Source organism: Saimiri boliviensis, chromosome 13, assembly GCF_048565385.1.
Source record: "Saimiri boliviensis isolate mSaiBol1 chromosome 13, mSaiBol1.pri, whole genome shotgun sequence".
Taxonomy (NCBI): domain Eukaryota; kingdom Metazoa; phylum Chordata; class Mammalia; order Primates; family Cebidae; genus Saimiri; species Saimiri boliviensis.
Window position 1 is genome coordinate 111940399 of NC_133461.1, and position 288358 is coordinate 112228756.

At 48.7% G+C, this 288358-nt stretch overlaps 3 protein-coding genes and 1 pseudogene across 11 annotated transcripts in view; 1 reads left to right on the forward strand and 3 right to left on the reverse strand.

Annotated features, from left to right (window-relative positions):
• Positions 1-1093: 1093 nt before the first annotated feature.
• On the reverse strand, positions 1094-113579 carry MYOM2 (myomesin 2). 3 transcript variants are annotated; one of them, XM_074384207.1, is made up of 40 exons: positions 113277-113579; positions 111376-111608; positions 109099-109266; positions 104496-104721; positions 96238-96356; positions 94809-94964; positions 89986-90124; positions 89692-89849; positions 88236-88328; positions 78992-79080; positions 78862-78912; positions 75896-76060; positions 74438-74599; positions 71669-71810; positions 69142-69341; positions 68231-68284; positions 62436-62563; positions 58464-58647; positions 56183-56357; positions 54517-54638; positions 52476-52663; positions 49949-50075; positions 48026-48204; positions 46232-46346; positions 43528-43684; positions 43329-43435; positions 41130-41174; positions 40434-40570; positions 33071-33215; positions 32898-32957; positions 30621-30688; positions 24042-24155; positions 23765-23852; positions 23189-23227; positions 19039-19144; positions 5545-5708; positions 5256-5292; positions 4090-4112; positions 3142-3197; positions 1094-1900 (listed from the first exon to the last, which is right to left on the reverse strand). In XM_074384207.1, the coding sequence occupies exons 5-40, from the start codon at positions 96342-96344 to the stop codon at positions 1583-1585; spliced, it is 4398 nt and encodes a 1465-aa protein (XP_074240308.1). In that variant the 5' UTR covers positions 96345-96356; positions 104496-104721; positions 109099-109266; positions 111376-111608; positions 113277-113579; the 3' UTR covers positions 1094-1582. The 3 variants fall into 3 exon arrangements, with proteins under 3 accessions (XP_074240308.1, XP_003940756.3, XP_074240309.1); XM_003940707.4 differs by lacking the exons at positions 104496-104721; positions 109099-109266; positions 111376-111608; positions 113277-113579 and adding an exon at positions 101608-101724; XM_074384208.1 differs by lacking the exons at positions 104496-104721; positions 109099-109266; positions 111376-111608; positions 113277-113579 and adding an exon at positions 101208-101549.
• A 20635-nt stretch (positions 113580-134214) lies between these two features.
• KBTBD11 (kelch repeat and BTB domain containing 11) lies at positions 134215-159424 on the reverse strand. Of its 2 annotated transcripts, none has more exons than XM_074384209.1 (2): positions 159312-159424; positions 134215-138303 (listed from the first exon to the last, which is right to left on the reverse strand). In XM_074384209.1, the coding sequence occupies exon 2, from the start codon at positions 137426-137428 to the stop codon at positions 135536-135538; it is 1893 nt and encodes a 630-aa protein (XP_074240310.1). In that variant the 5' UTR covers positions 137429-138303; positions 159312-159424; the 3' UTR covers positions 134215-135535. The 2 variants fall into 2 exon arrangements, with proteins under 2 accessions (XP_074240310.1, XP_039317078.2); XM_039461144.2 differs by lacking the exon at positions 159312-159424 and adding an exon at positions 158741-159301.
• Positions 159425-172536: 13112 nt separating this feature from the next.
• The window catches only part of ARHGEF10 (Rho guanine nucleotide exchange factor 10), a 122481-nt gene continuing 6659 nt past the window's right edge, over positions 172537-288358 (reverse strand). The window contains exons 1-29 of one of the 6 annotated variants that reach the window (XM_074384210.1): positions 282773-282845; positions 276576-276659; positions 264371-264538; positions 262767-263054; positions 258696-258762; positions 256741-256817; positions 253918-253974; positions 251473-251636; positions 248027-248143; positions 245443-245557; positions 242381-242487; positions 236325-236402; positions 235422-235601; positions 233558-233674; positions 231547-231639; positions 226299-226469; positions 224037-224182; positions 220361-220536; positions 205592-205707; positions 205084-205211; positions 204803-204903; positions 203329-203450; positions 202276-202362; positions 200156-200376; positions 199359-199516; positions 195365-195507; positions 184092-184266; positions 178039-178161; positions 172537-174402 (exon numbers count right to left, since the gene is read on the reverse strand). In XM_074384210.1, coding sequence (XP_074240311.1) covers positions 173888-174402; positions 178039-178161; positions 184092-184266; positions 195365-195507; positions 199359-199516; positions 200156-200376; positions 202276-202362; positions 203329-203450; positions 204803-204903; positions 205084-205211; positions 205592-205707; positions 220361-220536; positions 224037-224182; positions 226299-226469; positions 231547-231639; positions 233558-233674; positions 235422-235601; positions 236325-236402; positions 242381-242487; positions 245443-245557; positions 248027-248143; positions 251473-251636; positions 253918-253974; positions 256741-256817; positions 258696-258762; positions 262767-263054; positions 264371-264538; positions 276576-276612 — 4047 coding nt within the window. In that variant the 5' untranslated portion in view covers positions 276613-276659; positions 282773-282845 and the 3' untranslated portion in view covers positions 172537-173887. Of the gene's footprint in view, positions 174403-178038; positions 178162-184091; positions 184267-195364; positions 195508-199358; positions 199517-200155; positions 200377-202275; positions 202363-203328; positions 203451-204802; positions 204904-205083; positions 205212-205591; positions 205708-220360; positions 220537-224036; positions 224183-226298; positions 226470-231546; positions 231640-233557; positions 233675-235421; positions 235602-236324; positions 236403-242380; positions 242488-245442; positions 245558-248026; positions 248144-251472; positions 251637-253805; positions 253975-256740; positions 256818-258695; positions 258763-262766; positions 263055-264370; positions 264539-276575; positions 276660-282772; positions 282846-288358 lie in introns of those variants that run through there. The other 5 variants (XM_039461090.2, XM_039461089.2, XM_074384211.1 and 2 more) reach the window with 5 other exon arrangements.
• On the forward strand, positions 190598-191777 carry LOC141580995 (uncharacterized; annotated as a pseudogene).

Here is a 288358-nt window from a genome sequence, read left to right on the forward strand (position 1 = left end):
TTCTTTTTAACTTTGTTGTGAACCTAAAACTGCTCTAAGAAAAGAGTCTATTAAAAATAGTATATATGGCTTCAAGAAATTCACAACTGTTTTAATTCTTTCCCATCATGCACGACTGCTAAAGCCAAATGACTGCTTCAACTGGAAAATAAAATCTGTTTAACTGAACCAAGGTCAAATAGAAACAAGCCTGTCTGTGCCCACTCTTGCCAAGCCTGCTTTGGAAAATGTGGCTCCACCATGCAGCCAGAACAAACTCTGCTAGAGTTCACCTGCATGGCTGAGAAGGGAGAAATCGTACAAATAAATTCTCGCTGATACTCACTTCACTGCCGCGGAAAGCAGCTCAGCCAGCTTTTTGTTACTGGGGACATATTCAATTCTCAGGATTTGCATTATTCCCTGGGAAAAATATAACAAAATGTTGTACAATTTGGATTGGCCTTAATGACACAGAAAGTTTCTTAATTATCAAAGCATTTTCTCTTATAAAGCAACACTAAAGCTAACATATTGAAATGGGATTTTTATGCCAGAGGAATTTCAGCCTCTTTCTGAACAAAGGAAGAAAAAGTTCAAAGAGAGGGTATGTTCCTCCTAAACGTTTTTTTGTTTTTTTGTTTTTAAATCTCACCGAGAGGCCTTGCGTAGGCAGCCAAGATTTTATTTTCCTCCGTGGCTGCTACAGTGATCATTCCAAATGAGTGCTTTCTTTCTTTTGAAATCCCATCCTCATTCATTCACACACTTAAAAAGAACAGAGCCATCTACACTCAGCGTTTTCCTCTACAGAGACTTTTAGGCCTGCAGTATAATCACTAGGTGACCTTTCTAAGCCTTGCACGAAACGCACACTTCTTAGGACTGGTGCTGTCTTGGGTGCCGCTTGGGGCCAGCGATGGCTCCCTGTCACTCAGCCCCATGGGTTGGAGGGGCTTTGGGGTGTGATTCACCTTGCCCTGCTCTCTGGACTGTCAGGGTGCTGTCTGTGACCCACTGGCCATGAAAGTGCATGGTGACACAGAATTAAATAAGCTAGGAGGGTAAGCAGGTACGGGCAGGCTTGATTTGCTATAGAAAAACCACACCAAGGTGATTTTTAAAGTTTTATTTGCCTAAAGCAAGAGAAAAGCAGCTTCACCAGGTAACACACGCCTCAAAGGCTCCACAGCCAGGATTCCAGCACTGTGAGATCTCACAGCCCCTAAAGAGCAAGTGACAGCATGGTGGCTTCTCGGTGGCTTTACACAGACCGACACATGCCACACACACACACGCCTGGGTGTCACGCCCATGTGCCTACACCCGTGAAAATGCTCATGTCATCTGCCAACCCACCGTCTGCCAGCATCTGCAGTCTACGCTCGTGTAAACACATGTTGCTTAGTCTACTGGAAAACGTTAGCTTTCCCCCTTGGATGGGTATAAAATAATCATCACCAAACACAAAAGTCAAAGCACCATGCATGGTCAACTATCGGCCCACACAGGACGCCACTCGGATGCCAGCCGCTCACTCGGAACAAGCCCATTCCTGGCTCTGCCAAGCGTTGTTTCCCGTCTCCAGGCTGGGAAGATGCCATCACTGGCCTGGCGCTGAGGCGGACGCGGGGATAAGCTTGGGCTTGGCCTGCTGGGGCGGGGCCACGTCCGGGATCTTCTCTCCGTGTTTGTACACGCTCACCGTCACGTCGATCTTCTCCCCGCCATACTTGTTCTTGACGTTCATGCTGTACTTGCCCGAGTCCTCGGAGGTCACGCCTTTGATGGTCATGCTGACGTACTTGGCCTGTTCCACCTTCACCGAGAAGTGCTCGCTGAGCGCAATGTCCTGGTCATTCTTGAACCAAACCACTTCGGGGTCAGGGTTTCCAAACACCGTGCAGGTCAGATTCAAGGTCTTTGGCAGGAAGAGGTTGGTGGAGAAGGAAGAGTTAGAAAAAGGTAAGTTGTATTATCCCCCGAGATGACGTGCTCAGTTACGTTTACGGCGCCCTCAGTCATTGGTGTTGCAAGAAGGCTTTCGGTAAGTAAACGCCACTCTAGACAGAGCAGCCAGAGGACAGCCAGCCAGGGCCCAGGTGCACCCCTCCGCAGGGGAGCTCACGAAACAAATCAGTGAGAATGTGTCCTGTGTATTCTCAGCTTTTATCCAAGCCCTATGTCAGTTAAAGCATGTGAAAGTAATTTAATTAAGCTCTATGTTTTATAGTAGATAAATCCAGCCTGCTACTAAATTTCCTTTATATTTAGACATATGGATTCCTCTTACCAAATCCAATGACTAGATTGTCTTATAACTGGTAAATTGGAGGCCAAAAAAAAAAAAAAAAAAAAAAGCATTATTGAAGCTCAATTTAAACATGCTTTTGGCCTAGGATAAAGTAAAACAACTGCTAATTTCTCAATTACATCCTTAAGATGAGGTCTCAGGAATTCTCTAGGTTTTCCTTAGCTGCTAAAGAAGAGGGTCTATAAATTTTTCTATTTTGACCTAATAAAATCTCTCAAGTATCTGTGTCCCCGTGACATTGAGTTAGAACCACTGAAGCAACCAGAGAAGTACAATTAGATATCAATAATTCTACTGACAGGCGACAAATTAAAACTCCATTAAGTGGTTTCCACAATATATTCCATAATGACCTTGAGAATAGGAGCAGAGATCTTTTTTCTTTCATGTTGTAAAAGCTGTGCTGTTTCACACTAGAAGCAGGTGGCTCGCAGCTTCACACAGGCGGGTGGGCCGTGGGGGGTGTGGCCGCCTCATCCTGTGTTGCTCCTCTGGGTGAATGGCCACAGGGGCAGGTAGCAACAGACCCTGGCAGACCCCGAGGGCCGAGACACACCCATAGCCACAGCGCCTGCCTTGAGGTGCCCAAGTGGCACAACACTTCCCTGTGACCACAGGTTTGTGAATTCGGAACGCTAAGCGATTCTTTCCTTTGAGAATACAGGGGTTATCCCAGGCCGTCTAAGAGGGGAAAGAAAGTCAGGGGAGCTCTGGGTTCCCTGCAGGCTGGGTAAGGACACAGAAGCCCCTCGCTGGGTTCCCTCTCGTTTACCCCAAGAGGAGGGGTTGCATCTCTTGCACCTGCACTGTGCTGACACCCCCGCCCTGGCCTACTTTAGAATCCTCACCTTTCCTTCCATGATAGTCACCACGTCAGGCAACCCGCCGATCACCCTGCCACGATCTGCAATGGGAAATCACCTTGGTTAGGAAAACGTCTGTGAGACAGAGCAGAGGTTGTATAAGCAGAAGCGGATACCACGGTGAACGCACGAAGGAGTTTATGCTCAGGAGAGAGACAGCGCCAAAGAAAATGATGTATATGTGTACGATTGAGGGATAAACCAAGGCCAAGGGAACAAAGGTGAGGAGATAACAGACTCTGTGAAAAGGCAGGGGGTGAAACACTCCAGAGGAAATGTGAGATGGGGGAGGGTGAAGAATTCACCGAGGACTAAAGGCCCAGAGAGCCACGTGTGTCCCTGAGTTGGGCAGAAAGTGAAGGCATCCTGGCCTGGCAAGGTGGGTCACACGTGTAATCCTAGCACTTTGGGAGGCCAAGGTGGGCAGATCGCTTGAGGCCAGGCGTTCAAGACCAACCTGGCCAACATAAACCCCATCTCTACTAAAACTACAAAAATTACCCAAGCGTGGTACTGCATGCCTATAATCCCAGCTACTTGGGAGGCTGAGGCACAAGAATCACTTGAACCTGGCAAGCAGAGGTTGCAGTGAGCCAAGATCATCCATCGCACTCCAGCCTGGGCAAAAAGAGCAAGACTTCTGTCTCACGTGAAGAGGTCCTGCGGGTCTGGGCCGCAGGTTCTGCAAGGGAGGACGGAGGAGAGGAGGGGGAGAGGGGGCCTAACGGGCAAAGGAGGAAGGCCAAAAGCAGTGCGGGTGCCAGCGGTGCAGGGCGTGGGGCTCCAGGACAGGGTGCAATGTTGGTGGCACTGTTATATCGGGGGGGATTGCTGGTTATTATTTAATACACAAAGTTGGTACTCTCAAATGCAAGCCCTTTCGCCCCACCCAAAAGAACACGCCATTCTGGTTATAATCTAACAGGTACTTACTCTTCTCTGCAAAAGCAGCAGCCCTAAAAGTTAAAAGGGGGCAGAGAGGAGAGAAAGAAAAGAGAATATGAGAAAGTGCTTCCAACAAAACGCACAGCTGAGAGGTTCACTAGCGCTGAGAGCAAAAGACAGAAGGAAATACATTTGCATTCTCTTAGAAGAGGATGTTCAGGTCACAGGATCCCAGGATGGATCTCATAGATTTTTTCCTGATGGTTCCCACTGCCCATTTTGAGGTAGAAAATGCCCTATTATCCAGATGCTAAAACCCACAGAAAAGGTTAGCATTCCAGCTCACAGGTTGAAGTCATTTATTTTTTTCACAAATTCACGAGATTGCCCTGGAGACTTGAGATCTTTTCTGAACTTGTCAGTTTCTGATCTGTCTTGCTCATCCCCGTACCCAATCAAAAAATGTTTATTGGACTGTGGTCAGCTTCGGATATGCAAACACTCGGTCGTACATTTGAAAAATCCCCACATTTCGTTACAAAGTTGCTCTGTCATGCGCTGCTCTGGTGATAACTGACAGAGCAGCAGCATCACCATCTTGGACAAGCATTGCCATTTTTAGATTTCCTTGATTAGAAATCGCCTAAATCCAGCCTGAAAACATCAGCTTAATGGCTAATGTCAGCATGACCATAAACCACAAAGGACACCTCCAACCAGAAACATGCCAACCCTGAGATAACCTCTCCTCCAACCAGAAACATTCCAATCCCACAATAAAACTCTCCACCACACAGAAACATTCCTAGCCTGCTATAAGATCTCCCTCCCAGACCCTTAAATACCCTTAGTCTGTAAGAGAAAGCACGCCTGATGGAAATCAGCCAGAAGACCCCCTCAGGTTTATTCTCCAAAATAAACCTATTAGGCTGCTTTTCATGTTTCTTTTCTCTTTCTTCAACTCTTACAATAATTATTTCCAAAATTCACCCGGGGTTACTATGACTCTAGACAGTTCATTGATAAATCATTTCTGGTTTGGGAGAGTGCCCACCCTCCACATATTGCATTGCTTAAATTGCCACTTCTGTCCTAGAAATGGCTCTTTCTCTGGATCACCATGGCTTCCATACAGGTTCCCACAGGCAGCCAAAATGACTGGGACTCCACTGCCCTTAAAATGATACCATAATAACCAAATATGCAAATCTTACTTGAGTTGCTGGAATTCTGCAAATGCTTCATCAAATGCTGTAGGAAAATAATTCATACATTATTAACCATTTCAGTGTTCAGATTTTATTTATTCACTCAAACATTCTACCCGTGAATCTGATTCATGAAAACTGATACATTAAAAAAATTAATAAACTGATTTTTTCATTTTCTCTAAATGAACATCATAAATTCGTATTGTCTCCTGTGTTCATATTGTGTTCCCTGCTTTCAGCATCTAAATGGATTTCTAAATAGAAAATTATTAAATGCCAAAGAATATTTTACCTTGTCCAGACAGGTCGAGGTAGCGCTGATGATTATCTTTGCCGTCAAAAATCTCAAAAGTGTACTTTCCTTTATCCTTCTCTGTCGGCTCACATATCTGCAGCCAAGCCATCTCTTCACTCCCCCCGATTCTCATGTGCTCACTGGACGAGATCTTAGCATCTCTTTAAAATAGCAACAGGAACGTATTTGAGTTAGGGTCTCCTTATCATATGTACAATATCTACAGGGCAATATCCTGTTGCTGTGACAGTCTTCTCTAACTAGCTGATGCCAATAGCCCAGTAGATTTTTCTCACTGTTACAAAGGTATTGATCACATCAGTAACTCAGATCTAAAAACCTCCTAAAATTGAATACTTAATCTTTAAAGGTGTATTATTATTTAATGTACTTGTCACAACACAATGGACTTAACAAAACTCTATACAGTATGGTAGTTCCTCAAAAAGTTAAAGCTGGAACTGTTATACCATCCAGAAATTGCACTTCTGGCAGCTACCCAGAAGAATTGAAAGCAAGGTCTTGGAGAGAGATTGTGATGCCCACATCCTTAGCAGCACTGTTCATGACAGCCTCCGGGGCGGGAAGCAGTCCAAGCATCCACTGATGATGAATGGATCAACAGAACGTGGTCCACAAATACATGAAGGCAATCCCAGCACCCACTGCAGTGTGGATGAACCCTGAGGACATTTTGCTGAGTAAAATAATCCTGTTGCAAAGGGACAAATATGTACTCATATGAAGTCCTTAGGGTAGTCAGGTTCTCAGCGACAGGAAGTAGAACAGTGGGTGCCAGGGGCTGGGGGAGGAGAATGGGGAGCGGGTATTTAATGGGAACAGAGTTTCGGTTTGGGTAAGTAAAAAGGGCTTGGATGGTGGTGGCGGCTGCAGGAGGATGTGAATGTGCTTAACACCACTGAACTATACCCTCAGCAGTGGCTGAAATGCTAACTTTTACATGACATGGATTATGCCACAAGTTTTTAAAGTTTAGATAAAAACAAAGTGCTCATGCCGTTCCTGTCTTCTAAGGTTCCCACATCTGCAACAAATGAGGCCTGTTTACTGCAGACAAATGTGTGTAAGTTACTTCCTAAGATTGCTTCAGTTCAGAGAGAGCCTGAGAGATTTGTGGCAGTTGTAGTCACCTACGCATGAAAACAGGAGTGACTCCAGGCCACGCAAGAGCTGGAATGTGGACCAGTTTCAGGCACCAGCTCCAGAACAGCCAGAGCTCAGGAGGCCGGCTGAGTGTGTTGCACGAAGAGCTGGCTGTGGCACTTGGGTATCTTCGCTTACCCTCGCCGGCAACCAAGAAAGCCTTGAGTTCCATTGGGAAAATGAATTCTCCAGACCTCCCCATCATCATAGCCTTTTTCTCTGCTATTCTTTCCTTCAACAAATACATCTTAAGCCCATAATAAATGCACAGCTCAGCCAGGAATGGTGGCTCATGCCTATAACCCCAGCACTTTGGGAGGCCGAGGCAGGAGGAATGCATGAGCCCAGGAATTCAAGACCAGCCTGGACAACAAAGCAAGACCCTGTCTCTACAAAGACACACACACACACACACACACACACACACACACACACACACACACAAAATGAGCCAGGCATAGTGGCAGGTACCTGTAGTCTCAGCTACTCAGGAGGCTGAGGCAGGAGGACTGCCTGAGCCCAAGGAGGTCAAGGCTGCAGTGAGCTGTGATCACACCACCGCACTCCAGCCTGGCCAACAGAGCAAGACGCTGTCTCAAAAGGTACATATGTAAATATAAATGCTCAGCTCTGCGTCCCGGTCTCTGGAGATAGAAATGGCCCCGGTGGTAGTGCTGACAGTATGTGTCAAAATCAAGTCAGCCCGGATGGAAAGTGGGAGTTCAGTGAGGGAACAGCAGGATCCCAGGGTACACTCTGCAGGCAGAGCCCAAAACTGCAGCTTCCAGGGATGGGGTGTGGGATTGGCTTCAGTCCAAGACTTAGCCTCTCAGATCCTGGACAGAGAAGGGAGGATCTAACACTTCCCCCATGGGGTTGTTTTAGGAAGCCAAGAAGATATGCTCAATATCTACTGAAGCAACTTTAGGACATAATTGATACACATTTGTCTACAACAAAAAGATTGGCCTCCCCTGTTGCCGACGTGGGGACGAGCTCCTGCTGCCTTAGAGGACAGGAACAGTATGAGCACTTTGCTTTTAACTCAACTTTTAAAAATTGTGTTAGGATATACATGCTGTAAAAGCTACCCCTTTAGCCCTTCGTGCTATGTTAATTATCTCCCTTTTCCCACGAGCTGCCCCTCCCAGGAAAAACGTGGGACAATCGGACTGGACAGTCCTTCAGGAATGTCTCAGTTCTGCATCCGGAATTCTCTATATTGCTGACCTGGGGGCCTCACGAAGGCTGAGCCCACAGCAGAGCTCCATGCTCTGCCTGGCTGCTCTCAGTTCACCGTCAGCACAGTCTGTGTGCGGAGCAGGAGAGGGAAGAAGGACGAGGCCATGACCCCAGGACCCCAGCAGTCAGCAGCTGGAGCGGGCCAGGCCAAGAGTGCCATGTTTGCCTGGCGTTCACATTCCAGGTGACACGGACCTGCCAGGTTCTCCATCCGTGGTGTGGCCAAGGGCAGGTGAGCATCAGTGGCCACAGAGGCCATCCTGTGAGCTCACAGCAGGTTGCTATTATTAAAGTGACTGATGGACCATTCCAGTACTCAGACCTACTCATCCCTGTGTACAAAAGGGAAATTAGACTTTCCAAGGTGATGCTCAGCTCTGCAGAAAAGAAAAACCTTTCACAGAAGATATACCAGGCAGTGGATTAGCCAATCAATCCCAAACCCTGGTGTGCCAGGAGCAGCAAGAAGCCTGTCTGTGCAGAGACCTGAATGTAAACAAACATTGACCCGCTGTAGGGACATCACAGCTCAATTGAAAAGACTTCTTTATCCTCAGTATGCACTTAAAAGTGGACACTTTACAGACCAATCAGCAAGTCGGAAATTGCAGATCAGCAGGGAACTGAGCCCGCGGTAGTTGTGTGTTGACTAAATGTTCCCCATCCAAGGAAACAGAGGTCAATAAGAGTGTGGAACTCTTCTGGTGAGAGTCAGAAAAATTGGTTTTGCAAACACTGATGGGATTCAGTCATCTTGTCACCCTCTCTTTTTGGAATTGTCACCCTGTCTTGTTGGAACTGATGATGGTCAAAGTTCAAACAAATGCACACACGCACACACACACACACACACACACACACAAGCAGGCACTGCCAACTTGACTGTGTGTTTCCTGTACACACACACAGACCAGGATTCCATCCCGTGCCTCCATACATCAATAAGGCCCTCTGTCCTGCCTGGCCCGCCACCTGCCTCCCTGCCCTGCAAAGCCTGGATGCTGCTTTGGAACTTGTGATGAGCCCCAAGCTTGCGAAGAACGGGACAATTTTCATCATGTCTGGTGTCTTCCATCCGGCACCAAACACTGTGTTCGTGTTAACACTGGTCAGTCTCGCTGAGAGAAAGCAACAATCACTGCCATCTTGTGTGATCTCATCCTGCCACCTGCCACCTGCCGCACGCCGTGTGGGTGTTAGGGAGAAGACAATGTTTTCTTGAACTCCATTAACTCAAATATGCACGACAAGAGCTAAATTATGCCTGAAAACTATTGCATCCTAGATGTACAGATGAAGATGCTTAAACCCCTGCTTTGTGTATATGTGTGTTTGTGTTTGTGTGTGTATGAGAGAGAGAGAGAGAGGGAGAGAGAGAGAGGGAGAGGGAGAGAGACAGAGAGACAGAGAGACAGAGAGAGAGAGACAGAGACTGACTAGAAGTCCTTCAATGAGGTAAAGCGGCAAACAGCCCCCAAATCTCATTGTTTAGACGCAGAGCCATGAAGTAAAGCTAGTGGAGTTTCCAGCTTATTAGTCACATCATACACAGCTTTGTCCAACAGTTGAAACTCACTAGGCCACAAAGTCACCTTGCAAATGCTTCAGGAAGTGGCGAGCATTGTAGCCTTTGTGGTGTTTCTGTTCTATGGACTATGTCCCATTCCAACGGTGACCTGCTCCACTCACACAATTAACCTTGCTTATAGAATAAATATACTTTTATTTTGATATAGGTGCCAAGGGAAAAAGATGTGATACCTTCAAACGAGCATTCATAAAGGAGCTGTATGTAAATGCATCCGGCCGGCCTCCTGGCTTTGATGTAATGGACATACTGGTTAGGCAGCAGTGAAGACAAGGGTCCCCCTGCAAACAATTTCTTCCCTGGCCTCATGCTGATGGCCCTGGGCCTTTGGAGTGACTCATCATTCAAGTTTCACTTTTAAAAAGTGACCCGGCAGGGTGCGGTGGCTCAAGCCTGTAATCCCAGCACTTTGGGAGGCCGAGGCGGGTGGATCACGAGGTTAAGAGATCGAGACCATCCTGGTCAACATGGTGAAACCCCGTCTCTACTAAAAATACAAAAAATGAGCTGGGCATGGTGGCGCGTGCCTGTAATCCCAGCTACTCGGGAGGCTGAGGCAGGAGAATTCCCTGAACCCAGGAGGTGGAGGTTGCGGTGAGCCGAGATAGCGCCATTGCACTCCAGCCTGGGTAACAAGAGCGAAACTCTATCTCAAAAAAAAAAAAAAAGTGACCCTCTACTTCAATGAGGGTTTCTTTACAACAGCCACGCAATATGGGGGAAGGCCACTTGAACCTAAGTCTCAGCCAGTGACGAAGGGTGAACCCACTGGAAGGAAGAAATGGTGTCCACTGAACACCGAGTCACACACTGGCCCACATGGTGCCCTTCTAGGACCCCACATGCTTATGGTCCCACCTCCTTCATCGCAGCTGCAGGCTCTGCTGCCACCCCGGGTTCTGGGTAAACATATGCAAGCATGCAAGGTGCCCTGAGCCAAGACACCGCAGCCTTCAGCTGGGACACTACCCTTCCCTGAGCTGCAGCAGGAAAACGGGCGTGAGTCTGGGAGCAGGAGCCTGCCTTAAACCCTAATCCCAGCTTCCAGCTGCCCACGCTGGAGTTCCTACCCGGCTTCTCTCTCTTGGACTGGGTTCTGATTCTGTTCTCTTAATACGACTCAGATGAAGCCACTCACAGAACCCGGACAGCCCTTAGCAGAGCTTCCAGCAGAGGCTCCAGCTGTCCCAGATGTCTGCAGCCCTGGCTGCTCACCTTGAGGGCAAATGCTGGTTTCCCACTTCCCACTCCCAGCTTCAGGGTCTCACCCTAGACCCCATGCCCTCTCATTTGGCTTCCCCTGAATGAGCAACCTATAAGAGAGCCAAACAAATCCTAGGGCACAAAAATAGCTGTTAACTTCTTTGACTATCCGGCCACAGAATTAATGATAACTGTTGTCTTACCTAGACAATGACTTGGACATATACAGTTTGAAAAATTATTATCGTTGTTGTTTTGAGACATAAATGGACCAAATATGGCAAAATCTCATCTTTGTATTACTTAATTACAAAACCTGACCAAATTCCTTCATTCCAAATTAAACTTAAAGAGGTTCATATTAATATAAGACAGAGAAGAACAGACGAAAGCACACGTGGATCTGCTCATTCATGCGAAAGCAGCCAGCAGGTCAGCCACCTGTGACGGGGTGGGTGGGAAGGAGACAGGTGAGCGGGGAGGAGGAGAGGTCAGGGCTCCAGGTCTGTAGCTCAGACTCTTGGAACCACACTGCCTCTCACATTTCCCAACATAAATGAGGAACATCAACTCCAGCCAGCAAGGGGAATCCAAGACAAAACACAAACAGTAACAAATGAACTTTGCTATTGCAAACGAATTGCTTCCCGCTCAGAACAGAAACAAAGGAACTTGGGAACGTCACTGTGTTGCAGATGAACTGCTTACACCCAGACCGTCAAGAAACGAAGCAAATCTGGTGAGGAAGAATCAACATCATGAAAATGGCCATTCTGCCCAAAGTAATTGACAGATTCAACGCTATTCCCATCAAGCTACCAATGACCTTCTTCACAGAACTGGAAAAAAACACCTTAAACTTCATATGGAAGCAAAAGAGAGCCCGCATAGCCAAGTCAACTCTAAGCAAAAAGAACAAAGCAGGAGGCATCACACTACCGGACTTCAAACTATACTACAAGGCTACAGTAATCAAAACAGCATGGTACTGGTACCAAAACAGAGATATAGACCTATGGAACAGAACAGAGGCCTCAGAGGAAATACAACATACCTACAACCATCTGATCTTCGACAAACCTGACAAAAACAAGCAATGGGGAAAGGACTCCCTGTTTAATAAATGGCGTTGGGAAAACTGGCTAGCCATGTGCAGAAAGCAGAAACAGGACCCCTTCCTGACACCTTACACCAAAATTAACTCCAGATGGATTAAAGACTTAAACATCAGACCTAACACCATAAAAACCTTACAAGAAAATCTAGGCAAAACCATTCAGGACATAGGTGTAGGCAAGGACTTCATGACCAAAACGCCAAAAGCAATGGCAACAAAAGCCAAAATAGACAAATGGGACCTAATTAAACTCCACAGCTTCTGCATGGCAAAGGAAACAGTCAGTAGAGTGAATCGGCAACCAACAGAATGGGAAAAAATTTTTGCAGTCTACCCATCTGACAAGGGGCTGATATCCAGAATTTACAAAGAACTAAAGCAGATCTACAAGAAAAAAGCAAACAAGCCCATTCAAAAATGGGCAAAGGATATGAACAGATACTTTACAAAAGAAGACATACAGGAGGCCAACAAACATATGAAAAAATGCTCATCATCACTGGTCATCAGAGAAATGCAAATCAAAACCACATTGAGATACCATCTCACACCAATTAGAATGGCGATCATTAAAAAATCGGGAAACAACAGATGCTGGAGAGGATGTGGAGAAATAGGAACACTTTTACACTGTTGGTGGGAATGTAAATTAATTCAACCATTGTGGAAGACAGTGTGGCGATTCCTCAAGGACCTAAAAATAGAAATCCCATTTGACCCAGCAATCCCATTACTGGGTATATATCCAAAGGATTATAAATCATTCTACTACAAGGACACGTGCACACGAATGTTCATTGCAGCACTGTTTACAATAGCAAAGACCTGGAACCAACCCAAATGCCCAACGATGATAGACTGGATAGGGAAAATGTGGTACATATACACCATGGAATATTATGCAGCCATCAAAAACGATGAGTTCACGTCCTTTGTAGGGACATGGATGAACCTGGAAACCATTATTCTCAGCAAACTGACACAAGAGCAGAAAATCAAACACTGTATATTCTCACTCATAGGCGGGTGTTGAACAATGAGAACACATGGACACAGGGAGGGGAGCACTACACACTGGGGTCCGTTGGGGGGAAATGGGGGAGAGGTGGGGGGTGGGGAAGTGGGAAGAGGTATCATGGGGAGAAATGACAGATACAGGTGAGGGGAACGGAAGGAAGCAAAACACACTGCCATGTGTGTACCTATGCAACAATCTTGCATGTTCATCACATGTACCCCCAAACCTAAAATGCAATAAAAATAAAAATAAAAAAAAAAAAAGAAACAAAGCAAATCTGGAAAGCAGTATTTCGATTTCATACTGTAAGGCTAAAGATGAAAGGAATTAATTGCAGGAAACACTGAACTCATTTGCACACTTGTTTCTCACAGAGATACGAGTTACTAATTCTGAAACTGCTTGATGTAAATACTAGGATTGGGGAAAAAAAGTAAATAGATGAGACCCAGGCTTCTCCCTGCGTAGCCAAGTTACAGCCCAGGAAAGGGGAAAGGCTTGAACGAAGCCTGTGGAGTTGGCTGGGATCCATCAGAGTCTAGTACACAGACGCGAGATGCAGAAGTGGACATCTGTGCCTCAGCCTGCACCCACACGTCACCCAGCCCTGCCTTTAGAGTGTGCAAGAGCCGCGGCTCCCTGCGACACCAGTAGATAGTCCCTGATAACACCCTTGGTTCAGGAGCCAGGGCTTCTGGGATTACAGAACTGGGGCAGGAAACACACGATGTGTCAGGAATGTTTAACAGACCCCAAAGTAAGGAATTTCTCCTAAGAAGACGCAGGCATGCATGCTGGAGCAGGCAGCTGACAACTGGAAAGAGCTCCCAAGAGCCAGAGCTGGGACAATTTGAGCAAAGTAACAGCTCACAGAATAAAAACAGCATCCCTGAGTCCAAACCGATGCAGCCAAGCAGCTGCATGAGGAGCTGCACAGGGGCGAGGCCACACCTCCGAGCAGAGCAAACAAAGGAGGAAGAGGGAGCTAGAAAATCACCCTCTACCCAGAGCCTCAGAAATCAGTACCGCGGGCCAGATTCAGTGAGGAATCTCAGCCCAGCGCACAGGTCTGGGGAGGGACAAGAGGTTTGCCAAATCCTAAAGTATTTACTAATTACCAAGGGAAAAATAGTAACTTTCCCAGAAAGAGACAGGGCAGACATTGCCTTAACCCAGTGATCAGATATCAGCATGGCTTTTGTTGTGCTCCAGTTAAAACTGAGTCAGTCACCCATCCAACATGGGAAATATCGGAGATAGCCAAATGGAGGGGTGTGCTTTGAAGTGACGAACGGAACACTTCAAGGCACCCAGGTAGAGACAAGGCGCGCCTGAGGAACTATCTAAGACTGGGAAAACCAGGGGCCAGGACATTGATCACAGCGTGGGACCTGAGATTCAACACTGGAACATGGAAAAGGGCGTTCCTAGAAAAACAGGCGTAATCTGAATTGGTCTGTAGCTGGCTAACAGCATTACACCATCGATCAGCCCCTGGTTTTGATGGTTATAAGGTGGCTACACAAGACATTAACCTTAGGGGAAGAGGGCAGGAGGATGTAAGTGAACTCTGTACTTTCTTCTCAACTTTTCTATGAGTCTAAAATTATTTCAAAGTGAATGATTTAGAAATATTATATCTTTGTAAATGACTATTATTTACATTAAAATAAATGGTTGGAAGTCACGCAAGTGCAGAAATCTAAAAACTACATCTGCAATTAGTGGTGACTGACAGGCTGGGCCACGGTGGCTCACACCTGTAATCCCAGCACTTTAGGAGGCTGAGGTGGGTGGATCACCTGATGTCAGGAGTTTGAGACTAGCCTGGCCAACATGGTAAAACCCCATCTCTACTAAAAATACAAAAATAAGCTGGGCATGATGGCAGGTACCTGTAATCCTAGCTACCTGCGAGGCTGAGGTGGGAGAATCACTTGAACCCGGGAGGCAAAGGTTGCAGTGAGCCGAGATCACGCCACTGCCCTCTAGCCTGGGAGACAGAGCAATACTCTGTCTCAAAATAATAGTAATAATAATGACTGACAGAGGCAGGTTGACAGAGGCACAAGAACAGAGCCGGAGCCTCAGAGGCGGTGGTTCTGGTGAGTCAACTGAAGGCCGTTACTGACAATAGCTCTGAGGTTTAAATAGTGAGGCGGTGTCTCAGCTGAAAGCAAGACTTGCTCTTCTCAATGCCATGCGACATTCAAGTGAACTCCACCTAGGTCTTACTCCCCTTTTGAAGGGAAACGTAGTTAAAAGGGAAAGATTCCCAAAAGCTAGGAGGTATTTGCTTCTAGGCTGGAGAAGACAGTATTGAGAAACTCACAGACCTCCTGCAGAAAGAACCCCACAAGATGGCACAGCCTCAGGGACCTTCCCATGTCCAGCAGCCTTTTGCTACTGCTATCCAAATAGTGAACATCAGAACACATGCAGAGAGCTGGAGATGCCCTGTGCTTTCTGAGAAACCACACCTGAACTCCCACCCCTGCAGCTGTCACAGGCCAGGACCACAAGGCACCCCACACATCGGCTGAAGCCACAGCCAGGTCAGGGGGAAGGTCCCATCACCACCCAGCCGTTCCCACTGGAGACACAGCCAGCCACAGCACCTCCCACCCAATCCATGGACATAAGGATGAAGATGGGCAGGGGAAGGTATCTGAGGTGTCGCCAGGCATCTCTCCTCCCGGTTAGTTCAAGGGTTAGTTGAGATTTTAGGAGAGCGTTTACAAAGTCAGACTCTGCGTGTGAAATCTCCTGAACTGAATTAAATACACATTTGGAGTTTGAAGCTTGTGCTTCTTTTTATGCCATGAAGACACTGTGGGCATGTAAGGTAGCTCATGCCTGCAATTCTAGTGCTTTAAGAAGCTGAGGTGGGAGGATCTCTTGAGCCCAGGAGTTGGAGACCAGCCTGGACAATATAGGAAGACCCCATTTCTACAAAAAAAATATAAAAACTAGCCAGGCATGGTGGTGCACACTTGTGGTCCCAGCGACTCAGGAGGATGAGGCAAGAGGATCGCTTGATCCCAGGAGGTCAAGGCTACAGTGAGCTAGAATGGCACCACTGTACTCCAGCCTGGGTGATAGAGCAAGACTCTGTCCGAGAGAGAGAGAGAGAGAGAGAGAGAGAGAGAGAGAGAGAGAGAGAGAAATTTCTTTAGTTTCAGAGATATTTCCAAGACTTCAGTGATCAATACTTTAAGAATTGGAGATCTAGTCATGTCTAGATGATATATTAATCTTACCTCTGAGTAAGAGAACAAAATCTTTTTTCTGAAGACCATTTTTGCTGATTTTCTCTTTGCTTGCTTCTAACTCATGTTGAGTAACTTTCCAACCTTCCCTTAAAGTGACATTTTCCATAGCCTCTGATGGATTACTCAGCATTTTTAACTAAAGAACAATTGCCTTTGCTTACGTCTGCATTTCACAAAATTCTCATTGCACTCTATTGATTCAATGTCATCCATTAACACAAAATATTCCAGGACCCACGGCACCAGTCTTTGATAGCTCCGTTCCCTGGCATCATAGGTTTTGTGAAGTGCATTAATTAGCCTCAAATGGCTAAAGTATATTTCAACAAATTTTCATATTATTCTGTTTCCCAGTTGCCATCTGATAAGAATGCATTTGGTCATAAAACAGTGAATTACAATCATACATGATGGCTACATAACATAGTTTCATGTTGTTTAATAGTCAAATAGTAAGATATGACTAGAAGTTACTGACTTTTACTGTATATACCCAGTTGAGGTCTTAAAGGTATAGTTTAGTTATAAAGGTACTAAAGAAATGCCCCTTCTATTGTATAATGAATTTGTTTGGGGAAGAATAAACATAGAAATAATGTTACTTTTACAAGTCTGTAGGATTATACAGTAACACTTCCTCCTCCTTCTGTATCCAGGGATGCTTTCTTCTGATCCACGGATGAGTCAGATGCATGAGCTGTGCCCCGACCTGCCTGCCTGTCTAGGACCCAACCCCTCCACTGGGCTTGGAGCTTCTTGGGAGAGCACTGATTAGAACCACACCCACCAGCATTCAAATCCCCGCTCTTTCACTTACTAGTCGTGTGACTGACAAACCGACATCTTTCTCTCCCCGAACCCCAGTTTCCATATCTACAAAATGTGGTTATAAATATCTAACTCACAGGGCATTTGTGAGGATTAGATGGAATAACGTGTTGAATGTGTAACACAAAGTACCTGCTTGCTGATGCTGACACAACCTATATCTATACACACACACACACACAAAGGGCATGTGTTTAATCCTATGTGTGGGTGTGTTTTTCATCTCTGTACCTCCAGAGCCAGCATAGCACACAGCCTGTAATATGATCCACGCAAGTCTAAAGAGGGGGTGGCCTCTCCCAGAAGATGAACATGTTTACAACCATCAGCAGGACACACATTACAATTGTGTACAACTTACAGCAAGACAACACCGTAACAAGCAAGCGCAAACATGCTGATGATTAATCCTCCTTTTCCAGGGGAAGGTTTGATTCAGCTAGAAACATAGATTTACTCATTGTCCTAGAAAATAAATCCTGATGAACAATTATATTACAAAGACACACCAGAGTTCCAGTCCTGTAAGCTCCTGTTATCACAATCCTTTAAAAAAAAGACACTGCCTTTAATAGACTTCCCTAAGCAAACCCTTAACATGGGATCTATGTGACTCCATCTGAGTTTGAACACCAGGCTAGTAAAATTAAAGACGTGCACGATTCCAGGGTATACTGACTATTATAAGACAAAAGCATAGTATGTCAAAAATTGAAATAGAAAAAAAACAAAACTAAGAACATATATGCTTTTAGCACTTCAGTTTACCTACAAATACAGTCACCGAAGCAAACCAGTGATATTAAAAGTGAAACAGTCATAACCATAGACTTGCCTTTAGAAATATTCATTAGATGACTATGATATCTAAAGGCACAGCGTGGACGCCCTGGGTATAGTGCACTGAGGAGGATTTACATTTGGGTACCTTGACACCATGAAATAATTGGCTTGAACATGTTGTCATTAGGATACTGTAGAGATTGAGAAAAAGCCACTGTCTGCTCGGTCTGAAGTCCACTTTCAACTATGGTTATGTCTAAGGGGTTGGTGACCCTGACACGAGTCCTGTTGCAGGGACTCCTCAATTCAGCAAGCAGTTTGCCTGGTTGTTTCAGATGTCGGCCTGTGCTCTGGATAGGAAGGAGCCAGGCCCCAGGGGCAGGGCAGCAGGGACTGCCCAGTGCTGTAGATTGCATGAAAAGTCTCTGGAAGTTTTCTCAGTGACCCTTCCTGACCTAGAGAATCATGAAATACAGAAAACCCTCCTGTATTCAGGGTTATTACAATGTGTATTCAGACGTGGTTTTATATTCTTTCTTTTTTAATTTTAATGACTGGGCTTGTTTTGATCCTTTTACTTTTGATTTTGTTTTGTTTTGTTTTTGAGACAGAGTTTCGCTCTTCTTACCCAGGCTGGAGTGCAATGGCGCGATCTCGGCTCACCGCAACCTCCGCCTCCTGGGCTCAGGCAATTCTCCTGCCTCAACCTCCTGAGTAGCTGGGATTACAGGCACGCGCCACCATGCCCAGCTGATTTTTTGTATTTTTAGTAGAGATGGGGTTTCACCATCTTGACCAGGATGGTCTCGATCTCTTGACTTCGTGATCCACCCGCCTCAGCCTCCCAAAGTGCTGGGATTACAGGCATGAGCCACCGTGCCCAGCGATCCTTTTACTTTTAATCAAGTCTAGTGGGAAACCAACAGACTGGAAATACGGAGTCTGGTTTCTACACATTATTTATTATTTCTGCCTTAGCTGTCTGCTCGCTTCCAGAGAAAATGTGTATTCCCAGTTGAGCCACCTTTGGTAAACAGAGACACCGGAGAAATTTGTCTCTAACACCGTCAGGCATTTCTTCTCTGTCTCCTTCTTCCACGTCCTCTCCACGGCTGTGAGGGCTCCCTTCCCTGAACTATTGTCACAACTGCTCAAAATCATAAAATGTTGGGGAAATGGCAGTGCCCGGATGTTCCCCATAGGGCCCCTGGTCCCAGCTGCGTGCCCTGCTTGGTCCCTCTATGGCACGGCCTCCATTGGTTGCTATCGTACTTACTTGTGATACCAGTTCACTTTCATTTCTTCCATAAAATATTTCATGGAGCACTGAAGTCGTATTCCTTCTGGGGTGCAGAGTATCTTCAGTGGAGAAGCAGATGCTCCTACAGAAAACAAAACATCCTCAGATCTAGGAAAAGCAGTGTGTGCTATGCAATCACGGAAGGCGTCACAGCGACAAGCCCTCCTGGCCCCACCTGCAATCCTGTTCTCACGTGTGTCTCTCGTCAAGTCGGCCAGCCACACGTTCTGACACTTTATTTCCATGCTGTATCCATTCATTAAACAAGCTCCTACCGTACTAGAATTATCTGAAAAGCTCCTTGCAGAACACCGTAAAAGACACGGAATTGTCTAAAAAGATTCGATATCTGCCCCTCAGCGGCTTTGTTTAAGAAAAGGAGGGAAAATAACAAGGCACATGGCAAATGCCACATGAGCGTAGAAAATCAGCAAAAGGGACATTAACATTCAGCAGAACTCCTTCAGGTGGGAGTCAAGGAGACAGGAGCACCTCAGTTGGTTCTTCAAGACAAATGAAAATTCAGTCCGAGGAAGGCAGGCAGAATAAACCGCAGGAGCAATAAGAAAATGCAAGAAAGGAGAACACGCACACTGTGCCTGGAACTAATTCAATGGAGGTAGATGATCTGTGGGTCAGAGATCAGGAAGGAGAAGTTGAGGAAGCGACATTGATGACGGTGGAAGCCCTGGACTGGAAGTAGCAATCGTTATCAGATATTCAGCCTTTGGAAATTTACATTCACTTATGGTTACCTAGAAAACTGCATTTACATAATTAGCACAGATAATGGAAAATAAGATGATCACCGACTGTTGAGGAGGATGTTGTAGCAAAGAGGCGTTTTAAATAGTAGTTTTTCATTTTAGTAAGCAACTGAAAATTTATATTATGAATCTTAAAAATAGTCTTAGTTTTTTACATAGTAATTGTGCTTCTAGGAGTTCAAAGAACATATTCGTAAGTATTAAAAAAAGCCTTTGCTTGCCCAAAGATGTGCATTGTACAATTATTTAAAATAATGAAAACTCATTAATATCCCTATAGAAAAGTTTAAATCATAATATCACGATTCCATGAAACAATATGTAATTATTTTTGAAATTGAATGTAAATGTAGCATCTATATTAAACAAAGAAAATTATTATAAAATATGTGGGAGGGAAAAGGCAACAGTATCTGTGACTCCAACTGTGTAAAGAAATAGAAACAAAATGAAAAGTGTCATGATGGTGAAGCTCTTTGTTTTCTTTTTATCCTTAAATGCACTTGGGGAAAGAAAGAACATCAACCAAAAAGAAATAAATGAAGCCCCCTTCCATGACAGCGGCGGGAAGAACCGAGAGGTCCCGCGTGAACGCTCTGCGGCCCGCGTCATGCCGAGGTGCCGCCTGCCGGACCGCCGCGCCCCCCTAAACCCCGCTAGTCCACTGCAAAGGAGGAAAACATGCAGGAACCCAAAGGACAAAAGAGGAGGAAATGACAGACTGTGAGCGCACCCGGAGCTTGGAGCCTTGGGAGGTGGAGCGAGGAGCATGAAGTGGAGGGGCTGGGTGGGGCGAAGAAAGCCAAAAAGCGCCCAGGGAACGGAGTGAGCCCGGGTCCCGCAGCTGGATTGGCTGCAGGCGGGAAGGTTATTGAAAACCTGTAAGAGGCAGAGATCCCTGACCACCATCTCCCCTCCAGAGTCACGTGGGACTCTGTTTCCTCTACCAGGAGACCAGAGTTCACCTGTCAAGGAATCACAGCTTGAAAAACAGCTTGGGAACTGGGTGAAGTCAACACACTGCAGAGCCATATTCCCGCATCTGACCCACTTTCCTTCACTCAAATTCCCTGTCACTGACTCATGAGACTAACACCACCCTAACCAGGCAGAACACAGAGGGTCAGATCAGCCTGAGAGCAAAGCAGGCAGACCAGAAGCAGCTACCACAGCCTCTCCCAGTGCTCCCAGCCTCCACCAGCCTCCCCCAGTGCTCCCCCAGCCTCTACCAGCCTCCCCCAGGGCTCCCCAGCCTCCATCAGCCTCCCTCATTGCTTCCCCAGCCTCTACCAGCCTCCCCCATTGCTCTCCCAGCCTCCCCCAGCCTCTACCAGCCTCCCCAGTGCTCCCCCAGCCTCCTTCAGCTTCTTCCAGTGTGAGGATGTGTCTGTGTGTGTGTGTGTGTGTGTGTGTGTGTGTGTGTGTGACTATGGGGATGTGTGTGTTTGTATATATGTGTGCCTCAAGGTGATGAGCGCAGAGGGAGGACTCAGCCTTTTGCATTTGTCTTATACACACTTACTCTTCATGACCTCCTGGTCAGTTCTGTTATCCATGAGTGGCCTCTGGGCACATTATGAGATATTTTTAACACAAAATAATTCTATGAGTATAAGAATAAAGCCACATTTTTACCACCTAAAGTGATCTAAAGATTTAATGCAATTCTTATCAAAATTTCAATGTCGTTTCTCACAGAAATAGAAAAATAATCCTAAAAGTCATAGGGAACCAGAAAAGAAAAGCCTCTAATAGCCTAAGCAATCTTGAGGAAAAAGAACAAAGCTGGAGGTATCACACTCCTTGATTTGAAAATATATAGTTACGGAAGCCAAAACAATAAGGCACTGACATGAGAACAGACAGATTGGCCAATGGAACAGGATCAAGAGCCCAGAAATAAAACCAAATATTGATGGTCAATTGATTTTCAACAACGATGCCAAGAAGACACAACAGGGAATGACAGGCTCTTTAATAAATGGCGCTGGGAGCACTGAATATGCACATGCCGAAGAGTGGAACTGACGCTTTGACTTAAAAAAATCAACTCAAATTGAATAAAAGACTTAAACTAAGATTTGAAACTGTGAAGCCGCTGGAAGGAAGCTCAGGGAGATCTTCGTGGCACGGATCTGGGCAGTGATCTCTTGGATAGGAAGCCAAAAATACAGGCAACTAAAGCAGAAGTAAATAAATGGGACCACGCAAAAGCTTCTGCACAGCAAAGGAAGCAACTGGCAGAATGCAGAAGGAACCCATGGACTGGGAGAAAAATAGAATCCAAGCTATGCATTGGCTAAGGAACTAATCTTCAAAATCCATAAGGAACTGAACTCCACAGCAAGAAAACAATCCACTAAAAACAGGCAAAGGATCTGAACAGACATTTCTCAAAAGAAGACAGAAAAATGGCCAACGGATACATGAAAAATACTGAACATCTCTAATCATCAGGGAAATGCAAATTAAAGTGAGCTATCATCTCACACCTGTAGGAATGGCTATTATCAAAAGACAAAAGATAAAATACTGTCGAGGAGAGAAGGCAATGCCTGTGCATGGTTGGTGGCAAAGTAAATTAATACAGCCATTATGGCAAACAGTGTGAAGGTTCCTCCAAAAACCAGCTGAACTGACATGTGATCCAGCAATCCCACCTCTGGGCATTTACTTGTAAAGATAACATATGGTTTAATTCGTATGAGGCAAAGTGAGAGGTTTCAAAATTCATTATGGTTATTCAACACGTGTAAAAAGCTGCTGATAGCAATTATGTACAAAGCAATCATCTCAATTAACCTAAGGCAGGATAGAAGAAGTGGCTAATCAGGAAGCCAAAACTGAGTTTCTTAAAGTGTAACTCAGACTCCAGACAAAACTCTGGGAAGTCCTATAAAAAGTATCACCAGCAGGCCAGACTCAGTGGCTCTTGCCTGTAATCTGAGCATTCTAGGAGGCCAAGGCGGGTGGATCACAAGATCAGGAGATGGAGATCATTCTGGCCAATGTGGTGAAACCCCATCTCTACTAAAAATACAAAACTTAGCTGGGCGTGGTGGTACATGCCTATAATCCCAGCTACTCAGGAGGCTGACGCAGAAGAATCCCTTGAACCAGAGTCAGAGGTTGCAGTGAGCTAAGATCACACCACTGCACTCCAGCCTGGGCAATGGAGGGAAACCCCATCTCAAAAAAAAGTGGGGGGTGTCACTGGCAGCAGATCACTGCCCTGCCCTTCAATCCAGAGCCTCGAACCAAACACCCATGGCAGCTCCATCCCGTCCTCTTTTGCAGCAGAGACTGCCCATCTTTTCAGCAACCCAAAATGACTTGAAAATTAAAAGGCATTTACTTACCACAGACTCTACTCATTGCCAAAATCATATCATCATACACTGAAAATGAGAAGGGATACATACCATTAGGATGTGTAATTTTCAGAGAAAGCAGCATTTTCAATGTTTAATTAAATCAAGACAGGAAACTGTGATGCTCAGTTGAAAAATGAATCATTAAAATGGCAATATTTATCCATAAAAGGTTTAGGTGTGCGATAAATCCTTCTAACACATTTGCTTTTAAACGAGGATCAAGACCATCTGACTCAACATAAATCCAACTCCACATTTAACTGAATCGTGGCCTGTGTTTCCATCATTTTAACTGCATTAGTAATGTGATGAAACTTGGCTTCTGATGATGGAGTGAAATGACATTTCATGTAAACCCAGAGTAATGCCATACATTTTCTAAAACATTGAAAAAGCACAGAAGGCAGCCAAAGAACAAATAGATTTTCTTCTACAGTGATACTGCTAAAGAAACAATGTGTGCAATAGCTGAGGACAGAGAGAGACGTGCCCTCGGCACACATATCATCCTGTTGGTGAGATGAATTTCTTGCTCACAGAACAAAGGAGGTTTTCTTATACCTTTACCAGCGATTTCAAGGATGGATGCATCTTGGCCTCTCTCATCTTTCAAGGTTGCCTTGTATTCACCGTGGTCCTTCTTTGACAACTACAAGGAAAACACATTCCATATTTAGGTCAAATTAATACCACAGTAGAAAATGTGATAAACTCTAATACGTTTTCTTTTCAAACCACTGAAATTCAGGGTGCAAATTAGAGGAATGCAGAATTTACAAGTTATTTGAAAATGCCATTTTTGTGTAGCCTTTGTCCTGTTTTACTCAAAGCCTCATACCTTTGGGATGAGCAGCTCACAGACTCCCCTCTCCAGGTCAGGCATTTTTTCAGTTTCATACAGAACGTCATCCTTGAGCCATTTAAAAACTGTTTCTTTCTTGGTATTTGCAACCTATGAGAGAGAAATCTTAAGTTTAGTATGAAAATCATTCTGACTCATGAGGAAAAGAAAGTTTATTCGAATTTTAAATCACAGAGCGCCTCCACCCCCCAAAAACCCATTAATTTTTACTATATACAGTCTCAGACAAAGGCTTATGGAAAAGCTGTCACTCCTAATAATATCAAACACATTTCCAAATGCCAGCTTCTAAAACAATTAAGTCCTCACAGTGGCTCACAGAAGGACAAACGATTCTCATCACTCTAGTCCATGAAATTAGATGGCATAAAGATCTTTTCACCTATATGAAATGTCATTAATAAAGTCTTAAGCAATATATTTGGGGATTTCTAAATAATAAGGACTATCCTGAGAGGTCTATAAAGTTGCTTGGCAGCTGCTTTTTTTGCAACATAACATTTCAGGAACAAAGAAAATGAAACCTTAACCCAAAACACCCACTAGAAATGAGGACTTTCCCTTTACTGAAATTCCTCACAATTCAGTCACTGGCTAGAAACTAAGCTTTGCGGAACTCCAGAGATAAGTGAGTATTCCAATTCACATGCTCTGCCCGCAGGACAAGGAAGACTTCTGATTTGGCATGCCAGAATGTATGACTCCCATCGGATAATAGGAGTCTGACAATTCTACGTTCACAACCCATGTGGATTCAGGAAGAGTGATGTTGAAGATGAAAGAGTGCAAACGGTTCGATAGTGTGGTAAGTTCTGCTACGGTAGCAGTGCAACGCGGCTTAGAATTTCCACATCGCTACGGGAAATGGCATCGTTCTTGACTGCATGAAATTTAACCTCTGTGAGTCAGGGGTTTCATCTGTTTCACTAACGCTTGTCCCTAAGTGCATGGCTGCCTGCCTGGCACACGGGGGTATCCCATCAGTGTTTGTGGAATACTTGGACGGAAGGTATCCCGCTGCAAAGTAAGGTCTTCCTTCTAAAGTCAGAACCACTCCTTCATAACAAATCTTAGAATGGACTGAGGCTGAGGTCCACAGCTCTAGCAGACGACTCCCTTTAATATTTCAAAATTTTCTTTGGTGTATATTTTCAATACCCATCTAATTGCTTCCTGTCTCTCTCTCTCTCTCTCTCTCTCTCTCTCTCTCTCTCTCTCTCTTTTTAATGGAGTCTCACTCTATAGCACAGACTGGAGTGCGGTGGTGTGATCTCAGCTCAGTGCAACCTCCGCTTCCCAGGTCCCAGTTCAAGCAATCCTCCTGCCTCAGCCTCCCGAGTAGTTGGCACTACAGGCACGCACCAACACACCCAGCTAAGTGTTGTATTTTTAGTAGAGATGGGGTTTCAGCATGTTGGTCAGGCTGGTCTTGAACTCCTGACCTCGTGATCCGCCCACCTCAGCCCCCCAAAGTGCTGCGATTACGGGCATGAGGCACCGCACCCAGCCTGCTTACTGTCTCTTAAATCAATACTGATTTCCCTTCCCCTTTTCTTCAAAAAAATTTTACATTGCTGGTCCTTTCCCATTTTACATTGCTGGTCTTTTCCAATAAATGCCTTTCCAATGATCTTCAATTTCTGTTTTCTAAAATAAGTATCTGTAATTAAGGTATTTGTCCTATAAGTGGGGGAGGTGGCTCTAATTTCCCAACATAACTCATTTGTTTCTTCTTGCACTCCCTCAACTTCTCTCTACCATAAACTCTGTAAAATATGGGCACCTAAACTGTACACGAAGGTCTAGGAAAGAAATGGCATCACCTCTTAGGCTTCAGATGGCCCATGCCTGACTCACACTTCCTAAGAGTCAGCCCTAACTCTCCACATCTGCTGTGTAAGAAACGTTTAACAGATCTTCTGTTTATGAATGAGGTTTCTCTGTGTCTTAAACTTTTAAAACTGGTTTGCTCTGAAGTTACAATGTAAAGGTTTCCTTGCATAAATTTTTCTACATGTGTTTTTTCATGTAAATGATTTTTAAAATAACCATCTGCACCACATTAATAAATGAAAAATGTGTAGACAAAATGGCACCCAGAATCACAGGCTTGACAGGGACACAAATATGTAAATCAAATGTATTAAATTGCACCAAAAAATTCTCAAATTTCAAGTAATATTAGTTTTCCCAATGTCTGTGTTTAAAGATTGATGAATCACTTTAGTCAGGGAACCTAAAATACTTTTAAATATTTATAGACAGTTCTATCCACTAAGATGATATTAGAGCCTACGGAAAGCAGAACTCGGGGTTCTCACCACTGCCCGGGGGAGTGCACAGCGCACCCTCTGTGGCACCATCAGAACAAAACAAAAAAAAGAATAAACCGACCACAACTAAGTCACCCTGACTTGTTCTGGGCTTTGACTTGATGACTCCCTAATGAACTGATGATATTTGCAATGCTGATGTCTAAAATTTTGAAGAAACATACCTTTCTGCGTAGGGCAAATCATTTGAGAAAGTTATTTTTGCAGCATAAACGGACTCACACACACAGCCTGTCCTCAGTCACCTGGCGAGTTTCTTCCCTTTAAATATTCATTATTCTTTTCATTTGTTGAGCAAGACTGCTAAAGACCATCGCACCTGCAGCTTCCTTGCAAGTAACCTTCTCTTCTTTTATAAATGTTTTCATTTCTGAATCTTCCTTTTAAATATACTAGTGCAAAAAATTCACTACCAAAAATAATAAATGTATCACAGCTTTGAGCATGTTTGATAAAAAAGCCTTAGCTCTAGTTATCACTAAAAATATATATAAACAGGAAATCAAATTGCAAATTAATTGCCAATACTGAGAGTGGTCAGAATAGGAAGACAGGTACTTTCATCACATGAATTTCTTTTTTTTATTCCTTTTTTTAAATTGCATTTTAGGTTTTGGGGTACATGTGAAGAACATGCAAGGTTGTTGCATAGGTACACACATGGCAGTGTGATTTGCTGCCCTCCTTCCCCTCACCTGTATCTGTCATTTCTCCCCATGCTGTCTCTTCCCACCTCCCCACCCCCCCGTCCCTCCCCCATTTCCCCCGCAACGGACCCCAGTGTGTAGTGCTCCCCTCCCTGTGTCCACATGTTCTCATTGTTCGACACCTGCCTATGAGTGAGAACATACGGCGTTTGATTTTCTGCTCTTGTGTCAGTTTGCTGAGAATGATGGTTTCCAGGTTCATCCATGTCCCTACAAAACATGAACTCATCATTTTTGATGGCTGTGTAATATTCCATGGTGTATATGTGCTGCATATTCCCTGTCCAGTCTATCATCGATGGGCATTTGGGTTGGTTCCAGGTCTTTGCTATTATAAACTGTGCTGCAATGAACATTCACATCACATGAATTTCTAGGAGCAACCTGGTTCAACACCCACCTAGTTCCAAACCCCCATGCCCTGCCCTCCTACAAATCCCCGGGTCCACTCCTGAGTGCACTGCAGACCTCCATGCTGCCAACACACACCTCCTCTTCACGGCAGGTCCCCATCTGACACTAACCCACATCAGCAAGTCCACACCCCAGTGTCCCCGCCGAGGTGGCCCAGTGGCGATCACCAACACTTAGCCCTTCCTCCTCTCCATTTATCCTGCCTGGCCTCACTGTCCTGCTCAACTTAGACAGCTGGTTGACCAACAAAGCTACAGTTAAGCAAGACCCAGAGCTCCTGTTCCATCATCCCTTCCTGCAACATCCAATGGGCAAGACCCCAATCACGAGTCTGTCCCCCGACTCACACCAGGGTCGCTGGGCACATCTGGAAAAATCAACCCCAATGCACCTGTTTGGGCCACTACACCACGTTGGTGCCCTCAACAATGATTTCCATTCTTACTCAGTAAGGAGCTCCTGTCGTGCCTCCGTCAGAGCCACAGCCCACTCCTGCCACCCTGTTCCCTGTGGGCCACCTTCCTCATCTTCAACACCTCCAGCCCTTCACTGGAAAGAGTGAAACCAGCGGGCTGGACTGCCGGATCTGCCGCGTGCTCTTCCTGGTTTTCATCATCCGCCGTGGGCCTTCATGGGGAGCCGCCCTGGGGGCCAGGAGCAGCCCCTTGCACGGCTGTGCTGAGCTCCTGGGCTCATCTCCCTCCAGCCCAGCACCGCCCCTCCCGCGCGCCCATGCCCTTCCTTCTCCTGGGACTCCTCTCCCATTGACCCCTTCACCGGTAAATAGGATTGAGTGTCCCCATCCAGAAAGGAGGAGACAGAAGCCAGCCCTGAAGCCCTCTGCCCTCCTCCCTGCCAGCTGAGCGCCCCGGAGTGCGGCAGGCTCCTGCTCACATGCACCTCGTCTCCCAACTCCTCAGCCCACCACGTAGAGACCCTGCCTTGCCACGGAGCGGCGCTGGCAAGCCCCCCACCCAGCCCGTGGCCTGTGCTGCCTCCAGCCGCCCCTCCTCACCACACCGCCCGGGGCTTCCCTCCGGAAGATCCTCCCTCCCAGCGCCCAGCGAGCCACCTGCTTTCCCTCTGAACTCTCTGATGGTTTCTGCTTCCCCATCCCAGAGCTGCTCTCCTCTTGTCCTCTGAATTTTCCAGAACGCCCCAGTCACCTGTCACAGTCCTGTCTCTGAAGACTGTCCTTCGGCAGCACGACCCACTTGCGTCGTGTTCACGACCACACATTCCCGTGTCACAGGAACCTGCTTGGTCCTGCTGACTTTCCCACTACTGCTGGGCTCCCGCAGCCCACTGTGAGCTGGTCACGCCTTATCGCCCGCTCCACAGATATAACTAAATCTTTGTGAAACTAAATTTATTCCCCAAACCCTAACACTTGGCCCTCCCAGTACGGTGCTGATCTCAGGTAATATCGGCCACCCAGTCCCCCAGTACACGGCCCTCTCACCCACACCCAGCCGCCTGCCGGCCTCTGATAGTTTTAACTGCTGAATATGTCTCCTAAATCTTCTCTCTGTGCACATGAAACCGGCCCGCTGCAGTGACCACCTCTCAGCAGCCTGCTGCAGCATCGCCCTCCAGCGCTGCCAACTCCCGCCTTCCTTGCCAACAAGCAGCCCTCGTCACTGCACTAACAGCCCGCAGGGCCTCTGCGCCCCCGAAGACCACAGCTAGCCTCTGGGCCCTGTGGGAGAAGCCCCCCACCTGCCCACCAGCCTTGGGGTTTTTTGTTTGTTTGTTTTGAGACAGAGTCTTGCTCTGTCGCCAGGCCAGAGTGCAGTGGCGTGATCTCGGCTCACTGCACCCGCCGCCTCCCGGTTCAAACACTTCCCCTGCCTCAGCCTCCCAAGTAGCTGGGAGTGCAGGCGCCCGCCACCACACCCAGCTACAATTTTTGTATTTTAGTAGAGACGGGGTTTCACCATGTTGGCCAGGCTGCTCTCGGTCTGCTGACCTCATGATGCGCCCACCCTGGCCTCCCAAAGTGCTGGGATTACAGACATGAGCCACCCCACCCGGCCTATTGTTTTTATTTCTAAGTACACAGTTCAGTTTCTCTGTCCCTCCCTGCTGCAGGATCTTCCGTCTCTTCCCACTCAATGGCCTGCTTAATTCTTAGTCCCCTTGGCACTGGCACCTCAGAAATCATCTCTTTATTGAAATTATCTGTTTACTTTTCTCTGTTATCCAATGGACAATAAAAAACCAGTTTGGGGACAAAAATAACACATTATTAATCTTTTTCCTTCATCCTCTCCTACTGAGACAAAGAGCAGACAGTTATTACATTGAAAGTTTGTTGCTTAAAAAATTTAAGCAACAGATTTTTAGGCCTGGCACAGTGGTTCATGCCTGTTGTAATCCCAGCACTTTAGAAGGCTGAGGCGGGCAGATCACAAAGTCAGGAGTTTGAGAGCAGCTTGACCAACATGGTGAAACCTTCTCTCTACTAAAAATACAAAAACTAGCCAGGCATGGTGTTAAGGGCCTGTAATCCCAGCTACTCAAGAGGCTGAGGCAGGAGAATCACTGGAACCCAGGAGAAGGAGGTTGCAGTGAGCCAAGATCACACCACCGCCCTCCAGCCTGGATGACAGAGCAAGACTCCATCTCAAAAAAAAAAAAAAAAAAAGAAAGAAAGAAAAGGGAGAGAGAGATTTTTATATTTAATAATAATAAAATGTTTTACTAAATTGTTAGATGAAACTGAAAAAAGCATCTTGTCGCCAAAGCATACCTTTCTTTCCTGAGAAAATCATATGAGCAGCACTTCCAGGTAGATTTCACCACAGTGTGCTTTCTCATAAACTCACTTAATAATAGTTTAAATGTAACTTTTATAATTCAATCTTTCATTGCATGCCACAACACTGTAATCTTTTCATGAAGAAGAAAAGACCAGCACTAAAGTTCAAGTACTAAAAAATGCACAGGACCCAAAAGCCACTCCGCCCATCCACACCTATGCAGACACCACACGCTTCGTCACCAGCCTCCTGGATGTGGCCACAGCTGCTCCCTGAAAGGCCTCTCTGATAAGAGGCAGACCGAGATGTATTGCGTCCTATGAGAAAAGGGCTTCTCACCTTGCAAACAAGTCGAACTTCACATTCTTCTGTGACGTCCCAGTGCAAGTACTCAGCAAAATGAGGGCCTAAGGAGAAAAAAAAGGAAAACAACTTTTAAAAAAGGAAAAAGTAAAATAACAAATAAATATACAGCTATTATATATATACATACGTATATGCGTGGTGTGTATATCTAATACATAAGCATGTATTATCGATACTTATGTAATGCATTTTTGGTAGAAGACAATAGCTGTGCAGAAGGAAACAGATAATTCCCAGCCTGGGATGCTGACACGTGTTAACACTGACTCTCCACTGGAATCTGTGCTTCCTGGTAGGAATATGCCGTCTGATCGCTCCTTCTTACTGACATCTCATATCTATTGCGCTTAAGAAAGGAGACTATTAAAATCATTATATTTTGTTTCCGAAAGTATATGTCTAAATGAACATTCAGCAACATGCTATATAATACCTTGTAATAAGAGGAACAGACATGAGATGAAGAAACAACAGTTCGACCTAGCAATTTTGTAAAATACATTTAATAGCATTCAAAACCAAAGATGGGTTTATAAAGGTTTTTTAAAAATATTAATCATTTTTATTTAAAGTACATGTAGGAGTAAGTCATACACTAATACCCTTTTGCCATTCAATGCAAAAATAGAAAGCAGATTTGGAAAGTACATTGATTTCTTTCATATACATAAATACATCCTACAAAGTTGGCCAAAAAGTTCATAATGCGAAAATAAGTAAAATATTTGTGACTGTTAGAAATAAAAACAATGAAAAATATAAAAAAGAATGTTTTGATTTTACATTTCATACTTTATATTCTAAGTTTTCTCAAGAAGCATAGAAATCCTATATATAAAAATATTCTTTGAGTAAGCGCTTGAGTTATGTTTGAGAATCCAAAATTCATCCATTTTCCTTTGTATATAGTTAGTATGTATTTGTAAAGGCAGTCTATTTAAAATATATTGTTTGTATTCAGAAAGTTTAAAATCTCACACACAATCTTAAGTGGAATGAACAAGTTCCTGGTGATAGAAACGGCCTCTACTGCCTTCTCTACATTTCAAAGCCCAGTGATGCCCCCGACTCCTCCACCCAGTTCTTTATTCTTTTTCATTAAAATTGCTGGACTCCATCTGGACATTAAAGCTAGAGGCATGCTTTCCTGACGACTCCCTGGCTATAAAGTGCATTCCCTTCCCATGCAGTTGGTAAGCCCCACACGCCTACGAGGGGCTCAGCCGTGCAGGAAGCGTTAGGAACGCAACAAAGAGCAGAAGAGCTGCCCGTCCACCAGAGTGCAGGGTAACAACCAGCCCCTCACAAAGGTTCAGAGGGAGCCCCCAAAAGGAACATCAGGGGCCCCTAAGGCAGGGAAGGCTATGGGGAGATGGGAAGACCCACTTGGGACATCGGATTGGAAAGACCTCAGGAGAGACTAGACCACAGAGACAGGCCTGGGTGCCGGGAAAGGGGGAAGGTGAAGACATCAGTCCAGCTCATCCAGGAAGCTGCCCTCGTGGTAGGAAATATAATCTGGTAAAGTGGTGGGTGCAGGTTATGGAAAGCCTGAGTTTATCTGGTACACTTTATGGAGTTTTATTGAAGTGTTTTATGCAAAGAGGTGCCTAAAATAATTAAGTGTTTTGGAGAAACCACCTCCCAGCAGCGTATAGAAGAGATGAGTTAGTCAGCAAGTCAGCCACAGAGCCTGGTTAGATTGATTGTTACTTTGACTTAAGACAATTACAGGAAATGTGAACATTAAACAGATGAGTCTGAGGCTTTTAAAGGTAGAAGCAATTATTTTTAGATGCAGGCAAAACACATGTAAAGGACAAGGAACAGAAAGGTATACATATTTCTAGAGCTAAGAATTTTTTTTTTTTTTTAAACAGGCTTTCTCATCTGTTGCCCAGGCTGCAGTGGCGTGATCATAGCTCACTGCAGCCTCAACCTCAACCTCAGGCTCAAGCTAGTATTACAGGCAGACACCAACATGCCCAGCTTCTTTAGGATTTTTTATTTTTTTTAGAGACAGTTTCTCCCTATGTCGCTCAGACTGGTTTTGAACTCCCAGGCTCTGGTAATCCTCCCAAAGTACTGCGATTACAAGTGTGAGCCACCATGCCTGTCCTGGCCTAACCTCTTAATCACTTAAAACAGCCTCTAGGGTCACTTGGTATCATATAGAAACTGTTCTGACAAATACTCCAATCATAAGTCTTTGCTTTATGTTGGGGGTGGGAGAGCCATTCAGTTACTCACCTTGTTTCCTGAGAAATTCTTTCCTTTGAAATTCAGCCTCGTCCAGCACAGTCCTGAATGCTAAATTCAGTATTTAAAAAATATATATATGAAACATGTTGGCTTTTCTCCAGTCAAAAGAATCTCTTTTGAATTATCTTTTAGGACATATGGAAATATTTGACATAGCATACCATCTCCAATAAGAACTAGAGAAGACTGATTTTTGGCTTTTCCATCATGAATCTGCACAGTGTAGGTCCCTTCATTTTCAATAGAAAATCGGTCCATCACCATCTCAATAATGCCAGTAGCTTTGTCACATTTAATTCTGTGTGCCTGCAAGCAACAAGGAAAATAGAGAATTATACAAGGAAATCTCTCCTATTTTTCCCTCACCACATTTAAGAATTGCATCAGCCATGAGATTGTAAGGGACTGTGACAGGAAGAAATGAAAATGAAATTTTATCAAGGAAACCTCTGGGTGAACAAGGATCAATCAGCGGGTACTAGCTGTCACTCTGTGACAAAGCCTCGCTATGTGAGGTGATCTGAGAGTGCAAACCATGTACCTTCTGGGCAGAGACTCCACACCTACCTGAGAACGAGCTCCTAACGTGAAGCAGATAAAATTCACAGGAGAAAATAAAACGATATGCAAATGATGTACATTATTACAATCGCCAGCTGATGATAGCAACAACAGGCAATCTCCGTAGCCCTGTCATCTTGAGCTCCTGGGGCCCAGCACCCACAAGCCCCAGCCTGCTGTAGTCCATTGGGGTGCAGGGGTTTCCAGTGAGGATAAATGGATCTCCAACAGGCGTTGCATTTTTTGATCACTTTTGATTTCTTCTATTTTTAAGACGTTTCTTTTTATTCTACAGGATGTGCACAGATACATATGAATGCCTTTTATTTAGGTAACAAGCAGAAGAGCAAGTGTTTCTCTAACACACAGATGAACTGAGCAAATCTGATTTTTCGTTTCCCTCTGATTTTGTGATGTTTATTCATTAACTTTTTAAGGTCACTGAAACCATTTTCCCCTGCCTTTATTAATGCTTAGTTCTCTTTTTTGTGTTTTTTTTTTTCCGTTAGTTTCCTTATTTGGGGGCTTGATGTTTTGACCTTTTTGTGCTTCCTGATAATTATCAAAATTATTATAAATTAATATTAGTGCTTAAATTTCACTTTTTCACTTAAATAACTCTAATTCAAATGCAACCTTTTAAAACATCAATCAGTCTATGTAATTTTTAGAGGTGTTTCAAACCAATTTCATATGGCACTGGTCTTTACCAATATATGTTCTTAATATATTAGACCGTCTCTTCTTTGTAATCATGAAAACAAGTTTTCCTGTGTAGCAGTACATAAATTTATCACATCCCTGTGGTCCCAGCTACAGAGGAGGCTGAGGAAGGAGGATCACTTGGGCAACAGAGCAAGACACTGTCTTAAAAAAATAAAAAGAAAAAGAAATTTTGTCAGGCTGGGTGCAGTGGCTATGCCTGTAATCCCATCACTTTGGGAGGCCAAGGCAGGCGCATCACCTGAGGTCGGGAGTTCAAGACCAGCCTGATCAACATGGTGAAACCCAGTCTTTATTAAAAATACAAGAATTAGCTGGGCATGGTGGTGCATGCCTGAAACCCCAGCTACTCGAAAGGCTGAGGCATGAGAATCACTTGAACTCAGAAGGCAGAGGTTGCTGAGAGCTGAGATCATGTCCCTGCACTCCAGCCTGGGCACCAGAGTGAGACTCTGTCTCAAAAGAAAGGGGAAGAAAAGGAATTCTGTCATACGCAACGCATACAACCAAACTACACACATTTGCCCACACAAGTCCCCCTTCCTGCCTGCCATGCAGCTGTCTTGTTGCTAACATGGGAGAAAGACTGGGAGGCTCTTGGTTGCTCTAAGAACATTACATTGCATTGCTTCATGATTTCTAGGCTACACTGTATCACAGGAACAGACCACAGAAGCCTGGACTATCCCTGCCTCTCTGCTGCTTTGGGGATGGGTGCAGGGAAACATCTCATGCCGTGGCAAGCCAGTACCTTGAGTTCCCTGGGGGTCGTGCCCCGCAGACAGTTCTGAGCTCTGCAGGCCTCTGCGACAGTGCAGCTTCTGCCCACCCTGGCCGTGGCCACCTCACCCGAAAGCAGCCCTGTGACTGGCTCTAAGGGAGACTTCCCTGATGCCCTGGGGTGAGGCTTGGTGTTTTCTGGGGTTCCCCACAGCCCTGCCTCCCCTCAGGAACACCCTCCCTCTGGAGCACCCCCCGGCCCACCTGTCCTCTGCCTTCTGTCTGTCTCACTAGGCAACGAGCCCCTGACAGTGGGCACTGCCTACTCATCCCTCAGCCTCACACCATCTGCCTGGCACCAAGAAACACCAAACACACGTCCGTCAAGGTTCTGAAGAGAAAACCAGCTGGAGGGGGCTTAGCTCTCCCTGCAGTCCACGGCGTTGAGGTGGCTGCAGTCTCTGACGCTGAGTGACACTGAGCAATTTGAGAAGATAATTATCCTTCTAGGTGAGAGCCTGTGGCTGTGGTCAGGACCCGAGCTTGCTTCCCACTGCAGATCTGGCAAAGCCTCCTTAATCAACTGAGACCTTCCCTTCCAGATCAGCCATCAGCTGACACTGTGAACCTGTCCCAGTCGGTCCTTCCTCCCTCCCTGGCTGCACCTGTCACCTCCCTTCCTCAACAGCTAACCCCCGCCACCACCCTTTTCAACTTCCCTGCCCTGGTGCAGCCACGCCCCGGGCACAGTGGCCCTGACACAGGCCGCATCTGGGGTAGAGGCCTCCCAAGGCCATCACCTGCTCCCAGCTCTCCTTCCCCACACCTCTGGTCACTCAGCATTTGGGATGCACTAACAGGTACTGAAAGGTTTTACGGCTGCCAGTGGACTGCATTTACTTCACCTGGATACAGTCTCTGACATTGAGCAGGGTCTTGGTGGTGGAAGGACCACTTTCCAGTGTGTGACTCGTCCTAAATGCAGCAGTGATGCAGGGCACGACGGTGTGGAGGGTGTCCAGCGTCCAACGCGGGACTCACCCCAGTCACCACCGTAGAGTCACGGGAGTACAGATGCCCGGCCTCGGCTTCCTGGTGCCCAGAGTTAACACTACGGCAGTTCCAGCTGCTGTCACTATTTTCTGCAAATTATCGTCTACCTTTCAGACTGATCCTAGCTGGCATTGGGGCAAAGGCTTTCCAACCTGAATAATGATCTTACCCATGACCGAGGGAGGCTCTTGAAGCCACATGAACAACAAAAAACGAATAATCTGTACTGCTGAGCACATGAGGCAGGGACAGGGTGACGAGACTCCGTCAGCCCTTGGAACCACACTCCTCTTAAACCCTTGCCTCAGCAGCAATACTACGGAGAATTTCTATCTGTAGGTATCAATATGCGCTTAGCCAGAAAATCAGCAACCTTTTTCTGATAAACCACGTGTCTTTATTTTCACAATGTTCTTCCTTCTCTCTGAGTTTACATTCCTGTTTTGAGACTGCACCTGCCAGTGCTACCGGAGAGGCTTTAGAAGATGAATATTATTAGCCACTTGGTTCTGTTTGTCTCTCTGCGTGTTCATTTTCCTCAGCTTTGTTTCTAAGTTCTTCTGCCTGACATTCAAGCCTGTGTCTTCTGACCCCATTCCTAATTCCCAACAACATTTCCTAAGATCACTCAGGCAAGCAGCCCCCTCTGCTGAGCCTACCCTCCACGTCCCTGCGTTGCCATTCCCCAGTCATTTCCGGCTCTCTGTGCCCTTGAGGGGCTTGGAATGTCTCATTCTCTCCCTCCCAACCCCGACCCTGACTTCTACCACCTTGGCACCCATTTCAATAAACCTCTACCCTTGAAATTGTTCCTGGACTACTTTGGCCTCTTCAACTCTCGGCTTGCTCTGAATTCTGTTAGTGTTCACTGCACTGTAATAGATCCTGGGTTCTATCTGTCTTCTCTGTCCTCCTTTAATTGAAGGTGTATTTCTTTTTTCTTTTTCTTTTTCTTTTTTTTTTGAGACAGAGTTTCGCTCTTGTTACCCAGGCTGGAGTGCAATGGCGCGATCTCGGCTCACCGCAACCTCCGCCTCCTGGGTTCAGGCAATTCTCCTGCCTCAGCCTCCTGAGTAGCTGGGATTACAGGCACACACCACCATGCCCAGCTAATTTTTTGTATTTTTAGTAGAGACGGGGTTTCACCATGTTGACCAGGACGGTCTCGATCTCTTGACCTCATGACCCACCTGCCTCGGCCTCCCAAAGTGCTGGGATTACAGGTTTGAGCCACCGCGCCCGGCCTGAAGATGTATTTCTTCGACTCCATGACAGCCTCCACAAGGGCAGCTTCACACCTGACTGTTCGGTCCCTGCCGGTGCATTGGCCAAGCGGATAATCAACAGGTGATGTGCAGACATGCACTGCTATCCACTGGGAAAGGAAGAGCACCACCCAAGCCCCCACTGGCTCCTGGGGATGCTGCAGTTTTTGTTTAGTTGAATCTGACTTTCAGGGTTTATGTGAATAAAGTCTGCCTCACCCCTACTCCAGGTTGTGATTTCCCATAAACACAAAAATCACCTTCACAATTAGAAATTCCAGTATTATTTCATAGATGTAAATCACACAATATATCCTTGTGTAAGATCCCTGAGACTTTTTCTAAACGGGAAATTGGTATACATGAAATGAAAGAGACAGAAATAAATGAGAAGGTATGACCTCAGACTGTTTTTGAGGGAGGAAGATTATTTTAAGAAATGGCTTGGGCTGGGTGCAGTGGCTCATGCCTGTAATCCCAGCACTCTGGGAGGCCAAGGTGGGTGGATTACCTGAAGTCAGGAGTTTGAGAACCAGCCTGGCCAACACGGTAAAACCCTGTCTCTACTAAAAATATAAAAATTACCTGGGCGTGGTAGCGGCCACCTGTAGTTCCAGCTACTCAGGAGGCTGAGACAGGAGACTCACTTGACCCCAGGAGGTGGAGGTTACAGTGGGCCAAGATGGTGCCACTGCACTCCAGCCTGGGTGACAGAGTGAGACAAGAAAAAAAGAAAAGAGAGAGAGAGAAAGAGAGAGGGAGGGAGGGAGAGAAAGAGAGGAAAGAGAGGGAAGAAAGGAAGAGAGAAAGGAAGAGAGGAAGGGAAGGAGGAAGGGAGGGAGAGACTAAGGGAGGGAGGGCGGGTGGGCAGGGAGGCTCAATTGCAGGAAGCATAACTTTGTCCCCATCCCTGAAGACGGATGTCACTCTTGGAAGTGCCATGAGCAGGAGAGGGAGCTGAGATTCCAGTGGATACACCCTTCCGTGGACCTCGGGTATCTTTACAGTGTGGAGTATTTACTTTTGAATATCAAGAGTAAACTTTAGGTTGATCAGACAAATGCCCTGCCCATATTTGTATGACATTATCCCCCCTTCAAACATGTATGAGTAGAGAATGAATGACAGAAATTTGCCCTAACTAGCTCTGACAAAGAAAAAGGTGTAATTCCCACCAACTAGATTCTTAGCAATATAGTAGCCTTTCCCATTTTCTCAGAAGCTGCACTGACATGTCTGGGCAGGTTTTAGAAAATAATTAGGCTTCTTGCTAATGCCGTTACGTGGCGAGATGAAATTCAACGATTTTACGAGTGCCGTGAATACAAGCTTTTATGTGACTTCCACAAAATAGCATCAATCTTCAAGTGTAAAAGTCACCTGTGGACTGCTAATTAAAGAAGTGAAATAGTACAGCCATAGTCCAAAAGATTCCCCATGGAGCCTGGGCGCCCATCCTTAAAGCAAGTGGGTAGAAAATGTGCATCAAAAGATATCCTGCAAATAAAACGCAATTCCCCTCAACTCCATTTCATTTCATAGCATGGTCTCTGCTCAGAGAAGATTCCTGCAATTATCTGGATCAGATTTTAAGTCTCCCAAGGGCAATAGTTATACCATGGGCTTCTCTGCAGCCCAAAAGCAGCTAGATGTTTCCTACTTTCTAGCCAACTCTACCATGTAGGTGTGAATCTTACAGTGTGCGTGATTCTCATGGGAAAGACGACCTGGAGAAGAAAATTCAATGATCCTTGTGCACACAAGACTTCTGTCTGATCAACGTTTGTCTAACTGAGCACTACTAAATGCCCAGCAGACGCAAAGGCTGGACAGCAATGAGGGGGTCCAGGTTAGACATATTACAGAGCGTGGGCTGCCTGGGAGCAGGAGAGACTCCTGCATCCCACAGTTCCCCAGGTGTGTAATGAACAAACCAATCAACACTGAGGAGTTAGTACACAGCTAAGGTTGCCAACCTCACTATACACTGGGCATTAAAGGAAAAAGGGCAGAAGCAGTAAAGCTGGGGGCTTTGAGAGAACCCCAGGCCACTACTGAACAGTAAAGTCCCCATAAACTAGGGCCATCGTTTAACTGAGTCCCAGGCATGGTGTGATTAGAAAAGAGAAAACTTACCTAAACACAACCAATGGCTTCTCAAATATTCTCCAGACAAGTAAGGAGCACCTGTCATCATTGTTAAGATTCATTTTATATGATCAAAGGCAGAACACAGGCAGTGTCTGGAGTGTGGGAGAACACGTGTCTTTTTTCGTTTTTTTGAGATGGGGCCTTGCTGTCGCCCAGGCTAGAGTGCAGTGGTTCAATCCCAGCTCACTGCAGCTCGGACCTCCCAGGCTCAAGTGATCCTCCCACACCAGCCTCCTACCCAGCTGGGACTACAGGAGAGCATCACTGTAACCAACTAATTTTTAAATTTTTTGAAGAGATGGGATCTCGTGATGTTGCCCAAGCTGGTCTTGAACTCCTGGGCTCAAGCAATCCTCCCACCTTGGCCTCTGCAGGTGCTGAGATTTAAGGCGCGAGTTGCCGCGCCTGGCCACAACATTGCTCTTGACAGCCACGCTGTCAGGTCAGTCTACCACACCAAGATTGCTGCCCAAACAGGTAGGGAAGCCGCAGAAACTTCTTCCCCAGAGATGCGTTCCACGGGAAGCTGTCGGTGGGGGGAGAATGCAGGGAGGCCCCTCTCACAATAGAGCAAAAAATAGACACCTTCAAAACCATTACCAAGAATAAGTGAACCAGTTCCTCAAGACTATTCCTTTTCCCACGTGACCTGAACCTTTTCACAAAACAAGCTCAAAATCATTTTTAATTCCAGCGGGCAAGGATTTAAAAGACTCCTGATGTCCCCTCTAACCCAGATCAAACCTCTGAACACTGTAGAATACACCATCTCCATTCATCTTGTCAGCCTTCCACACCCCAATCTTTTTTTTTTTTCTCTGAAGAGCTTTATTTTTTTTTATTGCATTTTAGGTTTTGGGGTACATGTGATGAACATGCAAGATTGTTGCATAGGTACACACATGGCAGGGGAGATACCATGATCACACCCCAATCTTTAAGGCTCAGAAAGGGATGGAAACAAACAGAGAACGCTGACATTCAGTAACTGACCTACCGCCACAGAGCAGGGCTCCCTGCAAAGCCAGAGATCACTCGCACAGGAACTCACCTCGCTGTCAGACACTTCTCTGTCGTTAATAATAAATCGATAGTTGGCGTCTGGTGATAAGTGCTCAGCCTGCAGCCAGAAGCGAACCTGTCCCTTATCAAAAATCTCATAAGCTAATTCTGATTTCAGTGGAATTGCTACAGGAAGAAAAGAAATCGCAAGTCAATAATGCATAAATCCTTGTGAGGAAGAATAGCTGCATATCGGAGGAAAATATCAATCCTAGTGATTAAATTTTTTGAGAATGTGAAACCCTGGAGTATTAGATTATGGAAACCAAAAATAAAAAACAAAACTTGAGTTAGCCTGTTGTTTCCTCTAAAGCCTCATGCCACTTGAGGTTAGTTTTCCGGATGTGTTCGGTGAGTAAAGACGCCTGGATTCGCTCTATATTTAACACAATTCAATAACAGAAGATTTCGTTTGATAGAAATGACACCTTGGGTTTCACTTGGATTAGGAACAGCTATACTAAACCCCAAATTCAAATCACTCTGTATGCAATGCAAGTTTCAACGAGCTATAATATAAACTAGTATTTGCTTTTAAATCAGTAGATTTCAATCCTGTAAGCCAGGACCAGGAAATGAGGCCATCCTTTCCCCAAAGCTGTTCCTCCAAAAGCTCATGCATTAATGAACATGGCCCTCCAGCCAGCGGCTGCAGGCAGAGGTGTGGGGCTGGAGGCTTACTTACTGGGATTCTTTATTTCGTTGCTCAGTGCCACCAAACGTTCGAGCTCTAAAACAAAGAAAAAGTATTTCCATTGATTTGGACCTGCACATTCAGAAGTCTGCGTACAACAGCAAGGCTACATACAAGCAAGGATGGGACACCCCCGGATTTCACTGGAGGACACGAAAGGAACTTTAACTACGGGTCTAAGGGACATAGAGGACAGTTTTAACCTTCACCATTTAAAGAACCCACCTAGTCCACCTAGCACAGGGGCAGCTGAGGGTGAGGCAGGGCACCGTCGTGGGGACAAAGGCACTGGGGGCAGGGGCTGGAAAATCCCGGAGTCAAGGAAGATTTGGAAGGCGAAAGGGACCCTTTTCCAGATCCGTGCGATTCACGTGAGCTCTTTTCTAGAAGTGACTGAACTGGCTGAGAATGTGCCTGTGGCCTGTGACAGTCCTTCCCCCTCAAGATTTCCTTCTTCGATCTTACAACGAAAAAGATACATACCACTAATGCCATCACAAAAGTGTTTTATCATGAATTTTTATAAAGGAAGAAACAAAACAAAAAAATAAACGAAACACATTGCATTTTTGCTCTCCTAAGGAAGCCCCAGGAGCCAGGCACGAAAATCGGAGGCACTCAGCCACTTCAGTTTTCTCCTTCCCTCCTTCTTAAAATTAGAATCAGAAATGAGATGCTAGTCTCCGAGCCTTTCATGAATATGTCTATTCAAAATGAAGTCAGATTTTCCTGGCCAAAAGTTAATTCACATTGGCAACTGCTTTGACAGGGAGCACTGGCTTTCCCAATTAAATCTTCCGGTAGGAATTTCCATAAATGGAATGAGCTAAATCTTCAACTTCAAAGTTTTGCCTCAAATATATCTGAAGTCTATACATAATATAAGAGAAGGCAAAAATCTTATCTTTTGCAAATATTTAAAATAGTTAAAATTAAGATGGAAACTTTGAAATGGTGTGGAGGAATGCATAGCTTTTCAGAACTCCTTCAGGATGTCTTGAAGGTAAATAACTATGTCAAGACCCCGGAGGCAGGGCCAGCAGAGATTGCTTTAAAAGCATGCATGTAGATTTCGGGTCCTTCCTGCTCTGCTTGTGAGAGGCGAACTGAGGACCCAAGAAAAATGACACAGTGCGGGCCTCCTCATTTTTCCAGCTGTGTCTTGTTAAATGTGCAATTTTCCAGAATTTCACCAACATTGAGCCAGATCTACACACTGGAGAAGCTGAGGGTGTGATTCTGGCTTCCCCCTCCTTCCCCCGTGGGTACCTGCCCAGCCCTCAGCACCCATCCTGGGTCAAATGTTTTCAGGTCACACCCTCTGCATCCTGTCAACCTGGACAGTGACTGATAACTAAAGGATCTGCTTGTAAATCTTAGGGCATCCCTGGAGATCATTTATGCCACCCCTGGAGAGCATTTTCATATAAAGCTTTTGGAAACTCAAATGCCTTAAAGACCCGAAGAGATCTGAGGATACCATCCCGTCCTACAACTTCACGCTGCATCACTGCCTGTTTGTTTGAAAATGTCTAAGTCTGACTCTGTCCTGTGGGTGTGGTAGATGAGGGGCCACATAAACACACATGATACCAGGCAGTTAAAAAATCTCAGCCCAGCCTGCCTGCGCCTGTGTGCCTGATGAACTCAGATCTGTGAACCTACCTAAGAAAACTATTGTTTTCCCCGCTGATTACTAGACAGACTTTTCTCACTTCTCTCCACTGTCTTCCATTTGTAAGAGAGCAGCAGGTTTTCACTATGGCAGTTAAAAATTATTTTACATGCAAAAAATTTTTTTTCTTTGTTCCTCCAGTTTTCTCAGTGTTGGAAGGGAGGGAATACCCTTCCGTCTGTAGGCCTCTCAGTAATTTTATGTATTTCTTTGCTAATATGTTACCCTCTGCATACCAAACTATTAAAATGCGGTTAGGACTCAACTTTAAAAGTACAGGTTGAAGGCTATACAAGCAATGTGTCTGGATCAGAGACTATCTGATGGAAACCATATAAACGTTAGAGTCTGTTTAATTTCTAAAGTAAGCTTTGGCTTATGTACGTATCCCCCATAGCCAGCTTCCCACAAACATACTTCTTTTTTCTAAGCAAGGAAGTCTTTCCTATGTTGGTGTCAATCTTTCAAAGTATGATAAAACCAAAATAGGCAAGGTTCTGCCACATCGATATTACCTTCTGGGTCCAGCACAAAACTAGAGGACACTCCATCTGTATCACTTACAGACACCGAGTAAGTCCCTAAATCCTCCTTATCCGGATTCTTAAAGTACAGCTTGGAGCTAAAAGAGAAGAAGTGTAGGTCAATGTCGGCTGCTTCTGTCTGCAGGAGCTTCTAGAAGTTTGCAATATCCAACTTCCAGGCCAGACTTACTGATCCCCCACGGTTTCGATTTTAAACCTCTCGTCATCTGCAATCTCTTCGTAGGATTTACACCAGGTGAACTGAGAGGCGTCCGTCATTTCCTGGCAGTCGAAGGCCAGGTAGATGTTGCCTTCTTCATCGACGCCAGCGCTGATTTCCTTGGTGCCTGCATACAAAGAACACGAGGTGAGTGGCTTAGGGACACGGTGTCCTTTGAACTCTTTTCTGGGCGAGGGCAACATGGTTTGGCTCTGTGTCCCCACCCAAATCTCATCTCGGATTGTAATTCCCAAGTGTCGAGGGGGTGAGGGGATTGGAGCGTGGGGATGGCCCCCCCCATCCTGTTCTCATGACAGTGAGTGAGTCTCGCCTGATCTGATGGTTTTATAAGCATCTGGCATTTCCCCTGCTGGCACTCACTCCATCCAACCGCCCTGTGAAGAGGCACCTTCTGCCATGACTAAGTTTCCCGAGGCCTCCCCAGCCATACCGAACTGTGAGTCAATTGGACCCCTTTTCTTTATAAATTACCCAGTCTCAGGTATTTCTTCATAGCAGCATGAGAAAGGATTAATCCAGAGGGGTAGCCAAATTAGAGACCTCATCTTACACCACACCATCAGTTGTATTTAATGACCCAGGACCGATCAGAGAATCATGAGAGAAAACCCGTTAGGGAGTACCTGGAGGGGTTTGGTTGTTTTGTTGCTGCTAGTTTTTTTTTAATTTATCACATTTCTGCCACTTCCACCTCTGTGTCCCATGCAACTGCAGAAAACCTTTCAGGGCTGCCTCTCCAGGCCCTGAGGATCTTGTTTTCTCTGGAATCTCCACCCCTGACCCTCACAGGGAAGCCTAGTGGCCATGTGCCCACCGCTGAGCTCCCCCTTCACACGGCTCTGCCTTCTCCATGGGGCCTTGCCTTGTCTTGTTTGGAAGCAGGGGTTGTTTGTGGTTTATTTGCTATGTTTTGACCCAGGTAAAGATCGGATCATGTGCAAGGTAGAATTCGTCTCTTAGGAATTAGGAAATGGACAAGACACAGCTCAGCGTCTGCTGGTGAGTGGGACTGAGGCCATGAAGCGCAGGGGCTCTCACGTCACCAAGAAGATAGAGGTGCAAGGAAAACCCAGCGTAAGGGTGAAATGAAGCAGTGAGAGGCCACGGCAGAGAGCCATCGGGACCTTCACAGTCTGAGGCTCCACTGCTTCCTGAGGCTCCACTGAGCTATTCAGGTCACACTCTTGTGGCTATCCCCCCAAAACTCACATTGCAATTTAATAGTTAGTGCAATGGTGTTGGGGGGGGGACTTTAAGAGGTGATTGGGGATTGGGGGCAGGCTCATGCCTGTAATCCCACACTTTGGGAGGCTAAGGCCAGAGGATCACTTGAGTTCAGGAGTTCAAGATCAGCCTGGGCAACAGAGCGAAACCCTGTCCGTATAAAAAATAAAATAATAAAAATATTTTTAAAAGAGGCGATGAGGTTGGTAAGATAGACCAATGTCTTTCTGGAAGGACTGGGTAGATTCCTGCTAATAACCCTGGCTGTTAGTTGGCTGGTTGAACTGGAATGGACTCATTCCAGCAAGATCAAGTGTTATAAAGCAAGGCTGCCTCCCGTGCTGGGGCCGTTTCTGCACACGCCCACTTCTTTGCCATGTTGTAGGGCAGTGGGAGGCCCTCACGGGAGCCACCACAGCAGATGCCGACACCATGCTTCTTAGACTTCCTGCCTCCAGAATCACGAGCCAAATAAACTTTAAAATAAATTATCCAGCAACGCAGAATAAACATACCATGTATCCTGTGGGTGTGTATGCTGCCTCCAGCAGTACTTGCCCTTTGAAGGTTGACTCCAGGGAATTTTTATTCATTGGAACCAAGAGAATTACCGACAGCTTTAAAATTTTCTAATAAAAATCCAGCAGTAATATTTAAAAAACACCATTCTTCCTGCGTACGACTTGACCATTCCAAGAACAACCCCTGTCAACCATGTCTTCACAACCCAATGTGATCTCCTTCTACTCCAGGGTCATTAGTGCACACGCAGAGATTAAAGTGCATACTTCGTTTACCCATCCAAACCTTTTTAAAAATATGACAAGACATCCCTTTCATTTATCCACACACCCATCCACACATGCACCTTTAACTCTCCCATTTATTATCCACATACCCATTCATACATGCACACATAATACATGTATGCTCTCCCAGTTATTTATCCACATACCCATCCATACAAGCACATATAATACATGTACACTCTCCCAGTTATCCACACACCCATCCACACATGGACCTTTAACTCTCCCATTTATTACCCACACACCCATCCATACATGCACACATAATACATGTATGCTCTCCCAGTTATCCATATACCCATCCATACATGCACATATAACTGTCCCATTCATTTATCCACACACCCATCCATCCATACACACATAACACATTTACGCCCCTCCACTCATTTATCCATACACCCATCCACATACACACATAACACACGTACACTCTCCCACTCATTTCTCCATACGGCCATCCACACATACATACATAATACATGTACACTGTATACTCCCCCATTCATTCATCCACACAGCCATACATCCATATATACATAATACATGCACACTCGCCCCCCAAGTCACTGTGGTTCCACAAGTCTTGCTATTGTGAACGGCTAACGGCAAAGCCTCACCTGGTCTGGCCCCTACCAGCACGGGCTCCGACATGTCCGAGGGCCTCCCCACGCCGTGTGCATTGACTGCTCGGACCCTGAAAACATAGGTCTTCCCTTGCTGCAGGTCACAGACCTTGAAACAACAGAGGAAAGAACATATGGGTGAAGGTAAAATAAAGACGACCTTGGAATTTTTCACATTTTATTATGAATAGGTCTTTTCAAAAATAGCTTATTTTTCCAGGTGAAAGAACGATACTTAGTGAGCTAGAAAAGGAGGGAAGAGGCGATTCACAGTCATGCAGAATTTCATTTTGGACAAATAAACACATGTGCTACCAATCTGATAGAACCTCTTTCGTTTTTTTTTTTTTACCTCTTATTATAAAGCAGAAGTAAAATCAATATCACTAGTTTATAATCTGGTGTTTATACTTCCATATACCCATCCACACACAGACACATGATAATTCTATGTTATGTGTTTTACACAGGTCAATATCACAGTTATAACAGTAGTTAGTTCATAATTCTATGGAACTAACTACTGTTATAAGTGTGATATTGAACTGTGTAAAATCATCATTGGGACATCAGAATGAATCCCATCTCTACTTGTACATACATGGGCTATTCCTATTATAACCTGCTTTGTTACACATCAATATATATTTACTAAGCATCTAGTTGACTTGCATAGCTGATTCTTAGACGCTGATTTGCTCATTTTAAAGAAACTGGCTGTTTCCTATCGTCAAGGGTTTTGGGAGGGTGTCACCCGTGGAAGGCCCTCTTGGCCTGTGCTTGGGTGCTGGACCCAGATGTGGACGTGCTGCAGGGAAGGACACGGGCCTGCCCCACCAAAGGGCCCAGCACCCAGAGAAGAAAACCTCTGGGTTAAGGCAGTTGGAAACTCAGCTGGAGCATATTGGCCTCCTGGGGCTCAAAACAGTCCTGACAACTGACCCAGGCACCGAGGAACCACAGTGCTAAAAACAGCAACATTTGGAGACAGAGAGGCTGGAGCAATTGACACATTATAATTTTGCTCCAGGTAGGAAAACTGTGTGTATATCTGTGTGTGGTGTTTATCACATGGACTTTAACGATCACGTGAATTAAGCAAATTAAATGCAGGGCATGAAGTGGAAGGACACAGTACTGTATGCCTCATCCCTGTGGAAAGCACCGAGACGTAGCCCATGAACAGTTAACAGCTACTAGACTGCAATATGAAAGAAAACAGGCCCTTCGGGTGCAGCTCCCCCGGAGCAAACAGCACCTCAGTGTGAATGGGAGGAGGGCGCAGCATTCTCAAGGCACTGTCCCGCCATCTGCTGGGACCCATGGTGGACATGGCACCTACATCTTCAGCAGCCACACCCCGGTCATCTGAACAGGTCCACCTCAGGGCTCTGTGCTGGTTTGCAGAGACCAACGGCACTTTCACGCAAAGGGAAACACCAAGACGGAGGCTTACCTTTATTTTGTTTATTTCGTTTTGTTTTGTTTTTGAGACAGAGTCTCACTCTGTCGCCCAGGCTGGAGTCCAGTGTCACAGTATCAGCTCACTGCAACCTCTGCTTCCTGGGTTCAAGCAATTCTCCTGCATCAGCTTCCTGGGTAGCTGGGATTACAGGCATCACCACGCCTGGCAATTTTTATATTTTTTTTTGTATTTTTAGTAGAGATGCAGTTTCACCGTATTGGCCAGGCTGGTTTCAAACTCCTGACCTCAAGTGAGTGGCCCACCTCTGGCTCCCGAAGTGCTGGGATTATAGGCATGAGCCACTACACCCGGCCAAGACTCACCTTTAAATAACGGTTGGCCGTTGCCATCTGATTGACAGTGATCCACTCTCCAGCATCCTCCTCCTTGAAGTCCACGAAATACCCAGAAACAGGGCTGCTGCCAGAGTACACGGGGGCCTTCCACAGCATGACCAAGGACGTGTCCCTGACCTCACAGAACGTCAGGTCGTATGCAGGACCTGTGACATCAGATGCCACCTTGCCTTTGTGTGCACAGCCAGTCCTGCACACCCGCTCCAGCCCTGGGGACCCGCTGCTCCTCAGGGACACCCCCCATCAGGACCCTGGGTATCTGTTCCCGATCTGTTGCTTATCAGCCTCTCTTGGAGAGCGTGGTAAGGAGGGCGCTCGTATGATGTTGGGGGTGGAGGATGAGGGTCTAGCCTAACGCTCCTGCCACCCCCTCTGTGGGCATCGGGACAACTGCAGATCCATGTAGAACCATCCAGAAGTCTGCGCTGCACTTGCGGGACCAGCAGACACCATCACAGAGAGGAACAGTGTGCAGAAAAAGAAGGGTTCTTAAGTTACCCTCCCCGGGGCTGCACGCCTATGGGTCACAGTCACTCAGGGAGCCTGCCCACCTGGCCAGCAGCACACAGCCACAGCCCTGCCCTCTACAAACACCCACCGCAACTCTGAGGGCGTGTGGCACCGAGGCCCAGGTCCAGGCAAGCACCAACCGGTGCAGCGGAACAGAGAGGCAGCCCCCCACCATCCTCAGCCAGTCTCACTGTGGCCTTGCACCTCGAGGGGCCGCATCCTACCAACCCTCAAAAAGGCTCAGGAAACTGTAATGGCTTTTTTTTACCATTGGTTTTCTAAGGTCCATAAACTAATTTCATTAAAACAAGAAAGGCAGGAAGGCAGGAAAGAAGGTAGCAAAGAAGGTGGAAGGGAGGGAGGAATGGAGGGAGGGAAGGAGGAAGGGAGGGGAAGGGAAGGGAAAGGTGGGGGGGAGGGGAGGGGGAGGGGGAGGGGAGGGGGAGGGGAAGGATTTTTTCATCTGGATTCTTAGCAGCTGATTTATTAAGTGAACAGACACTGAAAGGAGAAAGGCAGTATACTCTGGCCATAACACTGGAAAACACTCTTGCATTCCAACTTTTTCAGCTTCAACTTTCAGGTTTTCCTTTGTTGAAGTAGGCGTATATTATTTAACGCATTTGATCCCTGATAGGTCAGAGACAAATCAATGTCTGGCACTTGAGAACTTGTGAAAACAAAGTGTGAGCAGGGCACAGTCACGGGAACCTGGAGTCCCGGCTACTCATGCGGCTGAGGTGGAAGACGGCTTGAGCCCAGGAGTTCAAGACCAGCCTGGGCCACGGAGAGAGACCACATCTCAAAATAAAAAGTGAGTGGTGTACGAGCTAAATCAAAGCAGATTTGCAACAATCATGCCTTTCCGAACTGGAAGCCCCGAAATCCCCAAACGGTCTGAGAAGAAAACAGCAGGAGGTGACCCACAAATGAGAGCCCTGCTGTGCCTCTCAGCTGGGGCCTGGCACCTTCCCCTCCACCTGAGACCCTCTCTGCCTGCCCTTCGGTCCCTCTCTGCTCCTTGCTGGGAAGGGGACCCGGGCCAAGTCCTTGTCATAGGTCAGGGAAGCCTGGGAAGCTGTCCCTCTCCCCACGGTCTGGGTAGGGTGCCCTCCTGTGCTCCCTCCCGCCTCACCTCAGGGCCTCCCATCTGCCCTCATCATCAGCCTCTGGACCTCACATGCCCCAGACTAGACGCTGGCTCTGCCTCACTCAATCCTCAGTCCTGCACAGTGCCTGGCACACAATGGCTCTGTGGCTGCAGGTGTCAGAGGAAAAGACGCATTGTGAAGGCTGGTAAGGCCTGAGCCGCAGCTGCAGAGGCCCCTGCCCACCCAGCCTGCGCGCCAGAAGGCACGTGTCCTGGGGGCAGCCACTCACCGGGCTCTGGCATGGTCCAGGCCTCACACTTGAAGTGCTCGCTGGGGTCTGAGGGCTCCCCGATGCCGGCCAGGTTGACGGCAGCGATTTTGAACTCGTAGAGTGAGCCTTCCGTCAGGCCGTCCACCTATTCAGATTTTGTTTGAATGATTACATGAGATAAAGTACAACCCACTGAGGGAAAGGAGTTTTTATCACTGGCTTGTGAAATAAAACATGAGAGGAAGGAACCTTGTCAGGAAATTGGAGCAAGTATTTCAGGAAGGCTCCTGATGCATCGGGCAAGCTGCAGCTGCGTGAAACCTTACATGGATCCCTGGCTCAATTCCCAAAGGCTCCTATGGGGGGCGGAGGACAGGTGGTACCCCTAGAGCAGGTAAGGAAACTGAGGCCCAGAGAGGTGACTGTCGCCCAGAGCCAACGCAAGGGCAGAGACCGGGAGGAAACAGGCACTCCGGTCACATGCTGTCCCCCGAGCAGGCCCTGCGCTGGACACAAGGGCGTCACCCTGGAGACGGAGCCCACCATGTGCCCCACACTTGGACTCCCTGGGCTGCCCAGGTCCTTGGGGTGCTGCAGTCCCGGGCCACCCCCCAGGCCCTCGAGGACACTGCCTGGCTGGGGGACAAAGCTCTAGGAAGGCCTTTAGGCAACTCCAGGAGCCTCACTCTGCAGGGCCTGTGGAACAAAAACACTCTTTAGGTAACCACTGTTTCAAAAAATAGCTTCCATAGCAAGATGTCTGAGGATAAACCACTGCAGGCCGAGGTGAGGGCCTTCATCCTTCTCACAGAAGTAGCCTCGAAGCACTCAGAAAGGAAGCGGGTGTTTTTCCCAGGAATTTCGCATGGAGTAAAGGACTGTTTTGCCGAGTGAGATGAGCCAGGCACAGCAGGACAGACAGGCGCGGCCTCGCTTAGATGTGGAATCTAAAACAGCTGCACTCACAAAGACAGAGGCCCGGAGGGTGGGCACGGGGCAGGGGGCGGGGTGTGGGGGGCGCTGGCCTGGGGGACAAACTTCCAGCAGGAACAGGAGCGGGGAGTTCTGGCACTTCTTGCACAGCACAGAGATGATGTAGCCCATAATAATGTGTTGTAGATGGATTTCAAACAATTTTTAGAATAGATTTTAGGCCAGGAACATCGGCTCACACCTGTAATCCCAGCACTTTGGGAGGCCGAGGCGAGCAGATCACCTGACGTCAGTCAGGAATTCAGGACCAACTTGGGCAACGTGGTGAAACCCTGTCACTACTGAAAAACACACAATTAGCCAGGTGTAGTGATGCGTGCCTGTACTACTTGGGAGGCTGAGGCAGGAGCATCGCTTGAACCTGGGCGGCGGAGGTTGCAGTGAGCCGAGATCGTGCCACTGCACTCCAGCCTGGGTGACAGAGTGAGACACTGTCTCAAAAAATAAATACATACATACATAAACAGATTTTAAATGTTCTCACCACAAAAAATTATAAGTACTCGGAGGCAATGAAGATGTTAATTAGCTTGATTTAATCAAGCTAATGTACCCATAATCCATACTGTAATATTAAAATATTACATTGTACCCCATTTATACAAACAATTGGTATTTGTCAATTAAAGATAAAATAATTTTTAAGTTGAGAACATGTAGACATTCTAAGGCATCAGAACACAGACTGAACGTGGGCAAGATATCAATAATGTCACAACAAACTGGAAAGTTGCCCATATAGCATAATGTATACATAAAATATTAAAAATATATTACATATTATAAGAGATATATTTATAAAGCAGAATTTTGGAGTAGACAGATTAGCTCTTCGAAGACCTTGCCCCCTCCAAAAAGAAAGCCCTCCTGTTGGAGTGTAAGAGACCCCCCAGGGGTCTGTGGCTGTCTCGGGGTTGGGACGGGGGCTGCAGTGTGAGTTGAGGGTCATTCATCCATGCTCAGATGAGGAGTCAAGGGCCAGACAGGGACACAGGACCGTGGCTGCCAAGGGCAAGTCTGGATCTGACCCCAGATCTCTGAGCTCTGTGTCAATGTCCTGGCCATCTGTACCTGTGCATCACAGGCACTACTACAGCAAGGGACTCCCCTGGAGGCTTGAAATACAAGCATGTCTCAGGGAAGCGGTGGGTGACAGGCAGAGAGTCAATGTCACTCTCTTCCAAAACACACATTCAGCATGACTCTCCCCTCAGGCGCCCCCGTGAGACTGCATCCCTACCCTCAAGGCCTCAGAGCTTGGAACAAGGGACGTTCTCACGGGTACCGGGACCAGGTCCTGGTCACACCAGAGGTCACTGACTCACCGTCAGACCCACTACATCACCGAGCTCTCTTCTTCACTGCTTCTCAGAAAGAAAAAGAATATGATTCCTAGGATCTTTTCAGCTCCAAAGCTTCATGACGTCATATGCCATTTTTAACCCATTTTTGTGTCTGTATCAAATTATCTAATGCCAACAAACTCAGAAACACTGCCCAAAACGTAAAAGAACCACCTGGGCAAGAGAAAAACAGACAAAAACCAACCAACCGTTAGGATTGTCGGTTTGCTGGGCGCGGAATTGACCTCATGCCAGTTTTTATGGTGAACTTCGCGCTTGTCCATGTAGTAGCCCAGGATCGGGGAGCCACCGCTGAACTTCGGGACCTTCCAGCCGAGGGTCATGGAGTGGCCGTCACAGTTGAGGAGCGTGATCCCGTAAGGATGGGACGGCACGGCTGCAAGGAAGCACAGCCAGGAGGTCACCAAGGACCTCAGCTGGGGGCTTTGTCCTGGGGCCGTCAGCTCTAGCATGGCGGAGGGCGGAGGGACAATGTGGAGACGGGTCTAGACACCGCACCTCTGATCCCTCTCGACCCACGTTTAACCATTCTGATCTTTACACCTTTTTAAGGGGGATGAGTATAAAAATAAACAACAGTATCTCTCATATATATTTATTGCTATTCTAAACGTTATCTGCTAAGGTTTCCGTAGGACAAGGGCACTGATCAGTTTAATCTGGTGTGAGCATTTGACAGAGCAGATGACCTGTCCTCCCTGTCCCTAAAAGAAGCTTGGAGAGGAGAATTTGCCTTTACAACCATAAGAGGCAACTACTCTGCATCTGTGGCCAGAGACAATAGATACTATTTCAGCTTATTTTAATTTCCTGCACAGTTATAGGAACTTCAGATTCCTTCAAATGAGTATGAATTCTTGTTTCCCTGTTTGAGCAGGACATTTGAAACGGATCGCCGTCAGCTATCAGGTCTAGAATGGATGGGCCCGAGTCTGCTTTGCCCCAGCTCCGAGTCATCTCAACGTGGCCATCTCGGTTACCTGAGACACAGGTGACTAGAGTAAGTGATTCTCACTGTAGAATAAAAACAGGCTGGGCGCAGTGGCTCATGCCTGTAGTCCCAGCCCTTCGGGAGGCCGAGACAGGAGGATTGCTTGAGCTCCTGAGTTTGAAACCAGCCTGGGCAATATGGTGAAACTCCATCTCAACAAAAAAAAATTAAAAACTTAGCTGGGCATGGTGGCGTGTGTCTGTGGTCCTAGATAATCAGAAGGCTGAGGCGTGAGGATCGCTTGAGCCCAAAAAGGTTGAGGCTGCAGTGAGCTGTGACCGCACCACTGCACTCCAGCCTGGGCAACAGAGTGAGACTCTATCTCAAAAAAAAAAAAAAAAAAAAAAAAAAAAAAAAAAAAAAAAAAAAAAGAGTGACTGGCTTTCATTTAGTAGGAGTGACTTAAAAAGGAAAATGGGAACGTTTAAAAATCCCTCTGAAAAAACTGAGAGGAGATTAGAGTCATCTTAAAACAAAACAGTCAGTGCTATTATACCTGGCTAGCTGTTATCACAATTGACATTCTCTGGAAATCCAGCAGCAATATCATTAGAAGATACATTTTAATTTCTCAAAATATTATAAATTTAGTTGGAGATGAAAAATCATTAAGGAGCAAAACTGTTCTCTCTGTGAGTCAAAATAATGTCATATGTCTCATTTGTGTTTCAAAATCTTCCTTAGTATGGGTGCTTTCTTTGTGAGGTGCATTTCATAAGAAAACAGCCACAAGGATGCAGCACAGCTTTATAGAGCAGCTGTTCCACGGACGGTCCCTGAGACTCAGGATCCCAATTGTCTCGTTTGATCAAAACTAAACACCTCCATTTACGAACAAAGTCACAAAGTTCTATAAACGTGACATTCCCTGAAATGATTTAAGTTCTTTGAACTGAGTAAGGTAATTGATGTTGCTCTATTTTAGCACATATTTTGAAAAGAGAAATGTATCCCCTACGCGAGTACAAGTATTTGGCAACACATGTGACCTCTAATAATGTTTTTTACAGTATTTTTAATTTGCACTTCATTGGCATATTAGCATTTCTGCCTCTCACACTATCATTTCTAAGACCAGCGGCCAGCTGAGAGGCTTTGAAGAACTGCATGTTCTCTGTTCAACTATTTGGTCTCCCTTTTTCCTCCAGTGACATTCCAAACGGCATCATAAATGTTTCTTCATGCAGAAATTACCGTGTACGGGAGCGACCAGCACAGAAGAGCCATGAGTGACTTACTGAGTGCCGCCTGCACTTTTATGACGTCTGATTCTTGGGAATTTTCACTCATCCCCACGGCGTTGACAGCCTTGACCCGGAAGATGTACTGCTCTCCCGTGGTTAAGCCGTGCACCACGAACCTGAGAAACACAGGGACCAGGGTCAGAACTGCGGGGCTCTGCTTCTCTCTCCTGCGGCAGAAGCGGAAATCATGCTGAACACATCATGCAGAAGTTTTATTCATCAAGTAACATCCTTCATTTCCAGTTCTAGTTAATTAGCTGAACGTTTGGGGCCTGAAAGTAAGGTCATGGTACCCAATTACAGCAGGAGTGACTACATGTGGTGTCAAAGCTACTTGTTCTGTGACTTCACCTTTGCTTTTGCACTTTCTGGGCCTCGTCTGGATCAAAGGTCTATTATCCAACATTTCTTATCTGAAAGAACCCAGGTATGTGAAGTGTAATGAGCAGTAATCATGCCGCAGTGGCTAAAGGCCAAGCCTTCGAAGTCAGATAATGCTGGCTTTGACACCTAACAGATGTTATCGCCTTAATCAAGTTTCTTAACCCCTGTAAGACTTTGTTTTTTTATCTGTAAGATGGGGATGATCATTCCTACCTCACAGCATTGTTGCCGGCACTACATGGAAAACTCTAGGTAGAGAACTTAGCACAGGTGACTTCTGCAGGGTAGATACTCAGTACATGTACGCAATTATTATTCATCACATACAGTCAATAAATGTTCTCTAACCATTTCGCTGTACTGGAATAATGTTTTTAGTTTCTTATTTTGATTGATCTTTCTGCATTTGGTGTGGACTGAGAACATCTAATTGTTATTCTTCTCAACGACATCTCTCCTTAGTAGCCACTGCTTTTTACAGTGTATTTTTTTAAGATGTTAAAAGGAGAAATGGCTGAGCCATAATTGATCATCTGTCCACAGGGGTGATTCTGGCAGCTGCCTACATTTTCCTAAGAAGCATGTTGCAGAGAGACCGAATAATCTCGGATATCCCGCACACTCAGCAGGCAGCAGGAGGAAGCCCTCTCCAAAGGCAGGGCCACCAGCTTTCACCTGCAAAGCCAACCAGCATCCCCCGAGCTGCCCCCACCATGAGTGAAGTGTGGGCTCCTGGCGAGGTCTCCATCAGGAGCTGGAGAATAAAACTACCAGGCACGTGAACAAAGCAACTTTAAAGTTCAAAAACATCAGTACAAAAAAATAAAATGACTTTCACATAGTAGTCACTATTTTTAACTCTCCTAGTCAAAGAAAAGGCTTAAGTGCTAATTATGTCAGAAAATTTTTTTAAAAAAAATCAGGTTCTGCCAGGAGGCGGAGGTTGCGGTGAGCCGAGATCGCGCCATTGCACTCCAGCCTGGGTAACAAGGGCGAAACTCTGTCTCAAAAAAAAAAAAAAAAAAAAAAAATCAGGTTCTGGAACTCTCCTCTAATTCATAAACAAATCATTTCGGTGAAGATGAGCATGTGTAGTAAGGAGCACACCCAAACTTTAAAAGTACACTGCCCTCTCGCGTGGCTGAGGCTCATGGATGCAGAAGCCCTGCGACCGTGGTTCTCCCTGTGCTGGAGGCCACGGGACCTAAATGGTCTTGCTTCTCGTGCTTCATTTCACGGCTGACTCCAGGGCCGGGGTGGGAGACAGGAGCCGCACCTGTTGTATCCGACGGGCTTGTGGTTGCAGGGTTCCCAGGCGTTGGTTCCAGCCACACAGCAGTCCACGTAGTAGCCCAGCAGGTCCTCCTCATGCTTGGGTCTGTCCCACTGAACCACCACTGACGTCTTGGTGTTTCGGGATGCAAGAACCCGACCAGGAGCAGAAGGGACAACTTGACATGGGAGACAACAGGAGTGATGAAATGGCCTCAGAGCTTTGGGGGCTACGCCAGAGATCTCCCTGACCTTTTCACAGGGACCTGGACAGCCAGCTGGGGGTTTGGAATAAATTCAACAAGGGGTCCGAGAGCAGGAGCCGAGTCTGGGGCCGACCACCCGAGGGACGTTGGGAGGGGCTGGCCACTCCCACCACTTCCCAAGCTCCACACAACTCCTAGAGACACAGAATGACATCCTGAAGCCTCCCGTCCTCCACCAGAGCTTTAAAAAGATCCTCCGTTGGCACTGGGGGTCAGGCTGCCTGGGTAACAACTATTTTTTGGACTGGAAATTATCAATTTTAAGAAAGTAAGACTCATTTTTATCAGATCTTTTGGAATCTCCCAGGGGATTCAAAATTCAATCATGACGTGACCATCGGATCTTCTTATCTCCTGCTAAGCCTCACTAGTTCACTGCAGATTGGGGTCTGTTCAGGCCACAGTACCACTCGTGTCCTCTGTACTGGCCACCTGAGTCAAAACCAGTGTTTCTCAATTATGCTCACGGTCATTCTCCACATGTGTCATAAATCGAAAGATGGCTGGGACCTGTGAGAGACAGCTGGTATTGTCAAGCCTGTGGTTCTGGGTATGAGTTCTAAGAACTTCAATTAAAATCAGAACCAGGTAAAAACTTGAGGGCACCCTGGAGGCAGCCGGCCTTGTGACCTTGTTCATTTCCGTCTGTGGCTTTCTCAGGAAACACGGCATAGAGACAGAGTGTGGAGGGCACCCAGGCACTGAGAACTGCGTTCCTGACACCAACGTGCCTCCCATGAAGGCTTCTGGGGACTTCCATGGGGCCTCCACTTACACGCTAGTTAACTGCAATCCATGAAGGAGTTGACTTCAGAGATTACAATTCAAACTTTCTGTAATCTGTATTTGAAACCTTCCAAGAGGGACCCTCAAGCCAGATGGGCAAGTAACTCTAGTGCCTGGCTGGGTGCACTGGCTCGCGCCTGGAATCCCAACATTTTGAGAGGCCAACATGGGAGGATTCCTTGAGTTCAGGAGTTCAAGACTGCCCTGGGCAAGATGGTGAAACCCTGTCTCTACAAAAGTTTTTTTTTTTTTAAACACACACACACACACACACACACACACACATACACACACAGAGAGAACCCTAGTGTACTCAAAATTTAAATTACTTTAAAAGTGACCTTTGCAGAGAAAAGGGAACACTTATACACTGTTGGTGGGAACAGAAATTAGTTCAACTACTGTGGAAAGCAGTGTCGTCCCTCCTCAAAAGAAGAACTATCATTCAACCCAGCAATCCCAGTACTGGGTATATACCCAGAAGAATATAAATTGTTCTACCATAAAGACATATGGGTGTTAATGTTCATTGAAGCACTATTCACAACAGCAAAGACATGGAATCAACCCAAATGCCCATCAATGACAGATTGGATAGAGAAAATGTGGTGCATGTACACCATGGAATAGTACGCAGCCATCAAAAAGAACAAGATCATGTCATCGGCAGGAACATGGGTCGAGTTGGAGGCCATTATCTTTAGCAAACTAAGGCAGAAACAGAAAACCAAATACCAAGTGTTCTCGCTTGTAAGTGGGAGCTAAATGATGAGAACACATGGACGCATAGAGGGGAGCAACACACACTGGGGCCTTTTAGCGGGTCCAGGATGGGAGGAGGGAGAGGAGCAGGAAAAGTAGCTAATGGCTACTAGGCTTAGTACCTGGATGACAAAATAATCTTTACAACACACCGCCATAATACAAACCTACACATGGACCCCTGAACCTAAAACAAAAGTTTACAAAAAAGTTTAAATAAAACAATAAAAGTGACTATTTCCTAAACGTATTTTTTCAGCTCACTTAGCGGTTTCATGAAAAGATGGAGCTTCAGAGAACCACACAAAACATGTCAGAGAGCTCTGAATCTCTCACAAAGGAACTTTAACTTCAACTTGAACTTCGACCTGCTTACAACGCTAATGTCTTTAGGCACACCATTTAAGGCTATGTGGCGCCACCCCACTCTTAGCCTGTCCTGCCTTGGGGACGCCCAGGGCGACGGCTCACCAGTTACGTCCTGGGCCTGAATGGGAGACGTCATCTCCGACGGCTCGCTCAGGCCGTGCCGGTTCGCTGACAGCACTCGGAACACGTACGGCTTCCCCTCCATCAGGTCGAACACGGCGTATCTCGGGGACCTCACAGCCGTCTCGGCGTTGACTCTCTGCCAGCTGCCACTCCCCACCACGGACTACAAAGAGAAATGAGACCGGACGTGAAGAGAGAGAGGTTCCCAGAGTTGCGTGGAAGAAAGCTCAGTTCTCGCCAAGGCAGGTCCACCAGGCGCTCCCGCGGCGTCTCACACACACAGGATGGTCATGCATCTTTTTTTTTTTTTTTTAGATGGAGTCTCGCTCTGTTGCCCAGGCTGGAGTGCAGTGGGGCGATCTCTGCTCACTGCAAACTCCACCTCCCGAGTTCAAGTGATTCTCCTGCCTCAGCCTCCTGAGTAGCTAGAATTACAGGCACATGCCACCACGTCCAGCTAATTTTTGTATTTTTAGTAAAGACAGGGTTTCACCAGGTTGGTCAGGCTGGTCTCCACCTCTTGACCTCATGACCTGCCTGCCTCGGCCTCCCACAGTGCTGGGATTACAGGAATGAGCCACCACAGCTGGCCTTTTTTGAGCTGTGTGAAACATGAAGCCAATTTGGAGAAGGAAGTGAATTACCCAAAGTTGATCATGTTTACTAATACAATTGTTTTCCATTAAATTATTCAACAATAGAAAATGTAAGGGAATCAATACCTAGGTTGTAGTTTTAGTAAAATGGAATTAACTTGCAAATAATGAAAGATAATTTAGGAGTATATTTGTAAAACTGCATCATAACTCAGTGGGTGGCATTTCAATGTAAAATTATTACCATAGTGTGGCTACTTGGGGGAGTGATAAAATGTCAGCAATCTAAATGACTGTCAATACAGTAAAACACATTATATGTGCCTAGATTAAAAACCACATAGCCACCTAAATATTGTATCACAATCTTTAGTCTAATAAGAGAAATTATGTTACTTTGTGAAATGTAGCACAGAATGAAAATTGTGTACTATAACAAGTACATTAAAATCTATGGAGAAAAAGACTATAAATATATGCACCACATATTAATATGACTTTTATGATGGAATTATTGTTGATTTTAATTGCATTCCATGTAACTTCTCTGTCTTTCCCAAATTCTATATACTGCTTGTTTAATTTCTGTGTTTTGTAACTACTTTAAGAACCCTGATTACATGTTTTCTTTTTTTTTTTTTTTTTCACACAGAGATAAAACTCCTTTTTTGAATGTAGTTTTGTGGTAGTAAAAGTTGGATCTACACTGACCTGCTAAGTCTGCTGAAAATTTCAGACAGCGACACAGACTTCTAGAAATTAGATTCGTATTTGAAGAAGTCTCCTCTCAATTCGGTGAATGTGAAAAGTCGCTATCTTGCGTCTGCCCCAAGCATCCGTGGTGGGAACCCCACAGCGTCATGGGCCTGAGACCCTCCCAGCCCCAAGCAACGGCAGTCCCGGTGGCTACGGGAGAGCTTCCTCTCCTGCATCTGAACGTGGTCCCACAATGGGAATGTTTATCCGCTGCTGGGGGAATGTCAGTGAGTTCAGCCACTGGGGAAAGTAGGTTAGAGACTTCTCAAAGAACTTAAAACAGAAGTACCGTTTCATCCAGCAATCCCATTACTGGGGATATGCCCAAAGGAAAATAAATCATTCTGCCAGAAGACGCATGCACTTGTATGTTCAGAGCAGCACTGTTCACAACAGTGAAGACGTGGAATCCTCCCACCTGGTGCCCGTCATGGTGGACTGCATAGAGAAAATGCAGTGCAACCCGGCCGTGGAATACTACACAGTCATAAAAAGGAACAAAATCCTGTCCTGTGCAGCCACATGGGTGCCGCTGGAGGCTGTTATCCTAAGTGATTTAACACAGGAACAGAAAACCAAATACCGTAAGATCTCACTTAAAATGGGAGTTAAACAGTGAGTTCACGTGGACACAAAGATGTCTACAGTGGGCACCCAGGCCTAACAGAGAGGGCAAGGGCTGAAAAACTACCTACAGAGTGCTGTGCTCACCAGCTAGGTGATGAGATCAATCGCACCTCGAAATCAGTGTCTCACAACATGCCCTTGTCAAAAGCTGTCGAAATAGAAGTTGAAATTACATTTTCTTAAAAATGTGTGCCTGCCGCAAAGGCGTAAGAAGGAGACAGTGGACTTGGGGATTTGGGGGAAAGAGTGGGAGGGGAGCGAGGGATAAAAGACTACAAATGGGTGCAGTGTACACTGCTCAGGTGATGGGTGCACCAACATCTCACTAATCACCACTAAAGAACTTATTCATATAAGCAAATACCACCTGTACCCTCAGTAACTTATGGCAAAATAAAACAATAACATTTACCCACAAAAAACAAAGCGTGCCTGTCATGTCATCAATACTGACAGCAGGCAGGGATGTCGACAGAGTCTGCCCACACACCGACTCCCGGTAGAGTCCTTGCTCTAAAAGTGTGTTCACAGGTGACGTGTCGTGGCTCACCTGGCCTGCAAACACATTAAAGTGCCTGTAATCCCCGCACTTTGGGAGGCTGAGGCAGGAAGACTACTTGAGCCAGGAATTTGAGACCAGCCTGGGCAACATGGCGAGACCTCCTCTCTACAAAAAAATTGAAAATCAGCTGGGTATGGTGGCGCACACCTGTGGTCCCAGCTACTCTGGGGGTCAGGGGGCTAGGGCAGAAGGAGGGCTTGAGCCCAGGAGGTAGAGACTACAGTGAGCTACGATTGCCCCACTGCATTCTAGCCGGAGTGACAGAATGAGAACTGGTCTCAAAATAAAAATGCATTTGCAAACTTGGTGTTTCTGGTAGTGACGGAAGATGAGGGGAGTGAGAGGCCTGAGAATACGGCTTCTGCCTTAGGAGAGCCCACAGAGGGACGACTGGACACTTGTATTTTCATAATAAGTACACTCTGCCACTGAGAATTAATAATTTAATGCTTTACCCTGAAATTATTGCACTTTCTACCCCCCAGATATCATGCCTTGCAGATAAGCAGAGAAGGCCAGAGGGTCCTCCTTCATTCTGGAGTCTGAAATACGGTCCATTTCCATGTCTGTTTCTTCCCTGCTGTAATGAGTGGTGCCGTGATGATCGCATTAGACGGCATAAGCTTAGACATGTTATATTCTCCGTCATGTGCACACTGTATGTTGTATCACATATTAGTATATAAATTTTAGTGACAGCTTTTGCAGGACATAGGAGGCTTATCCAACTATGGCCTACAACCCAACAGAGGGTCACCAAGTCAGATTAGTGGGTCACAACCTGTGTGTTTAATGGCACAGGACAGACATGCGTGCCTAAAGGGAGAATTTGTGAGATTCTCCAGGTTACATACATACACATGTGCCTGTGTCTGCTGTGTATGTGTTTTCAGAACTGCAATGTACAGTGTATTTTGTATTTCTTTGTATGCGTTCAAGTCAAAAAAGAAGCCTTGCAGCAGATGGTCTGGGGACTCCAACCCCTGTCCGTCTTGTGTGAATTTCCTATACACGACTGCCACCCAATGGCCACACGACTCGTGCACAAGCAAAGCCAGTGAGGAATCTGGAATACCTAGCATGTGGGTGCCTGGAAAGTTGCAGCAGGAAGGAAAAGGTAGATCCCTCAAGGTCAGCCATCCACGGGGCAGTGGAGAACACAGGTGCCCAGAGAGGGAAGCAGCTCCCCGCTCACACCAAGGGGCAACACTGGGCTAGGACGCAGCCCAGCCCCCGGGGCCAATTTCCACCCCAGAATGCCTCCGCTGTGGCGTGACCTCAGCCCTAACCTCATCTTCCCCAGCCACGGGGACGCATCTGTACCCACGAATCATCTTTAAAACACAGCAGACACGATGGTGTGAGGCCACACAGAGGTCAGCTTCTCCAGCACACAGGCCTGGAGCTTACCTTCTCGATGAAGTACGTGAGCGGGTCCTTGCCACGGGGAGTGGGTGGCTCCCAGCTGAGGACGACGTAGTTTCTGCTGATTTCAGAGGCGTGCACGTTGGTGGGAGGCCCTGGAATCTGGACCTCACCTGGAGGAATAATGAACTCAGTGAGTGCTGGAGGACCCTGTTGGCGCTGCTGCAGCCCACGTCTCAGCCCTGGAGGACTCTGCGAGGTGGGTGTTGCTCTTCACCTTGTTTCTCTTTGGGGAAAGCAAACAAACCCCAAGAACTGCTTCTTCAGAGCCAGAGGATAAGGAACCACTAAAGATACCCAGTTATTTTGGCTTCCAATACAGAAATAAGCCAGTTCATAAGAAAAGAATCTCAGCAAGGCGTGGTGGCTCACACCTGTAATCTCAGCACTTCGGGAGGCTGAGGTAGGTGGATCATGAGGTCAGGAGATCGAGACCCTCCTGGCCAACGTGATGAAACCCCATCTCTACTAAAAATATAAAAATTAGCTGGGCATGGTGGTGTGTGTCTGTGGTCCCAGCTACTCAGAAGGCCAAGTCAGGAGCATGGATTGAACCCAGGAGGCAGAGGCTGCAGTGAGCTGAGATGGTACCACTGCAATCCAGCCTGGCAGCACAGTGAGACGTCATAAAAAAAAAAAAAAAAAAAAAAAGAATCTCAAACGAAAATCTTCCAGATAATCTTCTGGAAGAGGGGGAAGGATTTACCAGAAGAAACCAGGGGTAGCACCTGACACGGAGTTCCTCACACTGTACTGGGAATCTGTGCAGCGAACACATTCGCAGTCTGTGTTCCGCAGTACGGAAGCGTGGCAGAACCAGGCGGCCCCACCTCTAAGGATCCTCTCTGGGTTCTTTCTGTATGCGTGTGCCCTCAGAGCACTTAAATTATACACCTACTTCTAAAGCACCTTGCCTGCTCCTCCCTCACAAGATAGGCCCCGTGTTCACAGGCGCTGTATTCTATGCCTGCATATTTGAGTTTCGCAGTGATGTTGATAAGCCCTTTGCAAATGAGTATGAGATGCTCCAGACGTCCCTCTTCTGACGTACATCTGTTTTTAATATACTGTGAGCTGGGGGATCTCTGTTTGAATTTACAGGAGATGCTCAGAAGCAGTGGAGGTGGAAGTCTTCCAGACCCACCGCTCTTGAAATTGTGATACAAAATACTACGAGCACATGATTAAAATGGTCTGAAACCTCCCCAGGACATCTCTGAGCCCTTCTCAAAACCCCATTCTCCGTCAGGTGTCTGTGGCAGGCCAGAAACTGAACATGGAAACAGCACAAAGCAAGACTGAGTTTGTTTCCTGAGTCCTGCTGCACGGCGCATTGTGTGCTCGAGGCAACGCAGGCTGAGCTGGGATCGTTCCGGTAAGCACTGAATTTCAAACAAGGAGTCAGCGTGTCTCCAGAAAGCACAGAGGGAGACCAGGGCAGGGGACAGCCCACGGGCCTGCTCTCCACCCGTGCACCGTGTCCACACCTTGAGACTCACAGAAAAAAAGCATTACAGAGAGAAGACCTGGAAAACTCATCTTCCTGTAATACAAGCCCAAATTCCAAAACTGAATCCCAGTTAATTTTCAAAGGTGCTAACGAGGGAAGCAAACGAGGGGACAGAAGGGACAAGGCAAAGAACAGAAGCAGTGAGGGGTGTGGGCCGCTGACAGCAGAAGCTCATTCACACTTTCGGAAATGTCTTGCTGCCTTTGCCCCTGCACGTAGCAAAAGCCCAGAGACAGTGGAGTGAGAGACATTTCCTTTGATGACAAGGTGAGAAGAAAGAATACAGTCTTGTCAGCAGAGGATCCCCTCGGGGGCAAGACATGGGTTATTCTTCACATTCTCCATCACCTTGGGCAATGAAATCACAGGAGCCCTGCGGATTTGCAGACGCTCCAGCCTTGGAGAGCTGAGAAATGGACTCAAAAGGGTCCCATGAGCCAGGGAGAGGGAAGCACAGGGGTGGGAATGAGTGCTGAGCCCGCAGCTGAGAGGGGAGCGAAGAGAAAGCAAATGAACGTTATGCACACGTGAGATGCCACTAGGCACATGCGAGGCACCGCTAAGCACACACGATGCCACTAGGCACACGTGAGACACCATGCACACACGAGACACTGCTAAGCACAAGATACCATGAAGCACATGAGACGCTAACAGGCACTTGTGAGATACCGCTAAGCACACATGAGACCCCACTAAGCACACGAGACCCCACTAAGCACACGGGAGACATCACTAAGCACACACGAGACCCCACTAAGCACACGGGAGACATCACTAAGCACACACAAGACACCGCTGAGCACGCACGAACACATGAGACACCGCTAAGCAGGTGTGAGACATCACTAAGCACATGCAGGACACAGGCGAACAGTTCTACCCCCAGGGCACTGACGCTGCCTCATCTCTGCTTCAGCCCTGAAGCCTCCCTAGCCCTGTTCCAATGGGCCAAGTCAATACTAGATGAAAACAGTGAGATGTGTGCAAACACACATACTTTTTGTATTATCACATGTTATATACATTATCAATATATAATCCATATTGTTTTAAAAAGCTTTCACATCCAGTATCTTGTTTTTGGTTCTGTTCATGTACGGAGGAAGATACTACTGGTTTCTTCCACTTAAAAATCCAGAGATGGAGCTCACAAAAACGTAGCACTTTCCTAAGATCGCACAGCTACTGGGTGGCTGGATTGGGGTCCAGGCTTAGGTCTTCTGGTTCCAGCTTTTGCATTTTGCTCCCTCATCCACCTAAGGAAAACCACAACCTCCCCAGGAGATTTTTCTCTAGGTCAATGAAACACCGAGTTTATTTCAGGTGTGGTGGAATTCGAGGGGGTGCCCAACAACAGGAGTGAGTCGGGCAGAAGGCAGAGCCCGTGACTGAGCACGTGGGCTGCAGAGGACCCGGCCCAAGACAGCACCGCCGATGCCCGCACACGTAATCAGGAGAGAATCAAATGGTAGAACGGCAGAGTAAAAACACTCTCGTGACATTCTGACAGAGTCTATTCTGGCCTTTCCAAGAATAGAGTATCCATTTCTCAATGCAGCAATTCAAGAAACACTGGGCACGTTGGGTGAAAGTAAGGAAAGAGCATGGACAGCCATTTAGACGTTTGGAGGAAGATGTCGCCCAAGATTAAAAAGATGAGAAAAACTCAGCAGAAAGTCAGAAACAGCAGAGGACCGATTTTTAGCCAACAACGGTAATGAGTTTCCATTTCATTAAAAGAAGGGGAGTTTGCCAAGGACTTTCTAGCAAAAGCAATCGTAAAAGAATTAAAAGTCAGCTGAAGAAAAAAGACATGGGTAGAAAAGGGAACTTCCTAATAGCAAATCTGTGAACCCCAGAATGATTCGCTTAGAACTATTATGCGTCTCTTTCCTTCGCTAAAGGTTTTTTAAATTAGAGGAGGTATTCCTTGGTCCAAATGGCTGAGGGGAACAGATGAACTTCCCAAACCCCCATATCAACGAGCCGAATTTCGATTTCATGCCCAGTGTGTTTCTGACCACAAACGGTGCCTGTTTGCTGTGCACGAAGCGTCACACCAGGGAACCGAAGCCCGGGACACTAGGCCTCAGGCCGTTTCCAAGCCCCAAGTCCAGCAGTTTCCCACCGGAGATTCTCACCTCTGCCCCCATTTCCCGCTGCATACACACAGCCTCGGAAAGGTTCCCTGAGGATGAATAAATCCCGCCATGTTCACAACTGCCTCCAACAGAGGCGGGCACAGGCCCAGGGAGCCAGAAACCTGCCTTGCTGAAAGCCAGGACAACACAAGGCCGCAGAAAGTGGCATCTGGGTCTCTGCTCCAGGCGGAAATGACAGCCACTGTGTCCGGACACCGAACTTCATTTTACCAGCTGGCCAACAAGCCTCAGGACGTGCGCTCTTTCTTCATTTGACACGTAATGAACGTATAGCCCACCACGATCACGTCTCACTAGATAGACAGACCGTCTCTCCAAAAAGGCAGGGTTTCTGCCTGGGGAAGTTTCATTCTTCATTCCATTCCATTATTTCCCTTTCCCAGTGCTCTTCACAACGGCCTTTACCGAAGGCAAATGTCACCACAGATCCGTGGCATTTGTAAAGTAAGTTCCGCCTTCTCGCCGGGCGTCATCTTTGCCAGGTTGGAATCCCACACATCCACTCAGAGTGGTGCAGGCTGCCCATCTCCTCCCTGATCTGTCTACCCATGAGGAGGGAGAAGGGGGACTGCCTGTTCCTCCAGAGTCCCAAAACCAAGCCTCGTTCTACACAGGCTGGCCTGCCTTGAGCGTGCCTTCTCTTCCAATAGACTCTGGAGCCATTTTTCATTTATTCAAATGTCTGTGATTTAATTACCAAAAAAATGGGGAGGATTTATCATGCACGGGACAGAATACTAGGCTGAGTCAACCAGCCGGTGCCCAGGAAGCGGCACAAAGCCACCCTCCCCAAAGTCTTCACTTTCATTCCTTATGTGCAGAACGTCTTTCCTGAGTTCTGGGTCCTTCTGGAGCCAGAGGATTTGACAATGGCTTTAAAGGTTACCTTGGCTTGACCAGAACTCTTAACGGTCTTCTTTTGGGATGTCCCTCATGGGACACACTGGGACATATGTTAGTTTTGAGATCCTAGAGAAAAATCTTTATGGGGCAGAAAATGCAATGCATGTATATCAATTGGGGACATATCTGCTTCAGATGTAGAAAACCAATTAAGAAAAAGTTTTTTGAGTCCACAGCTCTAGAAGAGAGAGAGCAGGGCTGCGATTTTAAAGAGCAGCTCAGAATCACCACTCCTTAGCCAATGGCTCTAAATTGATTCAAAATCTTTCTTTATAAGCCTTCACCCACGGCACTCTATGAACTCTAATTGTAAGTCCAATTAAAGTCTTTTGATTTCTGGTTAATAATATTGGATTCGGCCGGGCGCGGTGGCTCACGCCTGTAATCCCAGCACTTTGGGAGGCCGAGGCGGGTGGATCACGAGGTCGAGAGACCGAGACCATCCTGGTCAACATGGTGAAACCCCGTCTCTACTAAAAATACAAAAAATTAGCTGGGCATGGCGGCACGTGCCTGTAATCCCAGCTACTCAGGAGGCTGAGGCAGGAGAATTGCCTGAACCCAGGAGGCGGAGGTTGCGGTTGCGGTGAGCTGAGATCGCGTCATTGCACTCCAGCCTGGGTACCAAGAGCAAAACTCTGTCACAAAAATAATAATAATAATAATATTGGATTCTCCTTAACATATCATTCTTTCTAAAGCTCTCTAAAAGGAATATCAGGGAGAAAATAACCACAAAATCAAATATAAATAAGGACCAAGAACGTCCTTTGGCAGGAAAGACCATTTCAGTTAAAATGTCAGGAATAAAATTTTGGCTTAGAAAATGTAAAACGAATTTTTTACACACACGACTTCACTAACGCAATCTGTGAGAAAGGATCTTCTATCAGCCAGCAACCACGTTTAGCTTTAGTCTTGTTCCTTCCCTACCAGTCCCCGAAAGCATACATGCGTCACCCCCGAGTGGAAGGTGCGCCTGAGACTCGCTACCCAACATCTGCTTCCCGCTCTCTCTGTCTTACCCGTTTTCGTTTGTTTCCTTTTTCTAACTTCTGCGGACACTGGGCTCGCAGGCCTGACCTGCAGTTTTCACTTTTCATGCAGAGACTGTGCCCACGCTCCATCCACCTCTCCCATCCCTAACCACAAGTCCAAATCCCCCGGGGTGGAGCAGCTGGAGTGAGTGAGGAGCTACTTACCTTCCAGGTCATCCTGATAAATGACAATCTCCTTCTCTCCCTCCAAATGAACGGCTGTGGGGAGAAAGCTTGTCACTTGATTTGATATGCAAAGGTTTCCCCAAAAGCCCCCATTTCCCCTAATTCAGTGCCGGCTGCACATCACCTCTGCATTAGGACTACGACCTGTGAGTTCTTTCTCCAACTTATGCGACACAAGTCACGGCACCCCCAAGCTGCAGCTTGGTCTGTCTGAGGCCCAGGCTAGGGAAACAGGCTCAGCCCCCTCTGCCTCCAGTCCCCGTCCCTCTCTGTGGGGCCAAGAACATGGGCTCCCTGGGAAAGCTGGCTTACAGTCTCTTGGAATGACATTAGGACATTCTAGAATGGTTCTCATGTGGAATTTGGAAGTCTTTTGAAAACCTCTGGGGCCATCCTAGCTGATCATAGAAGTGTCCTGGTAATAGTTAGCACGTCTCAGCTCTTTGTGGTGGATACAAAGGGCCACGTGGGTGAGAAAAATGGAGTGGCTCGCTTAAAACCGTAAGGAAGGACCCAATCCCATTAAGGAATCTGTGTCATGCAAGATTAAAACTCAGAAACAGGACGGCCTTCTAAGTGTCATTATGTGCTGAAATTATATCACTCATGGAATGTAAAGGTCTAATTCTGAGCCACTTGAACTGGGACTCCAGCAAAGAGCTTTCTGGAGGTGAGGCACATTCATTTTAGAGTGTAAATGTCAGCCTGGCTGTCCCCATTCCTACAGCGACGCTGGCAGAGACGTCAGACAGCAGTAATACGGCCTGTGCCACGCTCTGCACACGGGGCGTGCTTACAGCTCACATCGAGTTGGGAGGGAAAGAGAACAAATCACACACAAACAGCCAAAGCTCCTGGGCACCGTGAAAACCCAGGCGTTAGCGGCCTACCTTGTAACTTTCTGAGGTCCATGGGGTCGAGGGCAGCCACCGCATCCGAGACCCTGGAGGGCCGGCTGATGCCTGCACTGTTCACTGCTCTCACTCGGAATATGTAAGACCTTCCTTCAAAAAGCCCCGTGACTGGGTATTTGCAGATTTTCACCGGCGCATCATTGCACTGAACCCAATTATTCGTTCCTACTTCACATCTTCAAGTTAAAAAGAAAAACAATAGCAAATGTGGCAACCTACTAAATATATACAGGTATATACACATATACACGCACCAATTATAACAGGAAAATATGTCATGCCAGTAAAATCCATGCTGCTAAAATATTGACTTGTATAGACAAACTGTAAAAGACGGAGCTATTTAGAAAATGCAATACATATATTACATATAATATCAATTATACATGTAATATATACCCATGAATCTTAATAATTTATAGCTAAAGATCAGTTCCTGTCATCAAACACATTGAGGCAAAAATGTCCTCAAAGTTATTTTAGCCGTATTCTGAACAGTTCTTTCTCCAACTTATGCGACACAAGTCACGGCACCCCCAAGCTGCAGCTTGGTCTGTCTGAGGCCCAGGCTAGGGAAACAGGCTCAGCCCCCTCTGCCTCCAGTCCCCGTCCCTCTCTGTGGGGCCAAGAACATGGGCTCCCTGGGAAAGCTGGCTTACAGTCTCTTGGAATGACATTAGGACATTCTAGAATGGTTCTCGTGTGGAATTTGGAAGTCTTTTGAAAATATTAATTTCTGATCAGAAATCTAAAAATATAGGAAAGATTTACCTCTCTTTTTACAGGTTGAAAAATGTAAAAATAAAACCTTCTTGGGAAGCCAAGGTGGGTGGATTACCTGGGGTCAGGCGTTCGAGACCAGCCTGGCCAACATGGCAAAACCCTGTCCCTACCAAAAATACAAAAAGTAGCCAGACGTGGTGGTGAGTGCCTGGAATCCCAGCTACTCAGAGGCTGAGGAAGGAGAATCGCTTGAACCCAGGAGGTGAAGGTTGCAGTGAGCCAAGATTGCTCCATTGCACTTCATTCTGGGTGGCAAGAGTGAAACTCCGTCTCAAAAAAAAAAAAAAAAATCTTCATGTTAAATCCCTAGAAAAGAGCCAGTTCAGAAAATCAGTCTTCTGGAGACAGCACTCAACCCCAGAGTGGTGTCTTCATCTGGGGAAAAAAAAAAAAACCACTCTCCTCCTAAGTACCCAGCATTTTTAATGAAAGCTCTCTGATCCACCTGCCCTGGCCTGTTTTAGCCAAAGGGAATGACGAGGTTGCAATCAAATGTCTGGCAGGAAAACCTTCGACTTCAGGCAACAGCTGGCAAGTTGCAAGCCTGAAGGAAGGGCAGGCGAGGAGCTGCACCCCACTTCCAAAGGTTCTGTTGCTTTGATTTTCACGTTTGCTTTTTTTGCAATGAGAGCAGGCGTGTGGATTGTTAGCTGAGATGGTGCAGGAAATGGTTTTTGTCAGCTTAGCCGGAAAACTAGTCAGCTGTCCCAGGAGAAAAGAGGATCACTTTGAGAGTTTGGTTTTCTCATTCTTGTTGTCATTATTGCTTAACTCAAGGTAAGCCCTGAACAGCACTCCCCGCTATTCCCAAAATATTACTTTGATGGCAAACATTTCACCCCAGAAGCAGCTTCACTGGAAGAGAAAAGAGAATTTAATCAGTTTAAAAAAAAAAAAAAAGCCAATTTCCTCTCTTTTTTTTTTCTGAGATAATTACCTTATTTTTCTGTTTAATATACATATAAAATTCTACATTCCTACCAGGAACCATCTCTTACACTATCTGTCTCCTTTCTAAATTCATTTTCTTTAACTATAATTTACTCTAGTAACTGGAATTTGTATTTAGGGCATAAATTGCACATCGAACAAGCCCACTGGCTCTGCTCAGTGTGCTTCCCAGGCACTGAGGACTGTCCCCAGTACGGGAAGTCAAAGAGTTAAAACTGCACTGGCTCCAACGATGACCTAAATGTAAGTTATCAACTCAAACCCAAACTCCAATATTTCATACTCTGAAGCTCTGGATTTTTTACTTGGAAACAAGAACACCTTATTCCTCCACAGAAAAAGGAATAGAGTTTCGGTAGAAATGAGCTCGCATTCTTCAAGCCACTTTCTCTCTCAGGAGGGAAGGACGGTCCCAAACCTCAATTCTGCTAAAGCCAGGGCCCTCTCTGGAACGGGGCACAGCCCAGACCTCAGCAGAATCACAGCACCGGGCTCAGGGCGAGCCTGCGGACGTCGGTGGGGTTGGTTCCTGGGTGTGCAACAGGCACACAAGGCTCCACCTTCAACTAACACAAACCGAGTGTGGTTCTGCCGGGCTCAGCCTACTTGGTGCCTTTACCATCACCTAATCAGGACCTCACACAACCAATTAGCCACGTGCCTAGAATGGGAACCTCGACTCGCGTTGAGAAAGATTTCCCAATGTGTCGTCCATGGTAAGATTCAATGCAGGAATATTTTCATTCCCAGAAGAAGGCAAGGCACTCACCGGTCCACAAAATAGCCCATGACGGGGCTCTCGGTGGTGGTGTTGGGGGGCTTCCAGGTCACGATGACGTAGTCTCGGTTGGCCTCGTGGCACTGCAAGTCCATGGGTGCACCGGGCGCCCCTGTGACCAGCGGGTCAGCGTCTTGGGGCAAGGAGAGAAAAGGCACATCATGGCGTTTAAAGGCTGGGGTCACTGCAAAGCCTGTTCACAGCTCCTCCGAGCTCCGATTCTATCCACTTGATTTCATCCACTGTTCAATCCCCGTGTTCAAATTACTAGAGTATTTCTTACTCTGGTGGATTGGTGACAAGAAATATAATAGTATTTATGAATTTACAAGCCTCAAAACCTAGAATCCTCGACAAAACACTCAAATCTAAAATTTTCCATCATTAGATCCCAAGTTAAAGGTCATCTGCTTCTGTTCTTGTTATATTGCATAACGTGAGCAGACGAAACAGTAACATCAATTTGGCATTTCTAACACCTGAGAAATATCACCCTAGACGCTCTTCTATTTCAAAATCCTTAGACAATTGGGTGACTTACTCTTTTTGCCAATTTTGAGCAAATGTTTGGGACAATGTTGTATCATTCATTTCTCAGTCTATTGACCATATGGCAGTAAGTTTTTGTTTCTAAATTTTAGTAACAGCTGCATGAAAACCAACAGAGCAACTTAGAAAGTTAATCCACTCAATATTTATTTTCTTATCTAAAATATGTATTTATTTGGTAACCAAGGCTGTCCTGTGACACATTCTTAGCAGCGTAAGCACTATCCAGTTTCCTGCTCATGTATCCTCAGCGTATTAACAGCTAAGGATTTCTTGACCTTGAGCCAGTTTCCTCTCACATTCAAATCCCTCGGAAAGTGGTGAAAATGGTTAAACTCTCCACCCCCGCTGTATTTTCTTCCTGTTGCTGGTGCTGAGTGAGCAAGGCGATTTGAGCCATGTTGTATTCACTGCCTTTGTATGGGACGGAGCGTCACACCAGGAGGCATACGCAGAGGACGGAAGGGACAGTTAGCGGCCACCTAATAACAGCAGTGGAACTTGGTGGAAGTGTCTAACCTCACAGACTTGCAAGCTTATGCTATCTTGTGGGAAATGACGAAGGTGAGATGCATTCGGTTGACATGTGTTCTCTTTCTTTTCAGTGAAATACTCCTTAATGATACAGTCCTCCTTTAAGCTCTGATCTAGCGGAAGCAATGGAAAAAATAATCATGATGAGGTATGGAAGCTTCCTGCACCCCCCTGAAGCTGGAGGCAGGTGGGAAGGCAAGAACCCAGGCAGCAGGTAAGGACGGTCAGGATGATCAGCATGGAGCCGGGAGCATGGGAGCCCGAAGCGCGGCAGCCACGTGGCATAGGGGCACTCTGACGCCTTCCTCGTAGGTCAGCTGTGCCTCAGCAAGGAGGCTGCCCCTAAACCCAGAGGCTCCTGAGGTGCAGCCCAGGCAGAAGTGGGAGGGAGTGGAACAGACACTGATAAAAGCACAGGTAAGGCCGGGCGCGGTGGCTCACACCTGTAATCCCAGCACTTTGGAAGACCAAAGCTGGCCAATCACTTATGGTCAAGAGTTCAAGACCAGCCCAGCTAACAAGGTGAAATCCTGTCTCTAATAAAAACACAAAAAATAGCCGGGTGTGGTGGCACATGCCTGTAGTCCCAGCTACCTGGGAGGCTGATGCAGGAGAATCGCTTGAACCCAGGAGGTGGAGGTCATGACCAAGATCGGGCCGCTGCACGCCAGCCTGGGCGACAGAACGAGACTCAGTCTCAAAAACACACAACAAAACACACCATAGGTGGGCCCCTTCTGCTTAGTCACATGATGTCAAAAACACTACAACTTCACAGCAGGAACTCACGCTCCAGGCTCCAACCGAGTTTAAATCCCAGCTTCTCCACCCTAGAGACATTCCTCATGCCTCTGAGGCTCCATGGATCCATGTGGAAACCTGAGAACACTATTTCCTTTTGCTATTGCTCTAAGAATCCTACGTTACATATACATGGATGTTTATGTAATATACACACATACACGTGCACACCTATAGGCTATATACGACAGATATTATATATATATATGTGTATATATATATATACACACATATATACATATATATTTATTTCACAAATTTTGTCTTTCTTTTCCTAAAATCAAATTAGTGAACCTTCAAGGTGAGTCTGCTGTGAGGATGAAATGCACCCAGGACCCAGCACACTGCCTGACATAAAGCTCCCGGTGATGGTTGGCTGTCTTGGCCACAAATGTCTTAGCACGAGTTTCACTGGAGTGGGCGGTGGAGGTCACGGCACTGCCTGTCATCATCATGTCTGTTCCTCCAAAGCCAAAGTCCAGAGGGAATGAGTCGCTAGCGGGAAACTGAGGAAGCTCTTCCCTGGGATCCAACACTGTGGCCTTCTTTATCCTTGGCCTAAATTCCCTGAGAATGAGTGAATCTGGTGCACTCAGTCTTAGGAATCACTTTCAAATGCTAGCAAGTATACGAACGATCAAACAATGACGATTCTGATCTATTCCTGATTGCGTCCTGATTCTTCTGTCTGCTGTCTGGAGGAAGCTCCTGGCACGTCTGGGCACCAAGGGAGAGCTGGCACCACATGGGGGTCTCCAAGGAGCAAAGTGGTCTCACAGCCTCCTGACTCCTTTCCCAGCGCCTCCCTCCCCCCGGGGCCACCTCCCCTCCCCGGGCACCCCCGGGGTCTGCACCCTGACAGCCCTGCTGCCACACCTCTGACAAACAGGAAGGCGCTGTGGTCGCTGACGCCGCCCCGGGACACGATGCGCAGGGTGTACAGGCCCTCATCATCCTTGTGCAGGTGGCTGAAGGACAGGGAGGCCTGGCCTTCTCCAAAGAACATCTTCGTCCACTTGGACTCCTTCACCAGCACGTCTGAAAGAACGGTAACACGGACAGTTTGCATCTGAAATCACCCCAGCAGACAAAGAAAGCCTGGAGGATGCCAGCGCCAGCTCAGGGTGGGACAGGACAATGGAGCCAGACACCACGAAAGCCACAGAGCCCCGACCTGACCTGGTAAAATCCCAACTACACAGAAGCACAGGTGTGAATGGAGCAGCCACAGCCCAGAACACAGGCTGCCACTGAGCAGGTAAAGGTGGGACGTGCTGTGAGCGGCTGCCGACTTTGTCCTCAGGTGAGCTGGGTTCACCTGGGGGCTCGCTGCTTCTCTGCTGGGCAGCCACTGCCCCACCCGGCTTCCTCCTGCCCGTGATGGGATCACAGGGGTGTGCAGCTAAAGGGGCTCACATCTCCAAAGAACCCAGCATAAACCCTCCACATCATCAAATGCTAAAACAAAATGACTGGCAGGAAGAAGAGTAGTGCTACTGAGGTAGTGTTTCCGTGTGGAGACAGCACACAAGCTGTCAACCAGCCCCTTCTAGTCAGTAATGGAGACAGCACGCAAGCTCCAGCCAGCCCCTTCCACGCAGTAATGGAGACAGCACGCAAGCTCCAGCCAGCCCCTTCCACGCAGTAATGGAGACAGCACGCAAGCTGTCAACCAGCCCTTCCATGCAGTAATGGAGACAGCACGCAAGCTGTCAACCAGCCCCTTCCAGGCAGTAATGGAGACAGCATGCAAGCTCCAGCCAGCCCCTTCCACGCAGTAATGGAGACAGCACACAAGCTGTCAACCAGCCCCTTCTAGTCAGTAATGGAGACAGCACACAAGCTCCAGCCAGCCCCTTCCACGCAGTAATGGAGACAGCACGCAAGCTGTCAACCAGCCCCTTCCACGCAGTAATGGAGACAGCACACAAGCTGTCAACCAGCCTCTTCCACGCAGTAATGGAGACAGCACGCAAGCTGTCAACCAGCCCTTCCATGCAGTAATGGAGACAGCACGCAAGCTCCAGCCAGCCCCTTCCACGCAGTAATGTGCATCAAATGCAGTCTACATCACACTAGGTCATTCCTTCTGTCATTGTACAAGCGGTCAGTCCCTAAGTGACTGCTCTATATTCAGGGTCTCCCCCTCCAGGATTCTCCCTGGAGGATGAGGTTCAAGGTCAATGATGGGCAGCCAGGTTCTCCACGGTCCCTCACTTTGTCTGGAGCTGACCCAGCGGCAGAGACAAAGGCCACACTGACACCCACGTTTAAAGGACATTTCTACCCAAAGCCTCCTGCTGTGTGTCTGGGTCTGGGCCCTGTCCTACTCACCATCACGGTACCACTCGGCATGGGGCTGCACCCGCTTCAGGTCAGGCGTCACCAGCATGGTGCACTTGAGAGTGACTGTCTCGCCTTCTCTCCTGAAGGTGACCCCAAACTTCTCCAAAAACTGCACGTCAAAGTGCGTATACGGAATCACAGACGACAGGGGCACTGCACAGAAACAACGGAGACTCTCAGGGCCAAAGGGCAGGAGCATGTTTGACAGCAGACACACTCAGGCCGCCACAGAAGCACGTCTTTGTCACTGCCACACGGCACGGAACAGCCATGGCCATGTCCATCCTCCAGAAGGAACGTCTGTGTCCCCCCGAATTCCAGTATTGAATCCCTGACCCTCAATGGGACAGTATGAGGAGGTGGGGCCTTTGGGAGGTGATGAGAGTGACATGAGGTCATGAGAGTGGGGACCCCAGGGCGGAGTGATGAGCGCCCTTGGGAAAGGGGAAAGAGACCAGACCTTCCTCTCTTCCATGTGAGGGTGCCGTGAGCAGAAGGAGGCTCCTCACCAGAACCCATGCCTGCGGAGTCTCAGATTCTGCCTCCAGAACCGAGAGGGTCAATGCCTGCTGTCTGTAAACCGCCCCTGCCAGGGCATGCTGTTCCAGCAGCCAAAGCTGGGACAAGCCACTGCTGAAGAATTAAATGTCAAAAAGTCAATGTTATGGTGTCGTTAGAGGCAGGGCCGAGAACCTGACTGTGTGTAAAGAGTGAATGTTGAAATAAATCCCACCTCAGCCTCAAGCTGTGGCTTCTGGCAAGCCACATGGACTTCGAGGCTACAGCTGCCTCATCTTCAAAACAAACGGTGGTATTTTCAATCCGTTGAGTTTCATTTAGAGTGCACCCAAATGGACTAACTGGGTTTAGAGGTGTCAGCCTAGTTACATTTCAGAAATACGTGTGGCAGGGGGAGAAGTACATACTTGTCAGGGAAAAAAACTATACTGAATTTTTAAAACCAAAAGAACTGTGTGATTTACAGATACATGCATGCAGGGGAGTTTAAACAACAGCTGCAGGCTGGCACGGCGGCTCATGCCTGTAATCCCAGCACTTGGGGAGGCCCAGGCAGGAGGTTCACTTGATCCCAGGAGTTCAAGACCAACCTGGACAATATGGTAAAATCTCATCTCTACAAAACACAGAAAAATGAGCCAGGTGTGATGACACACACCTGTAGTCCCAGCACCTTGGGAGGCTGAGGCGAAAAAATTCCTTGAGCCAGGGAGATGGAGGCTGCAGTGAGTCAAGATCTCACCACTGCACTCCAGCCTGGGCTACAGAGTGAGACCCTGCCTCAAAAACAAACAAAAATTAAAAAGCCATTGCAAACATCAGGAGGGAGGTTTCCTCCCAGGGGTGTGGGAGACGGGCAGCACAGCACAGGGAAGTGCTTTCATCATCTCTGTGATCGTTTCCGTTCTTGGAAAATAATCAAAGCTACCCTGAACTGTACACCGTTAAATGGTTAATTTTGCGTTATGTAATTTGACTGCATTGAAGAACAACTGGAGCAAAACAGCAAGACACTCCCCTCTGTTAAACTCGGGTGGTGAACACATGAGCATTCTTACATGGTGATCTATGCTGTAAGTGCACCACAGTTCCTGTTTAGGATAACGTTTTAATAGATAGAAGAGGCCCGGGGATGGGACCAGGTGACCACCAGGACTTGCCCAGCTCATCAGTGCCTGGGGCAACTCTCCACATGGACTTCATGCTGTCCCAAGGCCTGGGTCTACACACAGACGCCCAGATCTCCCAGACCCCCCAGGCTCACCTTGTCCTGGTCCCTACCTGCCCTTTGGTGGTCTTGGAAGCTCACTGAGTGTTGGACACAGCACAGCAATAAAATTGACCCAGAAATAGCAGGCAGAGGCCACTCCCAGAGAGCCCAGCAGCTGCCAGAAGGCTCCTCCCTCCATCCTCACTTTGGTCAACTCTCCACTCCCAGCACGTGGCCTGGAGCATCTAAGCCTCACATTACAGTAAAATCAAAGCTTCCATCAGAATGGAAAGTTCCTCCCTGGGAAGTTCAGGCCAATCTAAATCTCACTCCTAAGCCATTAACCAGCTGCACTGAAAGTGCATCCATCATGCCCCAGTCCTCAAGATGCCCTCATGGGGGCCCCCTCGCCTCACCTGACATCAGTCACCCAGCACATGGGACTGCTAGGGTGAAGCCAGCCTAGGGCCAGAGAGGGCTTGGCCTCCTTTCAGGGCCATAGCAGTTCCCAGGCCTGGGAAGGTGTCCGGACCAAAGCCTGCTGCACTGCCCCAATTTTGACCTGAAGTCATTCGTGACAAGGACCAAGAGACTTTTGGAGGGAAAAAAAAATATCCTGACAGGGCACGGTGTCTCACGCCTGTAATCCCAGCACTTTGGGAGGCCGAGGTGTGTAGATCACCTGAGGCTGGGAGTTGGAGAGAAGCCTGACCAACATGGAGAAACCCCTATCTCTATTAAAAATACAAAAATTAGCCAGGCGTGATGGTGCATGCCTATAATCCCAGTTATTCAGGAGGCTGAGGCAGGCCAATCGCTTGAACCTGGGAGGCAGAGTTTGCAATAAGCCAAGGTCGTGCCATTGCACTCCAGCCTGGGAAACAAGAACAAAACTCCCTTTCAAAAAAAAAAAAAAAGTATCCTTAAATATGAAACACAGCAACATGATGCATTGAGGTCAAAATTCTGGACGTCTCTTTTTTTCCAATTCAAAAATGTAAAGTCTCTCCAAGTGATGTTTCACCGGTCTAAAAATACCACCTAGCCATAGAATTACATGGGAACGAAGTGTCAGCAATGCTAACACTGGCCAGGAGAAACCTGGAAGCGTTTTCTGAAATACAATTTCTGTAAATACATCTGGCCTTTAGGAAACCTCTTTTTCAAACTGCACACTATGTCACTAAACATTTCACGGCACGAAAAGGAAACCCAAACCACTTACATCCAATCGGGAGTCCCACCGAATGGAACGGCTCCTCGTCCCCCCGGAACCCTGCAAGACAGCAGAGTGAGCGCGGCAGAGAGAGAAAAGGAGGTGGAGGGCGCCCCGCAAGAGCCCGCCCGGCACTCACTTCTCACCACCACCGCTGCGTTGGTGGACACTTGACCGTGGGCGTTGGTCGCCACTGCCGAGTACGTAGCGGTATCATCGAAGTCTGCCCTTTGAGAGAAAAAAACGAGAGAAAGTCTGCAGGACTGTTCTGTGAAAGTCAGTGACCCGAATTGCACAAAACATTCCTCGAAAGCAAATCATATGAGTGGGTCATTTGTTCCTGAGTGATCTGTGTGAGAACAATGCCAGCTCTGTCCTTGGAAAGGCGAGGTGGCACTCGGTATTAATTATAGACACGATGAAGGCCTGATCCCAGATGAAGGCGCAGCTTTGACTTTCAGAATAAAAAGGTACTGGCGCTTCTGAAAATCCTTTGTTCATTCTCAAGGAGAAGCCTCGATTCCACTCTGGTCTTATTTTTCCACCTCTGTAGAATGCGGGGTTTCATCCTGTCCATGAACAGCCTCCCGTGACCCCGAGCTCCAACAGAACCACTCAGGACGGGAAGATACAGAGCCTGCCTGGGAGAGCCGCGGACCTGCTCCGTGTAGGAGCAAGAATGTTGCCACAGAAGAAGGCAGAGCCCTGCTTCAGGGAGGCCCTGACCCATGGCGGGGAGTCCATCCCACACGGGAGTTGTTCCCATGCAGGGAGTCCATCATGTGCCAGTTCTAGGGTCGTCCTGGAACTTCAGCTTTGCTCCACTCTCCCACGTGATCCCAGTGCACACAGGTATCGAGGAGCAGCGCCTGAAATGCTCTGCACCTGGGGTGCACAGGCATGAGGGGCTGCACCTGGATGCTCTCTGCCTGGTGCACAGGCATGAGGGGCTGCACCTGGACGCTCTCTGCCCGGTGCACAGGCACTGAGGGGCTGCACCTGGATGCTCTCCGCCTGGTGCGCACACAGGTATTGAAGAGCAGCGCCTGAAATGCTCTCCTCCTGGGGCGCACAGGCATTGAGGGGCTACACCGGAATGTTCCCCATCCTTTACTGCCCCTGAGGTAAGAATTCCAGAATGAAGCCGCCGAGAACCCATCAAAGCTCTCAACGAAGCTTGTGCCTGGCACACACAAAGGGTTCCAGGGCGCAAATAGGGACTGATTAACTTCTAAGTGACAAATCTGCCCTGTTCCAAAAGCAGATTCTACAACCCCACCCAGCTCCCCAGTAGGATTCCCATGCTAATAAGAGGCAACGTCCAGAATCCCAACGTAATACGATCCCCAGACACGAATCACCCACTTAAGGGTGTATTGAAATATCTGAATTGGAGCCCACCTGAGACACTAATGTGTGTTTATCTCTGTAAAAAAAAAAACATGACTTAGGAATAGCCAAAAGACCCCAGGCTTGCAAACCCAAGTCCCTATGGGGGTGGGTCTTCTGATTCCCCATACCCGTGGTGCTAAAACTAAAGCTGCTTTTCTTGGCTGTGAACTGTCTCCCCACCAGCTTCCCCAGGACACAGAGACAAGAGGGGGTAAGGAAGGGGTGCTAAGATCAGCTGAGCTTTTAATCAACACCGAGCCCTCTGCAGGTCACTTCACATCAGCTGTTCCACGTTCATCCTCAAGTAGCCTGGAAAATAGACTCAATTATCCCACTAGGATGGTTAGAAGTCAACACAGTAAGAAGCTAGGTATCAAGGTCCACGTGACTCCAGAACTGCATTCTTTCTGGTAGCTTCGCTCCCACCCATGAACACCTGAGCAGAATCTTAATCTACTCAAAGAAACAACACAAAAAGTCCCCACTTTTGAGAAAAGCAAGAATTACTCAAGTCTTACTTTTCAAATGCATTAAGAAGTCTATGCCTCCAGAGACAAAATTCATTCCTGGGAAGCTGTTAGTAATTTTATTTCCTTGTTCCACCAGGAGCTGAAACTGTTTTCTAAGACCAAAAATTTCCATTTCTCCAACCAAAAGGAAAAGAATGTGTCCCAGACCTGTGCTGTCTACCAAGAACTCCTTCCCCTCCTCCTGAACTTCAGATCCAGTTTCAGTATGTCACAGAAAGCCATCTGTCCTCCCTAACTGCCACTGCTCAAGGGACAGATCACACAAGCAGAGCACAGGCCGGGTCGATTTACAAACGGAGAACATTACCTTCTAGTTCACCTTGGAGGAATACAAGCCGAACTACGAAGCCCATCAGCAAGGCTACAATCCTAGCCTGAACTCATTAGAAGCTACTCTGCTATACAATTTCCAGATTCACCACAGGTACAGCCGTGTCCCCAGGGACAAAGTAACAGTGTGTGTAAAACACGTAAAAATCCCGTCAGTCGAGGCTTTCTCAATTGCCCAGCGTTAACAACCTGTGCTGATACACGTAGAGCTCACACATACACAAGCCCATAGGGAGTGCAGCGTGCCTCTCGGAACACGCCTGGGACTGGGGCCCAGGTGGAAGGAGAAACTGCTTCTCTGCAGGACCCTTGGGCCTTGCTTGCATTTTGCTTGTCTACTTTGTGATGGGGTTCTTTCTTGGAAATAATGAAACCGTTATGTCTTCATAAATGCATTCTCCAAACCCAGAGAGATTCTTCTTCTGGGATTCGCCCTAACGAACCCTTCCTCCACAGCAATCCCGCCCTCACTGGCGATAATATAGCAGATGAGAGAAACAAGGGTGACAGCCTCCCACAGGCACAGCTGGAAGGATTCCAGTGCCAGGGGAGATGAAGTAAGCAAGACGGTCTGTAAATCTGCCTGATCAGAATCTGCTGAGGTGGAGCCTGTCCTGTGAACACACAAGCCAGGTGGACTCAGGCTCGAAAGGAGGGAGCTGTAAACCAGAGAAGCACAGAGCAGGTGCACGGGCAGTTCCCATGCTGGACTCATGGAACGTGACCCAGCTGGACCAGGGCGTGGGCTGTCCCCAGGCCCAGCAGGTCACCGTCATGACCAGTTCCTGAGGAGGGCTGAATGCCTTGACGCGCCTGCATCCTCCAGGCGTGGGAATGGGGACGACACGGACAGGGCTCCAGTCAGTCCCCTGAATCCTGAGTCCTCCCAGAGCCGCCCTCGAAAACCCTGCACTGCCTGTAACGTGACGGCGACGGTGTCCACGCTGCGCTCCCTGCCTTCCAGCTCGGCTCCCCCACGTGTGCTGCACATTTCTTCTGTGTGTGTTTGAGCCGTTTTTAACCTGCGGTGTGTCTACTCAGCACATCATCCACCCGTCAGGCCTCGAAGCCCAACACACACTTCACAGGGCACCAGGGCCTCAGGCAAAGCTTCTCCCACCACCTCTGTGGAATTGGGTAATATTCTGAGATGTCAAGGTAAAAATGTTTTCATTTGCAACTACTTATCTTTGTGATTCAGTATTTTTTTTTCAATATTGGGCAAGAAAGAAATAAGAAAATCTAGGGGGAAAATAGTTGCTGAGGCTCGTACATGCCCGCAGCCGCCAGCCTCAGGTTCTTCCAAATCTGTGCCTTCATGGGACCAGGCTGATCATTCTTACCTACTGACTTCATAATAAACACATGATGCATATTTTAAACTTCTAGAATGCATGTATTGAGTACCCACACTTTACTAGGGTGACTTCGATGATTAAATGAAACAAATGTATTTGAAAACACTTTGTAGTTTTATCGTATAATGTTAACCTTATACATTAGTAATTAACAGATATTAGCTGAATTCCTGAACCAAAGTTCAAAAAAGATTCCCTCTGGCCTCTCCTGCACGGAAGCCCCTCCCTGCCCTTATAGTCTGATAAAGCGGTACCATTTCCAAGTGTTTTGAGAACTGCAATTAATTGCTGTTTCACAGCTCCACAGTGCGAGCTAGTAGGAGGGCTGCAGGCAGGGGATCCGGCTTGTTTTAGAATGGAGGTAACAGGACCATTGGCGCCTTGGGGGGACGTGTTCCCTAGGCCACGGCCCCCTCGCCAGCCAGCAGCCTCTCCCAAAGGACAGGGAGCTTGTTTCTCAACTGACTTAAGGCATTAAGATCCCAGGGGCGTGCAGCCTCACGCATTAGCACTGATTAGCTCCCAAGTCACCCATTAGCACTAGATGCTCAGAGGCCAGAGCCACTCCGGGAAGAAGCCCTCCGCCCACTTCACCTCCACAGGTACTGCAAAACACAGGGACTTGTGAGCATTGATTCCAGGAGAATGCGCTCCTTCTTTCTTTAATTGAGACGGAGTTTCGCTCTTGTTACTCAGGCTGGAGTGCAATGGCGCGATCTCGGCTCACCGCAACCTCCGCCTCCTGGGTTCAGGCAGTTCTCCTGCCTCAGCCTCCTGAGTAGCTGGGATTACAGGCACGTGCCACCATGCCCAGCTAATGTTTTGTAGTTTTAGTAGAGACGGGGTTTCACCATGTTGGCCAGGATGGTCTCGATCTCTTGACCTCGTGATCCACCCACCTTGGCCTCCCAAAGTGCTGGGATTACAGGCTTGAGCCACCACGCCCGGCCTTCTTTCTTTAAAGAAGCCCATCACCCAAGAAAACATTCCAACCCACTGGCCGATGGCGGTGGCCCCAATCCGTGCAGGCTGCGCCCCGCTAGGGAGCTTGGTCACCCCCAGGGTGGGCAAGGGTAAGTCAGGCCTTCTGGTTACGGTCCCCACTACCTCACCCTTTTCTATTTCTCTTTCACACTTGTTCTCCGCCACATGAGGTCTGTCAGACAGACGTCCCTGTGTAGATTATAGACAAACACACAGACTTGCCCAGGGAGGGAGGTAAGGGCATAACGGGGTTGGATGAGGTTTGCCCTCTGCCTGCCCCAAGGCTGGGAAGAAGGGGGTCTGGGCAGAGAATGGAGCACTCAGAGGAAGGGCGGCCACTCTTGCAGAGACCTCCTCAGCTTAGCTTTTGTCCCCTGGGGATTTGGAGGCAAATCACAGCTTTGCCCAATGTGCACCTCCCAAAAGACCCGGTCTTCCTCCCCTCTCTGAGGCCCCACACAGGCACTGGGCTCACCCCCAGGCTAATTCCAGCGTTTGCTTCATGCTGTGAGAACTTGCAAGCAAGTGAGTGAGAGGCAAGGGTTTTATTTCCTGTTTGGACAGGTTCCCAGAACAGATAGAGAGTCTTTCTGGTCTCAATTTATACAAACGTCCATGGGGCACTTTGGCATCCAGAGTCTCTGTTTAAAGGCCCCCAAAACAACCCCCTGGATGAAGCTGGTTCTGTTCTGTCTTACAGATGGGCAGACACAAGGCTAAATGCCATATCGATTCTCATGGGCAGCTGGGGCCTCATGTCCTCAAATTATAAGTGGTGATGTCACTGGATTTATAATTTAATTAAATCAAAATTTAAATATCAAACTCTAAAAACAAAGTACAAGAAATGTTTTGCCCTAAAATCATTCAGCAAGGAGTGAGTGGGGAGTGAGCATGTTACTTACAGAAAACCAGATAGATTATTCTGTATAGATACTTTTATAAGAATATGAACAAGGGCTCTCATCGTAAGTCCCGTGAGAAACTCTTATGAGCATACAAAGCATGTCAGCTACAAATTTAAAATCAAATAGCACCAAGGGGGAGCTCCTTTTTCTGCGCTTTAAAAATTCAGCCACGGTGGCCAAGGAATATTCATAGGAATAAATGTCACTCACGTCACAGAAGGAAAAGCTCTTTCCTGAGCCAATCAAGACACAGTTGCCAACACATTCCGCCACTTAAAATGGCCACAGATCAGATGACCGGTGGCTCAGCAGTTTGGTATGAACAGCTGAGACAAGCTGTAATTTGTGGGTTTATCTCATTGCTCTTTTCCTGAAAAATATTAATATTTCATTTGTTAAGAACTTCCCAGGACCAACAAGAAGACTAAGAGAAAAGTTGGTCTTGGAAATTTCCTTTTCCCAACTTTCCCGAATATTTGCACATTCTTGCAAAATCCAAGTCCATTGTAGGGGACCTATCCTGGCAGATCACTGAGTCGTGCTATTCCAAGGCGGATTAAACAACTTTATTTCACAAATTCATCCATTCTGTTCAAAGCCCAGACAGTTCCCAGTGTAAGTTTAAATGTTGCCAACACCAGCGTCAACATGACAGTTTTCGTTCTTGAGAAAGGAAAATTGTTGTTTTCTTTTAAAAACAACGATCACAACACGGCTTGGGAACCAGCTGATCGGGAACTCAGACCGACCTACTTACCCTAAACAGTCACAGCACACACAGGATGGAAAGCAGACAGCCTCACACATCCACGAGCTGTCCCGAATGATGGCCTATGGTCTATGAAAACTCCCACAACCTTGGGAAATCCAAGGAGAGAAAGCTTCTCTCTGAAAGACTTGGAGAGGCCGGGACACGGTGTCCTCATACTCCTGTGCCCAACTCCGCTTCCCAGCCCAGGGCTCAGCCCGCTGTGGCAGCCACAGCTTTGAGAACACCTGGACCCATCTCTTTCACTAATGTCCAATCAAGCCCAGCAGCAAATCCCGCTGGCTCTACCCTCAAAATGCGTCTAGAGCACCCGCTTCTTCCCACTCCCCTGCTCCCTTCAGCTGCCAGGCCTGTGGTCCTTTCTGGATCCTGGCAAGGACTCCCCACCAGGCCTGCCAGGGCCTGCAGCTTGTCTGCAGTCAGGGTGATCCTCTAGAGGTGACGATGGGTTCCTCCCTCTCTCCTCAGCCCTCTGGGGTCTCCTGGCCTCCGTCCAGCAAAGCCACTGTCCTTACAATGGCCTGCAACGTCCCTGTGATCTGCAGGGTCATAAGCCATGCCTATGATGACTGGTCCCCTGCCAACCCTGCAGCCCATGGCCCCTGATTTACCTCTCAGAGCCTCTGTGTCAGGCCCCACCCCCACCCACAGCTCCGGGTCCCCTCCTGGCCTTCAGGCCTTGCTCATGTGACATCTCCCTGAAGGTCCACCTGGCATCTATTTCATGATGCAATGGGCCCACCCCTCCCTGCGCCCAGCACTGCTGCTGTGGCTGGCTGTGTCATTCACTCATCGATTGCCTCCTGATGCCAAAGAGCGGGACCCGGAAGGCGGCGTCCTGATCTTGGCCCGAAGCCTCCCAAGCCTGCAGAACAGCCCCTGACGCAGAGCAGGCTCTCGGTGAGCAGGACCGAGGAGCCCACCGGAAGGAGAGCTTTCCTAGAGAAACTCAGATTCATGTGGGGAAACAAGGAAGGATGCCCTGCAAATTTCAATCTCAACTATCACCTTTTAACAATTGGTTCTAGTGAATTTGCAGAGGGAGTGACGATTCCAGCAGCAGAAGGGGCTCCGTCCAGGCTCCTGGGAGGAGGAGGCAGGAGGGGGGTCCCACATGCAGAGGAGCTGGTGGACCCTCTGACTCAGGGAGGGGCACTACCAGGCAGACGCCATGCTCAGGCTGCTGGGGTGGGCATCAGGAAGGGCTGGCTCAAGCCACGGCCCCAGGCAGAGTCAGAAGCAGGAGGAAGGGAAGGCAAGAAGAGAGGGAGTTGCTGAGGATGCCAGGGGAGGGCACAGGGCGGAAGCCAGGCAGAAGGAGAGAAGCCAGGAAGAGCCCGACTTTCCGCCAGGCTGGAGGGGACAAAGATGCCCTCCCTCGCTAAATGCCAGTCACCAAATGCCAGGCTGGAGGGGACAGAGACGCCCTCCCTCACTAAACACCAGGCTGGAGGGGACAGAGACACCTTCCCCCACTACACCCGAGGCAGCTCCTTGGAACCCTCTTCTCAACCAGGTCCCGTGCTCAGGAGGCCTTCAAGAGTAAGAGTCCCAGCAGCTCAGCCCAGCTCCAGCCCCTCCCTGGACAGCAGGTGGCCTCCTCAGCCCTCCATTCCCAAGGATGTCCGACGGCCACAGCCTGCCTTCAGCCAGGACCCTGCCGGGTGGGCTCGGCCTGGACCCCCAACCCCATGTCTCCCCTTAGTCACTTCCCATCACCCCACGTGCTCCTTGCTCTCACCCCCACTCAGAGCTGAGCCTGGTCTCTCTCCCCTCGGGAAAGACCCACTCACTGTGGTCCCTGAAGGAAGTCTTGAAGTCTTCCTTACTGTCACTAACAACTGTCAGGATAACTTTTCAACAGGATCCAATATATAAAAGCTTTTTCAGAGAAAAAAAAAGACTTTCATTCTCAGCAGGCTTCTGGGGAGAAGAGGCAGGGATGGCCAAGGCTCGCGTTCACCGCCCTGCGCTCGTCCGAGCTCCCGCTGGGAATCCGTGGGCACCTTTTCCTCTGAAGAAACGAGGCCTAACCATGATGCACTCACTGCTTTCCAGTTTAGTCAGAACAAAATCAATGAAACTGTATATTCCAATGTCTTGCTTATTTTTTATGTCATTTATACAAACATCCCTCGCGTTTTCCTAGAAGGGATTTGATATAACTCACTACACACACTCCACACCTCCCATGATACATAAACATAACAACATAACGTGCAGCCTCTTGGAGTCTCACAAAAACTGTTAGTCCTATAGAGAAGGCAAAATTGTAACTATCAGCCTCTTGATAATTGTTTTCATAAAGCATTAGTGGCTTATCCAGAGTCACATGGTAAATGTGGCTTTCTGGCTCCATAAGTTCTACTATATCAGGAACTATACCAGGCAGTCACGTTTGCTGGAAAAGTTAACATCAGCATCGTAGGAAAGTGTCACGATATACTACTGATGAAAAAAGCTGACTGTGTAACGGCAGGGTCTTCTGTGGAAAGTAAAAACCGTGTATGCAGGGAAACAGAAAAAGAACAGCAGTGTCTCGCTTTTACTTTAAAAATGAAGGGTGTGTGTTGCCTGAGGAAAGAAGAAATGCCAGCTTTACAGCCATATACGGACTCTGGGTGCTGGACGTATGCATGATTGTTTTTCTTTTATTTGATTAGATTTCACATACTCTTTTGATTTGTTATTAGAAAGAAAACGAAGGTGATTGTTCCTTGAAGAGTCTGAACTTAGGATGTGTTACTGGAACCTGGCAGCATGTGTGGGTGAAACCTTCTTGTACCACACGGCAGCCTCCCACCCAGATGCTGTTACCTTTCCCTGAGCTAGCGATGGTCTTTATTCCCAGGATTTGAGATGCTGTTACCTTTCCCTAAGCTAGCGATGATCTTTATTCCCAGGATTTGCATTCCTCTGGCCAGCCGCTAAGGAAAAACAAAGGGAAGCTTCCAACACCAGTTCCATTAACTCATAAATGCTATTTAAAGTCACCCAGGGTACAAACGGACTGGTGTGATGTGGCCTCAGTTACCCATCTGACTCCCCTGGGGTGTGCAATGCTGACGACCAGACGCCGGAGTCCAGAGCCCCCGCATGGCAGATCACGTACCTGTTGATCTGCAGCGTGTGCACGCCGTAGTTGCTCTCGATCCTGTACTTCCCCGGTTCTGCCGCCTGGCAAATCAGACTGCCATCTTTGTACCTACGTGAGGGAAGCGTGTTTTTAGTTTCAAGGCAGGGTTGCATTTTGTGTGTGTGCGATTCTGCCACGGCTCCCCCGCGCCCTCTGACGTGCTGCTGCCCCATGTCCGCACATTTCTCTTAGAGCCTCAGGCGGGAGGAGGGCAGAGCCCTGGGGGTGAGGTTTTGATTTCTGAGATGAGAGCAGCATCGCCTCCTTCAGACTCTCAAGGGATTCCCAACCTGCTCGATCCAAGATCTGCTTGGCCTTTGTTAGGAATTCAGGACTTGTCATTCCATAAGAAAAACTAGGGTGCTGGGTGCCTACTTCAGCTGTAGGGTAGCTCGTGTCTCAGGGAGCTCTGCAGGACCCAAGGCACTGACGCTGGTGAAAGGAAGGTGGCTTCACGGCTCCACCAGGGGGGCAGGACCACATCCACCCCAGCACGTCCGCAGTAGGAGCAGGCGAATCTCAGCCTCCTGGGCCTGCCTTCCAAATAACCACAGCGTCCAGCCATCAGCCACGATGGGCCTGGCCGTGGCTCAGAGTCTCAACCCCACACGTAAATGCGCATAGATATATGTATAACTTTAGCAATACACATGGATACAAAAAGAGTCCCAAGGGCTTAAATATATAATTCTCCAATTATCACAAAGTTTGATTAACTGCAGCCCAGCAGTCCCAAAGCTTTAGAGTTTATTATGCCTTCCACTTAGGAGTGTTCCATATTTAAAAGCAGACTCTCAGCTTGCATACAATCAGCAATCATGCACTCGCCCTTGCAGAGGGGACAAGAGTCGTGCTCATCTGAGGGAAGTGACTTTTAAATAAAAACCCTGTGGGCTGGGCGAGGTGGCTCATGCCTGTAATCCCAGCACTTTGGGAAGCCAAGGAAGGTGGATCACTTGAGGTCAGGAGTTCGAGACCAGCCTGGCCAATATGGTGAAACCCTGTCTGTACTAAAAATACAAAAATTAGCCAGGCATGGTGGTGCATGCCTGTGGTCCTGGCTACTTGGGAGGCTGAGGCAGGAGAATCGCTTGAACCTAGGAAGTGGAGGCTGCAGTGAGCTGAGATCAATCACATCATTGCCCTCCAGCCTGAGTGACAGAGCAAGAATTAAAAAAAAAAAAAACAAAAAAAACAAAACAAAAAAAACCTTCTGAACAATTTGTTGATTCAATGCCATGAGAATAAACATGTCTGCCTATTAGCTAAAGCGGACGTTCAGTTTCTATAAATGTATTTCTGCATAGAGTTTGAAGCCAAGTGGCCGCCAGCACAGGCTCAATGGTGTTTGTCTCCTTAATCAGGATCTTCCTTAAAGAAAAGGCAGAATTTTAAAGGCCCTTTAAAACCCCCTGGGAACAGAGCCCCTCACCACTGCACCACGGGTGTGGGAAATCCTTGCACGGTAAAGCAGAGCTTCACAGACATCCTCTCCCAGACGGTGTGGGAGCGCAGCCGCACCAGGATCTCAGGAGCCCTGCTTATCCGCTCTTCAAACGAGTGCCTCTCCCAGGCCAGCTTGTCCTCCACCTGCCCCGAGAAGCAAGGATGGTCAGGTTTTCAGGCAGAGAGCCACACTCTGCCCACGGCCACTCAGACACCACCCAGCCAAGCTAAGATCCGTGCCACGCGCCCCAGGGACCCAGCCACCCGGAGACCCTCCTACCATCTGCTGAATGGCGTATTTGTCCAGCTTGTCACGGGCCTGGGAGCGTGCCAGGTGGACGTTCTCCTCCATGTGGGCCAGCTCGCCGAGAAAGCGCTGTCGCTTGGCCTCGCCATAGGCGGCCACCAGGGAATGGTACCTGCAGGAGCCAAGAAGCAGACTCATTTTCAGGAATCACAGAGAAAACCACGTGAGCCCTGAAAGTTGGAAAGAGCAGGCCGTCCCCTCCCCTCCCCTGGGCTTTCCTTAAGTGTGTGCAAGAAGAAAACAGGAGAAATGCTGCTTCTGCTCATTTGTATCTATCTTCCTTGGACGAGTAGGTTTTGGTGTGTGAATGCCATGCATGGCGAAGTTGTAAAGAAGAACACGCACATGATTTATTAATAAAAAATACAGGAGCCATGCGCCCCCAACTTTCTTTCACCACTGAGAGTGCGCAATTGCAACCACTTGGAGGCCCTAAGTGATGCTTTGGAGAATTGCTGTAAGGACAAAAGACAACAGGTACCCACACCCGCTGACAGAGTCAGGAAGTTAATCAGAGTCTCTTAAAACTGGAGGCACGGTCGCTCATCTTTGTGCGCACAGAAACTCACATGCAGCAGGTGCTCAGTAAACGCCCAGCAACTCAGGAAATCAGGGAACCTTTCTGGATTTACAAAACAAAGGCCTTGGTGCTTTCAGAGGTCTGAGATTCAGCACAGGTAGGTGCTGCTGGGCGGGAGGTGCTTTTGACTTCAGTTCCGTGATTGGAAAATTTAGGAAAATGGTGAGCTCCCATGTGTGAGTTTTCCTCTGCAGGGCAGTAAATAAAAACCATTTGTTTTCCTGGGAAGGAGGCAGTTTCTGAGTGATTTTAAGATGGAATTAAAGTCTTTTGAGTTTAAAAAATACAGATAAGAAATGTCTGAATGCTAAAAATAATAGCAATAATAATAAAGGATTAAATAAAGGATTCAGCATCTTCACTCTGTAGGGACTGAGAAATGCTCACATCCCTCATGGCTCACATGCCATCTTGTGAACCCCAGAAATCGCACCCCAACACGGGCAGGCACAGGCTGCCTCCGTGCCCCATGCTCTGAGATGCTCTGGAACCCGGCAGCAGCTCTTCCAGCCCCATCTCCCACCCTCACCATTGCCTGCCCAAGGTCCCGTGGAGATTAGGATGCTCGCCGCTCTGCTGCCCTCTTGGATTCCGTCCCACTCATGGGAAGAGTCTTGCTGTCATCCCTTTCAATCAACACTCTCTCCTTCCTCAAGGCCCCTCCGACGCCATCTCTCCCGTGGAACCATTCCTCATCCTCCTCCCTCTGCTTTGAACCCCAGACCTCTTTTTATTTCTCTCATGGCCTTTATGGTCATACTTTGCATACATTTTATCCTTCCCAGAAGAAAGGACTGGCTACTTCTTGCCTCTGTATTCCCCACACTCAGTACACAGAAGATGCCTGACGAATGCTCAGGAGTCCAGGTTAGGCCGGGGAAGCTTCCTTCCCGGGTGGCAGGGACGGGAAGCTGCAGAGCCGGCCTGGGAAGGAGGTGGCAGAGGGAAAGGCGGCCACGCAGGAGCGCTGCCCGCGGCACCGTGTGATCTACCAAGAGCTGCTTGGCCAGGCCTCATCGCACAGAAAGTCCCAATATCGGATCTGGAGGGGACGGTGGCATCACGGCTGCCAGAGACGTGGGGAGTGTGGTGGGAGAGCCACTGTGGGTTGGTGGTGAGGCCTGTCCCAGGCCCAGGGTGCAGGGCCTCTGTCCGAGGGCCTTCCCCAACCCCACACAGCTATGATGGGCCGTGCCCCGCCAGCAGCCAATAAGAGAGGCCTGGTGTTAGGCGTTTGGGAAGTTCGTGACCAGAATTGCAGAAAACTCTGCAGCCTCTTTGACAAAAATGAGGAAGGAGGAACCATAACATATAACCATGCAAGGAATGTTGCTGGACCTCCTTAGGAGTCCAGGCTCTCAGCCCGCACCTCCCTGTCCCGCTCCCGGTCAGACACGCTGCCTTTCCCCGCAGCGTTTAGGGAACCGTCTCTTCGGGCCTCAGCCCTTCTGCACGCCCACTGCCTGGGACAGATTTCTCCCAACTCATAACAGGCTGGCATCTGCTCCTCCTGTTTTCAGCACCAGGGTCTCTCCCTCAGATACTGTCTCTGGGGGCCCCTTAAATCACAGCCCTCCCAGTCTCGTGCATGCTGCCTCATCCTCCCCTGGCGGCGCTCGTGCCACTGCTGTACACACGTGTGTGCGTGTGGAATGACACAAGCCCTGCCCTGTGACTATGAATCCCAATAAAGTGGGAAAATGCCCACTTGGTTCCCCCAGTATCCAGGTGCCAGAAGGAGTTCTAGGAATACATGCTGGAGGAATGAGCGCAGATGTCACGTGGCCTCAGAGGTCCCGCAGGGAACAAGCCTTCTGACTGGGAGTGAATCCCACTGAATTTCAGGGACCCAGAAGACAAAGCCTGGTCGGTGACACTCGGTGCTGCGATGAGCTCACAGGATCAGACGTCCTCTCTTGTGGCTGTTTACATTTCTATAGGATCTTTATGTCTGAGTTAAGAGAGCCTCAGCTAAATCTTAAGTCAACAGCTCCACCATCCCCTAACCCTCTATGATTCAGAATAACTATTTGGTCTGGAATTCCTCCCATACCTAGCCCCAAGTCAGGACATTGAGGACATCTTCCTGCCGCTGGTGATCGGCTGACCGTGATGCCAGCTCAGCACAGAGTAAGGTCATCTGTCTTGCACTGACTGTAAATGACTAGCCCTGGGCCAGGCGGCTTGCAAGAGTCGGGGAGGCCCATTTTTCACCGGGACTGAAGGAAGACATCTGAGGGATGTTTCCGATGGGTCATATCTTCCAGAAGGATGTGCTGAGTGCCTACAGTGCACCGACGTCTCTCCGGTATTTATTTTACACAGGGACATGAGCTGTAACTCACATCAGTGAGCTCACAATTTCATCTTTTGCAAAGGACCAACTTGTCCAGTGCATTAAATTAATATCCACCCTGAGAGGTCAGGAATAAATACATGCTGGTGATGACACTTGCAGCCGTTGAGAGTGGTGAATTCCGATACGGGCTGGAATCCACGGAGCTGCTCATGTCATTCAGCACAGGGCTCACTCGTCCCTCCAGGCCCTTCGGCACGATGGTAATAGACCAGGCTTCACAATAAATCTCAAATCCGTGCTTGTCCTACTCATTGAGATCCCGACGACGTGTGTTTACTTTTAAAGGAGGGAAGAACTGATTTCAAAAAGATCTTCCCCACGGAAGTCATGTACGTGGGTTGGGAGAATACAACGCTGTGGGGCTGCTGACGACAATCTCACGGACAGCGTGAGGCGTGGGCTCACAAAGCTGGGACAGTCCCTGGCCTTGGTCCCCAGCTCTACTACGCACAAGAGACTGGAATTTAACTTGAGCATCCGAGGTGCAGTGAGAACGCCATCCATCACCAGTTACTCAAGCCTCTTCTTTGAGTGAAATTTGGTATTGTAAGAGCGTAGCCCAGTGTGTTTTCGCACAATTTCCAACAGCCAAGGCGGTCATGAAAGTCACTGCTATGGAAACCATGTGAATCACAGAAAGCCGCTCACTGACCGTTCAAGGTACCACTTTACCAGGGAGGAGATTGAGTGACAGGAGGTTTATGTGATGTGTTCAAGGTCATATCAGTGTCTCAATGATAAAGATGAAATGATAAGCTCAAGTGTTCTACGGTAGCCCCCAAAACCTAACTATAGGTAGAAGAACCCTTTTAAAAGTAATCCAATGCATCAAAATCCGGATTGTCTGAACGTCTATGTTTCAGAGAGATTCTTTCACAAAAGAAATCTTCGCTTTACACTAGAACTTATTTACATGGCAAAATTATCCTATGACATTTAAACATAGTTAAAATGTTTTAAAATAAAGGTCAATCTTCTTGGCTATACATTGTTTATATTCAACAGATTACTTCATCATTCTGAAACTTTCAAAATGAAACATGTTTCCTCAAATCTCATTTTTCCTTCAGGTTTCAAGTGCTTTGGAGATAGAAAATTCCCAGAAGTAGTAGGAAGGTGAGAAGAAAGCCAAGCAGGGATAAACAAAGCCGTTCATTTCGTCCTTAAAAGATCAAAGTAATGTCACCACCTGTTTCTCCGTCATCTGGAAATAATTTTAAGACTGGCATTTTTATTAATCCGCCCATTCCTATGACACCCATGAGCTGCCTCTGTTGAAATGTAAAGCATGACAATTTATAGAATCCCTTCCCAACTCTTTAGTTTCCACATGACAACTGTTTAAAACCCTGGCTCCCACTTCGGAAGATGACCTTGCTTGAATCTGCAACCCTTCACGGCTGTTCCCGCGTAGCTGCAAAGGTTGCTGGTGGAAATTCAGAATTAATCTCGCATGGCCAGGTCTTGATGTTTTCAAGTGTGCTTATCTTGCTCTGTGTGGAAAGGGGCTGAGCTCGGCTTCGAAGCCAAAGGCCCAGGAGCTCTCAGCCCGGCTGTGACGTGCGTGAAACGTGGAACCCTGGGCAGGGTCATGAGCACTCTGGACAGCAACGCTGTCTTCTGCAAAATGGTGGGGAGCTCGTGCCCAGCGGTTTTCTTGTTCGGATTAATTGAGATAATGGTGGTAAAGAGAAGCAGGTGGTGGGGAAACAGCAGCGGTCTCCCTCTCGCCACAGACCCGGCCTGTGTTCCTCGCCCTTCCCTCTCAGCTAAGGTGGCTCTTCCCTCCCTGCCCCACTGTCCTCCACTGTGACCCCACGCAGGGCACCGGCAGAGTCAGGGAGGCCGTGCGCTCACCTGTTTCTGCTCTCCTGCTCCTCCTCTTCCTGCGTGCTTATCCGCTTCGCGCAGATCCTGCAGGTGGTTCTTCCCAGAGACGTCTGGCTGGAGGCTCTCTCCGAGGATGACTGCTGAGTCAGGGACTTCTGAGAGGACGTCTGGGTGGAAGCTCGCCTTCAGAAACAGGGACACCATTAGGAGACCCACACGCAGGCACAGTTCGAAAATTTATCTTGACACATATCACTTTCTCTCTACGTGCCCCAAACCACACATACACACAGAGCACACACAAGCACACACACGCACAGGCATACGAGAGGCATGCACTACACACATAGAGGCACACATGCACACACCCACACACGTGTATGTACACACACACGCACACATACGCCCATACAATGCACACATACGCATGTGTACTCAAATAAATGCATGAATGCAGGGACACGCCTGCCCACCAGCATGCTCACACACACGCGCGCGCACACTCGTGTGCACACACAAACACACCTACACACGCACACACACACTTGTACACAGGCACACCCAAGCCCATGTCCCTGTGTGTCCACACCCACACACCCGCACACGCCCGCCCCGGGTGCTTTCTGCCTGAGCTCACTGTGGCTGGTGCCAGCTCCCCTCAGAGCCAGCCAGTGCCGGCCACAGTCCTTCTGGCTCCAAGCCAGGATTATATATATCTTAAGGGATTTGAGACTCCCCAAGGCTGCTGGGAGGGGCTGCAAATGTTTGGCTTTGTTTGGGACGAGGGATGGCAACTGAAGTACCCTAAGCGTTTCTAAATATAGGGTGTGGGTGACACGAGGCAGGCACCTGGGCTGCAGAATGCCTGCCCACATTCCCTCCGGCTCTTCACCACAGCCTTCCAATCAGCCCATTGCAATTGCAGATTTGCTGCCACACACACAGCGTCCATGGGGGCACGTACTGCCGGCCCGGACCTCCCGAGAGGGCAGCCCCAGAGGCAGCCATTCGTGGACGTAGGCACATCCATGACTGATGTAGCAAAATCACTAATATCGCCTCCCGTTCCGTCTTTACTTACCACCCATCCACTTCTCTCCTACCGACAGCCTTTCCCACTAGTTTCAATCTCGTTGCTCTGTATTTTTGGTGGCTTTTTAGATCCTAGTTCTGGAAGGTATGTGATGAGCAGTAAATTCAATGAGCTTATACAAAGGACTTCTTGCCTCCCCACCTCAACCAGGAGCTCTGACCTGGGCCAGCAGGACCTGCCAGGACATGGGCTCCACGCAGGGCTGCTCCACAGCAGGACCTAAGCACAGGAGACGCTGCCATCCCTGCTCTCTGACTCCCTGCAAACCAGCGCCTCCCAGGGTTGATGGAACTGGAAAGGCCTGTAAATGTCAGACCCCTATCATCAAAGCCCTGCCGGCCTCAACAGCGAACGTCTGCTTACTTTTTTGACGCATATTCGTCCAGCAGGTAGCGTGTTTGAATATTACGATAGGACTGGTCGAAGTGCCTGTGTCTCTTCTGGTAGAAGGGGACAGTCACAAGGGACATCTTGGTGTGCTCCTACAAAGAGAGTCAAACACAGCACTGAGCTCCCTCAAAAGCATCATGGGCCCTCTGCAATTTCTGCGTCATTCCAAAGCGGAAACTGAACTCCAGCTAATGAAACCCACATGGGAAGGGGAAAAATGAAAGATGACGTAGGCAGAAATCACCTTAGACCAGTAGTCAGGAAGCTCATTAACTTCCCAGGGACTCAACTTCATTTTCTGTTTTCTTCCTTAAGAGTTGGAAGATTGGGCTGAGTGTTTCGTTTAACTGTGAACTCAACAAGTATTCCTAGAACCCCTGGTGTGTTCAGGGCAAAGCTCAAAGCAAGGTGAGCGGGAAGGACAAGAATAATTAAAGCAGATTAGAGAAGTAAACAAACACTTAGAATATAAGAGAAGGTCCGATAAGAGCCACGAGCCGGGGGAGATAAGAGGTGTCCTGGGAACCGCAGGAGCAGAGACAGCCGAGCGGCCCACGAGGCAGACGACCTGTGAGAGGAGCCGTGGTGGACGAACGGGACTGCCAGGCAGAAGTGGGAAAGGAGGGCAGCCCATGAGCAGAGGTCGGGGCGGAGAGTCCAGGATGGCGGGAGACTTGCAGGGGATGTGACCAGAAATCCCTCTGGAAAGACGCAGCCACACGCGGAGGCGGCCAGGGTCTGCCTGGGGAGCCAGGAGTTGCCCATCATGCAAAGGGGGACGTGGGAAAAGTGCCTGGCTGGAGGTGCCCCTGGACTCTGGCGTCCAGTCTCCCTGGTTACATAGACAAGTGTGGCAGCAGGTGAGCGGGAAAGGGAGGACTGAGCCTGGCCTCAAACTTCAGGGATGTGGGGAGATTCGAACATGTGGAGGAAATTCTCCCCAAACAAGAACTAATCGAGCTCCATCCTTTTCTCTGGGATCTCCCAGCATGACAAGTATTAGGCACGGCAGTCCACTGCACGTGTCCACCCAAAATACATAAAACACCAACATGCTGCGACTTGATCGTCTCTATAAAGTTACATAGGGACCGCATTCCTCAGGCTTCACAGTCATTAATTTTCCAAACAAGGTGCAAAAGGACTCCCAACTTGGGCTCAATTTTTGTCTTTTCTGTTTAAATGAGGAGACTCTATCCTGATTTAAAGAGGGAACTCCTCAGCAGGGTCCCAGGGCACAACCCCAGTGGTGCTTCCCACATCCCGGGCCGTGGGACCGAAACTGGGGTGGAAAACGCCAAAGGGCCACTCAGAGATGAGTTTGTCGTTGTTCAGATCTCCGGGTATGTGCCAGGAAACCTACCACAACACATAAACTTCCGCAAGGACACTGCTCATGATCTGTTTCCTCTGAACTCTGTGTTCTCCTAGAATCACAGTATAGTAGAATGTGGAAGTATCCCTGGGGATTACCCAAACTCCTATTCTACAGGGAAGAAAACAGGACACACGTGCCAGAAGGAGAAACTGCTTCCCCAAACACATGTCAAAGAAGCTGCCCCTGCCCCAGGGCCATCAACTCCTTATTCCAGGCCTTTTACACTCTGCCACACTGTCTCAATATTGCCTCTTAAAACCCAACTAGTCAACCAAGCACCACTACCCTTGGAGGGCCCAGCTGTGTTTCAGAGTGTGCCAGTATGCATTCGACTCCCAGGATATGACAGAATGTTGCATGTGATGGAACATAATAAAAGCTTATCTCCTCCACCCGCCTGGATATTGAAGGCAGCATCCCAGTGAAAACGCCAGGTACCCAGGTTTTGATGTCTGGTAGACCTGGGATCAGGTTCTGACTGCAGCACTCTGATGGGGCCTGGGGTGGCTTGCAGCTCCTCTAGCTCAGATGTTCCATATTGAATCTGTGTCACACCTGGCACTGCCCTGGCACCAAGTAACACCGACCAAACCGGTCGCTGTCTCTGACACACTGCTGCCGTTATTGCGGGTCAGGAATTCTGCAGAGAGGAAACGGTATCTGACAAAATCCATGTACTGTTTTACTATTTGAAATTCTCCCCAGCCGCATCTCAGTGGGATTTTCCAATGAGTTAATCAAGGTGGGTCTTCAATAAATGCTTCCTGCTGATAAGCCCATTTACTCTCTCTGGAGTTCACCAGCAGGATGCTGGGAAGAGCTCACCTAGCTGAAGCTGGACCAAGGTTGGGGAACATGTTTCAGCTTCAATCCAGTTTCCTTTCTGAGGTTCTTCTGGGACTGGCCTGACAAATACGGGGCAATTCCACTCCAGCAGACCCATGAACAATCCCCAGAACCTGCTGTGGCACCAGAAGGCCATGTCTCATCAAATATTTACTCATATTTATGCTGAGTTAAACTTCAGATGTGTTTATATTTCTTGGCAAAGGGAAGAGTCAAATATGACCTATTAGGTCAAAGGAGAGAATGAGCTACGTTGTAAGAAGAGGAGAATGAGCTGGTTGGAATTCATCCTCCTTGGTCCTAAGATCTGGAACAATGTGAAACGGCTCAAGTCTTTACAGCCCACAGACTAGCTACCCTCCGACCAGTCTGGAACGTCCCATCCAACACGTATGCACAAGCAGCACTGCATGTATCACTGACTTGACCCCTGGTCTGTGGCCTGGACGTCTTCAAACACTTCATGTGCGAGGGCTACGCTTTGTGGTGCTTAGCGAGGCACAGCTGCATCAAGTGCACACACTGCCTGCTCTCCTCACTCCCACAGTACCCGACTGTGGAGGGCTCCCCAAGGTGACTGTGGATGTGGGTAATAGGGCACTTTGCTACTTTTATCCCGACGTGCTTTCCCTCCTCACTTCACACTCAGGACCATAAAAATCAGGAGGTGTCAGAGGCTCTGCAAAAGCCATCACCCTCAGTTCCTTCCACAAGCATGGGGTCACCTGCCCTGCACCAGCCAAGCCTGAATCAGAACCCTTGGATTTCAGCAATGGAAACGCCTTAGAGCTCCCGGCTTGGGAGAGTAGCAACCTCAAGTCTTCTGTGCACGTGACTTCCAGTGCCAATGTGCCGTCAATTCCACTTTTTACCAATCTCATGCCCAACCCAGAAAACCAGCAGGATGACACGCCCAGCCTCACACCCTGAATGTGTGCCCCTCCGCAATCTCTTCACTCCTCCGTGGACTTCCTACCTTAGAACTTCCCCAGCGTCCCTGACCCAGCCTGGGCCACCACCTCCTGTCCTGGCTGGGTGTGATGATGTCTTTGCAAGCAAATCCCCACTGGCTCAGCACGTGCTGGGTGCCTGCAGCGCTGGTGGCAGGGAACCCTGGGGAGAACTTACCCAAATGCACCCTAGAGGTCCGGCATCTCTTATCCAAAATGCTTGGACCAGAAGTCTTTCCAGTTTCTGATTTATTTTTTAGACTGTGAAGTATTTGCATTTATGCTTACTTTGGACTTGAGCAACTCAAATCTAAAAATCTGAAATCTGAGATGCTCCCATGAGCATTTCCTTTGAGAGTCACACCAGCGCTCAGCAAGTTTCAGAATTTAGACCATTTTGGATTTCTGATCAGATTTGGAATGACCAGCCTGTACTATCTATGACAATATCAAGAAAATGCAGCACCTGGGCCAAAGGGCACTTCAGTGTCCTTCCACCATCTAGGTAGAAAGCTATTTTCCTTTTTAAGGAACTATCTCAAACATGTGTTCAATGCCCCCTACACACACCAAAGGAAAAAAAGAGAGAGAGAGAAAAAAAAAATACAGCCTTTCCTCGCAGGGCAGTTTCTGATATGAGTCCCCTGGGGCCCAGGGGCACTGGGAGGCTGGGACTCCAGCAGAGACCTGCTGACCTTGAGCTCTGGGGCCGAGGCCCACTCTGCTGTAAAACCGGGGTGCTGAGCAAGGTGGCAGCTAAGGCTCCCCCAGCTCAGACAGCCTGTGTGTAAATAATCCTGGAGCCATGCTGTGCTGTTAGCACGGACCGTCCCCAGGGAAATATGACTCGTCCGGGTCAGTGGTAGGGCCACGGCCGAACCCAGGTGCCAGCTGGGTCTCCTGATGGCATCCAGCCCACTTTCCACCACAGCCCAGCCCCCCAGCCACTCCCGGAACGCTCCTGACACGTTTAGGGATCATGACACCAGGATGAAACGTGAGCCCGGCCTCAAGTGCAGGGGACTGTGCATCCGAGCGCCCCGTCTGAATCCCTTCCTGCGAGGAATCTGTGGAACCCATTCTTCATGTCACCAGGATGGGTTTTAATTCACAAAAATGTTTGGAGTATAAAACCTTGACTTCCACTTAATGAAGGAAGTTGTTTGTACAGTTAAGAATGTCAGAGTCAACAAATATACCACATTAAAGCATTTCTAGAGGGGAAATGGACTCTTGGACACACTCTGTCAGCCTGTGCCCCAAGTGGCTAAGCCCTTGGTCCCCAGACAGGTTTTAGCTTGGGACTTGGTTTATTAAATGATGCCTTAAATTATCTTTGCTGTACGCTTTCTTTGAGTCCTGTTTTACTTCTACTTGGTAAGAAAGGGCTGTGAAATGGAGAACTGGAAAAGGCCAGGTGTCCCCAGCGGCGGCAAACCCCTTCCTTCCGTGTCACCTCCGGTGCCTTCCGCGCGCCCCCGCCCCCCGCACTGTCTTTCTCTGGCGGGTTTGGTTTCAAGAGCACGCCCTGAGAAGGCACAGCCTCTATAGCAGAAGGGAGCTGAAAAGGCTCCAGTGTCACCACACACCCAAGAGCACAAAGAAGAAAACAGCCACCGATGAGAACACTGTTACTTTCAGGAAAAACTTCCAAGTCCTGACAAGGACTGTTCTCTTTCCCATACCCTGGATAATCCAGTCTGGGTCTAAGCTGAGTGACCCTCAACTCTTTTTTCCTTAAGAAAATATCCAGTTTCATTATGTCACACCTGTACAAGTCACCGCTCTCCTCGGAGGAGGCTTTCATTTCTGAGACTCTCATGACAATTGCAGACATCAATTCATTAACTGCCAGGCGGAGACCAGGGTTAAGACCCGAAGCACACGCTTCCAGGGTGCCGAACAGCACTTAGCAAAGGCCACAGCTGTGGGAAATAAAATAGTAGTTGAGCACAAAATCTTGTCAAAGAAATACAGAGCCCAGCACAAATCGCTGTGTTTTCCAAGGTGAAGGATGCGTGCGATGGCTGATGGGGGACACTGGCTGTCTCTTCTTGACCCTGAAGTAGAGCTACTTAGAAAACCTGAGTGCAACCAGCTTCTGCAGAAGTTACCAGTGCTCCCCACAAAGCCACAAATTAGGCAAGGAAAGAAGAGAAAGACACTTACTCAGACAGAAGGAAAATCAGGAGGAGGAGAGGAGCCCGGGCCCCTGGCTCAGCAAGCCGCCCACGCTGCAGCTGAGGAGGGCAGAGCGCCTGTGCCTCCCTCCCGTTTAGGGCCTGAGGAGCTGCTATATATAGACGCAGGGGCCTGCCTCTCCCACATCGATACCCGTATCATAAATCACCAGCCTGACCTCAGGAGGAAAAACTTCTTATTCAAACGGAGGGCGGGGGAAGTCACAATTCAAAAGTAGAAAGTGTCCCTTCTGAGCCCCAAAGTGTACTTCCCCAGGAAACCCGGCGTGACCCTTGAGCCCCTGAGCCAGAGAGAGAGGGCAGGGCACTGCCGTCCCACAGTGCTCCCTGCAACTCCGCTCCACGAGTTCTAATCTCAAGGTGTGAATTCTCAGACACGTCTTCAATCCTTCTGACCTACAGGTTCCCTGGCACATTCACTGAGACTCCCAAAGCAGTCTTTAACAATGACTTGGATTTCAGTAAGCATGTGTGTCATTCACGGGCCTGGACCTGGAGTTCAGCTTAGCTGTGGAGGAGGGAAGTGCAGAAACCCACAGGTCGGTGTGAGTGTGTGTGTGTGTGTCGGGTCTTCACTTGATTGTATCTTAGGGCTGTGTTAGTAAGAACCGCCTACCCAAAAGAGGAGCAGTGCCTAGTCGGCAGGTCGGGGCTTATTTATAGCCATTACCGCAGATGTACGCCCGTCTACACCACCGGGATAACTGCAGGGTATCTGTCGTTCTGCACAGCGTGTGTCCAAATATAAATAACACACACCTGGCACGGTCCTGGACTGCAGCCTGGCCAGGAGGCGGGGCCTCGAGGGGACATCCCCATCTGAGGACCGGGAGAGCCACACTCCGGCTGCGCCTCACCGCTGGGGCTGAGGACCTCAGCCCGCCGCCCCACCCACGGTGCCCTGCTCCCCAGCTCGAAAGCACGTGGCATAGCAACTTTCTTGCAAGTTTGTTGTGGAAATTAGAGAAACTATTATATGAGAACTGCCCAGGAGCCTTAAGAAACTCCTCAGCATCCGGGGCACAGCCGAGACCCAGCGAGCAGGTGGGTGGAGGCGAAGATCACATATTAGAAAGATGTGGGCACAGCCTCCAGCCGGGCCTCAGAGGGCCCTGGATGCCGGATCGGGAGGCACGTGTTTCTGTGTCTTCTTCCCCTTCGTGTTCCAGTGGCCTAACATTTAATCAGTGTTTGTTGAGTGATTTCTTAGTCTATTCAGGCTGCTTTAACAAAATACCGTAGTCTATGTGGCTTATAAAACACAGGAGTTTCTTTCTCACGGTTCTGGGGGCTGGAGTCCAAGGCCCAGGTACCAGCAGGCGCGGTCTGGCCAGAGCCTTCCTCATTCTGGAATGGCGCGGTCCCTGTGTCCTCGCTGGGTCGAGGGGCGAGGCCGCTCTTGGGGCCTCTGTGTGAGGACACTGATGCCACTCCTTCCATGACCTTGTCACCTCCCAAAGGCCCACCTCCTCACACCACCATTTTGGGGGTTAGGGTTTTAACCCATGTATTTTGGGGGATGCAAACATCGAAACCGGAGCAAGCGGTGTTTCCTTCCCATTTTTCAGCATCTCCTTCCCTAGGGAATCCAGTCCTCAGGGACCTGAGGGCCCTCCGTTTGAGCCCCTCTGCCCTCCTGCCTCTGAGTGTGGCTGACACGGGAGGGCAGGGATGGGGCCTCACCCCCTCAGGTGGCATCTCAGTCCTCTGGGTACCAGTTCTGGCATCTCAGGAGGGGACAGTCTCACCCAGGGAGGGGCCTCTCTGAGAGACGGAAAGGCTCAAAGGAGCATGGCTCACCTCGAAGAAGCTCTGCAGTGGCAGCCGCAGCACAGAGTGGCAGGGCAGGTGGTCGCCCTCCACGCCCTCCCACAGCACAGAGGGGCAGGGCAGGTGGTCGCCCTCCACGCTCTCCCACAGCACAGAGGGGCAGGGCAGGTGCTGGCCACGCTCTCCCACAGCACAGAGGGGCAGGGCAGGTGCTGGCCACGCCCTCCCACAGCACAGAGGGGCAGGGGCAGGTGGTCGCCCTCCACGCTCTCCCACAGCACAGAGGGGCAGGGCAGATGCTGGCCACGCTCTCCCACAGCACAGAGGGGCAGGGCAGGTGCTGGCCACGCTCTCCCACAGCACAGAGGGGCAGGGGCAGATGCTGGCCACGCTCTCCCACAGCACAGAGGGGCAGGGGCAGGTGGTCGCCCTCCACGCTCTCCCACAGCACAGAGGGGCAGGGCAGGTGCTGGCCACGCTCTCCCACAGCACAGAGGGGCAGGGACAGATGCTGGCCCTCCATGCTCTCCCAAACCAGGGGGCAATGAGGCAGGCAATTCCTCACAGAGCACGTGTCACGGGCTGCAGAAGGAAGAATCAGCACTGCCTCTCATTCCCAAACCCTGAAAACCTGGTATCAAGAAACAGGCCCACTTGAAAGAAGAGCATTTTGTTCCTTTTTTCCTTTTTTTTTTTTTTTTTTTTTTAACGGAGTCTCGCTGTGTTGCCAAGGCTGGAGTGCAGTGGCAACCTCCACCTCCTGGGTTCAGGCAATCCTCCCACCTCAGCCTCCCAAGTAGCTGGGATTACAAGGGTGTCCCACGTACCCAGCTAACTTTTTTTTTTTTCACTAGAGACAGGGTTTCACCATACTGATGAGCAGACTGGTCTCAAACTCCTGACCTCAACTGACCCGGCCATCTCAGCCTCCCAAAGTGCTGGGATTACAAGCGTGAGCCACCATACCAGCCCTGTTCCTGTTCTCTGCCATTAGAATGTCCTTCTTCCAACTGCAATGTTTAAATGTGAACCTTATGAAACTGTGGATTGTGAGGGTAACGTTGTTTAGAGAAATAAAATCGTCACCTTTTTAATTTCCAAGAAGTTCAATAGGTGTCTCTTGGAGGCCGTGCTGATTCCGTTAATTGATGCAATGGGTCGCTGACCTTCGAGGAAGTGACTTCCTTCTAGTATTTCACTCTAAGTCAGTTAAACCCGTGTCCACACAAGGCAGCAGCTCAGTGGTGAGGAATCCTTTGTCGACGTGAATGAGCACAAACTCACAATGTTTCCACCATTTCTGAGCCATTTTCTAGGAAAGTAGGAAAATCAATGCTTACGTTTCCTTAGCCTCTTTTTCCTTTTCTGCATAATTTCGACTTCATTTTATACTCCCTAGTACGTTTACCTGCTACCTCTTTTGAGGCCAATGTCATTGTAACTACACATCAATTTCTGAGGGAAGAGCTCCCCAACTGCACCATCTTACTCTTCCCTAGACATTCTCACAGCAACCTCCAAAGTGTGGGCTGCTTCTCCCCAAATGTAGCACATTCTCTGTACTTAATAAAGTTTTGAATTAACTACCCAATGAATGGATTCAAGAGACATGAAGAACTTACTATTGTTAAGTATAACACTTAATAGTAGCTCAGAACTAAACAAAAATATACCGAATTGACAAAGCAAGCCTATATTTAGTAATTCTTTACCTCAGCTTAAAACTATATAAGACAGATAGATAGAGATATTGATATAGATTGATACAGATATAGACATTTTAAAATATATATACTTTTAAGTATATTTAAGTTAATATTTATTGAGTGTTTAGTATGTCTCAGAGTACCTGCATGTCTTAATACTCTATCTGGTGGGTAATATGAAGATGTGAGATGTCTGAAGTAGACTTGCACTTGTGTCTGTGATAAAGTTGCTTTAGTAAGACAACATTCTTATCCAGAACAATGAACAATCCAGATAAAATACAGAGTCAGAGATGGACAAAGAGTAATGAAAGAAAGAGATAAAAACAGATAAGTGAATGGACATATTAGCTGATAAGCAGGTGAACAGACAGACAGATGATGATGATAAGTTAGATAGATTGACTGATAAAAAGATTGATAATATATAAATTAGATGATAGATGATAGAGTGATAGATGATAGATAAATAGATAATATGTGATAGATGATAGAGTGATGATGAAGATGACAGATCAATGATGGAAGTAGATAATGGATAGATAGATAAACAGATAGATAGATAGATAGATAGACAGACAGACAGACAGACAGAAACAGATAGATGATACATAGACAGATGATACACAAGACAGCTGTGAGAGCAGCCAGTGTTTCAGGGGCCAGTCCTAATGAGAATTGTGCTTCCTGAAGTGGGCACTCTCTCTGCACATCACTTTCTATCTCTGGGCACTTGACGATTCGTGGCTGGGTTGAAGGTAAGGAAGAGGAAAGAGGGCTGCTGTTGAGAAGCAAAGGAAACAGCAGAACTTCCTGCAATACTGTGAGGTACAAGGGGCTCAACAGACATCAAGCTGAAGAAACAAAACTACACCAAGTCACATCATAATCAAATTGCCTAAAGCCAGTGATTAAAAGGAAACCTTAAAACAGGAAGAGAAAAAGAAACAGTGTATGTACAGAGAAGCAAAGATAAGAATGACAGCAGACTTCTCATCAGAAATGATGCAAACAGGAAGACAGTGACACAGTATCATTAAAGTACTCAAAGAAAAGACCGTCAACCTAGAATCCTATACCCAGCAAAAAAAAAAAAAAAAAAAAAAAGGTCTTTCAAAAATGAGAGTGACACAGCCTGGGTAGTGTCGGTGGAGACTTGGTGGGGATTCCAGCAGGAAGGAGGTGTCCCTGCCACACACACCTCTAATAAGGGAACCTGGATTTCCAGCCCATCTGATCATGTGCCTGTAGTAATGAGACAGCACCTCTTTCCTCTGCCAGTATGGTGCCTGCTAAAATACAGCAATATAAATAATATCCAGAGTCTCTTAACATAATACCCAAAATGTCTAAGTTTTAATCAAAAATCACTCCCTCTTACTTTATGCAAGTAACCTCCTCTCCTAATCCACAAAGTCAACTAAAGCCAAGCATAGGATCTCCATCAACTTCCCATTATCCCAACTACCTTCTCCCCACCGAGGCTGACATCCTGGAGCTGAGGACCCCATTCCTTCATGGTGCTTTGGATGGGGATGTGGCCCATCCCTAACACCTGTGTCCTCCATGACTGCATCTCTGTTGCTCAACTGGGTCCCTTCCCGTCATTATTTGAACATTTTTCAGGTCTCTCCTAAACTGAAAAACAGCAAACAATAAAAATCCTTTCTCAGACCCACTTTCTCCTCCAACTGCTGCTCTCTCTTCACAGACAGTGTTCTTGAAAGAGTTGTGTGTAGTCACATTTTTTCCATTTCTTCACTTTCCACTAACCCTATTCCAACCTCCCTTCTGCTCATATCACATCACTAACCAAAATAGCTCTAAGCCACCAATGACCTCTGTGTCACCGAATCCACAGGACATTGTCAGCTCTCAAGTTACATGACCTCTCCCCGTTAGCTGGTCCACTCGCCCCCCACCCCTTCCTGCAACGCTCTTCCCATTTTCTTTCTGTGTGTTCTCTTCTTCTACCCTCAGCTGGCTCGGTCTCCTGCAGCCCACCATTAAGTATGGAAGTTTCTCCAACGCACTTCTCAAATCACTCTTCCTGTCTCATCCCCTGCTCCTTCCTAGGCAACCCCAAACACATGCTATGTAGGAATGGCTTTAATCACCCTCACCTACCGGATGGATTCCAGAGGGAGTCTGGGTTCACGCTGAGCTTCCCCTCACACCTCTTTTTGAATGATAAAATGGAAACTTAAACTCAACAGGTCGAACACTAAACTGAGGAGGCCACTGCTCCCCACCTGATCTCTTTGCCCAGTGTTTTCTACCCATGAATGGCTCATACTAGAAAACTCTAATACCTCCCTTGGGCCCACACAGCTTTAAAATTTTCCCTTGTAAATACCCCCTCACCTCTACACACTTCACTCTACTCCATTGCCATCCAACTCGTCCAAGCTTGAGGGTGTCTCACCCAGGGCCTGCAACAGTCTATGCCCCCCCCCTCCCACTCATCCCCAGGCTAAGGCAGAGGCCCTCCATCCCCCACACCCACACTCATCCCCAGACTCAGGCTGAGGTCCTGCACCCACACACCCACACTCATCCCCAGAACCCCCCACACCCACACTCATCCCCAGACTCAGGCTGAGGTCCTGCACCCACACACCCACACTCATCCCCAGAACCCCCCACACCCACACTCATCCTCAGACTCAGGCTGAGGTCCTGCACCCACACACCCACACTCATCCCCAGAACCCCCCACACCCACACTCATCCTCAGACTCAGGCTGAGGTCCTGCACCCACACACCCACACTCATCCCCAGAACCCCCCACACCCACACTCATCCCCAGACTCAGGCTGAGGTCCTGCACCCACACACCCACACTCATCCCCAGAACCCCCCACACCCACACTCATCCCTAGACTCAGGCTGAGGTCCTGAACCCCCTACACCCACGTTTATCCCCCAGGCCAAGGCCCAAATGCATGTCTCAGAGTGCAGATCAGAGCTCGTCACCCACACACCCCCGAGAGCCACTCGTGGTGTGGTGTTGTTGTCGAGATGGAGTCTCACTCTGTAGCCCAGGCTGGAGTGCAGTGGCATGATCTCAGCTCACTGCAACCTCCACCTCCCAGGTTCAAGCAATTCTCTTGCCCCAGCCTCCTGAGTAGTTGGGATTACAGGCACCCACCATGACGCCCAGCTAATTTTTGCATTTTTAGTAGAGGCAGAGTTTCACCATGTTGGCCAGACTGGTCTTGAACTCCTGACCTCAGGTGATCCACCTGACTTGGCCTCCCAAAGTGTTGGGATTACAGGCGTGAGCCACTGTGCCCGGCAACCACTCGTGTTTTAACAAGCAGCAGATGTATCGCGTGAAGCCCTGCGTGGCCTGGCTGCCACCCCACTCTCCGCAATGTTCTGCACGTCAGTGGAGCTGAGCTCCTTGCTCCCCCAGCCCTCACCCCACCAGGCTCTTTCCCAGTCTTCAAATTCTGCACACGCAGTCCTGCTCCCTGTCTCAAACTTCAGCAGAAGCACTGAGACTTCAGATGCCTGTTCTGACCCCAGTTGAGTTAACTCTCCCTTGTGGCATATTTGCTAAGAGCTGTGTTTCCCTCCATTATGTCTGCAGCGTGGTTCACGGCAGGGCTGACTGGCCAACCTGTGTCACCCACTGGACCATGAGCACCGGGGTTTCCTCTGACCAGGGAGGTCCGAGGCCCTCACTCAAAGCCCGGCACACAAAATACACTCAACAAATATTTGCTTACTAGACAAACTAACGAAATAAACTAGCTAACCTGGCTCCTGTAGTAGCAGCAAGACATTAAGTAGTGATAAAGCTGATACTCTTCCCAAACCAAGGCGATTAGATTATTACTCAGCGTCTCTGTAATATGGTGCAAAGACTTTCCATATTTTGTTAATCAAAACATATCCTAGGAGACCTGGCAGCAGGCCATTGCTATGTGCCAGGCAGATACCATATGTGCAGCTGCTCGCATAACCCTCCTCGTACCATCCGTCCACGCGGTGGGGGCTGCCGTGGCTACACCCGTGTCATGAGGAACGCAAAGCCCAGCTCAGGGCGGTCAGAAGTTTCCTCTCCAACCAGCAAGGCTCGTCAGGACGTGGTAGGGACGGAAATGTTCTCAGTGGACAGGAGACCCAGCGAGTCCACGGACACCTAATGCACGCAAGGAGAGGAAAGTCAGACTTCGGTCATTTATCATTTGTCTAGGTAACCACAGTTTCCTACATGTTGATGAAATTCAGGGTTAAATGTGATTCCTAATGCAATACTCCTTGCTGTTTTTGTTTGTTTGTTTGTTTGTTTGTTTGTTTTGTTTTGTTTTTCTTGAGACAGAGTTTCGCTCTTGTTACCCAGGCTGGAGTGCAATGGCGCGATCTCGGCTCACCGCAACCTCTGCCTCCTGGGTTCAGCCAATTCTCCTGCCTCAGCCTCCTGGGTAGCTGGGATTACAGGCACGCACCACCATGCCCAGCTAATTTTTTGTATTTTTAGTAGAGACAGGGTTTCACCATGTTGACCCTGGCTGTGTTTTAAAGCTGTGCAAACTGCCGGTCTGCTGACTCAGTGCCGCAGACAGGAGGTCTTTCTCTTGCGTGATCTGTGCCAGATGACCAAAGTTCATGCAGCGATGATGGCTGGCCTAGATTTGTACCTTCGCCCTGACTAAAACAGTGCCTTGCACATTGTGGAAGCTCAATAAATACATTTTCATTCAGTGGAAAAGCATAGCTTCCATCCTGTGGCGATTACTGATGGGTTTCTATCTTCAGAGGCGGTGACATGTGGCCCACAGCTATTGGGGAGTTTATCTCCAAATGGCATTCCGTAATCACACCAAGGCTGGGCCAGGCCCCATCTGGCCAAATTGCCCTGAGCCCGTTGTCAAGGGCACTGGCGCTGGGCCTGGTTTTCTGTTTGCTAATCTGTTGCTGAAGGTTCGTGCTCTGTGGAAAATCTCTTCACCCATCTGAGGCCCTGGCTTCCTCATCCATAAGGCAAGCATGGGATTAAATGATCCTCTCTAAGCCCCAATGTGCTATCGTTTCGATCCGGAATGATTGTGCTGGGGAAGGGAGCCTTAACACGCACGAACAGGACGACCAGCTGCCCAGCTCAGAGCAGGATCCAGGAAACCAGACCCGGAGCGCAGTGAGCCGTGCCCGGGGAGGATTCTGTTCTGAAAGTGCTTGAAGGCTTAGCAATCACAAACGATGTAATCAAGCCGTGTGTTCATAAGAGTGGTTGTAATAAAACAAAGAAAGATGTGAGGCGTGACAACCATTCGCTGGCTGTCAGGGCCACCCAGTCCTGTGAGGAGCAGGAGGTGAGTCACATGCCCGAGGGCTCCAGAGGGGGCCAGGAGGGCAGACACCAGGACAGGGCGGATGCCAGCCCTAGACACATCCCAGACCTGGGCAGAGCACTGGAAATCATCCCCCCACCCAACCCTTAACTCCACCCTGCGAATGAGGAAATGGAGGCCCAGACAGGTTTAAAAATGAGAAACAAAAGGCAGGGGTCACATTGCTGTGCATTGAAAGGGTTTGGTCTAAAATGTAAATATCTTGATGTCTGTCTAGGCTTTGTGATGTTACCTCCAGGAGAGGAAGGGGATGCAGAAAGCCAGGTGGAGGCCCAGGTGGGGCCAGAGCCCAGGTGGAGGCTCAGGAGGGATGAGGCCAGAGTCCAGGTGGAGGCCCAGGTGGGGCCAGAGCCCAGGTGGAGGCTCAGGAGGGATGAGGCCAGAGTCCAGGTGGAGGCCCAGGTGAGGGCCCGGTGAGGCCAGAGTCCGTTTCTGCAGATGACGCAAGCCAGACCCCTCCTCAGGTAGCTGACAGTCCCGACTTGCGCACTGCCGGTCAGGCTCTGTGCGGGACTGGTGGGGACACACTCAAAATCGGTTTCTTGAGAAGGCCAGAAGCGTTTTAAACTCATGAAAGTCAGAAATGGCCACGTGAATCCAGTGTCCGGTCTTTAATATTTCGCTTCACCATTGCGTCAAGGAGGCTTCATTCCTGGGTAAACATGGACTGAAACGGGAGGACCCGGGACTGGAGGGGGAGGGTGTCTGCCCATAGCTGGGCCTTTGGCTGGGACCAGGCTGCAAACACCACCGGCACCAGCACCAGCAAGTTTTCCCAGGAGGCCGGATTCTGTGCTACCTGAAGTCAGGAGCGTGCCTAGAGTTCACCTACGGCTGGTCCTGGTGCCAGTGCGCCTTCAGACCCAGCTGTGTTGGCAACCGCACCCGCCCAGACTGACCTGGCACCGCGGGGCTGCAGCTGAAGGAGGCCTTCTTCTCAGGGTTCAGCACAGGTCCGGGACGAGCACTCACCGCCTTCCTCTGGCAGCTCAGCTTTTGGACTCCCCTCTGCTTTGGAATGGCGTCAGCACCGACCAGCCGGTCCTTCTTCAGGGTCCTCACTCAGTCTCCAGCCCCTTCAGCTCTGGTGGGGGCTGCGTCCTCGCCAGCTGCCCTCACTAGCTCTGTGACACTGGACAAGGCACCAGGTAAATGAAAAGGGTGAAAATGAAGGAGTGACAAAGGCATCTCTGAGATCCGTCTCTTCCCCAAATCCCACGATCCTGCTACAGTTAGGAATCACACAACTTGTCACCCAAACTGAGACCATGTAAGAGCGAAACAATCAATCAGCACTGTGGGACCACAGCCACGCACCTATGGACGCCCTAATTATTATTACCGTTTTATCTTTTGAGACGGAGTTTTGCCCTGTGGCCCAGGCTGGAGTGTAGTGGTACAATCTCGGCTCACTGCAACCTCCGCCTCCTGAGTTCAGGCAATTCTCCTGCCTCAGCCTCCCAAGTAGCTGAGGTTACAGGCGCGCACCACCATGCCTAGCTAATTTTTTGTATTTTTAGTAGAGACCAGGTTTCACCATATTGGCCAGGCTGGTCTTAAACTCCTGACCTCAGGTGATCCTCCTGCCCTGGTCTCCCACAGTGCTGGGATTACAGGTGTGAGCCACCATGCCCAGCCTGCCTTAATTATTAATATAATCAGCACAATCAATACAACTAACACCCAGGTGCAGAAGTAGTTGATATTTTACATTTTTCAGTAAACTCTGTACATTTAGGAGCTATTCCATAGAAAATGAAATATTGAAGACAGTTGCTCCCTCTGATAATATTTTTTTCTCCAAAAGACCATTATGTTTCCTTCTAGATTGATTAACAGCTGAGTAATATTCAGGTTTTGTGCATTTTCCCCAACAGCTCTGTACTTGATTATTTTCTTCTGCAGGCAGGTGGTGTTTTGACAGAATCATCTCACTCAGCGTGGGCTTCTCATTGCCATTCTCCTTTAAACATTTCTTAACAGAGACTTCCCCACTTGCAAAGGACCCCAAGAAAAAATGCACAGATAATACATCAGTGGTTAAAATATCCTAAATTAATGGAGAAGTTTTTTACATAAAATTTTAATTTTGCTCAATTATATATAAAACTGCACATACTTGTGCTTATGGCCTAAAAGTACTCAATTACTCATAAACTAAAAGATGACCTTCTTGAGTTAAATTAAGGGATGATTTCAGAAAATTGAACAAATCATTTTCAAAAGCATACATAAACGAGAATTGATTTCTACCCCTGGAGAGGCAGAAACTGTCTCATTCTTTTTTATTGTTAAAAACTGTCCCTGGGAACTGACAGATAATATACATTCTATAAATATTCCTTTTTTTTTTTTTTTTTTTTTTTTGAGACAGGGTCTTGCGCTGTCACCCAGGCTTAAGTTCAGTGGTACCACCTCAGCTCACTGCACATCCGCCTGCTGAGTTCAAGCAATTCTCCCACCTCAGCCTCCCAAGTAACTGGGATTACAAGCACGCACCACCACGGCCCAGCCTACCTCCAGCTAATTTTTTTTTTTTTTTTTTTTTTTAAGATAGAGTCTTTCTGTATTGCTCAGGCAGGACTGCAATGGCACAAATCTCGGCTCACTGCAACCCCCATCTGCCAGATGCAAGTGATTCTCCCGCCTCAGCCTCTTGAGTAGTTGGGATTACAGGCACACGCCACAGCACCCGGCTAATTTTTGTATTTTTAATAGAGACAGGGTTTCACCATGTTGGTCAGGTTGGTCTCGAACTCCTGACCTCGTGATCCACCCATCTCAGCATAAGTCACCGCACCTGTCCAATTTTTCTATTTTTCGTAGAGACGGGGTTTTGCCATGTTGGCCAGTCTGGTCTGGAACTCCTGACCTCAAGTGGTCCACCTGCCTCGGCCTTCCAAAGTGCTGGGATTACAGATATGCCCAGACAATATTTCTTGATGTGGATCTTGCAAAGAAAATAAAAAACTCAGTTAAGAGATGGAGATCAAGTCAGGAATGAAACTTGTGCTAATTCTGTAAAAAGTAGAGGTAAGCATCAACTATTACCTTTTTGGATGTACAGATGAAGTGATGTTAATTTATTGAAAATAAACAATATATAAGCATGTGTAATCATATGACTCAAATCATTCTGTTTTTTAAATTCACTGTTACACATTATCATCATTTGCACATGATCAAATACTATTCCTTTAAATTAAAGCTTAAACTTTTGGTCTCAGAATCTCTACGTACCCTTAAAAATTACAGATTTTTTTTAAAAACTATATTTAGATAGGTTGTATCTGCTTATATTGACCACATTCAATATTTTATATTTTTATAATATTTAGTTATTAATTCATTTTAAAATAGTAATGATTGCATTATAGGTTAACACAAAGAAATTTCTTAAGAAACTATTTTTTGAAACAAAAAATAAGCAGAGTGAAAGTATTTTACATTCTTTGCAAATCTCTTTAATGTTTGGTTCAAGAAAAGATAGCTGGATAGGCACTTTTGCATTTAATCTGTTGCGATTCCATTTTCGATTGAAATATATGAAGAAAATCTGTATCGAGTAGCTGTGTAGTTGAAGAAGAGAGGATAATTTTAGTAGTCTTTTTAGATAATTGTAAATAGCCTTTTTTACGACTCTAAAAATCTAACGTCTTAGAGATTAGTTGCATTGTGAAATCTGAGATTGCACTAACGAATTTTTCACAGTGTTATATTAAAATACTTTCATCCCTCTTGCACTTTGAAGGGATCTTTTACCAGTTACGATTTTGTAACATCACACATTGGTCATTTGGAAAACAATAGTTCAGAGTCATGCAGATATTCCAAATTTCATTATACCGCTGTAGGATACATACACATCGCTAACACAGCCCTGATCTCATCCGTATTGTCAAAACAGTTTTCACGTCCTGGATTCCACAGGAGGGTGTTAGAGGTGTCCAGGCATCTCTAGAGCAAACTTTGTGAAGCTGCCCTCGGCTTTGGGAAGCCTGGCCGGCGAGGTAGGGACTCTCCGCCACTAGAGGGAGCGCCACACCGTCCGAACGGTCTTCATCTTTCTGTGGGAAAAACCTCGCAACAGCTGTTCCTTTAAGAAGAAATTCAGAGGCATTTTACGGAAGAGAGAAGACCATTAAAAATGTAAATAACATTACACTCATAATCTTTTGCAATGTTGAACAAAAAGTTATATTAATCCTAATGTGGCTCTAGCTAGCCACAGTAATGGTATCCAACCAACAACATATGCGTAGGTAACAATAAGTCAGTTATTTATAGCAATGCTTATATTGAAAGTAAGTTTTGAAAACCTGGAAGGGGGGATGAAAAGAGAGAAGACTGCAAATGTATTTATTGCCACTGAACTATACACTTAAAATGGTAAAGCTGATAAATTATATATGTGTATTTTATCTCAATAAAAAAATTAAAAGATACAGATAGAGACAGAGATATCTGTCTATAGAGATCTCTGTCTACTTCACATTAATATATTATATATCTATCCGCACGTCGTGATGGTTAATTTTTATGCGTCAGCTTGGCTGGGCCACTGTGCTCAAATGTTTGATCATCATTTTTCCTGACATCGCCATGAGGGCATTTTTAGGTGTGATTAGCATTTCCATCCATGGGCTTTGGGTCCAGCAAATTGCCCTCCACAGTGTGGGTGGCCTCGCCCACCCAGCTGAAGGCCTTCAGATGAAAAGCCTGACTTCCTAGGATTTTGCCAGGGGGCCTGAGGACTCAACTGCAACTCTTCCCTGGATCTCCAGCCTACCCTGCACCGCCATAATTACATGAGCCATTCCTTAAGATAAATCTCTCATTAGGCCAGGTTTTTATGCTGGGTTTTGTGTTTTACATCCTGTTGGTCCTGTTTCCCTGGAGAATTCTGACATGCACAAAAACATACATGCACATACACACAAATACACAACACACACACAAACATGCATTCATGCACACATGAACATACAACACACACAAACATGCAGGCAGGCACAAACAAATACACAACACACAAACATGCATGCACACACATACATAACACAAACATGCATGCATGCACACAGAAATACACAGCACACACACAAACATGCATGCACGCACACACATATACACAACACACACACAAACATGCATGCATGGATACATGAATACATAACACACACAAACTTCCATGCATGCACACACAACACACACAAACTTGCGTGCATGCACACACACAACACACACACAAATTTGCATGTACAATGCTGAGTGTTGAGCACACACTTCAAGTCCCTTGTGTTCCCACTGAGTGAAGAGTATTTGGTACCACCTGCTTCCTCTCCATACCTCCACCATGCCCAGCTCTGACTATGCTCCTAAGAAGGTTCCGCTGTGGCTGGGTGCATGCAGAAGGCTTTTTGCTTGCTTTTAGTTTATCCCATAGGCCATTGTTAGAAGTCTTGCTTCTCAGTCCCAAATGTTTATCTGCCATAGATAAATCCTAACATATACCATAGAGCATATGGTGCGTCCCTGTGAAATGTGAGAAGAGCAAATGCTGAAGAGGGCTGTTGGCCATCTATGATCCCAAGTCTACATAAAGGTACATTCACAACATTCAAGGGAAGTTCAGAAGAAATTTGGGCAAACTTTTAAGACGTTCGTGACACCCTAATAAGACATTCATAATGGCCAGCATCCGTGGCAATTTACCTCACTGGGAGGACATATTATGTTGGAAACAAGAAAATGTTTCTGGGAGTGCAGGCAAAGTGAGGCGCAGCTCTAGGGAAGGAGCCAGGAAGCCACAGCCGCCCGTAGAAGCTGCCCGGCTGCAGGCAGCCTTTGTGCCGGAATGGCTTTGATGTTTTTTTAAAGGGTTGTAAAAACAAAACCATATAAAAACAAAGAATATGTGACAAAGACTGATTGGCCCAATATTTACCATGTGGCCCTTTTCAAAAACAGTTTGTGAACCGCTGGTCTAGATCACCCAAGTTACAGGGTGATTAGGGTGATATTTTTCTTTTTGTTTTATGTGCAAAACAAACAAAAAAAAACGTTTAATTAAAATAGCAGCTTGGGCCAGGCACAGCGACTCATACTTGTAATCCCAGCACTTTGAGAGGCCGAGGCTGGTGGATGACCTGAGGTCAGGAGTTTGAGACCAGACAGGCACATGACAAAATCCCATCTCTACTAAAAATACAAAAAATAGGTGGGCATGGTGGCGGGCACCTGTAATCCCAGCTACTCAGGAAGCTGAGGCAGGAGAATCACCTGAACCTGGGAAGCAGAACACGCTGAAATCGCACCACTGCACTCCAGCCTGGGCAACAAGATTGAAACCCCATCTTAAAAAAGAAAGAGCAGCTTGAGTGCCTCAGGCAAAGCAGACACGTAATGAGGAATGGGAACCACGCGTGGTAGGCGTACACTTGCAAGTTACAATCCATGCCGAGCCCCCCAGGCTGCTGACTTGACACTTGGAAAGCGTTGTTCCTAAACTGGCTACAGAGTGACTCTGTTCTGGGACACCTCTGGCCCCCTCTGAAAAACAGCTTTCCTACTGCCAGTCTGCTTTGAGAGGTGTGGGCAGATTTCAAACATGGCTCTAAAATCCTGCAGGAACCCTGCAGCTTGACATGGAAAGTTTACTGTGCAATGAAGTAAGCTTCCAATCACACAACGAGTCTGTTAACTCAGGATCAGTGTCACACCTTCACCCTCACAGAGCGCACGACAGAAAGCCACAGGAACCTCCCCATCCACCTAACAAAGGCAAGGTCCTTCACAAAACAGGGGTTTAAACCAATGAAGTCATAATGGCATAGATGAACTTACATTGGAAAGTATAAATAAAAATTTTTAGAGACAGGCCCTTCCAAAACTTTTGTAGGAAGGAATGAATGCCGTTTTAACTATGCTAATATGTATAAATTCCAAAAGGCTTAAAACTCCTATTGGTCAGTGGAATCTACAAGGCTGACTCATTACAGTGACTTTTTTTTTTTTTTTTTTTTTTTTTTTTTTTTACAGTTTCACTCTATCACCAAGGCTGGAGTGCAGTGGTGCAATCACAGCCCACTGCAACCTCCATCTCCCAGCTTCAAGCAATTCTCCTGCCTCTGCCTCCCAAGTAGCTGGTATTACAGGCATGCCCCACCGTGCGCAGCTAATTTTTTCTATTTTTAGTAGACACTGGGTTTTGCCATGTTGGCCAGGCTGGTCTTGAACCCCTGGACTCAAGGAATCCACCTGCCCCAGCCTCCCAAAGTGCTGGGATTACAGGTGTGAGCCACCACACCTGGCCTATAGTGACCATTAACTCACCAAACTTGAATGTACATGTGGTGCCACAGTAGCTCACTTTAAGGAGGGCTTGCAGTGTGTCTATGATTAACACAAACACGTATCTCGTCACGATTTCATTCACCATATGACATGCATTGTGTTTGAAAATAAAAATGCATTTCAGCTTTCTAGCAAGCATTTATTGTGTGTGTGCAATTTAAATAGTATACAATGTACTGAAAACTTATTTGGTTTTGGTAGCTATAATGGAATTTAAAAGTTTACCGTTTCTCTAACTCAGTATCCTGAACGTGTTCTTCGCGTTTGGCCCGAAGACGTCATGCCTCCCACTCACCAGCAGGCGGGGGTGGTGGGCGCAGCACGGGCCTCCCACCTGCGGTTCAGGCTGGTGGGTGAACTTCGCAGCCGCGGTCTGAATCGCATCACCTGAGCTGCAGGCCAGCACTGAGGATTCTGTCCTACTGCTTGTTTTTCCGTGAGAATCCAGACCCAGAAATGGCCCTCCTGCAGCTCCGCCTCTCTGAGAACGGCGCCCCGTGCCCGCCTCTCCTCGGCTCTGACCCAGCCCGCCGTTCTCCTGGTCTGAGGCCATGGCAAGGCTGCAAGGCCTCTCTCCTCCTCCTCCCTGCAGGGCTCCATCCCTGCTCAGCTCCCGAGGCCCCTGCTGCTCCCGTGGAGCCCAGGACCACGCGCCCCAGGGCGCGGTCGCTCCTCAAAGTCCCCAGAGCCTCCTCTCCCCTGGCTGCCTCCCATCGGATCTCAAGCACAGCACCCTTCACGCTCTGCTTCCTCGTGTAATTACGATTTGTGATCATTCTCAATAATTGCTTATGTAACCTCCTCATCAATCAAAACCGATGATGAAAAATATTTTTTTCAGAAAAATTGATCGATTCGCATTCCTCATTATGCCAATTCACCCGTTTACTATTCAGTTGATTTTTAGAGCATCCCAGCCAACCTGGAGCTCCCGAGGCCAGGAACCATTTCTGTCCTTCCCACTCCTGACTCGCTGGGCTTGTGTGGCTGGTGAATCGGCTGAGACATGGGCTGAGGGCTCACACCACAGCGGCTTCACCCTCCAACCACAGTGGCTTCACCCTCCAGGAGCCACCCCGCTTTAGGGAGTAGGGTGGACATGGGTGGCCAGGTCTGGGGGGTGTTTAGGAGCCCAGCCTCTTTCCGACCAGCGACTTTGCTGTTGGAGCGTGAGAGCGCCCACAGTGACTTGCAGGATGGCTGGAGGGGAGCAGCCAGCTGCATATCCCAGTGGCCAGGCTGCCATCCATGGCTACACCGGCTGAAAGGGCTGAGCGTGACCTAAGCGGGGCACTGCACAGCTGTTGAGATGGGAAGTGCCACTGGCAGCCCCCGCAGGAGAAGGCTCAGTGCCCAGCAGGAGTGGGGAGCTGTCGGATGGGAAGAGCTGTGGAGCTGGAGGAAAGGCAGCTCCTTCCGAAGGCCCGGCTGCCTGGCCCGCGCGTGGTTTGCTTTGCCTTTGAAAAATTAGAAGCCCGAGTCCTTTGTCCCACCCCCAGCTGCTGCACAGCAACACGAATGTCTAGCAGCAGAAACGCCGACATCTCACAACTGTTAGGTGTGACCTAAAGTGGAGGCCGGACCAGACGGAGGGAGGCCTAGAACCTGGGCCAGTGCTCCCAGGTCACTCGTGGTCCCTGCCCCATGCCTTGTGGAAGGCAGGCCCCTCTGCTGCCACTTCTCAGTGGCCCCAAAGACAAGCACACACACAGGCTCCTCTGTTTCAAGGGTTTATGGGGAAATGGAGAAAGGGGTCAGGGAGCAGTTAAGAAGCAGACTCTCTGGCCCTGTCCCTCAGCAGTCATGACGCTGTGGTCACCGGGGCCTCCACTCTTTCTCAAGGAAGGCTCTTAGCACATCACTGCCTTCCGGGGACCTGCCGCATGGCCTTGCTCTTCCTGTGGGGCCTGCCCCTGTTGGGAAAGCAGAGCCTCCACCCCGGGCGCAGGGAGGCTGCTTCAATTCCACCCTCCTGGGACCTACAGGCCTCCCATGGGACACCTCCTCCAACCTTGGCTGTGATCAGTGCTGACGCCTAGCACTGCCTCAGCAGGAGCACGGAGCTCAGCAGTGCCAGGTGCAGGAAGGAGCATGGAGCCCGCACAAGTCAGGTGGGCAAGTACTACCCAGGCCCTGACCCCCAGGCTGTGGATGCCAGGCTGTGGCAGACTGTTGCCTAGAGGTAGCCCTGGCTCCCCGTACCCTGACACATCCGTGGCACTGAGTTGGTTTCTGCTGCTCTGGCCCAGCTGGTCCTTCCAAACCTGGTGGCTGCACACACCGTGCAGTGCACACTGGCTGAGCCTCGCTGGGCTTCACTGTCTTTCCTCCCTCTCAGCCCACCAGGCATATCCACCGACGCCCACTCCAGGCTCCAGCCTCAGCCACGCTTCTCACCCCAAACCTGCCGGGACTGTCCCCACCTGCAGCCCCTGGCGTCCCAGTCTCCCTCGGCTCAGCCTCCTCCTCCAGGACACCTTCCCTCCGTCCTCTCAACCCGGCTCCATCCCAGACTCTGGCGGGCCTCACCGATGGGGTCACATGCAGGTCCCAGCTCCCGACAGTAGGATGAGCTTCGACTCACCTCCTGAGGCGCTGCCTGGCTGCACCGCTGGAGTGTGGTGCTGTCTTGTCTCTGCCCCGGTGCACTCCCAGAGCTCCATCCTGACTGAAAGAATGGGCTCCACAAACTCTTATATTACCCATCTCTGTCCAGAATCCAAATAACTGATGTGTTCAACCCAAACGATGAACGGGGGTGTTTGGATTGTGCAACATAAATGATTAGACATCTAACTAGATAGAAGAGTCAGAGAGACAGAGCGAGGCAGAAGGCCCAGGCATGCCTAAGGGTCCAGGGTGAACGAATCCACAACTCCAGCTACAAATCCCTAAGCACCTACAGCTTGACCTTTGCAAAAGAACACAGGAAGCACCTTCAAAAGAAACCCTCGAAGAGTTAACAAAAAGTGTAAGGAATTAACACCTCAATGTTCTTTTCTTCACTTCGAGGATCTCTTTAAACAGCAGAGGCCACTAAGAGTTCCTCCGATGTGTCCCTGAGTGCCACGGGGGTCGGGGGGCAGGGAGTGGGTCCCCAGGTCTGGACGAAGCAGAGAATGGGCTGTTGTCCGTGAGCCCCGGTCCCTGTCCCTTCCGCTCACAGGGGAAGACAATGGTTGCTCTCTGTTCTGTGTCTGTTTGCACAGAGGGGGATCTGTGACAGGGAGGTTGTGGGGGGAGCATCAGGGAGCAGAGCTCGCCAGGAAGCTAGAGACGTCCTTTCTGCAAATCCTTGCAAGGAAAGGGTCTGGGAGGCAGCAGAACAGCAGAAAAAGAAAACAAACGGAAATCGCCAAAGCCGATTTCCACAGAAAATCTGAAGTGCTTTGACTGCCTGAGCATCTGGTGCCAAATGCCTTATGCCTGGCCGGCTATCCCCAACCCCCAGGAGAGTCCAGGACTGTGCAGACGCGTCTTGCTATCTGTGCCCCTCCAGGCTGTTTCTAGGTGACTCTGTGGCACTTTGTCCCCTCGGAAGGGACTATCATGAAAGCACGAGGCCTGTGGGTCTCTCCACAGTCAGCATGGAATTTGACGTTGGGACCACACACAGCACACAGTGTCAGTGAGACTAAGACACCATGTGAACCGCAGAACTACACAGCAGTTTCAGGAGAACGTGTTCCAAAGAGCAACAGCTGCTGGGCAGCTATTTAGCTGGAAAGGGAATCATCCTTGACCTCATAACTCCCAGGAAATTCATCTGAAGGATAAGGGCAATTTTAATTGAATAGATTTTATACCGAGTTGTCCTAGATTATGACTCCAGGGGGGGTCTGTTGTCTAAAACCAAAGAGAAAATGTGACTGTCTGTTTTGGCTTCTGCAATGTATTTCAAGGATGACATGGCATGGCAATTTTGTTAATGGACATGATATATCTTTTTGATAGATAACATTTTTTCTTAGATTGCGTATGAAAGGTCAGTTATGTTAGGACTGTTTAAGACTCCTTCTGCTTAAGGAAAGGACAGGGGTGAATAAGGGTACCCTGTCTTGCAGCTTAGGTACCATCTTGGCCACAGTAGGGTAGACCACCAAGCAGGCTCTTGGGGTCCCCATTCCTAGGCTCTGCCTTGTGGACAGCATTTCTTGACCCGCCCTGGGCCAAAAGGGAGCCCACTTCCCTGAAAGGGGAGTTCAAGGCCTGGCAGGAGTCATCACACACTGAGTGAAGAGCCCCTGGGCCTTGAGTGGACATCAGCAGTCGCCAGGCGGTACTCGCTGCAGGCTGGGCACAACGGTGGCTGTGCGGAGAGGCTGCTGTGCCGGGGAAAAGGGAAGGCAAAGTGGGAAGGGCCCTGTCTTGCGGCTTGGATGCCAGCTCAGCTGCAGTAGAATGAAGCACAGGTAGATTCCTAAGGTTTCCAGCTCTCGGCCCTGGCTCCCGGATGCTATCTCTGGACCTGCCCAGGGCTGGGGGAAACTCACTACCCCGAAGGGAAGGAAAGAAGCCTGGCTGGCTTTGCCACATGCTGATTGTAGCGTCATAGGGCCTTAAGCAATCTAGGCAGTAGCCAGCCAGTGGTTACCATGGGCTTCATGTGAGTAACTGCACTGGCTTCAGGTCTGACCCAGCACAATGCCCGGGGTGGTGGCCAGAGGGGTGCTGTGTCACTCCTCCCCAAGCTACAGGGAGCTCTGCAGACAGACAGATGCTCCATTTGTCTGGGAGAAAGTAAGGTAAGAGAACAAGAGTCTCTTCCTAATAATCCAGAGAATTCTTCTGGATCCTTTCCAGGATCCCCAAGGCAGCACCTCCACAAGTCTGCAGGAGCCGCAGCATTGCTGGGCCTGGGGTGCTCCCTAACGAAGAGATGGCTGTGGTGACTGAAAAGAATTGTAACACCCAAGTTTCTTTGAATACCTGAAAAACCTTCTCAAGAAGGACAGGTACAAACAAGACCAGACTGTGAACACTACAGTAAATATTTAATTATTCAATGCCCAGACACTGATGAACATTCACAAGCATCAAGTCCATCCAGGAAAACATGACTTCACCAAACAAACTAAATAAGGCACCAGGGACCAATCCTGCAGAGAAAGAGGGTATATGACCTTTCAGAAAAAGAATTCAAAATAGCTGTTTTGAAGAAACTTAAAGAAAATCAAAATAACACAAAGAAGGAATTCAAAATCCTATCAGATACATTTAGCAAAGAGATTGAAATAATTAAAAAGAGTCAAGCAGGAATTTTGGAACTGAAAATGCAATTGACATACTCGTGAATGCAGTAGAGTCTCTTACCAGCAGAATTGACTAAGCAGAAGAAAGAATTAGTGAGCTTGAAGACAGGCTATTTGCATATACACAGTCAGAAGAGACAAAATAAAAAAGAACTTAGCACACCTATAAGATCTAGAAAACAGCCTCAAAGGGTCAAATCTAAGAGGCAGTGACCTAAAGACAAGATCGAGAGAGGTTAAAGTAGAAAGTTTATTCAAAGGGATAATGACAGAAAACTTTCCAAACCTAGATAAATATATTAATATTCAAGTAAAAGAAGGTTATAGAACACCAAATAGACTTAACCTAAATAAGGCTACCTCAAGGCATTTAATAATCAAACTCCTAAAGTTCAAGGATAAAGAAGGGATCCTAGAAACATCATGATAAAAGAAACAAATATCATACTAATGAAGCTCCAATCCATCTCGAAGCAGACTTTTCAGTGGTGACTTTATAGGCCAGAAGAGGGTGGCATGATATCCTTAAAGTGCTGAAGGAAAAAATGTTTATCCTAAAATAGTATAAGCAGTGAAAATATCCTTCAAACATGAAGGAGAAATAAAGGCTTTGCCAATCAAGCAAAAGCTGAGGGATTTCGTAAACTCTAAACCTGTCCTACAAGAAATCCTGAAGGAAGTTCTTCAGTCTGTAAGCAAAAGAGATTGATGAGCCATAAGAAATCATCTGAAGGTGCAAAACTCACTGGCAACAGTAAATAAACACACAGAATCTTATAATACTGTAATAGTGTTGGGTAAACTATTCAACTCTTGAGCAGAAAGACCAAAAGATTAACTGATTAAAAATAATAACTGTAACAACTTATCAAGACATAGATAGTTCAACAAGAACTAAATAGAAACAACAAAAAGTTTAAAAACAGGGAGACAAAGTTAAAGTGTAGCGTTTTTATTTTTTCTCTTTGTTCATTGGTTAGATTGGTTCTTTATACAATCAGTGTTTACTTGTCATCAGTTTAAAATAATGGGTTTTAAGGTATTATTTGCAAGCCTCCTGGTAATCTCAAACCAAAAAAATATACAATGGCTACTAAAAAAAGCAAGAAATTAAAACATACTACCAGAGAAAATCACCTTCACTAAAAGGAACACAGGAAGGAAGAAACGAAGGAAGGAAAATCAAAAATTAAAAGCAGGAGTAAGTCCTTACTTAGCAATAATAATATTGCATCTAAATGGTCTAAATTCATCAATCAAAAGACATAGGGTGATGAATGAATTAAAATACCAAGAACCAATGATCTAGTGCCTACAAGAAACACCCTTCACCTATAAAGGAACACACTATTGAAAATAAGGAGTTGGAAAAAGATATTCCATGCAAATGAAAACCAAAAAAAGAACAGGAGTAACTATGCATACATCAGACAAAATAAATTTCAAGACTAAAACTATAAAAGGAGACAAAGAAGGTCATTATATAATGACCAAGGAGTCAATTCAGCAAGAGGATATAACAACTGTAAATATATATGCACCTGATACTGGAGCAGCTAGATATATAAAGCAAATCTTATTAGAGCTAAAGAGAGAGACCCCAATACAATAATTGCTGGGACCTCATCACCCCAACTTTTAAGCATCAGACTGATCATCTAGCCAGAAAATCAAAAAGAAATATTGGACTTAATCGGCACTATAAACCAATGGATCTAATGGTTATTTACGGAACATTTCACCCAACAGTTGCAGAATACACATTCTTTTCTTCAGCACATGAATCATTCTGAAGAAAAGATGATATGTTAGGCCACAAAATAGGTCTCAAAAACTTCAAAAATATTAAATTATATCCAGTAACTGCTCTGATGACAATGGAATAAAACTAGAAATCAATAACAAGAGAAATTGTGGAAACTATACAAGCACATAGAAATTAAATATGTGCCTGAATGACCATTGAGTCAATAAAAAAATTAAGGTGGAAACTGAAAAATTTCTTGAAACAAATGATAATGGAAACACTACATACCAAAACCTGTGGGATACAGCAAAAGCAGTGCTAAGAGGAAAGTGTATAGCTATAAGCACCTATGTTAAAAAAGCAGAAAAACCTCAAATAATCTGACAATGCATCTTAAAGAACTATAAAAACAAAGGAAACCAAACTCAAAATTAACAGAAGAATAAATATCAGAGTAGAAATAAAGGAATTGAAATGAAGAAAACAATGCAAAACATCAATTAAATAAAAAGTTTTTTTTTACTTGCAAAGATAAAATCTACAAACCTTTGGCCAGACTAAGAAAAAAGAAAAAAGACTCAAATAAATAAAATCAGAGATGAAAAAGGAGACATTGCAGCCAGTACTGCACAAATTCAAAAGATCTTTAGAGGCTACTATGAGAAACTATATGCCAATAAATTGGAAAAGCTAGAAGAAATGGGTAAACTCCTAAACATACATAACTTACCATGATTGAACCATGAAAATATCCAAAACCCGACAGACCAATAACAACTAACAAGATTGAGGCCATAACAAAAAGCCCCAGCAAAGAAAAGACCAGGACCCAGTGGCTTTACTGCTGAATGTCACCAAACATTTAATGAAGAACTGATACCAATCTTCCTCAAACTATTCCAAAAAACAGAGAAGAGGAAATACTTCCAAATGCATTCTACAAGGCCAGTGTTGCCCTGATACCAAAACAACACAAAGTCACATCAAAAAAAGAAACTACAGGCCAATACCCCCAATGAACATTGATGCAAAAAGCCTCAACAAAATACCAGCAAGCCAAATTCAGTAATACATTAAAAAGATCATTCAATATGACTAAGGGCGATTTATCCCAGGGATGCAAGGATGGTTCATCATAGGCAAATCAATCAATGTAATACATCATTCAACAGAATGAAGGGCAAAAAAGATACGATCACTTCAACTGATGCTGAAAAAGCACTTCATAAAATGCAACATCCTTCATGATGACAACCCTCGGGAAAACTGAGTGTAGGTGGAAAATATCTCAACACAATAAAAGCAACAGATGACAGACAACAGCTATTTTCCTACTGAATGTGGAAAAACTGAAAGCCTTTCCTTAAAGATCTGGAACACGACAAAGATGCCCACTTTTTTTGTTGCTATTGAGATGAAGCCTCACTTTCTCACCCAGGCTGGAGTACAATGGTGCCATCTTGGCTCACTGCAACCCCTGCCTCTCTGATTCAAGCAATTCTCCTTCCTCCACCTTCCACGGAGCTGGAATTACAGGTGCCTACTGCCACTCCTGGCTACTTTTTGTATTTTTAGTAGAAATGGGGTTTCACCATGTTGGCCAAGCTGGTTCCGCCCTCTTCAGCCTCCCAAAGTACTGGGATTACAGGTGTGAGCCACCACACTTGGCCAAAAATGCCCGTTTTCACCATTATTATTCAACATACTACTGGAAGTCCTAGCTAGAACAATCAGAAAAGGAAAAAAAAAAAAATAAAGGCCATCCAAATTAGAATGCAAGAAGTCAAATTCTCGTAGTTTGTAGATGATATGATCTTACAGCTCAGCTCTGGCAATGCTACAGCAGATCCATATCATTACACATTTGTCCAACCCCATGGAACTCAGAACAAGAGTGAGCCCTCATGTAAACTGTGTGCTCTGGTTGGTCATGAGCTGTCGATGTAGGTTCATCGACTGTAAAACTGCCCCACTCTGGAGAGGGTGTTTACAGTGGGGCTTACGCTGTATGTGTTGGGGGCAGGTGGCTTATGGGACTCTGAACCTTCCTCTCCATGTAGCTGTGAGCCTAAAACTGGTGTGAAAAATAAAGTCTTATTTGGCTCATGATCAAAGAATGCTGAAGAGAACCTGATGTTCTGTGATTCGCAGTTAATATCATAATACTATTCCCAACCTCCTGCCCTAAGACTTTACCACAGAACTGGATGCCGAGACTAAACACGGCTCTTGTTCCAGACCCGCAGCGGCCACTCTCCTTCCCTCTCCTCCCGTCACTAGCTCATTTCGGGACAACCTGCTACGTGCCTGACCACCGCATTTCTGCTCTTCATCATCTGCTTTGTGAGCCTAGAAATGACAGTTATGCATGTTAGAATGACACTTAAATTACAAATAAAGACGACATGAGTGAGAACACAGGACGTGCGTGTGGCTTCTCGGAGCTGAGAACATCTGTTCTAGCAGCTGGAGGTTTGCTTTCCTGTCCTCTCGGGCTCCTGGCAGTGCGTGAGCATTAGAGCACTGAGTGCCACTCTTGCAGGCTGGACTCCCCTCCGCTTTATTCTGCTGTGAGCTGTGCACTCATTGCCTCTGTCACTCCCCGTAAGCGCCTTAAGCATGGGTGTCCCACTTTACCGAGTCATAAATCCTCTCACGGTGTTTCACACAGGAACCTCACCTCAAGTGCATTTTGGACTGGAAGGCTGAATTTGTGTCAGGCAAAGTTACAAGAAGGAGATTTCAATCAGATTTTTTTTTTTCTTTTTTTCTTACTTTTTTTTTGAGACAAGAGTCTCACTCTGTAGCCCAGGCTGGAGTGCAGTGGTGCGATCTTGGCTCACCGCAACCTCTACCTACCAGAATCAAGCAATCCCCCTGCCTCAGCCTCCCAAGTAGCTAGGATCTCACCTGCCCCTCCTGACAGATACAAGTGCAGACGGTGAGATTCTCAGGTGCTGTGGGGCCTCCTTCTCAGCTCAGCCCACTGTGGCTGGGTCAGGCTGTTCACATCGCAGTTCTTGGGAACTGTTTGGGATTCCCTTACTGTAAGAGGGATTTTTTTTTAATGCCTCAATGCCTTCTTTTATCCTACCTGAGGTTTGTGACAAGCCACAGTCACATTGGGGTGATCCAAGTTAATAACCACAGGCATCTTTGCCAGGAGAGCACATGGGAAGGACATCAATCACCTTGTGAGCTCCGCACTGAGAACGATCCTCGCCATGCTTAGATACAGCCGCCTGCTGGGAGGTCCTACAATCGTGTTTTTAATGGAATGGCAAGGTGAGCACTCACGTCTGAGTTTCCTGTTAAAATGCACATCTCTGGCTGCATCCAGGAGATTGTAAGTGAGACTCTCTCATGTCAGGACACAGGAATCCCTGTGTTTAAGGAGTAGCTGCAGAGACTGTTCTGGACCCAGAGGCTTCACGCTGCCATGGCTATCTCTACATGGCCGTCTCATTAGCACTCTGAGGGCTGCTCTGATTCAGACTTTAGGAACATGAAGCTAAGAACATTGATGAGGCGTAGTGGCGTGTCCCAGACTATACAGAGAGCAGAAAACAGAGCTGCAATAACGAATTGTGAATGATCACCGGTGTTTTTTCTACTGAGTCACAACCATCACTGAGGACAGCGCTGTGGGGATTGATGACCGAGCTTCCACGACCAATTCCCACCCTCCGGAACGCTCAGGAAGCAGGCCTGGATGATGAGTCAGCGGCCCACGGCTGGGTGCATTCAACTGTTCAGTTTCTGCTGCTGAAGCATTTGGGGACATGTTTAGGGCCTTAGAATGTGTTCTAAGGTGTCTGTCACACAGCGTGGCCCACCAGCAGCAGGGCTGCATCACTGTGCCAAGACCCTAGCCTAGGGGTGATATTCGGTGATGCCAGCAAAATGGGCTGTGAAGGGAGGGCCTAAACATGCCTCCTTCATGACTCTGGAGAACTAAGCACAGTCAGCTCTTCTGAATGCACAGGTTTAATTGGGCTGGGAGCGGTGGCTCATGCCTGTAATCCCAGTACTTTGGGAGGCCAAGGCAGGCAGATCACTCAAGGTCAGGAGTTTGACACCAGTCTGGCCAACATGATGAAACCCAATCTCTACCAAAAATACAAAAGTTAGCCAGTCGTGGTGGCGGGCACCTGTAATCCAAGCTACTACCAAAAATACAAAAGTTAGCCAGTCGTGGTGGCGGGCACCTGTAATCCAAGCTACTTGGGAGGCTGAGGCAGGAGAATTGCTTGAACCCGGGAGGTGGAGGTTGCAGTGAGCCGAGACTGCGCCACTGCACTCCAGCCTCGGCTAGAGAGTAAGACCCTGTCTAAAACAAAAAAAGGTTGGAGATGGGGGGAGACAAATAGCTTTCATTTCATTTGTCTAAAGAGGTAAAATTGCCCTTTTCTCCCTGAGGGAGAATATTAGACTTCTGTAACTTGTTCTCACTTCTTTCTTTCGCCTCAATTTATAAGACTCATCACCTCAGTGTAAAAGGCCCATGTGTTTCCTAATGTTTTATCAGGTTTAAAATACTCAAAATACTCAGCTAAGGAAACCTTTCTAATTTATTATAAAAGTCCTAACGCTCAGCAGGGGGAAATGTTGATGCCATAGGAAAAGTCCAAATAGAATTCTACTTCCACAGAAGAAAATGCTATGAGAAAAAGTTCAGGCTGGAGAACTTCTGTCTCCACTCTTTCCTTAGCAATGCACTTTTAGCAACATTCCTTTCTCCCCCATGAAAAATAAAGATTTTAAGAGGAAAAATCACTTTTTCAAGACCCTTCACGAATGAACAATAACACTTGGTGTGGGCTCGTATTGAGTAGAAATTGTCTAAAGAAATGATGGGCCAGCTGAAGTGGCTCACACCTGTGATCCCAGCACTTTGGGAGGCCAATGTGGGAAAACAGCTCAGGGCCAGGAGCTGGACACCAGCCTGGGCAACACAGTGAGACCTTGTCTCTACAAAAACCAAACTATTCAGCTGTCCATAGTGGCATGCACCTGTGGTCCCAGCTACTGAGGAGGCTGAGGCAGAAGGATCATTTGAGCCCAGGAGGAGGCTGCAGTGAGCTGAGACTGCACCACTGCCCTCCAGCCTGGGCAACAAAGGGAGACCCCCATCGCAAAAAAACCAAACACATTAAAAAGATAAAATAGAACTGTTTATATCCACATGCTTTCAACTCAAAGTTTTCCTTGGTAGAAAGCCAGGTGAGTGTGGAGGAGGAGGTCTTGGGGTCAGAGCAAGAGAGAAGCCCAGGTGGCTCCTTAGCTGGGCGTCGTGGCCACTGCCTTATCCACGCTGGCTGGTGGCCACACACAGGAGCTCGAGGTCTCACTGGAGTATTCACGAGTCCCGGGTCCCAAGCACATGGGACAGGAACAGAGTAACAGGCGTCCTCCTCCCATATCCTGGCCATGCCCTTCATCCGTTCAGAACTGCTTTCTCCGGGGGCTGTCTCAGGGCAGACCCCCCAGGAGCCTGAGAGTCCCTTGTCCTTTTCTAGGATGGGTGTGAGGCTCGAGGCCCCCCCTCCTGTGCCATGTTGGGTTCGAAGACCGTACTTGGCCCTCAGGGCTGGCACTGGAGACACCAGAGGCCATGGGGTCCCAAAAACCCCAAACCCTGTGTCCAGGGCCCCATATTTAACATTCTAATCCAACCTCAGCCCTGAAACCCAGTCTGAGGGTAGAGGGTGATCGCTAAGCTCCAGCAGCTCAGAAACACGCAAAGGCTCCTCTGTGCTCCCCCAGGACATTGAGTCCATCTGACACCCTGGGGTCGGGGGGAGGTGAGTGCGTCTGACACCCTGGGGTGCAGGGCAAGTATGTCTGACCCCCTGGGGTGGGGAGTGAGTGCATCTGACACCCTGGGGTGGAGGGCGAGTGTGTCTAACCCCCTGGTGTGGTGAGTGAGTGCATCCGACCCCCTGGTGTGGGGTGTGAGTGCATCTGACACCCTGGGGTGGGTGGGGAGGTGAATGTACTAACTTGAGTGGCCTTCACAAGCCCATGTGGCAGCACCACCCTCTGGCATAGTCCCTGTGGGTGAGGCTGTGGCTGTGGGTCCCACCTGCCCGGCTTCTGAGCCGTTTCTCAGTTCATTCTCACCTGGGGGGTGGGCAGGAGGACCTGTTCCAGGTTAGCTCCCCCAAGCCCCGGTGCCCCTGGGAACTTTCAAGGAGGAGGCAATGTGGGTGGAAGGGGAGGGGACGCTGGGGAAGACCATACCGGCCCACCCAGTACCTCCCGACCCGCTCCAGGGGAAGGGGACTGCACTTGGTGGTCCTACTGATCACTTCTTTCATTTTCTGCATTTTGTGACATTTTGGCATCTTACAGAGCGTGCTGGCCTGGCCTGGGACATGCTGTCCTCACAGGGTCAGCCCATTCTTAGAGATGGGAAGGGCTTGGCTGGGAGCTCATAAACCAACCGGCCGGAGTCCACACCCCAACACTTCCTCAGCTACTCTCACACACAAGCCCTGCCCTGCAGCACCCCTGGGCCCAGCACCAGGCAACTGGAGACCACTGTGGTAGCCCAAAGCCCACTGGAATGACTGAAACCCATACAGCGAAGCGGCTCTGCCTGCCCTGGCCTGCCTCCCTGGGAACCAGAGTCAAGGCGCCGGCCTTGGCTTCCACTTGCTCCTGGTGCTCCTAAGGTCCTGTGTGCTGTGCCGTGACCCCCTGCTGGGACCCGTGAACGGACTGAGGAATCGGGTGGCAAGTGGTAAGGGACACCCCAACTTAGAACCTCTGTGCGGGGGGAGCTTCAGGAGGCTGCAGGCACAGGTGTCAGCCCCGGGTCCCACAAGCAGCGCTAGGATCCCTGGTTCACAGGAGAGAGCGCACCTCATCTGACGCTCACTGCAGAGACAGAGAAACGCAACCTGGACACACGTCAGCGGCACTGGCACTTTCCGAGCGATTTATTTCATCTCGGCATGAACTGACAGATACACAGGGCTTTGCACTATTTACGCCGAGGATTTTACAACTCAAGCATTAATAAATACATTCACTACACAGATTGTAACAGCTGGCCTGAACTTGGCCTTCAACACATGTGGTTTACCTTTAACAAATGTTAACATTTGAGAACCACTTTGGAGGAGCTTTGATCTCACATGAGAACCCGTCTCCTGTTTTACGTCCGTTCCATCCGAATCCATTCACTTAGTGAGTCAGAAGCACCTGCCCGCACAGGGTCTGTGCTGGGTGCCTGAAGGCTGCACAGTCTGGACTCCCTCCCCATGCAGAAAAAGTGGAAATAATGTGGCCGCTGAAATAAATTCAATGCAAACGAAACAACTGCAGATTTCCATTTTCGGCTCGTGTTATCTTCTTATGAATAATAATATTGCAGAAGAAAGGGGAAAATCAGAAAGTTTACTGATTTTTAACCCCCAAATAAAACTGTAAGTTGGAAAGCATCTGAAGTAAATGAGAACACAAAAGTGCCCTTTTGTCTACGTTTCCTCCGCTAAGATCTTACAAGAGATTATGTCTTGAATCTATCTTGATTTCAGGAAAAGACAAAAGAACGTCAAAAACATCCTATTTCCAAACGGTTTACCTCAAGTTAACTAAGACTGACGGATTCAACGGCTGCTGCCAGAATTAGTGGTGACACCAAATATTAGCAGAAACAGCGCAGATGATTAATTTCTTACTCAAGTATTTGTAGCCAAACTGATATAGTCTTGAGTTTTAGTTAAGTAGCCAAAGAATTTCCACAACATTCATTTTCTTACAGGAAAAGCAGTGCCTCCACAGACTCAGAAACCAAATCCTGAAGTTCCAAATCCCAGCTCTACAAAGCTGCAGTAAGCAGTGTGGAGAGGAGGGCTGTTCTCAAGATGAAGAATAAAACCAGAAGGCAAAGGAGGAAGGCTCAAGCTCATTCCTCTGCATCCCAAATGAACCTCGATTGGCAATACAGAAGGGATTGCTGTCAATGAAGCAAAAGGTCAGGCTTCTGTGCGTAACATTTTCCCCAGAAGACACCACTGCCTTTCAGACATTTGGAAACACCCCTGTATATGGGTTAATTTCATGAGAAGTGTAGATAGCTGTCATCAAGGCACTAGCCTCATCTGACTCTTTTAACGGGTAGATCAGCAATATTTTGCACCAACCTTTTTCCTACACAGTGTTGGATGCAGACATAGAACACCACTCCGAATTGGAAACGATCCTACCTGGAGCATCAGACATTGCCAGTCTGTCTCAGCAAATACCTCTGCCCTCCCACCAGCAGTCCTGGAATCAAAGCCTTGGACGGTGTGGCTTTTCTCTTTGTTTCACGGGTGCAAACACTAGTGGCTCCACAACCCAGGTACTGGCCCCCAAAAAGCAAAAACGCTGCTGACGGCAAGGCAGGTCCTCTAATGTGTGTTTTTATGTGATACTACTATTCAGAAATGCTGCGTACACTATTCTATGTATTTCCAAAACAGGTTGGCTGAACATCCTTTAACGGTTGGTATAAATCCTTTTCTCTTATTCTTTAGGTTTTTGTGCATTTTATTGTGAAAAGGCGATGGAGAGTGCCTTGGGCTCTGCTACAGGAAGCGGTGCGATGCTACTGTGGGCATTCCTTCACTAAATGAAATGCTGGAAAGCCACAGGAACTCCCGGGGGCACGTGACGGTGCAGCTGCCCCCACCCGACGGCATCCACTTCTCTTGTCCTCTTCCAGGGACGGTGTTACTTTGGAGCCCAATTTCCACATTTCATTTTCAAACAATAAACATTACAGGAATGATTTCACAACTAAAATCACAGTGATAATAGCGTATGAGTTTGATCTTTAAGGACTGAAAATATTACCCTGGTCCGGGTCCCATTTCATATAAAAATTTCTACCATTAATAATAAAATTCTAGTGGAAAATGCAGGACAGTGTGAATGGTACATTGCTTAAAATGGACATTATTTGTTTCCTTTTGCTGTACTGTTCCTACAACCATTTCTCCAGTATACTCCTACAGAAGGCCGATAAAGTCAGGCAATATGAAGTCTGTTTTTCTTTCCCAAGATGATTAACCAAGTTGCCAATCTATCCCCTCAGTTCATGAGTAACCACGGGCAAGCAAACATGTCCCCAGAACACACTCTAATCCAGATCATAAATTCCAGTCCCCGAAGCATGCATAAGATCCAAGCTGATCACTTCTAAACACACTTCACTGAGCCTCTCATAATCACAGACTCCTTAAAAAGCATAACCTATTTTTCAATTACCCAGCAATTTCTACAGAGATGGCAGTTCCCATCACTGGCTTAACAAACAAATAATGTTAAAATAGGCATGATTTCATATAGTGACATTCCACGAACTTTCATTTATTTTCCTCTTTCAATAAGAAAATGGGTTGGATTCAGAGTTCAAATGTTTGCCTCTATTTGTGAGCATGTATCTCATCCTCAAACTTCTAAGTCCTCCATACACACACTTGAGAAATAAAATGTTAAATGAGGAAAGACCCAATTGATTTGTTTTTAATCCTCACAGCCTGTCAATCAACGCAGTGAGCCTCATGTTAATTCTATTCGGGCATTTTGCAGTTCAATTCAATTAAGAACATGCAGTTTACTTGCTAACCTACTGTGCACAAGCATGTCACTTCCTTGTTATATACCTTACTATGCCCACTGTCACTGAAGCACTTTCTTGGAATAGTAATTGTAAAAATTATTCTCCCTCATCACAACTACACGATCCATATTTAAGACATCAGAAATAGTGGGTTCAAAATGTGCCTACAGATTTTTACAGAACAAAATGATTTTTCCTTTCTGGAATTTTATCTCATTTCAAAATATGGAAGTGGCTGGGCATACAGAGTGGGCTACTGAAGACTGCTTTTTAGATAGACAAACACCCCTGAAAGTTTTTCCTACTTATGATATGCTGTTTGGTAACATTTAGCCACTGAAGACTTAAAATTTAAATAATGACAAATCAACGCTACATCGTTGACCACAGTTAACATCCCTTAAACAGAAAATATCAAAGCCCTGTTGGTCCAACAGTGAGACGGAGCCGCTGTAGGAAATTGAGTCTGAGTAGCAATGGTGTGGAAAAGGAAATACTTCCAATTCACATTGGTCAATAAACCTTACTGGTAATCAAATATTTTACCTTTAATGCTTACTAAATTACTCTTTTTGGAGTTGAGCCAACCAAAGCAAGCACATAGTGGTACAAACTTTTCAACTCAATTAGAAAGAGCTTTACTTATCAGTTATAATTTTACATCTCAAGCCAAAGTCAAAAAGCGTGATCTCTGAGCGCTTCCACTGGTAGTCAGCTGCGACCTACTTGAGGGCCCCAGGCCTCCAGGCGTAGCCTTGGTGCTCTGAGGGGTTCAGGACACCCCAGGGCCGGCTGCAGGGCCTCAGGTCCACGACGTCCACCCACGGCATCCTGTGGATCCCACAGCCTTTTCTGCGTCCTGTCAAGGGACCCATCTGCACACACCCTGGGTCTCACAGCATCGACCCCCACAAGCAAAGAGAAGCAAAAAGGAAAGCAAAGCGGAAGCGGCCTCGCCCGGCCTCCGTGGGGCTCCTTCCAACCATCCAAACGACCAGCGCGACCAGCGGCCCGACTCCCCCAACCTGTCCTCCGCTGGCCTCAAAGCGCCCCCGCCCCCGAGGGAGATGCCCGCCTACCCCGCCGGCCTACACGGGGCCCTGCTCTCCTTGGGGCTTCTCGGGCAGGCGGAGCGTGAAAGGGATGAGCACGCCGCGGGCGTCCAAGGGGGCGCCCAGCGCCTCGAAGCCGCCGCCCTGGCCCGCGTCGCCGCCGGCCTCGCCGTCCCGGGCGGGCAGGAAGCGCCAGGTGCCCGCGCGGCTGACGCAGTAGATGGCGCCGTCCAGGGCGGCGCAGCGGAAGGGCTGCAGGCCCGCGGGGGCGCCGGGCGGGCGCAGGGGCGAGGCGCACGGGCTCCACTGCTTGGCCAGGCAGTGGTAGCGGGACACGCTGACCCCGCCGCCCGGCCCCGCCGCCTGCGCCTCGCCGCGGCCACCGCTCAGGTCAAAGCGGTAGATGAAGCCGTCAAGGGCCACCATGTCGGCCGACCGCTCGCGGCTGCTGCTGCACGGGCACTCCTGCCACTCGTCGCGCCGCGGGTCGTACTTGAGCAGGCGGTAGAAGAGCGAGCCTCCGGACACGTAGATCTCGCCGTTGCAGGCGGTGGCCTCGTGTGCCACAGCGAAGGCGCCCCGGGGCAGCGGCGCCACCGGGGCCCAGCGGTCCGCGCGCGGGTCGTAGCGCTCCACGCTGAGCAGGCACTCGCCGCCCACGGCGTAGAGGTGGCCGTCCAGGGCCAGCAGCCGCAGCTGCGAGCGCGCCTGGCGCAGGGGCCGCACGGCGCTCCAGGTGTCGGTGGCCGGGTTGTAGCAGAAGACCTGGTCGGAAGGGCGGGCCCGGCCGTCGGGGCCCGCGGGCGCCACGCCGCCAGCCACGAAGAGGTAGTTGTAGAGGACGCACAGGCCGCAGCCCCGCGCCGGCGCGCCCTCGGGCAGCCGCGTCAGCTCGCGCCACTCCCCGGCCCCAGCGTGGAAGCAGTAGACGGCCGCGTCCCCGCGCGCGTCCGAGTCTCCCGAGGGGCTCTGCGGCCGGCTGCCCGCGCGCTCCCCGGCCGGCCCCAACGCCGCGGCCAGGAGGTGCGCGCGGCCGGCGCGCAGGCGGCGGCGCAGCAGCAGGTCCCGCTCGGCGCCCGACAGGCGCCCGAACACGGCGGGCTCGCGCAGCACCTCCAGGTAGTGGTCGCTCATGAAGCGGTACGCGGCGTCGCGCAGCTCGTTGAGCCGCTGCCGCTTGGCCGCGCTCAAGACCTCGTAGCAGTTGGCCAGGCTCAGCTGCGACCCCACGGCGTCGGTGGCGCGCTGCGCGGCTCCGGGCAGCTGCAGTCGGCGCGCGCCGGCCACCACCTCGGCCACGTTGTCGGGCCGCACGCCCGCCATGTGCCCGCTGTAGGCGTCAGCCAGCAGCAGCCGCAGCGCCGCTAGGCTCACGCCCTGCACCCGCAGCACGTCCCGCGACGCGCGCGCGCGGAAGTAGTCGCTGCGCGCCGCCAGCACCGCCTTGTGCGCGCGCAGCCGGCGTCCCGACACCTCCAGAACCAGGTCCGGCTCCCCGTACTCCGCTCCGAACCCCGGGGGCACGGGCGCGGGCTCCTCGGGGCACGTGGGGTCCTCAATCCAGGCGCGCGGCTCAGGGGACGCCGCCGCGGGCTCTTCCGGGCACGCGCGCTCCTCGGGGGACGCGAGCTCCTCCGGGGACGCGGCTCCCGCGCTGCCGGCCTCCCACTGCCGCTCCACCACCCGCGGGCCGCCGCTGGAGGGCGGGGAGGTGGCCGCGCCCTCCGCCGCCGGGGAGCGGGACTGCGGCGGGGACTCCTCCCCGGAGCTGAAGCACAGGGACGCACTGAGACTGCAGGGTGTCTGCGCTGAGGACGCGGCGCCCTCGCTCTCGCCCTCCCCCGCGCCCGGAGGCGGCTGATCGGGCTCTCCCGCAGCCCCAGGCTCGGTCCCCTGGTAGAGGACGCAGGGGGCCACTGCGTGCTCCATGGCTTGGCTGTGCTGCACCCACACGCCCCCGGCTCCGCAGCCCGCAGGTCTGGCCAAGGTCGAGCGTCACTCCGGGGTTTCCAGCTTCACAGCTTTTCCTGGCACGCGATCAGATTTCACTTCTGTGTGTCCACGCTTTTTTTTTGTTGTGTGGGTGGGGGGGGAGGGGGAGGGATCTCAGACGCTGCTACCCCCTCTCCCTTCCCCTCTCATCTCCTGCAAGGAGGGGTGTGTCCAACTCGTGCTAAGCTTCTGAACCCCAGTAACTTTAAATCTGCCCAGAAAGTCTTGGTGAATGGTCTAAGACCACGCCAGCCAACATCCAGCACGGACTGGAGCTGCAGTTTATTGCGGTTCTTTTTGCAGCCTAGGTGACGAGGTGTCTCTCTCTGCAGCCTGGGTGACTGGCTGTACCTCTCTGCAATGTTGGGTGACCAGGTATCAGGTGCACCCTCGCTCTTAGGGATCCGTGCTCACTCATTCACTTCACATTCTGACACATCACCTCGCCCTCAAGGCGCAGAAAGCTGAGACCGGCTGTGGCCCAAACTTCAGAGCCTTGATTTTACCTCATCTGGAAAAGGGCCCCACTGTGGGCTCTCCTTCTCTGTGGCTCCCACTTCTGGCTACACAACTGCAAGGTCAGCAGGAGGATACTGGTCCTGTGTCCTGTGTCCTGGTCGCAGGAGCTCACCACGTGTTTATGCATCCACACCTCCCCATACACCCGGTTATCCGTCATTCACTGCCAGGGGGTGTTAAAACAGTGCTGTGCTCCTGGAGGCCGTCCTCACTTATGGGGCAGGACCCTTCCTCTGCAGCTTCCTTTGCTGGGCTATCAGGTGTTTCCGTGTCACCTCACCATACTCTTGTTCCTGTTCATAGGACAAAAAGAGAGGATATTTGTGCATTTTTCAGGAAAGTTATTTCGTGTCAGTGGAATCTACCACCCTTCCCTCTCCAATGTTCAGATTATAGAATTCAGTTTTAGTGGTAAAAGGGCTGTGATTTTTCTCTGCTGGAGAGTTTGATGAATAAGACATGCAGATTTATTTAGGTATGTTTTTAACTGCCCTCTTGATACTGTTCTCCTGATTTTGAGTACTAAGAAGGAGAACCCGGTTCAAGCAGTAGGCACCACCAAACATGGCCCAACATACATCAGTTGAACCATATGAAGTTGCTAGTTCTGTAGGTCAAAAGCAGTGGAATATCAACAATTTCCTGTTTTCAACATAAAAATCGTAAGTAGCATCAAGAACTCCTTTAGTGAGAAAGCATCACTGGACTGTGTGATTTTGTCAGTTTTTTTTTTTTTTTAACAGATCACAGTTTTCTTTCAGTGTTTCCCAGTTAATTATTTCAAATTCGGTTATAACTATTTGTAGATAGGCGCTAGGATGCATCTCTGGAATCAGCTTCAGCCAAAAGCATAAATTCAGGGACCCCAAATGGCACCAACTCCTAAATCTGATTGAATTCTTAGAATTACAACCCTGAAAAACCTCAGAGAAGCAATTACCCAAACAGCCTAAATGCAGCAAAAGAAAAATCAGAGCAGAAAGACTGAATGAAGTAAGTGGAAGACAGATGTGAGTGCTGGCAGATTAATTATAGAATAAAATCAAATATCTTTCCCAAATTGGCAAACACTTCACGGACACTCCCTAAGATGCTGGAAAGAAACTTGGAAGTCTTAGGGTCCACATAAGCCAACTTTATTCTGGCTTTCTAAAGAAAATTATGTGGACAACAAAGACATACAAAACATGACCACGCTAATCTTTATACAGATTGCGTGTTTACCTCTCAAGTGAAATAGGAAAAATGATGCTTAGTCCCCCAGCATCTTCTGATGTTCCACTTATTATACATAATAGCATTACCTAGTTACTATAAATGCCCTGCTCTTTCTGCCACTGTGTCCCTGAAAAGGCTTCCCGAGTAATCTCAGAAATAAAAGTATCTTCAAGTTGGAAACTCCAGACATCTAACTCTCCTCGTCTCTTTCTCTCCCTCCGTCTTTTACAATAAAATGTTGGCACACTCCCTGTGTGCACAGAATTGTCATAAGATGCCTGGAGAGTGTAATACTAAGATGGTTTTTGAGAACTCTGAAGCTCTGAGTCCCAGGATAGGTCACAGACAATGGCTGGGCAGGACACAAGGGTCCCCTGTGTCAGGGAAAGGACCACAATGCAAGGGTGACCAAACTGGAAAAGCTGTGAAGCTGCCTCAGTGAAGGGCACCAGCCCTGAAGACTGCAGTCTTTCCAGCCAGCTGTCATGCAAAAAGGAGAGGGATAACAAAACTAAGACAAACTTTTCTATCAGATCAGAAATACACAGGAACCTCATATCTGAAATAAAATCCGAGAACTAGCTGTCTCAGTTGGCTTATTCGTTTAACACTGCTTCTGTTACATGCAGAAGACATGGCCCTTAGAAATCCACTGTAGTAAACTTTCTTCTTGGCCTGGAAAGGGGTCTCAGAGCTCCTTAGTTCTTTCTTTGGCTGGACTGCCCTGCAATGTACAGGAGCCTCCGTCCTGACAGTCAAATTTATGTAATTAATCATCACAGACTGAAGGGAATCATGCAATCAGTCAAATGGATTTTTTTTTTTTTAAAGACAATCTCACTCTGTTGCCCAGGCTGGAGTACAGTGGCGCAGTCTCAGCTCACTGCAACTTCCACCTCCCAGGTTCAAGCAATTCTCCCTCAGCATCCTGAGTAGTTGAGACTACAGGCTCGTGCCACCATGTCCAGCTAATTTTTTTTTATTTTTAGTGAAGATGGGCTTTTACCGTGTTAGCCAGGATGGCCTCAATCTCCTGACCTTATGATCCGCCCGTCTCGGCCTCCCAAAGTGCTGGAATAACAGGTGTGAGCCACTGTGCCCAGCCCCAAATGGATTTTAAAAGCTTAAATTTGCAACTCTGCCCTAAAAAGCCCTATGAAATCAGTTCAAAGCCTGAGTGTTTGATAAGTATACATTTTGTTGTAACTACAGTTAAGCAAGAGAGACAGCTCCATGACAAAGAGACATACTGGAAAGCAGCCCACAGTGCCCCCAGCAGCGAGGGACCCATCTCTGCTGTGCCAAAAAGGAAGCTGTCTGGCTAGAGGCTGACTAGCCCTCATCCCAAAAACCTGAGCTCTTTAGGATTTTCAATTTTTTGAATTTTAAAATATTTGCATTTATACTTAATTTTCAACTCCAAAAACTCCAAAACTGAAAGGATCCAATGAGCATTACGTCAGCGCTCAAAACATTTCAGATTTTGGAGCATATTCAATTTCAGATTTGGGATGTTCAACTCATACCTGGGATAGAACTGGTTCTTATTCCAGCTGGCCCCAGAAAAAATAAAACTCAGTCATCTCAAAAGTAATGATTCAAGAGGTCTTAATGTTGCTTTTCCAATATACATATGTTATTAAATTGTGTCCTCCTGAGGGGCCCTTCCAGCAGAGGTGGTGGCCTTATCATATTCCATGGATGTCATCCCCACCCCCCACCCCCATCCTCCTGCCTGCCATTTGGTTCATGTTACAGAGCAAACTGGCAGAGCCAGGGATGGTCTCAGCATGGTACAGCCTCACACTCTCACCGGGAGGAACCACCAGGCTTCTTAGACACCACTGCACTGAGATCACCTGCCACACAGCCAAAATCAGGCCAGCAGGTCCCTGTCCACCTCCATCAGCGGCGGTGTTTCTGACACCGAGATCTGCAGCTACACTGTTGAGCAGCAGCACGGCTGCCTCCGGGGCTCGGGTGCCCTCCGCCGTCCCCTCTAGGAGGCTCTGGGCAGCCTTTCCAGGAGATGGTCTCATGACACTCAACAGGCCTGCCCTGTGCAGGTCTCCCTGTAGAATGGATGTGCTGTCAGACACCACGTGGGATAGGAGGTTAAGCAAGAGGCCCTTTTTTGTCTCAAGTGACAACATTAAGAGGTTGCATTTTTACTTTCCAGAATGACCCATTACTGAAATTTTTACCTTAAAATAGATGGAGAAGAGTTCAGTCTTTTGGATTTAGCAACCCTCTGAGGTGTCAACAACTTGTGGACTGGTAGGGTCAGATTTCTTTGGATGGGAAGTCAGGGATTTCCAAAGGGATTTCCCCCACCCCCATGTTGTGGTTGGCTCTAGAATCAGAATTCCACTAAGAGGCTTCCTGAGGTTCTGCACAGGGTGCCCATCCTTGTTACTGGGAAATAACTGAAACTCTCCCAACCCTCAATCAGGGCGTTTGGAAGGATTTTTACCGTGGGTGATTGTCAAAAAGGGTTTCCAGAACCCACTTGTGGAGTCACAATCAGGCCATGCACAGAAAGTCAGCATTGCAGTTTCTATGGAAGGCGTGGGAGGCATGGGGAAGATGGGCAGTGACCAGTTTACTTCTTGCTGGTAATTAGGAAATCATTTCATAAGAACAAAGGCTAATTAAATATAAATATTATCAAATATAAACAATAAAATATATGCAGTATTTTCCCCCAAAGGATATAAGTTTCTTCTGGGCCTTATAAATATCTACACTTTAAGTTTCTATACATTTTTTTACTATTAATACAAATTTAAAAATATGATTTCCCAATGTGGACATTATATATTTAATGTGGACATTAGTCTAGTCAGTATTAAATATCATGCTCTATTTTAATAATACTGGTTGCTAAATACAGTCTTCTTTCAAACAATTATGGTCAGCTTAATTTTTTAAAAGAATGTGGTAACTGACTTAGGGAGTTTCTGTAAACTTCTGTGGTATGTTTTGCTTCTAAGAAAGTCCTTTGGCTGGGCATGGTGGCTCACACCTCTAATCCCAAAACTTCAGGAGGCTAAGACGGGGTGGGTGGATTGCCTGAGTTCAGGAGTTCAAGTCCAGCCTGGCCAATATGGCAAAACCCCGTCTCTACTAAAAAAAAAAAAATACAAAATTAGCTGGGCTTGCTGGCACAGGCCTGTAATCCCAGCTACTCAGGAGAATTGCTTGAGGCAAGAGAATTGCTTGAACCTGGGAGTGGGAGGTTGCAGTGAGCCGAGATCACACCATTGTGCTCCAGTTTAGGCAACAAGAGTAAAACTCCATCTCAAAAAAAAAAAAAAGAAAGAAAAATTCCTTCCAGCGTCTTCCATGCTTTGCCTGTGTCCTTCCACGCCCCCTTAGACCGCAGCGTTGCTGGGAATAGAACCTGGACCGTGCCCACATGGCCTCCAACATCACCAAAGAGACCCCATTCACACAGTTAAATAGCCAATGAATTGAGAGGTTAATTAAGAAAGAAAAGCCATAAATCTAAGAAAAAGTATAGTGCCTTAGAAACTTGCATGGAATCTCAGGATTTCTTTTGTTTGTTTTTTGAGACAGGGTCTTGCTCTGTTATCCAGCCTGGAGGACAGTGGCACAATCATGGCTGACTGCAGCCTCAACTCCTGGGCTCAAGAGATCCTCCCACCTCAGCCTCCCAAGTAGCTGTGACTACCAGGGTGCACCACCATAGCTGGCTAATTTTTGTATGTTTAGTAGAAACGGAAATCTCACTATGTTGCCCAAGGTAGTCTTGAACTTCCCGGCTTAGGTGATCCACCTGCCTCAGCCTCCTAAATTTGCTGGGACTACAGGTGTGGGCCATCACACCCACTCAGGATTTCTCTTTGATTCAATGTATTGATTCACTTTCAACTGTTCCTACAAATACTGCTTTTCAAGGTTATTTCCTCTCTAGGACCAAATGAAAACGTCCACGGCTTCTGGGCAGGCAGGACCAAAGGAGGGTACAGCAAGGAGGGAGTCGGTGCCATTGTGGACACCGATGCTCTGTGGAGCTAGCTGTCCTTACACCCAGCCCTGATCCACATTTTCTCAGGACTCTTTAAGGCATAGAAAATAGTGTAAGGAAGACCATCAAAATGTGCAGCATTACACAGCCTAAAGCTAGCCACGAGGATACACCACTCAGGAAATATATTTTCCTTGTAAAATGCATCCCATATTTAACTTTGCCATAGGGCTACTAAAAGCGAGGTTGTGTGCTGTCCTGGAGGATAAGAAAAGTGGCTTCTGCTGTTAGTGTCTGCCTTTAGGATACCTACAGTGGTTCAAGCAATGAGATACTACGCGGATAGAAGAAAACGAAAAGCAAATGTAGGCAGTATTTTCTGTGTAGTTTAGAAATGGGGAGGGTGTCTGCTGCAGGGTGGAGTTGTTGAGTCATTGAATGAATAAATGAATGTCCCATAATATATCAAGCAACATTCATTAGAGTCTGTCCCACCAGAGCACAATCTATACTCTTTTAGCTTTTTTTTTTTTTTTTTTTTTTGAGACAGAGTCTCTCCCTTGTTGCCCAGGCTGTAGTGCAATAGCACAATCTCAGCTCACTGCAACCTCTGCCTCCTGGATTCAAGCAATTCTGCTGCCTCAGCCTCCCCAGTAGCTGGTATTACAGGCATCTGCCACCATGCCCAGCTAATTTTTGTATTTCTAGTAGAGATGGGGTTTCACCATGTTGGCCGGGCTGATCTCGAATTCCTGACCTCAAGTGATCCACCCACCTTGCCCTCCCAAAGTGCTGGGATTACAGGCATGAGCCACCGCACCTGGTCTCTTTCAGCTTATTTTTTTATGAAGGACCTCCTAAGAGATCAGCTGAACTGCAGCGTGACCTGACGACACGTGAGTCCAAACATACAGAGCAGCGGACGTCTATTTTGCGAGGCAATATTCTATTGTGTGTTATATCATATCAATACACAGGACCCTCATGAGCCTTCTGGGAGGGTGGTGTTGTGATCAGCCATTTATGTGATTTTACCAACATCATGCATTCTATAAGCCATGCAGTTTTAAGGGGCAGAGCCAGAAATGAGCCAAGCAACTGGCTCCACTGCCCACGCCATCAGCCACTGCACCACGACACCTCTTGAGTCATTCAGACTCCAGGCCCCGTCCGAGCTGATGCCTGCTACAGCCATGCAGGGGTTGAGCGAAGCCTCCACGATGTTCAGATGGGTCGCCCATTGCCCCTGCATCCTGTAGACACAATCCAGCAAGTCAGGGTGCTCTGCTCAGTTCTAAGCATGACACAGCAGGAGACAGGGCAGCACTGGGTCCTGGGGCAGGCCTGGCCCGGCTCCACCAGCTGCCCCTTGGGAGCCATTTAGGGGAGTAACAGTAGGGTGAATCTCCTAGCAGGACTTAATTGGAAGAAGTAAAATCATTGGTAATTTCCTGAAGAGAGCTTTTATACAATAGATATTCTTGAAGTCCAGGCTCTGTAGGCCAGTAAATAAAGTATTGAGCAATCTGCTCCCAACTCACCCACGCTCATGCGTCACACCCCTCTGTCCTACTGCATGAGCTCATGGAATTGCCCGTGGCTGCTCTGATAACCTGCGTACAGGTGTGTGTATGTATACACGCATGTTCCTGTGTGAGCATGTGTGTGTATGTAGGGCATATATGTGTATTCATATATTAATAGTAGAGCTTTTGCCTGTGCAATTCTCGCTGCCTATGACAACCCCCATTCTGGTTTGAGAAGCAGAATTCTTGCTCATTCTTTAGGCTCAAGCTCCCATGGTACATTCTCTAATGAACCTTCCTCACTTCTGATTTTAGTTGCTGTACAGTCTGTGTTTGCAGAGAAAGTCTTATTTTAGCACCACATAGTATCATTACAGATCGGGAGGTATATGTGTCATCCTTTTCCATAAAAACATAAAATTCACAAAAAGGAGGATTACCTTTCACTCTACCATTAGCACAGGCTGGACTCTGTAAGGACAACAGGCAAGATGGATGGATGGACGGACGGATGGATGGATGGACGGATGGACGGATAGACGGATGGATGGATGGATGGATGGACAGGTGGATGGATAGATGGATAGATGAATGGATGTTAACCAAGGAAAGTAAAACAATGACAACTCCGAAAATACTCAGATGAAACCATAGAGGCTGGGCATGGTGTCTCATGCCTGTAATCCCAGCACTGCAGGAGGCTGAGGTGGGACTATAACCTAAGGTCAGGAGTTCAAGGCCAGCCTGGGCAACATGGTGAGATGCTGTCCCTACTAAAAATACAAAAAAAAAAAAAAAATAGCTGAGTGTGGTGGCGTGTAGCATCTATAGTCCTAGCTACTTGATAGGCTGAGGTCACAGGATCACTTGAGCCCTGCAGGTCAAGGCTGCAGTGAGTCAAGATCATGTCACTGCACTCTAGCCTGGGCAACAGAATGAGACTGTGTCTCAAAAAAATAATAAAATAAAAGCAAGTTTTTAAACTACACAAAGAATGGCAGATTAAGATAGTATCCACATGACAGCTCCAAGTATGAGCTGTCTCACAAAAAAGAGGGTTTTAAAAAAAAGAAAAAAAGAGATCAGTAATTATATCTAGATGTTGGACTACAGATAGGTTTTATTATCTCCCAAATAAAATGTTTTTCTAAAATAAATATATGCTGCTTCTATAATCATAAAAACTTGTGGGTTTTAAAGTATAGACCAACTTGAAAAGGTTTTAACATGTAGAAAGAAAGAGGTATGGAAATAAGGATGGGGATTGGGTTGATTTTTTTTTTTTTTTTTTACTCTTTACACATTTTTGTAATCTCTGAGTGTATCTGGAGAATGCATGGGTAATACGGAGGAATTAACATTTTGTTTTGTTTTTTTTTTTTACTGCAGGCAGGAACTGTGCAGGTGACATCAGTGACCACACAGCCCAGGAGGCAAACAACGCTGCCCCCTCTTACAGTTGAGAAAACCCGAGCTCAGGGATGAGGAAGCTCACTGGCACTCCCCTTCAGGCAGTGACAAAGCCTGGCAGGAACCTGCCCCTCTAACTGACGGAATGAGCAGGTGGGACCGGAGTCCAGGAGCACTGGTCATCTGTGAAAACCCGGTGCTGCTCAGGCACCTTTCAGAAGAGGGAGGGTGGGCTTGAAAGTAAGACATTCCTTGACGAAAGGCCCCTTGGGCAGATGATTTCCCGTCTCTGACACTTCCTTACGTGTGATGCCCGCCTCACTGTATTTTTACCAGGATGAAATAAGCAAGCACACGTTGGCAAAGCTCCAGGAAGGTCAATGCGTTTTCAAAGCCTTCCCTTTGGTGTCAAAGACACACCCAGGGCGGAGTCTCTTCCCTGTAACTTAATCCCACCAAGGGCTCAGGCGATAGGCTCAATTCAGCAATCTCATCCTAAAACGAGAAGGCCCTCTCACCGTGGGCACATTTTCTGCCACTCGGTCACTTGGCTCCCTTAGCGAAGGGTGGGACCCCCAGGAAGCAGGCCTCAGGATCTTGGCTGGGCTGCTGCTCACAGCTCCCTACCCACAAGATACCCTGAACTCTCCGGACCTGGTATGGGGAGAGCACAGCTTCTGGCCAGGCACCGACCTCTGGGCTGATGCAGGAGCAAGGCCTTGCCCTCATGGATCACAGAGCTGGAATCAAGGGAAAGCTCATTATCTCCAGCAGAAGAAATGAAACCACACACAGAGCAGAAAACTAAGAAATGGGAAGAGGACGAGAGAGGGAGACCCTGAAGCAAGGGACACTGAAGGACAGCTTTGGGGTACTTCTGAGGTAAGTGTGTTAATAAATGCCATTTCCAGCTTAGGCTAGCGTGCAGAGATTCCCATCCCTGGAAACTGTAATCCTTCTCCTAAAAACAAAAGCCTACTTCACCGACTATCTTGGAGTTAAACAGGGTGTTTATAAAGAGCATGGTACAGCGCTGCCCTAGCAAGCTAAACTACAGACACCCCACCACGATCACCACCACCACCACCACCAGCAGGAGAAGAAGAGGGTGCCAAGGCCCCACAGCATCTACCCAGACAGATTCCTGGCACCTTCCTGGCAGCTGTCCCACTTCACACTCACGGCTAGCACTCGAGACAGGCGGAACTGCTGACATCTTCATTCAATAAAAGAAAAAATGCTCAATGCACATAAATATTAAGTTTCTAGTCTCAGAAGATCAAAGAAAACTAGGAGCAGACCAACACCAAAGTCGAGGAGTATTCTCCTCTCTCCCTCTGCCTCTGGAGCCTTCAGCAAGTGGCCTCAAAAAAAAAAAAAAAAAAAAAAAAAAAAAAAAAAAACACCCGAGACTATTGTTTTCTGTTCCCTAGTGAACTGGGTCTCACCAAGTAGCAGGGATTCACTCCTGCTGGTCACAAGTTTAAGAGGTTTGGTCAGAGCCACACATTACAGCCCCTATGGTCTCATCCCATGAGGATGCCTGCTTCCAGCTCTGCAGGCAGGTTCAAAGCCAGACGCAAGGGAGGTGAGGGGCACCTGTGTGTCTGGAACCTTAGCCACTGCCCGCTGTGAGCTCTTTGGGGAGGCAATATGGTGTGCACAGAGGGGACGCCTCAGATATGAAACTTGTTGCATAGATTTACTGATCTGCTTCCTGTATCTGATTAATGGATTTTTAAAATATGTAAGCATAGCCGGGCATGGTGGCTCACGCCTATAAATCCAGCACTTTGGGAGGCCAAGGCAGGTGGATCACTCGAGGTGGGGAGTTTGAGAACAAATCTGGCCAACATGCTGAAACCCCATCTCTACTAAAAATACAAAAAAAATTAGCTGGGTGTGGCGGCGGGCACCTGTAATCCCAGCTACTGGAGAGGCTGAGGCAGGAAAATGGCTTGAACCTGGGAGGTGGAGGTTGCAGACAAGAGCAAAACTCCATCTCAAAAAAAAAAAAAAAAAGGAAGCATTCTAAGATGGACATGGTATGCTGCTGAGATAAATTAGGTTCACTCTGCCCCCACGGCTCCCTTGTGGAGAATACCTCCTAGTTTGTCTGTAGTCAGTGGTGAGCAGGTAGCACCTGCCTGCTTGGTATATTTTTGAGTTATGGGAAAGTACAGAACACCTGTTTGTTAATAACGGTCACCTGTTCAGACAGAATAAATGTGTGGATCAGAATCTGTTCAGGGCCTTCAGCCTGGAATGCTCTCAGGTCGGTAGGCTACTGGCCCCCTAGACAGACCCACTTTGCTGTTCTATCTGGGTGTTTGCCTCTCAGTTCCTTCAGTACCGTCTAGTTGGGGGTCACCCAGCCGAGCTGATACTTTGTAGTATGGAGCTTAGTGACTGTTGTTCCTTCATTTCTGATGTGACACTACACCTGCAGGGACCATACTTGAAAGCAGAAGAGGAATGAGACACCCTTGCACAGGAAGCGTGCCATTGACTTGGTCGAAAATTTGGACTGTGAGCCACTGGCACCAGCCCTCACTTTGGTTGTATCACAATCGGCGCTCACCGGAATCACAGATTTGGAAGTACTGAAAGAAAACTGGATGAAAATAAATCAGTGTATTCATCCAGAAGGGTCTTCAAGTCAGAGGAATACAAAGCTTACTCTGGGTTTCCATGAGTGTCACTGCGGTAAAAGCTGACAATATGTTGAAATAGGAAGCATCAGCCCATCCCTGTGGCTCTGATTCAAGAATTAATAAGCCAGACATAAAGAGTGAAATACCCAGGTCACACCAAAGCACCAAGGCTCTGGAGAGAGTCACACCAGCTGAAAGACTCTCCTGAAAGGTCCAGCTCTGAAACCCAATTCTGAGCAATGTTTGGGTCAACTTGTCTCTTTTAAAATGAACGTTTCATTTTAAAACTGAAATCAAAGTTGAATGTCCTACCAAGGATACTCAGCTGGAATCAAAAAGGAGAGATTCCTGGGCTGAATAAATCCTACAATTGCTCACAACTGTTCAATCTGTTAAATTCCCATTGTTATCTCAATACTGATAACTAATTAGCAATATTCATTCATTTGCTTATTGAGCAGATATATATGAAGCATTTACAATGTGCCAGACAGCTTGCGCCAGCTACTAAAAAGGTATACCAAGGAACCAGACCAAGTTGATGTCAGCCCCGTGGGACTCAGGCCTCACTTCAGAAGGCAGGCATTGAGCCAATGCACCCATTGAATGGAATCAGAAACCAGGACAAACTCTTGAAGGGAGCAGCAAGGAAACTAGGAGATGAGTACAGACAGACCTGGTTCTAACAGTGGTGACAGGTGCATCCTCCCAGAATATGAAAGCCGTGCTGCAAGCTGAGAGAGGAGCAGGAGAGCAGCAGAGGAGTCCTCAAGGGAGAGACAAGCTTGACAGGCTCTAGAGACCAGATGTGGTCGGACGGCACAGAGTGTAGGGGGTCTGGTGGGGCCAGCCCGGGGTCCCAGTCACCTTGACCACAACGGAATCCACCGGCGGTGTTTGAAGAAAGGAAGCAGTGATGGGAACGGTAATGTGATCAGTCTTGGATTTGAGAAAGATTGCTTTGTGTCCTTTTCTACAAAAAAGGATTGATTCAGCTACTCAGACGGGTTCTGTGTCAAGCTAACACTGTGCAAATGAATGACCTAGATCTGCATGTCTCAATGTGAGCCCATTTCATAAACAAAATTTTGAACTTTTGAAGGTTTACAGTTGCAGAAAGATATAGGATGATTCTATTTACATATATTTTAAACATTAAAAAACACAGATGTCTTTTATGGAAGTGTAAAAACAGAGAAAGGAAGGACAGGCATGGATTCGTGTGTAGTGATCACTTCTGAAGAGGAGGTTGGGGAGAGGACCACAGGGCTTCCAGTGTCTCTGTTCACACCACACACTGTATCATTTGGGTTCCTTTGTTTTTCGGAGAGATAGGGTCTCACTATGTTGCCCAGGCTCTCTTGAACTCCTGGACTCCAGTGATCCTCTTGCATCAGCCTCCTAAAGTGCTAAGATTACAGGAGTGAGGCACCACCCCAGCCTCATCTGGTTTCTTACAAAAAAAAACAAACAAAAAATATTTGAAGCCTAAATGGCAAAATGATAACATGTATTAAATCTTAGTGGGATACATGTTTCTTTTTTTGCATTTTGTTGTTTGAAATAATTTACAATTTAAAATGTTATGTCATATGTTTAAATAGCTACCATTATTTATCAATTAAGTAATCTAGCCTGCTAATAAAAGCAAATGCAAACCATACAATCTTAAACACATCTAAGTAAAGTTAATCGCCAGATAATAATGCTCACTTTACTTCAGTATTCTTCATGATTGTGCCGCTGAATAACTTAGTTACTAAAAGTTCCAGCCGAGTGGAAATACATGAATCTAAGAACTCGTGTTTTGGCATCTTTAAAGTTCTGAGCTGTGGGTCTCGTAAAAGAGACTTGTCCAAGATCACAAACAAGTTCTGGCAGAGTTGAATATAGAACAGATTCCTAAATTCTGCCTTTTCTAATAATCTCATGGGTTTATTTGAATCATTGGTACAAACTGAAGAGGGCAGAAACTCCTCTCTCCCACTTCCTTTTCGTGTTTTAAGATTTGACCGAGTCCCAATTCTGCTGCGCCTGCATCATCACAAATATCAGCAAGATTCTCAAAAGTAGGATGTTATTCAGCTTGTACTTGCTACTCGGACTCCATAATTGGGGAACAATGACAAATTGCTGCTTTAGGTCCAGGGAAAGAACCTGAGATCCCCAAAGGCAAGCACTTCTCAACCAACCCCAAACCAGCCAGGTCACTGTGTGCAAAAGAAAGGTCGACGACATGAGAATTGATTTGTCATTGTTACTGATATTTTAGCTACTATTTTTGATGTAGAAATCAAGATTTGTGGTCAAGTAAGAGTGCAGTTATATGAGCAGGAAGAGGCAGTTTCATATCCAGATGGTCCTGCAATTGCCTGGCAGGAGTGTGGATGCAAAACCGATGTGTCTATAATTATACCTTGAGACTGAATGGGAGCAACCTGATGTTATTATTTGTTCTTTGCAAACTCTTCTAATGTCTGACTAAATATGGTTTACACATGAAGGCTGTCGACATACTGGTTTTTATTTCATTGTGTCTTAGAGATAAGGTCTCACTCTGTCAACACAGCCTGGAGTACTGGGGTGCAATCAGGGCTCACTGCAGCCTGGGACTCCTGGCCTTAAGCAAAGCCCCTACCTCAGCCTCCCAAAGCAGTGGGATTCACAGGCATGAACCAATGCACCTGGCCAACAAATTTTTATTTCAGTTTTTTCTCTAAACTGCAGGCTTGAAGTTAACATCTGTGGTGTGTTCGGGGTGAGATGAGAGGACAGTTCAGTCTCACAAAGGTGATTATTTAAGAAAAAAAGGATCCCACCTTGGCAAACACCGCGGGGCACCTGGGTTGGAACCTGAGCAGGTTGCAGTGTGTGGCTTGCCAGGCGCCAGGACAGGCCTCGCTGTGGAAGAGCGTCTCCCCAGGAGACCGTCCAGTGTTCAGAATTCCCTAGGGGAAACCCCTAAGTGCATGAGACAGTTTCAGAGGAATAAAGCCAGGTCTGGCAGGCTGCCTCTGCAGAGAAGCACAGCACAGCCTGATCTTTGCTCTGATGACCTCCTGGCAGCTCACCCTCTCCAAGGTTTGTGTGGGCTCCACCAGTGGACAACTTACGAGGGCCGGGACACCTGAGGCGTTCCCCTGTAAGAGCTCTGCCTTCTCCTGCCAGGCCACCTGAATTCAGTCATTGGCCACCCTCTTAGGGGTCGCCGGTGAGCCACCTCCCACTCTGACTGGCCCTTGGCCACAGAAGTGACTACAGAAGGACTTTTGATTTTGTATAGGGGCTTCCAAGGACACAGGGCATACTGTGGATGCCACTTACAGCATGAGAACGTGATACTTGATCAAACTGCCACGCCATTCCACCATGATTCAAAAGTGCATAGCAACTCAGGCTGTGAAAGATCCTTACACTGAGCTTTGCAAACAGAGACCCTTTCAGATCACGGCTGAGAAGGCCAAAGAGCAGCATCATGGCCTGAAACGAACATGGCCTTAAGGCTGGGGTTCATTTCCAGTGATAGGCTACCGTTTATGCTTAATAATATGAGATTTTACTGCAGGAGATGCCACTAAACTCATCACAGTTTGTTTCAAAAGTCTACCATGTCTGCCCAAATGCTCTAACTTCCTGTGCTAATTTTCTTGTATTTTCAGTAGAGACGGGGTTTCACCATGTTGAGCCAGGCTGGTCTCGAACTCCTGACCTCAAGTGATCTGCCTGCCTCAGCCTTCCAAAGTGCTAGGAGTACAGGCATGAGCCACCGCACCTGGCCTAAGACTGTTTTTTTAAAAAGACGATTAACATACATATGGGAACATTTTAAGTAAAGCATGTTTCTGTTCACAATGTGGGTGGTCCTTGTCCTGTCAAAGCCTTAAGAGAAAAAGACTGAGGTGACCCGAGGAAGAGTCTGCAATGCCAGCATTCCCTGGGTCTCCAGACTGAGGCTTGCCCTGCAGATCTCAGACTCCCACCGCCACCATCCAATGAGCCAGTTCCTTCAGTCTTGCTCTAGTCTCTCTCACACATGTAGACACACACACACATGTGCACACAAATGTACCCAGCTGGGTCTGTTTCCCTGGAGAACCCTGACAAGCACGAGGGCCTACAGTGGCTCTCCTGTGCCTGCCCAGGGCTGTACACTGGGGGCTTGGGGAAGGTCTCTCATCACTCTAGAGCACCAGCCTTTGCATCAGAGGAAGGACTAGGGCCCAGGGAAGCACTTTCACACCTGACTTTAATGATGACTTCCTGGAGCCCGAGTCTGATGCCACAACAGGATTAGATTTGGGGATCATCGTGGCCTTTTTATGAGGAAGAAACATGACCTTAGTGGACGAAGCAGATTCTATTTTCCAAAGATGCCCTGTGGATGCGCCCGCTGGGCATACCCTTCCTGCCTAGTGAGATTCCCCTCCGCTCACAGCTGAGACCCTGTTCCGTCCCCTTCTATGTGGCAGGCCTGGGACTGAGGAGGAAGCAACACAAAGCAACCTCCAAGCCTCTTGAGAAACATGACTTGGTTCCACCTGGCTGATTTCTCAGGACACAGTCCATGGCGACCCTGACTCGGCACACAGGGAGTCCACTGCATTGTGGCTGCCACGCTGGAGTGAGTACACAGATGGCTACAGAGTCACAGGGGAGTCCCTGAGGGGTCCCTGCTGTGCCAGCCTCGAGTATGTGAATCCTCCTGGGGCAAGCCTCAGGCTTGGTCTGCAAGCTTCGCATCTGGTGCTGAGTGGCACCAGGGTGAGCTGTGCCCAGTGAGATTGCAGACTTACAAGCAAACTGAATGCTATTCCTACTAACACAGGAACAGGAAAACAAACACCATATGTTCCCACTCATAAGTGGGAGCTGAACAATGAGAACACATGGACGCAGGGAGGGGAACAACAAGCACTAGGGTCTTTTGCAGGCAGCGGAGGGAGAGCATCAGGATAAATAGCTAATGCATGCTGGGCTTAATACCTAGGTGATGGGTGGATAGGTTCGGCAAACCACCATGGCACACGCTTACCTGTTTAACAAACCTGCACCTCCCACACATGCACCCCAGAACTTAAAATATAAATAAATAATAAATGCTACTGCTTTAAGCCACTAAGTTGTGTGTGGCTTATTCAACAACCATGATAATGGAACAAGGGTCTTGCTATGAATATTCAGAACTGTGGACTGCATCCTGCAATAATGAGAAGTTATGACAGGCCCAACATTATAAGAATTTTTAAAAATAATTGCTCTGGGCCAGACGTGGTAGTTCACGCCTATAATTCCAGCACTTTGGGAGGCCAAGGGGGGAGGATCACTTGAGGCCAGGAGTTCGAGACCAGTCTGGTCAACATGCTGAGATCCCCATCTCTACTAAATGTACAAAAAAATTCAGCTGGGTATGGTGGCAGGCACCTGTAATTCCAGGTACTCAAGAGACTGAGACACGAGAATCACTTGAACCCGGAAGGCAGAGGTTACAGTGAGCTGAGATGGTGCCACTGCACTCCAGCCTGGATAACAGAGCAAGACTCCATCTCAAAATATAATAATAATTGCTCTGACTGCTATAGGAGGGCCTGATCAAAGAGAGGTCGTGCAGAGCCCCACCAGAGACTACTGCAGAAGTCCAAGCATGAAATGGAGGTGACTTGGACAAAGATGGTAGACTTGGTAGAAGCACAGCCATACGTATGTCCCTGTGACTCTAAGCCTTTATAAGACAGTAATGATATCAGCTAACATCAGCACTGTGATTTTTCATTTAAGGAACATCCTATGTGCATCCTCCTATTTAATGATTTTACTTTAGGACTCAGGAGATCTCCATGCTACAAAATTAATCCATGAGCAACTTTGTCAAGCTCTAAAGCAAGGGCGTCCACTTTTTTGGCTTCCCTGGGCCACATCAGAAGAACTGTCTTGGGTCACACATAAAATCAACTAACACTAATGACAGCTGATGAGCTTAAAAAAAAATTTCATAATGTTTTAAGGAAGTTTACAAATCTGTGTCGGGCTGCATTCAAAGCTGTCCTGGGTCACATGTGGCCCGTGGGCCATGGGTTGGAGGAGCTTGCCCTAGCGTGCAAAGTTCCATCAATTTATGAGAAGGAAATGCCACAATTAACTCAGCCGTAAAATCAGGTGACATTACACTTTTACTGGACTCTGCTCCAGCGCCCCCTCACCGGCCTCTCCAAGCTCTAGTCCTCACCACAGGGCCTTTACACTCAATGTTCCTGCCAACCTTCCACTTCTGGGCTCCTGAGCCACGCCTGTCATACTTCAGTTCTCAAGTCAAGATTCCTCTCTTAGGTGCATTCACAGGAATGTATTCCTCTCCTTCAAAGCACTTGTCTTGATGTGTTATTACCTAAGAATTGACATAATCATATGCTGAATGCCTTTTATTGTATTAAAAGTCTCAGCTGCAGACAGCAGGGAACTAGGATGGCTTTACTTGCAATTGTATTCCCAGCACCTAGGACTGTGCCCGACCCACAGTGGGGTTGGAAGGGGCTATAAATATTCAGGAGAGAAGGAAATTCATGCTAATCCTTCAAACAAAACGCACATAAGACATGCAACAATTTCTATTTCCAAGGCACAATTTATTTCAAAATCATTTCTGGAGGAAACTGGTTGTTGGCAAAAAGTAAACTCCTAAATGTTTTAATTTATTCTTAAAGTTTTTGCTCATTGTTAAATACTTAGCAAATATGTGCTGGGTATCAACACTATAATTTTAGCTTAATTACAATGATTTCAAGAGAGAAAAAAAAGAAAACGCAATCAAGTCAACAATTGACACAATGAGCCCTTGACCTCCACAGAAGGGCGGATATTGCCCTGTCACCAGGGGACATATGCAGAATGACAGGCTGGTTTGTGATCAGGAAACCCGCTGGTCTCCCAGCACTTCTCAAGCCCACTCAGACATCGGTCCTCCCTGATCACAGCCTTGGATGCAAGGAGGTTTAGGGGCGCTGCAGCTGCCTGAGTGATTCCAGATTTGCAGCAGAGCTATTATTACTGAGCAATCTGTACTATTGGTATTTAGAAAACACTGAAATGTGTGCCCAGATGGAGGCATCCACAGCACGGAGAGTCTCTTTGTGTCAGCACAGGGACAAAGATGAGCTATCTGTACCAGACTCTAAGAGGAGACCTGCTGGGTTCCCACTGCCAATGTTGCTGCTTGTACCAAAACATATGGAAACCCCACTGAAGCTGGTTTGTCTTGGAATTTACAAATGATGCAATGACCTCCGAACCACCTTTCCAGATTTTTCATCATCCCAGGGCAAAGTGCTCTGAGGGTCAAGTTAGGCCCAGATATCAGGAAAGCCAGAGGACAACACACAGAGTTCTGCTCCCTGGGAATTTCTTTTTCTTTTCTTTCTTTCTTTTTTTTTTTTGAGACGGAGTCTTGCTCTGCCGCCCATGTTGGCGTGCAGTGGCACAATCTCAGCTCACTGCAATCACCTCTGCCTCCCAGGTTGTAGCAATTCTCCTGCCTCAGTCTCCTGACTAGCTAGGATTATAGGTGCATGGCACCAGGCCCAGCTAATTTTTCTTATTTTATTTTTTTTTTTAGTAGAGACAGTGTTTCACCATGTTGCCCAGGCTGGGCTCGAACCCCTGAGCTCAGGAAATGCACCCGCCTCAGCCTCCCAAAAGTGCTAGATTACATGTGTGAGCCACCAAGCCTGGCCTGGGAATTTCTTTAGCGATAGTTTCAGAGCCACATTTAAGTTTTTTCCCCTCCTCCCAAGCCCAATACTGGCTTAAATATAGTCATGAATGGTTCAGATGCAGATAGGTTCGGAAAAAGGGTAGTTAGGTGACCCCATCATTGTGTGAACATCACACAGGGCACTTGCACACACCTAGACAGTGCAACCTGCTACACACCTGAGCTCTACCGCACAGCCTCCTGCTCCAGAATGCACACCTGTACACCACATACAATACTGCAGGCAACTGTAACACAATGGTGTTTGTGTATCTACACATTTCTAAGCATCAAAATCCCAGCACTTTGGGAGGCCAAGGCGGGTGGATAACGAGGTCAGGAGATCGAGACCATCCTGGTCAACATAGTGAAACCCCGTCTCTACTAAAAATACAAAAAATTAGCTGGGCATGGTGGCGCGGCCTGTAGTCCCAGCTACTCGGGAGGCTGAGGCAGGAGAATTGCCTGAACCCAGGAGGCGGAGGTTGCGGTGAGCCGAGATCGCACCATTGCACTCCAGCCTGGGTAACAAGAACGAAACTCCGTCTCAAAAAAAAAAAAAAAAAAAAAAAGACACAGGGGAAACAGCGTTATAAACTTTTGGGACCTCCCTTAACTTGGAGGTCTGTAATTGATCCAAACGTGGCTGCGCTACAACTGACTATACTGTAAGCAACATCTTTTAACGAATTTTATTATGTGCTTTCTAACGCTATGACCAGCAAAGCTCAAATTTTATCTCATTACAATTTTTGCTAAGTTATGCGCGGATAGGAGCATTGCAATGCAATTACCATAAATTCACAGACATCAGTCGTTGCTGGAGCAAACCTGTAGGCATTAGAATGCTCAGCTCCCTTCGGTGATGTCAGGAGTGGGGAGGATTATTCTAATAATAGCATATTATTAGCTCAGGATAAAAGGCTGAAGGGTTCCATTGACATCCATTAAGGGTTCCTAATTGAAGCCTGAGTAGTTACTCAGGCTCCTCTGTGGGAAATGGAGGAGGGAGCAGCGGGAACGGGGCGAACTTTTCACTGAGTGCCTGAGGGGATGCCAGGAACTTTACAGTCTGATGGCGCTGGCTTTCGTGGGCTGAGCAGAATAAAGCTCACTGCACGGATTTGTTCCCTTACCGTCCCTTAGAATAGACACTGGAGTGGGTGGAGGGGGAACATGGTTCTGCAAGACTCTAAAAACGTGGTGGGACTTTGGTTAACCCTCTTTCAACGCTCCAAAAGCTGCCCAGCCCGAAAGGAGGGACCCTCGCGGAATCCCGCCCCGACTGCCCGGGGGTCTCCCCCGTACGTGGGGCGGGGGCTGGAGGGTACTCCGGGCTGGACTTCGGGGGAGCCCGCGCAGTCTCCAGGTCCCCAGCGGGTGTCGGGGGCGCGTCGGGGCCGGGAGTGCTGGGGGCTCGCGGAGGCTCCAAGAGAGGATCGCGCGGGGCCGCGCTCCCCTCCCTGTGACCGGATTCCAGAAGGGACCCCCCCCTCACCAGCGCCGGGCAGCCGATCCCCGCGACGTGTCGGCAGCCGAGCCCGGCAGCCGCGGGAGGAGCCCCCGCCAGTCCCCGCGCGCTGGCTCCGGCTTCGGCTTCCGCCCAGGCTCCAGCTCCGGCGGGGGCGGTGACTGCGGGCGCAGCGCGGGCCGCTCATTGTCCTAGAGCGTGGGTCGCCGCCCCCCGGGGGAGCCCGCGGGGAAACCACCCGCCACCGCCCACCCCGCCGCGGGCCGCGCCGCCCCCTCCCCTGCCGGCCTCCCCCCGCTGCGCTCCGCTCGGACCCCGGCCTCCCCCCGCTGCGCTCCCCTCGGACCCCGGCCTCCCCCCGCTGCGCTCCGCTCGGACCCCGGCCTCCCCCCGCTGCGCTCCGCTCGGACCCCGGCCTCCCCCCGCTGCGCTCCCCTCGGACCCCGGCCTCCCCCCGCTGCGCTCCCCTCGGACCCCGGCCTCCCCCCGCTGCGCTCCGCTCGGACCCCGGCCTCCCCCCGCTGCGCTCCCCTCGGACCCCGGCCTCCCCCCGCTGCGCTCCGCTCGGACCCCGGCCTCCCCCCGCTGCGCTCCGCTCGGACCCCGGCCTCCCCTCAGTCCTCTCCCGGCCCCGCCGCCCCCTCCAACCCGCGCCCCGGGCTCCTTCCCGCTCCTCCCGCCGCTCCCCGCCGCCGCCTCCCCGCGGCCCGCCCTACCTCGCCGTGGCGCCTCGCAGCCCCCAGCGCCCACCGGGCCCCGCACGCGCAGCCTGGCGGGTGGGCTCCGGCGCATGCGCGCGGCCTCTGCCCGGCACCTGTGGGAGCCGCGGCCTCCCCGGCACCTGCGAGCGCGCGCGGCTCCTCCGACCCGCAGCGGGGCGAGGGCGGCGGACCGGCCTTCCCGGCTCTCCAGGCCGCGCTGAGCCCGCGCTCCGGCTCCCGGCTCCGAGGGGCGCGCGGGGCGGGGGGCGGGCGGGAGCCGGGCGCGTGCACACGGGGCGGTCTCGGGCGCGCGCCCCCGGCCGGGCCCACGCGGGGCTGTGGGTCCCCTCGGGCCTCCCCGCCCCGCTCCCCGCTCGCCTTCCCCCGGCGCCGAACCCCTTCCGGGTCCGCGGCCCCCGCGCCCACCCGAGCCCGCGCCCACGCGAGGGGCCGCTTTCTGCGAGGAGGCCGGGACAGGTGCCCGCGCGCGAAACGGCCGAGTTCCGTGCGCGTGTGTTTTTGGTAAAAGTAGCGGCGATGTGTTGTTGACGTGGTCAGTGGTTAAATCCTACTGCCAAATCCTTACAGATTCCAGAATTTTTAAGACTTCACCACGCGAAAGTGGACGAAGCGTCGGAGCGTTTTCTCCTTTCCAGAAATGTGGCCTCCGCCGCCCACCCGGGCCCTGCGGGCAGCCGGGGCCCGGGCGGCGGGGACGGAGCTGGGAGCGCGGCGGGTTCCTCCCGCCCGGGCTGCGGTGCCGCCCCGGCGGCTGCTCCCAGCCTGAGTTCTAATTAACACTGGAACCCTGCTGGTAAAGGCTGTTTTTAATGGTTCTGTGCAAATTAATGACGATGAGATTTCCATAAGCACGGAGAGCCAGAGCCTTTACTTTCTCTCTTTTTTTTTTTTTAATTTTTGCTTCAGTCAGTCTTTGCCAGTTTGATGCAGTATCTACATAATGAGCCCTTCCGATTCCAGCACCAAAGCCAAGGCCCCGAGAACATCTTTAAAACCCTTTCACTCAGTTGCCAAAAAGAGTAGGACCAGCCGTCCGTACCTGAATTACAGGAGGCCGAAACTGAGCGGGCTACTGGGATTTTATGAAAACGGAAAACTTCCGTTAACTGTCGCAGAAACAGACCCTTTGCCGGCGGGGAGCAAAAAAATCGAAATAATTCCCATGCTTCTCCATTTCATATTGTTCAATTTACTCCAAAAGTTTCAAACTCTACTAGGATCTTCCTAGTGCATCTCCATTTCCCTTTGGCTGCAGAATAATCGTTTTTTAAAACATTTTTAAGAGATGGAGTCTCACTCTGTTGCCCAGGCTGGAGTGCAGTGGCATGATCACGGCTCACGGTGATCTCTTCCTCCCCAGTTCAAGCAATTCTCCTGCCTCAGCTTCTCGAGTAGCTGGGACTACAGGTGTGCACCGCCACACCCAGCTAATTTTTGTGTTTTTAGTAGAGTCACAGTTTCACTGTACATTGGCTAGGCTGCTGACCTCACGTGATCCGCCCGCCTCGGCATCTCACAGTGCTGGGATTACAAGTGCAGAATACACTGAACTCTCCCCATTCTTTTCCAGAGAAAAGTGAGCAGGCTGACAGCACCATCACCTGACTTGCCTGCCGCTCTGGGTTTGGGCCTCCAGAAGCCCAGGAGGTCACCTACGTCCCAGGTGTTCTGAACATGGAAATTCCACAGCATCTTGTCTGACATCTGCCAGCGTCGGAGACCTGGGAATAGGTTACAGCCCCCATGGGGTTTTACAAGCTTGGCATACACTAGGTTCTCAAGAAATATTGAATTAATGAAAAAAATTAATGAAGTAACTTAAAGCAGCCCCAAAGCCCACATCATCCAGAAGAGAAGTCATCTGTGGGAGTCCCATATCATTCTTACTTTAAATATTTATTTTAGATATGATCTGTAGGCCCAACATCGTCAATGAAACATGCAGAGGAACATTTCATGCCTTTAGTTAATTCTTAGTAACTACAGGGGCTTCTCAGTTCCTGAAATTGAACTGGGTCATATAAACTGTCAGTAAGAAGGGTGACCTGTCTTATACCTATTTCCAGAGTAATACTATCTTACAATGTAAATTTTCCCCTGCTCAGAAGAACCTGATCTGCATGATAGACTCAGAGCATGCAAATATTTCAACATGCAAAACTGCCCTAAAGATGTAAGCGAAACTTATGGAGTTGTCCAGGGCACAGTGCTTTACTGGCCCCCAAATGCTGGATTCCATCAAACTGGGCTCCAGACTAGGAAGACTCTGAACCGAATTTGTAGACAGCCCGCCTTGCAGTTCAACAGATGGGACCTCAGACACCAGCCTCACCATCTGCAAGTCTTGTGATTTGGAGCCAGATATTTGGCCTCTCTGTGCTCCAGAGAGACGTGATTGCACCTACCTGTGAGGATTGAGGGAGATGATCTGTGCAACTCACTCACGATACTGGATCTTAAGCCGAGAGAGGACTCACATTCGTCACCTCTGATTCTATCACTGCCCTCGAAGTGACTTAGCAAATGCTTCTTACTATGCAGCTCTACTGCCCTGTTAGGGTGCCGGATACAGTTTTTCCACATGCGCTAACACTAGACAACAGATAATTTCCCAGATGCTTTTATTATCCCATAGGAGTTCCTGTGTTCCTCCCTCCAGCCAATAAAGCTGTTAAATCCCAATAGCTGTCGGGAATGGAGCCAATTGCTGTAAAGTACTTCCAGCTCCTTGGCATGAAAAAATAATTAGAATATATGTGTTGGGTTTGAAACAATACTCATGGTTCATTTAAAAATTATATCCATGTTGCACAGAAGTCAAGTCATGGCCATGACACTCCCTTACCTGCCTTGGTGCCCCCTCAGCTCTGACGAACTGTGTGCAATTGCACTTTTCTCACCAGCTGCTGCTTAAATAGTGTGATGCTCCTTCCTCACGTCAATCTCTCCACCTGTGTTACCAGCCAGCACCTGAGACCCTCTTATTCAGGAGATACTGTGCTCCTAAGTCCTCCAAAATATCGTCGACTATTGACTATCAATAGCACACAAGTGTGGGCCATGTGCTAATTGTGTCATTCCTCAAATTTTATTTCATACTGTTTTTCTGAGACAGAGTTTCACTCTTGTTGCCCAGGCTAGAGTGCAGTGGTGCCATCTCAGCTCACCGCAACCTCCGCCTCCTGGGTTCAAGGCATTCTCCTGCCTCAGCTTCCCGAGTAGCTGGGATCACAGGCATGTGCCACCATGCCTGGCTAATTTTTTGTATTTTTAGTAGAGACAGGGTTTCACCACATTGCCCAGGCTGGTCTCAAACTCATAACTTCAGGTGATCCACCCACTTCGGCCTCCCAAAATGCTGGGATTACAGGCGTGAGCCACCGCACCCAGCTCCCACATTTTAAATTACAGGCAGTCCTAGGTTTAAAATGATACCCTAATTGTCCTGATTTTATAGGAAAACAGAGGCTACACTTTTTGAGTTTGTACCCCTGGGCCCAGCACTGTGAGGGAAGGAAGCCAAGCTCGGTCATTGTTGAGTAAATGAAGGATGAGGCCCATTGAGCCCAAACATCCATTGCTCATCACCCTTGACTGGCTCTCCCAGGGGCTGCAGGGGTCTGGGCATATGCTTCCCTCAAGCAGACGCCAGGCTACCCAGAGGCCATGTGCTCTACAGGTGAATTAATGCTGCCGTCCACAAATGGCCAGTATGCTTATCAGTGGGAATCCTAGTAACCATGTTTCAAAAAAACACAGGAAATAAGATGGAAATCAATACTTAAAAACAATAGTTTCAAGGTATCTATTAATAATGTTAGAGCAAGTTATCTGCAATTTAAAATATTTTTCAGGGCTGGGCACAGTGACTCACACCTGTGGTCTCAGCACCTTAGGAGGCTGAGGGCAGGCAGATTGCTTGAACCTAGGAGTTGGAGACCAGCCTGGGCAACATGGTGAAACCCTGTCTCCACAAAAATACCAAAAATTAGCCAGGTGTGCTAGCATGCACCTATAGTCACCAGTACTCAGGAAGCCAAAGTGAGAGCGTCGCTTGAGCCTGGGAGGTCTAGGCTGCAGTGAGCCAGGATTACGCCACTGCACTGCAGCCTGAGCAACACGGTGAAACCCTGACTCAAATATATATATATATATATATATATATATATATATATATATATATATATACACACACATACATATGTATATATACATATATATATATTCAAGGTATCTATTAATAATGTTCGAAAAAGTTGTCTACAATTTCCACATACATATTCATAATATATCTATATATGGTCTATCTGCGTTTCCAAAAAATACCAGGCGGTAGCGACTGTTTCCTTTTCTCAGTTGAGGAAACTTAACATTCAAGAGGTCCGTGTAGCTCGTTTGAGGCACGCCTTTTCCATGAGGCAGAGCGAGGGCTCAGATCCTAACTCAGGGTCTTGTTCACAGCAGTCTCCACTGAGAACTGCTCTCCAGAGGGGCAAACAGATCCATGCCACAGAACGCACTTCATACACCAGGAATCCGTGTACTAAAAATAACTAAAATTGGCATCCCAGGACATGTTATAGCTTCATTTCACCACACAGGGTTCCATTCCAATCCTGAAAATATCTCGTACGTGAGTTAGAAGTTAACCTCAGAGTGTAAATGTCCCAGCGTACATACCTCTTGAACTTGGGTCACCCGAAATGGCAGGAACCCCAAGTTCAAGGTCAGCAGTGGGGGTGGGTGTGTGGCCTATGGCTGGTACAGCCCAAGAACTGGGGGACGTGGCCAGAGTTGGCCTTCCTGCCAGCGAGGGACCTCCACAGGGTGGGTGCATCCTGTTGTCACACAAATCGGTTCTAAACCAGGCTGCTATCACTAGAAAGAGTGTTAGCTGTTGCTTTGATGCTGTGCAAGGCGCAAAAAGACAAAAACCCATGTAAAAGTATCTGCGATGTTCCTGATCCCACTGCTGGTAATACAGTGACTGCAAACAAATTCCGTTTTCAAGCCATAAGCTACTTAGAATAGGTATAAATAATACACCCTCAAATGTACAAATCCAATAGGACCATTTGTCAAATAACATATTCTTGCGAACCGCAATTTAAAGATTGTTAAGGGTTGAATCGTGTCCTAAAGAACAAGCTCCATTGAAGTCCTCAGCCTCGTACCTCGGAAGGTGAGTATTCGGAAAGAGGCTGTTTACAGAGGTGACTGAGTTAGCGTGAGTTCTTTGGGATAGGCCCTTGTCCGCTGTGAGTGGTGCCCTTACAGGAAGTGAAAATTTAGATGCAGACGGAGACACACACAGAAAGAAGATGGCATGGAAGTATGCAAGTAGGAGGGGGGTATTGGGAGGTGGGGCTTGCAGTGAGGACCTGCCAGCCATGAAGCGTGGGGAGGGTTCCTGTCCACACTGGCAACTGGAAGAGACTTAAGGCCTTCTCTCCTAGGGCCTTCGAGACAGTGTGGCTCTGCTGATGTCTTAATCATGGGCATCTGGCCTCCAGACCTGCAGAAACCTGCCTCTGTGGTTTGCAAACCGCATCCCCACCCTGCCCCCCGCATGTGGTGTTTTGTTACAGCAGCACCAGGACACTCATCCCAGCGGGTGCGTCTCCTCCATACAGGCAGGGCTTTCCAGGCTGTCGGGAGTGGTGTGCAGCTTATGATTTTAAAGTTTTCAATTCCTTACAGACTAACAGCATTTCAATTTACAATACAAATAAAAATTTTAAAAGACATACAGAATACAAAGCCATCACCTTAGTATTAGGTTAAACAGGCACAGAATCATGCTGTCAGACTGGTTCACAACCTTCTAAACACTTATCTCAGAGATAGTACTGGTGGCGATGTTGGTACACAACAACATTCTCTTTTTTTTTTTCTGAGTCTTGCTCTGTCGCCCAGGCTGGAGTGGTGCAGTGGCGTGATCTCGGCTCATTGCAGCTGCTGCCTCCCGGGTTCAAGCAATTCTCCTGCCCTCAGCCTGTCTATTATCTAGGAATATAGGCGCATGCCACCACGCCCGGCTAATTTTTATATTTTTAGTAGAGACGGAGTTTCACCATGTTAACCAGGATGGTCTCAATCTCCTGACCTTGTGATCCCCCTGCCTAGGCCTCCCAAAGTGCTGTGATTATAGGCGTGAGCCACTGTGCCCGGCTGTACCCAAATTTCTAAATGCTGCTCTCAGTTTTAGTACTGGTGGCAATGTTGGTCCTTCCTGGAGGGTCCACAGCCCTCACTTTGAGCAGCACAGCTGGGGACATCAGGTGATGGCTAAGCAATCGACTGGTCCCAAAGAAACTCAGTGCACATCTATGCTCTGGCAAAGGCGTCACCATGCCAGGTGGGCACAGCTGGAGTGGCCTCTAGACTCAGGTTTTCCAAAGTCTTCCAGCAGAATTAGGCAACACACGGGAAAAAGTAGTTCCAGGGTATAAATGTTTGAAATGGCTTTAAACTATTTCCATAAATATGAGGACATCTAACCACTGGACCAAACAGATCTCCATGACTTCTGACCAGGCTGACTAATCTCTCCCTCTGGCTACTGTCTGGGATTAAAATGCTAATTTGCAGGGTGCCAGGAAATCACTTTAAAAAACACTCACAGTCAAACTTGGACGGCCTCTCTGTTTAACACCCAGGCCTTTCAGGATGTGGGAACGCTCCGGGTTGTGCACTTATGAGGTTGAGGGACACTGATTAGCTGCAGAGCTTCTGCTGGGGCGCCCTGGGAGGGAGGTCAGCTGCCTGCTCAGTGGCATGGAGCTGGGTCACAGGGAGTAGACAGCCCCTGGACCTTCCTCCCTGGCCGCCCTCCCCCAGCTCCAAGGCTGTGTGTTCTGCAGCAGCAGCAGAAGGTGTGGCCGGTGAGGAGGAGGAGGAGGGGTGACCATAGAGCCTCCCCCAGCTCCACCTGGCTTCGTGGTCCCTGCGACCCTGAAGCCCCCACACTGTCCTGAGAGCCCCTGGTCCTGGCATCCCAGGTGGGAGCTCTGGCAGCTGCAGAGGAGAGGATTTGTGAAGACCGGGTCCGAGCGGGGTAGGCAGGACCTTCCTGCCCTGGGCGCATCCTCAGAAGGCTTTGCCCTCTTTCTGGGCTGCCACAGCTGCTCAGCGGCCCACAGCGTTGGAGGGTTCTTTGCTGGAAAGGACCTGCCACCCTCAATTTGCCTTGGCCTCCACCTTGCAGCAGAACCTGCTGTGATCAGAACTCCTGTGTCCAAATTTTAACACACCAGGGTGTCTCCAAAGAAGTCGCCTCCTGTACCGGGATCCCACCACAGAGAGAGCTGAGATGGGAACCGGATTCTGGGCTCTAGGGAACCACAGAGTGGGAGCTCCGGCGGGCAATGTCGGGGGTGCCTGTTGGAATGGATGGCTTTCAGGTAACTCTTCAACCAGGGCACCGTGCTGAGGACGGTGAGCAGCAGGCAGGTGGCTCCATCTGGCCTGGAGGAGCCGCAGCAGCTCTGATCCTCAGAGAGACTTGGTGCCACAGCTCAACCCTGTGCGTCTTGGGTGTCATCTCTTCCTATGGAAAGAAGTTATTTTTTAACCTACAGTAATGTATGTGTTCCCGTGGCTGCTGTCACAAATCGACAGAAAATTAGTAGCTTCAACAACACAGATTTGTCATCTGACAGTTCTGGGGACAGAATTTTGCCATGGGTCTCACAGGACTAACATCCTGGAATTTTAGCTCCCATAATTTCCACATGTCATGGAAGGGACCCAGTGGGAGGTATTTGAATCATGGGGTGCGTCCTTCCCATTCTGTTCTCAGTGATCGTGAATGAGTTTCACGAAATCTAATGGGTTTATTAAGGGCAGTTCCCCTGCACAGGCACTCTTGCCTGCTGCCATGTAAGATGTGCCTTAGCTCCTCGTGATGGTGAGGCCATGATTGTGAGGCCTCCCAGCCATGCAGAACTGTGAGTTCATTAAACCTCTTTTCTTTATAAATTACAGTCTTGAATATTTCTTAATAGCAGGATGAAAATGGACCAATATAATCTATTTGTCTCTTTCTCTCTCTTTTTCTGTCTATATCTTTGTCTATCTCTGTCTCTCTCGCTCTTTTTCTATCTCTTTGTCTCTCTAGCTCTCTCTTTGTCTCCCTGTTTCTCTGTCTCTATCTCTGTCTCTGTCTCTCCTCTGCTTCCATTCTCACATTTTCCGTCTATGTCTCTGCCTATGTCTCTCTGTCTCTGTCTCTCCTCTGTGTCCACTCTCCCACCTCCTTCTCCATCTCTGCCTCCCTCTTACACAGACCCCTCTGATCATGCTGGGCCAGATGATCCAGGGTCATCTCATCTCAGGATCCTGAGCTTGGCCACACCTGCAAGGTCCTTCTGCCACATAAAGCCACATATCCACTGCATCCAGGAAGGAGGACGTGGACATCCGTTGGGGACTGCTGCTCAGCCCAGGACACTGGAGAGTGGTGGGTGTTCGGGAAGCAGCAGAACCCCACAGAGAGGACTGCATCTCGGGTCAGAGCCCAGCAGCCTTGCTCTTCTCCACGCCCCAACTGCAGCTCAGAGCCGACCCACTCACTGCAAGCAAGCAGTACACATTTGTTGAAAAATTGAAACCGTGTAAGCAAGGAGTGAGGAAATCACAGCATAATCAGAGCAGTCGTGGCCCACAGAGATGCATGACTGAGGCGGGGGTCCAGGGAAATTGTTATTAAGTAGGAGCTCCTGCCTACCGTCCACAGACAACAAACAGACACCTTCCCATCCCTGACCCATTCACATCTCCCACCAGCTGCGTGAGGCAGCTGACACGGGCTCCATTTAAACAGACGCTAAGTAATTAGCCCAAGTGGCTGTCAGTCCAAGTTCAAGTGTGGATTTCAGGACCTGTCTTCTCCATCCCCTGTTTGTGTTTCTGAAAAGCGAGAAGAATAAAGTTTCAGAAAGGCAAACACTATCTTCCTGCCCCAGGACAGCAGTCTTGAGTGATTCCTGGTCACACGGGACGCAGCTGTGGGCATGCCTGTCCTGGGAGCTCACAGCCAAGATGGCAACCGTGGACCCCCGGATCCTGGAACCAGCGTGAAGAGTCCCTATCTAAAGCCTGCGCCTCTTCCCGGAAATCAAGAGGAGGCTGTTGTAAACTTTGAGTATGTGGAAAACCAAAGCCCAAATTTACTGTTTGTGCGAGTCAGATGGACGTAGTAAGCTAAAATATCTCCCGCCACCAGGAATTGTTCTTTCTGTCCGGCTGAGTATGGATCCAAACCCCTTTAGGCTATGAATTTACTGTTGGATTTGGCTTAGAGATGAATGAATGTAAGAGTGTTCACATATGGGCTAATTGGCACTGCTAACTTCTGCTAGTCTGTATGAGAATTCCATTTCATGACCTAAAGAAGAAACTTTAAAAAATTCAAATTAGACTAAGCAAGGCAGGCACATTGAGAATGGGGAGATGTTAGAGAGAATGGGGGGTCGTCAGAGAGAATGGGGTATGTCAGAGAGAACAGGGGACATCAGAGAGAATGGGGGGTCATCAGAGAGAACGGGGGGACATCAGAGAGAATGGGGAGATGTCAGAGAGAATGGGGAGATGTCAGAGAGAACGGGGATGTCAGAGAGAACGGGATGTCAGAGAGAACGGGGGATGACAGAGAGAAAGAGGAGATGTTAGAACGAGAAGAAGTCAGAGAGAATGGGGGACATCAGAGAGAACAGGGCACATCAGAGAGGACAGGGGACGTCAGAGAGAATGGGGAGATGTCAGAGAGAATGGGGAGATGTCAGAGAGAACGGGGATGTCAGAGAGAATGGGGGGTTGTCAGAGAGAATGGGGGATGTCAGAGAGAACGAGGAGACGTCAGAGATAACAAGACATCAGAGAGAACACGGGACGTCAGAACGAGGGGATGTCAGAGAGACTGGGGGACATCAGAGAGAGCGGGGGATGTCAGAGAGAGCGGGGGACGTCAGAGAGAACAGGGGACGTCAGAGATAACAAGACATCAGAGAGAACATGGGACGTCAGAACGAGGGGATGTCAGAGAGACTGGGGGACATCAGAGAGAGCGGGGGATGTCAGAGAGAGCGGGGGACGTCAGAGAGAACAGGGGACGTCAGAGATAACAAGACATCAGAGAGAACACGGGACGTCAGAACGAGGAGATGTCAGAGAGACGGGGACATCAGAGAGAGCGGGGGATGTCAGAGAGAGCGGGGGACGTCAGAGAGAACAGGGGATGTCCGAGAGAACAGGGGACGTCAGAACGAGGAGATGTCAGAGAGAATGGGGGGATGTCAGAGAGAACAGGGGATGTTAGTGAGAATGAGGGACATCAGACAGAATGGGGGACATCAGTGAGAACGGGGGAACATCATTAGAGAGAATGGGGGACATTAGAGAGAACAGTTGGCCATGTGCTGTCTACACAGGGTGCCTTCTCGGAACCAGAACGTACAGAACATACAGAACCCTCTGGAACTCAGAGGCTGCCGGCTCTTTGGCATTGGAGGGCGGCTTTCCAGCCAAGAAGCCAGGCTTTGTCAGGACATTAGAGAGAAGAGGGATGTCAGAGAGAACGGGGGACGTTAGTGAGAATGGGGGACATCAGTGAGAACAGGGGGATGTTAGAAACCAGAGCAGGACCCCACATGGTGGCACGAAAGGGAAACCAAGCTGCTGATTTTTGATTGGGAGGAGGACAGTGAAGACCAACCGTCCCTTACTTAACCGACTGGCCCGGGCCTTCCAGCCTCTGCGCCGTCGGCCTCTGGGGCTGCTCCAGGCACTGCAGGACACGTGGGACATCCGTGGTCTCGACACGTGGATACCTGACATCCACCCTTTCCCCGACATCTCCCTGTGAGTTTCGACAACCAAAGTGTCTCCCAACATTGCCGAATGTCCCTTGGTGGCAGTGGGTGAGGGGGTGGAAGTTGCCCCTGGGTGAGACCTGCTGAGCGGGAGATGGAATGGGACTCTTACATGTTAGCACCAAAAAAAAAATTAAAAAAACAAAAAAATTTTTTTCATGAGCAGAAGAAAAACAACTGAAGCCCTTCGTTTCTGACAAGAGCAGCCCCCACCTCACTTTCTCTCAGCTTTGTCCTTCGTTTCTGACAAGAGCAGCCCCCACCTCACTTTCTCTCAGCTTTGTTTCTGGAGCCTGTGCCTTGCACGTGTGATCCAAGGGACTGGACTCTGGACCAGCCTGTGGGTACCAAGGGGAATGGTGCCTTCTGGGTCGCCCTGATTCTTACACCATGGCATCCGAGGCCACCTCCAGCCCTGTGTCCAAAGACCCTGTCCCAGAGGCCCCGCAGGGCAGGTTGGACTGCAGGCCAAAGGCACACACAGGGGCCTCCTCTGCATAGCAGGCCTGCCCTACCCTGGCCTCCTTTCCCCACCACTCCCCACCCCACGATAGAGCTCTTGGCTTTTGCCATCAAGGGTCAAGCATCATTCTAGAAGCCTGCAAAACGGCCCCATCTCTTCTTTATCCCTGGAAAGGGCGGTTTGGCCACAGTTGGCCATGTACCATCTACACAGGGTGCCTGCTGTACAGAACCCTCCGGAACTCAGAGGCTGCCAGCTCTTTGGCACTGGAGAGTGGCTTTCCAGCCAGCCAGCCAGGCTTAGTCACCGCCACTTACAGTACTCAGGAAAGAAAAGCCCCCGGGTGGCACCAGGGCACAGATTCCTGTGGGCAGCTTTGGTTAGGTTTCTGCTTCCAGCCCTTTTGTTTGTTTGCTGTGCGTCCAGGCTGGGCTCCCGGCCGTGTGGCTAACGGTCCTGGCTGAGCCTAGAGCTCTCTGAGTCTTACCACCCCTTCACTCTATAATCCCAACCCCACTATCCTGACTTGGGTCAATTCTGGTAATGAGAGTGGCCGCATGCCCCAGAGCCAGGCTGCTCGACCCAGCGGGAGAGCAGCTCCTACCTCCGTGGCCAGGTAGCCCATGGCAACACTTCCACACGTGGAGCCACGGCGGCCTCCCCTGCAAGGCGGGAGTAGACGACGCCTCGCATCAGCAGGGCCGTGCTCAGAAATGCGCCGATCGTGGGGGAAGGAGCTGCAGTGGCCAGCGCGCCCGAGGGGACACGCGCCTTGCATCGGCCCTGTCGCCCTCATTCTGCAGAGGAAGGAGGCAGCTCCTGACCCTCATTTGACACCCGACAGTGAGAAAACCAAAGAGCACGGACTTTCCCGTTCCTGCCCCGGCTCTGCTGCTTTCTAACCCGGAGCCCAGGACTGGGCTTATTTTTGTTAGAAACAGCAGAAGCCATTGGACGAAGGCCGGGGAGGCGAGGTAGGCACCGGGGGACCCTGCGGGACAAAATGGTGTTTTCAGCCGCCAGAGGCCTTTGTGTCCACAGCAGCACACGTGCGTCCCTCCCTGCAGCAGCCCAGGACGCCCACGTTCGCTGCCCTGCTCCAAGGTCAGTTCTTTTCCAGGCCCCTTGAAAGAGCCCATGGAGCCATGAACTTCCCACCTGAGTGCTCACTGCCCAGGCAGGGCCGGAGGGGCCTGGCAGGGAATGCCAACCCGACTGGTACTGGGCTGGTCTTCCCAGGAAATGACGCCAAATTGAAGGGCCCCCAAGAATCTCTGTTACTGGCAGGCTGGATGCTCCGCGGGGTCTTAGCAAGGCCATCTTTGGTGCCAGAGAGCCCGTTACCGGGCTGGTAACACACGCTGGTCCTTCTCTACCCACACGCAGTGCACAAACCCTCTCTGGCCAACAGCCCCAGACAGACACTGTGCTCACCTTGTGGTCTGGGGCTTTCTTTCTGGGAGGCAATCACACACAGACGCAGGCTTTTGGTCACCCCCCTTCCAACTAAGGGGAAAGCTGAGTGCCGCATGTGCAGCTGCCCCATGTGGAGCAATGTCCTCCACATCTTTCTGCAGGGTCATCACTGCATAGGACTAGTAAGCCAGGGCTGCAGTCCATGCAGCCAGGACCAGGGTGTCCCCATGCTCCCCCCGGGCCCAACTGCTGCAGGAGTTCTCTAGGAGGGCAGTAGGAGGTAAAGAGTTACACAGATCCCACTGTCTATGTTCTGCACCATCAATAGTGTGGAAAGTGTCTGTCCCAGCAAGTTAACTTTACACATCAATTTCATCTGTGCATGTAAGATGTTGTCCCTGATCTTGTAAAACACCCATAACAAAAACATTCTACAGGAAACTCACTCTACTTATGACAGAATTCAAAATGGAATGGCCAAGTACAGGCTGGGCATGGTGGCTCACACTTGTACTCTCAGCACTTTGGGAGGCTGGGACAGGAGACTGCTTGAGGTCAGGATTCTGAGACTAGCCTGGGCAACATAGTGTGACCACCATCTCTACAAAAATGTTACACAACGAAAAAAAGGTGAGGCGTCTGTAGTGGTGGTGTGCATCTGTAGTTCCAGCTACTCAGGAGACTGAGGGGGGAGAAGTGCTTGAAACTGGGAGGTTGAGACTGCAGTGATTGTGGGAGCCAGGGGCTTATGGTGAGCCATGATCGCACCACTGCCCTGAAGCCTGGGGGACAGAGGGAGACTTTGTCTCTTAAGACCAACAAATGAAAAACAAGTACGTGAGTTTCTTGAAAGATTCCCAGTGCCCACTTCCAATTCAGAGCTCTGTTCTCGGGCATGTTGCTGGGATTTAGACACGGGGTCTCCCCAGTGTGGCAAGTAGTGATACAGTCAGGAACAGACAGGCCAAGCCCTCCAACCCCCGCGAGTGTGACTGTCCTTTCTTAATTTATGCAGAAAAAGTGCAACTCGTCATACTGCATTTTAAAATAAAAAGACTTTATTTATGAAGTCAGACAGCAGCTAACAGTTTGAGAAGGCTTGGGAAGAAATCACTTTCACATGGGGAGATACATGCAACCTAGAAAATATTTGGCTATGTCATAAAATTAACATTTTTAGTCCTCTGTAAAGTGCTGAGAAATTTATTTCTGGTGACTGCCTGTGTTAGGATTTTGTTTTCTTTTTATCTGTTCAGTGAGTGAAACACTGATATGCTCACACTCACTGACAGGATGGTGTGCACTACTTATGGCACCTTGTCACGCAGGGGTGGCTCTGCAGCTGCAGGATAGAAACCTATGTGTGCTGCAGAGGAGGCGTCTGCACGACAGACAGACTGATCCGAGGTCACACTTCTTGGCCTGGGTCCCAGTGCCAGCGACAGCAGCCGGCACGGCCTTAGCACCAGGAGTCATTTGGAGCGTATGTTCAAAAGTGGGCACGGCATTCCGGGTCAACAGGAGCAAGGAGCTGCATGAAGGAACCAAACGAGACTTTTCTGCCTATTTCCCCCAATACTAAAGCACATACATTTCTCATGTGGATACTGCATCCATTTCTATGAGAATGGAGGAATAATTTGGTGTTGATGCTTGCGTCCCAGTGTTGACAGGTGCTGAGAATTTTGGTTTGAAGCAAACATTATTTGTGAAATGCTACAGATAACATATTGACTGAAACATTAACTGTTAATTTTTTAATAGAAAATGCAATATAAAAATATTACTTTGTTAAAATATACAATACACACATTATACCACTTTGGAAAACCCAGTCTATATCTGAAAGCAAATCGTGCTAACTGGATCGGTAGGTGTTACCTGGCTTTTAAAATTGTTAACAATTTTTTTTCCTAAAATTCAAAAAATATAGAATATAAATAAAAGCTGTGAATCTGAATCAGGTAAAATTATTTTTAAGAATTGTTAATAAATGGCTATACTAGTGAATACATATTTTCTCATAAATTCTTAGTCTGCAATTTCTCTAAGTAATATGATACAATAGGTCTGACGGATGAAGTTTAACATTTAGTATTTATATATGGACTACAGCAGTCAAGAAGAATGTGCTGTTTTCCCAGAACTGCACTTAATTATTGAAAATTGCATCAACCTTCTGCCTTTGGAAGTGCTTCTATTTACTTCTGCTGTACAGAAGGGAAGGGATTGGCAGGAACTCCGCCATTACGATATTGCACATTCTCCCCCAAATACTGTTTTTAATTTATTCCCAACCAGTGTAGACACAGCTTAATCACTCAGGCCGTAGGATTAGCTGAGAAGTCACCCTTGATTGCAAACTCTGGCAGCAGGAGGCAGCCGTCCTGCTTATATATTCAGCAGGGGGATTTGCCAGACCATGACGGACGGCGCCAGCTCCTCCTGGTGAGGCTGCCGGGCCTTCCTGTGCACCCGGCGGTGGCCCTGCCCGCCACAGACCACCAGCGCCGAGCCGGCCTTGGCTTTCTTGGCCCGTCGTGCTTTGCTTTTCAGTGAGACGGGATCCTTCAGGAGGTCATAGATGGTGCTGTCCTCTGATCTGTGCTCTAGAGAGCCGGAGCCGTGAGACAAGCTCAGGGACCCAGATGAGGAAGACAGGTCGCTTTTCTGAGCCATCGATCCCAGTGAATCTCCTAACCAGATGGCTGCGTCAGGGTCGCCCTGGCTCAGGGATGGACCGGCTCCCTCATTCGGAAGCGCATCCTTCTGGTCTTCGTCCTGGGGCTCAGAGCCGGGAGCCAGGCTGTCCCTGGATTTGTCCTTGTCTTTCTCCTGCAGAGCCGTGGCCAGGACAATGAATTTGACAGGACCATTGTGTGCATGGTAGGAGACCATGCCTCTTCCTAAAAAGGGAAACAGTTCAACAGCTGTCCTTTAAAGTAGGCAAATAACAGAAGGAAACGGGAACCGTGTGACTTAACACCAACACGTCTCTCCCTGCCCAAATAACGAAACCTGTAAGTACATTTCGTACTTGAATAATAGGTTACAATGAAAATATCTAGATTATACCCTGGGTTTTTCGTTACTGTGAAGAAGGCTTTAAAAATTATTTTTTTCTTTTTGGCACAAAAGCTGGAATACCATCAAAATTATTTTCTAAATAGAAATAAATTAAAATACAAAGTTGTGCTTTCCTCAGCAGTATCTCAGTTCTAATGCTTGTACTTTTCAAAGTAATCAAATAGTCATTTTTGCATTCTGTATAAAATACCGCTCACTTACCATGTGGAAATATACTGAATTTTCCTAAGTATCGACTGAAAATATTAAAGCCTGAAATGTGTTGGTTTTGGAATGGCATGACTAAACTACCAGCTGCCTGACATTTTTCATTACAAAAAAGTTCTGGGGTTCAGAACAATTTAAGTCTATAGTTTGATTAAAATTAGGGCTTTCAGTTTTCAGGTGATATGATTCACATTTTGAAGTCATGATCATATCAGAAATACCTGTAGGTCTTTTTAATGCCACACAGAGCCCCGCAGCCTCCACACTGATTCTCCAAACATCGGGTGGGTCTGGCGTGCCTTCTGGGTGCTTCACAGGCAATATAACATCCGGACAGGGGCACGTGTCCTTTCCCCAAGTGCTTTCGGGATGAAACAGGCCCCAGTCCTCACCATCATCCTACTCTGGCCAAGGCAGATGACATTATAGAATTTTCCACCATGGTGAGAGTCCATTTGCCAAAGAGCAGAGTGGCAAAATGAAGTCTGCAAGGGGCAGGAGCTGGGGGCGCTGTGCAAGGACGGGGACATTCATCACCTGGTGAAGCACATACTTGCATTCCCTGCACACCAGTGATTCCGCCCCTGGGCATGCCTCCAGGAGGGACTTGTGCCTGTGTCAGCAGAGCCAGCCATGCAAATATTCAGAGGCTTGCTGCGTAATGCAAAAAACAGGAAGCACCTAGCAACCCATCCAAAGGAACATAGTGAGGGTCCACCTCCTTTCGGGAAGCACCGAGCTACCCATGGAGAGAAGTACGGTGAGAGCATGCCTCTCTTCCGAGTCACCTAGCTATCCATCCAGAGAAACACAGTGAGAGTGCACCTCCTCCCAGGAAGCACCTAGCTGTCCATCCAGAGGAACACAGTGAGAGTGCAGCAACTCCTTTCAGGAAGTACCTAGCTACTCATCCAGAGAAATACGGTGAGAGCACACCTCCTTTCAGAATCACTTAGCTATCCATCTAGAGAAACAGTGAGGGTGCACCTCCTTCCAGGAAGCGCCGAGCTACCCATCCAGAGAAATAGAGTGAGCGCACACCTCCTTCTAGGAAGCAGCTAGCTACCCATGCAGAGGAACACAGCGAGGGCATGCCTCCTTTCAGAGGCAGGCTGCAAGCAGGGAGACAAAAGCGGAGTTGGGGCACCGGCAGGGACCGACCCCAGCAACAATGATAGAAAAAGCAACAGAAGCTGTGTGCGCCACGGGACAGCTACGGAAAGTGCAAAAATGGGAGAAGTGAAAGGAATCCTTTAAGATACAAATTAGTACAACTACAGAGGAAAACCAAAGGAATAACTGATGTAAAACTTGGAATCAGCCAGGCATGGTGGCTCGTGCCTATAATCTCAGCACTTTGGGAGGTCAGGGCAGGCAGATCACCTGAGGTCAGGAGTTTGAGACCAGGCCAGCCAACATGGTAAAACCCCGTCTCTACTAAAAAATACAAAAATTAGCCAGGCATGGTAGCGGGCACCTGTAATACCAGCTACTAGGGAGGGTGAGGCAGGGGAACTGCTTGAACTCGGGGGGTGGAGGTTGCAGTGAGCCAAGATTGTGCCACTGCACTCTAGCCTGGGTGACATGAGTAAAACTTTGCCGAAACAAACAAACAAACAAAGACAAAAAACCCAACAACTCAGAATCATCACTCCCTAGACTGTGAGCAGAGAGGGATAAGGCTGAGGAGGGGTAGCTGGGGCTCAGAGCGTGAGTCATGGCCCTTTCTAAACTGGGCACAGGCATGTGGCCTCTTCTCATTACCATTTAAACCATAAAATTGTGCATTATACACAATTCTATTTCTTTACAGGCTGAGTGTCCCTTATCTGAAATGCTTGGGACCACAAGTGTTGTGATTTCTTTTTTTTAATTTTGGAATATTTGCATTTTACTTGCTGGTTGAGCATCCCAAATCTGAATTCTTCCAATGAGCACTGCCTTTTAGCATCACATGGACACAGAATTTGGAGCATTTGACGCCGAGATGGGCAGATCACTTGAGGTCAGGAGTTTGAGACCAGCCTGGCCAACATGGTGAAACCCTATCTCTACTAAAAATACAAAAATTACTGGGCATGGTGGGGGGGCACCTGTAATCCCAACTACTTGGAGGTTGAGGCAGGAGAATTGCTCGAAGCCAGGAGGCGGAGGCTGCAGTGGGCTGAGATCACAGCACTGCTCTCCACCCCGGGTGATAGAGTGAGAGTCTGTCTCAGAAAGAAAAAAAAGAATTTGAAGAACTTTGCATTTTGTTTTGGATTTGGGGTTTTCAACATTTAAACCTGCATAGAACATAATAAAAACATAAATTAGGACATGAGTGGCAAAACTAGAATTCCTAATCCTGACAGGTGGGCCTGCCAAAATCGGAGTCACGGAAACCACCGCCAGGTCAGCTGGGGAGGAAATCACAGAAATGGAGCCCTTAGCAACAGCTCTGCTCTAAGAGTTCCTGCAAACCGTTTTCTCTGTTAGTGTTTCCCCTGGCTGACATCATCATCCGCACAGAATCTAAGGCCGTGGTTTACCTAACTTAGAAGAGTTTCTGCATCACTTCAGGCCCTGCACACACCACTTCTGTTGGCTGTGTTCTATCCATTACTGGCAATGCCACCATTTTATTAAATGGCCCAATCCCTGATTTCGAATTGCAGGTCACCTCCTGTTTTGTGCTATTAAAAATAAAATGCTGTGGCAAATTTTTTTTTGCATCGTACTTTGTTTCTAAATTAGGCTGCTTACTGGAACAGCTTCCTGGATTGGGAACCCTGATTCCAGAAACACGAGCATATTTTAAGGCCTCCAATGCCTAACGACACCGTGCTTTGCAGAAAGGCCATGCACTCCAGCTTGGGCTCCTGCTGACGAGGCAACAGCACAGCAGAGCCTTTTCCGATCCCGGCTTCCTTCCTCACAAATAAAATACAGACAGGAATGATGGAGATCCTGGCTTCCTTCTTCACAATATGAAATACAGAAAATAATGCTGGAAACTAACTGTGCCAGTAAACAGAATATGAAAACATAAGGTTCTCCTTGGACTACCAATGTGAGAAACAGAAAAGTATACACTGATAATTCCAGTTAAACAGATATAGTCTATTAAGTCATTATAATGCACTGAAAAAATACAGATAATGTGAATTGTTTAAACAATCCTAGCATGTTAAATCACACTACACACTGCCATGTCTCACGAGTCTGCGAGACAGGATGCAGCCACCCAGACGGCAGGTGCCACTCACCGGTCACTTTGGGAATCCCTTGCAGACGCGGGACTGGCAGAGCCACGAGGACTCCCAGGCTGGTGCCGACCATCAGCAATCCATGGCAGACAAGCAGGCTCGTCACCGACAGCCGCTGGTGCCCTGGGGCGGGAGACACAGAAGTGGCTTCAGGCCTGCTTTCTGCAGCAGAGTTGGTGGGATGGTGAGGGGGCGCTGGGGGTGGCACTGGAAACCCCAGGGGTCTGTTCTGCCATCACCAAACACCCTAGGGACAGGAGATGGCACAGGAGTTCCCAAACCCGAGCACTGGGCTCCCTCAACCACATGAGCAAGACAAGGGTCTTGGGGCACATCCCGCACCGCACCTGAACAGAACAGGGCAGATCCTCGCTGGGTCTCGTGGACTGGTGCCGACCATCAGCAATCATGGCACCTAAGCAGGATCTGCACAGATCTGCTCGGCCCCTTCACCTGTGCATCAAGCCCCCGGAAGCATCTTCTAAAACTTTTGCTCCTGGGCTGCGCAGCAAGTGAGCCCATGAGCCCCAACACATACAGCGGCCTGTGGCTCTTTGGGAACACAGAGGCCCCTTTACAAGTAAGGAGAGGTCTCTTAACAGGTGCGGCTGGACTCGAGCAATGGGCCCTCAGCTGCAGCTGGATCCTAGAGGGGACTGAAAGTCCTCTCCAGGGCTCTGCATGAAGAACAACATCGTCACACGGCCTCGGCCCTGGACACAGCAGGGAAACACCGCAGTGGACAGCGGGATCAGAAGGGCCTTTGAAGCTCATCGTTAGTTTGGTTTTGATCTGCTTTACAGCCAAAGATCTGAAGCCCAGAGAAACTAAACAATTTACTCTGGCTGAGACAAGGCTAGAAAGTGGCTGCAAAAGAATGTGGAAGATGCACGGCCTACTCCAAAGACCCCACCTCACCGCAGTTCACAGGGTGAGTCTGGACTTTCACGTCATTCCACCACAACTCTGACACAACTGTCAGCATCGCGGCTTTCAAAAACGAACAAGATCGTGCCCGGTGTTTCCCTGTTTAGCCCCAAAGCTGAAGGCAAAGGCGGCTAATTTAGCTTGCTCCTGAGAAGCGACGGCAAACACTTAAAGAGTTTGATTCTTCTTTTCTGTAGACATCAATGCTATTTTAAGTATCCCCACATTTAACACAAAGTTCATTTCAGATAAAGAGCATGAAAACCTGAATGTAAGATGTTAGGAAGGGAAGAAACCCTATGGGGGCGCCGGGAAAGGCTGTGGCCATGGGACTGAAACAATGGCTGGGCTTCTGGAAGGGCTCCTGAAATGCTGGACTAAGTTTGCACTTAATAACAAGAGTAAAAGCAGGTAGAAACCAGATATGAATGTTTCTGACTGGTTTGAAAGTATCCAGGAACTAACTAAAAGAGTTAAGTTCCAGGGAGTGGTTTTTCATTGCATTTTCCACGCAGTCCATGAATCAGCATCTTTAATTTTACATGCGTAAGTTGACGGCCATGGTCACGAGGTCATGTGGTCATCTTCTGATTCCAGAAGCTGCTGTGAGGGCCGCTGTCCAGGCGTCCCATGCCTGTCTGGAAGCACCAACAGTGACCTAGAATGGGACGCCAGGGCGTGTCCCAGAAGCGGCTGGGTACTGGGGGCTGAAGCCCGTGTGAGGTTGATGGTAAGGTGGGAGGCGGGGATAGCTGAGATGGGGAGAGAGGATGCGGCTGCACAGTGAAGTTGGTAAATGGGACGTCTGAAGTGGGACTGAACGCAGGTGAGCCGCTACTGGATGACAAGCTCCCCAGGAGCCACCAGGGCGTTCCTGCAGGCAGCCTCAGAGGGAGACATATCTCCCGCCCTGGGAGCAGCCCTGGAAGCTGGGAGGGGCTGGGCGCATAAACAACACCGACCAGGTTCATTCAAATAACCTCACAGACAGAACAGCGACTAGAAGGAACAAACACGTCCCCCAAGTGTGGGACAAAATGCTACCAGGAAGATTCACCCTCTGCTCTTCCCAGCCTGGAACATAAACTGAAGGATAGGCCAGGGCCACACCGACTGCTGAGAGAGGCTGACTCCCAAGTCCTCACTCTTGTTCTTTAATTTACAATCCAGTTTAATTTACCGAATTCCCTTAAGGTGAGGTCCATGGTCTTTAGAAAAGTTACATTGTTTTGTTTTGTTTTTTTAAATGGAAATTTTGGTCACTTTATTTGGTCACGTAGTTCCTGGAGGCTCTGTATTCACTCGGTGGAGACACAAAAGACACAATTTACCAGAAGGTCTCAGTACTTTTACATCAAAAATATCCTCCTTTGAACATGTGGGACAAATCAGTGAACAGCTGCCTGACGTAACCTACTGCAACCACTCAGAACCTCAACATCTGGAGTGCCGTGGACTCAGTGGCCGTAAACGCTACTCCTCTATAACTTACAAAGGTAATGACAGCGCTAACGAATATGCATGTTAATTACAGACCTTCACCAACTGTTAGTTTGTGTGGAATCTGTTGTGGCTTATGTGAAAGAATGGCTGCCAAAAGGTTTTCAGAAATGGATTCCAAATAGAAGGAGAAAAACCAGGTCCTCAGCTACAGATTCACAGATTCCCCAGGGGCCAGCATGCTGAGGTCCTGAGGAAGGAAGGTTTCATCAAGTTGTGTGAACTTATACAAAAGGTGTGGGTTATAGTACAATTTGCTTTTTTTTTTTCCTTCAAAATCTATTGTTTTTGGCCTGGCAAGTCTTGATTTGCAGAAGCGACTTGACTTTTATATTCCAGCAATAGCACAAAAAGATGACTTTATTTCTTGTTCCCGCACACATACACACACACACACACACACACACACACACACACACACACACCCATTTGAGCACAGTCATGAATACAACTCTAGAATGAAAGTTTTGCATGTGTGCACACAGAACTCAGAGGACGTGTGTGGGTCTCCAGGAACCATCGTGGACAACGAGGAGGAGAAGAACCCAGGAGTGCTGATGATCCAGCAACCTCGGCGTCCGCACACAGTATGAACACACCCCGACCGGAATGTCTAAATGCAGCATGAAAGGCAATAATGCTTATTTCTTTGAAATACTGGCTTAAAGGCAAAGAGGACTGGACAGAAGAGATGAGGGGAAAGGATGCTCTGGCCTACTCATTCCCTCTGAGTCACAAAATGCAATGAAAATCAGAACAATTTCAGACCATGCTGTACCAAGGATCTTATAGAGAATCACTGTCAGAAGCATCACAAAACTGAACTGGTGTCACCGTGGTCTGCTCTGACTCGCACACCTCTCTGCTAGTGACGAGGCCACGGCGGCAGCAGACCACAGCCTGGGAGCAGGGAATTGAATGGGTAAAGCAGTAAGTGTCCCCCAGAAATCAGTGAAGCTGGAGCGGTTTCAAACTTAGTACTGAAATGCTGGAGAAATCTGCCATGTAGAGGCATGGTGCCCCATCTGGACTGATGCATGTGTTTACTTTGGCGCAAGTCTAAAATGCAGACCTGCCCATGTGCGCAGGAGTAAGTAAAGACCCACAGAGCCTACAGGGGAGCAGGGGGATAAGAGCATGCACTGTGGCCACGCAGAGCCAGCCCAGGATGTTGGAGGGGGCTGGGAGGGTGGGTGCCAGGGGAGGGTGGCTCTGCAGAGCGCCACGCATCTGCTGGCACCAAGTGAGAGGCTTGTGGCGGGCTTGGGATGGACCTAGCACCAGCGACTGGAAACCATGAGCTGAAGGGTGAAAAGTCCCGAGGAAGGGAATCTCAGCGCCCAGCCACAAACAACTCTGCCGTCCAAAACAAGCAACACAGGCAGCTGCGGTTTGCCAGAATCTGTGACGTGCGCACCCAGGAAGGGCTCTGCATTCTACTTCTGGGTGGGTGCAGGACTGCTGGGTGCTCTATGCCTGGAGGGAGACAGAATAATTCCAACTTCCTCTTCTGCAGGATAGGTCAAAGATGGATCCAAAATGAACATCAAGAATCTGCCAAACAGGCACAGCTTTCACACAGCAGCAGCAGGGAGGCGGGTGGGACAGGCAGCTGACGGTGGGTGGGTTGGGTGGGGTGGGCACTGACAGCGGGGTGAGGTGCTTGGACGAGGGGGTGGGGTGTGGAGATGGGTGGGGGTGGGTACTGATGGCACGGTGGGGTGCTGGGATAGAGTGGTAGGTGCTGACAGTGGGGTGGGGTGTGGGGACGGGGGGCAGGGATGGGTGCTGACTGGGGTGGAGTGCTGGGGTGGGGGGCAGGTGCTGACAGTTGGGTGGGATGCCTGGATGGGGGTGAGGCTGTGGGTCCCCAGAGCGCGGACTTCCCTCTTCTCCTTTGCTGTTCATAGCCTGGGCGTGAGTGCTGTTTGCTTTTATTAAATCGTGTATAAGGGTTATTTTGTTAAGAAATCAAATTCCAAATACAAACTCCACTCACACTTGCCAGAGTCTTCCCGTCGTTAGGAGTTTCTTTCTGATCCTAACTGGAGAGGGATGAACACCAAGTGTCCTGCAGGGCTGCTGCATTTCCGTGGCAGCTCTTGGAACTCTGGAACCGGGGTAACCGTGCCGGCTTTCTCAGGATTTGGAGGCTCAGAGGCTGGAGCCCGTGGGAGGTCGAGTGGCAGGGTTTTTCCCACGACACCCTCCTCACCTTCCCTTGTGTACAGAACTGTGAATACTCGGACACTCGCTGCCACGTGAGCGCGTGCTTTGGCAATTATGGATGTGACTTGGATCGGTCCCAACAACGACAGCCCATTCCTGCAGCAAACATTTGTTCCAGCAGCGAGTGCTCCAAAGGAAAGACAAGGTCTGCAGCAATGTCCGTCTACTTGGTGAGTGACAGGGACTTTACCATTTTGGTTCTCTAAATATAAACCTGCATGTTACATAAACCTCCTTTTCCTCACTAATAGAAATCTGCAGTATTTTAACAGTGACTTGTACAGCGTTAGCCCCAAAGAAAAGAACAGCTATCGAGGACTCTGGGTGCACCAAATACATTCACCCTCCCATCTCCGGTGACGCAGACGCCCCAAGGAACATCCTCCTCGTCCTCCTCATCCTCCTCATCCTCCCCTTGTCAAAGGATGGCCTCACGCACATTCTAGAACCTGATCCCTAATCACTGTTTTTTTTTTTTTTCAGTGTATCATAAATGGCCCCTGTCATGGACTCAAGGTTTGCGTCTCCCCAGATTTCTATGTTGAAGCCCTGCCCCCAGTGGGACAGTGTGAGAAGGTGGGGCCTTGGGGGGTGATGGTGATGAGGTCCCCATGATGGGATTAATGCCCTTACAGGAAGAGGGGGAGATGCCAGGGCTCTTGCTCCACCACATGAGACCCCAGCCAGAAGGCACCAACTGCAAAGCAGGAAGCAGATCCTCCCAGAAACCTGCCTTGCCAGCACCACAGCAGCCCCCAGAACAGGGAGGAAGGAGCACTCTCTCTCACTTGTAAGCCAGCCCGTCTGTGGTGTGTATCACAGCAGCCGAGGGGCTCCGAGGCAGAGCCCTTGCTCCATGCCTCCCCCTTAATACTGCAAACGTCTTCCAGTACCCACCGGCAGGCAAAGAACCAAAACGGCCCTTCCACCAACCCCACCGTGGCCTCAGGTTACCTGTGAAGGAAGCCACTTGGGACCCTCCTCATTTCTTTCCTCCACATCCTGTTGTAGGACGATCTTCCCCAAACTCAGTGTGTAACAGCCATCTCCTCTCCCCTGCCCAAAATCTTCAGTCACACCCACCAGCAACAGGGCATTCACAAACATACGCCTCTGCTGGCCCCTCCCAGCCCCGGGGCGCCTCCTGTTCCGCGTTCTTCAGCCTCTCGTCCTGGTTTCCCCAGGGCCTTGTACACCGACGATGAGAGATCGTCTCCCACCCGCTCTGACCTACAGAGGCGGCACTGCCACGCGGCTCTTCCCAGCAAGCGGCTCCTTCAGGGACCTCTGTGTCCTCACCAGGAAGGACTCAGGTGTAGTCGCCGCTGCACTCAAGTGCAGTGCCGACTGCACTCCACACCCCACGTCCGTCCCCGGGCTCTGCCCCGTCCCCTTACCTGGCAACATGTTGTGAACTGGGGTGGCGATGTTGATGTCCTGCAGGTGCTTGAGTGTTTCAGTGTGGAAAAGGCGGAGCGTGGACCCCGAGGTGAAGGCCACCCAGATCCCGACACCGGCCACGGCCATGTGGGAGATCACCATGCCTTCCTCCTGGTGGGCCTCCAGCTGACCCTGTGAAATCGAGAGATCATGGGCGGGTGTCAGGATGCGCCGGAGTGACAGCTCCACAAGTCTGCTGGCCCTGTGGAATGAGTCTGAGCAGTGCCTGTCAGGCCCGTGCACCTGGAGTGACATTTAGCAGCTGCATGTCGCTCTGTAGCAGCAGGCTTTGCTCCAAACCACAGCCCTCTCTAGCAGCCAAACACCAGCAACCCAACTGCCAACCATTCTCCAATCACCCTGGTTCCTTCGTGAGCCCAGACAATGGCCATTCCAAAGACACAGCCACGGTGCACCTGCTAAGAGGTATAGGCCACCGAGCTTGTGTCCAGGAGACACGGGTGAGAGGAGGCATAGGAGGAGGGCCCGAGCCGTGGGGACTGAAGGAGGAGGCCGATCCATCCCGCCAGGCCCGTCAGAACCTGCCTGGAACTTTCCCCAAGCTCTCCAGGCTGGGTGTGAGGCCCCACCGCCTGCCTGCAGCTCAACCCTGGTTCTGAGTCTGTGCCCCCTCCTGGCTCTGCTGCCCTGGAAGGAACCTTCTGCTTCATGCAGCGTGGTCCTTCTGGAGCTTCCAGGCTCAGCTACAGCCCTGGAGCCCCAAAAGCTCGTCCCAGCAGCCCGCTCTGAAGGGTCCCACTGGAGCCAGAGCCTGGGCCTCAGCCTGGGCCCTCCTCACCCCGCAGCCAGCAGGGGCTGCTCATGCAGCGACCTCCCGCATGGCCTCAGGGGCTGCCTGGCATCCAGGCTCTTTGGGATCAGTCCCAGGAGCACTGTCCCTGCCCTGCCCATCAGGGATTGGAGGGGGTGGCAGGGGGTGGCCTGGGATGAAGCTTAGAGACACGGTGCCCCCAGGAAGCAGCAGCCTCACAGCTCTCGAAATTAAAGAAACTCACGATCCTGCACAATTATCTAAAGTAAACTGATGAAACTCATAAAAAACCCAGGTAATATCCAGGCTGACATCTCTGCCCTAAGAGTTGTTCCACAGTCTGTGAATAGGGGGAAAGACAACTCCCCCCATGGTGAAGACTGCCGACTCTACACAACACACATGCCCTGTGGCACCAAACCCCCACCTTGCAGCACCGTGCCGCGCCCAGCACCCAGTGGGCAGGAACTCAGGGATTTGACTTCAGCAGATGGACATCCCATGTTCCCCAGTATCACCTCTTATTTCAGATGAGATGCCATGAGGAGCAGAGGGAAGAGGAGGACCCCGGCTCACACGGGGGGCTGCAGGGCCTGAGAGCAACACCGTATGAGGAGAGGGCTGGGCACTCAGGCTGGGATTCTGAGGGAGGCGACACAGTGCGGGAGGCTGGCCCCTATGGCCATGGGTCCCTTCACTGTGGGTCTCGAGTACGCTCCACATCTGACTGTCCACCCCCTGGAGCAAACTGGAACCCTGCCTCCCCAGGTCCCGGGATGTGAAGTGAGGAGCCCTGCTTCTAAAATGCCCATTCTAGAGTCAGCCCTGTAAATGCCTCTCAGCATATGCACATAGTTTCCTCATATAAGATTTCTTCAATAATCACAAGTTGAATTTAAATATATGTCAATGGAAAGGAACTGGTGTTCACAATTGCAAAGGAGGCTGTGTCACCAGCTTGCGACTCAGTTCCTATGCAGAGAATCCAGCTCCTACTCCCCAGCGGAACACAAATCTCACACACAAAGATCACAAGTGTTTTTATGAACTGAAGCCTCACAGGATCTTCACACTCTGAAACATCTGGGCTGAGCAGTGTGGGAGAAAGAACATCTTCCTGGGAGTTGGGAAATCTGGGTTCAGATTCCAGATCGTTCTAGCGAAGGGCTATTTTTGGTCCCCTCCTCCCTCTGACTTGGCCTCCTTCGCCACAGAGGAAAAGGCGTGCAGGCCCACACGCCCCCAACACACCACCTCCAACTGCAGAGCTCCCTGAACGCACAGAAGCGCCTCCTCCCAGCACTGGCTCCTTCCTGCCCTTCTCCTCACCGTCCTCCTGGCATGGGGCCCTTTCTCCTGCTTCTGTCATTTAGCCCCAAAACAGGTACAAGTCTCACTCATCTTAAATAAAAAGGAACAAGAGGAAAAAGGAAAGAAGGAAAAGCCGTGTGTCGTCTTCTGGCTGCGCAGGTCCCCTCCTCCTGCGTGTGCCAGGCAGGCTGTTCCCAGCAGCTGGCTCAGTGCCAGCTCGTCCACCTGCTTCAGGCTGACACGCGCTAACTTTCCAGCCACCTCCAAAACGGCCACCTCCTTTTGAAAAAAAAACTGAGCTATAATTCACATATCATGAAGTTCACCCTTTTAAAGTGCACAATTCAGTGTTTTTTAGTATATTTGGAAAGTTGCCAACCTTCACCACTCGTGAATCCAAGAACATTTCATGACCCTCATGCCCCCTTCCCCAGCCCCTGACAACCACTCATCCACTTTCTGTCTCTGGGTTTGCGTCTCTGACATTTCATATAAACAAAATCCGACAGTGTCTGGCCTCTTGTTTCTGGCTGCTTTCACTGAACGTGGCGTCTTTCAGGTTCATCTGTGTGTTGGTGTCAGGAGCGGCTTCACTCCTTTCTATGGCTGAATCAAATCTCAGTGTGTGAAGGAACCACATTCTGTTTGTCCACCTGTCAGTTCATGGGCGTCTGGGCTGCATTTGCTTTTTGACTGTTAATAATGCTGCTATGGTCATTCGTGTCCACATGAACATTAGGTTCTTTCGTATCTACACCTGTGATAGGAAATGCTGGGTCACGTGGTAATACCGTGAGTTACTTTTTGAAGAACTCACAAACTGTTTTCCCACAGATTATGCCATTCTGAATCCCCGTCAGCAAGGTGAGAGTCTCCCATGTCCTCACGTGGTCTCCAGTACATGCTGGCTCCACTGACAACATTATTCTTGCCATCCCAGTGTGTGACATAGAGTCTCGTTGTGGCTTCGCTCTGTGTCTCCCTCGCAAGCAACAATGCTGACAATTTCCTCACACGTATGGGCTGACTGTACATCTTTGCGTTTCCTTGCCTTTAACAGGGTTATTTTTCTTTGTATTAACTTCTGAGAGTGTGTTAGATGCTCTGCATACCAGATCCTTCTCACATGAGCTGTACGTATTTTCTCCCACTCTGTGGGTTGTCTTTTCACTCCCTTGATAGTGTCCTTTGAAGCAAAAAGGTTTTAATTTTAATGAAGCCCAATGCATCAGATCTAAGAAACCATCGAGTCAAAAGTCACGAGGATTTACCCCTATGATTTCTTTTAAGGTGTTTATAGTTTCACCTCTTATATTTATGTTTAATTCATTTGAGGTAATTTTGTATGTGGTACGAGGCAGGGGTCCAATTTCATTCTTCTGCACGTGGATACCCAGTTGTACCAGCAGCACCTGTTGAAGCAGCGATTCAATATTCAAATGGAATATTTTTGGCACTGTGTTGACAATTATGTGACCACAGACACACATGGTCTCGTCTATGTCACTGATGTATGTGTCTTTCCTGTCCCAGGACCATGCTGTCTTGATTACTGTGCCTGCGTGGTAAAACCTGAAATTGCAAAGTATAAGCCTCTAATTTTGTTCTCTTTCCAGTTTATTTTGGTTATTATGGATCTCCTCCATTTCCAGATAAATCTCGGGATGTGGATGTCAAGTTTTGTTTTTTTGTTTTTTTTAAAAAAAAAAAGCAGTGGAAATGTTTATAAGGATTGTGTTGAATCTGCAGATCCATTTGGGGACTGTTTTCTCTTTTACAGTAGAATGTCTTCCAATCTATGAACAGAGGATGGCTTTCTCTTTATTTAGGTATTCTTTAATTTCTTTCAATGATATCTTGTAGTTTGTGTAATTTTCTCTAAGGATTTTTCTTGTTAACAGCATTATAAATGAAGTTTTTCTCCTTGTCTCATTTTCAGGTTGCTTGCTGCCAGTGTACAGAAATTTAATTGATTTTTATATACTGATCTTGTATCCTGTAGCCTTGCTCAACCGGTTTACTACTCCAGTAGTTTTGCTGCAGATTCCTCAGAATTTTCTACATACAAGAGGGTGTCATATGCAAATGGAAATTTACTCCCTCTCATCTGGATCCTCTACCCTGGTTCCCTTGCCTGGTTGCTCTGCCAGATCCTCCAGTACTACTGTGAACAGAAATGCTGCAAGGCACCATTGTCTTGTCCTTGATCTTCAGGAGAAAACTTTGCTTTAACCTTAAAGTATGACGTTAGCTGTGAGTTTTTTATACATGCTATTTGGCAGATTGAGGAAAAGTCACTTCCTATTCTTAGCTTGAGTGTTTTTATCATAAAATGGGGATAAATTCTGTCATGCACTTTTTGCGAATCAATTGAGATGATCATGTGGTTCCCCCCCCCCATTATTCTGTTAATGTGATACTTTCCAATGATTGATTTTCACGCCTTGAACCATCTTTGCATTTCAGGAATTCATCTAATTTTTCCAGGGCACACAATCCTTTCACTATGCTGTTGACTTCACTCTGCAAGTCTTCTGTTGAGAATCTTCGCATCCATGCTCACAGTGGATACTAGTCTGGGGTTTTCTTGTGGTGTCTTTGGTATCAGGGTCACGCTGACTTCAGAATGAGTAGGAAGGATTGTTCCCTCCTCATCAGTATTTTTGGAGAGTTTGGGAAAGAGTGATGTTAATTCTTTCAAGGTGTTTGGTTAGTATTCGCCAATGAAGTCATGTGGTCCTTGGCTTTTTGCTGTTGTTAAGAAGTCTGTAATTACTGAATCAATTTCCCCACTAGTTTCAGGTCTATTCAAATGTTCTATTTCTGTTTCTTCATGATCCCATTTTGGTAGTTTGTGCCACCCTGAGTCTGTCTGTCTCATCTAGATTATCTAAGCTGCAGGCCACCTGCTGTCTGTTTCATGTACAAGTCTCCATCACAGCTGGGTCCTTGAGCCAGTTCAGAATAAAGCAGAAATTACTTCCTGGAAAACTGTTTTGGGCAGAAAAGGCAACTTCCATAGACAGGATTTTAAAAAGCAAAACAAAAACCGTGGTGTGTGAGGGAACTCTGGTGTGACTAGAGAAAAAAGGAGAATAAATAAGGTTTCCAAACTTATGGAAAGATGGTTTTAAAAAAAACAAACCCACAGTTTGCTGGCCATCAGACCTGGAGTTTTTGAACCAGCACAAACTCCTTGGTTCCAGTCCCCAAGCGTCTCATACCCCATTAAGCTGCAGGCAAAATACTCTTCTGAAAACAAATTTCATGACATCTGTCCCGCGCTGAAAACCCTTCAATGACTCAGCACCATTCGCAGCAAAAATGCTGTTCAAAAGAAAACTACGCAGAACTCTGCTCTAAGAAGTCAAGTCAAAGGCAGCTATCTTCAGGGGCATGGGGATGTCTGCACGGCCGATGCCTCCCACAACCCCCATGAACTGAGCCGGTGACAGGGCTCAAGCTCCTGGCCCCGCACTGCACTCACAGGCCACTCTCTGCTTCCAGCACCCCTCGGGGACTAGTCTCAAAGCCGGACGTGTCTCTCCCTCTGAGGTGGCATCCTGGTTTTTCTCCTAGTCAATCCCTCCTCACCCTCGACCAGCCAGCTGCACAGGCACCATCCCCAGGCAGCTGCCGAGGGCCCTGTGGCTACAGGGACATGTGCTTGCCTTGATGCTCTGCTGCTGTTGTGAAGTTTGTAGTAACTGCGGGACGCAGGGCTTGCTATGCCAGCCTGAGGCCTGCTGGGAGGGTTGCCCTCGAAACGTCCTCAGCATCCTCACTCATGCTGGCAGCCCAGTAGTCCTGGGACTGAGAGCTGGGCCTGTGTCTTCAGTGTCTTAACCATCTGTGGTTTGTTTTTGCGCAGTGCTAGGTACCTGGTGAACATCTGCTGTGTTTCTAGTGGAGGACAGATCACATGGATATTACTTTAGCACTGACGTTGGGCATGGTTTCTACTTTCTCTGAGCCTTGGTTCTCTGTTTGAAAATAAGAACACTGGGCCACAGGGTCTCTGTCTCCATTTGCCTTGAGAATGTGTAATTCCCAAGGTGTCTGAAAGAAAGCTGACTACGGACTGGGTTTCAACAGTGTTCAGGGATCTCTGGACTCTTCTGCTGACTTGGGCCTATTGTTTTGTTTTCTGTTTAGATACAGAATGTTGCTCAGGCTGGCCTTGAACTCCTAGTCTCAAGCAGTCCTCATGCCTCAGCCTCTCGAGTGGCTCGGATTACAGGTGTGAGCCACTGTGCCTGCACGGGCCAGTTTTGTTGCCCTGTGTCTCTTTCCACACAGTAACAAGAATTAAATTCCTATGAGGAAAAATGCATGCCTGCAGAAAATCACTGTTACACTACTTAGGTCATCTTTAATATCTTGTCTATTTTATGATTTCACTCTGTTTTTCCCTTCAGTGGAGGATGGGGGGAAGAAAGCTATTCCCTCTCTTCTCTTTCTTTCCTTTCATCTGTCAAGAGCATTGCATATTGTAGAAAATCAAGTGTATGAAATAAGAGGTTTGCACTTTAAGCAGCTGTAGTCATTTAACTGAAACGAACTGTGATTTGTGACTCTAAGCAACAATCCTGCAAAGGCAATGCCCCCCAGAAACTCAGAATGATTTGCCCTTTCCTCAACGTCAGATCCCTTAGAACTGCATCCGTGTTCCCAGCACTATGAAATTTAAACAGCAATCGGACAAACCCAAGATTAAGAGCCATTTGCAGTTGGAAGAAAACAGATGCCTTCCTCTCCCCTGAAAAGTCCAAGTGACTGGCCAGCACCGTGCGGCAGCTCAGTGTCCACAGCATGTCTTCCCATCTGCTCCTGACGGCCCTGACAGGCAGGCAGGTGGCCCCTGGCACGTCGGAAGTGCTGCACCAAGCACCTGGCTCAGTGTCTCTACTGGTTTTCCCGGTGCTGCTACGGTATGGTGCCAGAGCTGGGACGGGGCCAGCCACTGTACTGGTAACTGTACTCTTTCCTCCACTGGCAGTCACTCCGGGAACACCGGAGCCTCAGAGCCTCAGGTGCCTTTTTCTTCCAAATATCGCTGGCACCTTCCATCTCGCTCAACCCAAGCCCAGATCACATGCAGCACCCAGGCAGGCACTGTTCTGGCAGCATATGGCCATTTGGGACAGAGACCCCCCAGCAGCTGCTGCCCCCCAACCCCCACCATCAGCAGGGTGGATGCACACCTGGGGCACAGATCCTGTGGGCTCAGATCCTGAGGGCTGCACCAGCCCCTAGCCACAGTTCCCTGCACAACGGAATGACAGGATCAATTTCATGTTTTCAGAGGGAGCAGACTTTTGCTTTTTTCTAAAAATGTATTTAGTTATTTTGGTACCAAAATGCAAGGAAAGAGCCCTATATCTGGATCCAAACACATTGCTTCTCTCCGACATTTACAGCATATAAATTCTTTGGAACACGTGGAAATAATGTTTCAACTGCATTTAAGTCACAATCTGGAAATGTTACGTTGTTCTGGAAGCTTCCTGGTGACAGCCACAGACAGCATCATTCCAGCTTTCTTGTTACTAATTTATGACAAATATAAAGCAGTTTTGGGAGAAATGCTTTAAAGAAATGTATTATTGTTGCTTCTTTGTGGGAAAAAAGCAAATATGGACTAACCAAATGTTGTGTCTGGAGCCTGTATATTTAATCATAATTTATTCTAATAACAAATGACAGGTTCTATAGGCATGCCCTTTGCTAGGGGCCCTCACATCACACTTCACCCACGAGCAGCCTGAGAAAGGAGAATTACCCCCAGCTATGAGCTCAGACAACTGAGGTCCAGGTAGGTGGCTCATCCAAGAGAACAGTATACCACATGGCTGAGCTAGGACGTGAACCTGGTGCCTCTGTAAATACACAATTACTAGGATGGCTGTACTGATCGTATACAAGGAAGTTGTGACAGCATCCACAGGGCCGCCCTGCACAGCAGCGCTGGCTAACCAATGGCTCCATGTGAGGCTGAAGGCTTCATTCTTAGGACCCATGAAATAAGAAGCTTCAGACGGATATGAAAAATAACAAGAACAATACTGCCAAAAATCATGTCACATGTTCCCCGACCACCCTGTCCAGCTATTTGCCGTCCTAGTCTAGCAGGCCAGGTCTCAAAGGATGTGGGGGAGGCTGTGTCAAAAACAGACACATACAGAGGAATGCTATTCATGATCCACGGAGGAGCATGGGCCTCCAGGCAGCCCAGGACCCAGGGCCCATCTGCACCTTGCCCCAGTGTGGATCTCACATCCCTAACCAGGCCCGCATCTCCACGGACCAGCCGAGAGCCCTTTCCTTATGAAGACGGCATTAGCCCACATTCCAACGCTCACCGGCAGCACAAGGTGCGTCTGCGTGGCAGCTCGGGAGCCACGTTCTCTCTGAGACGACAGAGCATGCCACCTTGGGACATCCTGAAACAGGTCTCAGGAGTGTGTGCAAATGTGATTCATGAAATACCAGCAAAATGTCTTAAAGCTCCTAACCTGGGGAATCGATATATCCCTCCTAACAATGGTCTATCCAAGCATTTTTAGAAGCCCATAATGATAATATTTCTTTCTGGATTTGTGGTGATTTAGTCATTAGAGCATCTTCAGAGGCTTCAAAGAGATGAAATTAAACCCCTCACCCCAACTGAAGGCATTCTTTCTTATGACCTTTTTTATGAGGGTCAAAGGAATTTTTTTTTTTTTTTTTTTGAGACAAGGTCTCACTCTGTTGCCCAGGCTGGTGTATGGCAGTGTGATCTTGGCTCACTGCAGCCTTGATTTCCTGGGCTCAAGTGATCCCCCCACCTTAGCCTCCTGAATACCCAGGACTACAGGTATGCACTACTATGCCCAGCTAATTTATAGATTTTTAATGATGGGTTGATCCATTTCATTGGCTGAAAAAAACACCTCTGTTATCAGGGTTTGTTTACGGTCAGTGGGGACAACACATGGCCAGGAGCAGAGAGGAGAAAATAAGACAGTGCAACCTCGTCATAAACACCACACACGATACGGCTGAAATACACAGGTGTGACAAGCAGTATGTGGCCTTTTCCTTATGACTTCAGGAATGCCTGTTGAGCTGCACCCACACACACACTGGCACGTCACACAGCCACTGACAAGAGCAGACACGGGTGGCTTCGCTGGGCACTGCAGCCTCCCTGGGAGTGAGCTCAGCGTTCCACAGCCTGCCTGCCCACACATGCCCTCATGGGTGCACATTTAGGAACACTCACAAGGAGAGGGAGGGCCTCCTCCCGCTGCCCGAGCTCACCTGCTCCGTGGGGCACAGATGCCCTTATTTCCCCAGCTCCTCCCATGCGCATGCATTTAGGACACTCCCAAGTGTTTGCCATACCAACAAGGCTGCAAGGGAACTTGTGAGTGTGAGTGCACAAGCTCCTCTGTGGAGTGGATTTCTCCAGGGCAGGGAACTTGCAGGAAGACCTTATAAGCTCCAGTGCTAACTGGTAACAGGTAAGTGTCCTCTGAAGGGGCTGCCCTAAGGCCCCACAGTCCTGAGAACCCCGTGCCCCCACAGTCTAACTGGGTCGCATGTAGCATTTACCTTCTGTGAATCTGAATAAAGGGCACCTTGAAGACCAGTGGTTGCCCGGGCTGGGGGAGGGAGGACTGAACAGAGAACAGAGGATTTCCGGGGCAGGGAACCCTCTTCACGAGGCTGTAGTGGTAGGCAATGTTACGATACATTTACCCAAACCCGCAGAAGCACGGCACCAAGCGTAAGCCCTCAGTGAATCGTGAACTCCGGGTAACGATGACAGGCCCGTGCAGGCTCTTGGACTGTGACAAACGCACCACTCCGGGAGGGCTGATGGGGGCAGGGGCTGCGGGTGTGTACGGAGCTGTACGTGGAAAATTCTGTACTTTCCACTCAGTTGTGCAGTGAACCTAAAACTGTTCTAAAAATAGTTTATCAATAAAATAGTGCCTTGCTTTAACAGGCAATTTTAGTTGCTAACAAGGCTAAGGCATATATGTATGGGTTTATGGTGTATTTGTATTTCTTTTTCTGTGAGCTGCCTATTCATGTCCTTACAGCATCTTCTATTGGGTTGGTTATCTTTTTCTTAGTTTAATAAGAAATCTTTGCATTTAAGAACATTAACTTCAGTCATATATACAGGAAATGTTTTCCCAGTTTTTCCCCTATAAATATTTCATACACATATTTAGATTTAAACAACGTTACTAAGCTGTATCATTTTATTTATTATGGTAACTTCTGGGTTTGTGGCATGCTTGGAGAGGCTTTCTCCATTGCAAAGTAATAAAACCATCCTACGGCTTTTTATCTTAGAGGTTTACAGTTTCATTTGATGTTGAAATTCCGTCCATCTGGAGAGTTTAGAATAGGAGAGGGCTGGGGTCGGAGGGCCCTCTGTGTTTCCCCAGTGCGGCCCACTCGTCTCCCCATTCTTTGGTGAATGATCCATTTAGCCCAGTGAATTGAAATGTCACCTCAATCAAATAAAAATTTTTCCTGAGTCCTTGAGGACTCTAAGTTCACACCGAATACATTTCTGAAGGCAATGTTTCTTTTACTTAGCAGGTAACCAGTGAACACAGCTAAATGGTTAAAAAATGGTTAGTTGACTTTTCTTGCTAATCTTGTCTTTCTAAGCAAAACTTAGAAGGAATTTTCTTTCCCTTTCCCTTTTTTTTTTTTCCTTTTCTGAAACATAATCTTGCTCTGTTGCCCAGGCTGGAGTGCAGGGGTGAGATCTTGGCTCAGTGAAGCGTGAACCTCTCGGGCTCAAGTCAGGCTCCTGCTTCAGCCTTTAGAGTACTTGGGACTATAGGTGTGCACCACCATGCCCAGTTAATTTTTATTTATTTATTTATTTATTTTTGGTAGGGACAGGGTCTTACTTTGTTGCTCAGGCTGGCCTGGAACTCATGAACTCAAACGATCCTCCAACCTCAGCCTCCCAAAGTAATGGCATGACAAGCGTGAGCCACCATGCCTAGCTGGAAGGAATTTTCTTTTAGCACATGGCCACAGACAAGAAGCCTTTTTGACTTCGGCACTGGAAGTCAGCTGAGCTGTATCTGACAGGCATCTTTTCTGCACTGTGTAGCCACCCGAGCGACTCACCTCTACAGCATGAGTCTCCACACTGATGATGAAGACTTGACCTCCAGAAGCTGCCCACAACGTGTCTTCCATCATGAGTAGACTTCTAACGGGCAGGACGCCTAACTTTATCACTTTTTGAGGTTCTGAATCCCAGGATCCATCTTAAAAGAAAAGACGTAATTTCATTCAAGTTCAGTATTCTGTACATAGGAACAGGAAAATGGGATCATGTATCCTTTTAAATAACAGACAACCAAAAGAGTATATGTAGTATAACCCTTGTGCCTGATCCTGTGTGTGGGGGGATCCACAAGCTGCCAGCCACACCAATCAGCCCATGGAGCCTGGCAGGAAGCACACACAGCTGTGGCATGCACAGCTCGGGCCCCCCACCTATCCCCGTCACGTGCGTCCCATACAAAGCACTCATTCACCCTGAATCTCAGCTTCCTTACTGTATGATGAAGACCATTCTACCACTAGCCTCAAAGGTTTCAAAAATTAAAATAAAATAATGCGTGTAAAAAGCTCAGCACAGTACTCAACACACAGGTGTTCAATAAATACTTGTATTTACAATAATAGTACATAAAATGATACCGTCATCATGAGAAGGAACGCATGCAAAATAACTGGGGGGATGCTGCACTTCCCTGTGAGCTGTTTCCACTCTAACACATGCCTTGCTATACACTGTATCATGAGGAGAGACCGTATCTTCACAGAACACTTTAAAAAAATCAAAATTGAGTTAAAAGAAATTCCTTTCTTTTGATGAATTTGTTCCCTTTCTTGAAGCCTAGGGAGTCATAAAACATTTTGGTTTGAAAACATTTTCAAGGATCTACTGGTGAGGTCTTTCACACTTTATATCAAGTACAAGTCATTAGCTTGAATACCAATAAAAAGTATTTGAAACAAGATTTACCATAAATTTTTAAAGTGACTAATGTAATTATCCTGTAAATAATTAAAATGAATTCTTCAATTCTCCATCTAAGCATTAATTAAGGCATCGACCTTAAAAATGTAACTAAATTATTAATCCATCGACGCCTTTGACTTCCTAATCAAGTAAACACGCTTCACTCAGTCAGGAGAACATGGCCCTACTTCTTATCTCTTTATTCTGGATTTCAAGCACTGAACCTTTGAATACAAAACAAGTGCCTGAAGCTGAGGTGTGCAGTCACCAAAAGGCAACTATCCAAGCTTTGGCTTTTGTGGCATTCTTTCAGTTACAATTCAACTTTAATGGAAATGCTTTAATGTTGCAATTAGGCTAAAAAGTGTTGTCGGGTGATTATTAGCCCCAGTGAATGTGAGCCTGCTTTTCACGTATAATATGTGCACAGGGCCCAGCGTGCATGGGCCTTCCCATCTGGTACTCACAGCCCTTTAAAGCAGTGCAACCTTCAGAACTATGTGGACTCAGTGCAGAGCTACAATTTTCTCTGACATTCACATGCTCTGCAGGGCACAGAGTGGCACAAGAACGCGGGGTTTTGAATCCTGGGTCAGAGCTCTGTCCACCACCCGCTGCACTTGAATCCTGGCTGTCCAATGGGCTTGGCAGCGTCCTACGGAAAGCATAATTCCTCTAAAACAAGAACTCAAAGATCAGGGACAGGATGGCCTGCTTCAGATGTCTCGCTTGGTAAAGGTTTAACTTCCAGTAACTGACCTCTGTTCTCCAAGTGCCTGAGCGGGTCTTTCTGCAGTGTGCAGCATGCACTTGTCTTTCTTAGGATGACTTCTCCCTGCATAGCTGTCTCAGGCCAGAGCCCTCAGCAGGCTGCCCACAGCACAGCCAGACCCGGGCACATGCTAATGACATTCCGAACTAACACTTAAAAATCTGGAAATTGCCACAGAATTTCAGATTTTTAAGTGCCTTGAAAGTCAGAGCCCTGGCAACTGTGAGGAGCCGGGAAGCAGCCTCCTCGCTCTGCACAAGCCGAGGCCTCCAGCCAGCCACATTCCCCAACACCAAGAACGCAGTGGCAGGCTATGCGCTTCTGCGCAGGCCACCTCGCGGGCTCCCAGACAGTACACCCACCAGTGCTCCGTGGGGAAGACACAAAGAGACACATTCGGTCCATCTCAGTTACAGATCATGTTACAGATGAGGGGAAAACACAGCCCAGCACAGGGCTGCGCAGTGGACAGGACAGCACCGCAGCCAAGCGAGAGACTCAAGACACGCTCACGAGGAAACCCGGGACAGAAATGGGGGACGCAGCATAAAACACATTCTACGTAATGGAAATGTAACTTCTATTACATTTAATAGAAACTAGAAAACAGAAACAAATCCACATTATATGAAAAAGTATCGACGCACATTCCTCCGTGAAGCTTCGTGAAAGAGCGAAGCGTGCAGAGTGGTAGAAACGCGAGCAGCAGCAGGGAAGCAGCTGCGGAGGGGCCTCCCCTACCCGGAGCAGGGACGGGACAAGGTCGGCCAAGGAGGCTGGCAGACGAAGCAGGACTGGAATGGGAGAGGTCAGCCCCGAAGACACTCAACTGTCCGTGGATAAGTGAAATCATGAGGCCGAGTGAAGAGGAGGGTGCAGACCGGAAGCCAGGCTGGGGCACCCACCAGATGAGAGGGGGGCAACCGGGGACCCGCCAAGGAGCCAGGGATCAGCCAGGGATCAGCAGGTCGGAGTCCGGATGGCTGAGGGGCAAGACAAGAGTGGCTCCTGTGCCTACTGCACCTACTGGAGTGAGAACCAAGACCAGGCCTTCCTGGCGCAAGTGGGCACACAGGCCAGGCTGGAACCACACAGGAGAAGGAGGGGCCGTCTCTGTGGAGCAGGTTGAGAGAGCCTCCCCGACGACGAGACATCAAAGTCCAAGGGCTCAGCCCAGGCTCAAGGATGGGCTGGCGCAGATTTCCAAGGAGGGAGGAACTCCAATGGCAGCAGGGAGCAGGACGCTCAGAGCAGAGACAACCGGGGTGGCTGGAGGGCAAAGGGCCCTGTTGGCAAGGAATAAGGGCTGGAATTTTATTCTAAGTACGCTGGGGACTCACCAGACAATTGTAAGCTGGGGAGGTAAACAGTTTATAAATCTCAGTAACAAATGTTTCGAGAATGAATGGGTGGAAATGCAAGAATGAATGCGAAGCTAGGCTGCCATCCAGGCGGGAGCTGGGCTATCTGGACCAGGGTGGTGATGACGGGGAGTGAGCTGGGACATGGGCTCGAGGTACAAGAATGAATGTTGGATGGTCCGAGGGACAGTGGCGGAGGAGGGAGGCGGACGGGACCGGCCCAGGCCGGCTCCCGGCCGCAGGGAGGGTGGCGCAGGACTGCTTTCAGGGGAGGGAAGCCCCGCGTGCTGCACTCTGGGAATGGCAGCACCGAGAATCACCGGGATCCAGGCTGGGGCTCGGCACCCCTGCACTCACGGCTGAGGGAGGGGCCGGGACAGCAGCCTCAGCCAGCACCAAGGAAGCTGGAGGGAAAGCCCCATAAGCAGAGCTTCCACGGGAAGAGCCTGCAAAGCAGGATGCTACAAATGCGGCAGTGGCTGGAGAGAGAAAAGCAGCCTGACCACCCCCGGCGGATGCAGGGACCAGGCGGGATGGGCCGGGGAGCACCTTGTCCATGGCACCCAGCGGAACACAATGGCGTCCTTGGCCCTGCGGTCAAGAGAACGTGAGGGACGAAGGGAGCAGCACCGGGGCAAAGAGCAGTAGCCCAGGTCCAAGAGGCCCCGCCCAGCAGACAGGCTGATCGCCGGTCAGCGCAGGACACGCTGAGGGAGCGCGCTGCATGGCCTGGGCTCCCATCCAAGGGGGAGAAACAGCCAAGCCGAGGTGGGAGGAGACAGGGAGACTGACTTCTGAAACGACACCTGTGTATTCAACAAACACCTTTTGGGGAAGAGGCAACACACACAGGCCTGGGGCCAGGGTGATGAGCGCAGGGGAGGGAGGCTAAACCAGACGCAGGGGCCAAGTGAGCCCCGAGGACCGGCCAGGAGGCCGTGAGACCCGCCTCACCTGGGGCCCTGGTGTAGCTGGCGACCGCCCCGTTGACCAGGCCGGCGTACAGGCTCTGAGACGTGCAAGCCAGGCTCATGACTGTGGACTTCTCAGGAGTGAAAAAGTGCTGAAGTCTCACTTTCTTGGAGCCTTGACTGCTTTTATAAATGGAAATGCTTTAAGAGAAAAATACAAGCTAATAAATATATTTGCTCGTTGGGAGGAGAATGAGGGTGTCTATTAACATAAACACAAAACATTTCAATTCCTCCCTCTTGCCTGTCCTTCTCCATCCCTAGAAACACTTGCCCGTACTTTTAAAAAATTTGCAACAACCTTGATTTCTTTATTTTTAAAAGGGAAATTCTGGAATATAAAAAAAAAATTAGTTCTTCCTATATATCTTGTAACTTCACATCAGGAAAATCATTTTAACTCTCCTTTAAATGATGTCAACAATTCAATATGATCATAACATAGAATATGATGGTGGTTTTATCCCAAAACACAAGGGCGGGGGGATGTGCTTTTAAAAAGCATGAATAAAAATGAGACATTTCAGTGGCAAACAGCAAAACTTACTCCTTTAAAGAAATACCACTCCTCTTTAAGACTTTCCTAGAATAATTTCCAGGGGCCCAATTCACTAGTTATTTCAAAGTGCAATGACCCTAAAAATTTCCCCTAGTATTCCCTAATTCCTACACAGGCTGCTCCTGAGTCAAAGTCAAGGACTCTTTCCAGGACAGGCTCCCCACCATGCCCTCAATGGGCAGAGCTGGCTGATTCTCTGTAACGTGTTGAGTGCTACCCACCTTCCCTCCTCCGTCCCTACACAGATCGTTGGCACAGAAGCTCTTGCGGCCGAGGTCTCAGGGTCCAGGGGTACCCTGGGTTCTCTACGCTTCTGCTCAACAGGAATGTACAGCATGCACAGGATTCGAGATTCAACATTGAAACACTCGATGACTTTGGGGGTGGAATTTTGAAACGAGACGATGGCAATCTGACCCATTTGATGGGTACAACTTCCAATCTGAATCAGAGAATTAGGAGAAAAAAGAAAATGAGCGTGTGGAGGCTTCCATAATACGCTGGAATCTGACACTTAAAGACCATGACAAGCTTCGATTTTCATATGAGAATCAACACACTTAGAAAAATCAAAAAATTGCTTAAACAATTGCTCAGAGGCCCCTTTTCTTCTCAACCTATTTAATTAGGGTTTCCAAACAATTTTAAAGCAAGAGCATAACTTTAATTTTTACAAGGTTACATTTCTATACTTTAAAAATCATGTAGTCGTCACAATACGAAGGTAAAGGCCTATCATCCATTCTCCATTTAAAGTTCTAAGCAGCACATGATCATCCACTTTAATAAAACCAATGTTTAATGACCTTGGCTAAGAAAATAAACCTTTCAAATGTGAAAAACATCAATAAGAATATATCCCAAGGTAGATCATTTGAACTCAACATGTGGTATGTTGTGGAATTCTTTTTCTTTTTATTTTTTTGAGATGGAGTCTCACTCTGTTGCCCAGGCTGGAGTGCAGCGGTGCAATCTCAGCTCGCTGCAACCTTGGCCTCCCAGGTTCAAGCGATTCTCCTGCCTGAGCCTCCCAAGCTGCTGGGACTACCGGACTACAGGTTCACGTCACCGTGCCCAGCTAATTTTTGTATTTTTAGCAGAGATGGGGTTTCACTGTGTTGTCCAGGCTGGTCTTGAATCTGCCCACTTTAGCCTCCCAAAGTGCTGGGATTATAGGTGTGAGCCACTGCACCCAGCTGTGAAATTTCTAAAGTAGTATTGCTACAAGTGTGTACGTGAACTTCCTGTGTGCTTGAATCTCAACAATGAGAACACATAGCATAGTTTCCCAATTTAAACTTAAATTTATTTTTTTTAAGTGGGAAAGGGTCTGATCCCTGTGAACAGAAAGCACTAGCTAATTTAGGGGGGTGTTTTCACTGATTCTTTTTCTTTTCCACCACCTTTGAGAATGTTGTTAAACTCTCCTTATCTTTCCTGTATTTATTCCATGCTACACACAGACATCCTACTTTCAGGCTGCCAGGGAAGAATGCCCATCTCCCAGGCCCCTGCACTGCCTACAGGGCTAGGGCTGCGACCGGGCAAGGGGATGAGGCTTCAGCGATGACAGGTCTGCCTGCCTAGATGGAAAACAGGTCTCTTAAAAGTGGAAACCGCCAAGGGAATTAAGGCTACTCCTCCATTCACAGGTTGGTACGAACAAAATACCAGCTAATTGGGTTGTTCCATTTCTGACACTCAACTAGGAACACCGACCAAGCAGGATGAGTGGCTGTGAGAAGTGAGAGGCATGACTTGCTGCTCAGGATGCCTGGGAGGAAAGGATGAGGGTTTGGAAAAGCACAGTGGACCGCTGGAGGGCAAGTCTGAGGCTGCAGGGCGGGAACACAGGAAACCAGAGAGGGGAGAGCCTCGGACCACACAGCTCGACTCTAGTTTGCAGGAACCAGGAACGTCCACCGCAATAGCACCCTAATTTCAGATGCAATATTTCATTTGGAACACATTAATTTTAATTGCTAAGTTTCCACTGCAAAAAGCGTCTTGGAGAAAAAATATCCATGCAGTATCACCACCAAAATGGAAAAAAAAAATTAAAATTATTCTCATATTAGTTTATTGTCTTTGGACTGAACTTTATCTGGTAAATGTTTTGGATGAAAAGGAAAAGATACAAATATTTGCATTCCTAAGAATTCTAAATCTTTTCCAAAAGCGATCAGCTCCCTTTCAAAGAAGTGTTCATGTTTGTGAGTACACTCTGGGCTAAGCCACCAGCAACTCTGCACTGAGCAATTCACATCTTAGTCTCTCATCACACTGCTACAAATGTTGATTCTCTGTGAACCGGCACCAAAAACAAATAAACACATCTTACCCACAGGAAACCATGTGCTGTGGAAAATGACTCTGGCTGGCTTTCATTGTTGAGGTAAGGTTCAGGATTATAAGCAGCACATTCAATCTAAAATGGAATAAAATTAAACGTTCACATATAAAACAGAGCTAAGAGGCTCTTAGACTACATAACGTCTTAAACGGATGACTTGCTGCCAATGTATAACCACAGAAATTACAGGTTCATTACCTATCAAAGATTAAAACAGCGAGGATAAAAGTTGAAAAGTTCAAGTCTCAGAAATTAGCTTTTCAGAAGCGAACACCTAAGTGGATTCAGCCTTTGGTACCTTACTCTTCAGATCCCATCAGCACACAGAAACCCAGGGGCGCATCAGATGGGAGAGCCGCCCCCAGAGGCATCCAGCGCAGCCTGTGAGAACGCAGCAGCGAGGAAGCCCGTGCCTCTTCCCTTCCCTGGCCCACCAGGGCTCTCCCAGGGAAGTCCTGTGCACTGTCTGAGACTCCCAATGGGAGGGGTTGGGGGAGCTGCTAGGGACCAGGGTGAGAAACAGTATCTTTATTTCTTAAAGAATAAGATACCGCCAAAGTCACTGAAGGCCCTGGCCTGTTGTGCCTGAGTCACCGACACCGGGAACATTAACAAGATGCCACCCTGGAGGTGGAGACTGCCCAGGCAGAGAGCACGACGTGCCTCAAGCAGACGTGAGACTTGGAGTTACGATCCACCGTGGAAACAGACTGTTTGCCAAGCAAAGGCAAAACAGAGCTACAAATGTGAAACACGTGTCCCCTGTTTAACTAGCAAGGCCTCCGATGCTGTGGTGGTGTTGGAATATCCCAGGGTCCTGGCCCAGGACTGGGCTTCAGAGGTAACAGCTGGGTGTTTTTTAGGTTTTAAACAACAGCAATCTTATTTCCAAATAAATTACTTCTTGAGAAGCAGTGACTGTGGTTAACCTGGGAAGACCACGTTCTAACCATGCCCCTTAAGAATCATCTCCCAAGTGGCCCAGTCAGAGCTGTGAGGTGCACCCCACCGTGGGCCGGGCCCTGCCCTGCCTCCCTTTACCTTCAACTCCTGCTGCTTGGCCACCATCACGGGCATGTGTCCGACAAGGAGAGGATGCTTCTCCTTTTTAATGTGATTCCCATCATCTTCCACACAGAACCAGCCCATATGGTTCTCCTCTTCTGTGATTATATTCAGAAAGAAATGAGCAAGAATGCAGTTAATTCACACGCAACACACCTGCAGCTCCACGGGCCACAGCAGGGGAAGTTTCCAGCATTCTGTTTGTTTAGGACCAGATAACGCCATGTTTTACTCCTGGAAAACAGTACGATCTCCTCTTACAGCATACGCTCTGTATTCACTGCATTATTTTAGGAGGCAGCATTGCTCCCTCTAAATGGCGGGGACGTCTTCCTGTTTGCGCCTCCGGTATGCTGGACCCAAAGGCTGCAAAACTTCGCTGTGGAAACCACACAGGTCTACTTCCCCTTATCTTTCTCCATTTTTTCCCAAAGCAAAAGAGATGTTTAGATTCAAACACTAGAGAGGTACTGAGACACTTTAAAACGTGGTATAATACTATGAGATAAGAAAAAGTACAATGAAATGGAGAAATATTTTACTACTAAAACAAACTGTCAACCTGGGCATTACAGAACAGGTACTGGATCTGAAGATGGAAGGGGAGTTATCTGCATGTTCAGCTCATTCTCTTTAGAGAGTAGCTACTTCCTTGTTTGCTGAGTCACTCTGAACCTCACCTGACAAACCACTCAATTAGTTAGCAAGAGAGAGAGGGGCTGTGTTTCTGCTTCCTTGTCAACTGAGCACAAAGTCGGGAAGGCTTTCCCTTCCAGACAAGGCCCTTCCACTGATCAGAGCTCCCTGGGGCAATGGCATCATCCATGCTCTGCATTTCCCTTCTCTATTTTGTTCTCAGTTAACATTTCAGAGTATCCACAGCAGAATGAGAATTTTACACACACATGACATCCCAGTATATTCTGAGTAACAAGTCTGAGGGGTGTGTGTAAGTACATTACAAAGAGAGCAAAACATAATCAAGGCTGAAGAGACATCGGAACAAGGAAATCATAAAGTCACATCTACAGTAAAACCATGGGGTTTATCTTTGGTGCTGGGAAGATCTTCAGTGACCCCTCAGCCCAGCCCTGTGTTTTGCTTCTCAGTGAGGAGTGAGGAGAAGGGCCAAGAGGAACAATGACCTCCCTGGCATTTGGAGGCCGCTGCCCGCCGCCTGCCTCCAGCATCTGGTTCACGGCCAGGTTCCTGGGACTTCCTCTGTGTTCTGCTGCAACTGGTACCAGAAACACCATGGCCTTGTTCCTGCAACCCCTCCATTTTAGTATGAACGTCTTAAAAATTGCTCATGCTAGGGTTAATTTTCCTCTTTCAGATCAATGGATGGCTCCCCTTCGGAGTCTCCTTCTCAAGCCTGACCTCACCCTTACAGGCAGGAATTCATCATCGTGCAGCATGCCTCATTCAGCCTCAGTCAGCCAGGCCTTACCCAGGGCAAGCTTGGCCATCTGTAAGCTGTTGACCCAGGACTCCTTGATGGCAGGGGTAAACGTATTGAACACAGCTGTAAAGAAGGTCGGTCGCCCAGATCTGCCAGAAACAACAGACAGGCATTCATTTGATAAAATGTGCTCCATCCTGTGAGGTTAAATTACATATTTTGCCTGTCTTATGTAATCAGCAAGCCGAAAAACATCTATGTCATGGCAAAGAACCATTTTTTTCCCCCAGCACTGACCAAGAAGGTTTCATTTTAAAGCTACTACTAACTTGTCGTGCTTCCCTGGGAGCTGTAACTGAATTCTGCAGCAGTCTGCAGCTCTGATTTCATCTTCTTTCTTCAAAATGAGCCTTTGTAAACCTGATGTCCAATCATGGGCTACTGACTGGTTTAAGTTCTACAAAGGAAATAAATACGCACATTTCAAACATGTTTAAAAAGAAGGGCCGCCCCAAGTAAGATTTAAAAAAATTTTTAACATGAGAAATTCAGATCAAATAAAACTATCCCAAAGAAACATTTGGGAGTCAGACCGCACTGTGGGAGGGCTGAGCCATTTTTAAGACAGAACTGATATTCAAGTCTATTTGCAAAATGAAAAAAAGAAAAGTTATGGTTACTTTCACCTTCTCTAATACAGGAGAAAATGTATAATCCGATTAATTTTTAAAGTCAAAATGGATTCTCACTTGTGGTAGAACTTAGAGATATAATAAAATGCTTACAATGACTTAGAAGTGAAGACAGAATTTGAAATCAAATCGCTTCAATTGTTACCTGATAGTTTCCTTTAAGGTTTCCTATCAGCTGAGTGATTTGACCGATTACATTTAAGTCATGTAACAAGTTTTGCAAATCTTGATACAGTTGTCCTGGCCCCATATAAACTTTGTCTGCAAAATAAGAAGAAAAACAAAAAAACACAAATGTAAACCCAGGTTTACTTTAATACTTGAGGAATGAAAACACTAAAATAACAGTTAAATAATTTTTAAGTTGAGGGGTGAATCTAGAACTTTTAAAAAGTGGACATTTTCAAGCATTTAGTGGTTTTTTCTTTTCTAGCATTTATTTAGAAATAATTTCAGATGGAAAAGTTGCAAAGAGCTGCCTCCTGAGTGCCTGGGCCTGGCTTCCCCAGAGGCTAACATCTGACATAGGCATAGCATGACCGTCAAATCCAGGACACCACGTTGATACGGCACTCCTAACTGATCTACAGACCTTCTTCACACCTCACCGCTTTCACTCCAATGTCATTTTCTAGTCCCAGATGTAGCCCAGGGCCTCGCACTGCATTCTGTGGTCACATCCCTGAAATCTCCTCCAGTCTGGGAGAGTTTCTCAATCTTCCTCTTTCGCGATCCTGACATTTTTGGAGGATGCTGGTGAGTTACAGAGTTGTCTCACAATTTGGGTTTGACTGATGTTTTGTCCCTTTCATAGTTTTTAAACACTTGACATAACAGCTATTAGTCAGAGGCACCTGGAAATGACATTTAATCTGAACCACATCTCCAATAACGGGTCCACCATCAAAAAGAATTCCCCAGTGATCTTTCCTAAGGTTTGTTTTTTTTTAATGGGAATAGAAACGGTTTGTCTTCAATGACTTGGGTTAGGGAAATGACTGTGTTTCCTGAGTTCTCAAGTGCCCAAGTGAGAACAGCTACAGAGAAGTTCTCAGACTGTCCCTCACAGAGTGCTTTCTATGTGCCACAGCAGGTGATGTTCAAATACTTCTTCACTAAATCCCATGATGGGCCCACAGGCACAGAGGACAGATTCCCCCACCCCAAGATTTGACTGATAACAGATAAGGAGTTCATCTCAGAATCAGCCTGAGAGTCTATACTTTAAAGCCAGATATAATAATACCCTCCTTATTTTCCATTTCTCATAGAAATTAATTGTCTAAGGTCAAACAACCAGGAAGAGAAGGAGCCAAAATTCAAACCCAGGTAGAAGAAATTCATTTAAGTTGAGTAAGGTGCCTCGTGTTCCAGCAGGACAGGCTTCACGGCCACGGGTCTGTGCAGCTGCATGGACTTGAGCTTACAGGGCCCAGAACTTGGTCTCAGGCTCTGATGTGGACATCCTGAAATTCTTAATAATTTTGGGAAAGGACTCTGCATTTTCCTTTTATGCTATGTCCTACAAATTATGTAGCTTGCTCTCTTAGTGTGTATAACATATATAATACATATATGTCAAAACTGAAAGAACCTACATAATTCCAATAAAAATATTTCAGATATATGTATCTAAAAATATTTACTAGGTAACTGAAGAGTAGCATAACCCTTTATAATTTTGCAGGCACTTTATGTTAAAGACATGATTATGTGGTATTTATGCACATGGTAGGCCTGATTTTTATCAACTATCTAGACAAATTCAATAACTAAATACATTTGGTTTTTGTTTGTTTGTTCGTTTGTTTGTCTTTTGAGATGGATTCTTGCTCTGTCTCCAGGATGGAGTGCAGTGGCATCATCTTGACTCACTGCAACCTCTGCCTCTTGGGTTCAAGTGATCCTCCTGCCTCAGCCTCCCAAGTAGCTGGGACTACAGGCATACACCACCACGCCCAGCTAATTTTTTGTATTTTTAGTAGAGACAGGGTTTCACTATGTTGTCCAGGATGCTGTCAATCTCTTGACCTCATGATCCACCCACTTCAGCCTCCCAAAGTGCTAGGATTACAGGCGTGAGCCACCGCGCCCGGCCTACTAACTGCACTTGAAGTATCATGAAATTTCATAAAAAGGGTAGCAAAGTGATCCAGCAGTTACCCATAGCAACTTTATTTATCCTTATAAAATGCTTATAATTTAAAATGTTTCATGACACACATATTTGCTTTCATTCATAAACTGATGATAAACTCTAAAACACAACCTTGTAATACAAGTATAGGCTGGATGTGGTGGCTCATGCCTGTAATACCAGCACTTCGGGAGGCCAAGGAGAGAGGATTGCTAAAAGTCAGGAATTCCAGACCAGCCTGGGCAGCATAGTTTAAAACAAAAACAAAAACAAAAAAACGTTAGTCAGGCATCGTAGTGTGCACCTGTAGCCTGTCGTCCCAAATACTTGGGAGTCTGAGGTAGGAAGCTCACTCCAGCCAAGGAAGCCAAGGCTGCAATGAGCTATAGTTGTGCCACTGCACTACAGCCTGGGCATCCAAACAAGACCTTGTGTCAAAATTAATAAATGAGTAAATAAAATTGTAAGTGCTATGTAAACTTTATTAATTAGTTAACTTCGTTTAAAAGTGATCTTAAAATAGGATCTTCACAATTACCATCCAATCAAATTGACCCTTCTATTTGAAATATATAGGTCTGCAGCTCTATATATTTTCACACATGCATAGATGCATATAAATATCTCCCTAGTAAGCCTGAGGGAGAACTCCAGGGCACAAAGGAACAGCTCCATCACCCACAGAACAGCTCCATCACTCATAGAACAGCTCCATCACCCACAGAACAGCTCCATCATCCACAGAACAGCTCCATCATCCACAGAACAGCTCCATCACCCACAGAGAAGCTCCATCACCCACAGAATAGCTCCATCACCACAGATCAGCTCCATCTCTCACAGAACAGCTCCATCAATCACAGAACAGCTCCATCACCCAAAGAACAGCTCCATCACCCACAGAGCAGCTCTATCACCCACAGAACAGCTCCATCACCCACAGAGCAGCTCCATCACCCACAGAACAGTTCCATCACTCTACAGAACAGCTCCAACACCCACAGAACAGCTCCATCACCCATAGAGCAGCTCCATCATCCAAACAGTTCCATCACCCTACAGAACAGCTCTATCACCCACAGAACAGCTCCGTCACCCACGGGGCAGCTCCATCACCCACAGGGCAGCTCCATCACCGACACCGCAGCTCCATCACCCACAGAACAACTCCACCACTCTACAGAAGAGCTCTGTCACCCACAGAACAGCTCCATCACCCACAGGGCAGCTCTAACACTCTACGGAACAGCTCCATCACTCACAGAACAGCTCCATCACTCTAAAGAACAGCTCCATCACCCACAGAACAGCTCCATGACTCATAGAACAGCTTCATCAATCATGGAACATCTCCCTCACCCATGGAACAGCTCCATCACCCACAGAACAGCTCCATCACCACAGAATAGCTCCATTACTTACAGAACAGCTACATCAATCACAGAATAGCTCCATCGCCCATGGAACAGTTCTATACAGCTTCATCACCCATGGAACATCTCCATCACCCATAGAACAGCTTCATTACCCAAGGAACAGCTCCATCATCCACAGAACAGCTCCATCACTCACAGAACAGCTCCATCAATCACACAACAGTTCCATCACTCACGGAACAGTTCTATATAGCTCCATCAACCATGGAATAGCTCCATCACCACAGAACAGCTCCATCAATCACGGAACAGCTCCATCACCCATGGAACAGTTCCATCACCCACAGAACAGCTCCATCACTGTAAAGAACAGCTCCATCACCCACAGAACAGTTCCATAACACACAGAACAGCTCCATCATTCATGGAGCAGCTCCATCACTGTGCAGAACAGCTCCACCACCCGCAGAATAGCTCCATCACTCACAGAGCAGCTCCATCACCCAAAGAACAGCTCCGTCACCCACAGAACAGCTCCATCACCCATGGAACAGCTCCATCACTCACAGAACAGCTCCATCACTCATGGAACAGCTTCATCACCCACGGAGCAGCTCCACAACCCACAAAATAGCTCTACCAAGCTACAGAACTGCTCTACAGCTCTATCACCCATAAAACAGCTCATCACTCACAGAACAACTCCATCATCCACAGAACAGGTCCATCACCCACAAAACAGCTCCATCACTGTACAGAACTGCTCCGCCACCCAGAGACCAGCTTCTTACCTACAGGGTACATGGGATAGGCCATAGGGATTCACAGGTGCACAGATTTCAGTTCTATGGGAGGAATAGGTTCCAAGAGGTCTAGTGTAGTCAATAAAGTATTGTGTACTTAAAAATCACTAAAAGTAGTCTTTAAAGTTCTCACCATGAACAAATGGTAAATGTGTGACATAAGGCATATGTTAGCTTGATTTAGCCACTCCACAATGTATACATATTTCAAAACGCCATGTTTTAAACCATAAATGTATATGATTATTTTTCAGTTAAAAACATAAGCATTTTAAAAATAAATACACAAACACACACACTGCCACTGATGTGAACCTATCAGGGGAAGGGACAATACTCTTTTCCTAGTGGATTAAAGAACCTTCTGCACTGAGATGAGGAAGAGTTTCTCAACTTTGAGGAGCATGGAAATGTGCTCAAGTTTTATGTCTGCTGGATCATCAGACAGTTTACAACAAGGCACCATTGGGGCACAGATGACACCACAGAACAACCCGAGACTTCCAAATGAATGAGGACAATGTGCACTGCCAACAAAAGCGTCTGCGCTCACATCCCAAGTTTAACAAGAAACCACACAGAGCGGCCACTGCTTTTCAAACGTGATTCTCAGTTTCAGAAAGAAGTGTTTCATGTTGATTTTCAGGTCAAAATTGATTAAAGCAACCCCTGCAGGCTGAGTGCGGTGGCTCACGCCTGTAATCCCAACATTTTGGGAGGCCAAGGCAGGCAGATCACCTGAAGTCAAGAGTTTGAGACCAGCCTAGCCAACATGGTAAAGCCTCATCTCTACTAAGAATACAAAAAAATTAGTAATAATTAGTTGGGCGTGGTGGTGCACACATTTAGTCCCAGTTATTTGAGGAGGCTAAGGCAGGAAAATTGCCTGAACACAGGAGCAGAGGTTGCAGTGAGCCAAGATCACGCCACTGCACTCCAGCCTGGGTGACAGAGGGAGTCTCCAATCTCAAAGAAAGAAAGAAAGAAACCCCTGCAAATCAGAATTTTTGTTAGTGTTAACTTCCAGCCCTCTAGTTGCCAATTTCTGGAGTTTTCAGTTCTGTGAGCGAAGTTCTTGTCGCTATAGCAACACACAATTGCTGCACTTCTGCAAAAGCACTTCCCAAGTCTTTCTCACGGACACTTCTCCTGTTTCCATGGAAATCCCTGCAATCTGTTTGAAAATTCAGGGTCTGCCAGTGAAACGGAATTTTGTGCGGAAAACAAGGAAGGGTCTGTGTGACCAGATCAATAGCAAGGATGGCTAGAAAAGCCCCTGCGGGTGTGCTCGGTCCCTGAGAGCCTCCATGCGCTGGGCCCATGGGGCATCCTCACAGCATCTTAAACCTCTCCTCCACGGTGTGAGACTGTGAGACGTCAGAGCCGTAAGGTGTCTCCAGGCACTGGGGAGTAGGTGAGATCAAGTAGGAATCAAGATCCCCCTGCATGCCAACGGCCTGACTGTGGGCAGCTCCAGCCCCCGACCAGTACCCTCTGCAGCTGCCCATCAACCCTCATGGGGTCTGAAGACCCCTCCACCTCCTTAGCTCCCCAGCCCTGTACAACTCCTATGCACGTTTCTTTCTGGTATTCTCCCTCTCAGAGCTGTGCAGGGGTCTCTGCGGACCACACCCCCTAATGCAGCATCACCTCTGCCTCTGGACTCCTGCACTCCTGAGGCCCTGCCAGCCCCAGTACCTCACCTGCCTCCTACAGGGAGTTTCCCATGGTTCTCAACAGGCAAGGCTGGGCTGCCAAAGGAAATGCACTTAACATGGAACCGCCCCTTTCCTCCTGGAACAAAGGTGACCAAAGCCTCATTTCCATTGCAGCTGGAAATAATGTTTACATTTGTCGTGTCTACAGAGTGTCAGTGTACTCTGTGGTTGTGACAGTGGAAGAGCTGATCAAAACAAGGTGAAAAGAGAGACAAAGAGTCAGCCAGGCACGGTGGCTCACGCCTATATTCCTAGCGCTTTGGAAGGCCAAGGCTGTTGGATCACTTGAGGTTAGGAGTTTGAGACCAGCCTGGTCAACATGGTGAAACTCCGTCTCTATTAAAAACACAAAAATTAGCTGGGGTGGTGGTATGCGCCTGTAATTCCAGCTACTCAGGAGGCTGAAGCAGGAGAATCACTTGAACCCGGGAGGTGAAAGCTGCAGTGAGCCAAGATGGTGCTACTGTATTCCAGCCTGTGCAACAGAGTGAGACTCCTTGTCAGAAAAGAGAGAGAGACGAGAGAGAGAGAGAGAGAGAGAGAGAGAGAGAGAGAGAGAGAGAGACAAAGAGGTGCTGTAAGACCATCCTGCAGGGTAGAGGCCGAGGGAATGGGGGTAGTGCATTCCCAGCTGCAACCATAAAACTCCCAACAGAGGGATCTTTTTCTCTCAGGCCACCCTTCCAGAAAGAGCTCTCTCAAAGCAGTTCCTTACTTCAGTGAGCAGAGAAGGATAAATGACACCCACGCCTGAAATGCAGAGGGCAGGATGGAGCCCTAGGTGTGTGGAAAGAGCATCTAAAAACATGAGCCGAAGAAATTACCCCAAAAAAGGGAGCAAATTTGACAACTGAGAAATTTAAAACTTTACACTTCTATATAATTATAGCCATAAATAATATGTAAAGTCATGTAAAAATAGGCAATTATTTACCATAAAGATTACATATAAATATATTAAAAATGATAATATTCTAAAATGCCAATGATAAAATGAATAATTCCCAGAAAAATATACAGATGGCTAATAAATATGGAGATGTTCACTCTCACTAGTAATGAAGAAAAAAGTAAATTAAAACAGCCATTAAATCAGGTGAGGTGGCATTCACTTGTGGTCCCAGCACCTCAGGAGGCTGAGGCAGCAGTATCACTTGAGCCCAGTAGTTTGAGGTTGCGGTAAGCTACAATTGTGCCTATAAATGGCCACTGTTCTCCAGCCTGGGCACCCTATCTCAAAAAAAAAAAAAAAAAAGCAATTAAAAAATTTTAACTTAAGGCAAATCTACAAAACTGTTTTTTATAAATCAAATCATGAAAGTTTCATTGTGAAATCAAAGTCAGGTATAGCCGATAAGAATATGAACTGGGGAAAAGTTCCTGGAAAGCAACTTGCAAAAATGTATCAGGAGTGGTCCACTAACTGGAGAAGCTTACAGTATGCAATAAACTCAAGTTCAATCACAAGGAAATGTCCTGTAGTCAGTTTAAATGACTTCTATTCAGAATGTTTAATGACTGAGAAAATGGTCATCCTATAGTATTAAATAAAAATACCCTATATAGGATTACAAAGAGCAACTGTGGTATATGTACAACAGTGTGAAAAAAAGGCTGGAGAGAAAAACGGATGTGTTAATACAGTCTCCAGATACAGGAATTACAGGTAATTCTTACGGTCTTTAAATGTTTTAGTGTTTTCAACAGAGAACAAGAATTAATTCCCAGGAGAAAGAGTAATTTTTAAGTAGTGTCATATAGAAGCTCCTAGTCTGATAAGAGGCCTAAGTTCAATTTCTGTGTAAGCAAGTTGTTAAATCTTGGGTGTGAACCAGTAGTGGTCCCAGCTACAGTTCAGGCAAAATCAACCCTCTGTAGTTCTAGCCACGTTACAGTGGTTCCTCCCAAACCAGGCCTAGGAGACTCGTAGGTGTGAAGCTGAAACCACAGCACTGAACACAGAAGAACAGTAAGAACCTTCCCCTGTGACTAAAATCCAGTTCAGCTTTTAGAGTTTTAACAAAAACCAAGCATTTTGTAATGTGAAAATTACACTGTCATGAAGATACATGGCATGTCTCAAATTCCAGATATTTGATCAAGAAGTACAATCATCCCTTCAGCTTCATAGGGTTTAAAAACCCAGAATATCAACTTGCTCAACAAATAATTCATATGTGTCCATGTGTACTAGGCATGCGTGTGTGCACTCGCACCGTCCACAGGCCCCCTGCATGAGCACTCATCCGTGGCTGGCCATCGGCACTTAGGGACACGTGCCGGCCGCACTTGCCTGAGGGAGTCTTCTCCATCGAGACTTTCGGGAATGACTGCCGTGCAGGCATGGCACTCATCTGGCCCATCCCGGTGGCCGAGGAGCTATGACTGCTGCCCTGAGAGGCTGGCCATCAGTCCCTGGACAGGGCCACAACCCTGAATAGGAGGTTTCTGAAATGTCAACTTGACTGACAGTCATAGCTCCAGGGATGCATCGGCATCTACATTCCCAGGTCAGATATACATGCCGTTAGGAATGACTATTTTGGCATCAACAGATCACATAGACCGGTGTGCATGTTATATTTAGAAAATGTAGGTATCCCTCTTTGCATAGAGCCACTTCCCACCTGCCTCCTGTTGAGCTCCTAAAGACAGAGAGTTTGAAGGGTGTGTTACTGAATACCCAGAAAATTCACACCAGTGTTTTTCCCTGAGGTGATGAGGGATAAAAACAGACATGGCAATGGAGAAGGTGGCAGCAATCTGCGTGGTGAACAGAGCCCACGAGTGTGACACGGCCACCTCTGTGGGCCTGCGTCAGGGCTGTCCTGAAAGCACGTGTAATGCTAGAAGACCGTTTCCTACTTTCTGCCTTGCTGCCCATTTCCTCCCCGAGACACAGGCTGGGCCTGGGGATGGAACTGGAACAGCCATTACAACAGGGACCAAAGTCCCGGGCTCAGACTGAAGTCCCACGCTGGCTCAGGGCTTCCTTCATGGGCTCTCATTTTGTGAAACTATGAAATATTTTTTAAATATAGAAAAGTAGAGAGGATAACTCATGGACACATTATTACCCACTGCCCAGAATTTGCGATGTCAGTATTTTGCTCCATTCACTTCAGATGCCATTTTCATCAAAAAATCCCAAAAAGCCACAGCACGTCTACCCATTTTCACTCTGCCTTCCATCGGAGGCAGCCACCACAGGAGTCGGGACCCATCTTCCCTGAGGGCTCTCGCTGGTTTTACTACCTGCGTATGTTCGAAGGCCTTTCTCAGCACACAGACGCTGTCTGTCGGAAGGAGGCTGGTCATCTGTGGGGAACGTTGAATGTGCCGTGTGAGCACGCAGGGGCACAGGACACGCAGAGTAGTGGCAGGAGGTCAGAGGCCCACAGTAACGAGCAGCTGCATCCGCTCCCCCAGCGAGGGGCCCGTCTGTCGGTGTCGCTTTGCAGGAAAGCCGCTGAAGACTGTTTCCAGACTTTCCATGGTACTCAGTGTGGAAAGCTGACCTCCTTGCTACCTTTGGCCAAGTGGTGTTTGCCCTCAATATTCATCCAAGGGTTATGACATTTTTGAGATCTGGGAAAGACCTGCGAATCCACAAGCCACGCAGGAGAAACAGCGCTGACTCCTGGGCTCCCCTTCCACACACACGGCGTGCTGTTTTACGGGTACAACATTCAGACAACACAGAAGCAGCTCTGGCCCCAGCAAAGCAGCACAGATGCATTCTGTTCTCATTTCCTTTCATTTGGACTGCTGTGTATTTCAAAACACAACAGCGTTGCCATGGTGGGCTTCAGCTATGCCTGTCCTCCAGCCTTCAAGACCAAGTTCACTCTTAAAGGCCTAAGGAGCAAGAACTACGACCCTTTCCGCCCAGAAGTACCTGACTCTGGGAAGCATCCACTGGAGACCGGGCTCTGCCCCTGCCTGCAGATTGGGCCATGCGGTGGGTCGGGCAGGAGGGAAACCGGGCTAACTATTACTCCTGGGGTCCCACACCCAGGCACTGTGTCCAGACCCACCCCTTGGGGCTGTGGCCCCACACGCCACTCAGACCTCTCCCTGCCTCCATGGAACAGCCACCTGGCCACACATCCCTGGAGAATGCAGCTCCGGGGAGTCTCGCAAGGATCCGTTTCGCGTTTTAAAAATACAGCTCCGCTTCCCTCACTGCCTTCTACGTCAGGAGGATCAGTCAGGTGTATGTTCAGCTGTTCAAGCTTCCCACAGCCAGGCTCACTTCTATTTAGACACCTTACATCACACCCTCCTTCCTCCTACCTGGTGCTGGTTCCTTGCTAGTAGTGTTTTGCTTTGTTTTTTAAACTGTGTGAATTTTGTGGGGGAGGTCTTGTGTTTTCTGGGACCTTCCTCAATGCTGTGACCTCACCCATGCCCCTTTCTGCATTTGCCTAGAAGTACCCCTCTCAGGCAAGCGCTCTGTGCTCAGGAGGGACCCTGCGCTCTCAGGAGCTGTCCCCCACCTTCCTCACAGTATAAGCTAGCGGGCAGTTCCTCCAGCTACCTGTTCATATGGCCCTGTGTCTTGTTACAAATCCTCCTGTACCTACCGCCACATCCAGCCCAGCTGTAGAGAAGCACTCCTGGCATGCAGGATACGCTTCCAGACATAAAGCGCAATGGGCCAGAGCAGGGCAGTCTGAAAGGACCTCCCCTCTTGTTGCAAAGTTCCAAGAGCACACAGAGAGGCAGCGGCCTTCCGGAAGCTGCTGGGTCCCTTCTATGCAAGCTGCCAGTGCGGGGACGGGATGCTGGTTATCAGACCAGGTCGATGCTGGTCCAATAACAACCAAAGCCAAAGGATCAGAGGCCAATCCTACTCTGTTACAAGTTGACGTGACAGTGAAGAACAGACATGGTTTTTACTTTCACTCATTTTTAAGGATTAAATAACTAACTACAAAGTTATGTGACTGATGTTTACAAAAGTAAATGATGAATATTTGCACATCTGAAGGAATGCTCCCCTTTAAAGTACATTCAACTTGTACTCACATTTCTCTAAACATTTTAAGAACTTCTCCCTGGGAAGAATGGGCAGTAAGAGCTCTCCAGTGGCTGTTCTTCTGAAACACCCTTGAGGGCCACAGCCTGGCTGGAGCAACTGATTTCACCTCTCCTCTCCTCCCCTCGTGTGCTGAAGGCTCCCAACAGTGGGGCAATGCTACACCTCTCCTCCCACCCCCACAACTCCTATTTAGCATGGAACTCGAAAACTGGGAATTCTTAAACAGTCCATCTCATAAATCCACCTGCCAGACAGGATGGAGCTCAAAGTGAGAAGGGAGAGCGGACCCGTGCAGTGCACCAGCAAAGATACTGCACCAGGCCAGAGCAACGGATGTTTCACAATCGTCCTCCTCCCCACGACCAGCCCCAATCTGGGAAACTGGCAAAACCTTTAAAATCACCCCAGAAAACTACACAAAATTTTTCAAAATAGCATCAGGTAGTCTGGGAGCTTAAAGCAATCCACGGATCCATAGAGGACCCGTGGTTACCAGCTTACAGCCCCTGCGAGAGAGGAAAGTGTCACATCATAACTCCGGGAGGCAAACACCACAGAGCAAACCTGCAATCCACACAGCGCTTTTGCAGCAATGCGGAGCTCTCTGCTGAGTCTAACACCGCACAGCAAATGCACAATCCACATGGCGCTTTTGCAGGGATGGCGAGCTCTCTGCTGAGTCTAACACTGCACAGCAAACGCACAACCCACACAGTGCTTATGCAGGGATGGGGAGCTCCCTGCTGAGTCTAACCCCACACAGTAAATGCACAATCCACACGGCGCTTTTGCAGGGACAGGGAGCTCCCTGCTGCAGCTGCCCACTGGTCTCAGGTGGTTGCCACACTGCCCTCTCTGCAAGCAGAGGTTGCTGGGCAGTGCTGCCCATGATAGAAGTTGGTGTGTTACCTCTATCAATACGAAATAACACAACGACATTTCCAACACTGAATTTTAGAACAGTCATTCAAACAGCAGAAGCCCTAGGACTATCAACTGAGAATGAGAATGTCTTGACTTAGCTTCTCAGTATAATTTAGAAATGACAAATGCAAGAGAACCAAAAAAACCAGAAACACTGAGAGTGAATCTGAAGCTGTTCTATGAAAACTCCAAGGGAGGCATTACGGAAAGCCCCGGGGAGACGTGGCTCACGGATGTGCCTGGGTTTGTGGAGTGAGTTGAGATGAGCAGAGCAAAGGGACATCACTCACCGGCTGCAGCGCGGCACTCATGAAATCAGCGTTATGGATCTGATACCGCAGCACTCATGAAATCAACATTACAGATCTGATACCACATGGACCCACTCCTTGTCAACACTAACAAGAGACTGCCCGACCATCCCAACGAACCCAGACGTGTCGGGATAGAACCCCTGCCAGTCGCTGAACGGAGCACTGTGCTCACCATGCCTTCTCTGTAAATGCAGGGCAGCACCATGCTCTTACCTGATGCCGGAAAAAACTCCCCGGAGAATTCTGACTTGAGTTCCATCTCCAGACACACACATTTTCAATAATTTGTTTTCAAAGTTTTTTTTTTTTTTTTTTTAATCTAGAAGAAATTTTAAAGACTACTTACTCCACACTACCTCCTTCATAACTCAGGGCTAAAAATGATCCACACAGCTAATGGTGCTCACACTAAGCCAGGAACCCAAGGGAACCCCTAGTCCCGTGGCCTTGCCTGCAGTCTAGTGCGGAGGACCACAGAATCGGCGTCATCCCTGGCTCTCTGCACACCACGTTGTCCCACTGGCCCCCCAAAGTAGCAGGCACTGTACACTTGAAATGGGTAAATCTTATTGCATGTGAACACTGTAATTTAAAAATTCAAAAGCCTAAGAAGGCAACATGTCCAAAGCAGAACTGTTCAATTCTTTCCACTCACTACACCCGCCTGAGGCCTACTTGCTATCTCAGGAGGAAGGCGCTTCACCCTGCATGCCCGGCACTCCAGGCAGGCCTTGGGCTGTGCCACTCAGAGGGTACTCTGCTGCCCCAGCTGGTGACTGGTCCACATGGCTAATGTCTGCCTTTAAAAAATACAGGTGACAAGACACCACATCTAGCGAAAGCCGGTACTGAGGTTTTAGGAAGGAGTGCCTGTCTGCAGGGATGATGGCGGCCAACAGGAGCAGAGGTTGTAAGCATCGGTGCAATCACACGAGCAAAGCGCCTGGCACACAAGATGCACAGAACTAATGACGTTTCCTTCTCATTACAGGAGAGGTGCGGAGGCAGAAAACCATGGCCATGATGGTCTGCAACTTCTCTGAGCCTGTCTCCTGATTTGCCAGAAGGGAGCAACTGCGGGGCTACAGAAAATCTTAAATAGGAATAGAGCCATTATTTTATGACAAGCATTGGCTTATTTGTTCATTTATTTTGAGATACAGTCTGTCTGTCATCCAGGCTAGAGCACAGTGCAGTGGTGCAATCGTAGCTCACTGCAGCCTGACCTTAAGTGATTCTCCTCCCTCGGCCTCCTGAGTAGTTGGGAATACAGGTATGCAACACCTGGCTAATTTTTTAACATTTTTTTGTAGAGATGGGGTCTTCTTATATTGCCCAGGCTGGTCTTGAGCTCTTGGCATCAAGTGATCCCCCCCCCGCACTGTAACCTCCCAAAATGCTGGGATTACAAGTGTGAGCCACTGTGCCCAGCCAAGTAATTCATTTCAGACAAAGTCCCTCACATACTCACTCATTTACTAGTGTCTTAGTTTCTTAAAACGAAGGCATCATAATAACAGATCACACTGAAGGCACTGCACTCCAATAGCAGATGAAGAGTGGTTATGTCATGCCTGAGGCATGGGTTCCACCCAGAACATGCAGCAGAACAAAACACTACAATGGCAAAACAAGTTCCTCACTTAAACTCTCTGTTTAAGGCAGTGGGCAGAAAGCTGTCCCATGAAAAAGTGGTTTCAATGAGGTTAACTAGTGAATGCTTTTCCATAGGAACATGGTAAAAAAAAAAAAAAATCAATGCAAGTCTGCAAAACACAATCATATACGCTTTCAAAAGTCCCCTTAATTGAAGATAAGACACCAAAGTTCTCCTTGAATTCGGAATAAAGATTCGCTCTCCAATGTGGCATATCTCTTTTTAACAGGCAATGAAAACCTGTCTATATCCAGTGTTTCTCCTCTTGCTGTGGCTGAATGAAAAGCTTACATTACATCTAAAATGAAAGCTTATCGTGTTTTTTAAATTGTTCTACAATTTAGGGGTAGAGGCCAAAAAGTGAATAAAACTTAGCGAGTCGTTATTTGGATTTTTTTTTTTTAATCAAGAGATTTTTACACTAAGATTAAAATCCGTGGTCTGAACAATGTTTGGTAATAGGGATCATAAATCATGTGCAATGGTACGACATTTCCAAAGCATTCTGCAATTTCTCATTTCATCTTGGGAAGTTCGTGGTCAAGTAATGCCACCATGGGGAAACTGTGTAAAGACTTCGCAGCGCTGCCTGGCAGTGAGAGCAGGTGAGCGCGGAGCCGAGCTGGAATCACCACAGCCTCAGGCTCTATGACGGAAGAGACGAGCACCAAAGTCCTCGTCAGGTTCACGGGAAATGCAAAACTGAGCTCACTGGACCGGGAAGGCGGAATCCACTCCTGAGCAGCCAGGTGCATGGCCAGGACCCGAAGAAGCCCCAGCCGCACATGGGACAAGTCAGAGACTAGCAGCCACCTGGGCCACGTCAGTCAGACAGCATGAAGATTCCAAAGCCCAGATCGCCCCCACAGATTGACCGTTGTAGCCCTAAGCCTGCAGATGTCAGCGCTTATGCTGACGAACGCGAGAGAAGCGTTACTTACTTGGCTTGGCATTAGCGACCACCGCCAGGCTCTCAGGCGGGTGCACGGCGAGGTGCCTGCTGTGCTCACCCGCGCCAGGGCTGCTGCCGTACTCAATGGCATCCACATGTCCCAGCGGGACGCTCCACTTTAGCAAGTACCTCTGGCTGCTCATCACACGGCTGTCGTGCGAGGGGCTGAAACGACCAGAAGATCCTTGCTTTATAAATAATTACACGACCCCGTTATAGTAACGCTCATCCCTCAGATATTCAAGTGAGAAACATTTCCATTGCTGAACTGTAGCTCTTCAGACTTTCTCAACATTATAATTGTGCTTCTGACTTTCTTACAGTCCCCACTGATTGCCATCATGAGGCCTCTAAGTGGATGAGAATGCAGGAGGGCGCGCAGGGAGAGCCGCACGGGGACGGATCTCCTCCAGCAAACTCCGAGGTTTTCCGTAAAGGCTGAAAAGGAAGCAGCTCAGCACTCGCTGATGACTCTGAGCAAAGGTGCTTGATTACCAGGAAAAGTATCCTATGTGGATACAGATATTCTCTGGTGGTTTCACAAGAGTTCTATCTCAAATTTCTTCTTTATTCTTTTACGGTTACACTGTAACCATTTTAATATAATCAAATCATGTCACTATACTCCATGACTAAAATGTGTATCAAGTATACAGAAATTAAACAGAAAAAAATCCTGGCTTATACAGATTATTTTTTCTTTTATCATAAATAGAACATATATGCAAAGAAACACAAAGCACATATGCATAGTCTAGTGGAAACAGTCCGCATCAACATCTGTGTAGCTGCTACCAAGGTCAGGGTTGTGACATCACCAGCATCCCCGCAGCCCCAGGTGCCCAGGAAATCCCACCCTCCAGCATCAACCATTATTCTCACTTGGTGATAATCACCCTTTGCTTTTCTTCAAGATACTGCTGTTAAAAATCAAAACGTGGGTAAGAATCACTGAAATTATTAGACGGAGCACCTGACTTGCTGAGAGCTGGTCTGTGCCCAAGGTCTCTAGTTCCCTCTGACACCAGAGCATTCTACCCTCCAGGACGATGTCCAGTGCATACAGAAAGGGCAAGGAGGAAGAACAATTCAGACACGGTAAGAGGAAAGAGGGGCTGTGTTCCGTGAATTAGACTGTGCCTCCAACTCGGAAAAAAACCAAATGCCCATGCACTCTTACCAACATTTCAATTCCTCCTCTTTGAATGTAAAAATCTCCATCCCTCCAGAGGAGGTTTAGAATCTCAATTTCCACAGGGCTGATCAAAGGGTCCTTGAGGGCTATCGGAACCAAAATCAGTCCTTATTTCATCACCTTTGTATCACTGAATATCTCACACTGACAATCTCATGCTGACAACCCGTCCATGGGAAATGAATTGTCACTCACCACCTCACTTTGCAAAAAAATTCAAGCCCTGGCATCCATGAGAAAGGCAGGGGCATTATTTTCAGGAGTCCTCCAGGGGTACACACAGTTGAGTTTCTTCTAAAGTATCCATTTTTATTTATCTTTAAAGTACACCACTCCTGTCAGCGTGAGAATTTTAAACCTAACTAAAACTGCACCAGAACCAAGTGTGTCGTTCTCCGGAAGCAGCCCAGGGGGTTCCAGAGCTCAGTCAGCGTTAGACAAACACAGGGAGGGGAGCCCTACACACTGGGGTCCACTGGGGGGAAATGGGGGAGGGGCGGGGGTGGGGAGGTGGGAAGAGACAGCATGGGGAGAAATGACAGATACAGGTGAGGGGAAGGAAGGCAGCAAACCACACTGCCATGTGTGTACCTATGCAACAATCTTGCATGTTCTTCACATGTACCCCCAAACCTAAAATGAAAAAAAAAAAAAAAAAAAAAAGAAATGCGGAAGACTCAACAAGGACCATTATATTCACTCAGGGCTTTTACAAGGTCATTTTGCTTCTACAATCCTGTTTCCTAGGGCAGGCGGGACACGCATTAATATCCCCAACTTGACACACTTTGTTGGCCAATGTGCAGGTGAGGAGCTGGGTGCATTCGGCCATGCCTGAGGCCACTTCACTGAAAAACTAACTTTCTAGGTGTTACTCGGAGAGGCGGGTTCTGGAACAATTAAACTTGGAAGCCATCCTGTGAAGTGATAAATGCCATTAGTCTCCACCCAGCGGGAAGTACCTGATAACACTGGAGAAACAGGGGTAGAGCCAGCTTACTCTGCATCCTCGCAATTCTAAGCGCTCTCTCAAGCAGCCCACACCTGGAGTTCTCTGGCCATGACCTCCCATGGCCTCACTCCGTCAGCTCCTCTCCAACTCAGGGTGCAATGGGCTTCACTTCTGCACACGGAAAGCAGTTGGCCTGCAGCTGTCGCCAGGCGTCAACGATGAAGACTGAGCCATGGGTATGAGTCAAATGAACAGGGTTGTTTCTCTAACAATGAGGAGTGTTCTTAAAGACTTGTATAATTTTGGGGCTTATTTTGTAGCTGCCATAAAGTGAGTGAGGATGAAGAGAAGCAACAATGAAAACCTATCACTCCTGGGTAGTGCTGTGCGCCCAGCGCCCTGCAGCAGCTTAATGAACATGAAGCTCCTCGCCTGACCCCTGAAGAGCCCTGCGGCAGCATACCACTGGCATCATTATTTTTATGATCAACCCTATTGTATGGATGAGGAGTCCGAGGCGTAGACAGAATGGGTAATTTTCAGATTTCACAGAAGGTGGAGTTGGAGATCATGCTCAGGAGTCCGAGTGAGCTCTCGCCTACTGACCTGCACATCCTGGCTGCCTGGGCCATTCAGGCAAGGTGAGGAGGGTGGGCAGATACACCTGGCAGCTGGAAAATGGGGGTGACGAGCATGAAACATAAGTCATATTTAGTGGTGTGCTGTCAAATGTTTAACAGCCGGCTCTCACTGGGAGGACAGGCTCCCGACACATCCTGTTGGCCAAATTCCACGGTGTAAATACTGTGGTGTGACTTTAAGCTACCAAATGGTTTAGCAACCGACTCTCCCAACTCTGGAAAATCTAACACTTGACTCTTGCACAACATAACAAATTGGCACCACGTTCACTTGCATTATTTTCTACAGCACCGGGATGTTATAGTTAATTTTATATCAATTCCCTTATCATCTACCTATATTTGAGGATACTTTAGCTTCTTAGGTATCCTCATCTAACTACAATATTCTATGTGTTGAACAATGAGTCTGACGTAAAACTATTATGAGTGAAAAGAACTGATAAAAGTGCTACTAATTTTCTTGGTTTACAACAAAATGAATATACCCAACTTTATTATATTTAAATATTTACCAAAAACATATTTATAGAGAAGCAGGTAAAGAGAGAATTTAAACCATAAGAAAAAGAACTCTGGAATGATTTAGGAGGGTTAGGAAGAAATTCAATTTAGCTTCTAGTTTCACCATCAGCCCTGTTTAAAAAGTAAATAGAGCTATACGTATCTAAATTCTACTAGCAGTGACTTGGTGACTTACACCGAGTCTATTTTAAAATAAGCCTGCTTATTATCAGGGTTCCCTTAGTTACAGGACTAAGCTTTTGCACAAAAACCAGTTCAGTCTGAGTGACAGAATTAACAATCTTTCACGTGCCCTCAGACAAATGTAACATATAATGATAAGACTACTATAGAGAATTCAAGGCATTCTTACCGTGAGCTGACGGTGGCACACATTAACACATCATTTAACATGAAGAGTCGGCGTTCTTTGGTTTTAACAATCTCTCCTCTGTCATTGTAAACTGTTTCTATCATATCATCCGATCGAATGAGGTATCGGTTTCCACTGCTGAGAAGCTGAACATTCAAAGCACAACGCAGGGACCACAGATGAGTTTACCCAAAAAAGAAAAAGACGAGGGAAACTCTTGTATGAGTCTGAGGCTGACTTTTCCAAACTGAACGCTTTACAGACACCATTCCTATGTTCACCATGACTGCACTAAACATTCACCTCCTTCCTTACACACTTGCACCGCACAGTCGACCCTTCTGTGATTTACGACACTTACATTAACCAGGAACAGTGAGGAATGGAAGGAATTATTTTATAATTTTACTTTTCCCCAAGTAAACCTAATTAAGCAAGCATAATTAAATGACCATCTTAACTTCTTAAGGTAGGCCATATTTTACTTCACTAAGCCAAACCAAAATCATCAGTTCTTCAGAAAGACGCTTTGTGTTTATCAAATCAATAAAATGAGGTGATGTAGAAGGTCATATTACTTCTGTTTTTGTTTGTTTGTTTTGACACAGAGTCTCACTCTGCCACCCAGGCTGGAGTGTAGTGGTATGATCTCAACTCACTGCAACCTCCCAGGACCTCCTGGGTTCAAGTGATTCTCGTGCCTCAGCCTCTCCAGTAGCTGGGACCACAGGTCCAAGCTACTTCGTTTGGACCACACCAAGCTAATTTGTTTCTTTTTGTATTTTTAGTAGAGACAGGGTTTCACTATGCGGTGAGGCTGGTCTGGAACTCCCGACCTCAAGTGATCCACCCACCTTGACCTCCCAAAGGGCTGGGATTACCTGCATGAGTCACCGCACCCAGCTAATACTTCTATAACAATTCAGCCCACAGGAAAACAGAGTCCTCAGCCCTGGTGGTCTCTGCTGCCTCTTTATTCTAAATCTATGCTGTGGCTCAGCTTCGAGCAACTGGGGACACCCGCCTCACTGACTGTCCTTGCCAAGTACTCGTGAATGATGAACGTGGGATGACGTTCAGTGTGCTCCATCACCTCCTCCTGGGCCTCTGCGCTTGCTCTGTGCCCCACGTGTATTCGGTTCAAGCACTACAGGGAGCACGTTTTAAATTACATCAATCACGTCAAGAACATAACTGAATGCAATTTGCTGCTTATAAATGTTCCTACATAAATCATTTGGAGAATTAGGGAAAACACGTGGCTTAAAATGTATGACCATAAATTTCACACAGTTAAATTACTGAATGTTATTGTAACATCGGAAACTACTCCTAATGACAAAACAAAAAATGATTTTAGCAACAATGAATATCACATATGAGAACTTAACAAAGTTCATACAGATTACCATCTCCCTGTGAGCCAGGGCCTTAAATGAACATGGGAAAGCCCACATAAAATCAGAGTACTGCGGCAGGCCACCAGTTATATAAGCATAAAGCAGAAATGCAGCCTCGCAGATGAACTGCTGCCATCTGTGCCCAGCATCTCTTTTCATGGTACATACAGCTTAGCCCACACATAGGTGAAGACAAAAAGTGTCGGTGAATATTTTTTTTTTTGAGACAGGGTCTTGCTCTATCACCCAGGCTGGCGTGCAGCAACTCAGTAACAGCTCACCGCAGCCTGAACCTCCCAAACTCAAGCAATCCTCAGGCCTCAGCCTCCCAAGTAGCTGAGACTATAGGTACGCACCACTGTGCCCATCTAATTTTTTTTTTTTTTTTTTTTTTTTAGATATAGGGTCTTACTATCATGCCTAGGCTAGTCTCAAACTCCTGGGCTCCAGCAATCTTCCCACCTCAGCCTCCCAAAGTCCTGGGGTTACAGGCGTGAGCCACTGCGGCCAGCCTGTAAAGATTTTCAGCTTTAACTATTGCTATCTGAAATTAAATACAAAATTTTGAAAGCAAAATTAAGCTAAAAGAGTTGCTCTTAACATCTTGGGGGGTCCTGGATCCATTTGAGGGTCTAATGAAAGCATGAATTTCTTTCCTAAAAAAATGCAGACAGGTTGTGAAGGTTTTACACACAATTTCCATGTTGTGACTCGCCTGAAGGCCTCCACCGACCCTAGTTAGGAATTCTGGGCCAAGAATTACTCCAAACCATCCCAAAGATTAGTATTGCTGGATAACGATGGCTCATTAGTACAAAGCAAAAATAATGTTGGAATAGAGTTGGAAAAAACCTCTCTCAACCTTGTTCAGGTATCTTTCATTTATGGCTTTTGCTATTTGCTTAATTTCACAGCGTTGATCAGCATCTCTTTTTCTTTCATTTAATTTCTCTGCTAGTGTTTCGAGCTCTGTCAAGGCCATCTGCAGGGGCAGCCGGTCGGGATGGCCTTTGGAGGTGTTCTTCAGCATGTCCTGCAAGCAACAGGGGAGAGGTGGGCAGTTACCAAGTGCATACATCCAATGCAACGACACTCATGTCACCCACCAGCTGGCAGCTGGAAAGGAGGCAGTGGCATCCATCATCCTGGGGAAAAATAAAGTCAGTTCTCGGGAAGGGATGATGAGCTAAGTGAGTCACGACTTGGCTGAACATCTGAACAGCTTCCTTTGCAAAAACAAAATTTAAAAAAATAGCACTGTACAATAAAGGACATGCTAAATGTGAAGAAGCCACAATCTCAGAAATGCTGTGCACTTGGAACGATGCTCATGGTGCTGATAGATTGTCCTTCTCAAGCTGAGTCGGACAGATGAACCCACGTGCAGATGGGCCCAGCTCCTTTCTTCAAAAGCTCAGTCTCCCAATTTCCAATGTGCAGGAGTTCTGTGGTGCCGAAGACTGCACCCTTGGTGTCAACTCACACAGCAGGATGCAGTCTCTCTCACACTGACAAAGGAACCTGATTTTAGGGCAGCAAAGACACAGCATGACACAATGGTGGATCTACGTCACTAAACGTTTGTCCCACCGAATGCACAGTACAGGGGCACACCCTCCTGTGACTGTGGCCACGTGGCCACACAGGCTCCTGGTTGTCACAAACACACCCTGGCGAGGATGTGGGGGCAGGGGTGACTGTGTGTGTTGGGGGAGGGGGAGGTGCGAAATCTCTGTATTTTCCACTCAATTTTGCTGGCAACCTAAAATTTCTCTTAAAAAGTAGCCTGTAAAAAAAGGGAGCTGAGCTACCTCTCTTTTCCTTGTTCAGGTTTCAGATAAGGAGGAAGTCAAAAGGGGGAGACATGGCACAAGTCAACAGCAACAGTCACCAAAAAAAGACTTAACTGCTGCCAATCACCAGATAGACTTTAAAGGGGAATAACAAAAGGACACTTTTGTCACCTTGATTTTATGCAGGGCCTTTTGTTTCCCAGCTTGCGTTCACATTCGACATGCTGACGTTTGCTGAAGGGGCAAAGATGAACTTTAAACACTTTCTCAGAACTAAATGTGGTTCTGCAATGAGAACACATGGACACAGGAAGGGGAACATCACACACTGGGGTCTGTGGGGAGGTGGGAGGAAAGGGGAGGGAGAGCATTAAGACAAATACCTAATTCATGCTGGGTTTAAAACCTAGACGATGGGTTGGTAGGTGCAGCAAACCGCCGTGGCACAAGTATACCTATGTAACAAACCTGCACGTTCTGCACATGTATCCCAGAACGTAGAGTAAAAAAAATAAAATGTGGTTCTGTATCTTGCCTGCCAACTTTTACATGTTTATAGGAATATTAGCAGTCACGGAATTCAACAGCGTGTGGACCTTTTTAAGACTTTAAAAAAAAAAATCTAGAAAGGAAAGCTGCATAATTGATCAAATGTTTCGTTTGCAGTGAGTATAAACTATTCTATACATTTGTTTTCCTGTGAGTCACAACGAATTCTATCAAGACAAAAAAGAACAGTCTTAACACTAGTTCTGCACTAAAACCACACACTGGTGGCGGCACAGCATGCCATGGTGACAGTGGCCGGCACACAGTGGAGTCCAGCATGCCACGGGGCCACTAAGCACAGCCGGTGGTGCCCAATGAGCTGGCAGCCTCCACGAGGGCACCCACTGGGGACTTGGCATGCAATGATGAGAGCAGCTGGCACAGGGTGAAGTCCAGCATGCCACAGGTCCACTGAGCACAGCTGGGGGCATCCACCCAACCAGCAGCCTCCAAGAGGGCACCCACGGAAAGAGAAAACAAGCTTCTCGCTGCTGTTGTTACCAGAAACTGTTACTTATCTTTGCACAACAACAGAGAGAAAAAGGTAGCTGGGATAAAGACAAGTGTCACAGGGCCAATGGATGTTTCTGGATCCATGGGAGAAACTGACAGTCCCAACAAAGCCAGGGTGAGCCGGCTTCACTGCCTGAGCCAGGGACAGCTGTGGCTTCACAGCGCCTATGCTAGAAGGTCTGGGACGGCTAACCAGGAAAAAAGCAGGCAGGACCAGAGAGCAGAGACCAGGGGAGTCACTGGGAGGAAAGGGACAGAGGGTGTCCAGGCCCCTCCACACTGTCTCTCCATCCACCCGTGCCCAGCACACGGACCACAGCAGAAGGCAGGAGGGAGGGTGTGTGCTTGCACCCTGCACCTGCTGCCTCTTCCGCAGTCCGTCTCCTCACCCAATCCCAGGTACCCCGAGCACCCACACCTGAGGGCGGGCGCCTCAGGCACACCCACGTAATTATTCCAGACGCAGACAACGCCTCGTCTCCAACTCCAACTGTGCTGCTTCCAGCGCACCTGGACCCAGCCTGCTCCCCTCCAAGGACACTCTAGGACACACCAGCTTTTCACTGAATGTGAGAAAAAAACGTCCCTGAGGGAAAACTCTCAGCATTATCTAGGACCTGCGATTTGTTTCCTGAGATCAGGAAGCCCGTTTGCTGCTTCAGGGCAACGAAACCTGTGTGGGAAATTCTGAGGGTCTCTGGAGGCAGGGAGGGAGGGGAAGGAGACAGCTGTGCACAAACTGACCTCGGTAACTGTCGCTGGCGATCGGGAAGAGCATGTTCAATCTTTTTAAATGCAAGTGTTTTTACACCCAAGGTCTAGAGTTCATTATATAACTGGAATTCGGAGTTTAAGAATGTTCTTCCTCAGAGAACTTAAGTGTTTAGAAGTATGTTTTTAAAAAAGAACAGACTGTACAAAGTTCCTCAAGAACGGATTTGTAAAGTGCGCAGCATGTAACGGGTGGGCCGTGCCTGTGTACTGTGCATTTCTGCGATGGTCCATCCGCTGCTCTCCCCGGAGTCCCAGCTGGCATCCTTTTGGGGTGCGGACAGTGTGCTGGATGTGCGGCTGGACAACCGTGTTAGAATCCCAGCACTCCTATCAGGCTGTGTCACCTTGCAAGAATCACCAGCTTCCCTAAACCTCAGCTTGCTAGCCATAAAAAAACGGGAAAATGACCTCCCCCAGGGTGGCTGAAGGCACATGGAAACGAGCTGCTCACAGCTCCTCAAGGTCACGGTGGAGCTTTTCCCGGCAGCTCCCTCTCCTGCTCCCGTTCCAACAGCCCTACCCACCCCTTCTGTCTAACAGAACACATTTTGGAAAACACCAGGCAAAAGGTTTGTAGTTATTTACTTACATTTAACCAAAACCTAAGAAGCTCATTTGAAAGTTATATCGGACAGGCGCGGTGGCTCTCGCCTGTAATCCCAGCACTTTGGGAGGCCAAGGCGGGTGGATCACGAGGTCAACAGATCGAGACCATCCAGGTCAACGTGGTGAAACCCCGTCTCTACTAAAAATACAAAAAATTAGCTGGGCATGGTGGTGCGTGCCTGTAATCCCAGCTACTCAGGAGGCTGAGGCAGGAGAATTGCCTGAACCCAGGAGGCGGAGGTTGCGGTGGGCCGAGATCGTGCCATTGCACTCCAGCCTGGGTAACAACAGCGAAACAAAAAAAAAAAAAAAAAGAAAAAAAGAAAAGGAAGCTATATCCAAATTTAATAAATTAAAAATTTTTTAAAGTATTCTGATACATCATAGAAAGCCAACAACATGTGTGACCTCACAACACAGTGCTTGCTGTAGTCTCTGACGACCAGGAACGACTCAAGGACTCCCTGGCACATTGCTAAACACAGGGTGTGTGGGCTGGTTCATCTCGTATGGTTTAAACACAGGGCCTGCAGGCAGATTCACCTCGTGTGGTTTAGGAGCCACTGCAGCTTTGCATTTGGTCCCTTCACAGCCTGGCGACAACCTCCCAGCTGTGGCTGTACAACGTCTAACAGGCAGCCTGACCACCTTCCTCCCAAGCATCAACCTCCCTCACTGCAAGGAAGCTCATTCTTCACATCTGTGGCTGCTTGCCGGAAGCTAACAGTGTCTCACGTGGATTAGAACTCAGTAAATAGTTGTCAGCTGAAGGAATAAAACACACTTGAATATTTTAATTTTAGGAAAAAAAAAGTTTTTGTTATTAATGCTCTAATACAGGTAAACTGTACATTGTTAAACTATAAGTGAGAGGACAAAATTAACATGACCCATAAACCTAACCCCGGAAAGACCCATTTGAGTGTGCCCTTTTTCATACTTTTATGACTATTTTTATTTAAAAAGCTTGTGTCACCGATTTGGCTGGTCAAACATAAAAATCGCAGTGGATGGGGACGTCACACTCTTTCCCAGGTGCCAGTCCCTTCCTGGCGATGATTCCACCCGTTTATCTTCAATCAACTCTAATAAGCAGGCAGGCGAAGCTGAGTCCTCTGATTTAATTAGAAAAGCAAGCTGAGTTACCATTGAAAAATCAACACCGGCAGAGGCCAGCATGGACTTTCCTTTGAAACATCCTCCCTGGAGGCATGTCATTGATTTAAATAAAATGTGTGCTAAACCCCGCAGCCTACAGGGTCACCTGGCCTCCAGGGTATGTGGGAAGGTTGGACTGCCTCAGACATGACCTAGAGGCCGTCCAAATAGGCTTACTGTTCACAGCCCCAGGGCATCTAATTGAGGATCCTTGGAGGGTCCAGTGGAAAATGTCTTTACCATGGAGGCCTCTCCCTGTCCTCGGGTGATTTGCTGTTAAATCATTGACAGGTATGTTTTGTTTAAATCTACATTCTTAGCTTTCCAAGCCTGTCCGTCCCCTCTGGGCACAGAAGGGAGAGTCATTTTTCATGTGATTCTAGACCAGACACAGGCACACTGGAGAAGGGAGCTGTGACCTGTGGCCCCCCCAGTGCTAGTTCCCCATGAGACGGTACATGTGGGGAGCCAGGGCCCACAGACACCCTCCCTGCAGCCCATCCACTCTGTCCCCCAAGGCCGGCCTTGCAGGCACTGGGCCTGCAGCTGCCCCTGCTCCCCAACTTTGACTGTCCACAAATCTCCCATCTGCCTCTACCCCAACCGCTGTAACTGCCCAGAGAGGAGACAGGGAAGCCTGAGGGGCGGCCACTCTCAAGTGGAGGAACAGACACCATTTTCAAATCAATGGTGAGAAGGCAGCCGTGAAGCACTCACCTGGAGCAGGAGGATGAACTGTGGAAACCTCTGGATGGGCTTCATCATCAGGCTGTAGAGCGTGGTTCGGTCAGGGCTGGCCTCCTGTTCCTGCTGTGGGGGAAGGTGCCAGGGTCACCTCCCCACCCCTGGGGCCGCCTCCTCCCCACCATGCTGAATACTCAGGTAAGTCGAAAGCCTGCAACTTGTCTTTAGCTACAAGAAGAAACTTGGCCAAATCAGGGCTTCTGCTCTTGCTGCAGGCCCCGGGCCTCACACCTCGACCTCAGCTCTGGAATGAATTCTCCGGGCCAGGGACAGGCCCAATTCCAGGGGTGACCCTGGGTGTCTGTGTTCTGGCCACAGTGGGCCCCCAGAAAAGGCTGGCAACCTTTTGCGGTGCCATGGGCAGAAGGATGTCCTGGAGGCTGAGAGTTCCTCTCCTGAGTGTGTTGGGACCATTTGCTACCTGAGGCTGCCGGGCAATGTTGACCTGGGGGCCGTCTCCACTTCCCTCCGCTGAGAGGCTGCGCAGTGCAGGGGGCAGACGGCACAGATCCAGCTGTGTCCCGGCCTCTCAGCTCACAGGGCACCCGGCTCTTTGGGGCTCAGGTCCTGGAGCTATGAAATGGGGCCATGTGGCAGCTGAGGAGTTGACGAATGGGCACTGCGGTCACAGCCATGGCAGACATCCTTAGTAGGACTACAACAAACTCCCCAGAGGGAGGGAGCTGGTAAGCAAGTCGGTGTTTTCTTTCCCCAAGAGAAAGAAATGCTTCCCTAGCCAAAGGAAAGAGCCCACAACTCTCCAGAGTGGGAACTGTAACCTGATCCCTTAGCAAACCTTGTGGAAACTGCGACCCGATCCCTTAGCAAACCCTTAGCAAACCCTAGTGGGCCACAGACTGTGCTCTGGCAGGGGCGGGAGCCACAGTGCTGAATAAGGCAGAGGGAAAATATTCCAGCTTCAACAAAACGTTGTTGTGGGTGAGAATACTTGCCCTGTGTTCACTCGCTCCAGGTAGCAGCAGTTTCCAAGAAACAGTCCAAGTAACAAGAACACGCTTTGTCCCCGGTTTTATCATGCAAATGAGGGGCTCCACAAAGGAGACTCAGCTCGAGGATAGCTTTGAAGGGGTTTCAGTCTGGTTCACTGTGCAGCCAACCGTCAGGACACAGCCTCGGACATGCACTTCGTGACAGGGAAAGCCCTGCCTGCCTGCTGATTAAATAATACTTGCCCACACCCACCAGGGGACAGGCTCCCCATCAATGCCAGGTCGGAGACACTCAGGAGGGCCATCGGCCTGTCCCCAACATTGGGAGGAACACAGCCCTTGGGTAGGGCCCATTCTAGCTCTGACTCTCCAGGCCTGTGCCTATCCCCTGATCCCAAAGAGGCCTGGAATCCAGATGTTTGGTTTCTTTTATTCCTCATATCATACTGAACAGGAAAAAAAAGGTAACTTTGGGATCTGACCTTAACTTTCTTTACACTGATACACTTTTACAGATGTGCAAATGAAATTGTTTTCTTTTCCGTTTTCTTTTTGTTTTTTTGAGATGGAGTCTTGCTCTGTCACCAGGCTGGAGTACAGTGGCGTGATCTTGGCTTATTGCAACCTCTGGCTCCCTTGTTCAAGCGATTCTCCTGCCTCAGCCTCCCAAGTAGTTGGGATTACAGGCACACGCCACCATGCAAAAAAAAGCTAATTTTTTGCATTTTTAGTAGAGATGGGGTTTGACCATGATGGCCAGGATGGTCTAGATCTCCTGACCTCATGATCTGCTCTCCTCAGCCTCCCAAAGTGCTGGGATTACAGCCGTGAGCCACCATGCCTGGCCTAAAATTGTTTTCAAAAAGCTACATTAGGACCTAAAATTCCCCTTCATTTCTAGTATTAATCCAATACCTAGGGCACTACCGGTAGTGAAATCTTAATAATGAGTAACTGTATTTAGAGCCAAGGTTTGACACGGAACTTGCTATCAGATGGTGTTAAAACCCTAATGAAAAAAAAAATGTGCTTACCTTTAAAAATTCCAGAAAAGCAGGCTTTGTAGCACATGTTTTCTTGAGGACAGCCACGGCTGTGCTGAAATTGTTCACATATTCACTGTAAGCATCCAGCACCATGGACTTAGAAAACTGAAACATGGGGGAAATTCAGAGAGAAATCAAAGAGTCCAGGTACCCCTTTTCTAACATAAAACAGAAGATTTGAAACTCACCCTAAAAATACTCCTTCAGTCACTGTGATGTTTTCCTAGGATAAACTTTATTATGAGTGTGTGATTATTTTTCTTTAGGCAAGCATGTTAGTAGTTGTTTAAGTTGCTGGTTTGATCTTATTTTTTTACCCAGTGTACTTTCTGACATCCTTGTTCAAAACCAAGGTAATATGGGTTTCAGTTAAGAATGTTTCTGACTGCAGACAAATATGGATAGTGATTACAGATAACCTGCCTTAAGTTCCTGCCAAGTCTCACTTGGTGGGTTCAACCTCCAGGTAGAATATCATGCACCTCATTCCACGGTGGGCCCAATATCCTGAGAAACAGGCTGGAGGTGGGGGCTGATCCCGCTTCTCTACCATAAGGTACAATGCCCTACACATGTTCATTTCCCTAAAATCACAAAGGTTTTCTATCAAGATCCAGAAACATTTGCCCTTGGTATCAATGTTCAAAGAGAAAAATCATTCCATGTTGTTCCAAGAAACCATAAATCCTTTGGGATGGATGGCAGAGCTCTGGGGTCACTGGCATTGATAGCAGGAATGCTTTTATCAAAATTATATTTTAAAAAAATCTGTTTGCATTTTAAAAAATATTGGCAAGGTAGGTATTTAAAGAACAGTGACAAGGTTCAAACTAATATATATAAAATAGCCAGAAAAAAAAGTAACAATAAAATAAATATCCAATATTTCTCTTTTGTTAAGGATCCATAAATGGTATTACGCAGATATCTTTGTAAGAATTTTGTTTCCATATTTATTCAAAGCATTTATAGAACTCATCAAGTACACATACAAACTACACAGGAAAACATTTCACATATTATTATTCCAGCATTCATTTAATTAGAGGAATGCTTTTTTTTTCAACTTGCAAGTTTATATCGCTTCGATAGCATCGTAGTCTCAAATAATTACAGAAATCGATCTGTTTAACTCATAATCCTACAGCTAGATAGAATTCCAACCAATATATAGTAAGTATGATCATATGATTCATATGAGCATGGATAAAATGACCCAAAACTGCCCATGCAGAAACCAGCAGCGGTTTCCAGGCACTCACCCTGTCTGCTGCCAGGAAGTGTGAATGCAAGCTGTTGCAACATCATGTTCCTGTGTCACAGCACAGAGCCAACTGCCTGCATCTACACAACAGAAACTACAGCCAAGGGCAAAAGTCTGAGAAAACATCTAGGAGTCTTCCCATCACACGTTTTCTATTTTTCCAGGCACAGAGAAGTCTGCACCCAAAAAGTGAGACCTAGGTCAGGAAGAGAACCTGTGTGAGGGCTTAAAAACAGCCATTGTACAAGATTACCAAACACACAGCATCCTTGCTCAGCAACAAAAAGCTTTAGCAAATCATCTAATGGGGCACCCAAGACTTGATAAAGGGCGTATTTTTCAGTCTCCCCAGATACAGTTTGTGTCCTGAGTGCCTGCATTTCTGCCTCGGTCTCCCTGGGAAATAGCCATTTATCATTTCCCTAGTGCACGCATTTGGCCAGGGCACTGCAACTTCAGTCTGGCCTTCCCAGAGAAGGGCACACTTGTCAGCTTGCAGGAGCTCGGGACGGAACATCAGCCTAAGAAGGGAAGAGAGGATGCATGCATGGTGAGCCCCAGGGACATCTGGTACCCCGGCTTAATTACCGAAGCCACGAAGACATCGCCAATCATTTCCACGGAGTCCCACTCAGAAACGCGGCTGGCCAGCGCGATCTGAAACAGTGAGTGGCACTGCAGGATCTCTTTGATTCGATAGAACACCGTCTTCAGCTTCCTCTCGCTCAAAACCTTTGGCTCCATCTCAGACAGTGGCTTCTCATATTGCTAAACCAAAGTGAGCAAAGACTGTTTAGACTTTTCTCTTTTAGAGCCTGGATCTTGTTCTGTTGCCCTGGCTGGAGTGCAGGGGTGCGATCTTGGCTTAATGCAACCTCAAACTCCTGGGCTCAAGCCATCCTCCCACCTCAGCCTCCTGAGGAGCTGGGACTATAGGCGTGTGCCATGGGGCCCAGCTGCTTCAGACTTTATTTTTTTTGAGATGGAGTCTTACTCTGTCAGCCAAGCTACAGTGGTGCCATCTCAGCTCACTGCAACCTCTGCCTCCTGGGTTCAAGCAATTCTCCTGCCTCAGCCTCCTGAGTAGCTGGGACAAAAGGTGCACATCGCCTCGCCTGGCTAATTTTTTGTATTTTAGTAGAGTCGGTGTTTCACTGTGTTGCCCAGGCTGGTCTCAAACTCTTGTGCTCAGGCAATCTGCTTGCCTTGGCCTCCCAAAGTGCTAAGATTACAGGCTTGAACCACTGCACCCAGCCCAAACGTTTTTAAAGCTCAGATAAATGAATGTAAATATTCACTTACATAAATTATATTTATTTCAAAATAATCATGACTTTTGATGTCAATATACAGACATTCTATTTAAATCCTTTTGAGAATTTTGCAAATTTGCATGTTATGTTTCATAAACATGTGTGCATATATGTATCAAAATGTATATATATAAAAAGAATAAAAATGTATGTATTATGTAACATGACATTTAAGTACCTCCAAAATCCTCTTAAGAGCATCTACATAGTTCTTTTCACTGTCGACAACTGAACCCAGTATATATCTTCTTACAACCTGTTGGAAATTTGAAAGTACAGTGATAGAAAACTGCTTTATAATACATACAGATAAATTTTACTTCTGTGCTGAGGCTTGCTGAGAAATAACTTTATTTTTAAAAAACAATGCATAAAGGTAACCTAATTAAACAACATTACAGGTACAAAACATACTTTGCCCCATTAATACAACTATATTATGTGTTAAACCTGAAACTATAAACTATAACTACAGCAGGACAAATAAAATTACAGCATTGAAAAGAAATTCCTTCACTTATGCAATGATAATAAACTGAATTAGCTGGTTGTATTTTATGTATCCAATATCTGAGTAGATGACATTTCATATGAAATAAGGATTAAAAATAGCTCAACTTCATCAATGAATGTTATTAGCAACACTTATTTAAAATCCTTATTCCAAAGTTCCAGGAAAACAAAGTTTGTGGCATGTGGAGGGATCAATTATTTCTTTTTTTTCAATCCAAAGATCTACCTATGAGGCCAAGAATGTGGACAGTAAATTACTCATGTCACTTAGTGGTGCAAAAAAAATCTCTATGATCTGAGATGTTTTCAATTAAAACCTGACGTTATTTTCTGTTTTGCTTTTCATCACTGAAGCACATACAAATACAGGCTTGTGGCTCTAAGATCCTATGACAGGCCAGTGAGGATACCTGGCATTTTCCTCACTCAAAACAGTCCAGCGAGTGATATCTACCAATTCATGGAAAACAGAGCAAAACAGGGTAATGGAGTTGTTCCTAAACCAGCATGCACATTCATGCATATGAACACATGCACAGGGCACACCCCCCACACACACTCACTCCTGCACACACCACCCACATACATGCATAACACACTCATGCATATGAACACAGGCACAGGTACACCACACACACACCTGCACACACCACCCACATACATGCAAGATAACACACTCATGCATATCAACGCATGCACAGGTACACCACACACATACACTCACTCCTGCACACACCACCCACACACATGCATAACACACTTAGGCATATGAATACAGGCACAGGCACACCACACACACACACACAAACACCTGCACACACCACCCACATACATGCATAACACACTCATGCATATGAACACAGGCACAGGTACACCACACACACACACACCCCTGCACACACCACCCACATACATGCAAGATAACACACTCATGCATATCAACACATGCACAGGTGCACCACACATACACTCACTCCTGCACACACCACCCACATACATGCATAACACACTTACGTATATGAACACAGGCACAGGTACAACACACACACACACACACACACCTGCACACACCACCCACATACATGCAAGATAACACACTCATGTGTATGAAAAAATGCACAGGTACACCACACACACACACACCTGCACACACCATCCACATACATGCAAGACAACACACTCATGCATATGAACGCATGCACAGGTACACCACACGCACATACACACTCCTGCACACACCATCCACATACATGCAAGATAACACACTCATGCATATGAACGCATGCACAGGTACACCACACACACACACACTCCTGCACACACCACCCACATACATGCAAGATAACAGACTCATGCATATGAACGCATGCACAGGTACACCACACACACACACACACACACACTCCTGCATACACCACCCACATACATGCAAGATAATACACTCATGCATATGAACACATGCATGGGCACACCACACACACATTCCTGCACACACCACCCACATACATGCATAACACACTCATGCATATGAACACATGCATGGGCACACCACAACACAAACACTCCTGCACACACCACCCACATACATGCACGATAACACACTCATGCATATGAGCACATGCACGAGTACACCGCCCCCCCACACCCCTGCATATACCACCCACATATGTGCAAGATAACACACTCATGTGTATGAACACATGCACAGGTACACCACACACGCACTCCTGCACACACCACCCACATACATGCATAACACACTACCACATACATCCACGATAACACACTCATGTATATGAACACATGTACAGGTACAACACACACACACCCCTGCACACACCACCCACATACATGCAAGATAACACACTCATGTGTATGAACACATGCACGGGCACACCAAACACACACACACATTCCTACACACACCTCCCCACATACATGCAAGATAACACACATATGCACACACATAAACACACCACACACATACACACCAGTGTATTACCACGCTATCTGCAGCCCTGGGTTATGCTATTTGAAGGGACCACATTGCCACCTAGTGGGCAAAGAGCATGTTTCACAAAGGAAATTTCTCCGGTTAAGAAGATTGCAGGACAACCAAGATCTCTACACAGCATGATTAACAGGCAGAGATTATTCTCTTTAGAGAAAGGATTATTCCATTCGCAAAAGACAAAAATCAACCCTTCTAAAATACCCAAAAAAGAAACTGATATATTAAAACATGCAGATGTGGCTGGGATTAAAAATACACACACACACACACACACACACACACACACACAAACACACACTCTAGAATCTGGGAAGCTGTAGCAGTTGCTGCTGACTGATTCACAGGAAATGTCAGAACAGAGGCTTCCCTTTCAAAGGAGAGCTTAGAACCCAAAGGCCAAGCAACCCCTCCCATCATCAAGCCCAGGCCAGTCTGTTCTGAAATTCAGATTCCCAGACACTACTATGCCAAGGCTCCTGAGTCACAGTTGTGGGGTCAAACAGGAATTTACTTGTTTATATATACATATTATACACACACACACACACATAGTTTAAAGTCCTGAGATGATAATATTGTCATACGAGGTCAAAAGATCTGGAATAGGTATAATATTAAAATATAAAAAGAAAACCAGTCTCCCAGGTTTCTTGGCTACTGCACGTGATGTCAGTCTTTTTGGCAGTTCAATTTGACACATGGAATTACATGCCCACTAAGGGGTGGGTCGGGAGCCTCCAGTGCTGACACTCTTTCTGAGAACCCTGACCTAAAGGTCACAGAGGAGAAATCCATCCTGAAGGCAGGCCCCACAGGGAGGGTTCCTGGCATGAAGGTCACAGGGCAACTATAGAAAGCCAGGGCTGGAGGACAATCAGAGGGCTCCCGGACCCGAGCATGGACAGCTGCAGGTGGTGCCTGGGCCTGGCCCAGCCTGCCCTTCCTCATGTCCCCACCAGGAAGGGGGACAGGACAGGATCCTCTGTCCTCCGGAATCAACGGAACTTTCCAAGTAAAGGGCAACCCTTCTGTATTTCAAAAAGAACATTTTCCTTTTACCACCCCCAAATTAGGCATGCAAAGAATGTTTAATATACAGCATTTAAGAGTTATGTTTCCCTTAATGCAATCCTAGAGGAGAACAAGAATCAAAGAGAAAACTCCCATGGACAACACACTTGGTAGGAGGAAATACATAATCGATGTGAATCGTGACTGCAATAAAGAAAGCTGGCTGGAAAAACAGCGAAATTCTAAATACTAAGAAGCTTCTCATCACGATCCCAGCGCACTGAAGATGACAGGACGGCTAACATCCCCAAGTCCTCCCTATACATTACTTCAGTGAACGATTATTATGTGATGAGCAAGATGCAAGAAGACATTAAAATCCACTCTTTAAAAAAAACGAAAACAGAACATCAGAAATTAACTATGGATAAAAGACATCCAGATACTCAGAGCAAAAAACTTCGGGTTTGCATCCAGATCCGAGACTAATTTGGGAAGCTTAACCCCTTTACAGATACCATAAAACAACTAAAAACAGCCTGCAAATCCTCACCAACCAACTCCGACAAAATCCGTGCCCAATACAGACACTGACCAACGTGCCGTCCACCAAAAAGGTCCCACCGTCCTTCCTCTGATACCTGCCCACACCCGATTAACCGCTGCTCAGCCTCTCCTAGAACATCACATCCCACCCAGGATCTCCACAGAGACTGTGCCCCGCTCAGCGCCTCCTCACAGACCCGCACCCACGACTCGCTGTCTGCTCGCAGACCCTCACCCACGCGGCGTCTCCACAGAGACACTCACCCACGCGGCGTCTCCACACAGACCCTCACCCACGCGGCGTCTCCAGAGACACTCACCCATGCAGCGTCTCCAGAGACACTCACCCCACTCAGCGTCTCCTCACAGACGCGCGCCCCACTCGTGTCTCCTCACAGAGTCTCCCCCACTCAGGGCCCCGAGTCCTCTCCCGGGTGCTCAGCCTCCCCCTGCCCACTGGTTTGCAGCTCAGGCTGCTGTTTTGGCTTGGGCCACGTGTGCTCTGGGCTCCTGGCTCCTCTGGTCCTGAGTCACTTCTACGCCTGCTATGATTCTTAGCTCATCCCTCGTCCACTAGGAAGCCGTGCCCCACAGCCCTCGCCACCAACATCAGCAGCATTTCCTCTTGGCTTTTCCTTGATTTTAGGGTTTTTGGTTTCAGGCTTCCCCACTACACTAAGTTCTCAGAGTGAGGATCCAAGTCCCTCTCTCATGGCGTTTCCTCCCCAGCACGGGGACCCCACATGTGGTTAGGGCCCCAAATATTAGAGCACTGCCCAGGGCGTCATCCTATTGAGCGACTCATTGGAATGGCAAGAAGTGTTCAGCCATGAAGCCCTTTGTAACTCCTGAGTCTGCAGTGAGGTTGATGAGCCATACAGCAGGCACAGGAGAAAGCACTGGATCCTTTTTTCCTGGTAAAGGCTGTCAACCATCCCCCTGTGGCATGTGGCAGCCAGGATCCCACGGCCCCAGTGCGCACAGACGGGGTAGGGGCAGGCTGTGATCGGGAGACTGAAGGCAGACACGAGCCCTTCCTCGCGTAGCTAGAGGACGTGGTTAGGACGATCAGCCTCCTCCGAGCACAGGCTTCCTTACAGAATAAATAAGGACAGTGAGAGCATCTGGGAGGATTACAGGAACAGAAACAGCAGGGGCTCAGCACAGGGCCTGCACAGAGGATGCACCCGTGGGTCACAGGCGCTCAGCTGTCTCCCAAGCTCTGTTCACGCTTCATCCCGTCACACGTGTGATGCTGCCGACGAAACAATACTTCAGTAATCTCTGCTCAATGCAAATCAGGTGTAAGCCTCCTATTTCAGCCTGGCCAATTACGAACAGCAGGTAACTCTTTTCATCTCTTTTTAAACTCTGGCTTTGTCACTAAGCAGTTCTATGTTGTTTTTCTTTCATCGGACAATGCTCTGTCTTGCTCCATCTGCCTACGTGTATCAAGGATCTACCCAGATCCATGATTACGCATGTGTCTGCCTATCCGCCCTGGTGTGCATGACTTGCAACCCTCTGCCCACGTGGGAAACAACTCCCGTTATCCCAAAGCATCAGCCCTGCTGCTAAAGGCCTGAAAACTCAGTGCTATCACTCTGGTTCCTCGAGGTCTGCAGACTTGGGGTTATCACTCGGGTTCCTTGCGTTTTCTCTTCCTTTTACCCAAAGACAATCAAAGAAAACCTACTGACTTTTTTCCCTTTTGCTACCAAGTATCACATTTTTAAGAAATGTATTAAATTCAGATTTCATTCGTTATTGAAAATCTGTCATTTTCAGTCTCAGGTAGCTACATACACATACTGACCTTACACACCCACACGCTGTCTCTGTAAAAGTCCAAACTGGTGTGACTGACTCCCAGGAAGAATCCAAGTTGCCCGCTTCTCACAGTTACACTCAGGGGTGCTGTCCAAAATACTTCAGGACCAGAAGAGCCTGAGCCCAGGCCACAGCTGCTGACCACAGTCCCCCCAGACCCCTGCTGAGCCCAGCATGAAGGAAATAAGTGCTGGGCCAGGAGCCTACAGTGGAGCACCCGAGTAGACGCAGAGTTTAAGACAGCAGATATTTACCAACCAGCATCACACATACAGATATTTTAAAAACTAGCACAGCTCTGCCAGCTCTGCTCATCTCACCTGCTGCTGAGACAAACCCTCAGGCATAGGGGTCAAGATGGCTTCCGGGTGCTTGCAATCAACATCAATGAACACATTCTGCTCCTCCTCAAGAGAAGATCTGTGATCTTAAAAGAAGTCAAAATGCACAAGTTTTACATTGAAATAATATATTCAGAACACTATAGTACAGTAAAATAAGCGGTCAAATATTTTATGTAGAGCTTTTAATTTTCCATGCTTACTTGATACTCAGCTATTATTAAGTTGAATTTTTAACAACTCCAATAAAATATTCTTTCCACAGGATACTACAGTATTTGTCTGCCTATGGAAAGCACAGGCAGGCTCTATCCAGTGAAGAGGCTGCGATTTGGGGCTGTATTCACTGCCTCAAGGGGTATTTGAAGTTTAACTTCAAAAGGGAGAGGTGCCATTTGAATAGCTAGATAGGAAAATGGCAATATTTTGGAATTTTAATATTTTAGATTCTTTCGTAAATTAAGCATTCTAGTTCTTTAATCTGTAACATATCACAATCAGAAACAAGGAAACAGCTAAGAACGGCTAAGAACAAATACTCAGAAGTCTGTGAAAACTGAGGTGCCACTCACTACATTTCTTGCACCTCTCTCACTGGACGCCTTAAGAAGCACGGCTTTTCAAAACTCAAGCAGTTTAAACAAAAACTAAATTCACAATCGGGCTTGGTGGCTTACTCCCCTAATTCCAGCACTTTGAGAGGCCGAGATGGAAGAATTTCTTGAGTCCAGGAGCTCAAGGCCAGCCTGGGCAACACAGCAAAACTCCATCTTTACAAAAAATTTAAAAATTAGCCAGGTGTGGTGGGGAATACCTGTTCACCTAGCTAGTCAGGAGGCTAAGGCAGAAAGATCACTTGAGCCCAGGAGGTCAAGGCTACAGGGAGCTGTGGTTGTGCCACTGCACTCCAGCCTGGGTGACAGAGTGACAACCTATCTCTAAAAAACAAGAAAACACTTACATTCATTGTTTTTTCTTTTTTAGATGGAGTCTTATTCTTGTCGTCCAGGCTGGAGTGGAATGACACGATCTCGGCCCACTGCAACCTCCACCTCCTGGGTCCAAACGATTCTCCTGCCTCAGCCTCCCAAGTAGCTGGGATTACAGATGCCCACCACCATGCCCAGCTAATTTTTGTTTGTTTGTATTTTTGGTAGAATAGGGTTTCACCATGTTGGCCAGGCTGGTCTACAACTCCTGACCTCAGGTGATCCACCTGCCTCGGCCTCCCAAAGTGCTGGGATTACAGGTATGAGCCACCACACCCAGCCTATGTTCATTTGTTAAAATACAGCTAACTACGTTAAAGAATCCACAAAATAGCTAGAAATCAGAAAGCACGAGAACTTTTAGGGGATAGAAACCTGAATTTTTCTAGTTCAAAGACCCGAAACCCTGGCTGCACAGAAAAATCTCTAAGGGGCTTCAGAACCTACTGATGCCCAGACTTCTTAGAAATCAACTGATAGGCCAGGGAAGGAGGGCCTGGCACCAGCACATTTTAAAAGATTTCTAGTTACTATGTACAACGAGGACGAAGAACACAAATTCTGTCCAAGCCTTTCATTTTACGGCACAGGAAACTAAGGCTGGAGGGTTTCGGGATTTGCCTATTAAACTGCTGCTTGTCTCCAACTGATCCCCCAAAACGTGCCTTCCCTGAACCAGAGACAAAGCGTGACCTTTCAGAGCCTGGATCAGGGCTTCTCAGACTGTCCCACACGTCTGATCCTGGGGGACTTCACCAGCCTGCAAATCCCGGCTCGGAGGTCGGGCACGGGGCCCCGAGTGGGCCGTGCTGATCAGCTCCCGAAATCTGGGTCCCAGTCAGGAAGTTGCTGCTGGCGGGCAGACACACTCCTCGAGGCAATGAATGCAGCCCCAAATACCAACCTCCTAGCGGGACAGAGCCTGGCTGCGCTTTCCAGATGCTGTGTAAATATGGCCGCCTCCTCAAAGGCTGTCCTTCACTGTCCCGGGCACCTCATGGCACTGCCATCAGGGCACAATATCATAACACATTTTATTAGAATGCACCTGTCTGTCTCCATAACCGGAACAACCCCTCGGGGATGCTGATAGCTCTCCCCCACCTTGTCTGAGATGCTGAGGGCTTCGGGACTGAAAGAAAAGAGGCTTCCTGAGCTACACCGTGTTGTGCCAATTACACACACACAGTACCCAAGGCCTTCCCGGAGGGAACCTGTGGATGTAAAGTCCCTTCAAGTACAGACATCAGCAAACGCTACCCACGCCCGGACCTTTCTCACACAGGCACGTCAGAAAGCTGGACACACGACCAGGAAACACCAGGTCAGAGTCGCGGCGACCACTGTGGGACAGTGAACTCTCAACCGCCCTCCCAGAACTCTGCCTTAGGACATCAGTGCACGAGGGCTCCAGAAGTTTCCTCAGACAGTGAATGACCCCATCCTCCTGCCTGCTGCCACCATGCACGACACCTCCACACCAACTGCCTTTTTCACACATAACTGCACAGACCACTTGCCCCTTCATGAGATTCTTAGAAAACCCTGAAAATTCAGCTAGCATTCCAAATCTCTCCTCGCCAAGGACAACGTTCCTGAAATCCCCATTCAGAACACTCACGATCCCAGTCCCTGCAGGACTATGCCCGGGAGGGCCGGATGTGCTGTAAAGACAGAGTCCACTGCTAAGAATACACAGTGACAGAGGCCCCTGGACCCCTGAGGGGACTCGGGAGGAGCATGAGGTGAGGCCTGAGGGGGTACAGACCACCTGCTGCCGAGAGGGGGCGGCAAACAGCAGGGGAAGCTTGGCCACGAGTTTCCGCTCGCCGGCGGCTGCCCGCGCAGCCCTGCCTACGCACAGCCAGTGACTCTCGATGACACCTCTCTGCTGGGCACCCTTGGCCTAAAACGCCACCCCCACAGGACAGGGAGGCCAGGGCTGAGCCAGACCCGAACACTGAGCAGGCCGGTGCTCCCCGAGGCTGTGGGAGCCTGCGCAGCCATCCCCGACCCCATGCCCTCCCCACAGGAAGACCCGCAGGCACGGACCCTGCGCGATGAGAGACTTGGTCCTGATGAACGAGCGGCCCCTCTTCACGGCCGCCCGGGTCCTCTCCAGCCCGTCCTTGGTACCGTCCTTCGCGGCCTTCACGAGCTTCTGCATCTGCGATGGAGAGGGAGATGTGAGAACGGGGTGGCGGCAGAACCCACCTGCTGCATTCATCTGCCTCTTTTAAAAGAATACTGTCAAGTAGTCTGGTTCCTGTGAGCGTGTGTGTCATGTGCGGTTCTGGGCTAGTTTTTTTTGTTTGTTTGTTGGAAAAAAGGAACAAACCGACTTTAAAAGCACAGCCCTTCCTGTATGTGCTTAAAAATGTTCCCTGCTCCATTTACAGTATTATATGTGACCCACTCACACAAAGAGCTACGTGTAGGTGACAGGTGAGTCGCTAATGTGCACAAATGTCAAACGGCTCGCCTGAAATTAAATGGCAAAACAACCAACTGCAGACTCACAGCTCCAGTTCAGCCTTTCCACCTTCTCCTCGGGGCTTCCCACCGTACCCCACGTTGGGGCCAGGCCAGCTGCTGACAGGGCCACTTCACACGCATGGTCACACGGACCCAGGCCCAGCCACGGGCTGAAGGCAAGGCCCCGGCAAGTGCCGCAGACACGCATGGACACACCTGAGGGAGGGTCGGATGCGGCACGCTGCGAACATCAGACTTGGAGGCCACATCCCCCTGGCCTCCGATCCCGGCCTCCACTTCCTCAGCCAGAGCTGTGCTGGACATTCTCAGCTGCCTGGATTCAGGGGTGTCTGAGCCGTCTCCTGCCATCTGATCTCTTATCCCTTAAAAACCCAACAACTGAGGTAATGGCCACTGGATGCTGAGTGATTTGTCTTTTAAAGAAGACCTCTTATGAGACAACCAACGTCCCCATCCCAGGGACCTCTCGAGGGACCAGCAATGCAGGTAAGAATGGGACTCCCTGCACTCTGGGTCACACGAGGGAGGAGCAGGGCTGCTGGGCGCCAGCGTGCAGACAGTGTCGCTCTAGCCCTGGTCACGTCTGCCTGCCCTTGACTTCCAAACGCCTGAAGGCTGCCTTCCCATGAACACCGTGCAGCACGCCTGGCCTCACACCCGTGTCGACGGCCCCAGCCCATCTCCATCGATTGCAACGCTGTCCCCCGGGAATGGCGCTAACATCACGGCCCCCCAGGCTCTCCCGCTCCTGCGTCTCCCAACTCCACGAAGGACCATGTCCTGCTGCCATTTCTCAGCCCCTGTGGCCCAGGCCCGCTGCCTCCTGCCCAATGCTGCAGAGAGCCCTGGCGCCCACCTGCGCCCCTCTTACTACACGGCCTGTCCACATCCTGCTCTTTCTCAACCGCAGATCTGGGCTGGGAACCCTTGGTTTCCAGCCAGCCCCATCAGGGTCGCCGAACAGAGGATCAGAGAACTGCAAGCTGACAGACGGGAACGTGGCCATGCTCCTGGAGCCCCATGTCCACGCAGAGCAGGTAAGACCCCGGGGTTCCGGGCCACACCCCCGGCCAGGTCTCCTGGCTGTCAGGGCTGACACGGGCTGCTCCCACAAGGGGAAGTGAGGATGCTGGGCCCGGCCCAGCTGCATTCCTGGCCTTCCTTCTCCGCCTCCCACAGTGTCCTCGGCTGCTTCAGCCCCGGCACTCCCTGTGTCGGTGAGAATCTGCAAATGTAACCCACCCACCCCTCCCATGGCTTTGACGGTGTCCTCTGCTCCTCGGAAACCCCGCCACAGTGCCCGCTACCCCAGAACCCTGACACCTCAGGCAGATCTCATCAGACGCCCTGCCAGGGAGCCAGCTGGACGCCAGATGTGAGGGGCAGCGTGGCTCCCGGGGGCAGCCAGAGCACAGCACGATGGATGAACCGGCGGCTCCGGAAGGAGCGTGGAGCCCGCATCCCTTCCCAGTGAGTGCCATTCAACACACAGGAACAACACAAATACCGGCAGGATAAAAGATTAAACTGCAGGAGAAAGTACTTGACAGTGCCCTTTTAAAACACATCGTGCAGAACAGACCGTCACCACATTCACATCGGCAGTTCTCAAACATTCCGGTCTCAGGGGCCCCGGATGCTCTTAAAAATTATTGAGAGCCCAAATGGCTTTCGTTTACCTGGGCTTTATGTGTCAATATTTATTGCATTTGAAGTTAAAACTCTGAAAAATTTTGGATATTTTTATAAATGTTCACTTAAAAAAGAATCAACCTATTATATGTTATTTTTAATAACATCCATGAAAAATTGCTGTATTTTCCAAAACAAACAGAAAGGGGCATTGTTGTGCATTTCTGGAAACCGCTCTCATGTAGACAGCCTGACGGCGTTCTGCCGGGTGTGAGGCCACACGCTGCGCAGCTTCCAGGATGTCCCTGGGCTCCCTGTAAAAGGAAGAGAGTGAAAAGGCACAGAGCGTCTCAGAGTCCAGGGGAGCCCCAAAGCGTCGGGGGATTCCAGAAGCCCCTGGACCATCCTTTGAGAACCGCTGTTCAGACAGCAAGGACTGACCGAGCCACGTGGTTTTTCTTTACTGCCGCCCGGCGAGTGGGGCCAGTGGCTGGGGGCGAGACTCTACCTTCAGTTCATGCTTCTGCCTGAGCTGCTGAATCTCCACCGCGCCCACCGTGCTTGCCATCAAATCTCTCATCTTTTTCTCATAGTGCTCCTTTAAACGGGTTAGGTCATGAGAAAGCTACAGCATAAAGAGACACAGTCTTTTCACAAAAAGGCTCTTTTTGGTTTTTTGGGACAATTTTACATTGAAAGGATTCTGCCAGCATCTGCCGTGGCACATCAGGCCTCTCCCGGTTGGGGGTTCCTCGGGCCACACGCAAGAGCCCTGATTACTAGCCCAGTGGGTCCTTAAGAGAGAAACCCGCAAATAGTTGGCCAGGCGCTGCGGCTCACACCTGTAATCCCAGCACTTTGGGAGGCCGAGGCGGGAGGATCACTCGAGCCCAGGAGTTCAACATGAGTCTGGGCAACATGGTGAAACCCTGTCTCTACTAAAAATACAAAAATTAGCCAGGCAGGGTAGTGCATGCCTGTGGTCCTAGCTACTCAGGGGGCCAAGGTAGGAGGATCGCTGAGCCTGAGAGGCGGAGACTGCAGTGAGCCGTGATGGCACCACTGCACTCTAGCCTGGGTGACAGAGTAGGACCCTGTCTCCAAAAAAAAAAAATTTAAAAAAAGGAGATGAATACAGAAATGAGTTAAACATGGCATCAATGGCATCAAAAGACAGACACGATCCAGACACCAAACTGGCGTCTTCTCCGTGCCAGAAAGGGGCAAATGCACGCACACAAAATATCTGTGAAATCATTCGCTTACATTGTGGTGGAATCGAAATTATCAAATGTATAAAATACACATAAAATTCTTCTTTTATCCAAACAAAAGATACTTGTATTTAAGCTGTACTGAGGATGACACACTTTGAGGATAGCAGCATGGATTTTCAAGTCTCCAACCTGAGGTCACTTGCTCTCGAACTGATGGACTGGGCCCCCCCGGATCCTTCTCCCTGTGGTCACAGACACTTCAGATGCACACGGCTGAGGTGCCACTGCTGCTCTGGGGGCACTCCTCATGCCACAGATACTTTAGGAAGTTTCTAATAAAATTCAAGACTTTTTGAGATGATTTCTGAACATATAGTTTTATTTTGGTCATTTTAAAATTGTGACCGTTTAAACTAGAAAACTTGGTACCAGCCGGTACAGGCGTAACCCCAGGCGCCCTGTCTGCACCTCACTTGCTACTCCCACCCCCAGTCCAGGCCACTGTCCCGGCAACATGGAGGCACAGGAAAGGCTGGAAATGCAGAGCCCAGCGCTCCTGGATCGTCATCCTGCACCACAAACCCACTGTGTGCTGGCTTTCCCTGGCTCCTTCCCCTAGCAGGGAGGGCTACTGAGCCATTGGCACTGCCTGGGAAGTGAAGCGCTCCTCTGGGACACAGGTCTGCTCCAAGGCAAGGGCAGGGTCTCCTGAGTTACTACTAAGGAATGACTACTAATCCCTCTGAGCTCCTCAGTGGCTGGGCCCTCTGTCCACAGCCCAAAGGCAAAACCCAAGAGTATTTAACCCACACTCCAAGGCACACACCGAGCCTCCACCTGTGACATCAGAGCCCAGCACTCTTCTTAAATCTCAGTTTAAATCAAGTATCTGACTCAGCTACAGCAAGTTAAATATCATCTTAGTTATCAGCTGTTAAAAACTACAATTGCTGGCTGGGTGCGGTGATTAACACCTGTAATCCCAGCACTTTGGGAGGCTGAGGTGGGTGGATCACAAGGTCATAAGTTCGACACAAGCCTGGCCAACATGGTGAAACCCCATCTCTACTAAAAATACAAAAATTAGTTGGGCACGGTGGCACACACCGGTAGTCCCAGGTACTTGGGAGTCTGAAGCAGGAGAATTGCTTGAACCCGGGAGGTGGAGGTTGCAGTGAGCCAAGATCATACCACTGCACCCCAGCCTGGGTGACAGAGCAAGATGCCATCTCAAAAAAAATAAACAAACAAAAACTACAATTGCAGTTTCACTGGTTGTTTAAATTGCAGTTGTAATAATGATGGTGACACAAAATATCCAAGTTCCTGAAAGAACTTGTGAACGATACTGGGGAGGTGAGCTGACCGCCATGAACTGGTGGATTCTCCTTGAGTTTTACAAAGCAGGATATGAGAATTCTAGGCAACCCATAATCACTTGTAAACCGAAAGGATGTGGCAGCTATGTCCAGGAATGGAATCTCTGCTTACTGGGGGTTACTAGGAGACGGGCAAGATAGAACCAGTTATCGCCAACTGTCACTATGGTGGCATCCGGTCACCATTTGTATCAGTAACACGGGACTGGCCAGCCTCAGACGAGGACTGCATGTGGCTTCCATCTCAGCCTCACACAGAAAGTACACAGACATCACTGTCAATGAGCACAAATCTATCCTTTTGCAAAGAGTCAGGAAAAACTCTAACAACAAAAAGCATGTGGCATGGCTGGCACCACCAACACCTGGGATGTGCCTCAGCTGAACCGTTCCCAGGTTCCATGCTTCACAACACCGAATTCCAGAATTCACACCTTACAGCTCTGACGTTCCAGCTTGCACCCTAACCTCAAGACTTTTCCACCAAAAAAAAAGGAATAAAAATTCCCTTTAAGAAAAGATTATCAGGCTGGGCACAGTGGCTCACGCCTGTAATCCCAGCACTTTGAGAGACTGAGGTGGGCAGATCACCTGAGGTCAGGAGTTCGAGACCAGCCTGGCCAAGATGGTGAAACCCCGTCTCTCCTAAAAGTACAAAAATTAGCTGGGTGCTGTGGCGGGTACCTGTAATCCCAGCTACTTGGGAGGTGAAGCAGGAGTATCACTTGAACCCAGGAGGCAGAGACTGCAGTGGACTGAGATCACACCACTGCACTCCAGCCTGGGAGACAGAACAAGACTCCATCTCAAAAAAAAAAAAAAAAAAAAAAAAAAGAAAAAAAGAAAAGAAAAAAGAAAGGATTGTCACAGGGTGGCTTAGGAGCTTTTGTCCCTTAACATCTTCTATTTTTACAACTTCCTTTAGCATGCTAAACATGCTGAGGTTCAAAACCTCACTTAAAGCAAAGTGCAGCTGTGCCCCGTCTCAGGGAATCCCGCCATCTATTCAGTGTTCTGCAGTTACCGACGTGCAAACGCTGCTACGTGCAAAGCACATAATGCATGAAAACACAAGCAAGCCAGAGAGTAACTGCTTTCTTAGAGTATTCAAGGTAGTGAGCTCACTTAAAACCTTTTGAGTGATTTACAGAAGTTTAATTTCCAAATCCTTCTACGACGGTACTCACTATATGAAACTAGACGTCTTCTCCTTTGGCAATGTCTTATGCTTTCCCCAAATTACATATCAGCATCTTAACAAATCACTATTAAGCACTAGGCGGATCACAATCGTATTCACAGCCCCCGGGCATGTTAATGCGACAGCCCTGTCCCTCACACGCACAAGGGGCACATACTTGCTTTTTGTGGTTGCTGCGCAGGAAGGACCTGGGAATCCCATTCTTGCATTCCGAGTCACTCTGCTCTTCGTAACTTTCAAATTCACTCGAACTCCAGCCGTATTCCAAAGAGCTGTTTCCACCTTCATCCCCATTCTCAACATCATCATAAATCATTTCATCTGAGTACATAAATTCCAAAATGAAATGAAAACTTTAGAATTCGATGGGGGCTGTTGTATGCCCATTTGTGATTTTACCAAATCATCTAGAGCTAGGGGTGGAGGCAAATCTGAACCATGCTCAGGACCCTACAGAGCCCCAGGAGTGCTCCATGGAAGGCGCTGTCACGCGGAGCCCCAGGCGTGCTCCAAAGAAGGCACCGTGCAGAGCCTCCACCACCCACGCAGTGCCAAGGAGGCTGGGGAAAAGCGCTTCAAATGTTTCTCACAAATGCGCTGCCCCATCGGTACCCTGAGGACCATCTGGCTATGGGCATCCATCAGCCATACAGAACCTCCCATGAAGAAAATCTTCCTTTATATAAACACACATTCCGGAACTACTTGCTTAAAGGATGTGTACATGACCTTCAAGTCAATCACACTATGTTCTTGTTCCAGTGTTTTATGGTTTACTGATTTTTTTTTTTTTTTTTTTTGAGACAGACTTTTGCTTTTGTTGCCCAGGTTGGAGTACAATGGTGCAATCTTGGCTCACTGCAACCTCTGCCTCCCGGGTTCAAGTGACTCTCCTGCCTCAGCCTCCCAAGCAACTGGGATTAAAGGCACCTGCCACCACACCTAGGTAATTTTTGTATTTTTAGTACAGATGGGATTTTAGCATGTTGGCCAGGCTGGTCTTGAACTCCTGACCTCAAGTGATCCACCCGCCTCAGCCTCCCAAAGTGTTGGAATTACAGGCATGAGCCACCACACCCAGCTGGTTTACTGATTTTATGTCTAGGATCCGTCAATAGCAGAGCGAGTTTTCTTAACATCTCTCACCCCAATCGTGTATTTACACATTTCTAATTAAGCCTTGTCATATTTTGTTATATTTTGCTTATATATTTTAAGGCTATGCTGTTAGGTCCATATGAGTTTAGAACTGTTAGATATCTTCCTTGTGAATTATTCCTTATTTTATGGCTTCACATTTAATATATTGTCATATTTATACTGACAAATACTTGGGTTAGAATTTGCATTTTATTTCTTTTTCCATCCACTTACTCACACATTTTCTCTTTTATGTATGCCTCATAAGGATGTACGTCTAGCTTTGCTATTTTATCCAATCCGAGGGTTTCTTTCACTGGCCATTGGATCCAATTTACCATGCGTACCAAATGTCTGTGCTTATTTTGCAGTCTTTTTTCACATGATTTGCAAAGCTTTCTTATTTTATATTTTCTTGACTTTACCAGATTGGGATTTGCTCTACTGGATTCAAAGTTAAATAATCTAATCCTATCCTCTTAGCAGTTACCCATAAAATGCCAACTTGACCAATCATAGCAAAAAAAAAAAATCAGTCACTATATCCTCTCCCTGAAAAATTGCCCTCCCCTCCAGTCGGCTCTGGTGGGGGTTTGGCTCCATCTGAAACTCAGTGTGATCAGTGCTATCCCGAACGGTGCGGTCGCGACTTTCCACAGGTCCGTCACTTCCCGGCTCCCACTCCTCCCTGCCTCCCACTATGTCCTTCTTGGTTCAGGTGTCCTTCCCTGCAGCACACCATTAACTATGTCCTTAGACTATACGGGCAGTGAGTCTCCCCGGCTCTGCCTTATGCTGCCTGTCTCCCTTTTTAAAGGACTACACTTTGCTGTATGTGGCCGTCCAGGCTAAAAGGGCCATTTTCTTCTTCACTTTGAGAACCCACCCCCTAGCCTGTGGGTGAGTCGAATCACGGTTCCTTTGCAGGGAACCATGTTTTCTCTCTAGTTGCTCTGAGGAGATGCACTGTGGGCCTGGTGCTCTGCAGTCCCCCATGTATGGGCCTAAGTATGGATCAATATATAATTCATCTTGCTTTGAATCTGTTTCTAAAATCCGAGAATTTATGTTTTTCTTTCATTGTAGAGAATTCTCAGTTCTTTCTTTGAATATTACCTCTTCCCAATTCTCTGTATTTTCTTATTGATGGCATTTGTTCGAATACAGTGCTGCTTCTCAGCCTCCACGTTTCCTACCTCTTTGCTGACATTTTCCGTATATTTGACTCCTCTGCTTGCTTGGGATAAGTAAGATAACTGCCCTATTTCGAGTGTTATAAACATATATACATAGGTGCACAAACACCAATATTCCACCACACATCAATAAGCCATTCTAGAAGCAACATACAAAACACGAATACAGAAAACGACGGGGCCATCCACTAAACAGTCACTTTTGCATCCGGAGGGAAAGGCTGCTGAGCTGACTCTCCTCAAATCAATTCCAGACAAAATCAAACCTGGTTCAGAGTCTGAGTTTTCCCTTGGAACGTCATCATAAATTGCTTCTTCTGGATCTGGAATGAACGAGGAGAAACACTTTAAACAGTGACCATTGTAAACCTAGTGCCATTTAAACTTTATAGGGCCACAGTCGCCGATGATGTCATGATTATTCAAAAAGTTGGTTTATAAGAGTAGTTTTTTTAAATTTATTTTTTACTTTTTTGTTCTTTTTCCTAACCAGTAGACAACAAGGGCTGTAAGTTAGTTAAAAGCACCTTACTAAAGCACAAGCATTATTTTTAGGGCAGAATAATTTGCTAGGAGTGAAGAACGTCACTTTAAATGGACCAGCTGTAAAATGTCACTAGTAAGGAGTTTTACGGTTTCCAGGCCAATCTTGTTGTATGATTTTGTGTTCAATTACACATTTCCAATTGGCTCACTTACAAATATTTTAAGCTTATGAAGTTAATGTGTTCTGATGCACAAAAAACACAAAGGTGGCACAGAGAAATTCCAGAAATAAAAAAAGAGCCCGTCCATGCTGGAAAAAGTGGAAAACCATCCAAATCAACCAATGACACCATAATTTTGTGCCACGGAAGGTAAAAAGTAGCCACATGCAAGTATCAAAACACTAAACCTACAGGACAGTGTTTCTCAATCTGCAGCACGTGCAGCGCTGGGGTTCTGTGAAAGTGGAACCGTTTCATAAAAAAGGAGGGAAGTTCTGTGTGCAAAACCGGCCGTTTGAGATGACCACACAGGGCATCAACAACGAGCCTGAGGTTTCCTCAGGTATCTGTAAGAGTTACACACTTCACATGAAAATCCACCTCATAAAACAACCTTTAAATGGAAGTTACACTCGTTGACTAGCGGTGCCCTCCCTGCAAGAGAACGTCCAAACTACAACGTATGACTATGTCGAAAACATACAGGCAACTCCTTCCTACGCCGCATCAGAAAGAAAATGAGATCAATAAACCCAAACTCTCCCCTGACACTCAGCCACTGCTCCTGTTCCCACACTACCAGGGAAATGCAAATTCAGGAGAATTCCTTCTCTGCTGCTGCTGTCAAGCTCCAGTATTTACAGATGCTCCTTACTGTAATAGCATTTACTAGCTGCAACCACAGTAAAGATTTCTACCCCTCTTAGAATGTTGAGGGTCTGCTAGTTTAGAGATCATGTTTCCAAATACAGTGATTCTAACTCACTGTCACCTGGGTAATGAAGATGAGTAATGAGAAAAAAAAAATCAGACAAATTTTACTTTGGAAATAAAATTGCCAGCAAACAGCCAAGACAATAATCCTGTAACGATCCTGCTTTAATAGCCACCCGGCAGAATCATCTATTACACTTAGATCTTTGTTTTGACAAAGTCATAATTAAAACCAGAAAACTTCCAGGAGACAGTTTAATAATGAGGAGGTAACAAAGAGGCTCTACCTCATAAGTTGATCCTATAAATCGGTTACATAGAAATTAGTGAGCCAGTGGATAATGGGAGTCATAAACAGGAAAGGAATCTTTACTTCTCCTTTAAAAATTAAAACACAAGTACACCTAGCTAAAAATCTTTCAGACTTTGAAACTGCAGGTGGGACAACAGATCCGGCCCCTTGGAGGTGGGCTGGCTCCACCAACTTAAAGGGATAAAGCAGACGTCCCCAAACTTTTTACACAGGGGGCCAGTTCACTGTCCCTCAGACCGTTGGAGGGCCGCCACATACTGTGCTCCTCTCACTGACCACCAATGAAAGAGGTGCCCCTTCCTGAAGTGCGGTGGGGGGCTGGATAAATGGCCTCAGGGGGCTGCAGTAGTTTGGGGATGCCTAGGATAAAGAATGCCTTTAGGTTTGGTCTTAACCGTACAGAAGCTTCATCTATGTGTTGGAAGTGCATTGGTTTTATTCCTCACACAAAGACGGTACATAATCCCACAGGCTAAAATGCACATAAAAACACCGTTTGAAATTCTTTGCCCTACTGTTTACATTGCAGATTGCTATAATTTCCAGGAGTGATATTATAAATAAAATGATGCTCTTCAGGATGTTTCCTATTTTTGAAATCTGAACATGAATCATTCACATGAACAAAAATTGTTTTTATAAATACACATGTCTAGTATGTCCTTTAAGTAATAGTCCTCTTACATAAGCTATGATATTCATAAAATCATTACCAGTTAGCTTTTAAAGCCCATTCGTTTAAGGCACATTTGTTTTGGAAAAATATGCTACAGAATTTTTTTAAAGTTACAAATAAATGAGATTCTATTAAATGTTTTGGAATCTGTTGTTTCTGCCAAAGGTAAATTAACAAAAGATTTATTCAGGAATTCCCGTTTGAATACTTATGATTCAATAAAAGAAAACACCAAGTTATGTAACATAAATTATGTATTGGAAAAAAAGGGGGGCCCACCCACCCCCTCTTCAGAATGGGAGCCAGACACCGCACGTCCCTGGGAGTCACGGGGAAGCGGAGGGTGAGCGTCTGGGTAGTGGCCGACCGTGGCTGCAGGTCAGAGTTTCTGTTCCCCACATATCTAACTGTTACCATAACAGCAAAGCCTGTGCTAGAAAGAAACCACCAGGAACAGTGCACGTGTGCATGTGGGGAGCTGGGATGGTCTCAGGAGAAGGGACGGCTCAGGAAGCCCGGGGAACTTCTGCACGGGCAACCCATGTCACTAATTTCAGTAAACGAACATCTTTTTAGGGTTTGAGACCCGACGAGACATGAGACTCAGGGTCCAGCCCCGCCGAAGTGATGTCTGTGGAGCGCGGTGAGGATTCTGGCTGTGGGTAGCCACGGGACTTACTCTCCATCCAGGCTGTGTTGGCCGGGTCTGCCGCCCAGCGGGCCAGTGCACTGTCCTCTCGAGTGACGTGATCTTCACTTAAAGAAAACAAACCATAAAGTCAGAATATCCAGGCACAGCCCAGTCACTAGGCTGCCAACCGCCCTAGTGTGTGTGTGTGTGTGAATATACGTGTATGTTACTACACAGAGAATCACACATTTTCCCAGCTATTATCATAATCATAGGACAACCCAAGTTCAAGTGTTCACTCATAACTGTAAATAAGTGCTCCAGACACTCGCCCTCCCCACAGCACAAAACACGGGATAAGGGGAATATAGCAGCGACTGGCCCCCGCCCCAGAAGTCCTGAACTGTCTCCCAGTTTCTCAGCCACCCCTCTGAGGGCCTCTCAGGCCCTGCTCACGACGCTGGCTGTGGAGACGCCAGTAGGCAACAGGCCCTCTCCGCGTCCAGGAGCAGGTCAGTGGGAGGAAGAGACGCAAGGTCACCAGCATAAACGATGGTGCTCTGTCCACAGCGGGTGGTAACATGGGCCACACCAGAGTCCCACACACAGGGACTGCGATGTCACCCTTGGCAACGGGAAGCTGTGGGAACACTCCGCTTGGAAGGATGAGGTCACACTCCCTGCACACACTGAGCGTGGCCCCATGAGAGCACCACTGCTGACAAAGGAAAGAGAGCAGGAACCAGGTCTCTCCACACTGTGTCCCGCGGAGAGCTGAGCAAGGATGAGCCCAGCGGCAGCGCAGACACTGCTGGGAAGGCAGAGACTGGAAGCGGGGCGAGCACCCAGAGATGCGCACACAAGGCCCTGGAACACACCCCTAAGGGAAGGGTCGCTCACATGGAATCATGTGACCATCCGTGAAGAGTACCCCACGAGGGCGACTTGTCAAGCAAATGCTCTAACAGGTACCTACAGGACTTTCAGGATGACAGAAGAGAGCCTGTGTCCTGGTGACAGCTCTGTGGGTGCTGGGGGATGCCCCACGTGCTATACTGTGCACGTGTGGAATTAAGATGTGGTCCCCGTGAAAGCCTGTGTCCTGGTGACGACCCCGTGGGTGCTGGGGGACATCCGTGTGCTGTGCTGTGCACGTGTGGAATTAAGATGTGCTCCCCTGCTCTGAGAACTTACTACATCAACAAGGAGTATTCTTGCACTTTTAAAGTTTAAAATTATACCAAAACAAAAAGCCACCTAGAAAGGTAAAAGAAAATCTGAAGCGAATAGACACAGTATTTTAGACTATTCATAAATGTTTGAAAAATTTTCACATTTGAAAAAGTTCACCCTTTTGAAAATAATTTAAGGTTTTCATCACACTACATTTTATATTCATTTTCTTCAAAATAATTCCTTTTTCCAATGGACATATTTTTCACGGTACATTTTAGACTGCCAGTGATAACTCACCACCACTAATATTTAATTTCATATAAAATCAGCAATTTCTAACGGAGAACCCTGGCTGGACCTACCTGGTGGCACAGCTCTGTGGGATTCACAGCGCTGCCTGCAGAGCCCACCCCAGTGCCTCGTGTCTGGGGAGAGAGCACTGGTCGAGTGGGAGCTGCTCCCCAGAGACCCCACCCGCCTGCAGGGGATTTCGAAGGGGACACCTTCCCCTGTAAAGGCCGCCTTTGTGACAGAAAGAAGGAAAATGAGGGAACGAAACAGCAGAGCGGAGGACAAGGCCAGGCCTGGCTGACACAGCTGGAGGCCTGAAGCAAGACCCAGTTCTCAGACCCCACTCCACTCTTCCTGACCCTGTGTGTCCAGGTGACATCGCCTGCGAGGGACCTGAGGCAGGAGATGGGGCTGGGACAGCCCCCACCGAAGCAGAGCTGAGGATGGCGGGCAGGGACGTAGGCCAGGATCCCTGTGTCCAGCTCCTCAGGAGAAAGGCAGGAATCCGGCACACACGGGAAGACGGATGCAGATACCTGTTTGGAGGCTCCTCGGAACTCAGAGAGTTGAGCTGGCGATCTTCTGTGACTTCCGGTGTTTCTGCTGGGAAAGCAAGAAAGGGATGCTGCTTTATGCCTGACAAGGAGGCTTAGGAAGTTGATGGTTTTACCCTTAAAAATGATTTCACACTTTGCTTTCTTATCAATCGAGGCTTAGCTTAGCATAAGGATGATTAATACTTTTTAAAATTTTTAGCTCTTAGATAAAATGTATTCGAGATAGGAATCTAATAAAATGTGATCTACCGAGGGCTTCTGAAACACCGGAAATGAATCGCACCGGCTCCTGAATGCATCAGGCTGGACTTAGAAAGAAATGGGATGTCCTCTCCCATCCCGCACGTCCAAAGGAGCCACAGCTGGGACCTGCCTGAGCGGGCGTCCACCCGCCACCCTCAAAGGACGTTCAAGGGAGGAGTAGTTAAGCTTGTGACACGTGACACCAGCCTTTCCTCGCACACCTCTCCACACACAAACACGCACGGTCTGGCCTGACTGGCTATTTCTTCCTGCCTGCTTGGAGATCTCATCCATGAAAACCGGCCCCCTGTCACGAAGGGTGCCGCCACACAGCTGGACAACAACTAGCAACGGTCACGAGGCACCCGGGGTGGGCTCTGCAGGCAGCGCCGTGAATCCCACGGGCCTCGCTGGTTCAGTGCTGCAGACCACCTTCCTGAGGGGCTCTCCAGGGCACCCGGAGAGCCGTGAGCAAGGCCGCAGCGCCAGCTTCCCACACGTTCCGCGCAGGTGAGGTACGAACTCAGAGGCTCCAAGAATAGCCTGAGACGCCAGTGCAGAAGCAGGAGGCCCTCCCACCTCAGAGGGCTTCTGGCCAGGAGCCAGCCAGCGTCTGGGATGACTGCACTGTGTGGGCTGCGTGATCCCCTGATGAATTCTGCCGCTGCCCAGCCGCGTGGCACCAAGAATGATGTGGGGAAGGAGAGCCGGCGGCACCCAGAGGCAGCTGTCCATCACCACACTGGCAGCTTCCATGCAACATGCTTGAAAGGGAATTCATCTTTGGGGTGAGCAGCAGCTCCCAACCATATTCAAAGGGCAGCAGGTGGTTCAAACGTCCGAGAGAGCGGAGCTCGGCATCACCTGCTTGGAGATCTCACCCGTGAAAATGGCTCCCTGGCACACCGGGTGCTGCCACACAGCTGGACGCCAAACAGCAATAGACACGAGGTGCCCAGGGTTGGCTCTGCAGGCAGCGCTGTGAATCCCACAGGCCTCGCTGGTTCAGTGTTCCAGACCATCTTCCTGAGGGCCAGGTGTCAAGGCACCTGCTCTTCCCATGCTACTACACTGCCTCCAAGAAACACCCAAAGAGCCGAAAAGCTTTTACTACTGTTCCACAGAGGGGCAAAGGCAGGACGGGCTGCCCGGCAGCAATCTCGCTACACAGTGAGAACTGTCCCTGCCACGGGGGCTCCAGAGCACAGAAGTGGCCCGCAGAGCACAGACTCCCAGAGCACACACGTGAGTCTTCTCACAGCCCCACCCCAGGACACTCTTCTTTCCTCCTCCCTCCAGGAAATTAAGATGCCTGCAAACCGAGGGTCCGTCACAGTCGGAAGGAGGCGGAAAGGCTCACCAGGGAGCTGCATGGGCTGCTCAAGCAGCAGCGCACCCAGAGGCTTCTGGCCGCAGGAGGCCCAGGAGGAAACAAGAGCCGGACCTGCCTGTGGACGTTTTTCAGAGCTGGTTTCAGTCAGTAGGAAAAATAACTGCATCTGGCCATCCAGCCTGACCAGCTGTGAGCTCCAGGCAGTACTGTGCAAGCTCCCACCATGGGCCTGGGGAGCCTGGCTGGGCTGTGCGTCCGGGGAAGCCCTGCAGAGCCAGGTGGCCACCAGTGCCGGGGAGGCTGCGGAACAAGGAACTGAAAGGCCAGCGGTGCCACCAAGCAGGAAGTGGGGGCCAGGCTTGGGACCCGGCCTGACACCAAACCCACGCCTTTTCACCCCTCAGGAAGGTGGTCTGCATTCACGTCTCTCTTTCAACCATCAAAACGCAACCATAGAACCATCTGCTCCTCTACACTAGGACTTAAAATAGACTTTATTAGAACAAGGCATTAGTACTGGCTCCAAGCTGACAGAACAAAAATAAGAAAATTGTCTTAAATCCATGCTATTTTAAAGAATTACTTTAAATGATATGCAATTATTTAAAGTAATCAAATAATGTTTTTAAATAAGAAAATCACTTTTAAATGAATGTATTTTTCTTCAGCTAAGAAGCCCATACTCTGCACTCCCTCCTTTCCGGGGGGTCCTGTCCTCACTCTCTGCGGTCACAGAGAGAGAACAGCGGCGTGGACCACGCAGACCTGGTGAGTTCTCAGGACTCCGGCCGACTTCAACAGGAAAACGCACAGGAGGGCATCTAGCCTGAAATCTCTGCGGTTCCCAAAATCCCAAATCAGGATTTTCCTTTAAGGACTTTTTCCCTCAACTGTTATGAACTGGAAAGGGAAGAGTGCTTTCACTGAAACCTTCACAGGAGTGAAGCAGGTTCTCAGACACAGAGGCTGCGCGCTTCCATCAGAGGAACGTCTCACCTACCCCAGGAAACCCGCAGCACGTTCCCGGGAAAGACGGCATAGAAACAGACCCGGGCAAAAAACGAAAACCTCAGCCGAGCCGCCTCGACCGGCCGCTTCCGGACGCGATACGGCTGGCTCCTGCAGACGGAGGCGCAGCCCGTGCTCGCCCTCGCCCGGGTGCCTGGGCCTGCGCAGGAGGTCCCGGCCCGTGGGCTGCACCTCTCCGTCCAGAGGGAACCCGGGGCTCTGCAGACCACAGATGCCAGGACCACGTTACGGACGGCAGGGAACAGGCTCCCACAAGCGAGACCTTCCAAAGCACACGTCAGCGGCTCCGCACCGAGCGGAGGAGAAAGCAGACTCCAAACGGAGCTGTCAGCACTGAGGACACAGAGATCGGAGGGGAGCGAGGAGCCCACAAGGGCACCCACGGTCCTGGCTCAGAGCAGGGCCTGGCCGCAGGGAACCCGTCCTCAGCGGTCCACTCTGCACCCTCTGTGCTTCTCCAGGTGGCTCCGACCTTCCACCGAGGACTCCCGCTGAAGTCCCTGGGCATCTCCCGGGTGAGGAAAAGCATTGGTGGGAGACAGGGAGCCCCTCGGGCAATTCTCCCCACTCCACCGCCCTTCCATCCCCCGAAATCCCCTCCCACCACCCCCCACCGCCCCCACCACCTCTCTCACCACCCCCCACCACCCCTCCACCCACCCCTGCCCCCAACACACCTCCACGCCCCTCCCACACCCCTGCCCCCCAACACACCCCCACACCCCTCCCACACCCCTGCCCCCAACACACCCCCACACCCCTCCACCCCCGCCGCCCCTCCCACACCCCTGCCCAACATACCCCCACCACCCCTCCACCCACCCTCACAGCCCCTCCCACACCCCTGCTGCCCAACATACCCCCACGCCCCTCCATCCCCCACCACCCCTCTCACATCCCCGCCCCCCAAGACACCCCCACACCCCTCCATCCCCCACCACCCCTCCCACATCCCCGCCACCCAACACACCCCCACGCCCCTCCATCCCCCGCCACCCCTCCCAGCCCCACTGCCCCTCCATCCTCTGGCAAGAAGACAGCGAGACACCAGCTCTGACTGCAGCAAGCTGGAGTTTCCGGACCAGCGGGTGACAGGAGATACACATAACGATAACTGTCATTTAGCACACTAAGTGATCAAGGCCCAAAACTACACGAGCTCTCCTGAGCACCTACTGTGGGAATCAGAAATCAAGGTGAAGTTCAAGGCATCCCAGACATGAGGGGGCCACACATTCGGGACCAGATGTTGTTTGAAAATTTTCCAAACGCTACACCCTGGCCTTTCCTCAGTGATGTTCCTGTCACTGAAGAAGATGAACTGGGGGCTCACTTTCCAACTCTGTAAACAAACCCCTGCTGATCTGGGGAGGCCGGAGGGAATGTCAGGCCCAGACTCTACAGAACCTCAGGCCACGGCGGGGGCATGGAGAGGGCAATGGTACCTTCTTCATCCAGGGACGTGGTGCGGATGATGACCGGGCTGGAGTAGGCGGGCAGCAGGAGGGGCAGGTTGGAAGGCACTGCATAGCCACAGGGCACAGGCACCGAGTACCCGCAGGGCACATGGAGACCCACACTCTCTTCCTCATTGCCAGGCGTGGGGGCAGGTGGCTGGTCCTCCTGAAACGGCGTGATGTCGATGACAGAATATGGGTTGACTTTCAGCGGGAGCACCAGCTTAGCAGGCTCTGCCACTGGGGTGGTTTCTCCTCCAGCTCCATCCTCACTTCCTGGGGATTCAGAAAGGACTTGTCAGCAGACACATCACCAAGGGCGTGGCAGGCGTGCCCTCTGGGAACGCAGGCAGAAGCAGGTAGTGAACTCCCAGCCTCCATTCCATGCCAGGACCCCTGGACATTCCCACGTCATCAGGTGGGTCTCGGAGGGAGTGGTCGCACATGGGGAGCCCAGCATGACCTCTGGGCACAGGCGAGACAGATGCAGCCTGGCCACTGCAGGAGACTCATCCCATGAGCTAGGTCAGGGAGAAGCTGCTGGAGGAGGGGCCGCTCCCCCACCAAAAGGCGGTGCTGCACACAAACGCCTTGCAGGCCTCGAGGTGGGTGCTGCACACAAAGAACGCCGTGCAGGCCGGGAGGTGGGTGCTGCACACAAAGAAACACCGTGCAGACCTCGAGGTGGGTGCTGCACACAAAGAACGCCGTGCAGGCCGGGAGGCAGGTGCCACACATGAAGGAACACCGTGCAAGCTCTGCCACCACAGCCTGCTCTGAGCAGTCCCTTTGGTCAGCGAATGAAAGCACCCAACCCACCTCAAGACTTAGAAAGATAAACCTCTCTAGCTACTTCATCCCAAAGGCTCCGAATACTTCATTTAATCTAGTGATACAATGATGAGGTCATTTTTACTGGGAAGAGCAATACCTTTTCTCTATAAAATAGAAGGGGAGAGTGAAGAGGTGGAAAATTATGGAAAAAAGTACAAAGAAAACAAACTCAGCCAACGTTAATTAAGTCATTTCAGGCACATCATGAAGAAATGCTAATTCTCTGGCTCCTAGAAACCACCCTTTCCCTCCAATGTTCCAACCGAGCAGTAAGAACGGGGAGAAAAATCAGTGAGCCCGAATGAGCCCAATGGCTGGACACAGGTGACCCTGACACTGGTGATCTGCGGACCCACCTGGGAACTCACCAGGGAACTAACTTGGGGACCCTCCTGGAGACCCTCCCAAAGACCCTCCTGGGGACTCACCTGGGGACCCTCCCAGGGACTCACCTGGGGACTTGCCTGGGACTCACCTGGGGACCCTCCTGAGGACTCACATGGGATCTCGCCTGGGGACCCTCCCAGGGACTCACCTGGGGACCCTCCCAGGAACTCTCCTGGGGACTCACCTGGGGCCTTGCCTGGGGACCCTCCTAGGGACCTGAGGACTCAGCTGGGGACCCTCCTGAGGACCCACCCAGGGACCTTTCTGGGGACTCAAACTGGGGATTCAGCTGGGACCCTCCTGGGACCCTCCAGGGGACTCACTCAGGGACTCACCTGGGGACCCTCCTGGGGACCCTCCTCGAGACTCACCTGGGGCCTCAGCAGCGGGTGCAGGGGCTTCACTGGCTCCAGCACCTCCTGTCTCAGGGGTGGAGGGAGCCTGTCTGTCCGCTTCTGGGATTTCATCTCCACTGTCAAAATCGAACTGTTCTCCCTCTTCCTCTTCATTATTATTATTATCATATTTTGCTTCACTTTCTAAAGAGAAAAACCAAAACCAGAACAAGGAGATATACATATATACACACATGTGAGCCAGAGACATTGACCAAGTCCCACTATGCCGTACTGCACTTGTAGTTAGCCTTTTTAAGGGGCAAAATATGTATCATTAGAATTCTGAGTCACTGTTTTTTATTTTCTTTTAATAGGCTCTACAACTCACAGAAAAAAAACAAGAGGCCAGACTCAGTGCCTCCCGCCTGTAATCCCAGCACTTTGGGAGGCCGACGAGGGCAGATCACAAGGTCAGGAGTTTGAGACCAGTCCGGCCAACATGGTGAAACCCCGTCTCTACTAAAAATACAAAAATTAGCTGGGTGTGGAGGTGAGCACCTGTAATTTCAGCTACTTGGGAGTAGGAGGTAGGAGAATCACGTGAACCTGGGAAGCAGAGGTTGCAGTGAGCCGAGATTGTGCCACTGCACTACAGCCTGGGTAACAGAGCAAAACTCTGTCTCAAAAAAAAAAAAAAAAAGAAAAAAAAAAAAGAAAAAGGAAGGGTGAAAAAAGAGCTTTTCTCATTTTAGATACATGCACCCAGCAGATGAACATCACCAGCTGCGCTGATGACTAGGAAGAGAATTCAGTGTCATACACTTTAATTTTAGAAATAACTTCTGACACCCAAGGTCTCTCCCTAGAATTCTTCTGCTTTCATCTTCATGTTGCCTTTTTTATTTATAAATTTTAATTAAATATCTCTAATGGTTAGAAAATCAGTGTCAAATATGAACAGCAATATATAGGTTAAAATCCATACTTCCATAATTACTGAAGAGCATAGTTAATAAGTGTCCCAAGTAAGTCTTATAAGAAACGTTTTGCAGGAGGTGAGTTACAGGTGTCCTTGGAGCTGGGCTGACGGCTGGTGGTGCAGCCTGCAGGGTGACGGTGGCGTGCATCATCTGTAGAGACAGCGCCCTGGGACTGCGCCCCACTGTCAGAGCAGATGGCACTTCTTTTTCCAGAGGAGACCCATGTGCTGGGACGACACCCCACACACACCCAGGAGCAAGAGGAGCCCAGCCTCTGCCAGCCTTTCCCGAGGGCCGGAACTTCTTCCCAGCATACATTCCTGAGGACGCTGCCTGTGGCCTCCCACCACCCTGCAGTCCACAGAAGCACGTGGCACCTCAGGACAGGGTGTGGGTCAGCCCGATCTAAGCCCCTCAGATACAGACATCCTCCTGTGGCCCAGGAAGAGGCACCCGGCCAGGACGGCCCAGCTCAGCTGCGGGCAGCTCTGAAGGGAACCGAAGGGGAGCCAAGGGGGAGCCCTGCTCAGGAAGGACCCACAGACCCGACCCACTTCCACTCCAGCCAGTCTTCAGGCACACTCCACCCGGGCCTCCCAGGGAACTTGAATGGTCTACAGTCAACCTTTCAATGTGAGGCGTTTCACTTTCCTCTGAACTCCTAAACTAGTCATACATTCTAAGAGCGCCTTTTGAAGGAAACAAATTTTTAGGTCCCAGGCCTGCAACAGCATGAATCTGACCCAGCTTTCCCTGCAAGGACAGTGGAGATGGGACCCAGAGTTGACCATGACACCTGGGGGCCCCACGAGCTTTCTGAAACTGCTTCCACCAACACTCACAAGTTTTAAAACTAAGAGAATAACAAATACTGAAATTGAATCAAGAAAAAGGATTCGGAAATGTGTTATTTTATTTATTTATTTTTTTTTTTGAGCCGCAGTTTTGCTCGTTACCCAGGCTGGAGTGCAATGGCGCGATCTCGGCTCACCGCAACCTCCGCCTCCTGGGTTCAGGCAATTCTCCTGTCTCAGCCTCCTGAGTAGCTGGGATTACAGGCACGCACCACCATGCCCAGCTAATTTTTTGTATTTTTTTAGTAGAGACAGGGTTTCGCTGTGTTGACCAGGATGGTCTCGATCTCTAGACCTCGTGATCCACCCGCCTCGGCCTCCCAAAGTGCTGGGATTACAGGCCTGAGCCACCGCGCCCGGTCAATGTGTTATTTTTAAAACATACATCTGGTAAGAGTGTGTGTTGATGTCCTTCTGGATGGTGAACTCTGCTCTGCCCAGATACCAAAGCCGCATCCACTTCCCAGAAGGTCAAAGACTTCTCTAAATTCAGTTTTGAGGTTAAGCCTAACCAAGTAAACAACTGAAGAGCGGGGAGAACCACTGACTTCCAGAGTTCGAACCTTGATTGACTATGTACTTTCTGACCAGTTCTCACTGTCCCCCAAGTGACGGTAAACAGTGACTATTTCAGAAGGGTTTGTTTGCCATATCATTAAGAAGGCAGTTTATTGAAATAAAGCGGTGAACACCTTTTAAAGTAAAAAGTTTAACAAAAAATAAAACTGTTTTCTGGAATATTTTCCAAATGCAACTATCATCTCCCTAGAATTTATGTTTGGGGAGAAAAAGAATCATGTTTGCCAATAAACATAACAGGGAAACAATGCTAACTAAACACCCTGACAAAAATGATGGGTAAAAATGCTTATGTCTTGCTGGGCACAGCGGTTCACACCTGTAGTCCCAGCACTTTCAGAGGCCAAGGCGGGCTAACTGCTGCAGCTCAGGAATTCGAGACCAGCCTGGACAACACAGTGAAACCCCATCTCTTAAAATAAAAAAAAAAGGTACAAAAATTATCCTGGTGTGAAGGTGTGGACCTGTGGTCCCAGCTACCCTGAAGGCTGAGGTGGGAGGATCACCTGAAGCCAGGAGGCGGAGGTCGCAATGAGCTGAGACTGCGCCGCTGCACCGCAGCCTGGGGGACAGAGCAATACCGTGTCCCGCAACCCCAGACATGTGTACGTTTTGACCTAGCAACATACGAGGTCACTGCCGGGCATGTGTTCAGATTCATCCGGACGGTGACACATCACATTAGAGTTTTATTTTGTCAACTCTTTTTTGGAGATTATATTTTACTACTGCAGAACTCTAACAATTAGATAAAATACACCTAGAAATGACTCTATAAAAACTGTTTTAAAAAAGCTTGACAATGTCCCGTACAAAACAGGGTCTTAAATATCTGCAAGGGGAGAAACACAAGCTGTTGGAACCTGAACTCACACCGTATTCCAAACAGGAAGAAGGAATTCTCTTTAAAGTCTTCAGGAAGGAAAGCAGTGAACAGGAGCCCATGTGTTCAGGAAACGGCCCTCAGCAGACACTGAGGCCCCTCCACTCCCTCCCCATACGCCGTCTCCTGAGCTGTGACACAGCCTTGGGGGGACCTTTGAGATTCCCAGGGACAGCGCATGTCTGTTCCCGTGTAGCAGGTACCATCCTGAGAAGCACAGCATGCCTTCTTGGAGCCGACACCTCTGCTCACCACGCTGCATGGTGCAGCACAAACCTGGAAGGTGGCAACGTGTGACATGCTCGTCATGGGAGCAAATGAATGAGTGAATTACGGGCAGATAAGCAAGCTTCAATTTTTTTTTTTTTTTTTTTTTTTTTGCCAAAAAAACTCACTTTTTCCCCTAGTAAAACTTTAAGGAGAATTATACTGCACAAGGGAAGTAACAGCAATCCAGAAATTTCTCCCAAAGTTTAAACTTGTTACTTTAGACTTGGAGAGCCTTGGAAACGCCTTGGGGCTTGGAATTCCAGAGATCTCTGCCGTCGCCGAGAGACTGGCCAACGCTGTGCTGGAGCTGCCATCTGTCCTCTGCAAACACTGGATGGAAAGACTTTCAAAGCCATATGGATGTGCATTACAGATTCCAGGAAGAAAAAAATAGCCTTCCACAAGAACGCAAAGAGGGATGCTGCACTCAATGGAACCACCTGAGGCTGCACCCCAGGCTACGTCGGTGTCCACAGATGTGCCCAGGTGCCCAGGACAGAGGGCAAGGCCACCCGGGGCTAGGCTGCTCCTCCCTGACACCCATGTCCAATGGGGCCTCCACTGGATGGTGAGTCGAGCATGGAGCCGGGCGTTCAAGGTGGTGTGTGCTGAGCACTTCATCCCAGACACTACCTCGGGCCCCGGGGGATCCTGGGCCTCACAGACCCCACCCGAGCTCCTCAGGTCCTTTCGTGAAGACCAACGCAGAATGTCTTTTAAAATCCCAGCATTTGGGGTCCTAAGTTTAGCTCTGACACCAGCCCTGACAGGTTCAATTGTGGCCCCTAAATCCCTGTGCTGAAGTCCTCACCCCCCATCCCAAGGGTCAGCTCATCTGCAAACAGGTGCCTGCGGGTGCGATTGGTTCAGGAGGCTGTGCTGGAGCAGGCTGGGCTAACCCAGCAGGCCACGTCTTCGTGAGAGCAGAGGCCAGCACAGGGAGGAGGAGCCACCTGGTGGCGCAGGTGCAGGAACTCCCAGGAGTGCCCACAGCCAGTGGGTGCCAGAAGAGGCGAGGAAGGCTACGACCTACATTCTAGCCTCCAGAATGCTCAGAGAATCAATGTTTGTGACCAAAGCTGCCAGCCTGGGCCTCCACCCTGCAGCCCAGGAGGCCACCTTCATGAGCTCAGCCAAGCCCCTTCCACCACGAAGGGCCCTGCGCCATCCTCAGGGCCATGGCAGAAGCCGGGTGAGCTGGGGCCAGGCCAGTTCCCATGACACTTGTGCTGGCAGCCACAGAAGGAATTTCCCGCTCCTCAAAAGCCTGGGTTCAGAGCTGAGCCATTCAGATGAATGAGAACACGGATGAGAAAAACTACAATTTGCAAACTAGAGAAAATGTTCAAGCACTGCTGAAAGCATCTCAGGAGATACAACGTGTTGTAGTTTGAGACGACATGGATTTTTCAAAAAAAAATGACTGGTGGGGAATGTGCAGTGTAGCCATCATTTGGTGGCCACACCTCGGCCCAGTGCTCTCCGCCCGCTGGTCCCTGTGGAGCCCAGGAGATGGGCGGGAAGGGCCCAGTGCCCCGGGTAGGCGGCAAGGCAGGGAAGCAGGGAAGGGCTGCTGGGGCAGGGTTGCGGCAGGGGAGAGGCTCTGTGCCCCTCCTGCAAACGCAGGACGGCGGGTTCTGAGAGCCACTCGTGAACGCCACGACACAGAGAAGGAAACACAGGTGGCCTTCTATGGAAAGCTCCTACCAACCCGCCAGTGCCAAGCTCGTACCAACCCACCAGTGCCCAGCCCAAATCTAACCTGGCATTTGGGTTTTGGGAACCATTCTTCCCCTGCCCCTCTCCTCTGTTCTGCCCAGGACAGACCACCCTCTGGCCATCGCTGGACTTTCCAGGAAAACTGCAGGCTCTCCTGCACTCGGGGGCCAGCCCTTGTGGGTCACCAGCAGCTCAACAGGCCGCCGCCAGTGCTGACCAACAGCAGCAGCCATTTGAGTCTCAGGACTCAGACCGTTTCCGTCACGAGCGGGGCCATTGGGGCTGCTGTGGTGGCACTGACTTCTGACCAACCTGACTGTTCACACTTGTCCGTAAGCTCATCACTTAAGGCACACATTTGTAAAAACAAGTTATGAAACAGAAAATCTTAATAAACAGTACGCTTCTAATTATTATGACGTAATATGACCGTGCCCATTTTAGTTTATACCTATATGCAAAAAAGAGCAAGGAAGTTGCCTGAAAATCTAATCTTTAAAATGCTACTGCTGGAAACGGGGCTGCTCCCTGATTCTTTCCAGGATGATGGAGAGGTTCTGGGAGACCCACAAGACAGCTGGTGGTTGCACGTGGTGTGGCCAGTGTGATCAAGGGTCTGACTTGCTCCTGTGTTTAATTCTTATCATTTCCAATATTTGTAGACACCTTAGGCTAGTGGACCTTGCAGGCCTGATCTTGAGCCCTGAAGGTGGCAAAGACCTGTCTGAACCTGTGAGCGGTCCCCACCCCCACTGGGTCTCCTCTGCTTGCTCGTGTTGTCCTGTGGTCTGAAGCAGAGGTTCATTTCAGTTTGGTTGTTACTATTTTTTCTTTTTTTGAGACAGAGTCATGCTCTGTTGCCTATGTAGGAGTGCAGTGATGCAGTCACAGCTCACTGCAGCCTGGACCTTCCGGGCTCAAGCAATCCTCCCACCTCAGCCTCCCAAGCAGCTGCGACTACAGGCATGAGCCACCACACCCTAGTAAGTTTTATTATTTTTAGTAGAGATAAGGTGGCACTATGTTGCCCAGGCTGGTCTCAAACTCATGAACTCAAGTGATCCTCCTGCCTCGGCCTCCCAAAGTGCTAGGATTACAGGCATGAGCCAACATGTCCACCCTAGTTTGGTTACTTTTAATCGACACAACTTTTTAGAGCAGTTTTAGGTTCACAAGAAAACTGAGCAGAAGGTACAGCGAGTTCTCATATACTCCCTGACCCCACAGAGAGCCTCCTCCAACAATACCCCCCACCCCCAGCCAGAGAGGAACAAACGCTTGTTGCAACTGATGAGCCGACACTGACGGACTGTTGTGAACTCAAGCCCGTGGCTGGCGTGAGGGCTCGCTCTTGGTGCTGTGCACTCCTATGGACTTGGACAAGCGTGTAATGACATGGATGCACCACTGTCAAGGAATTTCATGGCCCTAAAAACCCTCTGTGCTCCACCCATGACCCCTCTGACCCCAAACTCTACAACCACTGATCTTGTTACTGTCTCTACAGTTCTGTGTTTTCTGGAACGTCAAGTGGCTGGAATCACACCAGGTGCAGCCTTTTCGGGAGGCTTCTCTCACTTAGGAAGATGCACTGAAGGCTCCTCCACGTCTTTTCATGGCTTGACAGCTCATTTCTTCTTAACACTGAATATTCCATTGTCTGAATGTGCCACTGTTTATCCCTCACCTCCTGAAGGACATCATGGCTGCTTCTGAGTTTGGGCAATTATGAATAAGGCGGCTGTCGACACCCGTGCCTGCAGTTTGGATGAAGACCGTGGGGCACGGCTGCGGATCACATGGCGAGAGTGTGCTCAGCTTTGGAAGAAGCCACCAAGCTGCCTTCCCACGAGGCTACCCCACACCCTCCTCAGCATTTGCTGCCTGTGATCTGGATTTGGCTATTCTACCTCAAATTTAGTTTTAAGTGATCTTTTCTTAATGAGCAGAAGAGTACCAATAAAGTATCTAAATTTAAAACTTAGTCGCCCTGTGTCTAGGGTGGGGAGTGGCCTTCGGGGGTGACGAGGATGTTCTGGCACTGTGTGATGGACTGCACATTTGTGAATACACTAAAAAGCACTGAGCTTTACAATTTAAATAGGTCAACGATACTAAGACATGAATTATATCTTAAAGCTATCAACAAAAAAACCCTTAATTTCTCATTTTAAATAACCTATACATATAAAAACTAGTGCTGCCTAGGTTTGTCAGGGAAAAAATATACTGCTAATATTTGAAACTTATCAATGCAGATACTATCATTTATGCTAATGGCATCTAAAAGTTTAAGTGGAAAAAAAAAGAAGGCTACTTCTGAAATACTGGAAGAATATTCGCTAACATTTTAATAGTACTAATCTCCCAGAGGTGAAGTATTTTCTTTGTTGTGACTTGTCTATGTTTCAGTTTTTATTCTAAAATAAATATGCATTATAATTTTTTAATTACCCAATTTATATTATAAATTGTAAAGACATTTGTAATATCTGAAATTTAGCTTTACTCAATATTCAGTGAATAAACAAAGAGCAACCATGATCCACCCATCACTGTACAACACATCTCACATCCTGCTGTGTTACTCTGAAGCCCCTGGACAAATCTACATGAGAAATGTGAAGCGCAGAGTCGTGGCTGAGAACACAGCTATGGAGTCAGAGTGCTGGGTTCAAACTTCACTGACTGGCCACGAGACCCCATCCCTCGTCTACAGAAAGGAATCACAGAATGGAAAGAATCCCTCCCCGGGACATGCTGCAGTAAGTAGGAAAGCCCACTGAGGTGTGTACAAAGCCACTTAACGTATGGATTAAGAGCGGAGGACCCAGGGTATCTTTACAGAGACGCTGAAGACAACAGATACCATGTGCGCGGTGCAAAACAAGATGCACACAACACTTACATCTTCTGTTTTCTTTTGGAAAATATTTATTCTAGAAGCTACCAAGACCTGGTGGCCTTGGCCCGAGCACCTGAGTGGGAGAGAACTGGCCGCCCACCCTGAAGAAGCAGGCCGCCCATTCCCAGGCCACCTTCCCTCGTGAGCAGACAGCCCTCTGACTGTTCCAGATCCATGAAGGACTTTTAGACATGCAATGGATTACCACACTGAGGAAAAAGTTAAAAGTCATACTCATTTTCAAGTTCAGAGACAAAAGCTAAGCATTACTTTTCCTGGGGCTTTTAAGACCGTATTTGATTCTAATATGGAAGTTTAACTCAGGATATGATTTTCTCTAATTTCAAATGAAGGCTGTTTGTTTCTTAACTCTGTCGTTTAAAGAAAAGTCCTTTTAAAAGCATCAGGCTGCAAACAGCTTCGTCCACAAGACGCTATTCATAATCACTTCTTGGCTCTGGGTCTCACTGGGGTTTATAGCTGTTTGTGCTGAAGGAGGCATTCCCCAGAAACGGTGCCATCCCCCAGAAACAGTGCTGCCCCCAGAAACGATGCCAGTGTGGCTACTGGCTTCTGTCTGAGCTCATTACGGAAGTTACCAGGCATGTGGTAAGTGATTTTTTGGGAAGCAACATTAACATAGCAATTGTACTGATTTCTTTCTCCCCAACATAATTTGCATTGGAATTTTGCTACTAATTAGAGAAAGGCTCTAGCAGGCAGTGTGACTTGTTTTGCATTCTGAAAAATCCCAGATCATCTTCCGAATGGATTTGCTAAGTGCTTACCTGCCAGGTTTAAGTACTTAGAAATGCCAACTTGTCGAATCCTCACCAAACTTATGGGAGGGGTTCCGTTTTTTCCAGGAATGACGGAAATTGAAGGCTGTTTCTGTCATCAGCTCACACACCTCAGAGTCAACATTTGAACCCTAGCCGCTAGGCAGCAGAGCCTGAACCCTTCCCCAGTGCACAAACTGCCTCTCAAACTGAGATGGTCCCACCCTACTCCAGTGTGGGCAACAGAGCAAGACTCCATCTCAAAAGAAAAAAAAAGTTAAAAATGTATATTCAATGACTACAATTATGCAGAAAAGAAATATGGGGAAAAACAGAAACATGACGATCTAAAGTACCAGCACCGACTGCGTCAGAGCGCCGGGAAGAGGTGAGGTCGCAGGTGACTTCCTGCAGCATCTGGATCTGCAAGGGCATTTTGAAGCAGAGTTTACTTAATAATGGGGGAAATTATAATTAAAGTATCACTGAATCCTCAGAAAAGACACCAGGCCATTATCCCTATGCCTATTTGCCATAAAAGTTAATGGCTAGAAACTCACATCAGTACTGTTCTCACAGTGTTTGAGTCAGAGCATGTCATTAAATCGTGGCTTTCTGTATCAAAGTCCAAGGTCATGTGGGCCTGTGAGCAAAGGCAGGGAGCCTCACTTCCAACCTGACAGAGGGCTGGGCGGCTCCTCCGCACCTGCCAGGCTCCCGGGTCCTGCCAGGGTCTCCCGAGGAAACTCCCCACCCGGGTGAACGGTTAACAGTGGCAAACGGTGGCAATCTCCATGTACCTGCAGCCTGGAGTTAGTGACCAGCCCTGAGACTGGATCCAGGGGGCCTTGGCCCAAGGATGGCCTGGTCAGTCCAGCTGCACTCAGAGGGTGTGGGCCTATACACTCTCCCCCAGCTTGAAATCTGGGCAGAGGGAGGGGCCGTGCAGACACCCCCAGCCCCAGAAGAGGTGTGACCTGCTGCAGGGAGCAGCACTAGCTGCTGGGGACCCTGGGCTCCCCCAGTACTGCCTCCATCAGATGCTGCACCTCTAATTAGCACAACTACCAAGGTGGAGGCCTCTGGGGCCAGGGACCTTCCGCAAGCCAGTCCCGGTGGTGAAGACCGTGGGTGGATGGGCATTTCATCCGATCCAGGTGGTAGCACCGCTGGGCAGAGCTCCTCCAGATGTCAGGCACCGGCCGGCACTGATGATGCCATCAGCAAATGCCAGGGATACATTTAACAAGAAAACGGTGTTTCCACCTTCTTTGAAACAGTGGGCAAATCAGGTGAAAGGCAGCATCCATCTGCCGTGGATTGCGAATGGGCTCCAAGTCCTCCACATGCCTAGATACGTACCTGCCGAGAGAGCTCCCTGCCTTTCTTCTATTCTTAACTTTCCCCAGCAACTGTGCCTGCCTCCCGAGCATGTCAAGGCACCCTGTTAATGTGTTCCCATCTTACATGCGTGTGGGAAGGAGGGGAGGCGACGGAAAAGAACCCGGGTCTGGTGCCCCGCCCCGTAACAAAGAGAACTATCCAAACAACCTCTCACGTCCGTGAAACGCCAAAAAGAAAGCAAGGAGGCAGGAAGGGGCCTCTGGAGGGCTGGCTGCCCGAAGGGTCCGGCAGAGAGTGAGGTCGCAGGAAGATGCCACTGCCCCTGCTTTGTTGGAGCATCCTCTCATTTGATAGGAATGAAAAGCAGTAAAAGATTTTGTTCTCTACCTCATTTTCTACCTTTTCTTGTTTTTAAGACAGGGTCTCACTCCTATCACCCAGGCTGGAGTTCAGTGGTACGATCTTGGCTCACTGCAGCCTCAACTTCCCCTGCTCAAGTGATCCTCCTACCTCAGCCTCACGAGCAGCATCATCATGCCCAACTAATTATTACTATCATATTATTATTTTTGCAGAGATGGAGTCTAACTATGTTGCCTAGGCAGGTCTCAAACTCCTGGGCTCAAGCGATTCACCCAGCTCAGTCTCTCAAAGTGCTGGCATTACAGGTATGAGCTACCATGCCTAGCCTCATTTTCAATTTAAAAAAGCTGGTCCAGCAGAGCCTGCAATGCCAGCAGTCCACATGTGAGTTAACCTATGGCGAGAATACGCACCATGGCTACAAAGAAGCCAGGAGACTGGCCAACGTCACCCCCAAAAGAGGAGCACTGGGCCATGGCCTCAGGTTCTTGGTATCAGGTCTTGTACCCCCAGGTCTCACGGCTCCAGAGAACTCCAAGAGATGGACTTCCAGGCCTGGCTCCCCACCACAGACCTCCAGCAACAGAGCGGGGGTCCCTTCTGGCGTATGCAGCATCACTGGCTGTTTCTGGGGTGCCCACTGCTCACCCCTGGATTCTCCCATCTCTGTCATCTACAAGGCGCTGGTGACTGATTTGCTTATGAACAGCCTGACCCTCAGGCTGCCTCTTTTCTGATCCCGCTACAACCTCTGAGGGCCCAGAATGTCCAGGTAGTGGGCAGAGCACAGACGGTCAAATAGCTATATCTCCCCAGACCCACATCTGCGGCGTCCAGGGGCCTGGCGCCCACGGCTTCATCACCCTCCCATATCTGCAAGGGACACCAGGCCCGTGGGCACCGTGTGGTCCAGCAGGCCTGGGAGGACACAGGCCAGGTCTCCGGGCCCCGCAGACGACGTGCTGTGGAAACGTCAGTCAGGGTCCACCTTCCCTGCTGGCTGGAACGTGAGCCAGCTGCCCTGGTATGGTCTTTTGGGCCACAGTTTAAAGGTGAGGTGACAATGAAGAGAAATCTTTAATCACAGCCCCTCCCTGATGGAGCATATGGATAAAAAGGCCACTCAGAGGACGGAAGCGGAAAAGGAGACTCTCCGAGCCGTTGTCCTGGGGACCTGCGAGCACCAGCCACGGGCGAGCTGCGCTTTAGGCCCAAACGGGGCCTCTCACTCTGGAAAGGCTCCGGCCTCTAACGACCCTCCCACTCCACTTCCCGCTGCATCCAGCTAAGGTGAATCTTAAGGGAACGTCGGATGCTGATGACACGTCCCCTCGAGTCACACAGCAGCACCTGTGAGGAACCCAAGAGGTTCACCCCAATGCCCCCGTGGCAAGGCAGAGGTAGGGGCACCCAGGCTCACATGGGAGCCTTCTCCTTCTCCCGAGCTCTCACTCCACCCCATCAACCAGTGACCAGCAATTCAGTGGTTCCAAAAGCACCCCGTCCCTGATGAGAGCAGCATCGAGCCCTGACGCACAGGGCCTCCTGCTGGGTGCAGTTACCTGCAGGAGCCGGAGGCAGGGGCTCTCGCTGGTCCATGCTGCAGCTCCAGACGCCCTTCTCAGCTCTGCTAAGGGAAGGAACTCCTGCAAGAAGGAGAGACACTGCTTGTCACAGTTCAGGTAGATAAACATGCACTCAACAGGCGCAGGGCTGTCGACAGAGAACCCCTAAAAAGGAAGAGCTAAACGCCATTACTAGCCGGAATCAGAAGACTTCCCACCTGTCAGTCGTGAATACTTGTAGATCTCCCTTAAAACAGCACTCAAGAGCAAAACAAAAGAGACTTCACAGTGTGGGAGTGACTTCACCTTGAACTACAGCCAGAACTTTATTTTGCAACTTGATTTACTGGTCAGACCCTCCCAACCTGACACTGGCTTCAATTCCTTGCTGAATTTTCTGCCTTGTTCTAAGTGGAGAAGTCAACACATAAACCAAATATGTTTCTTCCAGGCTCAGCTGGGATCAGGCGCAGCGATGACCCCCTCCCGACTCCTTTTGGTAAAAATGCGGCTAACCTCTCTGGGCGAGGCTGAGTCATGGCCTGCCTGCCGCTGGGATTCTCGTCTTCACTTCATGTTCCCCTCCCTGCTTTGAGGACATGAGCTTGAGTGTAAGCTGGATGCCAGCTGAGTCCCAGGAAGGCCAGTTCCTGGTGACTCCTGTTAAGACTACGAAACCTGGGCCTGGCTCCTGCCAGAGAACAATCCCAGGGAAATACGCTGTGCTTGAGGAACTCTCCGCTGCCTCGGCTAGAGCACCAGGCACCAGGCGCTCGCCTCATCAGCAAAAGCATATGGGGCCACAGGGGCCATGGCCCATGAGTGCCACCCACAGGCCAGCTCCTCTGAGGCCAGACGGGCCCCTGCCCAGGGTGATCACTGGCCTCACGTGCTCTTCAATGAGAGGAACACGGCGGGATGGCAGGGTGCCAAGAGCTCCGGGCTCTGCCGGCAACACACCCAGGATGCCACCAGGCCAGCAAATTATCTTCTACTAATGCACAGAGCTGGCTGCCGGCTCTGGCACTCTCAGAAGCAAACGGACACTGCTTTCCAATGAGGCTGGCGGTGGGACCCTGCCCCCAACCTCCGATGTGGCACCTCCCGCATCCCAAGCCCTGAACCTGCTCTCCCTCCATCTCCAGGTCTTGCTCAGGTGCCTGCCGTGTGCCACCACCCCGGCCCCATCCTCAGCACCTAGCCTCATGGCTCCGCGCCTCACAGCCTCAGTTTCCAAGTCTCATGTTACTTCATGAGTTCCCAAGTCTCATGAAGTTATTTCACCAACAACGTGCGCAAATAGCTCAACGTGCACTGGGCTCCGCACGAGCAGTGGCTGTGACTGTCTCCTCTGTTAACACAACTGCTGAGCAAAGAGCAGAACTTCTGTCTGAGGAATGGGAGCCCTTTCACATCACCAGGCCCCGGGACACGTGCAGGTGAGCCGCAGCCACACCCTGCCCCCTGCTCCCTGCTCCCGCGGAGTGCGTGCTCATTCAGCACGGCCTGCTGTAGCCCCGGGGGACGTGCAGGTGAGCCCCAACCACACCCTGCTCCCTAGTCCTGGAAAGCTGTGTGTTCACTCATCATGGCCTGCTGTAGCCACGGGAGACGTGCGGGTGAGCCACAGCCACACCCTGCTCCTTAGTGCCGGGGAGCTACGTGTCAACTCAACACGGCCTGCTATGGCCTGGGGAGACGTCCAGGTGAGCCGCAACCACACCTTGCTCCCTGGTCCTGGGGAGCCACGTGTCCACTCATCACAGCCTCCAGTGGCTGGGAATGAACCTGGTGATGCTGTGCCGGACACCGCAACACATCCTATAGCTTAACAATGCACAGCAATCACTAATCAGTGCTATTTCCATAAACCAATGGGAATTTCCAACAAACAGCTTGCTGTCAGCCTCCCTGACCTGCTTCTCGCTTTCAAAAATCTACTTGGAGGCACTGCTCATCGGTGTCCATTCAAGGCGGCCTGATCCAGGCTCCCGGGCTGCAGCCTCAAGCGCGGCCCAAATAGCCCTCTGCATAGGTTATTTTACCCTAGCTTTTCCCTTTTAGGTCCACCTCACCAGTACAACTCCAAGATGTGGGTACTCTCATTATTTTCAAATGGAGAAACCACTGGTTGGGAGACTTGAGACACTCCCTCAAGGCTACAGGTGAGGGTTGGGGCCTCATGTGAGCACTGAGAGTCCAGCCTGGGCCCCGACAGCCCATTCCTGCCCTTCCACCCGCCGGCCAGGAGCCGGGGCAAGCGAGGTCCTTGCTCCACCTGGAATATGTGGGAGTCACAGAATCCACCCTGGGTGCCCTCGCAGGTGAGCTCTCTGTGCAGCGAGACAGGGTCCGAGTGCCGGCCAGTACACCCCTAAGGTGAGAGGTGCCCACCGTGCCCAGCCTCTCTATCCCGGCAGCGATTCCGTGGGATGACAAAGGAAATGAAGCTTGGAGGGAAAGCTGTCATGTCCAGGGTAGGTGAGACAGTTGTGCTGGGACTACAACAGTGAAAGGGGGAGTGACACTCATGGAAGGAATCCTCAGAGACAAGGGCAACAAACACGCCGGACAGTCCCCACGCCAGAGTCCCCACGTCAGACAGCCAGAGAGCTTCCACGCCAGACAGTCCCCACGCCTGAGAGTCCCCACGTCAGACAGCCAGAGAGCTTCCACACCAAACAGTCCCCACGCCTGAGAGTCCCCACGTCAGACAGCCAGAGAGCTTCCACGCCAGACAGTCCCCACGCCAGAGAGCCCCACGTCGGACAGCCAGAGAGCTTCCACACCAAACAGTCCCCACGACTGAGAGTCCCCACGTCAGACAGCCAGAGAGCTTCCACGCCAGACAGTCCCCAAGCCAGAGAGCCCCACGTCGGACAGCCAGAGAGCTTCCACACCAAACAGTCCCCACGACTGAGAGTCCCCACGTCAGATAGCCAGACAGTTTCCACGCCAGACAGTCCCCACACCAGAGAGTCCCCATGTCAGACAGGCAGACAGCTTCCACGCCAGACAGTCCCCATGCCAGAGAGCCCCACGTCGGACAGCCAGAGAGCTTCCACGCCAAACAGTCCCTGCGCCAGAAAGCCCCACTTCCACGCCAAACAGTCCCCGCGCCAGAGAGCCCCACGTCAGAGAGCCAGACAGCTTCCACGCCAGACAGTCCCCGAGCCAGAGAGCCCCCACGTCGGGCAGCCAGACAGCTTCCACGCCAAACAGTCCCCACGCTGGATAGCCCCTACGTGAGACAGTCCCCACAGCAGAGAGCCCCCATGCTGGACAGTCCCCATGCCGGACAGTCCCCATGCCGGACAGTCCCCATGCCGGACGGTCCCTATGTTGGATAGCTTCCATGCCAGACAGTCCCCATACTGGACCACTCCCACTCCGGACAGTCCCCCGTGCCAGACAGTCTCCCACCAGACAGCTTCCACACTGGACAGCATCCACGCCAGACAGCATCCACACCAGATGGCCCCCACACTGGAAAGCCCCCACATCAGATGGCATCAATGCTTCTGACAATCGGATCCCATGGGCAGAGAGGACCACACTGGCTCTGAGACCCTCACAAAACCTAAAATGACTGTTCAGCCTCAGGCAACACCAACCGTGCTGAAGAGTGCACGGGCGCTCCAAAGGAATGAACAAGTAGGGTCTGAACGAGACCGCCGTCGGCATGCACACAGCAGCAGGACTAGATGCCATGACTGCCGCCCCGAGCAGAGGGAGGGAGGCTTCTCCCCAGGCCAGGCAGACACCGGGTGGCTCTGGGAAGCAGGGGACGCCATGCTCGTCAGCCTGGCCTGGATGACTTGGCCTCAGAGACGATGGAAGAAGAGTACCTTCCACGGCTACAGCATCTCCCAGCAAAGGAGAGTAACAAAGCTCCAACACAGCTGTGAATTCTCAAGAGTTTAGGTTAATGTCATCTTTCCCTGGCACGCTGGTGCTAGGGCCAATGCCATCTCATGCATCAGGATCACTGGAGTCAGAGTCCAGGACCAACAGAAAAAGGGAAGGCAGCAGGCACCCCCTGGCACCCCTCACATCCCTGGTTTCCCCGGCACCCCTGGCATCTTCCCCAGCACACCGCCACATCCCTGGCGGGTCCCAGCCCAATGTCTAAGCCTTCCACAGTGCACGAGGGCCTCAGGGAACAAGACAGATGAAGATGCGTCCGCCATACGAAGAAGAGAAAATGAATCAATGCCCTAAACTGTGCAGAGGAGACGATGAAGAAACACCTTGGCACTCTGCAGTTCTCAGGGGAGACGGAGGAGGAAGCTGTCCTTGGAGCACCTGTGAGAGTGAGATGCACGTTCCCACGTCCCTGAGTCCTCACCACCTTTACTCACTGCAAGGCGTGTGGTATTCCTCAACTGCTTAAGAAACTAAGCTCACGGATTCACCTGCCCAACATTAGCAATGCAACTGGCCGAGGAGCTGGGCATCCTCGGGCTTCAGAGAAAACCAGCACCCTCCACTTGTGACCCAGGCTCTGTGGGCAAAGGTGGTAAGCGAGTGGCAGGAGAAGCACACGCTTCTTGCCTGCAGAGTCTGTTCAGGAATAAACACGCTAGCACGCGTCACCCGACAGCCACATGGCTTTTTGTGTCTTCAGAGAATTGTTTCCTTAAGCCCTGCTGATTATTCTCAATTTCTTTAACCAGGCTGTGTAAATCTCATTCATGCTACTTGTTTCTCTACTAAAATGCATAAAAATAGAGTCAAGTTGATTTCTCATTTTTCCACTGATAATCTTAGGACCAATGAAAAGATGAACAAGCCTGGGTGTTACTCCTTTTTATGCCTGGTCGTTTTTAAGGGTGACAGCTCACCCTTCACCCAGCACCTACCACGGCATCCACCTGCATCAGCTCCACAAGTCCACAGGGCAGTCCTGGGCAGAAAGCGCGCCCCCACCCGACCTGAGGCTCAGCACAGCCCACAGCAGCCCCTGGCTCTGCAGCTGGGAAGTGACCGTCAGATTCCGGCCCAGGCCTTGCCCTACCACCTACAGGCAGACTGCAAACTCCAAAACTTTTCCTTCCAAAGGAGTGTCCCTTTAAAACTGCATTCCTAAGAAGGAAAATGTCAGGCCGGGCGCGGTGGCTCACGCCTGTCATCCCAGCACTTTGGGAGGCCGAGGTGGGTGGATCACGAGGTCAAGAGATCGAGACCATCCTGGTCAACATGGTGAAACCCCGTCTCTACTAAAATACAAAAAATTAGCTGGGCATGGTGGCGCATGCCTGTAATCCCAGCTACTCAGGAGGCTGAGGCAGGAGAATTGCCTGAAGCCAGAAGGTGGAGGTTGTGGTGAGCCGAGATCGCGCCATTACACTGCAGCCTGGCTAACAAGAGCGAAACTCCGTCTCAAAAAAAAGAAAAAAAAATGTCTAGGGGTCTGTATTCATCCATTTTCATGCTGCTGATAAAGACATACCTGAGACTGGGAAGGAAAACAGGTTTAATTGGACTTACGGTCCCACACGGCTGGGGAGGCCTCAGAATCACGGCGGGAGGCGGAAAGCTCTTCTTACACGGCGGTGGCAAGAAAAAGGGAGGAAGATGCAAATACAGAAACAAACTCCGGACAAACCCATCAGATCCCGTGAGACTCACTCACTTCATGAGAAGAGCAGGGGAAAGACGGTATTCCTTCCCCATGATGCAATTACCTCCCCCTGGGTCTCCCCGCAACTCACGGGAATTCTGGGAGATTCAATTCAAGTTGAGATTTAGGTAGGGACACAGCCGAACCTTATCAGGGGCTGACACAGAAACCGTAACTTTGTTTCTGGACTCAGAGTCGCCTGCACTCCCTACACCAGGCGTCCCCAAACTACAGCCCGCGGGCCACATGCGGCCCCGAGGCCATTTATCCGGCCCCCCGCCGCACTTCAGGAAGGGGCACCTCTTTCATTGGTGGTCAGTGAGAGGAGCACAGTATGTGGCGGCCCTCCAACGGTCTGAGGGACAGTGAACTGGCCCCGTGTAAAAAGTCTGGGGACACCTGCCCTACACAGTCCATGGCAGCATGTGTCCCACCCCTCCACAGCCTAGAAGCTCCAGGCAACACAAAACACCCCAGTTCCCGTGAGCCTGGCGGTCTAGAGCCCGTCTCCTCTGTGCAGTCCTCCATCAGCATCACCCACGTGGCCAGCAATTCCCCACGGGTGACTCACCTGGACTCCTCAGGCACCGTTTTTGGTGGTGGGGCTGGGCTGCAGCACACGGTCCCCGCCCCGTGCAAGTAGACGGACCCTGGGGGCAGAGCAGAAGACCCCACTCTCAAAACACTCGATCCCCATCAGCGTGCCACGTGAGCAAAACACTCGATCCCCATCAGCGTGCCACATGAGCAAAACACTCGATCCCCATCAGCGTGCCACGTGAGCTCATGCCTGCCTGGGCTGCAGGCTGTTTTCAAATGACTGCTGTCATTTTCCAGTTTAAGCATCTTAATGAAACATTTCATTGTGCATTTGGATTGTGGTTTTCAACAAAAAGATGATGCATTCAATCAGAGAAGGAGCCCAGAGACACGGAGGCCTGACTGACGGTTTCGTGCCGTGTACATCAGATGGCAGCCCCACTTCACAGGTGTTTACGGACAGCACAGCCAGTGTACTCCCCGACACTGCGAGGCATGATCGTGGGGACACACCGCGTCTGTGCTGCAATCGTGCGGCTTGTACCTTTCACCATGTATCCAGGCCTGCAAAAAAGAGCTCAGGGGAGTCCATCCAGGAAGAATGCAGGGTGGGAAGGACGCTGACCAAAGACCCACAGATGTTCCACGGGCCCCTTTCCACAGTCAGTGCTTCAGGATGGCAGGAGCGCACCAGCTCCTACTGACTCCTGAGCAAGAGGAAGTCACCACCACCCAGGGCCTCTACCTGGGAAGCAGCCGCAGGGCTACAAGGCTGGAGGCTGTGCTGGGAGCCTGTCTGCACCTGCCCCAGCCCAGCACTTCCAGGCCACATGGGCCCTCCACTTGCCTGTGCCCCCACAGCCTCAGCCACACAGGGACCACACCAACTCCCAGGGCTGCTGCACGGTTTCCAAGATGCGCCCCAGGGAGGGGCAGGCTCTGAGCCCAGAAGTGCCCCGCTCTTCGCTTACTGCCCAGCCCTGTCCAGCACTCAGGTCTCGAGCATCCTGGGCCCCACGGTCAGTTTCCTGTCGTCCACTCCTCTGGCCTCCGTGGCCCTGCAAAGCCGGGGGCGGCAAGCTGAGCCACCCACATCCTGCACTGACACCACAGACTGCACAAGGGTGGGATGTGTCAGTGCTTTGCCAGAGGGGCCCGGGGGGCATCAGTGCCCAGCACTCCCTGACTAAGCTGAGCTCAGAGCATCAAAGTGGGCTCACTTGGTGAATGAGATGAAGGGCCATTTCCTCTGTCCTCCCACCTGAGGGTGAAGTGGCCCCGAGGACAGAGCCTGGAAGCCCGTGGCCAGGGGCCGGGTGCTGAGTGGCCGGTGTCTGAGGACAGAGCCTGGGAGCCCGGGGCCGGGGGCCGGGTGCTGAGTGGCTGGTGTCCAAGGACAGAGCCCAGGAGCCTGGGGCCAGGGCCGGGTGCTGAGTGGCTGGTGTCCGAGGACAGAGCCCAGAAGCATGAGGCCAGGGCTGGGTGCTGAGTGGCTAGTGTCTGAGGACAGAGCCCGGGAGCCTGGGGCCGGGTGCTGGGTGCTGAGTGGCTGGTGTCCGAGGACAGAGCCCAAAAGTGTGGGGCCAGAGCCGGGTGCTGAGTGGCTGGTGTCCGAGGCTGTGTAGCCTCTCGACATCCCAGCCTGACACACCACAGGAGCCAGGAACTCCCCCCGCAGTGCCGGCAGTCTGCACCCAATCAATTTCATATTCGTAAGGTTCCAACTCAAGACATAAATCCACGAGGGAAAAACGTAAAAGGACGCAAGGTCTACGGCAGGAGTCCTTCCGGAACGTTGTGGGTAACTCAGCCAAACGCCACAGCGGGCCAAGCATGCCAGCCCTTTCTACTCAATGTCTGCAGAGGTCTGTGAGTAGACTCTGGAAAGCAGATGGATGGATGGATGGATGGGAGGGTGAGAGGAAACGAGGAAAGCTTCTTCTCTAAGACTTGGGAGAGCCCCGCTGTCCTGGGTTTCTGTTTTGCAACCAACTGGACTTGGCCTCCGAGCACAGCTGTGACTAAGTTTCAATGCACATGGCACCCAGCAGCCCCTCTCTCCAGGGTCCTCCCTGGGCCTGTGTCTCCAACTCTGCCACCTTCTCACCGTTAAGCTCTGCTCAAGTTGGACTGAGACGATTTCCGTGGGACCTCTCCCCTCCTCTGCACACTCCCAGAAAAGAAAAAAATGTGAAAAGAGAAGTAAATGCACTCAGTTTCCCAAGGGCTAGTATAAATACGGTCAGTCACGAGCTACTAACCGGGACACAATCAACCTGCCGGGGCCCAGAACAGGTGTGCCCTTGTCTGCACCATGCGCTGAGGAAGGGACAAGCAGCCCCTGACTGACCACCACAGTTTCCACTCACCGGCCAGAGCCACCAGCGCCACCAGAGTCCACCCTGATGGGCAAGGGTGGCACCTGACAGCTGCAGGCTCCAGGCCTCTGCACGCGCAGCTGGCAGCCCAGCCCTGTTCACCCTTCCCCGGGAGGGCCGGAGCTGCACGTGTCTGCCTGTGTCCCCTCCTCTAGTGTCCCCCAAGGCGGAGTGGTCAGTGGAGGCTCCCAGCAACCCCGACACAGCTCCCCACCAATGCTGCATGCCATATACTTGGGGAGGGGTCACTGTCACAGTGGAGGCTGAGGTGCACGGTCCCTCCCAAGGGAGCGGCACAGGGAGCTGGGATAGGGTCAGCAACCAGGAGGGCTTCCTAAAGAAGGGAGCAGGGCCAGGATCTGCAGGAAAGGAGATTGCCTGTGGGAAAGGACCCAGGAAGCAAGCCGGGCTGGGCATGAGGGCAGTGGTGGCGTGGGGGCTGCCCGGGGCCTGGTGTGGATCAGGGGCTGACATAGGGCTGGAAAGAGGCCAGAGAGCATGGGAGGTGTCCCGGGGGTGGGGGTCAGAGGTGGTAACAAGGCGCCAGGGAGGAGCCAGAGGCAGCCGTGACAGCCACAGTCCGGGTGGCCGCAGAGGCAGTGCCTGAAGGCCCCGGGCTGTAGCCTGCCTCTGTCTGTACCACTGTCTGTGCTTCTGTCTCTGCCTCTGCCTCTGTCTCTCGCTTTGTCTCTGCTTCTGTCTGTCTCTGCCTGTGTCACTGCCTCTGCCTCTCTGTCCACAGCAAGGGCAGTAACACATGACCCTCGACACAACCCTGGGGACAGTGCACCCCCACGCTGTGACCCCTCTGGGCATTTATGGATGCTCCACCCCTCAGAGCCCTTGGGAGACTCACTTGGAGCAGAGCGGTGACTCGACCGCAGCCGCCCCTCAGACGAGCACCAGCAGAGCGGGGCCGGGGACCCCCTGAGTGGACTAAACCACCCTCAACCCATTGCTGCGCCTCCAGCCCCACAGTCAGAAGGAAGCACTGCATTCCACAGGCACCTGTCCCCACCCCCGGTCCCCACCCAGCACACACACAGGCTCAGGCACCACCAGCTCGGTCCCCACCCTGCCCTTCTCCCGGCTTGCTGGCTCCCACAGGCAGCCACTGGTAGGGCACCCGTCCAACTCCATCCTGCCATGTGCCATCCTCCAGGCCACTCCTGACCCAGGGCCACAGCCCCATGGTGAGAAGGAGAAAAAGCTGCCTGTCATTGATATGAAAGTGAACACACTGAAAAATGACTCCATCAGGAGCACTCTGTGCAGGTGCCCAGGAGCAAGTGGTTCACGACCCGCACAGCATTGCATGACCCACACCACAGGGCTCTGCAGTGAGTGCTGACGCCACAATCCCAACAGCACGGAGCCACCTTTGCATTCCAACTCCATCAGAGCTCGCTGTGCACACTCCCTCCACAGCTGCCACTGCCCCTCCACAGTAGATACACTGTCCCTCCATGGATGTCACACTGTCCCTGCACAGATGGCACACATCGTCCCTCCATGGCCGTCACGCACCGTCCCTCCACGGATGTCACACTGTCCCTCCACGGATGTCACACTGTCCCTCCACGGATGTCACGCGCCATCCCTCCATAGATGTCATGCGCCATACCTCCACGGATGTCACACACTACCCCTCCACGGATGTCACACGCCATCCCTACACGGATGTCACACTATCCCTCCACGGATGTCACACACCATCCCTCCACAGCCATCACACACCATCTCTGCATGGATATCATGCGCCATCCCTCGATGATGTCACGCGCTGTCTCCACAGATGTCACGCATTGTCTCTCCATGGATGTCACGCGCCATCTCTCCATGGATGTCATGCGCCGTCTACACGGATGTCACGCGCCGTCTCTCCACGGATGTCATGCGCCATCTCCATGGATGTCACGTGCCGTCCCTCCACATATGTCATATGCCGTCCCTCCATGGATGTCATGCACTGTCCCCCACGGATGTGATGCACTGTCCCTCCATGGGTCTCACTGACCTTACATTCACCAGTCCCCTCTTGCCATCTGCCCTCCAGCCCTGGCCGACCTGCTGTTCCTGGACATGCTGGGTGAACCTCCTCAGGGCGGGCCACACAGATGCTCTTCCTGCCACTGGGAATGAGCTTCTGTGGATATACGCTCAGCTCATCTCTCAGCTCCATCAGCATTTCAGGCAATTACCCCATTCCATAGGTGACCAGCCTGCCACGGTTCCTATTCAATTCCAAAACCCTCCTCCTGGCGCCTGGTGGCCCTGTTGATGCTGCATTTTTCCACAGCTTGCCATCGTATTACTTCACTCTCCTTAAACAAAGATGCCAGCCCCGCCAGGGCAAGCACATGGCCTCTGCGTTCATGCTGTATCGTGGGATGTGAGAGTGCTTAGTACTCAGCATGTGGTGGGTTCCTTGATGTGCTAAGGACAGGTGGTTCTCTCCATGTCGTGGGATGTGAGAAAGCTTAGTACTCAGCACGCAGAGGGTCCCTCCAAGTGCTAAGGACAGGTGGTTCTCTCCAGGTCATGGGATGTGAGAGCGCTAAGTACTCAGCACGTGGCAGGTCCCTCCAAGCACTAAGGACAGGTGGTTCTCTCCGGGTCATGAGATGTGAGAGAACTTAGTACTCAGCACATGGCGGGTCCCTCCAAGCACTAAGGACAGGTGGTTCTCTCCGTGTCACAGGATGTGAGAGCACTTAGTACTCAGCATGTGGCGGGTCCCTCCAAGCACTAAGGACAGGTGGTTCTCTCCGTGTCACAGGATGTGAGAGCACTTAGTACTCAGCACGTGGCAGTTCCCTCCAAGCACAAAGGACAAGTGGTTCTTGCCACGTTGTGGGATGTGAGAGCACTAAGTACTCAGCACGTGGTGGGAATGCACAAGACACCCGTCTCTTATTAGGTGGGTTCCAGATTTGCCAGTGCTTGTCATATGGCCATGGGTAGATCTTCCCCATTTGTAAAATGGTTGTTTCTTTTCTAAGAAGTTTTTTTTTTTAAGTCTAAAAACTTGGTTTAAAAAACACATGAGCACAAAAGGGCACTAAGTCTAAGCCAATAGGGAAAGGCCTCGAGGGACCGAGGAGGTGCCCGCAGGTGTCTGCATGGCCCCGGAGTCTCCTGGCAGCCTGGATGCTGGACAGATGCCATGTCCACCAATGACGGTCACCTGAGCCCCAGGGGAAATGAGCCACATGCCACACATGCCTGCAGACGGCACC

Coding starts and splice junctions, on each gene's coding strand:
- KBTBD11 (XM_074384209.1), bottom strand. CDS start 137,428: ATGGAGCACGCAGTGGCCCCCTGCGTCCTCTACCAGGGGACCGAGCCT.
- MYOM2 (XM_074384207.1), bottom strand. CDS start 96,344: ATGTCCCTTGTGACTGTCCCCTTCTACCAGAAGAGACACAGGCACTTC. Junction 76,061..78,861: donor GGTGGGACTCCCGATTGGAT/GTAAGTGGTTTG, acceptor GTTTCTGTGCAG/TGCCCCTGTCGTCTGTGATT. Junction 41,175..43,328: donor TTTTGTGCTGGACCCAGAAG/GTAATATCGATG, acceptor TCTTTGTTTTAG/AGCTCGAACGTTTGGTGGCA.